This window comes from Oncorhynchus tshawytscha, linkage group LG16, assembly GCF_018296145.1.
Source record: "Oncorhynchus tshawytscha isolate Ot180627B linkage group LG16, Otsh_v2.0, whole genome shotgun sequence".
Lineage (NCBI taxonomy): Eukaryota > Metazoa > Chordata > Actinopteri > Salmoniformes > Salmonidae > Oncorhynchus > Oncorhynchus tshawytscha.
The window spans coordinates 53,864,407-54,108,199 of NC_056444.1; the positions used below are offsets into that span (position 1 = coordinate 53,864,407).

Genomic DNA, 243,793 nt, shown 5'->3' on the forward strand with positions numbered 1-243,793 from the left:
TCCCACATGCTTCAAGAGGGCCACCATTGTTCCTGTTCCCAAGAAAGCTAAGGTAACTGAGCTAAACGACTACCGCCCCGTAGCACTCACATCCGTCATCATGAAGTGCTTTGAGAGACTAGTCAAGGACCATATCACCTCCACCCTACCTGACACCCTTGACCCACTCCAATTTGCTTACCGCCCAAATAGGTCCACAGACGATGCAATCTCAACCACACTGCACACTGCCCTAACCCATCTGGACAAGAGGAATACCTATGTGAGAATGCTGTTCATCGACTACAGCTCGGCATTCAACACCATAGTACCCTCCAAGCTCGTCATCAAGCTCGAGACCCTGGGTCTCGACCCCGCCCTGTGCAACTGGGTACTGGACTTCCTGACGGGCCGCCCCCAGGTGGTGAGGGTAGGCAACAACATCTCCTCCCCGCTGATCCTCAACACTGGGGCCCCACAAGGGTGCGTTCTGAGCCCTCTCCTGTACTCCCTGTTCACCCACGACTGCGTGGCCATGCACGCCTCCAACTCAATCATCAAGTTTGCGGACGACACAACAGTGGTAGGCTTGATTACCAATAACGACGAGACGACCTACAGGGAGGAGGTGAGGGCCCTCGGAGTGTGGTGTCAGGAAAATAACCTCACACTCAACATCAACAAAACTAAGGAGATGATTGTGGACTTCAGGAAACAGCAGAGGGAACACCCCCCATCCACATCGATGGAACAGTAGTGGAGAGGGTAGCAAGTTTTAAGTTCCTCGGCATACACATCACAGACAAACTGAATTGGTCCACTCACACAGACAGCATCGTGAGGAAGGCGCAGCAGCGCCTCTTCAACCTCAGGAGGCTGAAGAAATTCGGCTTGTCACCAAAAGCACTCACAAACTTCTACAGATGCACAATCGAGAGCATCCTGGCGGGCTGTATCACCGCCTGGTATGGCAACTGCACCGCCCTCAACCGTAAGGCTCTCCAGAGGGTAGTGAGGTCTGCACAACGCATCACCGGGGGCAAACTACCTGCCCTCCAGGACACCTACACCACCCGATGCTACAGGAAGGCCATAAAGATCATCAAGGACATCAACCACCCGAGCCACTGCCTGTTCACCCCGCTGTCATCCAGAAGGCGAGGTCAGTACAGGTGCATCAAAGCTGGGACCGAGAGACTGAAAAACAGCTTCTATCTCAAGGCCATCAGACTGTTAAACAGCCACCACTAACATTGAGTGGCTACTGCCAACACACTGTCAATGACACTGACTCTACTCCAGCCACTTTAATCATGGGAATTGATGGGAAATGATGTAAATATATCACTAGCCACTTTAAACAATGCTACCTTATATAATGTTACTTACCCTACATTATTCATCTCATATGCATACGTAGATACTGTACTCTATATCATCGACTGCATCCTTATGTAATACATGTATCACTAGCCACTTTAACTACGCCACTTGGTTTACATACTCATCTCATATGTATATACTGTACTCGATATCATCTACTGTATCTTGCCTATGCTGCTCTGTACCATCACTCATTCATATATCCTTATGTACATATTCTTTATCCCCTTACACTGTGTATAAGACAGTAGTTTTTTTGGAATTGTTAGTTAGATTACTTGTTCGTTATTACTGCATTGTCGGAACTAGAAGCACAAGCATTTCGCTACACTCGCATTAACATCTGCTAACCATGTGGATGTGACAAATACAATTTGATTTGATTTGATTTGATTTGATTGAACCTGTAGCATATCTCGTTCAGTCACCTCAGGACTTTAAAATGGCTCCACAAACCGCGGACCCAGCTTCCGGCAGGGCAGGCGGAGGGGCAGGTTTCGGGTTGAGAGCCAGACCCGGTCCCCCGGTGCTAACACCGGGGCCTTGCTGCGGTGGCGGTCAGCGCTCGCTTTTTGCTGCCTCACGGCCCATTGTAGGTGCACATGGGCGGCGTCCCAGGTCTCCTCCGAGCGCTTAAACCATTCATCCACCGCAGGAGCTTCAATCTGGCTCTGATGCCAAGGTGCCAGAACCGGCTGATACCCCAGTACGTACTGGAAAGGAGAGAGGTTAGTGGAGGAGTGGCGGAGTGAGTTTTGAGCCATCTCTGCCCAGGGGATGAACGCCGCCCACTCCCCGGCCTGTCCTGGCAATATGACCACAGAAACCTACCCACATCCTGGTTCACTCTCTCCACCTGCCCGTTACTCTCGGGGTGAAAACCTGAGGTGAGGCTGACCGAGACCCCCAGACGTTCCATGAACGCTCTCCACACCCTGGACAGGAACTGGGGACCCTGATCAGAAACTATGTCCTCAGGCACCCCGTAGGAAGACGTGTGTGAACAGGGCCTCCGCAGTCTGTAGGGCTGTAGGGAGACCGGGCAAGGGGAGGAGAAGGCAGGACTTAGAAAACTGATCCACAACGACCAGGATCGTGGTGTTGCCCTGTGAGGGAGGAAGATCCGTCAGGAAGTCCACCGATAGGTGCGACCACGGCCGTTGTGGAACAGGTAGGGGTTGTAATTTTCCTCTGGGCAGGTGCCTGGGAGCCATGCACTGGGCGCACACCGAGCAGGAGGAAACATAAACCCTCACGTCCTTGGCCAAGGTGGGCCACCAGTACTTCCCACTAAGGCAACGCACCGTCCGACCGATGCCAGGATGACCAGAGGAGGGTGACGTATGGGCCCAATAGATCAAACGGTCGCGGACAGCAGACGGAACGTACAGGCGCCCAGCCGGACACTGGGGGGGAGTGGGCTCTGTGCATAACGCCCGCTCGATATCCGCGTCCAGCTCCCACACCACCGGCGCCACCAGGCAAGAGGCCGGAAGTATGGGAGTGTGATCCATTGACCGCTCCTCTGTGTCATACATCCGGGACAGTGCGTCTGCCTTAGCGTTCTGGGAACCTGGTCTGTAGGATAGAGTGAAAACAAAACTGTTAAAGAACATAGCCCACCTTGCCTGGCGAGTCTCCTCGTCGCCCGGATGACCTCCAGATTGAGGTGGTCAGTCCAGATGAGAAAAGGGTGTTTAGCACCCTCAAGCCAATGTCTCCACGCCTTCAGAGCCTTGACAACAGCCAGCAGCTTCCGGTCCCCCACATCATAGTTTCGGATCCGGATGAGCCAGCACAGGTGCCGAGGTAAACAGAGCCTTCAGGTGACCAAAAGCCCTTTCCGCCTCAGCCAACCACTGCAGCCGCACCGGTCCCCCCTTCAGCAGTGAGGTAATGGGAGCTGCTACCTGACCAAAACCCTGGATAAACCTCCGGTAGTAGTTGGCAAACCCTAGAAACTGCTGCACTTCCTTTACCGTGGTGGGAGTCGGCCAATTACGCAAGGCTGAAATGCGGTCACTCTCCATCACCACACCTGACGTGGAAATGCGGTACCCTAGGAAAGAGACGGACTGTTGGAAGAACAGACATTTCTCAGCCTTGAGGTACAGTTCATGCTCCAACAGTCAACCAAGCACCCTGCGCACCAGGGACACATGCTCGGCCCGTGTAGTGGAGTATATCAGAATGTCGTTGATATACACCACTACACCCTGCCCATGCAGGTCCCGTAAAATCTCGTCAACAAAGGCCTGGAAGACTGATGGAGCATTCATCAACCCGTTCGGCATGACGAGGTACTCATAGTGCCCTGAGGTGGTACTAAATTCCATCTTCCACTCGTTCCCCTCCCGGATACGCACCAGGTTGTAAGCACTCCTGAGATCCAATTTTGTGAAGAAGAGCGCCCCGTGCATTGACTCGATCGCACTGGCGATGAGAGGCAGCGGATAGCTGTACCTCACAGTGATCTGATTGATACCTCGATAGTCAATACACGGACGCAGACCCCCATCCTTCTTCACAAAAAAGAAACTTGAGGAGGCAGGTGCAGTGGAGGGCCGAATGTATCCCTGCCCCAAGGATTCGGAGACATATGTTTCCATAGCCACCGTCTCCTCCTGTGACAGAGGATACACGTGACTCCTGGGAAGTGCTGTGTCTACCAGGAGATTTATCACACAATCCCCCCGTCTATGAGGTGGTAATTTAGTCGCCCTCTTCTTACAGAAGGCAAGAGCCAAATCGGCATATTCTGAGGGGATGCACACGTGGAGACCTGGTCTGGACTTTCCACCAGTCGCACCGATGGAAACCCCAAACACGTCCTTGAGCACTCTCGTGACCACCCCTTGAGAGCCCTCTGTTGCCACGAAATAGTGGGGTCATGACAGGTCAACCAGGGTAAGCCCAGCACCACGGGAAACACAGGAGAATCAATAAGGAAGAGACTGATTCTCTCCTTATGACCCTCCTGCGTAACCATGTCTAGTGGAGCGGGGGCCTCCCTAATCAGCCCGGACCCTAAGGGTCAACTATCTAGGGCGTGCACAGGGAAGGGCATATCCACAGGAACAAGGGGGATCCCTAAACTATGCGCCTGAATCTACTAGCGCCTTATGCTGGGAATGCGGGGAAAACTCAGGAAATGAAATAAACACATACATGTGAGCAACAGTGGGCTCTGGGTAAGCCTGGTGCCGACTCACCTGGGGTGACACGATAGTCCCTGAGGAGTCGAGGCAGCATTGGTTGAGTGAAGCCAGGTGTGTAAGACAAAGACAGAACAAATGGAAAATGAAAAGTGGATCGGCGGTGGCTAGAAAGCCGCTGACGTCGACCACCGAACGCCGTCCGACGTAGGAGAGGAGCAGACTTCGACGGAAGTCGTGACAAATTCATCCCGAACCATCTCAGTTGGGTTGAGGTCATCAGATGCAGCACTCCATCACTCTCCTTGGTCAAATAGCCTTTACACAGCCTGGAGGTGTGTTGGGTTATTGTCCTGTTGAAAAACAAATGATTGTCCCAAGTCCAAACCAGATGGGATGGTGTATTGCTGTGGTAGCCATGCTGGTTAAGTGTGACTTGAATTAGAGCACAGACAGTGACACCAGCAAAGCACCCCCTGACCCTCACACCTCCTCCTCCATGCTTTATGGTGGGAAATACACATGTGGAGATCACTCGTTCACCTACTCTGTCTCACAAGACACGGTGGTTGTAACCAAAAATCTCAAATTTGGACTCCAGACCAAAGGACAAATTTCCACTGGTCTAATGTCCATTGCTCGTGTTTCTTGGCCCATGCAAGTCTCTTCTTATTATTGGTGTCCTTTAGTAGTGGTTTCTTTGCAGAAGTTTGACCATGAAGGCCTGATTCACACAGTCTTCTCTGAACAGTTGATGTTGAGATGTGTCTGTTACTTGAACTCTGTGAAGCATTTATTTGGGCTGCAATTTCTGAGGCTGGTAACTCTAATGAACTTATCCTCTGCAGCAGAGGTAACTCTGGGTCTTCCTTTCCTGTGATCTGTGTGATCTTCACGTCATAAAGTAATGATGGACTGTTGTTTCTCTTTACTTATTTGAGCTGTTCTTGCCATAATATGGACTTGGTATTTTACCAAATAGGGCTATCTTCTTTATTCTACCCCTACCTTGTCACAACACAACTGATTGGCTGAAACGCATTAAGAAGGAAAGAAATTCCACAAATGAACTTTTAAGAAGGCACACCTGTTGAAATGCATTCCAGGTGACTACCTCATGATGCTGGTTGAGAGAATGCTAAGAGTGTGCAAAGATGTCATCAAGGCAAATGGTGGCTAATTGAAGAATCTCAAATATAAAATATATTTTGATTTGTTTTAACACTTTTTTGGTTCCCAAATGATTCCATATGTGTTATTTCATATTTTTGATGTCTTCACTATTATTTTACAATGTAGAAAATAGTTAAAAAAATTAAGAAAAACCATTGAATGAGTAGGTGTTCTAAAACTTTTCACCAGTGGTGTACATGCAGGTAGAGTTATTAATGTGACTATGCATAGATAATAACAGAGAGTAGTAACAGTGTAAATGAGGGGTGGGGACAATGCAAATAGTCTGGGTAGCCATTTGATTACATTTTCAGGAGTCTTATGGCTTGGGGTAGAAGCTGTTTTGAAGCCTCTTGGGCCTAGACTTGGCACTCTGGTACTGCTTGCTATGTGGTAGCAGAGAGAACAGTCTTTGACTAGAGTGGCTGGAGTCTGACAATTTTAGGGCCTTCCTCTGACACAACCTGGTATAGAGGTCCTGGGTGGCAGGAAGCTTGGCCCCATTGATGTACCGGGCCCTACGCACTACCCTCTGTAATACCTTGTGGTCGGAAACTGAGCAGTTACCATACCAGGCAGTGATGCAACCAGTCAGGATGCTCTCAATGGTGCAGCTGTAGAACCTTTTGAGGATCTGAGGACCCATGCCAAATCTTTTCAGTCTTCTGAGGAGTAATAGGTTTTGTCGTGCCCTCTTCACGACTGTCTTGGTGTGCTTGGACCATGTTAGTTTGTTGGTGATGTGGACACCAAGGAACTTGAAGCTCTCAATCTGCTCCATTACAGCCCCGTCGATGAGAATAGGGGCATGCTCGGTCCTCCTTTTCCTGTAGTCCATGATCATCTCCTTTGTCTTTATCACGTTGAGGGAGAGGTTGTTGTCCTGGCACCATACGGCCAGGTCTCTGACCTCCTCCCTCCAGGCTGCCTCGTTGTTGTCGGTGATCAGGCATACCAATGTTGTGTCATCGGCAAACTTAATGATGGTGTTGAAGTCATGCAGTCATGAGTGAATAGGGAGTACAAGAGAGGACTGAGCATCAGCGTGGCAGATGTGTTGTTACCAACCCTTACCACCTGGAGGCAGCCCGACAGGAAGAACAGAATCAGGTTGCAGAGGGAGGTCTCCCAGGGTCCTTGGCTTAGTGTTGAGCTTTGAGGGCACTATGGTGTTGAATGCTGAGCTGTAGTCAATGAATAGCATTCTCACATAGGTGTTCCTTTTGTCCAGGTGGGAAAGGGCAGTGTGGAGTGCAATAGAGATTGCATCATCTGTGGATCTGTTGGGGCGGTATGCAAATTTGAGTGGGTCTAGGGTTTCTGGGATAATGGTGTTGATATGAGCCATGACCAGCCTTTCAAAGCACTTCATGGCTACAGACGTGAGTGCTACTGGTCGGTAGTCATTTAGGCGGGTTACCTTGGTGTTCTTGGGCACAGGGACTATGGTGGTCTGTTTGAAACATGTTGGTATTACAGACTCAGACAGGGAGAGGTTGAAAATGTTGGTGAAGACACTTGCCAGTTGGTCCTCGCATGCTTGGAGTACACATCCTGGTAATCCGTCTGGCCCAATGACCTGTTTTAAGATCTTGCTCACATCGGCTATGGATAGCGTGATCACACAGTCGTCCAGAACAGCTGGTGCTCTCATGCATGCTTCAGTGTAGCTTGCCTCGAGGTGAGCATAAAAGGCATTTAGCCCATCTGGTAGGCTGGCGTCGCTGAGCAGCTCACGTCTTGGTTTTTCTTTGTAGTCCCTAGTAGTTTGCAAGCCCTGCCACATCCGATGAGCTTCGGATCCGTTGTAGTATGATTCGATCTTAGTCTTAGTCTTGTATTGACGCTTTGCCTGTTTGATGGTTTGTCAGGGGGCATAGCTGTATTTCTTATAAGCGGTAGCTCTAACCTTAAGCTCAGTCCGGATGTTGCCTGTAATCCTTTGCTCCTGGTTGGGGTATGTTCATACGGTCACTGTGGGGATGACGTCATCAATGCACTTATTGATGAAGCCAGTGACTGATATCGTGTACTCCTCAATGCCATTGGAAGAATCTCGTAACATATTCCAGTCTGTGCTAGAAAAACAGTCCTGTAGCTTAGTATCTGCTTCATCTGACCACTTTTTTATTGACTGAGTCACTGGTGCTTCCAGATGTAATTTTTGCTTGTAAGCAGGAATCAGGAGGATAGAGTTATGGTCAGATTTGCCAAATGGAGGGTGAGGGAGAACGCGTCTATGTGTGTGAAGTAAAGGTGGTCTAGAGTTTTTTTTCCCTCTGGTTGTACAATTAACATTTTGTAAATGTAACATTTCCAACATTTGGAAATTTGGTAAAACGGATTTAAGTTTCCCTGCATTAAAATCACCGGCCACTAGGAGTGCTGCCTCTGGATGAGCATTTGCCTGTTTGCTTATGGCAGTATACAACTCATTGAGTGCGGTCTTAGTGCCAGCATCGGTCTGTGGTGGTCTGTAGACAGCTCCAAAAAAATACAGATGAAAACTCTCTAGGTAGATAGTGTGGTCTACAGCTTATCATGAGATACTCTACCTCAGTCGAGCAAAACCTCAAGACTTCCTTAGATAGTGTGCACCAGCTGTTATTTACAAATATACATAGACAGACACCCCTTGTCTTACCAGAGGCTGCTGTTCTATCCTGCCGATAGTGTAAAACCCAAAAGCTGTATGTATGCTGTTCATGTCGCCGTTCAGCCACAACTTGTTGAAACATAAGATATTATAGTTTTTAATTTCCTGTTGGTAGTTTAATCTTGCTCGTAGGTCATCGATTTTATTTTCATATGATTGCATGTTTGCGAATAGAACGGATGCAGTGGGGGTTTACTCACTCGCCTTCGTATTTTCAGAAGGCAGCCCGACCTCCGCCCCCTTTTTCTCCATCTTCTCTTCACGCAAATGTCTGGGATTTGGGCCTGTTCCCAGGAAAGCAGTATATCCTTCACGTCGGACTTGTTAAAGCAAAAAGTTTCACCAGTTTGTGGTGAGAAATCGCTGTTCTGATGTCCAGAAGTTATTTTCGGTCATAATAGATGGTAGCACCAACATTATGTATAAAATAAGTTAAAAAATAAGTTACAAACAACTAAAAAAATCTATTAACAAAATAACACAGTTGGTTAGGAGCACGTAAAACGTCAGCCATCCTCCCCTGCGCCATGACACAGATACATCAATATAGTCTGCGGTACTTTATGACATGTTATGAATAACACTGTGTACAGACAGCAATTCTGAGCGGTTGCCAAGAGGATTCAGTCTACTCTTGAAATAGTTTAGATATTGAACACAAGATGGAGACAAAGCATTAAATAACATTATGGGTGGTCTCTTACTCTGAATAAATATCTATCGCTCTCTCTCTGTGTGTGTGTGTGTGTGTGTGTGTGTGTGTGTGTGTGTGTGAGAGAGAGTGAGAGCGAGAGAGAGAGAAGGGGGAGACAGTGAGGGAGAGAGATCATTATCTGATGACCCATTTAGAAGGTTAAACTTAGACATTCTTTTTCTGATGTAGAATTGTATATACACTTATGGTATACCCATTTACAGCCAGTTAAGTTATCTTGCTTTTATAACTAGATACATGTAAGCCTGTAGCAGTTTAAATAATTCAGTTAGCCTTTAACTGAGATGTTTCAGCAATAATTCAGTAATGTAAACAGAGGAAATATATACAGTACCAGTCAAAAGTTTGGATACACCTACTCATTCAAGGGTTTTTCTTTATTTTGACTATTTTCTACATTGTAGAATAATAGTGAAGACATAAAAACTATGAAATAACACATATGGAATCATGTAGTAACCAAAAAAGTGTTAAACAAATCTAAATATATTTTATATTAAAGAATCTTCACAGTAGCCACCTGGAATGCATTTCAATTAACAGGTGTGCCTTGTTCAAAATTATTTTTTGGGAATTTGTTTCCTTCTTATTAATGCGTTTGAGCCAATCAGTTGTATTGTGACAAGGTATGGGTGGTATACAGAAGATAGCCCTATTTGGTAAAAGACCAAGTCCATATTATGGCAAGAACAGCTCAAATAAGCAAAGAGAAATGACAGTCCATCATTACTTTCAGACATGAAGGTCAGTCAATACGGAACATTTCAAGAACTTTGAAAGTTTCTTCAAGTGCAGTCGCAAAAACTGACTCTCATGAGGACCGCCACAGGAAAGGAAGACCCAGATTTACCTGCTGCAGAGGACAAGTTCATTAGAGTTAAATGCACCTCAGATTGCAGCCCAAATAAATGCTTCACAGGGTTCAAGTAACAGACACATCTCAACATCAACTGTTCAGAGGAGACGGTGTGAATCAGGTCAAATTGCTGCAAAGAAACCACTACTAAAGGACACCAATAAGAAGAATAGACTTGCTTGGGCCAAGAAACATGAGCAAGACTGGTGGAAATCTGTCCTTTGGTCTGATGAGTGCAAATTTGAGATTTTTGGTTCCACCCGCCTTGTCTTTGTGAGACGCAAAATAGGTTAACGGATGATCTCCGCATGTGTGGTTCCCACCATGAAGCATGGAGGAGGAGGTGTGATGGTGCTTTGCTGGTGACACTGTCAGTAATTTATTTGGAATTCAAGGCACACTTAACCAGAATGGCTACCACAGCATTCTGCAGCGATACGCCATCCCATCTGGTGTGTGCATCATGAGACTATCGTTTGTTATTCAACAGGACAATGACCCAACACAAGGAAAAGCAGCCAACAAGTGCTCAGCATGTGGGAACTCCTCCAAGACTTTTGGAAAAGCATTCCAGGTGAAGCTGGTTGAGAGAATGCCAAGAGTGTGCAAAGCTGTCATCAAGGCAAAGGGTGGCTACTTTGAAGAATCTAAAATATATTTTTATTTGTTTAGCACTTTTTTGGTTACTACATGATTCCATATTTGTTATTTCATCATTTTGATGCCTTTACTATTATTCTACAATGTAGAAAATAGGAAAAATAAAGAATAACCCTTAAATGAGTAGGTGTGTCCACACTTTTGACTGGTACTGCATGTTACAAAAAGTTATTTTTAATAATTGTTTTCAATGTAGAAAATAGTAAAATTAAAAAACCCTTCAAATCATATCAAATACATTTTTATTGGTCACGTACACATGGTTAGCAGATGTTAATGAAAGTGTAGCGAAATGCTTGTGCTTCCAGTTCGGACCGTGCAGTAATATCTAACAAGTAATCTAACAATTTCACAACAACTATCTCATACACACAAGTGTAAAGGAATGAATAAGAACATGTACATAAACATATATATGGATGATGGCCGAACGGCATAGGAAAGATGCAGTAGATGGTATAGATTACAGTATATACATATGAGATGAGTAGGTATGTCCAAACCTTTGACAGATACTGTGTGTGTGTGTATATATTTATACATATATAGCTTCCCTTTTTGTTTCTGGCTGAGGAATGCTGGAATGTAACTATAACCCTAAGGTGGAGAATTCATGGATATTGTTAAGTTTGCCTTTAGAGTACAGTATTTAAGCAGTTTGAGTTTGCCTTTATTTAACCAGGTAAGTTGTAGAGAACATATCTTTTACAACCTAATGACCTGACCAACAAGGATCAATGAATCATGCCGCAAAGCAGCATACAGAGAAACCGAGATTCTGAAAGAGGAGGCCTGCTGATACATTGGTTGCTGGTCGCATTTGAAATGTAAGAGCCGGCCGGAGACATTAATTGAAGTGTATCAATTAATTACACGTTTAGTCTACATTAGGCTTAGGCTATTTTTATGTGCAATTGTGTATTTAGAATCAGAAACATGACATTATGGTCTCTCTGGCACTACAGGTCATATGACCACTGGGCACCTCATTTGGACTGCACTGGCTGCTGTAAAAGAATCAGTGAGAGATTCTGAGAAGTAGAAGATAACTTACATACAGCTAGACTTACATTCTATATATTCTGATGACAGTATAATCCTTTTCGATTGCGCTTGTCATTTTCACTCTCACTACTCAGCTTCACTCATGTTGTATGAGGTTCTGGTTCACACACCAGACTAATTAGTCCCTATCCCAATATCCTTTTGCTATATGAAGCTTTACAAAGCGGTCACCTGCTACGGTTTTGTTAAAAAGCTGAGAGCAAAATGGAAAGAGAGAGAGATACAGAGATAGAGGTTGATTGAGAAGGTAGCCCACCTTTTCAAGAAAGGTCACAATGAGAGGAAGACATCCATTCTCTACAGTACATGCCAAGGGGCCACAGCCCCTAATGAGGCTTCCCAAATAAATTAAAGGTGTCCTTAATTAAAGGTGTTCACTACTTAAAGATAATTAATTATTGGTATCAAATCAATGATTCTATCGCTCAGTGCCTCTTGGTTAAGGCGGTGCAGACAGGCGTTAATCCCAAATGGCAGGCTATTTACTTCGTGCACTACTTTTAACGAGGCCCAACAGAGGAGTGCACTATGTATAGGTAACAGGGTGCCATTTGGGACACACAGGGAGACAGTGGCATTTAGATCTGATTAATGAAGTGAACTTCCCTACAGCCTCCGCTGTGTCACCGAAAATCTATCCCATTTCAAAGTGACCTCGGGGTTCGAGGGAACAGTTTATGCACTCAGCATCCAAATGCACGAAACATTAGCCTCCATAGCGGGTAGCTATGATTGTTGTCTTGCTGCAGAAGCAAATTATTTGTACTTGTTTTCATTAATCAGTTTTTTTGTGTGTGTGTAAAGTACGTTGGATTTTTTTTTTTTTTAATCTGTCATGCCTGATGGAAACAGCTAACGTCATTCAAGTTTCCAAATGTCAACAAAACACGCTAGACAAGATGGGATCGTCTAAAATGAATTATGCGAGAAATGGCAGTGGAAATTACTTGATGCCTAAATATTTATTAAATAACCATCCTATCAAAGTCAATTTGGAGTCGAGGTGATATGTTGTGTGGTCCTCCCACTACGACTCGGGAAAGAATGCAGTTTATTAGGTTACAGATTAAATAAATGAAACTTCACAGGGTGGTGAAAGTGCAAGGTGATGAGCTTGATGCTCATATTCTGGTGACATATGCTTGGCTGACGTTTTACCAATAATCACTCTGTAATTATGTAGGCTAACCTACCTGCAGACTGGGCACATTCATTATATAACACCATTGAGACAAAACCATCAGCGTAGTTGAGCATGTGATGGAGACCCATTTAAGTCTTATTTTCTATTCGGTACTTAGGAATTTAACCGCAAAAGTTATTTGGAATACGTCAAATGAACGGTCTTATCTGCAGTAAGTCAATTTGATGGAAAATGTGCGTATTGTTTTATACCGATTTTATAATATTTGCATGTAAAGCTGCTCGCCAATTGGAATGGAAACCTAGCTACGGACATAATACGAGGCAAGCTATAATGACACTTATACCAACTCAAATGACTTCTCGGTCTATGAAGGGATGATGATTAAAGTTGATACATATAAAGGCTATTTGTCGGTCTTCTAAGAAGACTTTAGTTAAACAGTACTCAACATGCATTCAACAGGGCCCTGTAGAACAATTAGACCATTTCCACGTCTCATATCGGTATAATATGCACTGGGCATGAATGGTTGAGTACCATCTAGAAAAAATTACTCCCCCGTCTTGCACATATTTAATTAATTTGAATCGATAAATATTTGGTTATAGAGGGATAACAAAACACACGTTGTACGAACACAAACTTTAAGGTCACTCACAATTTCACTAAGAACCGGTGTCAGAGATAAGAAAACGCTGGTTCTTATGTGGCCCAGTGCAATTTCAGGAAGGATGAACGACACAGGAAAGTTTAACAATACTTTATTTGTAAAATGTAGGAAGTAGCTCTTAAAAATGGTGGTACAAAAATGCGCAATGTCTCTTCAAATATATATAGTTTTAAATCAAAAATAGCATTTCCTCCCAAAAAAATGAACTACTGCGTAAAATCCCCAAATAAATATTCAATTTCCAACAGTCAATACTCATCCACATGTTGCCTCTGTCGACTGTTCCTCCACTTTTGGTGAGGCCCTTTCTCCTTTGAATCTCTTTCTCAACTCACATTCGTACTTTGGAAGAAGGCAGTGTAACGTTGGGTTTTCACCAACAAAGAATTCAGCAGGAGAAGTTCCACCCCATTAGTTTTCAATGAGGGCACGCAGAGAAACGTGTTGGGGATTGTGGCGAGAAACCTTCTAGCGGAGCAGTAGAAAAAGTTGAGCTCTGCTCTATTTTATGCGAAGCGTTGTCAAGAAGAGGCCTCGCCTCTGGTCTAAACCCACTGTAAGTATCCGAGTCAGATAGGTAGCACAGCTATTCGTTACCAGGCGACACCAACACTATCAACACACGAGCTATCACCCACTCTTCGTTACACTCGTCTATTGCCCAGATCTTTGCCTACCTGGCCAGCCAATAGCAAGGCTCACTCTTGAGGAGGCCCTACTGTGCTGCTTTACTCAGCCTTGCAGCCATGTACTTAACTTAGCTGGTCCATCGTTTGTCTTATTTGCTCATTCATGTTGGTCGTGGAGTAGTGCATGAGAGATTTTAACATACCACTGTTTTTTTTTTTGGGGGGGCTATATGCCCACTAGTAAATCAATACATTCTAATTGGTTGTGTGGTCTGAAATGTGTTCCTGTGTATGGTCTCCTGTTTGTTTGTTTGTGTGTGATCGTGTGTGTGTGTTGGCGAGCATGTGTCACAGTGTGTTAGCATCCAAGGGAGAAAACGTGTTACTTCCGCTTGTCATCCTCCCTCGTCCGCTGTCAGGCGTGAGGAGACAGTGATGCAATGCGTCCCGCTCCCTGTCCCAGAAGCCCTGTCACCTGAAGGAAGTGGCATTAACCACCCTGGACAGCCAGCCACCACTGGTAGTTCTACTACTCACATTAGACTCGAATCTTGTTCTCCCTTCCTCTCTCTCTCACCCTCCCTTGCTTTTTCACTATTGTTCCTCCCCCATCTCTCTCCCTCCCCCATCTATCTTTCTCTCCCCATCTATCCCGTTGCTCTCCCTTCTGTCCCACTCCACCCTCCTTCCCCTCTCCATCCCCCTCTCTGGTCCTGTCCAATGGCCCAAAACACACAAGTTTTGAATGGCATAGAGAGAGAGCCAACTGTCATCATTTATCATAGTTAACATTAGATTTGCTAATGATGAATAATCTTTATCCAACATAATAAATATGATATGCAACAATAGTGCGTCAGCACATTAAACACATGTAGCACATCTTGCTCCAAATCAAAGGTTACAACACCACATATCCATCAAGATGTGTGCCTCAAGAAAAAGAAAAAAAACAGATCCCTGCAATAACTTGTGAACAGCAGGCAGCACCCAGTCAAGATAATCCACTGATATGCCATTCACTCCCATGAATGACAAATAGTAGTTTTATTATCTCACATTTACATTCCAGATGTGCCTTGCTTTATTACACACTTTCTCTTCTTCTCCTGCTATCAAAGTGTTGCATCATTAAGCGGGATAATGCCATTTTTACAAAGCTGACAGACTCTTTTGTTTTTGTTTTACAATTCATTTTATGAGCACCAGGGCTGCTGTTGTGGAATCGTGATGAAACCATATGGAGACTGGGCGGCGTAAATGACTTCTTAGGAGTGCAGCGAGATGTGAAGGACGGACTGACAGGAGACGGGAGCGCGGCGAGCACACTAATGAGCTACATGCTTCACACCGAGACACGGGGGGGAGAGAGAACGAGAGGGAGAGAGAGGGGGGGAGGGAGGAGGGAAAGGGGTAGTGAGAGGAGGACAAAAAAAAAGATTGAGAGTAGAGAGGGGGATGAGGGAAGGAATGAGGACGAGAGTGAGTGGTGGAGAGAAGGGGTGAGAAAGAAAGGGGGAGAGAAGAAGAGAGAGATGGGATGGAACAGTAAAGTTTGTTAGTTGTGTGGGCCTGCCATTTCGCAACATAAGCATCCAACAAAATACCTTTGAGACTTTAAGTGCATTATGTTTTGTCTCTGTAAAGTGTTAATGCTATTTGTATAGTTGGGAACGGGTTGTTAAAAGAGAAGTTATACTATATAGCCATCTCATGCTAAATATAGGTGAGTGATGAGTAGTCACAGAATCTGGCCGAAAGACTAGTGTAATGAAGAGTGGGTGGTAATGGGTGTGTTGATTGTGTTTGCTCTTAGTGGAATAGTGAGTGACCATGGCGTGTGTGTTTGTTATCCATCTGTCACCAAATCTTTATCTTTAAAAAATTAATTAGATATGTGCCATACAGGCGGAGTAATTTTTTGATCAATAATACAATTTCTGTTTGAAGCCATCTCCTCTGAGCTGATGAATGTAGCCATTTAAATCTCTCTCTCTCTTCCTGTTTTACTGGCGATAAGAGTTCATTACTACAAGGACTCTCTTATTCACTCATTAATGTAGAAGTCCTCCATTTCAAGCCAGAGAGCTTGGCTAAGTCGCAAATTGCTTGTCCCCGTAATACTTTATTAGGATCTGTAAGTGGGCACTCTCTCTTTTAAACTCACTTTCAGTATAACTCAGTCAATCAATCACATACTCTGTCTCTCGCTCGCTTGTGCCCACGCACGGACACGCATACACACACGTGCACGCACACACAGAGACACATGCACGCACAGACACATGCACGCACCTCTTAATCGGTGACTGCTGTAGACCAGGAAAACCACATGGTGCTATCCTTTCCCTATTTCCTCTGCACATTGTGATATCATCAGAGAGAGAGAAAGCAAGAGAGAGGAAGAGAGGGAAATGCCAAGGGCGTCAGCTAGATGTTGACAGAGTATGGGGGGATTCTAATGTAGTTGGGATTAAACGGCATATTTCTGTCAACAACTTGAGGCAGGCTGCTGTAAGTGATGAAACACAAAGCTAAGACAATGGAACAGATTAAGATCAGGGGCCTTTATGTGCACCACCTTGCAATGATCATGACTCACTGGACATTGAGTCAAGAGTGATGGACAGATGGATGATGACGAACTGAAAAGGTAGAACTTTTGGAAAAACTTTTTTTGGTTTCAGCTAGAACCTTTTCACCCAACGCAGAACCCTTTCAGAACCCTTTGATGAAACAATCAACACGCGTGATAGTCGGCAGAAAAGTTTGTCCGCATGGGTGAGAGCGGGTGTTCAATTGAAGCGGAAGCTATACCGTTTTATGAGTTGTCACCGCCATGTCAAAATTCCAAATCTGCTATCTCTTCTAGCTCTATGGCAATGATCTGACCCTGTCGGTGTCTAGATTCAACTGGGGAGAGGGTGAGCTGACAAAAGAGAGTGCCAGGTACTGCACACGCTTTGATCCCATAGTGTGGGAGGATGGTTGGATCTCCTCGGACACAAAATGGACTCCCTGCGGTCTCAATTACCCGGCAACCCATTGAAATTATGGCTGCCTCTCCTCTCCACCGTGCTACAGCAACACCAGGACTGCTCAGGCTCACTCATTGTCTCCGCCTCTATACCACAGAGATCAAACACACTCAGTATTTCATGATAGTGGATCTCCTGAAGGAATTGGTGATGACTAATACTGCTGCTCATCATCGTCTCACTGCTCAGCCCAGATAACTTCGACTGACCCGAGGTGCAGCAGAAGCAACAACTGATCACAATTATCCAGAACCTGGAAGGAAGATACCATCAAAGTAATGTTTTGATGTTTTTTTGACAGAACATACACGACCAACAACCAAAACATATCAGGGTTTTTAATAGCTTTGGACAACACTGGGGTTTAGATAACTCAACCGACTTGTGTAACAGGGTAGATTCTGTCCATTCCTCACTGGGCTCGAACCAGAAATCTCCTGTTCCTAACAATAACTCAGCACTCTAATCAACGTTACATGTCATACAGCAAAAGACTTGGCCTTCGCGGGGCAAGGGAAACGACTACTTCTTAGTCTCAGAGCTGGTGATGTCTCCTATTGGACGCTACCACTGCACACACAGCTAACTTACAAGCCATGACACGTTATCTGCTACACTTGAATTTCTCATGATCTCTTTATGCTGCTTAGTGGTTATTTTCTACTCCAACTCCATGTGATATAAAATAATTGCAGATATGGACTTTCAAAGGAGTACTTACACTGAGAACACTTGAAGGTCAAGTGAGAGTTTGGGGAAGCCATTTTAAAAAGACCACCGTCTAGTCCTTATTGAAAATAATTTATACAACTTTGGTCTGTGAGGCTTTTCAGAGATAAAATTGTCATGCTAATTCATTTTGATTGCTACATTGGAGTGGCTAAACAAAATGAATCACTGGGCCAGATGCGACCACTGAGGCGTAAAGGGGATATTTCATAGTGAATTAGCCTGATCGACTTGTGGCATGGATCTTTGTGCATTTCTGATCAAATATTCACACATGAGAAATTGCGAACCATATTTTTTTTGTAGCATTAATTTGGATGTTGAATAATTGCCCCATGAGAACTCCGAGAAGGCTGTAATGTTGAATTAACTTTCTCAGTGAAAAGAATATGAAATGATGCTGTAACAAGTATGGACACTCTACAAGTCGGAAGTTTACATACACTTAGGTTGGAGTCATTAAAACTCGTTTTACAACCACTCCACAAATTTCTTGTTAACAAACTATAGTTTTGGCAAGTCAGTTAGGACATCTACTTTGTGCATGACACAAGTAATTTTTCCAACAATTGTTTACAGACAGATTATTTCACTTATAATTCACTGTATCACAATTCCAGTGGGTCAGAAGTGTACATACACTAAGTTGACTATGCCTTTAAACAGCTTGGAAAATTCCAGAAAACTATGTCATGGCTTTAGAAGCTTCTGATAGGCTAATTGACATCATTTGAGTCAATTGGAGGTGTACCCGTGGAAGTATTTCAAGGCCTACCTTCAAACTCAGTGCCTCTTTGCTTGACATCATGGGAAAATCAAAATAAATCAGCCAAGACCTCAGAAAAATAATTGTAGACCTCCAAAAGTCGGGTTCATCCTTGGGAGCAATTTCCAAACGCCTGAAGGTACCATGTTTATCTGTACAAACAATAGTACGCAAGTATAAACACCACGGGACCGCACAGCTGTCATACCGCTCAGGAAGAAGACGTGTTCTGTCTCCTAGAGAAGAACGTACTTTGGTGCAAAAAGTGCAAATCAATCCCAGAACAACAGCAAAGGACCTTGTGAAGATGCTGGAGGAAACAGGTACAAAACTATCTATATTCACAGTAAAACGAGTCCCATATCAACATCATCAAGGAAGAAGCCACTGCTCAAAAACCGCCATAAAAAAGCCAGACTATGGTTTGCAACTGCACATGGGGACAAAGATCATACCATATGGAGAAATGTCCTCTGGTCTGATGAAACAAAAATGGAACTGTTTGGCCATAATGACCATCGTTATGTTTGGAGGAGAAAGGGGGAGGCTTGCAAGCCGAAAAACACCATCCCAACCGTGAAGCGTGGGGGTGGCAGCATCATGTTGTGGGGGTGCTTTGCTGCAGGAGGGACTGGTGCACTTCACAAAATAGATGGCATCATGATGTGGATATATTGAAGCAACATCTCAAGACATCAGTCAGGAAGTTAAAGCTTGGTCGCAAATGGGTCTTCCAAATGGACAATGACCCCAAGCATACTTCCAAAATTGTGGCAAAATGGCTTAAGGACAACAAAGTCAAGGTATTGGAGTGGCCATCACAAAGCCCTGACCTCAATCCTATAGAAAATGTGTGGGCAGAACTGAAAAAGCGTGTGCGAGCGAGGAGGACTACACACCTGACTCAGTTACACCAGCTCTGTCAGGAGGAATGGGCCAAAATTCACACAACTTATTGTGGGAAGCTTGTGGAAGGCTACCTGAAACGTTTGACACAAGTTAAACAATTTAAAGGCAATGCTACCAAATACTAATTGAGTGTATGTAAACTTCTGACCCATTGGGAATGTGATGAAAGAAAGAAAAGCTGAACTAAATCATTCTCTCTGCTATTATTCTGACATTACACATTCTTAAAATAAAGTGCTGATCCTAACTGACCTAAGACAGGGACTTTTTACTTGGATTAAATGTCAGGAATTGTGAAAAACTGAGTTGAAATGTATTTGGCTAAGGTGTATGTAAACTTCTGACTTCAACTGTGTATCTCTCTCTGACCCTTAGGCCTTCCTCAGGGAGGAAATATTCCAAGGAAAAATACACTGCTCAAAAAAATAAAGGGAACACTTAAACAACACAATGTAACTCCAAGTCAATCACACTTCTGTGAAATCAAACTGTCCACTTAGGAAGCAACACTGATTGACAATACATTTCACATGCTGTTGTGCAAATGGAATGGACAACAGGTGGAAATTATAGGCAATTAGCAAGACACCCCCAATAAAGGAGTGGTTCTGCAGGTGGGGACCACAGACCACTTCTCAGTTCCTATGCTTCCTGGCTGATGTTTTGGTCACTTTTGAATGCTGGCGGTGCTTTCACCTTAGTGGTAGCATGAGGCGGAGTCTACAACCCACACAAGTGGCTCGGGTAGTGCAGCTCATCCAGGATGGCACATCAATGCGAGCTGTGGCAAGAAGGTTTGCTGTGTCTGTCAGCATAGTGTCCAGAGCATGGAGGCGCTACCAGGAGACAGGCCAGTACATCAGGAGACGTGGAGGAGGCCGTATGAGGGCAACAACCCAGCAGCAGGACCGCTACCTCCGCCTTTGTGCAAGGAGGAGCACTGCCAGAGCCCTGCAAAATGACCTCCAGCAGGCCACAAATGTGCATGTGTCTGCTCAAACGGTCAGAAACAGACTCCATGAGGGTGGTATGAGGGCCCGATGTCCACAGGTGGGGGTTGTGCTTACATCCCAACACCGCGCAGGACGTTTGGCATTTGCCAGAGAACACCAAGATTGGCAAATTCGCCACTGGCGCCCTGTGCTCTTCACAGATGAAAGCAGGTTCACACTGAGCACGTGACAGAGTCTGGAGACGCCGTGGAGAACGTTCTGCTGCCTGCAACATCCTCCAGCATGACCGGTTTGGCGGTGGGTCAGTCATGGTGTGGGGTGGCATTTCTTTGGGGGGCCGCACAGCCCTCCATGTGCTCGCCAGAGGTAGCCTGACTGCCATTAGGTACCGAGATGAGATCCTCAGACCCCTTGTGAGACCATATGCTGGTGCGGTTGGCCCTGGGTTCCTCCTAATGCAAAACAATGCTAGACCTCATATGGCTGGAGTGTGTCAGCAGGTCCTGCAAGAGGAAGGCATTGATGCTCTATGGACTGGCCCGCCGTTCCCCAGACCTGAATCCAATTGAGCACATCTGGGACATCATGTCTCGCTCCATCCACCAACGCCACGTTGCACCACAGACTGTCCAGGAGTTGGCGGATGCTTTAGTCCAGGTCTGGGAGGAGATCCCTCAGGAGACCATCCGCCACCTCATCATGAGCATGCCCAGGCGTTGTAGGGAGGTCATACAGGCACGTGGAGGCCACACACACTACTGAGCCTCATGTTGACTTGTTTTAAGGACATTACATCAAAGTTGGATCAGCCTGTAGTGTGGTTTTCCACTTTAATTTTGAGTGTGACTCCAAATCCAGACCTCCATGGGTTGATAAATTTGATTTCCATTAATAATTTTTGTGTGATTTTGTTGTCAGCACATTCAACTATGTAAAGAAAAAAGTATTTAATAAGAATATTTCATTCATTCAGATCTAGGATGTCTTATTTTAGTGTTCCCTTTATTTTTTGAGCAGTGTATAATCCTGAACTAAAAAGTTTAGCTCTGATTCCTTCAACTAGTCATTTTGCACCTGCTCTTTTTCTTTCTTGATGATGTATTGATCTGAATAGTTTTCTCTCTATAAGGTGAAAAAATATATATTATTACGAGTTGGAGACATAACATCCAAATTCATTCAATAGCACAGCCTTTGTTGCATTATAAAAAATAAATCAAAGTTGAGAAGAAAAATCATGTTTTTGTCTTGCCAATATAATCATTCTACCACAAGTAGGGGAAAACCCCATTCCAAACCATATTGTCCTGGCCATCTAACACACAACCACCATTAGAACCACTTAGAGACCAACGACTGTGTCATACATCTCCAGACCAATTAGCAGACAGCTCTGTCAAAGTCCTCAATGGTGCATAGGGAGCAGTGTTCTGTTGGATGAGACAAGAACAGCTTTCCAGTGAGCCATCTGGACAGAGCCCACCCTGGGGACCGAGGGCAACGCATTTTGGATATCTCCTTCTATTTCTTTGTCTCTCTCATCCGTCCGTCGGTCCCCCCACCGCTCTCTCGCTCTCGCTCTCTCTCTCTTTCTCTGTCCCTCTCTTGCTCTCTTTCTCTGTCCCTCTCTCTGGTAGGCTGCATCACATAACACTTACCATGCGAGACAGAAAAAGCCTAACTGGGAAGCATCTCCCACTCACTGGCAACAAGTCGTTGACAGTATCTGTTTGATGTTACATCCCCCATGTCTATCTCTCTCTATCACTCTCCATCTTTCTGTCACTCTCTATCCCTCCTGGTCAGTTGTGGGGCTGTTGGGACCCTTGGGGTATTGATATGAGCAGTGGGAGACTTGTGATTCGCAGACAGGCTCCCGCCTCAGTATTCAGTGAGCCTCAACCCCCCCTCTCCCCTCCACACACTTTAGGCACTCCTGACACCCTCAATCTGTCACAGTTGAAAACCAAGGGACCTGCGCATCAAAATGGGACGGCTTGGACAATGCACGGAGCTGAGAGTTGAGCTAATCGAGATTGGCATGACAAATCTCCTGGAATGCCGACTTTGTTTACTTTTCAGACATTTTACAGTGGAGAATATCTATTTTGTTTGGTTTTGAAGCACTGAAAGAAAGTTTGTCCCACAGGGAAGCATGTGATGTGTTCAATCACCCATATGATGTTAGTGAACAGAAAGAGATAAAGGGAGATGGAAAGGAGAGACAGTGTTTTGGCTCTCCTGGTATTTGTGTTGCATACTACTTACAGCTATCACATAAGCTTACACCAGAAATGAGCTCATATGGACAAGTGAACATCACAGACTATGTTTAGCCAAAAAGAACAAGAGATCAACCTCAATGACATTCATATTCTTTGCAATTTACTCTCTGAACCTAAGTGTCAACACAGTTAGAGGGTACTTCCTGTCACCTGGTTTTAAGCAGCAGCCTATCACGATAGTTCAGTCGATCTGTGAGAGCGAGATTGACAGATTTCAGATGGATAGACACACAGGGGAACAACCATCATTAATTGACCCAAGAGTTAAATGGTGCCACTCAACCTTTAAAATCCAATACAAAAGTCAATAGTCACACAGTGATTTAGACATCATCACTTCCATACTCCATAACCAGGCCAAATGTCACTGCGGTCCTATGGGCCACAGGGCCAGTATAGGAATGTCCAGCCCAGCCTCACATCCAATTCGCGCATATATGTACAAAATGTATTTCAGCAGATTTCGTGCGTTTTTCTGCATTTTTGTGTGGTTCAATTCGTTCGAAAATACACAAATTTATGTGCTACTTAATTTGTGTGAAAAGACACGAATTTAACCAGTAGACACACAAGCCTTTGCAACAACCATATACGCAACTATACCTTACCCTAACCTTAACCATTCTACTAACTATACCTAACCTTAACTCCAACTGGAACTTTGGCCGGCCGCGCCCGGACCCCTCCGGCCTACACCATATGTGTGGAGTGCACCCCCTCCCTTCCCCCCTCCGGTTTCCACGTGTCAGAGATGGAAGTGGATCAACCGACTCAAAACTAGAAACCAAACTCCTAGGTTGCACTATGCTTTCCACATCAGTTGACAAGCCGACCTAGACATCATGACCACACCACTCGATATGGACACAGAGGACCAAACCTGCATAAGGTGCGCAACTCAAGAGATTTTGCCTGATCTTACATCGAGTTTAAGAACAAAAATTAAATACATGGAAACCAACCGAGGACGAAACCTGCATAAGGTGCGCAACTCAAGGGATTTTGCCTGATCTTACATCAAGTTTAAGAACAAAGATTAAATATAAACTTTCGCGTGTGTAGTCTACTGGTTAAATTTGTGTATTTTCGCACAAATTAAGAAGCACATAAATTTGTGTCTTTTCTCACGAATTAAGCCAGAAAAACGCACAAAAACGCACAAAATTTGCTGAAATGCATTTTGCACATATATGCACGAATTGATTGTGAGACTGTGTTGGAATGTCTAGTCCTTGACCCAAAAAAAACAATTGCAATACAGATTTTCCATTGAGCATGCTTTTTAGCACCCCTTCGAAGAGGTGGCATTGGAGAGTACTACAGAATGTGTGCATTAAACGTAACGTCTTCTAGGTCATTGTTGTTGTTTCGCTTATAATACATTTAATTTCTTATATTTTGTCTTTATTTTTAACATGTGTCCTTTTCTTTAGCATAGGTCTATTAGCCGGGTCTCTTTGAAAATCAGGCCGCTTTCAGATAGGAACTTTGTGGTATTACACAAAAGACTCTTATGTACCTCGCAAGCGTGCAACTTTCACTGGGGATGAGGGGGGTCATTGTCACTTGTGCTCCCTCTCTGGCCTTTAGGTCACCAGGCTGCACGTTATGGCGCACACCTGTCACCATCGTTACACGCAACAGCGCATTATGACACTCACCTTGACTCCATCACCCTCTTGATTACCTGCCCTTTATATGTCACTCCCTTCGGTTTATCCCCAGTAATCACTGTTTCTGTTTCATGTCTCTGCATTGTTCGTGTTTCTCGTTTTGTATTATGTTTTCATTTATTTATTCAATTATTCAATCTCCCTGAACTTGCTTCCCGACTCCCAGTGCACACATTACAGAATGACGCCTCACCAAAGGGAAGCATCATGGAGTGTTTTTTGTTGTTTTTGTTTTTGTTTTGGAGGTGTTGTCAGGTCCGGGTGTCAAAACCGAGCTACCTGGGAGGCCTCAGCCGGTTTGTCCGATTCCCATGCCTCGGTGTTCGATGGGTTCCCCTGCCTTAGCTGGCTTGATGGGTTTCCACACCTCAGCGGGATCGATAGGCTCCCATGCCTCAGCTGGCTCAACAGGCTGCCATGCCTCAGTGGGTTTGATAGGCTCCCATGCCTCAGTGGGTTTGATAGGCTCCCTTGCCTCAGATGGTTTGATAGGCTCCCATGCCTCAGCTGGCTCGATAGGCTCCCATGCCTCAGCAGGGTGAACAGGTTCCTGTGCCTTGACCGAGGCATCTGGGAAGGTCTCAGCCGGCTCATCAGGCTCTCACGCCTCAGCCGGTCCGTCATGTTTCTGCGCCTCAGCGGAGGCGACCGGTCTGCTCCGGATCCCCGGGATCTTCCCCGTGGTTGGCGTCCTACAGCCGGACCCGAACGCGCTGTGGAGGGGGTACTGTCACGTATGCTCTCTCTCCGGCGCTCTAGGTCACCATGCTCCCACGCCTCAGCTGGATCGACAGGTTTCCCGCTTCTCAGTAGAGGTGACCGCTGCGCTCCTGATCCCCGGGATCGTCATTTTGGCCGATGTCCTGCGGCCGGACTCATGTGTGCTCCCTCTCCGTCCTCTAGGTCACCAGGCTGCTTGTTGAACAGAGGCAGCTGCTGTCAGCGTGTTGCGCTATTTCTTTGAGTTATAAAAGCAAGCAGAAACTGGCTACTCTTCAGTTGACTGATTTAGCTGGCAAGGTAACTGCTGTTTAACTTAAGAAAAAAAACTAAACTACTGTACTGTTTATTCCCAGTGCTGAGCAATAGCAACTGACGTTCAAGGGCGTTCGAGGGCACCAGGCTGCCCATCATCACCTGTCACCGTCATTACGCGCATTAGCGCATCATTGGACTCACCTGGACTCCTTCACTTTGTTGATTGCCCACTCTATATCTGTCTGTTCCTCAGTTTGATCCCTGTGTCAGCATTATTGTCGTTATGTTTCCCCTATTCAGATGCTGTCCTTGTTTGTTTCATGTAGGTTATTTATTAAATGTTCACTCCCTGTACTTGTTTCTTGTTTCCCAGCATCTGTCCTTATAGTTAGAGAGAGAGCTGGCCAAAAGATGGCTAATGTTAGCTTTTATTTTTGCCTCAATCACACTAGACCTGAATCAAATGATGAATACAGCGCCAAAAGGATTGAAGAACAACAATCTGATGTTTTTTAGTGCAATGTGAGCTTTTATTAGTCAGTATAGCAATGTAGCATTATTGATCTGTCAATTTCCCTAGCTAATTTCCTACTTTTCACACAAACACAGTAATAAACAGCTAAACAGGCTTCACTGTCATTGTAGAAAAGGCCCATGGAGTTGGTGGAAGAATCCTTTAATTCATGGCCACTTGCTCAGCTGGGCCAGGGAGGCTTTAATTAGGTCAGGTGGAAATGTCAGACAGATCTCAACTCCATAAAAGGAGGAAATCGCCATCGTCCTATCTCGCTGCTTTCTCTTCCTTAACTCCGTATATTCCAGAAGTTCTGTGTTTCCATGAATCCACCACAGACTCAAAGAAAAGATCCAGGAGCTAAGCCTAAAGCAACAAAGAAGGCTTCATCCTCAACCACCAGCAGCACCAGAAGAACTAGGCAAGCACCTGGTTATCTTAAGGATTATGTGGTCAAGATTCTCACATCAAAGTGCAAGCCCACCAGATCTCAAAGTGGTGATGGATCAACTGTACGTTTCAGCCATCAACCATCCCCTCTGAGCCAAGGACCGGAAACTGCTTTGGGACGGGAAATAAGTTGACAGGAAGAACCCATGGAGGAGCTTCCTGAGGCAGGCTCCGCTCACCCCTTAACAAATGGGTAATCTTCGAGGCACTCTAGACAGAGTGAGAGTTCGACCAGTGGATACCCCTTTGGAAGTGGCTATGGCAGCCACCATTCACTAGCCCTCAGCGATTCCCAGACCGCTGTCCTACGAGAGAGGATGAAACTACTAGCATTGGAGGAAATTGAGCATCAGATTGAGGAAGAACGTCAAGGTGACGAACAATGTCACTTATTGGATGTGCAGACCCGTAGAGCTCTACAGGAACGGGAATTCATTGCCAAGGACCTGGCAGAGCAGCGACGGCACCGTCAAGCAAGAAAGGAATTGGAGGAGGCACAGATGGTCTCATCCTTCCTGGAGAGGAACGAACAGGGAGTTGACCTGACCACCCCTCCACATGGACCTGACCTGTCTGCCTTTCTTTCCCAATCTGCCCCTCTGGTACAGCATGGCACACAGTCCCCGGAGGCTCTGAGGTCAACAGCAAACATGGAGCACGGGTGATAGGCCGCTCCGCCAACACTCTCTATGCCAGTGACACAAGTTAGCATTCCTCCTTCATCAAGACAAAGCATCACTCCTTTGCCTTTCGGCCAATTACCAACCACGGCAAATCATTCTTCTCGTCCAGGGCCTGGGCCAGACCAGTCATCAAACATCAGGTGGGAGGGCTCTCACCCAATTCCGGTTGCCACCAATGGAGGGTCTGGGACAGTAGGGGACAGCCCCAATGAGGCCACAGTGCGCTCATCAGCAGTCCCGGGTTTATCCTTTGCACAACCAGAAGAGGGAGACAACATTATGAAACTGCTAGTAGCCTCAGCCTATGGTATTCCCAGACCCAAACTGCCATACTTTGAGAGCGAGAAGGAGAGTGAATTTGTTCTTTTGGAGATGGCATTGGAGAGCCTACTGGGTATTCACAGTCATCTGTCAGAACGCTACAAGTACCAAGTACCAAGTACTGATGGATCACTTGCAGTTTCCCAGTGAATACAAGCTGGCTCAATCCTTTATGCACTCCGCAACACCATACACTGCAACTCTCCAGGCCCTGAAAGCGAGATATGGTGAGCCACGCCAGCTAGTCCAGAATGAACTAAACAACACCCTGAACACGTCTCCAATTCAAATGGGAGATCATGCTGCCTTCCAAGAGTTCTCCCTGCCTGTCCAATCCATCACCTCGATGCTCCAATCAGTTGAAGGAGAAGACGGGAACGAGCTGAAATGTGGCTCCCACGTGGACAGGCTTCTTAGCAAGCTTCCAGCGTACTTCAGAGACAGTTTCATTGAACATTGTTTGAACAAGAGCATCCTGAAAGAGGGCTCGAGAAGCACCTATGCTCTCAGAGACCTAGCCGCATGGTTGCAGGTGAAGGTGAGGGCGAAGAGCATCGTTCACCAGGCCACAATCTCAGCCATAGCTTCCGGGGGAAGGAAGGAGTTTGAATGCCAGGAGGGACAGAAAAAGACAAGAGCCCACTCTAGGACTGAGATGGAGCTGCATAACGGATACCCTGGGGTACAAGCACCGCTCAGCCCTGAGAACCGAAACCCCCACTCTGCGCTCCATCTATCGGACCATGGCCAGTCAATACGATCCAATTGGGTATATCCTGCCATACACAACCCGGGACAAAGTCTTAGTCCAGGGCCTGTGGCAGACCAAGAGGGACTGGGATGAACTGATCCAACCGGCTGACCTAGTGAAACGATGGATCTGTTGGGAAACAGAGTTATCGGAGCTCTCTGAAGTCCAAATGCCAAGATATTATGTACCACCCTGTGCTGATCAACTGGTATCATACCTGGAACTGCATGTGTTCTGTGACGCTTCGGAGCGAGCTTATAGGGCGGTTTCCTATCTAAGAGTGGAGGATAAGGCAGGCCACACCCATGTCTCCTTTGTCATGGCCAGGTCCAGGGTCGCACCCAAGAAGCAGTTGTCAATGCCTAGGCTGGAACTCAGTGCTGCCCTTTCCGGAGCCCAGTTGGCCTCTACCTTGCGAGCCGAGCTCACCTTGTCAATTCAAAGGGTCATCTACTGGAGTGATTCGACCACTGTATTGACCTGGCTCAAGTTGGAGTCCTGCAGGTATAAGGTGTTCGTCGGAACTCGCATTGCGGAAATCCAAGACCTAACAGAAGTCCAGGACTGGAGGTATGTTGACAGCGTAAACAATCCTACTGATGACATTACTCGTGGGAAAACCCTTAAGGAACTGGCTCAACCCCACCGCTGAGGCTTGGGACCACCATTCTTGTCCCAACCAGAGAACGAGTGGCCGACAGCCCCCGGGCGTGCGGCCCCTCCGCAACCAACTGATGCTCATGAGTTAAGGAAGTCTGCCCAATGCTACAGCATCTCAACGGAACCAACAACAGCTCTCCCTGACCTAGCACAATCCCAAACACTGCCGAATCTGATCGCTGTCACAAACCAGACCTCAGATGTGGTGGCTTCCATACCCACATCCCTCGCGGCAGAGACACTACTCCTCCAGCATGCACAAGCAGTTAGCTTCCCAGAGGAGATAAACGCTCTGAAAGCTGGCAGGGAAGTGGCTAAGGACAGCCGTCTTCTCTCTCTTGCCCCAGAATATGACCAAATCCTCAGTGATCAGAGTCGGAGGGAGGCCGCGCCAAGCAGAAGTCTTGGATCCTGATGCTATCCACCCAATTATCCTTGCCTCCAGACACCCTATTACCAGCTTCCTCATCAAGAGTTATGATGAGAGGCTTCTCCCCCCAGGGCCAGAGAGAGTCTATGGGGAGATGAGGTGGAAGTACTGGATACTTGGAGGACGAGGAGCCATTCGTAAGCACCAATACACCGGCGTGGAATGTCAGAGATGGCAGGCCGGAGCCACTGTGCCCAAAATATGCAGATTTACCCCCTGCTCGTTTGCGCCTCCTCAAACCACCCTTCTGGTCAACAGGAGTAGATTGCTTTGGCCCCTTGACGATCAAACTAGGTCGTCGAGTGGAAAAGCTCTGGGGCATTCTATTCAAGTGTTTGACAACTAGATGTGTCCACCTGGACCTACTGGAGAGTTTGGATACTGAAGCCTTCCTCATGGCCATGCAGCGGTTTATCTCCCAATGGGGGAAACCCTACGAGATCCTGGCTGACAGGGGCACAAACTTCAAGGCAGGAGAAGCCAGGTTGGAGGAAGCCTTCCAAGCCATGGAACCCTGCCTCCAGGATCAGCTGATGGGCCAAAATCTCATTCAAATTTAACCCTCCAGGAGCTCCTCATTTTGGAGGAACATGGGAGCGAGAAATCAAATCTGTAAAGACGGCCTTACGAGTCGTCCTGGGGGACCAAACTGTCATTTAAACTGTCTTGCGGACTGTCCTGATAGAGGTGGAAGGGATACTGAACTCCAAACCCTTGGGATATCTCTCTGCAGACATCGCTGACCCCGATCCGGTTACACCGAATATGCTCTTGATGGGACGCAGAGATGCGTCACTTCCTAAAGTCATGTATGCTGATACCAACCTCATTGGCAGACGTCTGTGGCGACACAGCCAGATCTTGGCTGACCATTTCTGGGCCCGATTCATTCGGGATTACTTAATAGCCTACAGCACAGAGGGAAATGGTGGAGAGAAATGGTCAGCCTGGAAACTGGCCAAGTCGTAATGATGGTGGACCCTCAGCTGCCTCGAGCCTCCTGGCCGGTGGGCCCTATCACTAAGACCATGCCTGGAACCGATGGTCGTGTTAGATCAGTGGAGATCCAGGTAAAGAACCGAAGATATATCCGGCCAGTCGCCCGACTAATTCCTCTCCCTGAGGTGACAGAGGACGAGGAGCAATGAGCCTTTTTGAGGAGTGTGGAATTCAACACATTTCTGGGGTGGCTGTAGAAAGGCCCATGGAGTTGGTGGGAGAATCCTTTAATTCATGGCCACTTGCTCAGCTGGGCCAGGGAAGCTTTAATTAGGTCAGGTGGAAATGTCAGACAGATCTCAACTCCATAAAAGGAGGAAATCGCCATCGTCCTATCTCGCTGCTTTCTCTTCCTTAACTCCGTCTAATCCAGAAGTTTTGTGTTTCCATGAATCCACCACAGACTACTCAGTAAATATACTACTTTATGGTTAAAGGAATTCCTGACTCAGTCTCATCCATTCCTCTGTCACCTGACCTGTGACCACCTGTTCACCTTCACTGTCAGTCATCCTACCTGTCCAGCTACCCACACAGATTCCACTAATCTTTCAGTCATGGTGCACAGTCGGTACACAACACTATGCTCATCATGCCTTAGCAGGATCAGATGGTGACAGGTGTCCCAGCATGGTCAGAGGGAAGACCAGTCTACGGAGCTCAGGTGAATTTTGCGATATATTAGCAATATCAGTGAATGACACAAAGTTCCATCTTGAGTTGATGGGTAGACCTACAGTAGTTTAAGGACAGCAGCTTAAGTTTAAAGCTACAGTCTGGGATCTGGGAATAATGGTCATTTCAGTGGTTGAACCATTGATTCTATTCTTGGATAATATAATGTATATCTGTACACCAATGTATTTCTTTGTCATGCCTCATCTTCAAAGGATCAGATGATGACAGGGGTGTCAGAAGGGTCAGGCAGCCAGGGAAGACCAGTCTGTGACGGAGCGGAGGTGAATGTATGCAGATACAACACTTTATTCTCTCTGTGCAGCAAACAATGGACAAGCCAGATGCTTCAAGTATTGAAAACATTTTAAGGCAGTCTGACAGACTTCTAAAGTTGATTTCCAAACTGTATCAATGGTTGAGAGGTTTTTGCCGATGACACAATACATGTCAAACAAAAATGTGAGGAAGACCTGGTAGAAGCTATTGATGGTGATTATGATGAATGGATACAGATGTGTTTGAATGCCCAGTCATGTTCATATAATCTCAGACATAAATTACTACAGTTTAAGATCATCCAGAGAACGTAGTATACGCCAGTGAAACTGAATTACATGCACTCAGAAATGTAATTCCCCTGCTGGAGGTGTAAAACACAAAAGGGGACATATTTGCATTTGTTATGGTCTTGTGAAGGCTGGCTGAATTCTGGCAAAGAGTATGTTCTTTTATCCCAGCATGTCTACAGATTCTCTCTTCTCCCTGTTTTTGTTTGCTTGGAAATGTTGATACTGGAGATTGTTATCAGAAGAAACTATGTAACCAAGCATTTATAGTGGCTTACAAATGCATTGCCATTAATTGGAAGGTTAGTTATCCTCCCACAATGTCACAATAGATGGCAGAAATGTCAAGTTATGTATCACTAGATTTGATTTATTACACGATTAAAGGTTTACTGTGCAACTTTCATAAGTTCTGGATGCCTTTTATGGAATACAGTATGACAAAAGGAGTCTGTATTGAAAACATTCCCACATCAGGGGAGATAACTATTTAGGTAGTCCCTAGCTTCTGGTCTGCTCAGTCCTGGCTCTGGTGGTCTGCCGTCCTGTGGGTTGTCACTCTGGCATTGGCCTAACATACCCAAAACCAATAATACATGTTTCACTAAGATCCTAAAGCTGAGTGGGGTGTGTTGGGTTGGGGTGCTGCAGGGCCGTGGACCCCTAGGGGCAGGACTGGGTGACCCAGCTAGATTGTGTACAAGTAAAAAGAGCTCTGCAGTACTATTAGGCCTATGATATGAATTATACTGACCAAAAATATAAATGCAACATGCAACAATTTCAAAGATTCTACTGAGTTACAGTTCATAAAAGGAAATAAGTCAATGGAAATCAATTTATTAGGCCCTAATCTATGGATTTCATGTGAATAGGCAGGGGCGCAGCCATGGGTCTGGGAGGGCATAGGCCCACCCATTTGGAAGCCAGGCCCACCCACTGGGGACCCAGGCCCAGCCAATCAGAATACGTTTTTCCCCACAAAAGGGCTTTATTAAAGACAGAAATACTCCTCAGCACCCCACCCTATACTATTTAATCAGCTTCTTGATATGCCACACCTGTCAGGTGGATGGATTATCTTGACAAAGGATAAAATGCTCACTAACGGTACACAACATTTGAGAGAAATAAGAATTTTGTGCGTGTGGAACATTTCTGGGATCTTTTATTTCAGCTCATGAAACATGGGACCAACACTTTACATGTTGCATTTATATTTTTTTTCGGTGTTTATGGAGGATTTGCTGTTTCTGTGTGTTAATGTATATTTGAGGTATATGTGATTTTTTTGTTCTTTTTTAAAAACTTTTGTTTCCAAACCTTTCCCTTGGGAAGGTGGGAAGGAAATTGTGTTTGGAGAGAGTTGAGTTATGTACTAGACTGGTGGGGGTCGGTGTGATGTCTGGCTGAAGTTTTGTATAGAGGATGTCTTAAGACAATGAAAAGTGTTCATATTTTCTTTAAAGAGTTGTTAATTTGTTAGGCTATTGGTTCGAGGTGCAACACAATATTGATTATTAATTATTTTTGGTTCTAGTTTAGTCTTATCAGTCACTTAAACATGTTGAATAAGTATCTCTTACCTAGCTTGATGACTGTGGGCATTTTTTGCTTATTTTATAACATATTGGATTGTGCGGGAAATGAACTTTGGATTGCCAAAAAAAGTCCATTACAGGGACAATCCGGGATTCTGAGAAATAAACAACAAAGCCACTTGTTTTGGTCCAAAACGGGATGTACCAATCCAGGACTGCCCCTTTCAGGCCCCCAAACGCAATGAGAATCAGCCAATGGGTTGAATGAGCACATCATGGCACACTGTCAACATCCAAATATTACAGCTTGAATCCCCACTGGGGTGGGGATCCTTATGGCATGAGACCAATTAGGAGACACTTTATGAGGAACTGTGATTGCAGTGGCATGCATACCAACAGAACTGGGATGGCTGAAGCATGCATTCCAACAGAACTGGGATGGCAGAAGCATGCATACCAACAGAACTGGGATGGCAGAAGCATGCATTCCAACAGAACTGGGATGGCAGAAGCATGCATACCAACAGAACTGGGATGGCAGAAGCATGCATACCAACAGAACTGGGATGGCAGAAGCATGCATACCAACAGAACTGGGATGGCAGAAGCATGCATACCAACAGAACTGGGATGGCAGAAGCATGCATACCAACAGAACTGGGATGGCAGAAGCATGCATTCCAACAGAACTGGGATGGCAGAAGCATGCATACCAACAGAACTGGGATGGCAGAAGCATGCATACCAACAGAACTGGGATGGCATGGTGAGTAACTTACAAACAGAAACAGCTCATATGGTTTTAAACTGATGGTGTGGGATTTTAGACTAGTGCTTTTGGTTGAGAACATTTTTGAATACCATTCTTCTATCATTAAATTGTGTGTGGTCATGTTTTTGAATCCACACCTAAATACTTTGTGTGTGTCATGCTCAAAAGGACAGCGATGTGGCAGTACACAGGCTAAATTCAGCCCAGCCTCTCCTTGACTCACTAAGTGAGGGGAGTGGAGGATGTTGTGCTCTGCATAAACGCTTGCAGCTAAACAGACTTTATAGAAACCCATAAAAAAATACCATTAAAATTCACAACCCAGGGAGCGTCGCCTGACCCCTTGAGAATGATAAATTAGCTGTGTTGCTTGTGCAAAACGACCATTTTACATCGCTATCTTCTTTCTATTCTTCCCAGTCTCACTGCACACTGAAAAGGCCCATATACACACTATACTCCAGCATTTTGGATTTGAGGCAACGGCACAGAATGTCACCTTTAATTTGAGGGTATTTTTTTATATAACTGTTTCACTGTTTAGAAATTAAAGTACTTTATGTGTCTAGCCCCCCCCATTTGATTTTTATTTCCATAAGTATTTGGACAAATTCACTTATAGTGTATTAAAGTAGACAAAAGTAATATATTTGGTCACATGTTCCTAGCACACAATGACCACATCAAGCTTCTGACTCTACAAACTTGTTGGATGCATTTGCATTTGTTTTGTGTTTTCGACGATGTTTTGCCCAACAGGAATTGAATGGTGAACAATGTATTGTGCCATTTTGGAGTCACTTTTATTGTAGATAAGAGTAGAAGATGTTTCTGAACATTATGGATAATCATGAATGAACCGTGAGAATGTTAGAGGAATAAATCAAGGTTAACCTCCCCTCTTAATGCTAACGGTGAGAAGTTTGACATCAGACCATTTCTTACCTGAATATGTTACTTCACTTTGATTTGTCTTGCCTTCCAGGTTACCCACTTGGTCATTTTGTAAACATATATTATGTTCTGGAACCATGACATGCACCCACCTCATTGTTATGTAATTATTAGAGATATACAAATGTGTTTTTTGCACCCATCAAGCGTCATGTCCGCGATGGTCATGTGAGGTGAAATGTGTATATTTGGGGAAGTGAGCACTCAGTTTGTTTGTTTGACCTGACGAAGATCCGTTTCAGATGGAAACGGTGTCAATAAAGCGGTGAATTGGGTGCTTTAACAGTGTCCGGGTCTTCTTGCTGTATAATGGTCAGAAGTTGGCATCTCTTTGGGGGGTATAATCTTTGTTTAGATATGTATGAAAATACCCTAAAATAAAAGGTTACATCGTGTACTGGGCGCCTTACGAGGAAACAATTGATCTCAAATCCCAAATGCTAAAGTATGGAGCCAAATGTTCAAATTGTAGCTTCACTGTCCAAATACACGGAGTGTACAAAACATGACAGACTGACCAGGTGAATCCAGGTGACAGCTATGATCCCTTATTGATGTCACCCATTAAATCCTCTTCAATCAGTGTAGATGAAGGGAAGGAGACAGGTTTAAAGAAGGATTTTTAAGCCTTGAGACAAGTGAGACATGGATTGTGTACGTGTGCCATTCAGAGGGTGAATGGACAAGACAAAAGATTTGAATGCCTTTGAACAGGGTACGGTAGTAGGTGCCAGGCACATCGGTTTGAGTATGTCAAGAACTGCAGCGCCGCTGGGTTTTTCACGCTCAACAGTTTCCCGCGTGTAACACGAATGGGTCAACACCCAAAGGACATCCAGCCAACTTGCAACAACCGTGGGAAGCATTGGAGTCACTTTCGACACCATGAAGTCCATGCACAGGCCAATTGAGGCCATTCTGAAGGGAAAGGGGGGTGCAACTCAATATTATGGAGGTGTTCCTAATGTTTTGTACACTCAGTGTAAATACAGAGCGGATGTATCTATAATCAGGCTGGTTGTATGTTTTGAAGCGAGGTTTTCAACTGAAAGGCTCGCTGCTTTCTTCTCATTTCTTCCCAAGTAGAACAGGTTGGTGGTGGACCACATATAAAGTAGCAAACAATTGTAATAAATGCAACGGGTGGACAATAGATGAAAATACTACAAACTTTTAGAATTCTTATAATCCATCAGATATTGACTGAATCATTGCACATAAAACATTTCACTGGCATGGATAAATAATTAAACTCAGAGATTTTGGTGGGAATTCAGGTATTACATTTACTTAAAATGCGCTCATACATTTTCTTATTGTATCAGGTATTTTTTTATGTTTTGTGTTAAAATAAAGAAAAATATATGTGCCTCATTTGCATAAATACAGCAGGTGTATTTGCATAGGCTATATGAATATATTTACATAAAGGAGGGGAACAGGGCTGCAACCACAAAGACTTCCTCTGGCTACCCTACCTGTACTCACCTGCTCTGTCTACCCTACCTGAACTCACCTGATCCGTCTACCCTACCTGAACTCACCTGCTCCGTCTACCCTACCTGAACTCACCTGCTCCGTCTACCCTACCTGAACTCACCTGCTCCGTCTACCCTACCTGCACTCACCTGCTCCGTCTACCCTACCTGCACTCACCTGCTCCGTTTACCCTACCTGCACTCACCTGCTCAGTCTACCCTACCTGAACTCACCTGCTCCGTCTAGACCTACCTGAACTCACCTGCTCTGTCTAGACCTACCTGAACTCACCTGCTCTGTCTAGACCTACCTGAACTCACCTGCTCGGTCTAGACCTACCTGAACTTACCTGCTCTGTCTACCCTACCTGAACTCACCTGCGCTGTCTAGACTTCCTCAATAATTACTGTTATTGTCATGTTCTGTTGCATAATTCAACAAGTGTGTCAATAGCAGGATACCGTTGGATTAAAAAATCAACACGCTTGGCTCTAGATTACACCTATCCAAACATACTTCACATTGTTTGCGAGATCAAACATGATCACTATAATCCGAGTGTTCCTTTTAGAAAATTGCTTTCATTTCAGTGCTTCTAACTTGTAAACATTTCAACTGTAGCAAATTCTAACTTTTTTCAATTCCACCAAAAAATGAACAACCGCAAAAAGAAAGTTATTTCTTCTCTTTCTTGCGATGTAAGTGTAGAGACGGTTAATTAAATGCCCGACGAAGCTTTAATGTTCAACGGAAAGACAATTCCATTTAGCCCATTTCAGCTATTACCAGAGTGTGTTTGACAGGTCATTACAAATGTTTCCGCGGTCATAATGTTCACGGGAAAAAAACAACAGGCACACATGAAGAGTCGCGGGAATGAAATCAAAGCAATCAATCCAGCGAGATTGAAGTGACGTGGATGTTGCATCCCTCATAGGAAAAGGAGACACCTCAGAGAAAGTGAAACGAAATACTTTGTTCTCTAACTTTGATTGCTACCATATCTTCTTTTCAAGACTACATAGAATAGGGATCATTAACGAGATTCAGCAGAGGGCCGACTTGTTATTGAGCGATGGTCAGGGGGCGGGAACATAATTACAAATAATTTGTAGACTGCAAATTGACCGCAAGAAGTCTAAACAGATAGTATTTGACGAAAACATATTAAATTCAAACCTTGCTTATATTTGTATATGATCCCATACATCTCTCTGTAACGCTCATTAAACTTTTGGTGCCAAATAAAATCACCCGCAGGCCAAATTCAGCCCGTGGGCAAGCCAGTTGGGGAACCCGGTGATAGAACTTTCATTGTGTCATGCATCTGATGTGGATTTAGAGATTCATCCATGGAATCAGATCAAATCAAGGGGACATTTTATTTGTGTTGGTTAAAAAAAAAACTAAGACAAAATAGTGAAAGAAAAGGACATGGGTACAGCTGGGAGTAATTAAAGTTAAGTGTAATTAGATGAGAATTGTGGTGCTCTCTTCACACATCAATCAAGCACACACAAATGGACACAGTGAACATGTGCACACACACCCACACCTGCACTCATAGACATGCACACCCACATACACACAAGCACACACACACTCATGCACGCACACCACACACACACTTAAAGGCAATTACATTAGCCCCAGGGATGGAAGGCTCTTTTCATCCCTCTGTCTCTCAAAGGAGCATACAGTATATTAACATACAGTAAGTATATTAACATACAGTAAGTATATTAACATACAGTAAGTATATCTTTCTGGTGAAAAATAACAACTCCATTTCAGTGATATACAATGTCCTTTATGGTCTCATTCTCTCTGTGACACTCACTCTCTCTCGTAATCCCGTAACATAAATGAAGTTAGAAATACCCATGGGACATTATACAGTGACTGTATACATTACACCCAACATAAACAGCAGCACTTTGCAAGTAGCATACCTCCATACATCTATTTCCTATAAAAAAGGCCATTTAAAACCTAACTTTGAAATAATCAATCGGTACTACACATGGACTATCATTACTGCTTTTAACTTATGTGACATAGATCTGTCAATATTAATACACTTTTGTATTAAAAACATGTGATTCCTCTGTATGAGGCTTTAAAGCTGAAATCCGCATAAGGTGAAACAGCGCCATCTCGACCCGGGGCTTTTGCTATCGCTTTTTTTGTTTTTTTGTTGGTGAAACGGAGGAGATGAGCATCTAGCATTGTGGTAAAAGAAAATTGCAGTAAATACTCTGCTGTTCTATCGGGCGTGCAGTGATGTGCAGTGATGTCCAAGGGAAAGAACAGTGCTCATTGTTTTGAAGTAAGTGTCTCTTTAATATCGCAAACCGACATGGCAGCTCCAGCAAGTACGGATTCCAGCTTTAAATCAACGAGCATCCCCTAAAACATGATCATACCAGTTTGCAAGATAGTGAGCTTCAGGAACAGTTCTGTCCAGAAGTACAGTAATGGATGTGTCAAACTTAAGAACAAGATTGTGTCAACTATTTCCCATTTCACAGTGTATATCAGGAGGCACAGACACCCAGACGCACGCACACACACACACACACACACACACACACACACACACACACACACACACACACACACAAACAAATAATTAGAACACAGGATAAAGAGCCAGGCAGGTGTAGTCTGTCAGTAAGTGTCTCATAAAGATCTCCTTTTAGCAGAGTGATGTCACGTGGGCGGTTTCTCCACAGACACTATTAGGGAATCCTTACTTGCAACGGTCCCATCAGTCATAGGCACCAGATTAACAAAGCATTGTCAATGTCAAGTTAGATAGTCACTAACAATCCATCCAAAAGTTTCTCCCCCAGAACTGTAAATGTATATCATATATTTGATCCTTCTTTCACTGTAGAGATTGACGACAAGAGAATGATACTCGCATGGGATTTCCTCCTTTTCTCTATATATTTTCATCCCAAAACCTCTTGGAACCTCATCCCTCAGATACCCAAGACAGGTGGTGGTGTTTCTTAGAGGATGGAGAAATATGGCTAAAGACGGGCACCCATTGGCATCATATCCTGGTTTCACTAACCTCCTGTGTCCACCAAACCTATCATGGCTCTTCAACAGGACAAAACCAACGCCTTAACCAAACAGACTATTTACGTGAGTGAAAAGACCCTGAATGGTTCTCGTTTCAGTACTCATAAAATAACTGTAGACTAGTTTAAACCAAGTTACCAAAAATGCCTTCACATTGTGTTCCATAGGGGTAGGTGGCGAAATGGTTTCCTTACACATGTTTAGACTCCCAGTTCTATCCTGCTTGCCGTGCTGAAACAACACAGGTTATATACAGTATACAGTAGGATTTGTCATTCAGTTTGTGATATGGTTCCAATAACGATGCTGTGGCGAGTTGCTTTCATGGGCAGGTACGGACTTTTGGACCAATGAGGGAGCAGAGGAGTGTCACTGTCACATAGTAGGGCTCCTCTGAGAGATGGTGGTGGTGTGGGGGAGGGAGGGGTGGGGTAGTAGTGGTTTGAGCACAATATTGGCGAATGGACACAAACTGTGCTTGCCTGGTCATTGGCCTCTGTTCCCCTTCTGCCATGACTGGCAATAAACCTGGGATGGGGGTAAGGGGGTTAGAGAGAGAGAGAGAGAGAAAGGGGGGTAAAAATGGAGTTGAGTAAACAAGGCACTCACGGTTGTTTCAGGATTACTTTGAATCTTGAACGCACTATGGACTTCAGAATAAGAATAATGAAAGCAACTTCACAAGTAAGATGAACATACAAACACTCATATTAATACAAGTGGTGTATAATGAAGGCTAGCACAGTTTATGTAGAACAACTTTGAACAGGTCTCTCTATTAAAATAGACATCACCTCAACGAGAATAACCTGTATAAATATTGGTTAAATCAAATATCTGGTTTTAGTCATCCATATCTATTTTTGTATGCTAAAATAATTACATTGAGTTCAAACCATATACAGTTGAAGTCGGAAGTTTACATACACTTATGTTGGAGTCATTAAAACTCGTTTTTCAACCACTCCACAAATTTCTTTTTAACAAACTATAGTTTTGGCAAGTCGGTCAGGACATCTACTTTGTGCATGACAAGTAATTTTTCCAACAATTGTTTAAGGACAGATTATTTCACTTACAATTCACTGTATCACAATTCCAGTGGGTCAGAAGTTTACATAGAGTAAGTTGCCTTTAACAGCTTGGAAAATTCCAGAAAATTATGTCATGGCTTTAGAATCCATGAAGCCAAAATTGTAGACCTCCACAAGTCTGGTTCATCCTTTGGAGCAATTTCCAAATGCATGAAGGTACCACGTTCATCTGTACAAACAATAGTACGCAAGTATAAACACCATGGCACCATTTCTTTTGGAGAAATGTCCTCTGGTCTGATGAAATAAAAATAGAACTGTTTGGCCATAATGACCATTGTTATGTTTGGAGGAAAAAGGGGGAGGCTTGCAAGCCAAAGAACACCATCCCAACCATGAAGCACGGGGTGACAGCATTATGTTGGGGGGCGTGCACTTCACAAAATAGATGGCATCATGAGGCAGGAAAATTATGTGGATATATTGAAGCAACATCTCAAGACATCAGTCAGGAAGTTAAAGCTTGGTCGCAAGTGGGTCTGCCAAATGGACAATTACCCCAAGCATACTTCCAAAGTTGTGGCAAAATGGCTTAAGGACCACAAAGTCAAGGCAGAACTGAAAAAGCTTGTGCGAGCAAGGTCTACAAACCTGACACCTTTACACCAGCTCTGTCAGGAGGAATGGGCCAATTGTGGGAAGCTTGTACAAGGCTACCCAAAACATTTGACCCAAGTTAATACATTTAAAGGCAATGCTATCAAATACTAATTGAGTGTATGTAAACTTCTGACCCACTGGGAATGTGATTAAAGAAATACAAGATGAAATAAATCATTCTCTCTACTATTATTCTGACATTTCACATTCTTAAAATAAAGTGGTGATCCTAACTGACCTAAGACAGGGCATTTTTACTAGGATTAAATGTCAGGAATTGTGAAAAACTGAGTTTAAATATATTTGGCTAAGGTGTAAATAAACTTCCGACTTCAATTGTAAATATGCCATAAATGTAAATGTATAATTCCATGTAATAAATTATCTGTCGTGTCTGCACACTCGTATGTCTGTCTGTCTGTTTGGTTTGTATTTCTGGTATATCTGTATGGTCTGTCTGTCTGTCGTGTCTGTCTGAGTGCCAATTCACCGTAGCAATGGTAAACTTTTACACCCTAGATTGTCCATATGAATCTTTAATATGAGTCTGCAAAGAATTTCATGAATTTAAAGCCACCCGGAAAATTAATATTTATGATGCCCCCAATCCTCATTCTCTCCCTGTCTCTGGTAATTGTCTGTGATTCATTTTGTTTTCTTTGTGGAAGAAGGTAAATCCATCTTAGAATATAGACTGTGACTCATAGGCGTGGAGATTCGGCAATATCACCCACTTTTACGACCATTGTCCTTTTCTAGGCTTGGTATTCACACAACCCTGCACTATGGACAAACAACATTGTTATTGTTACACATAAGAGGTATTTTCATGGAATAAATTAACAAAATAAGCAATCGGATAAATTGCAGTAGCCAATGTTTACCGTGAAACAAAACAAAGGTTCAGATACATTATGTTTCCCCAGTTCAGGTTTTCTGCGGTAGGGTGCTTGTTTCGGGGTGCTTGTTTGACTTAATACGGCTCTTTAGTTTTCTTTCCTTCTCAGTCCAAAAATAACTAAATCTCTCAACTCCACCTTGTATTTCCCTAGTCCTCTTAAACAACGCAGCCATTTGAAGTAACATCATCCTTTGAAGTAGCCTCTTTGGGCTTTGTTAATTTGTAACCCTCTGCATTAGTTGACTTTGTACCACTATAGCTCCCTTTGATCTTTCTTTTGGTCTTTTTTTGTTTGTTGCAAGCATCAAAGCCATTTTCTCACAGGAAAATGCAGCCACCAATTGTGTATTTTCTATGTAAAAGAGAAAAATGTAAACCATGAGTAGGTGGGAGTTGTCCTTTACTATAAGCACCATGGGAGTTTGACCTTTTGAACTCCGGTGATTAGTTCGTATAGGGAGACGGTAAGTCTCAGATGTGCAATTCTGCTTGCCCCACAGACTAGACAGCTGGAAGTGCATAAAATAAACAACATACACTTTGAGAGGATGGATGGAGCCAGACTCACCTACCCACTTAGTTCTTAACTCCTTACGATGGCTCCTTAGGCAAGGGCTAGAAAGAAGATAAAAAGAAAAGAAGAGGTTGAAACGCAAAGAAACATCAGGACAGACAGCTCTCCTTTATCAAGGTATAAACTATCATGCTTTTCTTTCCAGTAAAATGGCCAGGAGAATACAACATGTCCACTTTGAAGCAAAGATGGCAAGACTAAATTATATCTGAGGCTAGATGACAGAAACTTAAGGACAAATGTTGTACTTTTTCTGACCTTTAAACTATACACTACCAGGAAGTACTAGCAGGTAAGGTAGGTCCATATGGGTCTCTGAGCCATGGGTTCCTGAGGAACTTCCTTCCAGTGTCATAATAGAACAATTACAATATACTGTATGCCCAGTGAAAATCTATACTATAAGTCTATATAAATCTGTAGCAAAACAAAAATATTCATATTTATTCTACAAAACGATATGCTTACTGCAGGTTGTTTAATAGTAAAAGATAACTTTTTCTTTCCATTTTACTCTAGTATTTTTTGTGTGTCTTGTTCATTCCCCAGAGCTAGAAAGCACTTGCTGTTGTTTCCTTCCCATTTTCGAAGAAACTCATGACGGCATCTAAACTGGTAGAGGGGGCCGGGGGGGTGAGATACTTCTGAGGAGCTAATGGCTAAGCTGAGCATAATCAGGAAGCTAATGGGCTGTGCAGCCAGTCGAGGCCGTGGTGCAGTGGGCAGTGGTAACTGCCCCCTCCCGCAAGGTTCGAGCAAGGTCACCCCCCCATGTCTCTGTGGGGCACCCTGCGGGGGGTTTGCTACACCAGTTGCCATGGCATTCCCCGGAGCCTCTCTGCTCTGCTGTTCTGAGCTCCTGCAGCAACAACGGGTACAGCTGGTATTCCACTTCCCACCCATCTGTCGGCTGGTTGGTCGGCCATGTCTCTCTGTCTGTCAATGTTCTCTGTCGTGTCTGCCCACCTGCATGTCTGTCTTGTCGGTCTGTTCTGTCCGTCCGTCCATCTGGCGTGTCGGTCGTCTGTTGTGTCTGTCCTGGTGCCCTACCTATGTTATCAGAGAAACACTCCACCGAGTGGTACTGATCCATCGCACCTCTCTGGCAATGTCATCTAAATGCTAAATACTTCTACTGCATCTTTGAATCAAAACAAAAAAAGGGGCGAGAGGGGAAAAAAGCTTATAGTATCTATATTGAGCACAAGGTTTCTTGATTTTATTTATTTTTCTTCAGTTGAAGGCTGAATGCCTAGAACATTCTTTACTGGTGGTGTGTGAGAAGAATTCCAAGACCTTGCTATCTATTATAAAAGTACAAGAATCGAGGAGAAAGCAAAGTATTGATATACCTGACTTTGGCACTTTTCCATAATTTGCTGTGAAAGAAGCAACCCCCCCCACCACCACCACCACCCAAAAGGCGAATCATGATTGCCCTGGTACTTCAACAATAGAGTGGCATTCTCTTGCTACCGCTCTTAGAAATCGATTGTGGGGATACTAACTCAGGCTAAAGTGCTGAAGTGGCAGTGGTGCTAGCTTGACACTATTAACTGCTCACCCTAATTAAAAGGCTAGTTGGGCCCAGAAGAGGAGAAGGTGTGGGAGAGACAGTGGACAGCACTACCGCTAGCCAAACAAACAGCTTAGCAATGGCTACTGTTCACAGGACAAGAAACCCATGGACATCACAGACAAAGTCCTCTCCTTAGGCTACAAAGAGATACAAAGAAAGATTGGGAGAGGGACAGACAAAGATAGAGATACAACAAATGTACTAATGAGTTTTTTTCACTAATTAGCTATGATTTTGTTTTACTTAACCCTGTCCCTGAGCTCCAGGGGCTGTATGTGTCAAGCGTCCAAGAAAGGGCTGATCCATGCAATCTTATTCATTATGATCTAAAAAAGAAAACGGATCCTAGATCTGTACTCATACACGGATACACTTTGTGAATATAGGCCATTAGCTGTTCCATGGCTCAGCTGCTGTTGAAAAAGTATACTGATGCTAGCACTCTCTGAGGAGTTGGATCACAGAAATACATTTTATTTTAAAAATCAGAACCTTAAAAAAACGGCTTCACTGTGCTGCTAACAGCTGTGATTCTTCAACTGTCCCCTACCAGGCTCGACCCAACGATCCTCTGATCGCTAACACACGTGACCACCCACTTGACAACTTACAAAATAGTCTGATTCAGCACCATTTGTGACATTTCTAGCTCTGGGGTGATTTTACCTGGTTCGATCTCACTCAGGTACATCTACAAATACTGCTACATAAAATCCAGGATTACTATCCATTTACTCAAGTTAGAATGCTGTTCATCAACTACAGCTCAGCCTTCAACACCATAGTGCCCTCCAAGCTCATCGTTAAACTCTGGCCCTGGGTCTGATCCACTCCCTGTGCAACTGGGTCCTGGACTTCCTGACAGGCCGACCCCAAGTGGTGAAGGTAGTCAACAACACCTCCGCCACGCTGAACCTCAACACGGGGTCCCTACAGGGGTGCGTCCTCAGCGCCCTCCTGTATTCCTCGTTCACCCATGACTGCGCACATCTCCAACTCGACACAATACTGGAAGGCCTGATTACCTACAACGACGAGACAGCCGACAGCGCCTCAACCAAATAAAGGAGCTGATTGAGGACTACAGGAGACAGCAGAGAAAGCACAACCCCATCCACATCAACGGGGCTGTAGTGGAGAGGGTCAAAAGTTTGTGATTAAACAGCTTCACCACTAGCTGTCTCCACCCAGTACCCTGACTTGAACCTCAAAACCTGTTACTTGACGGCTACCACCCAGTACTCTACCCTGCACCTTAGAGACTGCTGCCCAATGTACATTGAGTCATTCAGCACTGGTCACTTTAATAATGTTTACATACTGTTTTACCAACTTTATATGTACACTGAACAAAAATATAAATACAACATCTTAAGTGTTGGTCTCATATTTCATGAGGTGAAATAAAATATCCCAGACATTTTTCATATGCACGAAAAGCTTATTTCTCTCAAATGTTGTGCTCAAATTAGTTTACATCCCTGTTAGTGAGCATTTCTCCTTTGCCAAGATAATCCATACACCTGACAGGTGTGGCTGTCATATCAAGAAGATGATTAAACAGCATGATCATTACACAGGCGCACCTTGTGCTGGGGACAATGAAAAGCCACTCTAAAATGGGCAGTTTTGTCACACAAGGTTTGAGGGAGCCTGTAATTGGCATCCTGACTGCAGGAATGTCCACTAGAGCTGTTGCCAGAGAATCAAATGTTAATTTCTCTACCATAAACTGGCCTCCAAAGTCATTTTAGAGTATTTGGCAGTACGTCCAACCGGCCTCACAACCGCAGACCACGTGTATGGCGTCGTGTGGGCGAGCAGTTTGCTGATGTCAACGTTGTGAACAGAGTGCCCCATGGTGGAGGTGGGGTTATGGTATGGGCAGGCATAAGCTACGAACAATAAACAATTGCATTTTATCGATGGCAATTTGAATGCACAGAGATCCTCACACTCATTGTCATACCATTCCTCCGCAGCCATCACCTCCTGTTTCAGCATAACGCACAGCCCCATGTCGCAAGGAACTGTACATAATTCCTGCAATCTGAAAATGTCCCACTGGCATGCATATTCACCAGACATGTCATCCATTGAGCATGTTTGGGATGCTCTGGATCGATGTGTACAAAAGCGTGTTTCAGTTCCCACCATTATCCAGCAACTTTGCACAGCCATTGAAGAGGAGTGGGACAACATTCCACAATCAACAGCCTGATGCGAAGGATATGTGTCACGCTGCATGAGGCAAATGGTGGTCACACCCGATATTGACTGGTTTTCTGCTCGACACCCCTACCTTAAAAAAAGTCTGACCAACATATGCATGCATGTATTTCCAGTCATGTGAAATCCATAGATTTGGGCCTAATTCATTTATTTCAATTGACTGATTTCCTTATATGAACTGTAACTCGGTAAAATCGTAGAAATTGTTGCGTTCATATTTTTGTTCACTATACAGTATTCTAGTCATGGCTCATCCTATATAATTAGTGCTATACACACCTTTTCTATTCACATACTGTCCATACACATCGTTCACTTATATGCAGTGCATTCGGAAAGTATTCAGACCCACATTTTATTACATTACAGCCCTACTCTAAAATTGCTAAAATTGTCCCCCTCCAATCAATCTACACACAATATACACAATAAAGCAAAAACAGGTTTTTAGAAATGTTTGCAAATGTATTACAAATAAAAAACCTTAATGACATTTACATAAGTATTCAGACCCTTTACTCAGTGCTTTGTTGAAGCACTTTTGGCAGCGATTACAGCCTTGAGTCTTCTTGGTTATGAAGCTACTGTGAAGTGGTAAGGTTGGACCCAGCTGTAGAGAAGAGACCAGACAAGGAATCAGTAGTTAAGGATAAACATAATAATTTACTGAGAAACGGTAGTCGCAGGATCCCAGTGCACTTGAAAAAAACAAACACTATGTCTCGAAAACTCACTCAGGAAACAACAGCACACGGTAAACAATTCAAGCTTCTACAAAAGGAAAACACTCCTCTTTTAACAGGTAAATCATAATGAGTAAATTGGACACACCGAAGTGTCGTTAATGTCTCTAGGACGGTCTCTGCTGCCCTCTGGTGACAGGTGGAACCATGACAGCTACGAGCTTGGCACACCTGTATTTGGGGAGTTTCTCCCATTCTTCTCTGCAGATCTTCTCAAGCTTTGTCAGGTTGGATGGGGAGCGTCACTGCACAGCTACACTGCTCAAAAAAATAAAGGGAACACTTAAACAACACAATGTAACTCCAAGTCAATCACACTTCTGTGAAATCAAACTGTCCACTTAGGAAGCAACACTGATTGACAATAAATTTCACATGCTGTTGTGCATATGGAATAGACAACAGGTGAAAATTATAGGCAATTAGCAAGACACCCCCAATAAAGGAGTGGTTCTGCAGGTGGTGACCACACACCACTTCTCAGTTCCTATGCTTCCTGGCTGATGTTTTGGTCACTTTTGAATGCTGGCGGTGCTTTCACCTTAGTGGTAGCATGAGACGGAGTCTACAACCCACACAAGTGGCTCGGGTAGTGCAGCTCATCCAGGATGGAACATCAATGCGAGCTGTGGCAAGAAGGTTTGCTGTGTCTGTCAGCGTAGTGTCCAGAGCATGGAGGCGCTACCAGGAGACAGGCCAGTACATCAGGAGATGTGAAGGAGGCCGTAGGATGGCAACAACCCAGCAGCAGGACCGCTACCTCCGCCTTTGTGCAAGGAGGAGCAGGAGGAGCACTGCCAGAGCCCTGCAAAATGACCTCCAGCAGGCCATAAATGTGCATGTGTCTGCTCAAACGGTCAGAAACAGACTCCATGAGGGTGGTATGAGGGCCCGACGTCCACAGGTGGGGGTTGTGCTTACAGCCTAACACCGTGCAGGACGTTTGGCATTTGCCAGAGAACACCAAGATTGGCCAATTCGCCACTGGCGCCCTGTGCTCTTCACAGATGAAAGCAGGTTCACATTGAGCACATGTGACAGAGTCTGGAGACACCGTGAAGAACGTTCTGCTGCCTGCAACATCCTCAAGCAGGACCGGTTTGGCGATGGGTCAGTCATGGTGTGGGTTGGTATGTCTTTGGGGGGGCCGCACAGCCCTCCATGTGCTCGCAGAGGTAGTCAGAGGTAGCCTGACTGCCATTAGGTACCGAGGTGAGATCCTCAGACCCCTTGTGAGACCATATGCTGGTGTGGTTGGCCCTGGGTTCCTCCTAATGCAAGACAATGCTAGACCTCATGTGGCTGGAGTGTGTCAGCAGTTCCTGCAAGAGGAAAGCATTGATGCTATGGACTGGCCCGCCCGTTCCGCAGACCTGAATCCAATTGAGCACATCTGGGACATCATGTCTCGCTCCATCTTCCAACGCCACGTTGCACCACAGACTGTCCAGGAGTTGGCGGATGCTTTAGTCCAGGTCTGGGAGGAGATCCCTCAGGAGACCATCCGCCACCTCATCAGGAGCATGCCCAGGTGTTGTAGGGAGGTCATACAGGCATGTGGAGGCCACACACACTACTGAGCCTCATTTTGACTTGTTTTAAGGACATTACATCAAAGTTCGATCAGCCTGTAGTGTGGTTTTCCACTTTAATTTTGAGTGTGACTCCAAATCCAGACCTCCATGGGTTGATAAATTAGATTTTCATTGATAATTTTTGTGTGATTTTGTTGTCAGCACATTCAACTATGTAAAGAAAAAAGTATTTAAAAATAATATTTCATTCAGATCTAGGATGTGTTATTTTAGTGTTCCCTTCATTTTTTGGAGCAGTGCATTTTCAGGTCTCTCCAGAGATATTCAATTGGGCTCAAGTCCATGCTCTGGCTGGGCCACTCAAGGACATTCAGAGACTTGTCCCGAAGCCACTCCTGTGTTGTCCTAGCTGTGTAAGTAGGGTGGTTGTCCTGTTGGAGGGTGAATCCTCACCCCAGTCTGAGGTCCTGAGTGCTCTGGCGCAGGTTTTCATCATGGACCTCTGTACCATGCTCCGTTCATCTTTCCTGACTAGTCTCCCAGTCCCTGCTGCTGAAAACATCCCCACAGCTGGTGACAGGTTTCCTCCAGATATGATGCTTGACATTCAGGCCAAAGAGTTCAATCTTGGTTTCATCAGACCAGAGAATCTTGTTTCTCATGGTCTGAGAGTCTTTAGGTGCCTTTTGGAAAACTCAGAGCGGGCTATTATGTGCCTTTTACTGAGGAGTGACTTCCGCCTGGCCACTCTACCAATAAGGCCTGATTCATGGAGTGCTGCAGAGATGGGGTTCTTGGTAACCTCCCTGACCAAGGTCCTTCTCCCCCAATTGCTCAGTTTGGTTGGGCGGCCAGCTCTAGGAAGAGTCTTGGTGGTTCCAAACTTCTTCCATTTAAGAATGGAGGCCATGGTGTTCTTGGGGACCTTCAATGCTGCAGAATTTTTTTTGTACACTTCCCCAGATCTGTGCCTCAACCCAATCATGTCTCGGAGCTCTACAGACAAATCCTTCGACCTCATGGCTTGGTTTTTGCACTGTTATGTAGTGTCAACTGTGGGACCTTATAGACAGGTGTGTACCTTTCCAAATCATGTCCAATCAATGGAATTTGCTACAGGTGGACTCCAATCAAGTTGTACAGTTAAACATCTCAAGGATGATCAGTGGAAACAGGATGCACCTGAGCTCAATTGTGAGTCTTATGGCAAAAGGTCTGAATAGTTATGTAAATAAGGTATTTCTGTTCTAAAATGTTTATACATTTGCGAAAATGTTTTAAAAAACTATTGTGTGTAGATTGACGAGGAAAACAAATAATTGAATCAATTTTAGAATAAGGCTGTAACGTAACAAAATGTGGAAAAGGGGAAGGGGGTCTGAATACTTTACGAATGCACAGTATATTATTTATATTCCAGACTCAGATCCGGAAGCAAATTTCCTAAATTTCTATCATTACTACACTGTTGCCATGCGATTTTATACTGTGTATTTACAGTACATACTATGTTCTCTGCATAGCTCATTCTAATATTTATACTATTGAACATTGCATTTTATTTACACTGTTCATTTATGTAAATACTGGATTCTTGACATAGCTGACTCTAATATATCTACTGCTGAACATATCATTCTTAGTATATCTACTGCTGAACATATCATTCTTAGTATATATACTGCTGAACATATCATTCTTAGTATATCTACTGCTGAACATATCATTCTTAGTATATCTACTGCTGAACATATCATTCTTAGTATATCTACTGCTGAACATATCATTCTTAGTATATATACTGCTGAACATATCATTCTTAGTATATCTACTGCTGAACATATCATTCTTAGTATATATACTGCTGAACATATCATTCTTAGTATATCTGCTGCTGGACATATCATTCTTAGTATATCTGCTGCTGAACATATCATTCTTAGTATATCTACTGCTGAACATATCATTCTTAGTATATATAATGCTGAACATATCATTCTTAGTATATCTGCTGCTGGACATATCATTCTTAGTATATCTGCTGCTGGACATATCATTCTTAGTATATCTACTGCTGAACATATCATTCTGAGTATATATACTGCTGAACATATCATTCTTAGTATATATACTGCTGAACATATCATTCTTAGTATATCTGCTGCTGGACATATCATTCTTAGTATATATACTGCTGAACATATCATTCTTAGTATATCTACTGCTGAACATATCATTCTTAGTATATATATAATGCTGAACATATCATTCTTAGTATATCTGCTGCTGGACATATCATTCTTAGTATATCTGCTGCTGAACATATCATTCTTAGTATATCTACTGCTGAACATATCATTCTTAGTATATATATAATGCTGAACATATCATTCTTAGTATATCTGCTGCTGGACATATCATTCTTAGTATATCTGCTGCTGAACATATCATTCTTAGTATATATACTGCTGAACATATCATTCTTAGTATATCTACTGCTGAACATATCATTCTTAGTATATATACTGCTGAACATATCATTCTTAGTATATCTGCTGCTGGACATATCATTCTTAGTATATCTGCTGCTGGACATATCATTCTTAGTATATCTGCTGCTGGACATATCATTCTTAGTATATCTGCTGCTGGACATATCATTCTTAGTATATCTGCTGCTGGACATATCATTCTTAGTATATCTGCTGCTGGACATATCATTCTTAGTATATCTGCTGCTGGACATATCATTCTTAGTATATCTGCTGCTGGACATATCATTCTTAGTATATCTGCTGTAAATTAATCCGTTGTATATACATATAGATTGCATATAGATTACTGTTACAGTGCTATTTGGGTTGTTAATTGGATTCGTTTTGACATTTCTTAATTTCTTTCTTTTAACTTTTTGTATTATGTGTGTATTGTATTGCTAGGTATTACTACACTGTTGGAGCTAGAAACACAAGCATTTCACTGCCCTGGAGATAACGTCAGCAAATCTGTGTATGTGACCAATACACTTTGATTTGAAGTACCTCTGACAGCATGGTTGCATACTGCGTAGGGGTGTACTGCACCAGAGTTGGGGCAGCACTATATTAACACCCGTGGCGACCTGTCATTCAGGGCAGAGCCACAGCTGTTTTGGGCCCCACCTGTTTAGTTCTGAGATAATAAAGCCGCATACAAACATGATCTCTTTCTTGAGTAAGGCAGCTTCAAAATGCAGGTGTTTCAGCCAAGCTCAGTGCTTTCTGTGGTGGAGGGGCAGCCAGCAAAAGCACAGAGCTTAGACGTTGGTAATCTTTTCTAGTTGTGGTTCGGTCTTCTGCTACTCATGGGGACTTTACATCACCGCAGAATCTACAGGGAGAGCTACGCAGTCAAGCCCCCTTGGGTGCTGCCATAAATGTACAGTATAAGTGCTGGTCCAAGAAGACTCAAGGTCATTGGCCACAGATAAAATGATGTCAAATCACGGTATATCTAGCTTTGATTGGACATCACATTTTCAAAACCTTAGCTAGCAAGCTAGCTAGACAAGCAGTCGACATCATGAATCACGTCGACAATCTACTGGCAAATTTTCATCAATGATTGGTGTGGAAGGAATCAGTGGCTAACTGCATGCATTACAAAGCAATCACTATTTTGCTTCCCCCTGCCTGCTATTCAGTGGTGTGTGGTCCAAGTCTGGGTTTAAGGGTTTAAAACATCTGTCAGAAAGGGTCTCTTTTCCAAGCTTAAAATGACAAACATTCACACGCAACACCATGGGCCAGAAAAGGTTGAATACAATGGCGATGCTATCAATCTAGCATGACTTCATCCAGAGAATGCCAGACTTTGAAGACACAAGAAGGACCTTATTGTTCAAGTGAGCACAGCACAACAACGGTGAGTCCCTAAAGGGATATCCTCTATGTTTACTGTAGCTAAGAAAGTAATACTAAGTGTATATTGTGTAGTAAGCTGTTAGTAACCCATGTGTCTCACCTTAAGATTTTGGTCCCTCTCCCCCTCAGAACATAGCCTACTGTTCTGACTTGGTGGTGCACATGTAGCCTATAGCCTGTTTTTAGGGAGCTTTCATTGTCTGCTTATATGCCCCCGTTATAGAAAACTGTAAGAACATCCCATGTTCTGACTTCTGTCGCTGTCCATTTCAAAAGCCCTGAACAGATAGGCATATCGACTACCTCGCTCAAATGTCTTAATAGAAATTACAGCACGCCTCTTATACGCTCATCGTTCCCTTATGCCATAGTTTGTACATCTCAATTGTTATGTGGATGTATATATATATATATATATATATATTTTTTTTTTAATATATATATATATATATATATCGGTATATATCTCATTAGGTTCTTATTTATCATTTTAGGCAATGTTGGAATGATGCATTTAATTGGTTTTGCTTACTTTGTGTATTATAATTTAGCTCGTGCTTTTCCACATGAGGAAGGGATACTATATAATGTTGTTGGGTCTGTAACCATGAGGAGGGATACTATATAATGTTGTTGGGTCTGTAACCATGAGGAGGGATACTATATAATGTTGTTGGGTCTGTAACCATGAGGAGGGATACTATATAATGTTGTTGGGTCTGTAACCATGAGGAGGGGATACTATATAATGTTGTTGGGTCTGTAACCATGAGGAGGGATACTATATAATGTTGTTGGGTCTGTAACCATGAGGAGGGATACTATATAATGTTGTTGGGTCTGTAACCATGAGGAGGGATACTATATAATGTTGTTGGGTCTGTAACCATGAGGAGGGGATACTATATAATGTTGTTGGGTCTGTAACCATGAGGAGGGATACTATTGTCACGATCGTCGTATGGAGGGGACCAAAGCGCATCGTGGTGTGAATACATTCTTATTTATTGAAGGAAGAACACGAAGAACACGAAGAACACTTAAACAAAAACAACAAAATGATAAGACGAACGTGACTGCTATTTAAATACTGTGCTAACATGCAACATAACATAGACAATAACCCACGAAATACCCAAAGAAGATGGCTGCCTAAATATGGTTCCCAATCAGAGACAACGATAAACACCTGCCTCTAATTGAGAACCAATCTAGGCAACCATAGACATATATAAACACCTAGATGATAAACAACCCCATAAACCTACAAAACCCCTAGACAGTACAAAAACACATACATCACCCATGTCACACCCTGACCTAACCAAAACAATAAAGAAAACAAAGAATACTCAGGTCAGGGCGTGACAACTATATAATGTTGTTGGGTCCGTAACCATGAGGAAGGGATACTATATAATGTTGTTGGGTCTGTAACCATGAGGAGGGGATACTATATAATGTTGTTGGGTCTGTAACCATGAGGAGGGGATACTATTGTCACGTCTTGACCTTAGTTCCTTTTTTATGTCTCTATTTTGGTTTGGTCAGGGCGTGAGTTGGGGTGGGCATTCTATGTTTTGTTCTGTGTGTTGTATTTCTATGTGTTTGGCCTGGTATGGTTCCCAATCAGAGGCAGCTGTCAATCGTTGTCTCTGATTGAGAACCATACTTAGGTAGCCTGTTCCCACCTGTGTTTGTGGGTAGTTGTTTTCTGTTTTTGTATACTGTACCAGACAGAACTGTTTCGGTTTTGTTCATTCTCTTTTGTTGTTTTTCCATTCAGTGTTCAATTCATAATAAAAGATGAACATGTACCACGCTGCACCTTGGTCCTCACCTTCTTCAACCCACGACAGCCATTATAGAACTACCCACCACCAAAGGAGCAAGCAGCGTGTAATGGACTCCTGGACATGGGAGGAAATATTGGACGGCAAGGGACCCTGGGCACAGCCGAGAGAGTATCGCCGTCCGAAAGAGGAGCTGGAGGCAGCTAGAGCGGAGCGGCGACACTACGAGGAATTGGATCGAGGTAACGTGCACGAGAGGCGGGGGGGGGCACGGGGAGATTGGCGAAGTCAGGTAGGAGACCTGAGCCAACTACCCGTGCTTGCCGTGTCGAGAGAGTGACCGGGCAGGTACTGTGTTATGCGGTGAAGCCCGGTGCGCTACATCGCAGCTCCTCGAATCGGCCGGGCTAGAGTGGGCATCGAGCCAGGAAGGATGAAGCCGGCTCAGCGCATCTGGTCTCCAGTGCATCTCCTCGGCCCGGGTTATACGGCACCAGCCCTACGCACGGTGTCCCCGGTTCACCAGCACAGCCCAGTGGGGCCTGTTCCAACTCTCCGCACTTGCCGGGCTACAGGGGGTATCCAGCCAGGACGGGTTGTGCAGGCTCGTTGCTCGAGACCTCCAGTGCGCCTCCACGGACCAGTGCATCCGGTGCCTCGGCAAAGGAAGAGGCCGCCCTCCTGTCCGGTGCTGCCAGAGCCGCCCTCCTGTCTGGAGCTGCCAGAGCCGCCTGTCTGTCTGGAGCTGCCAGAGCCGCCCGTCTGTCCGGAGCTGCCAGAGCCGCCCTTCTGTCCGTAGCTGCCAGAGCCGCCCGTCTGTCCGGAGCTGCCAGAGCCGCCCGTCAGTCCGGAGCTGCCAGAGCCGCCTGTCAGTTCGGAGGCGCCCGTCAGTCCAGAGGCGCCAGAGCTGCCTGTCTGTCCGGAGCTGCCAGAGCCGTCCGTCAGTCCGGAGCTGCCAGAGCCGCCCGTCAGTCCGGAGGCGCCAGAGCCACCCGTCAGTCCGGAGGCGGCCGTTAGTCCAGAGGCGCAGGAGCCGCCCGTCAGTCCGGAGGCGCCAGAGCCGCCCGTCTGTCTGGAGCTGCCCGTCTGTCCGGAGCTGCCAGAGCCGCCCTTCTGTCTGGAGCTACCAGAGCCGCCCTTCTGTCTGGAGCTGCCAGAGCCGCCCTTCTGTCCGGAGCTGCCAGAGCCGCCCTTCTGTCCGGAGCTGCCAGAGCCGCCCGTCTGTCCTGAGCTGCCAGAGCCGTCCGTCAGTCCGGAGCTGCCAGAGCCGCCCGTCAGTCCGGAGGCGCCCGTCAGTCCAGAGGCGCCAGAGCTGCCTGTCTGTCCGTAGCTGCCAGAGCCGTCCGTCAGTCCGGAGCTGCCAGAGTCACCCGTCAGTCCGGAGGCGCCAGAGCCGCCCGTCAGTCCGGAGGCGGCCATCAGTCCAGAGGCGCAGGAGCCGCCCGTCAGTCCGGAGGTGCCAGAGCCGCCCGTCAGTCCGGAGCTGCCAGAGCCGCCCGTCAATCTAGAGGCGCCAGAGCCGCCCGTCAGTCCGGAGCTGCCAGAGCCGCCTGTCAGTCGGGAGGCGCCAGAGCCACCTGTCAGTCCGGAGGCGCCAGAGCCGCCCGTCAGTCGGGGCGCCAGAGCCGCCCGTCAGTCCGGAGACGTCCGTCAGACCGGAGGCGCCAGGGCCGCCCGTCAGTCCGGAGGTGCCAGAGCCGCCCGTCAGTCCGGAGCTGCCAGAGCCGCCCGTCAATCCAGAGGCGCCAGAGCCGCCCGTCAGTCCGGAGCTGCCAGAGCCGCCTGTCAGTCGGGAGGCGCCAGAGCCACCTGTCAGTCCGGAGGCGCCAGAGCCGCCCATCAGTCCGGCGGGCGCCAGAGCCGCCCGTCAGTCCGGAGACGTCCGTCGGACCGGAGGCGCCAGGGCCGCCCGTCAGTCTGGAGGCGCCCGTCAGTTCAGAGGGATACTATATAATGTTGTTGGGTCTGTAACCATGTTTGCCAGTGACAGTCTCTTCCCATTCCAATTATTATTATTTATAAACAAAAAGTACAGTAATAGAACCATGTAATTCCAGTTGATATTGTGAGGGTTATTTTGTTTGTATATTGTCTATAAAAGTGGATCCTCGTGATTGTATATTCCTTCGTTTTTAGACAACATACACCTAATAAAATACTTGAAATTGTAGGCTAACCTCATCTCTCTCTCTCTCTCCCGCTCAGTCAGTGTGTGGTGACTTAAAGAAGAGTAAAGTTAAATTCCGCAAGATGTTGAGCCCTTATCTGAACTAACATCTATCTGAATTGTCCATTTTGAAAGTGCTGAATGAATAGGCCTACCTCGTTGCAGATCGTTTGCGTGCACTTGCTTATACTTACAGCTAAGTGTTAATGACACAACAAACAAACATTATGAATTTATTGAACATAAAACAAAATAATGTTTGTGTATGGTACAAAAAGTCATAACTCATGTCGGCATTCGGCATTATTCTTATCGAGTTCCACAAATCCACAAGGAGTCAGTAGAAACCATATTTATTTCAGCATGTCAGCCATATCAGCTATGTTTTATTTTTAAATGGCAGTAAATGAGGCTGAATGATCTATTATGCTGCCAGACAAGGCTCTGCTGATTTCCAGGTGTAGCAGTGGTAAGGATTCACTCCACGGTGCTGAAAATAAATCCTTGCTGTTGGAACAGCTTTATGTAGGCCCTAACAGTTTATGGGCACCGTTTGTCACCGTTATAGTGTTGTTAGTGTTGTGTCGTGGCTTTGCTGGCATGCATACATTTTTTGGTTCAGTTTGTCCCACCAAGATGTACAGTGCATGCTAAAATCGCCACTGATTAACACTAGCGGTAGTTCAGACGAGGACACCAATCTCACCCTCACAGTTCCCCCAGCCATTGTAGACACTGCAGGCACTTTTCCATCACAGCGATGACTAAAAAACCCTATTCCTTCACCAACCCCCCCTCCCCCCGCATCAAAAGTGGACTGCACTGCACAGTGATGTGCTAGCGTCTCAGGGTGGCCTTCAGCAGGTTGGATTATTCATTTAAAGACTCATCCAGCTCTGAGCAACTAACAGCCAGTACAGCTACTATTATTCAGCCCCCAAATACACAACATGCCAGAGAGCATGCTATCAGACCAAGTCGTGGAAAACGCACGCCTGCATGTACATTTGATCTCACATCCAAAATGCTGGAATATATCAATTAAACGTTTTAGCTTCACTGTCCAAATAAATACATAGGGGAGTGTATGCATAGCGATCAGTGTTGGAAAAAAATTCTCAGTTGAGTAAAAGTAAAGATACGTTAATAGAAAATGACACAAGTAAAAGTCACCCAGTAAAATACTACTTGATTAAAAGTATTTGGTTTTAAATATACTTAAGTATCAAAAGTAAAAGTATAATTCGTTACAAATTCCTTATATTAAGCAAACCAGATGGCACAATTTTCTTGTTTTTAACTTATGGATAGCCAGGGGCACACTCCAACACTCAGACGCCATTCACAAATAAAGCATGTGTGTTTACTGAGTTCGGCAGATCAGAGACAGAGATGACCACGGATGTTCTCTTGATAGGTGTGTGAATTTGACCATTGTCCTGTCCTGCTAAGCATTCAAAATGTAACGAGTACGTATGGGTGTCAGGGAAAATGTATGGAGTAAAAAGAACGTTATTTTCTTTAGGAATGTAGTGAAGTAAAAGTTGTAAAAATATAAATAGTAAAGGGGTGTAAAGTAAAGATATACAAAAAAATGACTTAAGTAGTACTTCAAAGTATTTTCTATTTAAGTACTTCACACCACTGATAGCAATGGAGACTGAATATGTATCGTCATAACCTAGAATGATCATGCCACTGGACATACTATTGGGGGTACCAACTGTGACTAAATGATGTGTAATCAAATCAAATTTTATTTGTCACATGCGCCGAATACAACCGTCAAATGTTTTCTAACGAGCCCTTAACCATCAACGCAGTAAAAAAAAAAAAACTAGGGGTTCCATGAAATATTGACTAAATAAACTCAAGTAAAAAAATAAAAGAGTAACAATAAAATAACAATAACGAGGCTATATACAGGGGGTACCGGTACCGAGTCAATGTGCGGGGGTACAGGTTAGTCAAGTTAATTGAGGTAATATGTACATGTAGATAGGGGTAAAGTGACTATGCATCGATAATAAACAGCGAGTAGCAGCAGTGTAAAAGAGGGGGGGGGTTAATGCAAATAGTCTGTCTAGTCATTTGATAATATGTTTTTTGGTCCAAGACTTGGAGCTCCGGTACCACTTGCCATGCAGTAGCAGAGAGAACAGTCTATGACTATGGTGGCTGGTGTCTTTGCCAATTTTTAGGGCCTTTCCTCGGACACTGCCTGATATAGAGGTCCTGGATGGCAGAAAGCTTGGCCCCAGTGATGTACTTGGCCGAATGCCATACCCTCTGTAGCGCCTGGCGGTCAGAGGCCGAGCAGTTATCATACCAGGCGGTGATGCAACCAGTCAGGATGCTCTCGATGGTGCAGCTGTAAAACCTTTTGAGGATCTAAGGACCCATGCCACATCTCCTTTGTCTTGGTCACGTTGAGGGAGAGGTTGTTGTCCGGGCACCACACTGCCAGGTCTCTGATGTCCTCCCTATAGGCTGTCTCATCGTTGTGTCGTCAGCAAATTTAATGATGGTGTTGGAGTTGTGCATGGCGATGCAGTCATGGGTGAACAGGGAGTACAGGAGGGGACTAAGCACGCACGCCTGAGGGGCCCCCATGTTGAGAATCAGCGTGACAGATGTGTTGTTGCCTACCCTTACCACCTGGGGGCGGCCCTTCAGGAAGTCCAGGATCCAGTTGCAGAAGAAGGTGTTTAGTCCCAGGGTCCTTAGTTTATTGATGAGCTTTGAGGGCACTATGGTGTTGAACGCTGAGCTTTAATCAATGAATAGCATTCACACATAGGTGTTCATTTTGTCCAGGTGGGAAAGGACAGTGTGGAGTGCAATAGAGATTGTGTCATCTATTGATCTGTTGGGGCGGTATGCGAATTTGAGTAGGTCTAGGGTTTCTGGGATGATGGTGTTGATGTGAGCCAAGACCAGCCTTTCAAAGCTCTTCATTGCTACAGACGTGAGTGCTACGGGTCAGTAGTCATTTAGGCAGGTTACCTTGGTGTTCTTGGTCACAGGGACTATGGTGGTCTGTTTGAAACATGTAGGTATTTCACACTCGGACAAGGAGTTTGAAAATGTCAGTGAAGACACTTGCCAGTTGGTCCTCGCATGCTTGGAGTACACATCCTGGTAATCCGTCTGGCCCTGCAGCCTTGTGAATGTTGACCTGTTTAAAGGTTTTACACACATCGGCTATGGAGAGCGTGATCAAACAGTCGTCCGGAATAGCTGGCACTCTCATGCATGCTTCAGTGTTGCTTGCCTCAAAGCGCGCATAAGGAATTTAGCTTGTCTGGAAGGCTCGTGCCACTGGGCAGCTCGCGGCTGGGCTTCCCTTTGTAGTCTGTAATAGTTTGCAGGCCCAGCCACAACCGCTGAGCGTCGGACCTGGTGTAGTAGAAGTAAAGGTGGTCTAGAGTTTTTTTCCCCTCTGGTTGCACATGTGACATGCTGGCAGAAATGAGGTAAAAGGGATTTAAGTTTCCCTGCATTAAAGTCCCTGGCCACTTGGAGCACCGCCTCTGGATGAGCATTTTCTTGTTTGCTTATGGAGGCATACAGCTCATTGATTGCACGTTGGCCAATAAGACGGATGGTAGAGGCAGGTTACTCACTCGTCGACAAATGATTACGTCCCTTCTATCGGCATCTCTTCTTCATGCGAATGACAGGGATTTGGACCTTCAAGTCCGACTTGTTAAAGCAAAAATCTTTGTCCAGTTCGAGGTGAGCAATCCTTTCCTACTCAACACAATCCAGACCATTGCAGATAAAAATGAACAAACCCCATTTTCGAGAGCATCCATAGACATTCTACCTAGATGTTACGCCTCAACAGTACACAATATATCCCAGGTCTGCTACTTTTACAGCAGACAGTCTGCAGAGGAAAACGGAGCTGATTAAAACAAAAATGACAGTTCAAAGAGTAGGCAATGACAGAAGTTGAAATGGGAAAAGGACTGAAAGTGCTTTAAGTGACAAGGGAAAAGAGTGTGTTCGGAGAGGGTCTCTGACAGGAACAAGAGGGGTAAACATACTTCGAGGAGAAAAGAAAAGGAACAAATGTATGAATTTATAGAGTGTGGCAGCACCAGAGAAGTCACTTTATTTATTCTTACAGGAGGCTGTGCCCAGGGACACATCAGTTACTGTGGATGAAGTCATGAAATCCACAGCACTGGCTCTTAAAATGGAGCCAAAACTTAAAAGGCCATTGTAATGTCAATGAGAAGAGGGAACAATAGCGGAATCATATTGAAATGATTTCAACAGTCATTCTTTCATTCTTTGTAATCTTTCTTTCTACATTTGTTTCTTCCATCTATCCATACTTCTACTTCTATTTCTCTTTCCTGTTTCCACACACTATTCCTCTCCTCTCCGTGTGCTGATTCAAGCATATATTTACAGATAATGATTAGTTACTCCGTATACAACTGGAAAGGAAATCAATACATTTACAATCAACGTACTAGAGAATCAACAACAGCCTGTATGACATCCAAAGGGAAATCCAGGGGCTTTTGCCTTTGAGCTCGTCTGAAGTCTGTCTGCTCCAATTCTGAGCAGGGGATATCAAAGCAACTTCGGGCATTAAGAAACGAGGCATGCTGGTTTACGTAGTCAATGTCATTAAACCATGTTTTACGAAATGGTTCGACGTATTTTAGTTGGTCAGATTAATCAGATTAATCAAAGTCCAAGATTCAACAACAACACTTTTTAATGCATAGGCTCGTCAAAATATGGCTAGTTTCCTGGACCCGAAGGAAGTCTACTGGCTTTACGAAAAAACAAGCTCAATGGATAATCTTCATTGAGAGTGCTTATTAGTTCAGGTTCCGGGAAATGGGTCCTTAGTGTCGACAAGCATTTAGTGCTGGCTAACAACATGAGGCAGAGGGAACGGTTGGCAGAAGAACAAAAATGTGCTAAATGTGATGCAAGTCTCTATGACCCATTGGGTCTTCCTGTGTGTGCTGTTTCGTTTGTAGAGTGCTAGCAATTTCATCCAAAATGCATGACTGCAACTTCCTCTACCCCTTACGACAATCCCAAAACACATTTCCACCAGCATCTATTCTTATATTCTCCCTTAAATGAAATAACACTACTTACAGTAATAATAAAAGTCTAAAATAAAACATGTATAGTTAGCATTATTCTAATTAGTGTCCTCAAATATTATACAATACACACAAAGAGATTGTCCAATAATAACTTGTCCAATGGCTGCATTTAGAAAGGGTTGCAGGTGCAGGGGGGAGTGTATGTGACAGCCGACACGCCCACCTGCCACACACACACACTTTGTTTGGCTGCACGCCCAACTGTAGCCTGTGTCACTCCTGCTCTCTGCCTAGCTCTCTCGTCCCTCTCTCCCTCTTCATCCTAGTCTGTTCAGCCCTCGTTACGTGTATTTCTCATTTGCATCCATCTTGAGCATTCTTCCTCCGTATTGTGGTCTGTCAGTCAGTGGCTCTGCTCTTCATTCAAGGCATCATCATCAATACACAATAATATTACATACACAAATCGGGTCCTTCAACAGCTAATGGACAAAACATACTGTATGTATAATCTGCATTTTCAGCCAATGACAAACATCAAACTGTCAAACCCAGATGATGTAGCGATGAGAGTGAAATGTGTAGCAGCTGCTTGCACCTCCCAGACAGACAATAATACACACACTGAAACCTAGCGGCCATGATGCAGTCACTGGATGACCTTTCACCCTACGTACCTGACAATGAGAACAGCACTGGATCTCTCCATGTACACAGGCATGCAAGCATGCAAGCATGCAAGCAGGCAGGCAGGCAGGCAGGCAGGCAGGCATGCAAGCAGGCAGGCAGGCACACACACAAACTCTCTCACTTGGTGTATCATACTTACTAGACATTTACAAAGGATGTTGACAGCACAATTTAAAAAGCTTATAAATGCCCCCTCTCTCCATCCCTGTTCCAAAGCTAATGGCAGTTGTATGTTTCAATATGACTCCATACATTACTCTGTGAGGCTACATCTTACCGTGACTGTCTTGATACGGCCACTGCCTTTGGTACAGGTCCAGCCAGAGCGGTTGAAGAGGAGGCCACACACCTCCCCCTCCAAGCAGGGCGCCATCTCACACCACTGTCTGCCCCTCACGATGCGCGCTGAGGGGACAAAGAGAAGGGAAGAGAAAGAGAGAGAGAAAGAGAGAAGGGGGGGGGAGAAAGAGAGTTAGAACCTAGGTTGAATTAGCTACTGTCATCAACCTTTTAAAGTCACACTTTATTTCAAGTGCATTTGAACACAAATGGCTTGATGGGTAGTGACACTGTCAAACGTGCTATACAGATATACAGTTCACTGTATATTAGCTCACTATGCTAATCGGTAGATGCTAGTGCTTTGTCACGGACTATGTTTCAACAACCAATGACAAGCCATACCAAAATGGTCTTCAATGAGAGAGAGAAAGAGAGTGAGAGATAGATAGATGTGCCCAGTGCATTCTGAACATTTTCAGAGCCCTTGACTTTTTCCACATTTTGTTAAGCTACAGCCTTATTCTAAAATGTATTACATTTTCCTCATCAATCTACACACAATACCTCATAATGATAAGCAAAAATTTGACAAGCAAATTTACAAGCAAATTTATAACAAATAAAAAAGTTGAAGTATTCAGACCCTTTACTCAGTACTTTGTTGAAGCACCTGTGGCAGCGATTTGAGCCTTGAGTCTTCTTGGTTATGACACTACAAGCTTGGCACACCTGTATTTGGAGAGTTTGTTCCATTATTCTCTGCAGATCATCTCAAGCTCTGGCAGGTTGGATGGGGAGCGTCGCTGCACATCTATTTTCAGGTCTCTCAGAGATGTTTGATCGGGTTCAAGTCAGGGCTCTGACTGGGCCACTCAAGGACATTCAATGACTTGTCCCCAAGCCACTCCTGCGTTGTCTTAGCTGTGTGCTTAGGGTTGTTGTCCTGTTGGAAGGTGAACCTTCCCTCCAGTCTGAGGTCCTGAGCAGGTTTTCATCAAGGATCTCTCTGTACTTTGTGCAGTTCATCTTTCGCTCGATCCTGACTAGTCTCCCAGTCCCTGCCGCTGAAAAACATCCCCCCAGCATGATGCTACCACCACCATGCTTCACCGTAGGGATGATGCCAGGTTTCCTCCAGACGTGATGCTTGGCATTCAGGCCAAAGAGTTCAATCTTGATTTCATCAGACGAGAGAATCTTGTTTCTCATGGTCTGAGAGTCTTTAGGTGCCTTTTGGCAAACTCCAAGTGGGCTGTCATATGCGTTTACCGATGAGTGGCTTACGTCTGGTCATTATACCATAATGGCCTGATTGGTGGAATGCTGCAGAAATGGTTGTCCTTCTGGAAGAGTCTCCCATCTCCATAGAGGAACTCAGAGTGACCATCGGGTTCTTGGTTCCTCCCTGAACAAGGCCCTTCTCCCCCGATTGCTCAGTTTGGCCAGGCGGCCAGCTCTGGGAAGAGTTTTGGTGGTTCTAAACTTCTTCCATTTAAGAATGATGGAGGTCACTGTTTTCTTGGGGATCTTAAATGTTGCATAAATGGTTTGGTAACCTTCCCCAGATCTGTGCCTCGACATAATCCTGTCTCAGAGCTCTATGGATAATTCCTTTCAACCTCATGGCTTGGTTTTTGCTCTGACATGCAGTGTCAACTGTGGGACCTTATATAGACAGGTGTGTGCCTTTCCAAATTATGTCAAATTAATTGAATTTACCACAGGTGGACTCCAATCAAGTTGTAGAAACATCTCAAGGAGGATCAATGGGAACAGGATGCACCCGAGCTCAATTTCGAGTCTCATTAAAATTGAAATTCCAATTAGGATCTGGCTCAAAATATTCCAATAATGAATTTACGAAATGGGACAAACAACAAATCGATGTTTGTCCCAACAAAATCAAAATAACGTATGTAGAGCAGAATTGGGCCAATACTCCCTTCCCTATTCAAATAAAAAAAATAGCCATACAATTTGACATCCATCTAAGAACAAGCGACCCCAAAACATTTCATCACATAGCCCTACAATGTCAAGAGATGAAACAAGAGAAGAGGCTGATTGAAAAGACACCACAAAAAAATCTAAATAAACTTCAATCCTATTTGGCTCTAAACAGACAGCACACGGTGACCACTGTGACTGATAGAAAACTGCGGAAAACACTGACTATGTACAGACTCAGTGAGCACAGCCTGGCCAGAGACCGGTCGTCACAAGCCAACCTGGCTGCCCACTTTGTGCTCACTCTGCTCCCGGGGAGATGTGGAGACAGAGCTGCATTTCCTTTTACACTGTGACAGATACTCAAACGTAGGATAATATTTATTTCCCAAAATGATCATTCATTGCAAAGAATTTGTATCTATAAAAGCCTACTAAAATTCATTCTACTTATTATTATTCTCATGACTATTGTAGTTGCGTTTAACGTTAATAACAAAGCCACTACTACTAGGTCGTTGTTATATTTGTACTTAGACAATTAAGTCATTTAACTTGCCATGTCAATTAAGTTTATTGAATTGAGAGAGAGATTTATTTTTGCTTTTGTACTTGAACTATTTGCACATAATATGACATTTGGAATGTCTTTATTATTTGGGAACTTTTGTGAGTGTAATATTTACTGTTCTTTTTTTATTGTTTGTTTCACTTTAGTTTATTATCTACTTCACTTGCTTTGGCAATGTTAACATATGCCAATAAAGCCCTTAAATTTAATTGATTTTAATTTTGAGAGCGAGGGGGAGGGAGGGAGGGAGAGAGAGAGAGAGAGGGAGGGAGAGAGGGAGGGAGGGAGATAGAGAGAAGGCGAGAGAGAGGGGGAGAGAGAGCGAGGGAGCGAATGTGAGAGAGAGAGAAATAGCTTCTTCACAATCAGTGGCTCTTGATTAGATTCTTTGAAAGTCATCTGTCTAGACACTAGATGGTGTCACCATAATGACGGTCACTCTTTTGTGTTCTCTATATAATCTGTCCGGACGACATTGAATTAGCATTAGGCTTTGTTGACGCTGATCAACACTGATTGTTCCTCACAGTGTGTGTGTGTGTGTGTGTGTGTGTGTGTGTGTGTGTGTGTGTGTGTGTGTGTGTGTGTGTGTGTGTGTGTGTGTGTGTGTGTGTTCAAGCTCTCTCAAAGGTTATCGGTCCTCTCAGGACCTGGCATGAGCTGTCGTCCCTTTCTGGTCCCTCAGGGTTTACGGTGGTTGGGGGCGAATTGAAAGAGAGTGAGAGACAGAGGGGCTGCAGTGGCAAATGTCCACAATGAGAGTAAAGGAGTTTGTGTCCCTCCTATTGTCACATTGTGACGCTAAAGGATAACCCCTTGTTGAGGTTTTCAATAATTGCTTGTATCATGTTGTTCCTTCGAGTCGGATATCGCAGCCCTGTATAGGTCTGTCTTTCCATGGGACTATGTATGCATGTGCACAGACACGTGCACGCACGCACACACACACACAGTAAGAGGACACTGCAAAAAAAGGATCTCTGGCTGCCTGAACACCAACTGTTTTCTAATATCATATTATGAATGGGAACGGGTCAAAAAAGCTTTAAGGAGAAAAACATTTCAAATTCCCTTTCAATTCCTCCGTGATTCCTTCTACAGCTGCAAAAGTCTAGCTATCCTGCCCCTGACACTGCAATTTCCCTCTGCGAATTGGATCGTCAGCGCCATCAGCCGTAACAAAGCATAGATTGATCAGTCATTCGTAAACATAGTTGTGAGTATATCATGTAACAGCTAAACCCAATTGCTGAGGGGCTAAAGAAATAAAGCTGAGTTTGCAAAGTTGGCTGATTTGTGCGGAGAGACCAACAGAGCACTAAAGCACAGCCTGGCTAAAAGACAGACTGAAACAGTGTCCAATAAGGGAGAAAACCTTTTGAAACACAGTGAAACGGGTAGGCACTACCTGAACTCGTCTAAATAGGAAACATTCATTTTCTTTTCCAGTTGCAAAACGTTTCAGAACGCTGTGCCCTACAGAACACGGCCCCATAGGGCACTACAGAGTGGAGAGCTGTGACTGACACCTGGGTGGCCTTCCTGTCATTCTCTCTGTTTTCACGGCCCCCCCAACCCCCAGACAGGCTGGATGCTGGCCCAGGGTTATCAGCTTCTGAAGGTCCTATGGGCCAGCTCTCTCCTGCAACTGTTCCTGCCTTAAGAGCTCATGTGGCCATCTGTCCCCTAGCAGATCCTGCCAGCCAGGACCACTGAGAGAGAGAGAGAGAGAGAGAGAGAGAGAGAGAGAGAGGAGAGAGAGAGAGAGAGAGAGAGAGAGAGAGAGAGAGCGGGAGAGAGAGGGGAGGGAAGGAGGGGGCAGGAGAGAGAGACTGACTTATGGATTGTATAGGAGAGAGAGAGAGAGAGAGAGGGGGAGAGAGAGAGAGAGAGAGAGAGAGAAAGAGAGCGGGAGAGAGAGAGAGTGGGGAGGGAAGGAGGGGGCAGGAGAGAGAGACTGGTATGGATTGTATAGGAGAGAGAGAGAGAGAGAGAGAGAGAGAGAGAGAGCAGGAGAGAGGGAGAGAGAGAGCAGGAGAGAGAGAGAGACTGGTCTGGATTGTATAGGGGAAATGGAGAGAGAGAGTGTGTTGTAGAAATATATAGAAAGAGAAACTGACACAAATTCGTCTGCAGACCTGACCCCATATAACCGTCAAATATGCCAGCGTTCCATCATCTCCAAATCGTCTATATTTCCAACACCATACCAACCACATCCTGAAAAAAAACATTTTACAGGCAAAGTTCCCCAACCCCGCCTCGACACAAATCAACTTGTCTTCACTACATCTCTGTGACGACAGAAAGCGTTCCCGTTCTCCATAGTGGCAGCCAGTGCGCAACCGGTCTGTATTTAATGGACTGGCTATTAATGTCAGCGAGAGCTGCGATGGGCAGCCAGTAATAATCCATTTGCTGCCGCTGTAATCATAGTTCTCTTTTAGTTAAGCAGCGTTGCTGGAGCGTTATGTGGAGCTGTCTGAAGAGACAGTATTACAAAGACAGCATGGTACCAGACAGACACACGTTATGCCAGATACAGCCTGTTGTGTGGTTGACCGTGTGGTTGTCGTGTGGTTGACCTCTAGGTTGCATGAAGATGATCATAGAGAGATAACTGCTAGGCTTGCAAAAATTCCCCACATTTCCAGAAATACCAACTGGATGATTCCTACAATTAGGAGGGAATAAGCAGGAATTCCTAGACTCCTCCAACCAGGATTATTGGTAAATCTGGGGACGTTACCTGAATTTTTCCACCCTAGAGACAGCTTAAGTAAACTACGGTTGTTCACACTCACCGTCAACGCAGGCAGGCCTGGCTCGCGTGGTGCCAGCGATCTGGCCTCTCCTGCAGGCACAGCGGGCAGTCTGGCGGTCGATGGTCCGCCTGGGCACGCTGCTGTCTCTGTTGAGTGTCACGATCTCACACGTGCCCACCACCAACTGGCCTGCAGAGACAACAAGGTGAGAGTCTCAAATGGCACCCTAATGTGTAGTGCACTACTTTTGACCAGAGTCTGCACTATACAGGGAATAAGGGGCCATTTCAGACGTGGTCTACTTGACATTACAATCATTCAGCAGAAGCTCTCATCCAGAACTGGATTCAGATAGTATTTGCTTTCATTCCAATACTTCAGCTGCACTTGATTGAGCTTGCCTGGCGCATTAGAATCAATGGAATTAGTCCCCTGCTCGTCTGGAATTCCAGGCCGGCTCAATCAACTTTAGATCATAGGTGGTTCTTTACATATTTCCCAGAAAATAAATACTAAGATGAACAAGGTTGCTCCATGAAGGTGAAATTTTATCTCTACTTCCTGGCTTGAGGCACTATATTTCACCTCATCCCCCACAATGCAATTCCAACAGGAACAACACTGTTGGTATCTGGTCAATAACCTCACACACACAGCTGAGTCAGACAGACTCTCCTGTACAGCCTTCCCTGCTGAACGTCCGATACAACGATTAGTGAACAATGCAAATGTAGCAGAAGAGTTTGAACATCAAGCTGCCTTGTTAAAGTCAATTATGGTACCTACTAGGAAAGATCCCTGCACGGCCTTCTACAATTATAGTCCGTTTTGAACTACTGTTGTTTAGGTTTGGGAGGAACATCCACAAAGCCAAGAGAGTAAGTCATCTCTTGCAGTGTATTCTGCTTCTACCTGGTAGTACTATAGTTATTATCAGTCTGATGAAGACTGATGAGGACTCAGGTGGTTCCCTTAAGATCCTATCTCCCAATCCATTCACTCCCATGGCCACTTAAAGCAGTAGCCTTCCACTTCCATCCCTCATAACGCGCTCCACACTTATCTCTACCAGTCAACCACTGAATTTAGATAGGAGCATTACGACACAATCAGATTCAAGTGAGGATTCGCACAGGCTATGTGTAATTTAATTTCATACACTGACACACAGGCACGCATTCACAAAAATACACACACACAGGCTTACTCACACACGCACACGCACACACACACACACACACACACACACACACACACACACACACACACACACACACACACACACACACACACACACACACACACACAACAACCACCCCCACATCCAGCACATCCCCGTCCCTCCCCCACACTCTGGGGAGTTAATGGCTGTGCCATCAGATATTAGTGCTGAGCGATTAACCAACATTTCGGTTATTTTTAGGTTTTTAAACAACTAATTGACTGATGTCAGTTCAATTATTTTAGTTCCATGTAGTTTTTTTCTTTCTTTTGTGAGCTGGATGCACAGTTTTTGTAGAGATAAATCATAGCCAATATTCGACATAGCTTAGTGTAGAAAACGTGGTAATTAACTACAATGACCATAATCCATTGTGCGCGTGGCAGCAGCTCTATAGAGATGAGATGATGACTTGGAATGAAATAATAAAGTCATCAAATAAAAATAATAATATTTTATTAAAGTTAAGTAATAAAATAACCAAACCGACCTCAAAAAGCACTAATTGTTGCTGGACATACACAGGGCTCTGGTCCTCGTGTTTCAACAGCTACCAGATAAATGGGACCATGTGCAATAAGCCTAGAGGATAGGGAGGGAGAGGAGGGAGAGAGAGATGGAGACAGTACGGAGCATTACAGGCTTCTTAATGTGCCCTAAGCCACTGCAGCCCATTCCATCACGCCAAGCAGGAGTTCATTCAAATGACAGGGGGTTTCTGTCACTTGGTGATGTGAAGGCGCATGGCCTCGTCTCTATTTCAGATGATGAAATGCACATACTGTGGGGGCACAGAGTGAGGTATGGCGGCAGTGGGGGGTCGCCCACGCTCTGGTTTCCATCACACATGACACCTACATATGTAGGGTCTTAATTTGATTACACTTTTGTTGATATTTTTTTTAAAGGCTTCTACAGTTTTTAATTCCCACTTTAAAACGTCAGCCTTGATTCTCCCTAAAAAATGTATCAACCCCAACAAAAAATGATAATTTACATAATAATTTACATTTCATGTTGCTGCAGGATTATTTTCCTGCAGTAGAAAACCAGCTCAAATTAAGGTCCTACATCTGTACAGGCGCTGGCACAAATGACCTTCACTGACACACACACACACACACACACACACACACACACACACACACACACACACACACACACACACACACACACACACACACACACACACACACACACACAGAAAAAGAGATGCATGGATCCACACAAACCCACATACACACACACACACACACACACACACACTGACATACAGTGATGCATGGATAAATACACACATACACACACACACTCACACACAAACCCACACACACACACACACTGACATACAGTGATGCATGGATAAATACACACACACACACAAAAGTATGCACACACAAACCGCGAACACACAAACTTCCGGCGCCGACAGAGATGGCCGCCTCGCTTCGCGTTCCTAGGAAACTATGCAGTTTTTTGTTTTTTTACGTGTTATTTCTTACACTAGTACCCCAGGTCATTTTAGGTTTCATTACATACAGCCGAGAAGAACTACTGAATATAAGATCAGCGTCAACTCACCATCAGTACGACCAAGAATATGTTTTTCGCGATGCGGATCCTGTGTTCTGCCTTACAACCAGTGTAACCGAGTGGATCACATGCAGCGACCCCAAAAAAAAATGACTCAGAAAAAGAGGGAAACGAAGCGGTCTTCTGGTCAGACTCCGGAGACGGGCACACCGTGCACCACTCCCTAGCATTCTTCTTGCCAATGTCCAGTCTCTTGACAACAAGGTTGATGAAATCCGAGCAAGGGTAGCATTCCAGAGGGACATCAGAGACTGTAACGTTCTCTGCTTCACGGAAACATGGCTAACTGGAGAGACGCAATCCGAAGCGGTGCAGCCAGCGGGTTTCTCCACGTATCGCGCCGACAGAAACAAACATCTTTCTGGTAAGAAGAGGGGCGGGGGCGTATGCCTTATGGCCAACGTGACATGGTGTGATGAAAGAAACATACAGGAACTCAAATCCTTCTGTTCACCTGATTTAGAATTCCTCACAATCAAATGTAGACCGCATTATCTACCAAGAGAATTCTCTTCGATTATAATCAAAGCCGTATATATCCCCCCAAGCAGACACATCGATGGCTCTGAACGAACTTTATTTAACTCTCTGCAAACTGGAAACGATTTATCCGGAGGCTGCATTCATTGTAGCTGGGGATTTTAACAAGGCTAATCTGAAAACAAGACTCCCTAAATTTTATCAGCATATCGATTGCGCAACCAGGGGTGGAAAGACCCTGGATCATTGTTACTCTAACTTCCGCGACGCATATAAGGCCCTGCCCCGCCCCCCTTTCGGAAAAGCTGACCACGACTCCATTTTGTTGATCCCTGCCTACAGACAGAAACTAAAACAAGAAGCTCCCACGCTGAGGTCTGTCCAACGCTGGTCCGACCAAGCTGACTCCACACTCCAAGACTGCTTCCATCACGTGGACTGGGATATGTTTCGTATTGCGTCAGACAACAACATTGACGAATACGCTGATATGGTGTGCGAGTTCATTAGAACGTGCGTTGAAGATGTCGTTCCCATAGCAACGATTAAAACATTCCCTAACCAGAAACCGTGGATTGATGGCAGCATTCGTGTGAAACTGAAGGCACGAACCACTGCTTTTAATCAGGGCAAGGTGTCTGGTAACATGACTGAATACAAACAGTGCAGCTATTCCCTCCGCAAGGCTATCAAACAAGCTAAGCGCCAGTACAGAGACAAAGTAGAATCTCAATTCAACGGCTCAGACACAAGAGGCATGTGGCAGGGTCTACAGTCAATCACGGACTACAGGAAGAAACCCAGCCCAGTCACGGACCAGGATGTCTTGCTCCCAGGCAGACTAAATAACTTTTTTGCCCGCTTTGAGGACAATACAGTGCCACTGACACGGCCTGCAACGGAAACATGCGGTCTCTCCTTCACTGCAGCCGAAGTGAGTAAGACATTTAAACGTGTTAACCCTCGCAAGGCTGCAGGCCCAGACGGCATCCCCAGCCGCGCCCTCAGAGCATGCGCAGACCAGCTGGCCGGTGTGTTTACGGACATATTCAATCAATCCCTATACCAGTCTGCTGTTCCCACATGCTTCAAGCGGGCCACCATTGTTCCTGTTCCCAAGAAAGCTAAGGTAACTGAGCTAAACGACTACCGCCCCGTAGCACTCACATCCGTCATCATGAAGTGCTTTGAGAGACTAGTCAAGGACCATATCACCTCCACCCTACCTGACACCCTTGACCCACTCCAATTTGCTTACCGCCCAAATAGGTCCACAGACGATGCAATCTCAACCACACTGCACACTGCCCTAACCCATCTGGACAAGAGGAATACCTATGTGAGAATGCTGTTCATCGACTACAGCTCGGCATTCAACACCATAGTACCCTCCAAGCTCGTCATCAAGCTCGAGACCCTGGGTCTCGACCCCGCCCTGTGCAACTGGGTACTGGACTTCCTGACGGGCCGCCCCCAGGTGGTGAGGGTAGGCAACAACATCTCCTCCCCGCTGATCCTCAACACTGGGGCCCCACAAGGGTGCGTTCTGAGCCCTCTCCTGTACTCCCTGTTCACCCACGACTGCGTGGCCATGCACGCCTCCAACTCAATCATCAAGTTTGCGGACGACACAACAGTGGTAGGCTTGATTACCAACAACGACGAGACGGCCTACAGGGAGGAGGTGAGGGCCCTCGGAGTGTGGTGTCAGGAAAATAACCTCACACTCAACGTCAACAAAACTGAGGAGATGATTGTGGACTTCAGGAAACAGCAGAGGGAACACCCCCATCCACATCGATGGAACAGTAGTGGAGAGGGTAGCAAGTTTTAAGTTCCTCGGCATACACATCACAGACAAACTGAATTGGTCCACTCACACAGACAGCATCGTGAGGAAGGCGCAGCAGCGCCTCTTCAACCTCAGGAGGCTGAAGAAATTCGGCTTGTCACCAAAAGCACTCACAAACTTCTACAGATGCACAATCGAGAGCATCCTGGCGGGCTGTATCACCGCCTGGTATGGCAACTGCACCGCCCTCAACCGTAAGGCTCTCCAGAGGGTAGTGAGGTCTGCACAACGCATCACCGGGGGCAAACTACCTGCCCTCCAGGACACCTACACCACCCGATGCTACAGGAAGGCCATAAAGATCATCAAGGACATCAACCACCCGAGCCACTACCTGTTCACCCCGCTGTCATCCAGAAGGCGAGGTCAGTACAGGTGCATCAAAGCTGGGACCGAGAGACTGAAAAACAGCTTCTATCTCAAGGCCATCAGACTGTTAAACAGCCACCACTAACATTGAGTGGCTACTGCCAACACACTGTCAATGACACTGACTCTACTCCAGCCACTTTAATCATGGGAATTGATGGGAAATGATGTAAATATATCACTAGCCACTTTAAACAATGCTACCTTATATAATGTTACTTACCCTACATTGTTCATCTCATATGCATACGTTGATACTGTACTCTATATCATCGACTGCATCCTTATGTAATACATGTATCACTAGCCACTTTAACTATGCCACTTGGTTTACATACTTATCTCATATGTATATACTGTACTCGATATCATCTACTGTATCTTGCCTATGCTGCTCTGTACCATCACTCATTCATATATCCTTATGTACATATTCTTTATCCCCTTACACTGTGTATAAGACAGTAGTTTTTTGGGAATTGTTAGTTAGATTACTTGCTCGTTATTACTGCATTGTCGGAACTAGAAGCACAAGCATTTCGCTACACTCGCATTAACATCTGCTAACCATGTGTATGTGACAAATAAAATTTGATTTGATTTGAAGCAAATGTATAGTGAGCAGTGTTATTTTGACTCTGCACTGCTTGTGTGTTTGTGTATGATATGCTGTATATACAGTGGGGGTCCGAAATGATTGACACCCTTGATAAAGATGAGAAATTATGACTGTAGAAAATAAAACATTTAAATACTTAGCTATATTGTATGCCGCCCAAAAATGGGAAATTAAGTTATTTTATACTAATACAATTGCTCAGAGAAAGAGATTTGGTTTAAGTAATCATTGTTTTCTCTCAAAAAGGTAGAGGTCAAAATTATTGACACCCCTAAAGATTCTTATAAATAAAGTAGTCAATTTAGTATTTGTTCCCATGTTCCTAGCATGCAATAACTACATCATGCCTGTGACTCTACAAACGTACTGGATGTATTTGCAGTTAGTTTTGGTTGTGTTTCTGATTATTTTGTGCCCAATAGAATTGAATGGTTAAATCATGTATTGTGTTATTTTGGAGTCAAGTTTACTGTAAATAAGAATAGATCTGTTTCTACACACTTTTACATTAATGTGGATGCTACCATGATTGTGAATACTTTGGAATGAATCGCGATTAACGATGAGTGAGAAAGATACGGAGGGTCAAAGATCATACCCCCAAGACATGCTAACCTCTCACCATTACAATAATGTGAGGTTAGCATGTCTTGAGGGTTTGATCATTGACCCTTCTGTAACTTTCTCACTCATCATTATTCATGACTCATTCAGGATGATCCGTAATCAATTATCATCCCAACCTTTTTGAGAAAGAAAGATAACTTGTTCAACAAAATATCTTTCTTTGAGCAACTGTGTTAGTATAAAATCATTTCTCTAAAATGTTTTTGCATATAATATAGCTCAGTATTTGAATAACAATGCACATGCCCCGCCCACCTGAGGATCTGTCTCCTTCGGCTATTTATTTCCTGTGTTTGAGGGGTGCAGAATCCACTTGTCACTTTAATCTCGCTTGATTGATTGCTTTCATTTTACTCCTGCGACTCTTTCCTACTCTTGTTTGTGCCAGTTTTTCCCCCCCGTTAACCTTACGACCACGGAAACGTTTGTAATGACCTGACAAACACACCCCGGTAATGGCTGAAATGGGTTCAATGGAACACATTGTCTTTCCGCTGCATTTATAAGAATGCTAAAGCTTGGTCTGGGATTTAATTTGCTACAGTTGAAATGTTTACAAATTATATGCGCTGAAATGAAAGCAATTTTCTAAAATGAACACTCGGATTATAGTGATCATGTTTGATCTCGCAAACAATGTGAAGTATGTTTGGATAGGTGTAATCTAGAGCCAAGCATGTTGATTTTTTAAACCAACGGTATCCTGCTATTGACACACTTGTTGAATTATGCAACAGAACATGACAATAACAGTAATTATTGAGGAAGTCTAGACAGCGCAGGTGAGTTCAGGTAGGGTAGACAGAGCAGGTAAGTTCAGGTAGGCCTGGACAGAGCAGGTGAATTCAGGTAGGTCTAGACAGAGCAGGTGAGTTCAGTTAGGCCTGGACAGAGCAGGTGAGTTCAGGTAGGTCTAGACAGAGCAGCTGAGTTCAGGTAGGGTAGACAGAGCAGGTGAGTGCAGGTAGGGTAGACAGAGCAGGTGAGTGCAGGTAGGGTAGCCAGAGCAGGTGAGTTTAGGTAGGCCTAGACAGAGCAGGTGAGTTCAGGTAGGATAGACAGAGCAGGAGAGTTCAGGTAGGGTAGACAGAGCAGGTGAGTGCAGGTAGGGTAGACAGAGCAGATGAGTGCATGTAGGGTAGAGAGTGCAGGTAGGGTAGACAGAGCAGGTGAGTTCAGGTAGGGTAGACAGAGCAGGTGAGTGCAGGTAGGGTAGACAGAGCAGGTGAGTGCAGGTAGGGTAGACAGAGCAGGTAGGGTAGACAGAGCAGGTGAGTTCAGGTAGGGTAGACAGAGCTGGTGAGTGCAGGTAGGGTAGACAGAGCAGGTGAGTTCAGGTAGGGTAGACAGAGCAGGTGAGTGCAGGTAGGGTAGACAGAGCAGGTGAGTGCAGGTAGGGTAGACAGAGCAGGTAGGGTAGACAGAGCAGGTGAGTTCAGGTAGGGTAGACAGAGCAGGTGAGTTCAGGTAGGTCTAGACAGAGCAGGTGAGTTAAGGTAGGGTAGACAGAGCAGGTAGGGTAGACAGAGCAGGTAGGGTAGACAGAGCAGGTAGGGTAGATGGAGCAGGTGAGTTCAGGTAGGTCTAGACAGAGCAGGTGAGTTCAGGTAGGTCTAGACAGAGCAGGTGAGTTCAGGTAGGGTAGACGGAGCAGGTGAGTTCAGGTAGGGTAGACAGAGCAGGTGAGTGCAGGTAGGGTAGACAGAGAAGGTGAGTGCAGGTAGGGTAGACAGAGCAGGTGAGAGCAGGTAGGGTAGACAGAGCAGGTGAGTTCAGGTACGTCTATCCCTTTCCACCTCTTTATGTAAATATACAAATACACCCAGTGTATTTGTGCAAATTAGGCACACTTTCTTTATTTTAACACAAAATATAAAATAAATACCTGATACCATTAGAAAATGTATGCGTGCATTCTAAGAAAATAAACATGCAAATTTGACAATACATTTAATTACTGTATTCCCTACAGTAGATTAACACATATTTTAAAGTACACCAGCTGGTGTGTGTATGTGAGTGTGTGTGTGACCGCGTGCTTGTGACCGTGCGTGTGTGTCTGTGACTGTACTGTTCAACCTACTGTCATCCACTATGAGTTCCTGGTATAAACAAGTAGGCCAGAGGAGCGCTACAACATATTAATGCACATCTTTTAGTCATGATGACATGGCTAGCTGCAGTTCAAACTACCACTATGTAACTTCATCTGCATGTGTGACAATATCTTGGTCTCATACCTTGTACGTTGAGATCATGTGATTCAGCAATCGAAAGCACACACCCACAACCAGCTGCCCCACTGTATACATACCCCCACTTCAAAGAGGACCGTGAAGCCGAGTCACTTGATTTCCAAATGACTTGGGGATGATTTGTGAATAAAAATAAGAGTAAGCTCATAACCTACCCATAATACTCAACAGTATGTAGGGGCCAATCATTGTCTTTGGTTTTTGGTCATCAATGCTTTTAACATAAAAGTAATCCAAGCCCAGATTGTGGATTTAAATCTCTCCTGGGTCATACTTTTCTTTAGGAAGGAGGCATTTTTGTGCTTTTTTGTAATTTGGGTAAACTATACCTTTAAAATGCAGGAGGGAGGTCCTTTCATAGAATAGAGTCGATCAAAAAGACTGGGGCTGATGACAGGAAACAGACTAGGACAATAACGTTTCACCCACATTCTCCCTGACATCAACAATTTTAACCTCCCAATGCGTTCCACAGACAAAATAACTCAACGCTCAACGCAGAGGAAGACAAACAGCTGATGCTATTCAGGGACCTGTGAAATATGGGCCTTGGCGTGCAGCAACATTGATTTTGCAGTAAAAACCCTTTTCATTTTTCCATAAACATCCCCATAGTTTTATGACTTCATTACCTATCAAAACAGGAGTAGTGGTTTACTCACAATTTATGGAGCAAAACCGTCCCCCTGTAATTTGAACCACTGAACAGAACTTCTAGAGGAGACTGAAATCTTTCCTATCAATTTCACAAAGCCTTCTCCACTGAGCTCCAAATGGCCAAATACAATGGACTTAGTAGGCTAAAGCACAACATGCTGTTGTAACCCCACAGCTAAAGTCAGTGGCGGTTCTAGCTTGTATGGCTCCCTGGGCGAACCCCCCCTTCAGCCCCCACGCCAACAAACAAACAAAAAACTCATTTTTATTCAGACATTTGGAACAACACAAATAAATAATCATAACATTTAAAACTATATATATGTAAAAATATATACAAAAATAAGACCCGTAAATATCAAAAAGAAGTAACGAAGACAAATAGAAACACATTTGTGTTGATTTGGCACTAGAGCATCATTACAGTACCCATCCCCCCCCCAAAACTATCAACCAAGCATCAAGACTAAACCAATTCACCTTGGTGATGTGCAGATTGGTTTTATGTTTTTCTTAATGATTTTGCACAAACCAGAAAAAAATGCAACAATATGTCTGTGAAACTATATATCCACAGTTTCATGAATGAATTGTGGTTTATTTGGTAGCATTTCGTAGTGTGACTGATTTTACTAATTGCATTAGTACTGTACAAAGTTAGAGGTGCGCTATTTGATAGACTCCCCCACTACACCTACCTCAGGCATCCAGTGGGGAGACCTGAGGTCAACCCCCGCCCACCTCCCCATCTCGTACTTCTGAGTGAGAGACCTTCCCAGGCAGTAGCCTGCCTAGCTCACAAACTAGAATCAGGGCGTCCACTACGACAGGGTTAATTGACCCACAGTCCCACACGGTGACATGATATCATTGACGTGACGTGCCGATGAGCGATAGAAAACCGATGCGCAAATGTCACCATTCCCCCCAAAATTGTGCGGGTGCCCAGTGCCGCCCCTGGCACAATGTCGCCCTGGGCGGCTGCACATGTCACCTATACCTAAATCCGCCACTGGCTAAAGTGACAAACTTACCTTTCCATCATCAACATATTTGATGCAGATACAGTCCAAGAAACACACACCTCCACCTCTCTCTCTCTCTTCTGACCCATATACACAACAAAGGTGGTGAGGTTGACAAAGCGAAGAGGGAGGGGGAGCTGCTGGTCCACTGAACAACTGGTGGAATTGGCTCTGGTGAGGGAAATCCAGACATTTCCAAATTTAGCGTTGAATAAACTGGCGAGCATGGAGAGGAGCTTGACAGGCCATCCATCTGTGTGGGGGCCGGGGCTCAATGGCATGAGAAGGCCAGGCTACTGTACTTTGATTTCCTGTCGCTGTGACAGATGGTGCCGCTATGGAGGGGAGGCGATGCAGCCAGTCATGGCAGGATTCACGACCGCTCCTGCCCCAAGACCTCTCTTTGTTAGGCTACCAGGGGCCACCCAGGGAGGTGGAGATCAGACCTAGGAGCACTGAGTGAGTATCTGTGCATGGTCAGGTGTGATTGAGATATGTGCACCGTCCTACAATAGGGAAGCAGAGGTATACATGTATTTGACTTGAGCGATGGGAAACTTGAGAAGACTTCAAATGCTGGAGGAGCGCCCAAATCAAATCGACCCCTATACTTACCCCTATGAAGGTGTGGAGATTTGAGAGGACTGGACAGGTGTAAGCGATATGGATATCATTTCCATCTAGGCAATCAGAGGGTAAGGTGAAGCTACAACCATATCATACCATATCTATCCCTCTCAAATCTCCACAAGTCCATAGTGGGTAGGGACAAGTGGTTGGTTTGGGATCGACACAAAGAGAAGTCTAAACAATGTATCCAGATAATCAACATGTCTGCCAAAGGACATCCTGATCTTTGTGACTGTGAATCTTTCTTGGGTTGGTGGAGAATAACAACCTAGTAATTTATCCCAAAACCGAACTACTGTACACAGAGAGAAGGTCAAAGTACAGGTTTGATCAGTATCCCGAGGGCAGGCCATAGTATTCCATAGTTCAGGGGTTTATACTGCGGTGTATAAATGATCTGTGAAGAATTGATGTAGTTCACATGAAGATGTTATGTAGGCCCATGCTATACAAAGCCCTTAGACATACCGTGGGGGCTTTTTCGGTAGCTTCAATTATTTACTGAATGGGAGTGGGTTGTGAAAAATGAAACTACATTTATTGCTTCATTTCTACACCTCCATAACAAGGTTATTCATGAATAATGTTAATATCATTATTATTGTAATAGACTCAAAGACAGCAAGCATCCTTTTGTCAATCATTGGTTTGAGAGAGGAGGAGCTGAGGAAAACATAGACATTTGCCTTGTGAACCAGAGAAGAAAATGTAATAGTAATAAATGAATAACCATGTTCTAAGCTCTGGTGTCCTTCTCTGTTAGACAAGACTACAGAGTTCCAAATTGGTTTAGTTCAGGGCAGTAGCCTATGTAGCAGAGGGAACGTGTTTTTGCTTTCCATTCTGTGGATGAGTGAATGTGTAATTGCACTACTAGTGCATACATAATTCAACAGGGTAGACTTCTACTGTCATTGCATGGCAAGGAATTAATATAAAACTGTATGAAATCATAAGGCACATGATGAAGAATAATAGACTTGGGCTAATGGTAAAATAAATAGGCTTCATCACAGCCAGGGATCCTCCACAGCCAGGGATCTTCCACAGAATACATGACAGGAGCATTGCTTCCAGCATTCATCTTTTGAGTAGCCTAACAACAAATAATCCCCTAACACACTCGACAACTGGTGGCTGCCGGCAGGCCCTGGGGTGGTTTTAAGTGTTCTAAGCAATTTTTGAAAATTATAATTATTATTAAATATTTGTTTTCATTGTTGGACATAAAAGACTGTGAAAACACCAAGAAATCAGCTCCGAGTGGTTTACATTTTGAAAATCTGTTTCCAAGTACAGTATTACCACGAATAATAGAGAGACGTGTGATCTTATATTAAAATGTAAGCAAGGTTTGAAATGATTATGTTTTAGTCAAATATTATATCTGTTGGGGCTTCTTCCGGTAAATTTGCAGTTTACAAATTATTTGTAATTATGTTCAGCCCCAGACCATCTGCTCAAGAAAAAAATCGTCCCGAGGCTGAATCTAGTGGATGATCCTTGGTCTAGAATACCAACCCAAGAGAGGGTCATTTTTATGTAAAAAGCAATAAAACAAAGCAAAACAACAACATTGTGTAACAACAAGTATACACTGAGATCAAGCAGTATCAAGACAATGAATGATCCATGTGTAGATGTCCTGTCTCCTTGCATTAGAAATTCCAGTAAGTAGAGTAGCCTAACCGTGGCATTGCATCATGTAGATGCACTTACCCTCTCTCAGGAGATGGGAGTAGATGACCCACAAGAGCAACAGACAGCAGAGCGACGCTCCTCCACCTGCTGAGACCTTCTTCATTCCCTTTCCCGACTGCATCCTTTCTCCCGCGTCTCGTCGTATCCCTCGTTTTCCCCACTTTTAAGGTGGTGTTCAAATGGGTGAAGACTTATTCCTATGGTGTTTCGATAGCCCGCCGTTGACATCTATTTTCCGCGGTAAATTAGTGGAGGACAATTCAATAGAGTAGCCTATGATTGACACGATCCCTTATTAGCAAATTCCCTTCTTATATTTTTCTGTGACTGTCAATGATTTGCAGTGAGTGCAACGCCGATCGAAGCTTCATAGCAGCCCAAGTTGAATCTAAATGAGATGTCCATTTGGCAAGTTTCAAACGACATTCAGGAGTCAGGAGAGGATTCTCACGAAACATCACCATATGATATGAAGTTAATACACTTCATAATCCCCGGTGGAAGTTCCAGGTTTATTCCATATACAGTATGGTTTATCCATTCACGGATTGCAGATCGAAAGACTCACCGTTCAAGCAGCCTACTACTGCAAGACGCGGAGGCGAACGCCAAGACCTCCGCAAGCATCGTCAGCTTCTTTGCGCTTGAGCGCGAATTTCCTACGACGACGCACGAGCTCATATTCTTCAGTTTCTTTAGTTGAAAGGCCAAGAAAAATAGAAGTTCGGCTCCTGCAAAACAAAACAGGATATAGTCTAGTTATGCACGGTGGCTGTGTAATCGACTGCAATAAACATCAACATAAAATCCTAAAGGTCACAAATACACCGTGTTGGGAGTAGTGGACTACATTTATCCAAGTTCAACTAGTAGCCTAGGCCTAATTTAACTACATTTTTGCAGTAACTTGGTGTTAGTTTAAAGGCCCACAGAAGTCAAAAACTTGATTTTCTGTGTTGCATATTTCCACACTATGAGGCTGGAATAATTGCCTACTGTGAAATTGTGAAAATTATGATAATGCCCTTTTAGTGTTAAAGCTGTTTGAAAAGACCACCTGAAATTTTAGCCTGTTTTGGTGGGATTGAGTTTTGGCCTGCCTTTAGTTATTAGACCAATACGAATGAGCAGGGGTGCAACTTACACTGGGGACGGGGGGCATGTCCCCCCCACATTCTGAAATTGCATTTTTGTCCCCCCAGTTTTACAATTCGAATGTGATTCATAACAAGGCAACAGTGTGCTTTGGGACCATGCGGATGCCTCCGAGCGGTCGGTTAGGCTGTTTGGAGCGTTAATCCATCTGGATAAAAATATGTATAATAATGATGTCCCCCCCACTTCTAAAAACAAAGTTTTCCTCGGGAGAGTTCCAAACCTCTCTGCCAATAACAGCTGGTTATCTCTGCCACTCAGACCACCCCCAGACAGTCCTAGCAAAATACTTGCTTGAGAAATTGCTCTTTGCCAAGAAGCTATTTTTGTTAATTTTTTGGACCATTTTAATAGAAAACAATCACAATAAGGTACTTCATTTTTACCCATTAATTTTTTGATACTGAAATAAGAATGGGTGTATTGAATCTTTAACTAAATTCATATCTTGGTAGTGTTTTCAGTAGTTCATTTCTTTTCTGCAGGGGTAACTACTGGAACTACACACTACTTTTTTTGCAAAAATAAAATATAATATGGGTGAAGTAGGCATGCATTTCCTTTCTTTTTCCAGCATTTCCTTTCTTTTTCCGGCATTTCCTTTCTTTTTCCGGCATTTCCTTTCTTTTTCCAGCATTACCTTTCTTTTTCCGGCATTTCCTTTCTTTTTCCAGCATTACCTTTCTTTTTCAGGCATTTCCTTTCTTTTTCCGGCATTTCCTTTCTTTTTCCGGCATTTCCTTTCTTTTTCCAGCATTACCTTTCTTTTTCCGGCATTTCCTTTCTTTTTCCAGCATTACCTTTCTTTTTCCGGCATTTCCTTTCTTTTTCCAGCATTACCTTTCTTTTTCAGGCATTTCCTTTCTTTTCCGGCATTTCCTTTCTTTTTCATTACCTTTCTTTTTCCGGCATTTCCTTTCTTTTTCCAGCATTACCTTTCTTTTTCCGGCATTTCCTTTCTTTTTCCAGCATTACCTTTCTTTTTCCGGCATTTCCTTTCTTTTTCCAGCATTTCCTTTCTTTTTCCGGCATTTCCTTTCGTTCTTGCAATTTGTAGTCTATGACATTTCAGAGATAGGTTTCACATAGTTTGGATGTAGTGAATTACTTCAAAGTAACTTTAGTTCAGTAAACTATATTTTTCTCAAGGACAGCTTTAGTGTAGCTTAACTTCTTCCATTGTGAAATCATTGGTAGCTTGGTTAACTCATTTCAGAGGACTGTATCTTCCCCAACACTGCAAATAAAGGCTGCTTAAACAAAAGTGCTGTTTTGTCAGATTTCTTTTGTATTAGGCTACACTCACAAAAGTGCAATGTCCAAGGCTATATGCTATTGCATTTGTCAGTTATTCTAATTATTTGGCCAAGATTGAAGATTAGAAATAGGCTATCGGTATGTCAAGCTCTGTCAAAGTCTTGTCGCCTGAATGAGCTAGATTTTATCCTATGCATTTTCGCTATGATCCAGTAACAGCAGCTCCACAAATGTCTGTAGTCTATTGTGATTTATACATATTGCCAAGTCCACCGAATTCAACTCTCGGTCATCCACCGACTATATCGCTAAATAAATAGGCAATGTCTAACCTGTTTTGACGGGACAGCGAGAAAAGAATAGATCCCAAGAGAATCACTTCCCCTCCAAGGAGTCAATTCGTACAGGCTATGCAGCATTTAGGCTACATGTCAGCTAGGATTTCCATCGGAAAGCGTGTACACGAGTAGCCTTGAGTTAGAATGTTCCCATCCCATCTATCTGACTTGCTCTCTGTCAGCAGTAAACATTACACTCACAAAAGTTTCATATTATGTGCAAATAGTTCAAGTACAAAAGGGAAAATAAATAAACATAAATATGGGTTGTATTTACAATGGTGTTTGTTCTTCACTGGTTGCCCTTTTCTTGTGGCAACAAATCACAAATGTTGCTGCAGTGATTGCACACTGTGGTATTTCACCTAGTAGATATGGGAGTTTATCAAAATTGGGTTTGTTTTTGAATTCTTTGTGGGTCTGTGTAGTCTGAGGGACATATGTGTCTCTAATACTGTCATACATTGAGCAGGAGGTTAGGAAGTGCAGCTCAGTTTCCACCTCATTTTGTAGATAGAGTGCACATAGCTTGTCTTCTCTTGAGAGCCAGGTCTGCCTACAGCGGCCTTTTTCAATTGTAAGGCTATGCTCACTGAGTCTGTACATAGTCAACGCTTTCCTTAAGTTTGGGTCAGTCACAGTGGTCAGGTATTCTGCCACTGTTTACTCTCTGTTTAGGGCCAAATAGCATTCTAGTTTGTAAAACTTTTTTGTTAATTCTTTCTAATGTGTCAAGTAATTATCTTGTTGTTTTCTCATGATTTGGATGGGTCTTATTGTGTTGCTGTCCTGGTGCTCTGTGGGGTCTGTTTGTGTTTGTGAACAGAGCCCCAGGACCAGCTTGTTAGGGGACTCTTCTCCAGGTTCATCTCTCTGTAGGTGATGGCTTTGTTATGGAAGGATTGGGAATCGCTTCCTTTCAGGTGGTTGTAGAATTTAGCAGCTCTTTTCTGGATTTTGATAATTAGCGGGTATCGGCCTAATTCTGCTCTGCATGCATTATTTTTGTTTTATGCATGCAGAGTCTAAATTTGGTGTTTGTCCCATTTTGTGAATTCTTAGTTGGTGAGCGGACCCCAGACCACACAACCATAAAGGGCAATGGGTTCTATAACCGATTCAAGGCCCTTCTTGCCAGAAGTAACCTGTGGTGCTGATGCTTAGGCTGCGGTGTGTATAGTTTTTTGTGTGGTCTAGGGCAACGGTGTCTAGATGGAATTTGCATTTGTGGTCCTGGCAACTGAACCTTTTTTGCAACACTCCCTCTCAGCACACAGAGACGCACACTCAACACATGCACCCACAGACACACGCCAAATGTCTTCCCTAATTCCTTTGTGAGAACAGGCGATGAATCACATTCTTTGGATAAAATTGTCAAATTAAGACAATATTTTTTTATGCCAAAACTCCATTGCCCAGAGGAGCAGGGAGATAAAGAAAGAAAAAATAATATTGGCCATGTTGGGAATTTTCCTATTCAGACATAAGGTGTATGAGAGATGAGATGGGACAACAGTACAATGCATTGGGCATTGGAGAGCTTCTCGAACCTCTCCTTTGGGGACCACAGCTGTTCCATGTATTTGATCTATTCCAGAGCTAGCACACCTGATTCAACTTGTCAAATAATCATCAAGCCCTTGATGAATGAATCAGGCGTGCTAGATCAGGGATAGAATACAATTTTGAAACATCTGAGGGCCCCGAGATCTGAGAACCACTGAGGTAGAGCACATGGAAGAACACAATGTCTCTGAAGACAGTGGGCCTGAATTTGTATCCCTCCACAGTGGAGTCAGTAGATCAACAATGTGGTCATAGCAACATCTCTAGATTACTGATTATATTGTTTTGGAACATTCTGAACAGAATGTACAGAAATAGCCTTTGTGTGTGTATGTGGTGTGGTGTGTGTTACCCGGTCAGATTTAGAGCTCTGCAGATGCCACTCTATCTTCTAAATGACCACCATTAAAACTCCCTGGCTGTTGAGTACCAGACCTATAATTCAGTCCTCCGCTATACGACCAGTCAGTCAGTCTGGTCTGTATTAGCAGATGGAAAGGTGGTCTCAGTTCAGATATATTCATCCACTCTTACAGGGATGGATCTTAGGATGAACTATACTGTGACAACCGTAAGGTAAATGACACTTGGTTTGTTCAAAGAACCCGTTTTAATGGATCCTCAAAGAACATCTTGGGGTTAATTTTTGAACTAACCCCCGTCCACTGTTAACAATAACACAGTATTTTAGTTTTCATTATGATTTTAGTGTTAAAGCAGAATAAAAATCAAATATGAGGTCAACTCCCAGCATAGCCCCATGTCCAATGGGTACATCTGGCGTGTTGATGTTAATGTGTTGATGTTCTCCTTATCCAAAGCCAGGATGATTTTACACTGTATGGTGATTGAACAGGTTTCCTGTTAAATTCATCAGAGGTGTAGGGAGGGTGAAGTCTGAATCCAAGAAATAATAATTATACAGATGATTAACAAAACATGCACACAACAGTATTCCTACCTTGGTTTTTGTGGTGAATGTGAAAGAAAAAAACTTTTGGTAATGGTTTTCATACACACACCTTGTCCATAATGTAGAGGCCTATGGGATATTCATTGAAGAGGTAAGGGATCTGCACAACATACCTTTGTATGCCTCCTTGTCTGTATACCTGCAGATACAGACACAAAAGAGACCAGTTTAGTCATCTGCACCCGATACAGCTACCGTAGCCTTCAACATATTCTTATAGCCTACATATTCTTATAGCCTACATATTCTTATAGCCTACATATTCTTATATCCTACATATTCTTATATCCTACATATTCTTATAGCCTACATATTCTTATAGCCTACATATTCTTATATCCTACATATTCTTATATCCTACATATTCTTATATCCTACATATTCTTATATCCTACATATTCTTATAGCCTACATATTCTTATAGCCTACATATTCTTATAGCCTACAAATTCTTATAGCCTACATATTCTTATAGCCTACATATTCTTATAGCCTACATATTCTTATATCCTACATATTCTTACCTTTTGATTGATATCCATTGAATTGTGTCCATTTTTTGTTTTAGAAAGATTTGCACAAATATGAAAAGATAAATAGTATCATCATAAAACAATATCAAGTTAGTTCATACAAGGGACAAACCTTCCCTTAAATTGAGGAGCTCTTAACATTTTTCAGTTAAGTGCCAGCACATGCTGTCCTTTCAAATTCAAATCCAAATGTTTAATTTGGGCAGTTAGTTGGTGGGGTTCTTGCAGGAACCTAAGGAGGTTTCCTCGATGAACCCCACATCCTATGGGGTTCTTGGAAGAACCTTTTGGGGGACAGTTTCAGTCCCAAGAACCCTAAGGGTCTTTGAAGAACTTTGATAATCTTAGAAGAACCCTTGTTGAACCCCCAATTTTTAGAGTGTTACCTTGTGTACCAGACTCATGAGGCCGTTGAAAGACACTAAAATAAGACAGAGATGGATTGTTATTGATAAAATATGCCCAAACCCACATGCAGACCAATAGTCTTATGCCTGTATCACCCACTGCCATTGTGTCCTTGAGCAAGGCACTAAAATGAATAATTCAGCAAGGCACTAAACTCAATATTTCAATAGCGTGAAAGCTCTCATGCTCTAATGCTCTTGTTCATACAACAACCCTACATAGCCTAGTCTCTTCTTTGGTTACACCACCAGCACTCTGCTCAACCTCACAACAACTCCAACACCCATGAGCCACACCAATTCTTATTTGGCAATTACTATGAATACTTTCCTTCTTCTCTTTTCTTCTATGGGAAAGGCAGCAAACGGACTGACACAGAATGGCCCTCTTTCTGCTCCGCTGGAGTGAGAGCCTTGTTGACAATCTCTCTGCAAAGGGACGGGAACATCTGTCCTTCTGAGATGCAGCGGACCTTGAAAGGAAAACAAACAAAATTCGCAAGCAGCAAGAAGGCCCTTCCACAATTACAAAGCGGACACACGTGCCCCTCATAACAAAGTGGGGTTCTAAGGAGTTTAGTTCTCTTTGAACTGGGTTTTATTTCTGTGGCTCACCTCAAGAATAATTGTGGACATAATTGTCACTGGATAGCTGCTGGGTAGCTCGCAGAGTCCATAGCCTAGGAGGCATGTTGGACTAAGCAGTCTAGTGAAGAAAAATTTACTCTTAATTTGCACTTTTGAGTTTTTTCCCCCAATTAGATGTATATAGCATTACAGGGATGATGAAACCAAGACACTCCACTTAATATGATATGTTATGTTTCATATGGTATTCATTCATTTGTGGATGTCCATCACCCATTTTGTATGATATGTTACTAATATCAAAATGTACAATAAGCTACAAATTTACAAAAAAAGTATGATATGTTACAAATTCTAGCTAGGTGGCTAATGTTAGCTGGCTGGCTAACGTTATCTAGGTTAGGGTTTAGGGTTAAGTTTAGGATTTCGGCTAAAGGTTAAGGTTACAGGAAGGGTTATCTAAAAGGGTAGGGGAAGGGTTATCTAACATGTTAAGTAGTTACAAAGTGTTAAAAAGTAGTAAGTAGTTGAAAAGTTGATAATTAGCTAAAATGGTAAAGTTGTTCGTGATGAAAGTTAGGGTTAGCTAAAAAGGTTAAGGTTACAGGAAGGGTTATCTAAAAGGGTTAGGGGAAGGGTTAGCTAAAAGGATTAGGGTTAGGGGAAGGGTTATCTAAAAGGGTTAGGGGAAGGGTTAGCTAAAAGGATTAGGGTTAGGGTTGGGGTTATCTAAAAGGGTTAGGGTTAGGGGAAGGGTTAGCTAACATGCTAAGTAGTTGCTAAGTAGTTGCAAAGTAGCAAGTAGTTGAAAAGTTGCTAATTAGCTAAAAAGGTTAAGGTTACAGGAAGGGTTAGCTAAAAGGGTTAGGGGAAGGGTTAGCTAAAAAGGTTAAGGTTACAGGAAGGGTTAGCTAAAAGGATTAGGGTTTGGGGAAGGGTTAGCTAAAAGGGTTAGGGTTAGGGGAAGGGTTAGCTAACATGCTAAGTAGTTGCTAAGTAGTTGCAAAGTAGCAAGTCGTTGAAAAGTTGCTAATTAGCTAAAAAGCATGAAGTTGTCTGTGATGAGATTCAAACTCGCAACCTTTTTGCTTTAAGTAATCATCTGTGTTATGTAACCATACGTAACATATTATACTAATTTAAGTATCCCAGATTTACATTTACTGTGTTACGTTTAGTCTGAGACCAGGCTGGATGAAATGGTCCCTTAGAGAAGGATCCTTAAAGGAAGTTTTGATAGGCCTACAACAATGCATAAATATACAAAAGATCCCAGTCCTAGTTGCTATCTAGCAGTCAGAAATCCCAAGTTTGTTAGGATATGCAATCATTTATTTATATGAAAAACATTAGCTAGCACATACCTAGCGTTTCTGTCTGTAACCTTGGCTTTGGTTGTTCAACTTCAGCCCATAGTGAATAAGCAGTAACTGTTAAGTTCCTTACTTGACATATTGTGATAATGCAACTTATCAATGGGACAGAGTCAGTCGTAGAATATTCATTGCTTCTGATTTACTTCCCTCATTGGTAGTCTCAAATTGAGTGGCACAATTGTCGAATGGTTGCAATAAGAAATTGTGCTTTTTTAATGATGAAAGGTGAATGTGAAAGTCAAGGGCATAACTTTGATTTGAAATATGGGGGGGACAACAGAGGGTAAAACATGAGTGTCCGTGGGGACAGGACTATGTAGGGGGAGGGTAGGGTCAAATAGTGTTCGTGGAATTATACAGTACCTCTCAATACAGGATTGGCCAACCCTCTTACTGGAAAGCTTTTGCTCTAGCTTGCAGGCCAGGATGTTCACTGCCTGAATGGAGGACACATACATGTACATCATAATGACACGGTCCATCTCATCCTCTCCATGTCTCCTTCCCTTTATCTTCACTGATCTGAAGACACACGCTAGGTTAAAGCAATATGAAGGATGTTTACTGACTACCGGGCATTTGCTTTCACCTGTTCAGTTCTTTAATGTCAGTGCAGATGGAGGAAAGCACACAAAGAGAGGAATTGTTGAGTTCTCTCTTCAAATTGCCAATAGCAAACATGAATCCACTGTTGATCTTCTTCATCATTGTGAGACGGGAACTTGAGTAGCCTTGAAGTGTTTGTTTTTGATTAGCAGTGTTTAATGGTCTCTACACATTCAATTATCAGCCTCTTTGGCAGTCGATAGTCATTCGCTCATTAATGGCCCAGAACTGATTACCAAGGAGAGGAGGAGTGAAATGTGATTAATTTAAAACCACTAATTGATTAAATCCACTTAGAGGAAGGTGGGAATTTCAAACCTGAGCAAGTTTGCAGTTGAATGCCACCCCCTTCGTCTTTGTAATAAAGAATGGCTACTGTGTGTGTTAGCATTGGTGCCTTCTTGTGACAGGTCTCTGTTGTAAAAGGGATGTTGAATATCAAAGGGGTACCAGTATTTGATACAGGATAGGTAAGAATACCACTGAATATTTGGTTCACAGTACAGAAATACTAACCCGCATGCATGCCAGCCTAATCAATTTGCTTTAAACTCAAATCAAATCAAATTTGATTTGTCACATACACATGGTTAGCAGATGTTAATGCGAGTGTAGCGAAATGCTTGTGCTTCTAGTTCCGACAATGCAGTAATAACCAACAAGTAATCTAGCTAACAATTCCAAAACTACTACCTTATAGACACAAGTGTAAGGGGATAAAGAATATGTACATAAAGATATATGAATGAGTGATGGTACAGAGCAGCATAGGCAAGATACAGTAGGTGGTATTGAGTGCAGTATATACATATGAGATGAGTATGTAAACAAAGTGGCTAGTGAAACATGTATTACATAAAGATGCAGTAGATGATATAGAGTACAGTATATACCCTACATTATTCATGAATATGTATATGTATGTAAACATTATATTAGGTAGCATTGTTTAAAGTGGCTAGTGATATATTTTACATCATTTCCCATCAATTCCCATTATTAAAGTGGCTGGAGTTGAGTCAGTGTGTTGGCAGCAGCCACTCAATGTTAGTGGTGGCTGTTTAACAGTCTGAAGGCCTTGAGATAGAAGCTGTTTGTCAGTCTCTCGGTCCCTGCTTTGATGCACCTGTACTGACCTCGCCTTCTGGATGATAGCGGGGTGAACAGGCAGTGGCTTGGGTAGTTGTTGTCCTTGATGATCTTTATGGCCTTCCTGTGACATCGGGTGCTGTAGGTGTCTCAAGCTGGTTAAAAGGCTGGAACAATGCACAGCAGATAAGTTCAAAGGATAATTCCTCAGATGTACATTGGCTTACACTCTCCAATCAAGTGTAATTGTTCCATGTGTTCTGTATCTATGTAGTGTATGTAGACTATGTGTAAATTCCTCATCTACATTCTGTCTGTATATTCTGTCTATTGCTGGCAGCACCATTTCACCAAGTCAAAATGCTGGGTATATGTAGATGTCGGCCTACCTGGCGAATAAAGGGGATTCTGATTCTGACTCAATTCAATAGTATCTATACTTTACAAGTGGCTGTGGTTAAAAGTGCTCCAATTATACATGCCTATATGTGGAGCCAGATGCATACAGCCGCAACAGTCATTTATTTATTCTACATTTATCTGTCTCAGTCCGAAAACTGCTGAAATACTGCTCTACTAGAGCCCTATTTGGAGGCACAGCATTAGTGCAAAGTAGAGCTCTCGTGTGCAGGCTCACACAGGCATACAGACCTACCTATCCTACTGTCTTTTTTCAGACCCCTTGGCACAAACATTCCCACCAGAAGTAATTGGAGAGGTGTGTATGTGTGTGTGTGTGTGTGTGTGTGTGTGTGTGTGTGGGCATGTGTGTGCGTGCATGCTTGTGTATTTTCGATTCACGGTTGCATTCGAAGGATAAGTCAATGAGTAAGACTCACTGCCCAACCATGCGCAATCTGAGCAAAGGTAATTGGCTTGGCTGTCGCTCCACATCAGCAACATCAACTAAGCTGGCAGGAGTCTTATCGGCTGTAGTCTCCACATGCTTCAAAACAACATGCCCCTCTACCGCTGCACCATCTAGCGTCCTGACCAGCTGGATCAAGGCCTGGAAACTGCTTCATTCACAACCACAAGGTTCTCCAGCGGGTGGTGAAGACGACCCAGTAATTCACTGGAGCGGTGGTCCCACAGCCAGGCTGAAGATGTGCTGTTGCTATTACACATGATTTTAAGACCATCCAAACACCTCTCTTCATGTACTGAATAAATAGTAACAAATCACACTGAATTGCTAGATGGTAGGTTTCCATCCATACATTCTCAGATAAAAAAAGAAGCAGATTGGCTTAGGTCTTTGAGAACATTTTTCGCATTCTCAGAGGACTGGAGAAGTTGCCCGTGTATACAGTATGAGAGGTTACATTGGAGTGCAGACTGAGATCCTTTTGAAAGAACCAGGCAATGCTCGCAATGCTATTAGTGCTTCCTAAGACACCATGACAAAGTGGTGCCATGCAATCCTATTCATCTTGCAGCTCTGGCCTGGAGCCGCTCACACTTCCCTTACAGACAGGCTGTGTCCCAAATGGAACCCTATTCCCTATATGGTGCACTGCTTTTGACCAGAGCTCAATGGGCCCTGGTCAAAAGTAGGGCGATACACAGGGAATAGGGTGCTATTTAGAACACAGCCAGAGGGAAATGAGAATAGGGCAGGAAATAGTACGCTATTGAATCAGTGGAGGGATGAGACTTATCCTGGTGCAGTTCGGGCCACCGTTTTCAATGTGTAATGTTACTGTGAAAACATATTGTGACTCAAACACAGGACTCCATATTGAGTGTTCAGTAAAAGGGAGTTGTATACACTCTGCTGTTTCCTTCCTTGTGCGAACCACACCAATCTACTGCCATCTCATTTCAGAGAATGGACCCAAAATAATCTTCGTCAAAGCTGCAGGAAGGAGTTGGAGTTCAGTTGTCAAACTATCACCTGTTAAAGTGACTTCTCCATGTCTCTCCCAACACATCTTTGAAATCGCTTGTTGATAGTTGCTCTGAAACAGTAACCTCTCTTTATGCTATGAGTGTAGATAGAGGGATAGTGTTTTAGTGTGTGAGTGAGTGTGTATGTGCGTGTGAGAGAGAAAGAGAAGATGGAGAGAGAAAGGAAGCAAAACAGACAGAGGCAAACGAAGCTCACGGGATGGAGATGAAAAGGGCGAGAGCAAGGGAAAGTGAAAACTCATAAGATGTAATCAAGCGTGCGCCCATTGTGCAGAATTTACAGCTGTAATTTGGTATTCCAGGGCTCCTGTCTGGATGGAGAGGCACGGCACATTCTCATTTGCCAGAAATGTCTCTGCTTGGTGGGCTTTCTGCCTTTCTCTAACAGCTCAAGGCACGGACACAGAGTAGAACAGTTACAAACCCGGCACAGTTCAAAAGAAACCCGCGACAGAGCACAGAGACCACATACTGTGGAAATACTATAACACCTCGCGACAGAAGGCACAATGCCAACGGGATTATTGCTCTGCAGGAAGAAGAGCTGAAAAATACTGTGAACCGGGACAGAAAAAGACAACCTTATTTCCATATTTTCATAAGGAGAGCTAAATAGACCAACCAAATCAAAAATGACAAAATTAGTGACCGCCAACAATGTCAATCTAAGATTTAAATTGAGTTCTGGGCCCGTATTCAGAAAGTGTCTCAGAGTAAGAGTGCTGATCTAGGACCAGGTGTCCCCTTGTCCATTCATTGTAATCTTAAAACAAAACTGATCCTAGGTCCGCACTCCTACTCTGAGACACTATCAATACTGTCCCTGACCACTTTGAGAGCTCACCACCTCTAATAGCAGAGTAGGGTTTTGTGAATGTGTGTTGCAGGATCAGCAACAAGACACACATATTTGTTCCGGTCAACTCCTCACAAGGCAATTAAACGCACAGTAAAAAAATACATCTGTGCCTAGTGTGAGTTCACTAGCTGTTCACCCATTGTATGGTTACCTTGACGAACAGCCTGTAGTTTGATTAGAAACCTGCTTGCTCCATTGTGCTGGGTGGTACTGAGGGGGAAGTCAGGGGGATTGGGCACTCACTCGTCATTTGTTCTTAACCAGACAACAAGCAAACATGGCTCCATGATGCTTTCTGACTGAGAGACTGATGGCCATTTGCTTCAAAATCTACAGAAACAAGCCATAAGACAAGTTAATGGGTGCTCAATTTTGATCGAAAGGAATGAGCATGTGGTGCTTGTACTGTCTGTGTGTGTGTGTGTCTTAAAGCCAAAATCTCCAAACTAACATAGATGGATGGAATGAGCAACTATTAATCGTTGATTTAATGATGTGTGTAGTTAGACGTGTGTGTATCTTACAGACAGAAGATCGGCAGCCAACCGACAAGCAGCAGTAGATCGGTATTTCCTCTGTGGCTGTAAATAGCTGTGCTGCTGTATTGTGCTGTGCTGTGGTCGCCGGGGGAACGCAGGCTGTTGTTGTGGGGCCAGCAGCACCAGCACTATTGAGTAAATGTCATAATGCTCCTATGATGTCTTCATATGGAGGAGAGTCACTGCTGGGTGCCCGCTGTTTCGCTGTGTAATGAAATATGTCGGCCGTGATGTATGGTTGTGAGAGAAGCCCAGATTGAAAATTGAATCACACTAACTTAATTTGTGGTCGGGGCAATCAAATTACCTGTTTTGGCTGCAGTGCTGACGATGAATTCATCTTTGTGACCAAACTGTCACGCCAGGGTAAGGGGGCGGAGGGGACAGAGTATGTAGGGGCTATAGAACAATTTGCTGTTGGTGCTGAGTTGTAGATGTATGCTTGTGGCCACCATAAAGCACATAGTACTGTGAAATATGTTTTACATAGTGTAAAGGCCATACTACATACAGACTTCGTAACACCTACATAGACAGGCTCTACAAAAAACACAGATCAGCTTTTCAGAAACATTTATAAAACGCCAACGTCAGCTTATGTCGAGAGCCACTGACTGACATAGGGTATAAAGTGACATACGAATCTACGGTTGCTGACACAGGCCTGGGTATTTCCTACTGTGTGGTCATGGTGTAATGGCTTTCCCAGAAAGCACCTTGGATATTTTGGAACTGGGAGTCTTTCTTGAAATATATTTATTGGTGTGGTGAGTTACAAAATGGTCGAGGCAATTGGTTGGTTAGAAGCAGGGCTTTAGAACTTCTGTGACACAGTCATTCAAAGGGTACGCTGGGAACGGAGTTGACGTCTTATTTCTATCCCTTACTTAATGCGCCGTGACCCAACAGACACGGCATGCTAATAGAGCAAATACATCCGATAAAATAAGTAATTACATAGTTATTGTGTTCTATTCACTGAGGTATACAGAATCAATGAATTGTGAAATTTGGTCACGGTTCAACCAATTATTCCAATTGTGACCAAATGTCTGACAGACCATTGAAATGATAGCAATGTGTGCACACACTTCACACCCACAGTCATTTCACACTCTCCAACACACACAGACACACTCTTCACATATTTCTCTCGCTCTCTCACAAGCACACATGTACAGTACATGCCGTTGAATCGCGGTACCTGAATAGCGAGAGAATCTCAGAGCAATGCAGCCAAGCAACAAATAAAAAAAGAGCCGAGCTACACAACCAAGCTTATGTAATGGAGAAACAAACACATCAACACCCAGGATCACACTTCTTTGAACAGAAGTGCCGATGATCACAAACGACGCGGACAGAGGAACTTTCATCGTTATCGTCATTACAGATGCCCGCGTCTCTTTGTCCAACCAATGTGTCATCTGTTACATGAAGCAGATCACTGCCTTAAGCCCAATGTCAAGCTCGTCAGCAGAGGACATTTGCTCGAATGGTTAAGACGTCGTTGGGTTCCCGAGCAGGAGACCCAGGTTCACATCCCACCAGTAACATAAGAACATAATGAGACAGCCTTCCTCTACTTCATTCTGTAATAACACACAACCAAGAGCCTTCGCCGATGGCGTCACACTGTGAAGGCCACCTTACCAGACACACCTCTCTCTGGTTCTCACCACTTCTAACACACCAGACAACTACTGTCATCGCTCTGTGCAGAAAGTGCAGTGCATTTAGAATCTTAAGGGAAAACAAGCCCCTATAAATAACCTTGTTTACCCCTTTGTGTTGTGCCTGTGTCCTGCTGTGAACAACCCACTGTTTTGCTTTGGTGGAGAGTCACGTTCTATAACAGTAAGCTGAGAGACAGAGGAAAGCAATTTGAGAAAGAGACGACGGGAGAAGAGGGGGAGAAGAAAGGCAAAAAGATGGCGAGATTGGAGGTGAGTTGAATCAAAGGGACTGCTGCTCGTGTGAGAAGGGCTGATGTGCACGTCGGTGTCATCCCCCTCAGTGGCCGGTTGTCACGGTAATGATGCGGAAGTAAGATATAGTCACTTTATCACCACACTCAGGGTCTAACATGGCCTGGGCCTTTGTCTCTCCTGCTCCCTCTGTCTTCGGTTCCAAACTCGCTGTAAGTGACAAATTGATCCTTGGAGACATGCCTTTTTGTCCCTGCTTGCACTGCTGAACAATGAGAGAAAGGAAAAAAAGACGTGGAAGTACAATATCTGGGAGCCTGGATGTGGATAATGTAGTAACTGCCTGATCGCAGGGTTATAACGGTTCCACTACCCTATTGTCCTGGGCAAAAGCCGACTACTCACACTCCAATTAATTTGCACACAAAAAGATGGAATTTATTTTTACTTGTGCACCTCGTGTTATATCAAGGCCTAACCCTGCTCTCGTCCGTATACACTCGTACTAATATCGAACCAAAAACTGAGGGCACACAGCTGAGCTGTGACCCATCAAATAACCCCAAACATCACAGATATCCTACTCTTTCATCTAAATTGGCTTCCTCCACATCCCATCTCCTCTAAAACAAAAGGAGTTATTGTGAGCGCATCTGGCTGACCTTTTCCTGACATCCTCCGCAATGGAGCCTGAGGACAAAGAAACCAGGAGAGCGACAAGAGAAACAAAACTGTAGAGAACCTACCAGGAAGAGGAAGAAAGGAGGATGAGTGTTTTGCCTCCCAACACCCCTGGCTGTCAGACACGGTTATGATTATGAGACACAGACAGGGGTCAGTGCGCCAGCGTGGGTATTACAATAATATACCACTACACCAGGGCTATGATAAGAATACAACTCTGACTCAGATCTGAATGTACTGTACTGTGTATGGGTCTATGTTGTATGAATGGATAGGGCATGTTCTGTAGATGAGTAGCAAGTGCAGCATAAATCCATCCAAGCACAAGTCAGACTCATCACAGCTGAATTATTGAGTCACTGCCATTGGAGGACTCATGCTAATTCAACAGTGGCTGCCTTTGCTTGTCTCCTTGTTTCCTGGCCTCCTTTCTTTAGTGGCCATGGAGCTGTAGTAAGTGTTACAGAGAGTTGGAAAGCTCATTTAAAGCCATCAGCTTACGTATGTGAGGGAAAGATTGATAGAGATATTTATTTGGTACAAGTAGTCTTGTAGCTACTGTAACATCATCAGGCCTCGCTGTAAAGACCATCCAATCATTTGATTGCAGAGTGTTGCATTGCATAACACCGTAGTAACCACTTATAGTTAAACCAAGACTTTTGAAGAATCCAAAGCAACATAATGACTAAGGTAGCTGTAGTGCCACTCGAAAACTTGATGTCTTTGAGGTGTTTCAACATTATTCTCTCACTCGCTTTTCTCCTTCCCTTCTCTCACAGTAATTCTATCATCAAACCGTTCTCCTCCTCCCCTCCAACTCTTAATTCCATCCCTCACCCCCCTCTCTCTCACACACACACCCTAATCGTTGACTTTTGAGAAAAAATCTATTCCTGTGTTTTCACCACTGATTGATGACGTGCAGACATCATCTCACACTCTGATGCCTTTCATAGGCCCACTGTTGATCGCCATTCAGCTGATTTTTATGACAAATAATAACAGGAGACATAATGGCCCATGTGGTAAATCAAAGCTCAGAGAAAGTGGTGGTCTGGTCAACGAAGACAAGCTGGGGACGGTGAAGAGTAGCGTTACAAAGGGAGGGTATATTACTGGTAACTTTTGAAGTTCACCAGTAAACTACCAGAATATTGGTAACTTTCAAGGATTTCATGGAATTCTATCACATGACAGCTAGTGGCCTTTTTGGGTACATCAGATTATCACAGGTGCCTGTAATTATCATCAAATAAGATGATTTAAAAATGTAAAAAATGTATTACAAAGCTGTTAAACATTATCCTAAGTATAAACCATCAACTCAGTCAATATCATTGCCGTTTAATATGAGGGTTTCAGGATGACATATCCTTTATATTTATTTTTACTATGTCAATGTCTTTGTAAATGTTTTGGCACCAAACTGGTGGCAGTTGTGAAAAAAGTAAGGAGTTGGAGGAGTTGCAGAGTTAAATGAAAATAATGCCATTGTTGATTAGATGCGTTTTAACATTAATTAGGCTATTTAAGCAATAAGGCCCGAGGGGGTGTGATATATGGCCAATATACCACGGCTAAGGGCTGTTCTTACGACGCATCGCGGAGCGCTAGGACACAGCCATTAGCCGTGGTATATTGGCCATATATCACAACACCCCGAGGTGCCTTATTGCTATTATAAACTGGTTACCAACATAATTAGAACAGTAAAAATAAATGTTTTGTCATACCCGTGGTATACGGTCAGCTTTCAGCCAATCAGCATTCAGGGCTCGGACCACCCAGTTTATAATTTCTCTTGAACCATATGGTATATCCACTAGAAACACGTGGACAATATGGACACAGATATAAAAAATATATATACTATATATGAATACATTGTTAAAAGTAATTCAAGTATAATTTACCAAGGTTACCATAGATTACCATAGTTTTTGCAACCCTAGCAAAGAGTCAATGTGTTAGGCCCATCTAACGATGCAGTGCATGATATTGCTGTGTCTGGACAATTCAAACACAAAACGTACTAGCTATCATCTGTATTTAAATCAGATGGGTCAGAAAATCTTACTTTTCAGAATCACCTTTATTCGCTAAAAACCTTTGCATGTCTATGTGGACTTGTCTCTATTCTGTTTGCATATTGTCTATTGCTGGCAGCACCTTCTCACTAAGGAACATTCTGGGTATGTGTAAATGTACTTGGTAAATAAAGGTGATTCTGATGTACAGGAATTTGACTTGGTGAAATTGTGCTGCCACAATAAACAGAAAATACCGACAGATGATGAACAGGATACACAGACAACATGTAGAAAAAAAAACATTCACTCCAGATCAGAAGTACCAAAACAGATGAAAAGTCACAAAACAGCCAAAGACCAAGGTTATGGCTGGGAATATATAGAGTGTAAGTAACTAGGAAAAAGGAAATGATAAAACTCCCCACGCCTGACATCCCTCCAACTCACATTAGCAACCAGGGTAAAAAGGGCATGTCAAGATTGCCTCCTTAGGGAGCTGCTCTCCACATGGCTAAACTTCTGTCAAGTTCATCGATACTGGCTTGCTTCTATACCAGAGTGCACAAAAACAGGCTGCTACTTGCCTGATAGCCTTGCTTAGGCCACGGACAGATACTGAACTCCCCAATGCGTCAAAACCACCCCTCTGCCTTCACAGTCAACCACTTAAAAGAGAAAAGAAGAGGGGAAAGGAAACCCACAGGAAGCAACTGTAACGTGAGAGTTGTTAAGAGAACAGCAAGGGAGGAGATCGTTGGATCGTGGCCATATCGGCCAGCCCACTTTTTGATTTAAGCAGCATGGGGCAGGGGTAAATCTAAATAGCATTTCCTTGATTCCGCATATCCTCTATCCTTGCCCCCTTCTCAAAACGCATTGGAGGAGAAAATCCAAAAGGCACTCCCCTCTGACCTTCTCTTCCAATGAGCTTAGAGAAGGAAGTGAGGAGAGAGGACGCAAGGAATGAAGGAAATACAATTGAGATGCATCCTTGATGTAATGTTCCCACTCATATCATGTGACAACTCTTTAAAGCATGTGCTTGGGGAAAATGCAGTTTAACAAAGGTTACTTCATAGGGCATTACAAGGGAGAATTAGTTATGGCACAAAATAGAGGATTATATAGAAAGGTATTAATATTATACACTGAGTGTACAAAACACTAGAAACATCTTCCTAATATTGAGTTGCTCCCCTTTTGCCCTCAGAACAACATAAATTCGTCAGGGCATGGACTACTCAAATTGTCGAAAGCGTTCCACACTGATGCTGGCCCATGTTGACTCCAATGCTTCCCACAGTTGTGTCAAGTTGGCTGGATGCCCTTTGGGTGGTGGACCATTCTTGATACACAGGGGAAACTGTTGAGCGTGGAAAACCCAGCGGCGCTGCAGTTCTTGACATACTCAAACCAGTGCACCTGGCAAAGGCACTTCAAAGGCACTTAAATCCTTTGTCTTGCCCATTCACCCTCTGAATGGCAGACATACACAATCCATGTCTCAGTTGTCTCAAGACTTAACCTGTCTCCTCCCCTTCATCTACATTGAATGAAGTGGACTTAATTAACAAGTGAAATCACAGAGAGAGTAATATATATAACAGAGAGTAATATACATTTAGTCTGATGAGGGAATGTGAACCAGGTGTGCGGAAAAATAAGACAAAACAAATGGAAAATGAAAGGTGGAGCGGAGATGGCCGGTGACGTCGACTGCCGGACGAACAAGGAGAGGGACCGACTTCGGCGGAAGTCGTGACAGTGATAGGACCAAATAGTTAATCAATGTGATTTTTCCATAAATAGACAAGTTTTTACCTCACCGTGGTTGCAGAATCGTATCTATTTTTGCTAACTTTCTATTGAAATTGATTGTGTTAAGTTAATTTATATTTTTTGAGACGTGAATAACCAAGTGTGTCTACTTCACCATCCGCCCATTTCATTGGTGAACTACAAGGTAGTGTAAACACTGTTTTTTAACGATCCAATACGTAATATGGTTAGGTTTTAGTCCAGAGAAGCTAGAAAAGTGATCAAGATCTTCAAATGAGACTGTGCAGGGATCCAGATTGTAGACTTAAGAAAAAACTTGAGTCATTGGCATGCATTGACATTTTTGTTTTTGTCCCCTGGACTTTTAACCCCTTGATGTCCTTGTTGGATCAAATTTTAATAGCTAGCATTTCAATGGCCATATTAAATAAATATGGAGACAACGGTCAGCCTTGTTTTACTCCTCTTAATAGCTCAATACTTTCTGAAAAGTAACCATTATTTACTATTTTACACCGAGGATTGCTGTCCATAACTTTAACACATTGTATAAGAGATTCCCGGAAATGAAAGCAATCTAGGCATTTACATATAAATTCTAGTCATACTTTATCAAATGTAATTTCAAAATCTCCCATGAAGACCTGCCATGGTATCTTTGATGTTTCATAATGTTAAATTGTTTCAAGTAATTGTCATAACTCCAATATATCATACGTGTAAAAAAACCTGTCTGATCAGGATGAAAAATATCTGGTAAAACCTTTTTTATTCTATGTGCTATGCATTTGGCTAAGATTTTCATATCACACCATTGAAGTGTAAGAGGCCTCCAGTTTTATAAATGGACTGAATCTTTATACTTACCACCTGTTTAAGTAGTAATGAAATCAGACCTTCTTGTTGAGTACCTGAAAGTCTACCATTTCTATTGAAGTAATTAAAACATGCTAATAATGGATCTCTGAGTACATCAAAAAATATACACCTCTAGTGGTATACCATCAAGCTCTGGTGTTTTTGCAGACTAAATTTATTTTATTGCCTCAAAAATATCCTCTTCTGTAAGTTGGCCTTCACGTAAGTTTTTCTGTGAATTTGTTCATTTGACTTTATTATTATTAGGAAAGAAATCCTTACAGTTAACATCATTCAGTGGAAATGGAGGTGACTGAAACGAAAACATATGCTGAAAATATTTTCCTTCCTCTTTCAAAATATAATTTGGTGAATCATGGATAAGTCCATTGTTTGTAACGAGTTTCTGTAAATTATTTTTGGTAGCATTTATATGTTGAAGATTCCTGAAAAATGTTCTGCATTTTTCAAAATGTCCATCTAATTCGCTTTATTTTTGTAATACATTACACTCGATCGTTCTTGAATAAGTACATCCATTTCTTTTTGTTTTTCCTCTAACTTATTTTGTGGCTCTATAGTACAGTTTCCATTACCATCTACCTGCTGTTACTTCTCTATTTCCTTTATTAGTCTAATCTCTTTTGACCTAAACTGCTTTTGTTTTAACGATGAGTATTGTATTGAATGACCTCTAAAAGTACATTTAAAATTGCCCCATACAATAAGCGGATGTGCTGTACGTATGTTGTAAAACAAAAGTCAATTATGAGTTATTTTGTCTTAGTTAAGAACAAATTGTCATCCACTAGGCTTTGATTAAATTTCCAATATCCCCGTCCACGTGGAAATTCTGTAAGTTATATGAAGGCCAATTAGATGGTGGTCCAGTCGTATTCTGTCACTGATTAATGTACTTGTTTTTACTTTTGATGCCAGCAAGAATGAGACTAGTAAGTAATCAAGACGGCTAGCTTGATTAAGCCTCCTCCATGTAGATCTCACTAGGGGTTTTCAGTCTCCATATATCCACTAGTTCTAATGTATCCATGATCATTGTGATCTCCTTAAAACGTCATCAGGATCAGACCCTTTTTTTCAATTTTCGCCTAAAATGACATACCCAAATCTAACTACCTGTAACTCAGGCCCTAAAGCGATGATATGCATATTCTTGGTACAATTTGAAAGGAAACACTTTGAAGTTTGTGGAAATGTGAAAGGAATGTAGGAGAATAACACAATAAATCTGGTATGCATAGGCCATCATAGGTCTATGGAGATCTTCACAATTGCTGTAATAATCTGAGCAGAATCTCGAACAGCGTTTATAACACATTGGAAATTCAACTAATTTCTGGCTGCCTTTTTGAGTAGGTGAAAATAGGTTGTAATCTCACTTATCAACGTCTAAACCAAACATTAGCCAATTATCCACGTTTAAATGACGTCGTGTGTCCAGTGGGCAGCCTCCATGGTCGGTCTCTTCACCTTCCATCGTTTAGGAGGCATTGTCTCCCGATGACTATCATTCGTCAACAACGATCGATGAAGCCCATTTAACGTGAGCTATTGACTCACAGACCCTCAACAGACAGAGGCTGAAAAAAATACAAAGAAATTAGATGGAGGTGAAAAGGGAACAAAAGGGCGGGTATGAAAACGCTGCTTTTCAGCCTAATGAGATTTGGAGAGAGAAAGAAAGGAGGTAGGGGGAAAGAGAAAGAGAGAACACAGAGGAGGAATCGATCGATGCAAGCAGATAATCTAGGGCTCTGTCCCAATGTGTAAATTGGTGACATTGCAGGGGTGGGCACACCAGGGAAGAGATCAATTGGCTGCTTTTTTTTCTCCCTCTGTAATCCTTAACTATCTATAAGTAATTAACCTTCAGAGGAGAAAGAGGGAATAAAATTAGAAGGAAAGAGAGGAGCCGCTGTAGAGCAAACGCAATAAGTAGGCAGCGCTGATGCACTAGGTGCTGGAACTCTTTTGCTGACTAAAACTTGGGAACTGCAATTGTGGCAATTTAAATGGTTTATAATATATTTACAGTGCCTTCAGAAAGTATTCACACCCCTTGACTTAATCCATATTTTGTTGTGTTACCACCTGAATTCAAAATGGATTACATTTATTATTTTTCCCCCCATAACGACAGTGAAAACATGTTTATAGAAATGTATTATAAATGCAACACAGAAATATCTCACTTACATAATGATTCACACCCCTGAGTGAATACTTTGTAGAAGCACATTTAGCAGTGATTACAGCTGTCAGTCTTTATAAGAGCTTTCCACACCTGGATTGTGCAATAGTTGCCCATTATTCTTTTAAAATTATTCAAGCTCTGTCATATAGATTTAAAAAAAATCATTGCTAGACAACCATTTTCAGGTCTTGGAATATATTTTCAAGTAGATTTAAGTCAAAACTAACATCTACTGTCTTCTTGGTAAGCAACTCCAGTGTAGATTTGGTCTTGTGTTTTAGGTTATTGTCCTGCTGAAAGGTGAATTAATCTCCCAGTGTCTGGGAGTCTCTCAGTGTTAAACAAATGTTTACTCCTGAACTTATTTAGCCTCGCCATAACAAAGGGGTTGAATACTTATTGACTCGACATTCCAGATTTTCATTTTTAATTGACTGGTAAAAATGTCAAAAAACATAATTCCACTTTGACATTATGGGGTATGTGTATGTAGAACAGTGACAAAAAAAAATCTTGATTTAAATCAACTTTAAATTCAGGCTGTTACACAACAAAATGTGGAAAAAGTCGAGGGGTGTGAATACTGTCTGAAGGCACTGTACATTCTTAGTCTAAGTACTTCCATATCATCCGTTTCATATTTGTTTTTCTATGACCTCTCTTTGGAAGTAGTCTACGGGTGGGTAGGCATCTCTTTTGAATAAAGACAATTTCAGATTATTTTCAATAGGATGTCAAGGTGACTGCTGAAGAATGCAGAATCTACCACTTCCCTTTAACCAATTATATCAGCTATGACCTGTATACAGACCCAGATCTCTGGTGACAAACATACATAGTGCAAAATTTGGTTATGGGTTCCACGATCACTAGATTTCTACCATCAGTGAAGGACAAGTGCTCAAATGATCAACCAACTACAGTATGGGCCAAGAAGCTTCTTTTCAGGGTTACTAGTATACCTTTTAGTATTAGAATCCCTTCTCACCTCATCTCTAAAACTGTTATGAGGCCAGTTTCTGCAGAGTTGCTCCTCACATGGACAGAGCTGGAGTGCCCTGTGGGTAGTTTTGCTTCACTGCTTTCCAGAAGATTCTGCACATGCATACTATAGTTGAACATGACTTTTTCCAGATTTTGTTATGTTACAGCCTTATTATAAAATGAACTAAATTGATTTCCCCCACGTTTTTTTCAACACACAATACCTCATAATGACAAAGCAAAAACAGCTTTTTATACATTTTTGCAAATGTGTAAAAAATACAAAACTGAAATATCACATTTACATTAGTATTCAGACCCTTTACTCAGTACATTGTTGAAGCACCTTCGGTAGCGATTACAGCCTCAAGTATTCTTGGGTATGATGCTACAAGCTTGACACACCTGTATTAGGGGAGTTTCTCCCATTCTTCTCTGCAGATCCTCTCAAGCTCTGTCAGGTTGGATGGGGAGCGTTGCTGCACAGCTATTTTCAGGTCCAGAGATATTCGATCGGGTTCAAGTCCGGGCTCTGGCTCGGCAACTCAAGGACATCCTTCCTGTTTGGCCCTGTCCGGGGGTGTCCTCGGATGGGGCCACAGTGTCTCCTGACCCCTCCTGTCTCAGCCTCCAGTATTTATGCTGCAGTAGTTTATGTGTCGGGGGGCTAGGGTCAGTTTGTTATATCTGGAGTACTTCTCCTTTTCGGTGTCCTGTGTGAATCTAAGTGTGCGTTCTCTAATTCTCTCCTTCTCTCTTTCTTTCTCTCTCTCGGAGGACCTGAGCCCTAGGACCATGCCCCAGGACTACCTGACATGATGACTCCTTGCTGTCCCCAGTCCACCTGGCCATGCTGCTGCTCCAGTTTCAACTGTTCTGCCTTATTATTATTCGACCATGCTGGTCATTTATGAACATTTGAACATCTTGGCCATGTTCTGTTATAATCTCCACCCGGCACAGCCAGAAGAGGACTGGCCACCCCACATAGCCTGGTTCCTCTCTAGGTTTCTTCCTAGGTTTTGGCCTTTCTAGGGAGTTTTTCCTAGCCACCGTGCTTCTACACCTGCATTGCTTGCTGTTTGGGGTTTTAGGCTGGGTTTCTGTACAGCACTTTGAGATATCAGCTGATGTATGAAGGGCTATATAAATCAATTTGATTTGATTTGACATTCATAGATTTGTCCCGAAGTCACTCCAGCCTTGTCTTGGCTGTGTGCTTAGGGTCGTTGTCCTGTTGGAAGGTGAACCTTAGCCCTAGTCTGAGTTCCTGAGCAGTCTGGAGCAGGTTTTCATCAAGGATCTCTCTGTACTTTGCTCCGTTCATCATTCTCTCGATCTTGACGAGTCTCCCAGTCCCTGAAAAACATGCCCACAGCATGATGCTGCCACCACCATGCTTCACCGTAGGGATGGTACCAGGTTTCCTCCAGATGTGACGTTTAGCATTCAGGCCAGAGTTCAACTTTGGTTTCATCAAACCTGAGAATCGTGTTTCTCATGGTTGGAGAGTCCTTTAGGTGCCTTTTGGCAAACTCCAATGGGGACTGTCATGTGCCTTTTCCGTCTGGCCACTCTAACAATAAAGGCTTGATTGGTGGAGTGCTGCAGAGATGGTTGTCCTTCTAGAATGTTCTCCCATCTCCAGAGTAGATCTCAGGAGCTCTGTCAGGGTGATCATCGGGTTTCTTGGTCATCTCCCTGGCCCAGGCCTTCTCCCCCAATTTCTCAGTTTGGCCAGGCGGCCAGCTCTAGGAGAGCCTTGGTGGTTCCAAACGTATTCAATTTAAGAATGATGGTTGCCACTGTGTTCTTGGGGACCTTCAATGCTGCAGACATTTCTTGGTACCCTTGCCCAGATCTGTGCCTCGACACAATCCTGTCTCGGAGCTCTATGGACAATCCCTTCGACCTCATGGCTTGGTTTTGCTCTGACATGCAGTGTCAACTATGGGACCTTATATAGACAGGTGTGTGCCTTTCCAAATCATGTCCATTACCACAGCTGGACTCCAATCAAGTTCTAGAAACATCTCAAGGATGATCAATGGAAACAGGATGCACCTGAGCTCAATTTCGAGTCTCATAGCAAAGGGTCTGAATACTTATGTAAATGAGGTATTTCTGTTGTATGTAATACATTGATAAAAACCTGTTTTCACTGTCATTATGGGGTATTGTGTATAGATTGATGATAACATTTTTATTTAATTGTTTTTAAAATAACGCTGTAACATAACAAAATGTGGAAAAAGGGAAGGGGTCTGACTGTGCCATTAATATCATGCAAAACTTCTGAAGTAGAGATCAACATTCTTCAGTAATGCAAACAAAAATAATGATATTGAAAGCAAAACCTAAACACAATATTATTGGGAGCAAAAATTATAATATTAAGTGAAAAAGATTATGCAAGGAAATACATTTGAAATGCAAGAAGGGGGGCACACTTCCCTCAATATCAAATCCCAATGCTCCAGGGCAGTGACGACAATACCCTGTGTATGGTGACATTTTTGGGATGGGACTTTAAACGGATGTCCCGATTCTTGGCACTTGAAAGACCAGGGGTGTTAACCCGTGTCCTGGCTAAATTACCAACCTGGCCCCATTCCATCATGGCCATCTAATCATCTACCTCACTCATAATTGGCATAGATCACTCCTCACCTCTCCACCATATGTTTGCTGTACATTACCCAAGCGGGTTCCACACATTGGTGGTGGATGAGGTGAGTTTCCCACTTACTAAACATAGCAAAAAATCAAACGTCCCTTTTTCAGGACCCTGTCTTTCAAAGAAATCTGTAAAAATCCAAATAACCTCACAGGTCTTCATTGTAAAGGGTTTAAACACTGTTTCCTATGCTTGTTCAATGAACCATAAACAGTTAATGAACATGCACCTGTGGAACGGTCGTTAAGACACTAACAGCTTACAGACGGTAGGCAATTAAAATTTAGGACACTAAAGAGGCCTTTCTACCGACTCTGAAAAACACCAAAAGAAAGATGCCCAGTGTCCCTGCTCATCTGCATGAACGCGCCTTTGGCATGCTGCAAGGAGGCATGAGGACTGCAGATGTGACCAGGGCAATAAATTGCAATGTCCATACTGTGAGATGCCTAAGACAGTGCTACAGGGAGACAGGACGGACAGCTGATCTACCTTGCAGTGGCAGACCACGTGTAACAACACCTGCACAGGATCATCCGAACATCACACCTGCGGGACAGGTACAGGTTGGGAACAACTGTCCGAGTTACACCAGGAACGCACAATCCCTCCATCAGTGCTCAGACTGTCCGCAATAGGCTGAGAGAGGCTGGACTGAGGACTTGTAGGCCTGTTGTAGTAAGGCAGGTCCTCACCAGACATCACCGGCAACAACGTCGCCTGTGGGCACAAACCCACCATCGCTGGACCAGACAGGAAAGGCAAAAAGTGCTCTTTGCTGACGAGGCGCGGTTTTGTCTCACCAGGGGTGATGGTTGGATTCGCGTTTATCGTTGAACGAATGAGCATTATACCAAGGCCAGTACTCTGGAGCGGGATCGATTTGGAGGTGGATGGTCCGTCATGTTCTGGGGCGGTGTGTCACAGCATCATCGGACTGAGCTTGTTGTCATTGCAGGCATTTTCAACGCTGTGCTTTAAAGACTTCCTCCTCCCTCATGTGGTATCTTTCCTGCAGGCTCATCCTGACATGACCCTCCAGCATGACAATGCCACCAGCCATACTGCTCGTTCTGTGCGTGATTTCCTGTAAGACAGGAATGTCAGTGTTCTGCCATGGCCAGCGTAGAGCCCGGATCTCAATCCCATTGAGCACGTCTGGGAGCTGTTGGCTCGGATGGTGAGGGCTAGGGCCATTCCCCCCAGAAATGTACGGAATCTTGCAGATGACTTGGTGGAATAGTGGGGTAACATCTCAAAGCAAGAACTGGCCATTTAAAAAATATTTAATATATATATTTCACCTTTATTTAACCAGGTAGGCCAGTTGAGAACAAGTTATCATTTACAACTGCGACCTGGCCAAGGTAAAGCAAAGCAGTGCGACACAAACAACACAGAGTTACACATGGAATAAACAAAGGTACAGCCAATAACACAAATCTGGTGCAGTCCATGAGGAGGAGATGCACTGCAGTACTTAATGCAGCTGGTGGCCACACCAGATACTGACTGTTACTTTTGATTTTGATCCCCCCCCCTTTGTTCAGGGACACATTACTCCATTTCTGTTACTCACATGTCTGTGGAACTTGTTCAGTTTATGTCTCAGCTGTTGAATCTTACGTTCATACAAATATTAACACGTTAAGTTTGCTGAAAATAAACGCAGTTGACAGTGAGAGGACGTTTCTTTTTTTGCTAGGGTTAGGGTTAGAAAGGTGCTATATACATCCTTTCAATCAATCTATTCTGTGTAAGCAGGGTTTAGAGGTGTAGATGATGCATCCCCAGTGGTCAACCAGTTTAGGAGTGATAGTTCATCTTCATGTTATTAGTGCCATGGGATTTTTTTTGACCACTGAGAAAGATGAGAGTAGAGGGTGCCCCCTACTGATCCTCTAACACACTTCCAGCTACATCTGGTCTCCCATCCAGAGACCGACCCTGCTTAGGTTCAGAGGCAAACCAGTAGTGGGATGCAGGGTGCTATGCTGATAGAATGAATGTGCCAAAACTTACAACTGCCCCCAAAACAATTTAATGCAAAGAAGGAGGTGTTTAATCACAATCGCATTTACATTAATAATGTTTCAGTGAAAACTATAATGTTTTTCTTGCAATTATGATTTCTTTGCTCAATATTTTGGGTTTATACTTTGCTTGCAATATATATTTTTTTGTTCTCATCTTCAGAAGTTTTGCTTGATATTTATAGCAGAAAAAGGAACTCCATACACTGGTGGATGAAAACAACATTTTCTAAAAAATAAAAAAAATGTACAGAAACTCCCTGCAATGTAATATGAACATTTCATGACCTTAGGACCAAGAAAATGTATTTAAAATAGCTTCTGAAGTTTCATAATTGTATGTTCGTTAATAATGATGGTTATGATATGCAAAGGCAATGAACATTTAAGCATACAAACATGATCAGCATTATCATATTTGGACAATGGCAAAGAGCACAAGACAAGTATCAATAGATCTTTATTTATTGGCATAGAATTATGCATGCAACCATCTTAAATCAAATACTCCCATTCATATTCTATCATGGGACACCCTTCAATAATGTTTAAATTAGCAAAAGGCATACAGTATTTTACTCAAATAGTCACATTAACACACAATAATACAATGGACTAGTGGTCTATGAAGGACTATGAAGCAGATGCAACAAGTTAAATAATAAAAAATAAAAACTTGTTACAAATATGGCCACAGTAGAAAGCATTAGCATGATGACAGTGACATAATTAAACACTGGGCAGGACTTCCTCTTTACAGCCAGCGCTTTGAACAATAAGCACTAGCAAATAACCAGGGCCTCGTTTCCCAAAGCCATCGCCAGAACCTTCGTACAATGTATCTTTAGTAGCCGTGCTGTTTCCCCAAAACATTGTCACTAAAGTTACACTTGAAAATGCTTGTTATTTACTGACTACCTCAGACCACTGGTAGAACAGCTGAGTAGGTTGTTAGATGCTTCTTTGCCATTCCACGTCACTTTATACACAGAAGATCTCCGCTGTAGTCAACTTCAAAACAAAGTTGACTACAAATACAAAGTCGCCAATGTCTTTGCAATTGTTGCGAAGAATAAAACATGGCTTCAAATGAAAACTGAGATGACTGCAAAATAGAAATACATTATAGGCTACATTGAAATAAATGTTATGTTCAATCAATTTAATTATATTTAGCTAATTCTAGGCTACTGTCTATAATTTTTGCTACAATATATTTAAAAAAAAAGTAACAATATGTGCACGTTTCAAATCTTGATTTTGTGGGTTATTATAGGGTAAGCATTTAGAATAAGCCGCCTCAATATTTGCCGCCATAGGTGGTAATATCTAGCAGCTGATCTGTCATCAGTATTGTGTAATAATTTTAATGCTAAGGTTAGACCTGAATGGAGAAAGCTGATTCGAGAGCAGAGATGCTTTTCTTTCGATCCGATCAGTATCGACATGGTCTAACGACACACTTAGTGAACAATCTCTCTATATGCTTGTTTGGGAAATACTTTAAAACGTGGCTCATAAATAACGAGGCATCTGACACAATCATTGTAATGCTTAAGTTACATCGCAACTGGGAAACGAGGCCCAGGTTGTTACCTTGTACAGTACATAATTGTATCTGTTACCTTTACATGGTATTACATCCTGGGATTAAATGTTACATGGCTCATTACTTAAAACTAAGGATTTGGCGCTAATTTCATTAAATTGGAAGTAATTATCTAAGTGAATGTAAAATGCTTGAAACCAATGTCAGCATGGCATAATTTGATAAAGATCTTTGGAAATGTAATTCCTTGCCATGGACCATCTCTCACAAATTAACCACATAGTTACCAAGTAAGTTCATGGTTACTTGATGAAAACAGGCTGTGTAACTCTTCAAGTGTAGCTCTTCTACCAAAATGGACACCTGGGGGATGCAAAACAATACAAGTTCAGTGACCATTGTTAAAAAAGTTCCCAACATAAGCCACAAATGTTTGCCCAACCAAGAAACTTTTTTGTAGTTTGGGTACCTGTCTGATCCTGCTTTAGGCAACATATAGTTGTCTTGTCAAACAGCATGGCAGTGCCATAGCATTGTTGAATGCTGAAACAGTCCACCACCCAGGCTATGCTAATTAATGCGAACTAACAGTTACTGATGATGGTAACGAGCCAATGTAGCACAGGCTAGGCTAACTAATGCTAACTAATAGTACTAGGCTAACTGCTGCAAACTAAAAGCGCTAGTCTAACTGATGCTAACTAACAGTACTTTGCTAGCAGAATCTCACTAAGAGTACTAGGCTAACTGATGCCAACAAGTATTTGTCTGATGCTAACTAACAGTAGGCTAACTGATGCTAACTAACAACAAACAGATCATACTGACCATCCAATATAACACTGGCATAGGTTCTCGTGCGACGTCGCCTGCTTGATGAGGAGCTCCACTTGAGTTGGCACATCCAGAGTCTCATCGTGTGAGAAATCACGCCCTGATGGGGAAAAGCAATACATATTAGTCAATGAATGCTAATATGCTGGCATATCCTAGCATTTTTAGTTACATGTGTAGGGAATGTGTAGGGAAAGACTTACCAGTCAGCTTGTCTCGTACTCTGTTGATAATCTGGATAGCCTTTTTATTCAGGGCCTCAGGCTGGACAGTGCCATCTCCAACTGATGGGAGAGGAACACAGTGATGACTGATACACTAACATTTGAGGAAATATTTGAGCCAACAATAAGCAAAGATAGTACTTCCCAATACCAATATCCTCCACAATCCTTTGTTGAGGAAAGAAAAACCCATAGAAGCTACATGCCACTCAGCAACTATTCATAGCTGTGTTTTAACACAGGAAGCGCCGAGAGCGTCATGTTGACAAAACAACGTTCACATTGTTTTTGTCATGTCCCCCACCCCCGTCCTTGAAATAAGTATATTTAACACACGTATGTTGTTCACAAAGAGAATTTGCCCTTCATTCACCGCCAGTCAGCCGGCGCAGCTGATGGCCCATCGAAATTACACCTAAACTATATTGAAACTAATTTCACACATTAGTCAAAAGACAAGATTAAATTGACAATAGTCTGATGGGTGAAAATATGATCAATTGTCAAATGTATATGAAGAGATGGGCAGCTTGGAATTGACACAGAGGCAGGAAAACAGAGCTCCAAAAATACACCTTTTCAAATACTTATACAGTTAGTTAGATTCAGGTAAGACATTTTGATTTCTATATAGCATCAGACAGAGCAGAAAGAGCAGTTTCTAGAACACGTAGCTTTGCCAAATAGCAAAAAAATGTAAGAGGTGAGCTCTATTTCAAAATACCACTTTTTCTAAGAATGACCATTGTTTTATGCGCTAAAAAACGTGAGCATGCGGCAGCATATAGACATAAAACAACTTAAAATATGCTATCCTGTTCTTTGAAATACATTTTCTTATTTCCATAATGCTTCTTAAGACCCGCCAAAACATTTTTTTTTATAGCTTACAGTAAAATAAAGTATTGAAAATACTATTATGTTCTTCATATTCTAATGTTACCTAAGACCTTCATAAACATAACCAAATGGTAATTTGTCCAATAGCATATATGAAATGTATTTATTAGACTGTTAGAATGTTGAAGTCCAAAAGACAAGTCATTGGTTTGAAGTGGGGTCCCTCGAGGCCCACCATTTCTAGCGTTAACAAACATAGCCACCATAGAAACTACTAGGAATGTTAGCCTCATGCATTTTTACAGTATTGGCTTGAGCCAAAGACTCACGGAAGGAATGAATGGATTCAGGCACGGTAGTTCCTGGTTTCTTGTGTGTGGTCTCACCAAGGTCGATCCCCTCCAGTGCTTCTGCATTGGACAACAGACACAGCACAGAAAGATGCATTCAGTCTGGAAACATTCCAGATGTTGTTAGTGACACAAAATGGACGTCTTGTTTCACACTCACCGACTGATTGTCCAGCAGTGTAGGAATCAGTTCTGGTCCTGGATCGCTTGTTTCCCTTGGTGTTCGCTGTGGACCACAAAGAAAGAGAGGGCTCAATTGTTTGCTGGGTTGTTGATTTCAGATGGTTTAAAGGTATTTCAGTGTTTAAGATGCTTTCAAGATGTTTTGAGGCATTTCGGAGTGGTTTCCTTACTGTCCATCAGTCTCCAGTTGAGCAGTGGGTCGTAGACGAAGGCCTCCAGTACGGCCATGACACTGTCCCTGTGCTCCCTCAGCACCTCCATCACCGTGTGACATGTGATCCTGTAGTTCCCATCCAGCCCTGTCACCTGACCAACACACACAGGGGAGGGACACATTGATTGACAGAACAGAGAGGGGAGTTTTATTGTCTGTTCTGATTGGTAATTGTAGCCTGGGTGCCAGCTGGAAATCTTTGCTTCGCTCCTCAAGTCTGCAGTGCAAACCCTCAATTGAGTTGCAGGATTAAGTGCCTTCTATGACAGAGGCAAATGTGAACTATTGACAAGAGTATGTCAAATAAACCACAGAGTTATTCCTCCTACCTCCATGGCGTTCGTCAGCATTCTTGTCAGTCTGAAAGGAATCTTCTCCGGGAACTTCTCCCTGGTCATGGCAACCTGTAGTGGGAAAAACATTTATAAAACATTGACAACATTCACAGATACACTACATGATCTCATTCCAAAATCATGGGCATTAATATGGAGTTGGTCCCTCCTTTGCTGCTATAACAGCCTCCACTCTTCTGGAAAGGCTTTCCACTAGATGTTGGAACATTGCTGCAGGGACTTGCTTCCATGCAGCCACAAGATCATTCGTGATGTCGGGAACTGATGTTGAGCGATTAGGCCTGGCTTCGCAGTCGGCATTCCAATTTATCCAAAAGGTGTTCGATGGGGTTGAGGTCAGGCCAGTCAAGTTCTTCCACACTGATCTCAACAAACCATTTCTGTATAGACCTCGCTTTGTGCACAGGGTTCTTGCCATGCTGAAACAGGAAAGGGCCTTCCCAAAACTGTTGCCACAAAGTAGGAAGCACAGAATCATCTAGAATGTAATTGTATGCTGTAGCGTTAAGATTTCCCTTTACTGGAACTAAGGGGCCTGAACCATGAAAAACAGCCCCAGACCATTATTCCTACACCAAACTTTACAGTTGGCACTATGCATTCGGGCAGGTAGCGTTCTCCTGGCATCCGCCAAACCCAGATTCTTCCGTCGGACTGCCAGATGGTGAAGTGTGATTCATCACTCCAGAGAACGTGTTTCCAATGGCGACAAGCGTTACACCACTCCAACCGAGGCTTGGCATTGCACATGTTGATCTTAGGCTTGTGTGCGGCTGCTCGGCTATGGAAACTCATTTCACGAATCACCTAATGAACAGTTCTTGTGCTGACGTTGCTTACAGAGGCAGTTTGGAACTCGATAGCAACCGAGAACAGACAACTTTTTACGGGCTACGAGCTTCAGCACTCGGCAATCCCATTCTGTAAGCTTGTGTGACCTACTACTTTGCGGCTGTGCTGTCGTTGCTCCTAGATGTTTCCAATTCACAATAACAGCACTTACAGTTGACAAGGGCAGATCTAGGAGGGCAGAAATTTGATGAACTGACTTGTTGGAAAGGTGGCATCCTATGACGATGCCATATTGAAAATCACTGAGCTCTTCAAGGCCATCCTACTGCCAATGTTTGTCTATGGCGATTGCATGGCTGTGTGCTCGATTTTATACACCTGTCAGCAACGGGTGTGGCTGAAATAGCCGAATCCACTAATTTGAAGGGGTGTCCACATACTTTGTATAAATAGTGTACATTCAGTCAGGTTCTGATTTTGGAGGCCCCTGCTCACCTCAAAGCAATCCCCAAAATCAATGTGGAGGATCTTGCCACTTAGTCTGTCCAACATCAAGTTGGATGGATGCCTGCAGAGGAAATGGAGATAAACTGAGTGAGGGTAGTCTACACACTGGACCACATATTTATTTTCATGCCAATGTTTTGGCCCCATGCACGAAAATAACTATTTGATACTTTGTATGTTCTGTTCAATAAATATGCTCCAATACACCTGCAAAGCAAGATTATTTCACTTTTTAAACATCTGCTACCACTGCTGAACTTTTATTGGTGGAGAGCCTCACCTGTCTCCCAGGCCCAGGATGTAGCCCACCATTGACATCACAGCCAGGGAGCGTGTGTAATTGGTCCTCCTGTCAAACCAAACCTGAGAAGAAGACCAGGAGTAAACATAACACTACATTGCGTCCCTGCAACAGAAAGCAGAACTAAGATATTTCAGGTATTTCTGAGCCACATTCTTCAAAAAAAACATGAGGAAATTGAAATGATCACTAAATTGTTACAAATACCACCTTTAATTAGTCTTCAGCAGCCTTATATAGAGTGGTCAGTTGTTAGCTATAACACCTAATGACGTGCTACGTCAGACTGCTTACAGCCGTATGAAGGGTGGTACGTTAGTCTTATGACAACTGTCTGTAAGCCTGAAACAGGGTTTTACCTCAGAGCTGGGGCTCTTCAGCCACAGCAGCTTGGCCAGGTCGTCTCCGGCCGTGTTGTTGACGGCGTGCTCAAACACCTCCACCTTCTCCATCAGGGTCAGGTGATCATAGTCTGGAGCCATCTAACAAACATACATACCACAACATCAAGATGGCACAACCTTTGGTAGTAAAATAGAACCTCATTGTCAATTTGTTTAACAGTTTTTCAATTCACAGATAAATAATGTATTGTCTTTAAAAAACTTTTTTTTTTACTTGAGACTTGACATTTAAGAGTAGTGGACAAGTAACAACATTCATATTATATTGTGTATAAAAGTGTACATTCCCTTTAACTTCATGGCTAATCAACAGATGGTTAGTAATAGCAAGTGCACTGTTCAGTGTACACCATGTCTAAAAAGCTCCTTTCTGAACAGGGTGTGTGTGAACTGCTAATGTGATAGTTCCTGGTTCTTACCCTGAGCATAATGCGGTGCTCGATGTTGAGCAGGATCTTCTTCTTCTCCCGGTAATCTCTGATGAGGGCGTGGAGGGTGTCGCAGTGAGGCACCCAGCCAATTAGACCAGAGTTGGTGGACAGGGGAATCACTGCGTAGCGCTGAATGCTGAGAGAGGGACACAATACACAAAAATGGTAACCAGGAAATTATATTTTTTTACAGAAGCACAGCAGACACCGAAAATCAATCAATCAATCAATCAATCAATCTCACACCCTCCCGATGGCAATAATCCAGCCATTAATCTTGAAATGTGTGTGTACTGTCTACCTGAGGTTTTTGCGTAGAGAGGCTGGGTCATTGGCCAGCAGTGTGTTAACCAGGCCAAAGAGTTGCATGACCCTCTCGTCCTGCCGCAGGTCCTCATGGCCCTTCAGGAGGAACATGAACTCATGGCCATTGCTGCCTGCAGGGGGCACCACAACACAAGTCAACTCTCAGACCGTGGCTTTCATTCAACTGGCGTCTGAGAGTAGGAGTGCTGATCTAGGATCAGTTTAGCTTTTTAGATGGTAATGAATTAGACTGCATGGATAGGGGGGGCCTGATTGTAGAACAGCACTCCTGCTCTGAGATGCTTGTTGATACATATAGCCCCTGAACTCCTATGCATGCGAATTAGTGTAAAATTCTGTTTATCACTTTACAATGACAGTGGGATGAAAAATTCTGTTGCGGGATAATCCTTTGTTATCACATTGCTAAACTGCAGAGGACAATAATGGCATTATACACAGGTAGATGGCATGACACATACCACAAATTGATTATACTTCTGACTCAGTAAATTACTCCAAAAGATAGCATGTTTGCATTTCTCATTGATCTTTTGATGACCTGACTTGTGTCATCTTTAGGGCGGTCAGAGTTAATCACCTTTAGTAATTTATGTTCTTTTTATTGCGATTAATCGCATTGTCTGAAAGTGTTCAAAAATCGCTGAAAACATCCCAAATACATAATCTCTACAGCTGAAAACAATGGACTGTGAAAACAGGTTACAACTGAGGGTAAAGAAAGTGTGCTTTCTCAATTTACCCAATTTTGATAACCGTTACTTTAGACAAAATCAAGACGTCAATATTCTTGTGCAATTTTTTTGTATGAAAATCTTAAATTACAGCTAAATTTTAGCAAATTCAAATTGTGAGAATAATCACAGCAAATCCTGCGATTAACTCGATTAAATGTTATTGTTTAATAGCCCTAGACACTCATCTTTAAACAAATGGGATTTAAAAAAAATCTAATACCCTTACTACTATGATGGTCATACTTAGTTAGCTAACTCCTTGTGTAGTTAGCCAATACTCCCAAAGGACTCAGTAGGACAATGGGCCTGTAGTCCACTGTCCCCACTAATCGTATTCCCTCTTTATTCATTTCCATCAATGGTAAATGGTGGGTGTAATCATAGAGATAAGAATGAATAGAATGGGCTTGGAAGCTCAAACACTGGCAACTGACTGCCAAGCTCATGGGTAGCCTCGCAATGGCTGCCTGGTATTGTGACGAAATAAATGCCTTTGTATTTTGGAATATTCCATCAACTGATGCTGGATTGCCATGGTAATGTAGAATGTTCATTCAAATGATGCTAACTGATGTGGCTCATGATAATGGAATCCATTTTTTTGTAATGCCAATCGAGATGACTCAACAAATCCCAGCACAGATTAAGGGAACAGGAAAGGGGGATACCTAGTTAGTTGTACAACTGAATGCATTCAACTGAAATGTGTTTTCCGCATTTAATTAAAGGGTACACTTCCTGTTTTTACTTCCTTACATGGGTACACTCAAAATGGCTGCCAGTCCACCCATTGTGTCATCATCATTGATTTGAATGGAGACGCCCTTTCTTTTAATTCTTATTGGCCTTGTGGTTGGTTGTCTTACCCATGTAGGTGAGTCTGCGGGGACATTGTTTGGAGGTTATGTGGTTGTCTTACCCATGATGGTGAGTTTACGCGGCCGCTGCTTGGAGGTGATGACCTGCAGCGAGGGGGCGATGGACTGGATGCGGATGATGGGCTGGTTGGGGTCGTAGGTCCCCGGCACGGCCAGCTCCAGGTCCCTGCACATCAGCAGCTTGGGGGACACGTACTGCAGCTCCAAGGAGGTCAGCTTGGGACACAGGAAGGAATGGATGGGGGAGGGATCAATGGATAAAATAATGGATAGATGAGGGGAGCGAGAGAGAGGAGAGAGATCAGATTACTGCCAGATGAAAGGGTTCATTGTGCCGTGTTCCAACCGTCACTCTGCCTCTTTCAGTCTCTCACTCCGTCTTTCACTGTCACCACTTTAACCGTCTGTCTCTTTTGCTCGTGCACTGTCTAGACAGGTCCTCCTAGGAAAGGCGTCTCATCTCAATGGGTTCACCTGTATAAATAAAGGATACAAGACTGCCCCACTGGTGTACTCTTTTCACTTGACTCTGAAGGAGTTTTGCTATTGTTGGCCTATTACAGTGAAATACTGTAGCGATGAGAAGACATTTGGCTTAACTTGGAACAACAACTGAGACAGACGCAACACCTAGGAAGCGCTATTTATTTTCCACTAACAGCCACTTCAGGATCCTCGCTGAATGGGTTGCATTGTTTCAGGATGCTGACATGACCTAGATATATCAGTTTACAGTGTCAAGGGATAAATGAACGTGGGCCTTAACAAGAGTAGCAAAATAACATCTCATAGCTCTGAAGAAAGATGTGAATGTAGCAATATACACTACCCACACATAACTGGTTGTGAGCCAACTTGACTCCTTTCACTGGATGCTTTAGTTTTTCAACTGGCACAACCAACGAAGGGCTGAATCCGAAGAGGAGAGAGATTCTTGAATTCAGACGAAGACTGGCAGATCTCCAATTGGCCTCAGTGTAGGAGTTACGTTACGAGACAGACCAAACTGACTTGAGCAGAGTGTGAGTAGGTTGGTGTGATTCTCTCACCTGTGGTAGCTGCTTGGAGATCCGTCTGAAGACGTGATAGTACAGGTCCCACGCTTGGGTCAGGTCCTTCACGTTGCCCGAGCGCATGTACTTCCTGCACCAATCCTGGGCCTCCATGAGGTCCCTCCCGTAGGCCTGTCCATAACACAGAGAACAGCAGCCAATTCACTTCACCTGTCCAGCCATTTACCTATAATCCAGGTTAAAGAGCACTACACATCATTGTCAATTGGTCATTTGACTGCGGGACTGATCCTAACTTTCAACTCATACATTTCCTCAGTCTCCAATTGACATCTACATGGGATTTCTGCACATTTTTGAGATACACGCACATTTGTCAATCATTGTAACTTGGTAAATTAAATGTTAAAAAGAAGGAAAAATACATGAAAATAAAGACTATAAACATGACTTTAAAAAAGACAAAAGAAAACAAAAGACGGACCTGGTTGAAGGAGGTCTCTTTGAGGGTCTGCGGGCCCCTCTCCATCATGGCGTGAAGGGGCTCCAGCACAGCAAACATACCCTTCACGTTGCGCTCGCCAAAGTAGAGTCGGGAGGCCTCCTCCAGGCCCTCGTGCCACATCTCGTGCCACAGAATGGCCACCCGGATCAGCTCCTCGCTCACCTGGGGAGACAGGAAGTGACTCATGCCTTGGGAAACAAGTACATTTTCTTCAGATTTATTGAAAATGAAATATAGAAATATATAATTTACATAAGTATTCACACCCCTGAGTCAATACTCTGTAGAATCAGCTGCGAGTCTTTCTGGGTAAGCCTCTAAGAGCGTTCCACACCTGGATTGTGCAACATTTGCCCATTATTCTTTTCAAAATTCTTCAGGCCCTGTCAAATTCGTTGTTAATCATAGCTAGACAACAATTTTCAGGTCTTGCAATAGGTTTTCGAGTAGATTAAGTCAAAACTGTAACTCGGCCACTCAGGAACATTCACTGTCTTCTTGGTAAGCAACTGCAGTGTTGATTTGGCCTTGCATTATTGGTTATTTTCCCAAAAGGTGAATTAATCACCCAGTGTGGTGGAAAGCAGATTGAACCAGGTTTTCCTCTAGGATTTTGCCTGTGCTTAGTTCCATTCAGTTTATTATTTGAAACACTCCCCAGTCCTTAACAATTACAAGCATACCCATTACATGAAGCAGCCACCACTATGCTTGAAAATATGGAGAGTGGTACTCAGTAATGTACTGTATTGGATTTGCCCAAAACATAACACTTTGTATTCAGGACAAAAAGTGAATTGCTTTGCCACATTTTTTGCAGTATTACTTTAGCACCTTGTTGCAAACAGGATGCATGTTTTGGAATATTTTTTATTCCGTACAGGCTTCCATCTTTGTCAATTAGGTTAGTACTGCGGAGAAACTACAATGTTTATCCATCCTCAGTTTTCTCCTATCACAGCCGTTAAACTGTTTCAAGTCACCATTGGCATGGTGAAATCCCTGAACGGTTTCCACCCTCTCTTTTTAGGGGGTAGATCAGCTTTAATATTGCAGATAGATTGTAGCTTCCATCAATGTAGTTGTCTGCATCACTTCCAACCCCCATATACTTTTTTGCAAATATATATATATATATATACACACACACTACTGCTTAAAAATTTTGGGTCACTCAGAATTTTCCTTGTTTTTGAAAGAAATCACTTTCAAATTGTTCAGAAATAGTGTAGACATTGTCCATCCAAAGTGTAATTATTAACTTCACCATGCTCAAAGGTATATTCAATGCATGATTTTTATTTTATTACCCATTTACCAATGTTAAACAATATTATGTGACTTGTTAAGTAAATGTTTTACTCCTGAACTTATCCAAATGTTAAATTCAGGCTGTAACACAACAAAATGTAGAATAAGTCAAGGGGATACTTTCTGAAGGCTCTGTATGTCTAAATGGTAAAACAGACTGTCACCACTTGTTGCTAGCTGTACCGTGAGGTAGTGAGGTGCACCGACAGGAATCACGTACCATGATCGCCTGCTGGACCAGTGTATTGCAGTGCTCACACATGTTCTTGAGGATCTTGTTAGCAGCATTGTGGCGGGCAGTGGTGGTTGACTTGGAGGCCACGGTCAACGGATAGATCAAAGCCTAGAAGAGGGTGGGTGGGGCGGGGTCGAGTGATCGAGAGGGAGAGTTAATCAACGCAATACCAGTTCAGAGATATGCGTCCTAGGCCATAGCTCCTAGCCTGGGTGCCAGCAGTATGTCATTACCTGGGGGTGGTAGCGCCCAATGTCGGTGAGCAGCTGGTGGATGAGGCGGCCAACCAGAGCACGGGGAGTGTCGATGCGGGCAATCAGCTGGGGGATCACCTGCAGACGAGGGGGCAAGAGAGGGAGACTTCATTTTGTTAACACCCCGGAGAAATGCAATGCGGAATTACTATCCAGTAACTATTCAGTTACTATCATCCTGTAAGAGACTTTCTTGAATGACTATTTCATGGATGATTCATGGCCCAAAACCAACATGGCCCCTGGGAATAACTCAGTTTTCTAGTACCCTTGACACAATGGACAGAACAATAAAAGCAAACCAAAAACATGCATGTGAGATGCGTACCTGTAGCCAGGTGTCTATCTGAATGGTTTTGATACCCTCTACCAGTGCCTCGTTGACTTCAGGCCAGTGTCCATAGTCAAACCAGAGGGTCAGGACCCTGGAGAAAGAAAACAGCATCATGTCAAAAACAGTCTCTTGTATCCATTGCATCTTTATTGACAGGTTCAGACGAAGAAAAAAAAAAAACAACCACAGTTTCCCTGAATTTCAAACCGCATTCGAAGCAAAACAAATTGACACCAAGCAATCAAATGCGCGCAACGACACAAATTGGAATTGGAGCTCGTCTCTCTGCCACCAGAGGGCTTCCTTTCCACATATTTAAACTCTGCGTCTATCAGTGTTGTCGGTTTGGGCTTTCAGACTACTGGCCATCTCAGAGTAGGAGTGCTGATCTGGGATCAGGTGCTCCCTGTCCATCTAATCTTATTCATTATGATCTAAAAGGGATTTAGAAAAAGGGATTTATTTAACCTTTATTCAAAGAGTCTTAAAAGGACACTCTTACTGACAGTTGTGGCTGCTTGGCGTGATGTATTGTTGTTTCTACCTTCTTGCCCTTTGTGCTGTTGTCTGTGCCCAATAATGTTTGTACCATGTTTTGTACTGCTACTATGTTGTGCTGCTGCCATGTTGTGTTGCTACCATGTTGTTGTCATGTTGTGTTGCTACAATACTGTGTTTTCATGTGTTGTTGACTTGCTATGCTGTTGTCTTAGGTATCTCTTTATGTAGTGTTGTCTCTCTTGTTGTGATGTGTGTTTTGTCCTATATTTATATTTGATTTATTTTTAATCCCAGCCCCTGTCCCCGCAGGAGGCCTTTTGGTAGGCCGTCATTGTAAATAAGAATTTGTTCTTAACTGACTTGTCTAGTTAAATATAGGCCCTGGCCCCATGTGGGGACCCACCTCAGGGTGTCCTGGAGGTTGTTCCCTCTGGAGAGGGAGATTGAGCGGAAGAAGCCCTGGACAGCAGGAACCGTGTAGAGGAGTAACGTCTTGGAGAGGTCCTGAACTCGCCAAACAACAGAGGGAGAATGAGGAAAAGGAAGAATTGCAAATGATTGTACCTTGATTTCAGCAAGCAAGGCATTCAGTCATAGTCCTAACTCAAACCTTCTCCCATTGACATAAACTTGTGATTTATGCAACATTTGAAGCACAGGTCTGTCAAGTTAGTTTGAAATTTGTCCGGTAGTGAATAGCGAAAGGGCTGGTTAGCATTAGTGGACGAGTATGGTGAAGGAGAATCTAAGATGGCCGCAGCCCTCACCTCGTTGGCCTTCTTCTGGCCCGGCGAGGGCACAGGGCTGTGCTCAGTGCTGTCTACCTCGCTGTCGCTGTTGCTGGCCTCGCTATTTGCGCTGGTGCCGCTGACGTGGCGCTTCTTCTTCTTTTCGTCCCGGCCCTGGTTCTGGTGCTTGTAGTGCAGCACTGCCTCAAAGTTCATCACCGCCCATGCGTGCCAGGCCTGCGGAAAAAGGTATGCCAGGTGAAGAAATAAATACATTATTTTTATTTATTTATTATAAGACATAGAAAGTCTACATGTCGAAACATATGTTTGAACCTATGTTATCGCACTTATCACATCAACTTCCAGTCCGTTAGACAATTAGTTTCCGGTTTACTGAAGGATTACGTGAGATGTCCCGGAGGAGTCCGGCCCTCTGGGGAATGTTCTGGGTCTAAACAGATGTCAATCATGTTTTCGGTTGTTACGTAATAAGCTACTGAGAGATGCGAGGAGGGGGGGGGCTCTCAATAGAGGAAGAGCGTGGCTTTCCTGCAGTGTGGGCATGGGCCCATACAAGCCCAAAGGTGCCCTTGGTTCCTTTCAAATCAACTCATGTCTCTAATAACATACAAACCTTATGTTAAGTAAATGGGGAGTCAGCACGAGGTCCACAGCGTGAATGCTGATGGGAGTGACAGGGGTTGGAGGGGAGTGGTTAAACGTGAGAGGGTCACTGACCTTGTACCAGTTGCGGTCGTGCTCCGTGGAGTGGTTGTAGTACTGCAGCACTTTGGGGATGGTGCTCTCATTAATGCCCTGAAGACTGAGCTGCCACTCACCCAGCTTCAGAAAGCACCTAGGAAAGGAGGGAAGGAGGGATTGAGGGGGAGAGGGAGAGAGGGAGAGACAGTCTTGGTCACTATATAGATTGTCAGCAGAATACGGTGTCTCAGAGTAGGAGTGCTGATCTCGAATCAGGTCCTCTCCTATCCATGTAATCTTATTTGTTTGTGATCTGAAAGGCAAAACTGATCCTAAATCAGCACTCCTACTCGAGACCCTTTATATGGACACTCCGTAGTTGCATGAGCACAAAAAATACTCAAAACCCAGCGTGCAGTTTTCCCGCAAAGGTTGGTATTTATAAAATATTGATCTTGACAGGAAAGTGTGCTTATCTCCACGCAAATCACCAGAAGGTTGATCAACTGTATGGCAAGCAGGCTTATTGTTCCTTTGGGGGAAATAGGTGGTGTATGATGCATAGGAATAATGATAATAATGGTAGGCTAATAAAAACATTAAAACGTAGGCCTAATGATAAAATATGCATTTGCCGTTGGTATTTTCAATGGTATTATTTCCACTACACAACAGAAAGTAGGCTACCATTTATCAATCACTAATTCAATAGCCAAGCACGCTCGAAAGTAAATAGACCGGTAGCCTTGACAGTATGTGACAGTATGGGTAGGCTACAGTATTGCGGCGTGATAAGATTAGGAGCACGACATCATATCCTAGCCTATTTAATTTCAGATCCTATACCAAAAGGTAGGAGACACACAATCACGTGTTGATAAACCATGTATATTTTGCATAGAAGTGTGGGCTGTAGCATTTACTTGTAAATTGGTCGAAAGGACAACCAATCTTGCAGAATGTGTGGCCAGTGTTGTGGCACTCGCTAGGCAGCGTGCATTTTTTGTTGGGAAAAGTCACTGCAACATTCTGTCTACTCCTCGACAGAAATGTGATAACATTTGCCATTGCGCTTTCTTTTAGGAATGATCATGGCCCAAGGCAGCGTGCATTTTTTGTTGGGAAAAGTCACTGCAACATTCTGTCTACTCCTCGACAGAAATGTGATAACATTTGCCATTGCGCTTTCTTTTAGGAATGATCATGGCCCAGTTCCAACATCTCTTCCAAATCATACAGCAAATGAGGGCATTTTTATTACCATAAAAACGGAGGAAGTTTTCCAGGCGAGGTTATAGCGCTTGTTCATGACCACACAAATATAATATGGCTCTGATTTATCAATGAAAACATGGGCGACAGTATATGTTGCGTGCGACAGTTTGATAAACGCATATCATTTGTGACGCATGCAAATCCTAGGATCTCCACGCATGTCAGAATTTAGTACGGAATTTACACACGGTTGATAAATGAGCCCCCTGGTACCAGATCAGCGCTCCTTTTCTGAGACGTTTGTGAATACGGGCCCAGGGCTGCATCAGAGTCTGATAAATTGCCTTAGAGCAACACACAATCATGTCAACAGCTATAAGGCCTGGTATGTGAGATGAAGCTCTTACACCAAGTCTGTTACACTAGTTAGTTAGTGTGATGAATGCATTCAACGTGGTGTTTCCTGGCAGTCCATCTCCCCTCTCTAATGCCAGGCTCGTCCACACACTCCTCTCTACCATCTATTGCCTTGAATGGCCACTGACATGCTTACCTAGGCCTAAGGCCAAGATCTGTGGGACACTTCTGGAGAAAATGGATATTAACTGAATCCACGTTTAACTTTACTATGAGAAACGTCTGTTCTGTGGTGACAATTTTAAAAGTATGTTGGGGAAGTTATCTTATACAATATGCTCGCTGTCATCACAAGTTGTCTGGGGGAGTTGGCAATGGATGTTCAACGCAGTACTAGTGCAACCCCTTAAAATAGAAGAGAATGATGGGAAAACGTGGAAATCACGCAAAGACATTTATCATACTTAGGCGTCATTACTAAAAGCAGTGGCGCATTAGCTACTGAAAGGTTTTGGCATCACTTAAGTGATTTTCAATGTTTTATATTGGTGGTGAGTGTGAGGGAACATTGCCTCGTGGTCGGTCTTCCCAGTGGTTGTGCTTGCCATATCAATCATCATAAAAAAACCCACAGACACTCGAGGCAAACTGCCAAATAATCGAGTCGTGTTTGATTTACATGGGCCAAGCTCGTGATTGGTTTATAACACGCCCGACCAGGAACTGGCGAATCCTGCGCAGGCATCCGTCCCTCAGCTCCTAACTGTACACTGCACCCGTTTCCAGAGAGCACTTCTAATAAATGATCCATTAGCATTGCGTAACGCTGCGGAGCGCTTTTTCCATGTGAAACTACAGTACTGGTTCAGTTCACCTCTGACAAACCGCTTCAGGGAAAAACACAGTAAAACCGTCTGCATGGGAGAACCACTAGTGCCAGAAGTGCTTCTCTGTTACCACAGGAACTCAGACCGGAGATTGCAGGTCTTATCATGATCATTGTGTCCTAACATGCAAATACATATCGCTGAAATTACAATGAATTATTTCGGTGTGTGTGTGCGTGTGTGTATAGACCAGGTGTACGCCATTCCACAGTGCCAACCCATTTACAGGAAAGTGTGTCAGCACGTCTGGAATAAAACAGTGGAGACAAACATTCCACAGACAAATAGAATATGGAAGTGCAACAGCAAGTATGGAACACTCCTGGTTTCCTGTTAGCTTGTTGCCTCATAAGAAGTATGAGGTATGTATATTGTGTGTATGTGTGTTTGTGTGCATTGTGTGTGCGCCTCTAAGATGAGTGTTTTACTGTAAGAAGGCTCGTCTCCTGTGTGTGTGTGTGTGTGTGTGTGTGTGTGTGTGTGTGTGCGCGTGTCTAAGAGGAGCCTTTTTACTGTAAGTAGGCTCGTCTGCTGACCAAAGTTTCAATACATCCAACCCATAAAGCTCAAGCACTGTTTTTTTACCCTTGCTTGTGTTCATTTGGAGGCTAACGTGAAACACAGTATTTTACTGAGTAAAACCTCACACAAAACCTGGTGTGTCAGAAGTAAACTTTCCCCCAAAATAACTGGCCTCTGAGATTCCCTCGGGCACTCATTTGAAGTCCGCTCCATGAAGGAGAGCGCTTTGGGGAATGGGGATCGTGCTGGAAGTATTTTCATGGGCCCGTCAACCATACAAACAACCTCCTTAGGCTATCATGCCTTGTAGAGGCATTCTGAAAATGGGAGTCTTTCTATATTTAATCCGTTGACGGTATACACAAGCACAAAACAAAAATACATGTGACGAGCATGTATTGGGAGCATTGCAAAAAAGGGTGTTGTTGCAAATGGGAAGAGCTTCCAACAGGAATAGAAAAAGACCTCCAGTCCCTTTCTGCCCATAACTGATATCAATTCAGCTTTGTCCATCCCCAGTTCTAACCTTGGCCGTCAGGCTAAACCACAGCACAGATCCTGGACCAGCTGCTCATGTTACTCGTCCACTGCCATTGTTCAGCATTCGTACGCTGAAGGTGTAGTTGGGCAGCCATTTTGTGTCAAAACACAAAACAGCAACTATTCTTACAGAGAGAAGAGGTGAAGATGGTAGAATGTGACAGGAGACAGGGTGAAGAGGCAGAGGGCAACACCCGGCCAGTATGGGACACTCTGGGCTGGGGTGTGGGTGTAGGCCCAGCCAGGTGCTGACAGTTCTCACTTGCCAGAGACACACCTGGTTTCCAGTACCCGTCGGCACAATGCCACATTTGGTTGAAGATAAGTAGCTGGATTCTTGGATGCCCGTTGGCTGAGAGGTGAGTGATTGCGCAGAATGAAAAGAGACAAAACTTGTCCGGGTTTGCAAAACTAAATGCCAGTACAAGGAGCGAGGGAGGGAGTGGAGGAATATTACGACCAGGGTTGGGTCACGGTCATGGTGAAAGAGCACAACTCTCTGTACGTGACCCTTTTAGGTGAGAGAGAACATGAGGGCTGGGAAAAGGTGTGTGTGTAAAAAAAAATTCAAGCACACACTGCAATAAAAACATGAGGCCCCCCCCCTAATGTAGTTGTGGAAGGAGTCCTGACCTGGCCATAAGCTTGTGGAGCTCCTGCTTGTGTTGCTGGTCCTCGGCGGCGATGGCATGCTGGGCCTGCTGCTGCATCCCCTGGACAAAGTGCTGCATGTGCTGGAAGGCTTCGATCTGATGGGGGACAGAGGAACAAACGGTGGGGGGGGGGCAAGGCAAGGGACTCTCATTCAAAACAGGGATTTAACTCAACTGTCCTGTGAATGCTGTCGCCAACCTTAAGCAACCGAAAACTCAAATCTGCATTCTTATAGAACCTAATGCCTCACTGTTTCAAAACGTTTGTGTGTGTGAGCATCTACATATCGACCGGTCCCCCTGTTGCTCTAATGGTGTGGTTGGAATGATGTGACATTTTTCACTGCTGGGTTATTTATGCTCTTCATTTCAGTTGATTCACTAACACATAACAGTCCACAATATTTAATGAACATACACATTACAGCCCTGCATTTCCTTACGTTGCACAACAATGAGAAAACAACATTTTCTTCAGCTACAGAGAAAGCCTGTAACAACGGTATAGCTACTATACCTTGTGTTGGCTCTTCCACATGTACTTCATGTAGGCATAGGTAACGTGGGGGTGGGCGGTGGGCAGCGGGTGGTCCAGCTGCTTCGAGGGGTCCACCCCCAGGAGAAGGACCAGGGTCTTGTGGGCCAACGCCTGGGAGAAAAGAGATTTACATTGATCCATTTCTATCATAATACTCAACCTCACACACGCACGAACCCAAACTGTACACACGAGGCTAGGTGCAGCATAGTGTCAGCCGTAGAGCAGCGCCAAAGTGGAAGAAAGGGGCTCAACGGTGGAAACCTGAAGGTCAGTCTCCTATAGCCCACTCAGACCTCTAGTCAGGGACCCCCAGCCATTTCACATAGGTGATCTTTTCCAGAGCTAGCACGCCTAATTCAACTAATCATCAAGCTCTTGATTAGGTGAATCAGGTTTGCTAGTTAACGGCTTCAACAATATTGTGAAAGTCCTGAGGAAATGTTTGAGAACCACCGCCCTAGCTTCCAACTCCCATGGACGTACAGACCCCCAGATTTCCCCAGGCTCATTTGAACCTCTTGCTAAATAAATAGCTTAAGTGTACCACACTACTGTGGAAGGAGTAACTAACCATTGACCCCTGTGGAAGGGCCTTTTAAAACACTGCAGGCATTCTTTTAGATGTTGCTCGTTTGCCCATAATCACGTTCTTCGCTCACTGATTGATGTTCGCTCCTGTGAGTGAAAACCTCCACAATTCTCTGACATCATACCGGAACGTTCTGAAAGGATTGTGTTACAATTGGAAAGCTGGTTGGGTGCCTGCAATCCACCACAATCACTTGCAATAAAACTGGCACCAGGGAGGGAAAACGGTGACACTTTCATTAAACGGGTTTGAGGTATGGTTTCTAAACAGTGCGATTTCTGAGAGGTGTGTTTCATTTGCACAGTCGATCCAGTGAGAGCTGAGTTCACTGGAAAAATAGGGATGTCAGTATGAATCCAAATCCAGTAGAATAGATTCCCCCTCGGAATGACACAAACCCTTTAAAGAACTGTTGTACCAAATTCCTTCCATTCTGGTTGTACTAATGTCAAGTGACAATGGCATCACTTGAACTCAACTTGATACAACAGCTTATAGCTTGTATCTGAAAGGAAATGCATTAGTTAAAAACAAGCCGATTGCCAAACAAGCTGGTCACTAAACACCACAAATCGTGTATTTTTTGATGTTGTTGCCATTTATTATTTGTTATTATTAAAATAATAATAATTACCCCCTTTTTCTCCCCAATTCCGTGGTATCCAATTGTTAGTCGTTATTATCTTGTCTCATCACTCCCAACTGCCGTACGGGCTCGGGAGAGACGAAGGTCGAGAGCCATGCGTACTCCGAAACACAACCCAACCAAGCCGCACTGCTTCTTAACACAGCGCGCATCCAACCCAGAAGCCAGGCACACCAATGTGTCGGAGGAAACACCGTACGCCTAGCGACCTAGTCAGCGTGCACTGCGCCCGGCCCGCCACAGGAGTCGCTAGAGCGCGATGAGACAAGGATATTCGTATCGGCCAAACCCTCCCTAACCCGGACGATGCTCAGCCAATTGTGCGTCGCCCCATGGACCTCCCGGTCGCGGCCGGCTCCGACAGAGCCTGGGCTCGAACCCAGAGTCTCTGGTGGCACAGCTAGCACTGCGATGCAGTGCCTTAGACCACTGCGCCACCCGGGAGGACCCGTTGTTGCCATTTATGACAAAGAAATTGACACCCAGATACCGGTGAATGTTCCCTTTGTTTTATTGAGTGCAACGTTTTGTCCAGGTCTTTGTAAGGCCATTGTAAATGTTACACTTCATAAAACGTGAGCTGAACAACGGAGTGCATCAAATCATGCTTTCATACTACATGTTTTTGCAAGGATAACTGGTTGATGGTGGAGACTAAGCGGTTGAAAACAATAACCCTTACTGACATACCTATTTTGAACCATTTGGCAAATGACCCATTAGCTGTTCCTGTGCTAGTGAACTCACCAGGCGCCCACTCTTGCCACAGAGACTGGCGTACTTGAGCCAGGTCCGCATGTCCTCGTGGGGGTTGATGACCAGCGATCGAACCATTAGGATCCTCTGCCAGTCCTCCACGATCCGCTGGCAACCCTAAAGACGGAGAAACAAAGAGCAATCAAATCAATGATATCATTATTATTAATCAATCACATATATTTCAAAAAGCCATTTTTACATCAGCAGTTGTCACAAAGTGCTTTACAGGAGACACAACCACACACAGTGACCAGGTACGGTAGTCTTTCCCCCCCATTCTATTCTCTAGAGCCCGCATACTCAACTGATGGAGAAGATCAAGACCCAAAACGGGGACAATATGGACCACAGGTCCCGACAACAATTTATATTTACAGTGGGGCAAAAAACGTATTTAGTCAGCCACCAATTGTGCAAGTTCTCCCACTTAAAAAGATGAGAGAGGCCTGTAATTTTCATCACAGGTACACATCAACTATGACAGACAAAATGAGAAAAAAAATCTAGAAAATCTCACTGTAGGATTTTTAATTAATTAATTTGCAAATTATGGTGGAAAATAAGTATTTGGTCAATAACAAAAGTTTATCTCAATACTTTGTTATATACCCTTTGTTGGCAATGAGAGAGGTCAAATGTTTTCTGTAAGTCTTCACAAGGTTTTCACACACTGTTGCTGGTATTTTGGCCCATTCCTCAATGCAGATCTCCTCTAGAGCAGTGATGTTTTGGGGCTGTTGCTGGGCAACACAGGCTTTCAATTCCCTCCAAAGATTTTCTATGGGGTTGAGATCTGGAGACTGGCTAGGCCACTCCAGGACCTTGAAATGCTTCTTACGAAGCCACTCCTTCGTTGCCCGGGCGGTGTGTTTGGGATCATTGTCATGCTGAAAGACCCAGCCACGTTTCATCTTCAATGCCCTTGCTGATGGAAGGAGGTTTTCACTCAAAATCTCACGATACATGGCCCCATTCATTCTTTCCTTTACACGGATCAGTCGTCCTGGTCCCTTTGTAGAAAAACAGCCACAAAGCATGATGTTTCCACCCCCATGCTTCACAGTAGGTATGGTGTTCTTTGGATGCAACTCAGCATTCTTTGTCCTCCAAACACGACGTGTTGAGTTTTTACCAAAAAGTTATATTTTGGTTTCATCTCACCATATGACATTCTCCCAATCTTCTTCTGGATCATCCAAATGCTCTCTAGCAAACTTCAGATGGGCCTGGACATGTACTGGCTTAAGCAGGGGGACACGTCTGGCACTGCAGGATTTGAGTCCCTGGCGGCGTAGTGTGTTACTGATGGTAGGCTTTGTTACTTTGGTCCCAGCTCTCTGCAGGTCATTCACTAGGTCCCCTCGTGTGGTTCTGGGATTTTTGCTCACCGTTCTTGTGAGCATTTTGACCCCACGGTGTGAGATCTTGCGTGGAGCCCCAGATCGAGGGAGATTATCAGTGGTCTTGTATGTCTTCCATTTCCTAATTATTGCTCCCACAGTTGATTTCTTCAAACCAAGCTGCTTACCTATTGCAGATTCAGTCTTTCCAGCCTGGTGCAGGTCTACAATTTTGTTTCTGGTATCCTTTGACAGCTCTTTGGTCTTGGCCATAGTGGAGTTTGGAGTGTGACTGTTTGAGGTTGTGGACAGGTGTCTTTTATACTGATAACAAGTTCAAACAGGTGCCATTAATACAGGTAACGAGTGGAGGACAGAGGAGCCTCTTAACTTCTTCGAGATAGGGGGCGCTCTTTTAATTTTTGGATAAAAAACTCCCGTTTTAAACAAGATATTTTGTCACGAAAAGATGCTCGACTATGCATGTAATTGACAGCTTTGGAAAGAAAAAACTCTGACGTTTCCAAAACTGCAAAGATATTATGTGTGAGTGCCCCAGAACTAATGCTACAGGCGAAACCAAGATGAAATTTCATACAGGAAATGCCCCAGATTCTGAAGGCGCTGTGTTCCAATGTCTCCTTATATGGCTGTGAATGCGCCAGGAATGAGCCTGCACTTTCTGTCGTTTCCCCAAGGTGTCTGCAGCATTGTGACGTATTTGTAGGCATATCATTGGAAGATTGACCATAAGAGACTACATTTACCAGGTGTCCGCCCGGTGTCCTGCGTCGAAATTATTGCGTAATCTCCAGGTCCATGCGCGTTCCATTTCTTCAGAGGAGAAAGCAAACTGCCACAAATGATTTATCATCGATAGATATGTGAAAAACACCTTGAGGATTGATTCTAAACAACGTTTGCCATGTTTCTGTCAATATTATGGAGATAATTTGGAAAAAAGTTTGCGTTGTAATGACTTAATTTTTTATTTTTTTTACCCAAACGTGATGAACAAAACAGAGCGATTTGTCCTACACAAATAATATTTTTGGAAAAACTGAACATTTGCTATCTAACTGAGAGTCTCCTCATTGAAAACATCTGAAGTTCTTCAAAGGTAAATTATTTTATTTGAATGCTTTTCTTGTTTTTGTGAAAATGTTGCATGCTGAATGCTAGGCTTAATGCTATGCTAGGCTATCAATACTCTTACACAAATGCTTGTTTAGCTATGGTTCAAAAGCATATTTTGAAAATCTGAGATGACAGTGTTGTTAACAAAAGGCTAAGCTTGAGAGCAAATATATTTATTTCATTTCATTTGCGATTTTCATGAATAGTTAACGTTGCGTTATGGTAATGAGCTTGAGGCTATAAATAGGATCCCGGATACGGGATTGCTCATCGCAACAGGTTAAAGAAGAAGTTACAGGTCTGTGAGAGCCAGAAATCTTGCTTGTTTGTAAGTGACCAAATACTTATTTTTCACCATAATTTGCAAATAAATTCATTAAAAATCCTACAATGAGATTTTCTGGATTTTTTTTCTCATTTTGTCTGTCATAGTTGAAGTGTACCTATGATGAAAATTACAGGCCTCTCTCATCATTTTAAGTGGGAGAACTTGCACAATTGGTGGCTGACTAAATACGTTTTCTGCCCCACTGTATGTATGCTGTTCATTGACAACAGCTCAGCATTCAACACCCCACTGTATATATATATATATATAAAATATATAAAAACGTCTCAACGTCAACAGTGAAGAAGTGACTCCGGGATGCTGTACTGCTAAGCAGAATTGCAAAGAAAAAGATTAAGATGGGCAAAAGACCAGACACAGGACAGAGGAACTCTGCCTAGAAGGCCAGCATCCCGGAGTCGCCTCTTCACTGTTGACGTTGAGACTGGTGTTTTGTGGGTACTATTTAATGAAGCTGCCAGTTGAGGACTTGTGAGGCGTCTGTTTCACAAACTAGACACTCTAATGTACTTGTCCTCTTGCTCAGTTGTGCACCGGGGCCTCCTATTCTGCTTAGAGACAGTTTGCACTGTTCTGTGAAGGGAGAAGTACACAGCGTTGTACGAGATGTTCAGTTTCTTGGCAATCCCTTGCATGGAATAGCCTTCATTTCTCAGAACAAGAATAGACTCACAAGTTTCAGAAGAAAGCCTTTGTTTCTGGCCTGTTAGCATCCCACAAATGCTGATGCTCCAGACACTCAACTAGTCTAAAGAAGGACAGTTTAATTGCTTATTTAATCATCACAACTGTTTTCAGCTGTGATAACATAACTGCAAAAGGGTTTTCTAATGATCAATTAGCCTTTTAAAATGATAAACTTGGATTAGCTAACACAACGTGCCATTGGAACACAGGAGTGATGGTTGCTGATAACGGGCCTCTATTCAACTATGTAGATATTCCATAAAAGAAAATCTGCCATTTCCAGCTACAATAGTCATTTCCAACATTAACAATGTCTACATTGTATTTCTGATCAATTTGATGTTATTTTAATGGGCAAATTTTTTATTTTCTTTAAAAAAACAAAGATATTTCTAAGTGACCCCAAACTTTTGAACAGTAGTTTATATATATAACCTAAGAAAAAAAATAAACGTCCTCTCACTGTCAACTGCGTTTATTTTCAGAAAACTTACAGTGCCTTGGGAAAGTATTCGGCCCCCTTGAACTTTGCGACCTTTTGCCACATTTCAGGCTTCAAACATAAAGATATAAAACTGTATTTTTTTGTGAAGAATCAACAACAAGTGGGACACAATCATGAAGTGGAACGACATTTATTGGATATTTCAAACTTTTTTAAACAAATCAAAAACTGAAAAATTGGGCGTGCAAAATTATTCAGCCCCTTTACTTTCAGTGCAGCAAACTCTCTCCAGAAGTTCAGTGAGGATCTCTGAATGATCCAATGTTGACCTAAATGACTAATGATGATAAATACAATCCACCTGTGTGTAATCAAGTCTCCGTATAAATGCACCTGCACTGTGATAGTCTCAGAGGTCCGTTAAAAGCACAGAGAGCATCATGAAGAACAAGGAACACACGAGGCAGGTCCGAGATACTGTTGTGAAGAAGTTTAAAGCCGGATTTGGATACAAAAAGATTTCCCAAGCTTTAAACATCCCAAGGAGCACTGTGCAAGCGATAATATTGAAATGGAAGGAGTATCAGACCACTGCAAATCTACCAAGACCTGGCCGACCCTCTAAACTTTCAGCTCATACAAGGAGAAGACTGATCAGAAATGCAGCCAAGAGGCCCATGATCACTCTGGATGAACTGCAGAGATCTACAGCTGAGGTGGGAGACTCTGTCCATAGCACAACAATCAGTCGTATATTGCACAAATCTGGCCTTTATGGAAGAGTGGCAAGAAGAAAGCCATTTCTTAAAGATATCCATAAAAAGTGTCCTTTAAAGTTTGCCACAAGCCACCTGGGAGACACACCAAACATGTGGAAGAAGGTACTCTGGTCAGATGAAACCAAAATTGAACTTTTTGGCAACAATGCAAAACGTTATGTTTGGCGTAAAAGCAACACAGCTCATCACCCTGAACATATCATCCCCACTGTCAAACATGGTGGTGGCAGCATCATGGTTTGGGCCTGCTTTTCTTCAGCAGGGACAGGGAAGATGGTTAAAATTGATGGGAAGATGGATGGAGCCAAATACAGAGGACCATTCTGGAAGAAAACCTGATGGAGTCTGCAAAAGACCTGAGACTGGGACGGAGATTTGTCTTCCAACAAGACAATGATCCAAAACATAAAGCAAAATCTACAATGGAATGGTTCAAAAATAAACATATCCAGGTGTTAGAATGGCCAAGTCAAAGTCCAGACCTGAATCCAATCGAGAATCTGTGGAAAGAACTGAAAACTGCTGTTCACAAATGCTCTCCATCCAACCTCACTGAGCTCGAGCTGTTTTGCAAGGAGGAATGGGAAAAAATGTCAGTCTCTCGATGTGCAAAACTGATAGAGACATACCCCAAGCGACTTACAGCTGTAATCGCAGCAAAAGGTGGCGCTACAAAGTATTAACTTAAGGGGGCTGAATAATTTTGCACGCCCAATTTTTCAGTTTTTGATTTGTTAAAAAAGTTTGAAATATCCAATAAATGTCGTTCCACTTCATGATTGTGTCCCACTTGTTGTTGATTCTTCACAAAAAAATACAGTTTTATATCTTTATGTTTGAAGCCTGAAATGTGGCAAAAGGTCGCAAAGTTCAAGGGGGCCGAATACTTTCGCAAGGCACTGTAACATTCAACAAACTTAAGATTCAACAACTGACACACAAACTGAACAAGTTCCTCAGACACACACAGAACAAGCAGTATGGCTGGTGGCATTGTCAGGCTGGAGGATCAAGTCAGGTTGAGCCTGCAGGAAGTGTACCACATGAGGGAGGAGGATGTCTTCCTTGTAACGCACAGCGTTGAAATTGAGGGATTGTGCATTCCTGGTGTAACTCGGGCAGTTGTTGCCATCCTGTACCTGTCCCGCAGGTGTGATGTTCGGATTCTGTGCAGGTGTTGTTACACGTGGTCTGCCACTGCGAGGACGATCAGCTGTCCATCCTGTCTCCCTGTAGCGCTGTCTTAGGCATCTCACAGTACAGACATTGCAATTTATTGCCCTGGCTACATCTGTCGTCCTCATGCCTCCTCGCAGCATGCCAAAGGCACGTTCACGCAGATGAGCAGGGACCCAGGGCATCTTTCTTTTGGTGTTTTTCAGAGTTGGTAGATAGGCCTCTTTAGTGTCCTAAGTTTTCATAACTGTGACCTTACTGTCTGTAAGCTATTAGTGTCTTAACAACCATTCCACAGGTGCATGTTCATTAATTGCATGGGTAACAGTGTTAAAACCCTTTACAACGAAGATCTGTGAAGTTATTTGGCTTTTTACGAATTATCTTTGAAAGACAGGGTCCTGTTTGCTGAGTTAAAAATATATAAATATATGTTGGAAGAGCTAGACCTCTTTTTATTTTGTGTTCCCCTTTGTGGTTTTCTCCACATTTATTTTCACTCCCTAACCTAAATTGGTGTGGGTTTTCTTTTCTTTTGATTTGTATGTTATCAGGCAAGTCTAGTGGGCTTCCATGGTGGGTGTTTAAGACCCTACTCAAGTTTTCTTAGCCAGAACCAAGTCAGTAGGCACCCCCATGGATGCTTTTCACACACACACACACACACACACACACACACACACACACACACACACACACACACACACACACACACACACACACTTATATAAATACATACAAATACACATAAAAATATATATTTTCCTTTATTATTTCCCACAAACCCTACCACCTTTCCCTTAATTGGAGTCAACTAATAAACAACAACACTTAGGCTTCTACTTCCAGCTTATACACACACTAGATACATTTTACGGACACAATCTATTTTTCAATAGTTATATTTTGTTTGTTTTTAGTCCTGGCCATCCTCTAACCTCCACCTTTCCCATCTATTTCTGATGTCCATCCAGCTTGATTTCTACTTGCCATATATTTTTAACAGTGCTATTTCACAAAAGTTCTGAAACTATATACGTTTTACGGACACAGTATGTTTTACATGAGTTATCTTGTTGTTATTAGTCCCACCCTTCAGCTCCATTCAACCCCTCCCATCTATCTCTTAACACCATCCATATTGGATTTCTATTGGCCATTTTCAACTGTGCTGCGATGCTTCACAAAAGTTTGGAACATTTCTATTCTCATAGTTTCTACAGATTGTAAATGAAAGATAAACATGTTTGCTAAAAGTATTATTATATTATTAATCGATTGACTATGACTTTTCAAATCACCAAGTATTGCTAGCCGCTCTTAAATAGCACCTGTGCCAGCACTGGTGAAACTAACTACTGACCAGCGAGGCGACAGGTGCAACACATCCTGACCAACGAGGATGATTCCAATCAGGGCAAACCACATGCAAACAGAACCAAACTCATGTCAAAAATGAAATAGAGCAAAACCCCAAAACCTATAACAATCTTAAAGAACTTTTTAAGAGGCCCCAGACTTTTATGTCAGGACACATGGTTCTCGTCTCAGGTGGTTGGTTCTCAGTTCACAGAAATGCTTTCCACTTCATTCCAGGGGTGCATCCCGAATGGCACCCAATTCCCTATATAGTGCACAACTTTTGAAAGGGAATAGGGTGCCATTTAGGACACAGCCCAGGTCGTTTGACGGAGGCGTGTGCGACTCTCTTGACAGATGTGTCAGGTTATTCGCCAGTAAATCACAGGAGAAGAAGAGCCCGTCAACATTTCACCCTGAGACTCTGGTGCTGCCATTAAACTAGCCCTGTTTTGTCTGCTGGAGCCTCGCAATCCAACCCCCCCACCTCCTCTTCTTTTATGAATGGAAAGAGTGGAACCATCAAGACCTTTCACTACACAAGGACATGAGGAGGGTTTAGGGGTTTATATATTCCCCTGGAATACGTGACAGGCATTAAGGTCTTATGGAGAAGTAAATAATAGCCTTCAATCACTTTTTGACAACATCTCTTTTGATTTAAACAAAACTTCCCATACATGTTTGCCCATGGAATAAGTCACTTTTTGGACTGGAATGACAAAACATTCAGGAGATAAAGGTGCTCAAATTGAACCATTTTGTATACCCCACCACAGCAGTTTGCCAAAATAAATGAAAAGACTCTCAGACCATGAGAAACAAGATTCTCTGGTCCAATAAAACCAAAGATTGAATTCTTTGTCATGAGTGCCAAGCGTCACACCTGGAAGAAACCTGGCACCATCCCTAAGGTGAAGCATGGTGGTGGCAGCATCATGGTGTGGGGATGTTTTTCAGTAGCAAGGACTGGGAGACTAGTTAGGATCAAGGGAAAGATGAACAGAGCAAAGTACAGGGAGATCCTTGATGAAAACCTGCTCCAAAGCGCTCAGGACCTCAGACTGGGGCGAAGGTTCACCTTCCAACAGGACAACAACCCTAAGCACACAGCCAAGACAACACAGGAATGGCTTCAGGACAAGTCTCAATGTCCTCGAGTGGCCCAGCCAGAGCCCAAACTTGAACCTGATCTAACATCTCTAGAGAGACCTGAAAATGGCTGCGCAGCGACACTCCCCATCCAACCTGACAGAGCTTGAGAGAATCTGCAGAGAGGAACAGGAGAAACTCACCAAATACAGGTGTGCCAAGCTTGTAGTGTCATACCCAAGAACACTCGAAACCGTAATCGCTGCTTCAACAAAGTACTGGGTAAAGAGTCTGAATACTAATGTAAATACAATATCATTTTTTGAGCAAACATTTCTAAAAACTAGTTTTTGCTTTGTTATTATAGGGTATTGTGTGTAGATTGATGAGAAAAAAACAATTGAATCCATTTTAGCATTATGGTGTAACAACAAAATGTGGAAAAAGTCAAGGTGTCTGAAAACACTATGCACTGCACTGTATGTTGTAGCTTAGACCCTACTTAATCTGAGGCTTTTTTTCGTGCCCACCATTGGTTGCGACACATACTCTTGAATACAATGTGGGCATAATTTCAATCATAGAATTTGACCTATTGTAATTTTAACTTCTAATTACTACCACAAAGATGCATGCCGGTCCACCCACCATCCAATGTCAAATTACATGTTCATGTCTATTCTACTATCAACCTTTCGATTATTTCAATAGGTTTCCTATGGAGGTTTGACAGTATAATTAAAACTGATATTGTAACGGTTTTCGTCTGGTGAAGGAGAAGAGGACCACGGTGCAGCATGGTAAGTGTTCTTCATATTTTAATTGAACAAACTGAACACTACACAACATAATAACGAAGAGAAAACGAAACAGTTTTGCCAGGTGAACAGACACTAAACAGAAATTAACCACCCATAAACAAGAGTGGGAAAACTACCTACGGCTACCTAAGTATGGTTCTCAATCAGAGACAACGATTGACAGCTGCCTCTGATTGGGAACCATACCAGGCCAAACACATAGAAATACCCAACATAGAACAAAAACATTGAATGCCCATTCCAACTCACGCCCTGACCAACCTAAAATAGAAACATACAAAAGGTCAGGACGTGACAGATATTCCCATTCAAGTTAACATTCTCTGATGCGTGGACCTCCAAACGTCCTTGTGGTATCATTTGAAGGTGAAAATGTAAATGTTATTCCCCATTTTAGTCCATTTATCAGCCAAAGCATGACACCCAACCTGTATTCCTTTCCAATGATGAAGACATGGATGTCTCATGGTATGGTGGGGTATGCAAAATGGTTCAACTCTGAGCACCTTTATCTCTTGAATATTTTGACACTCTCTGAGTGAGCACTTCTACATTGGGCAAATACACTGAACACGTATTTCTCTCAAATGCTGTGCACAGATTTGTTTACATTCCTGTTAGTGAACTTTTCTCCTTTGCCAAGACAATCCATCCACCTGACAGGTGTGGCATATCAAGAAGCTGATTAAACAGCATGATCATTAGAGGTACACTTTGTGCTGGGGACAATAAAAGGCCTCTCTAAAACGTGCAGTGTTGTCGCACAACACAACGCCACAGATGTCTCAAGTTTTGAGGTAGCGTGCAATTGGCATGCTGACTGCAGGAAATTCCACCAGAGTTGTTGCCAGAGAATTAAATGTCAATTTTTCTACCATAAGCCGTAGTTTTAGAGAATTTGGCAGTACGTCCGACCGGGCCTCACAACCACGTGTATGGCCCTGTGTGGGCGAACGGTTTGCTGATGTCAACATTGTAAAGAGAGTGCTCCATGGTGGCGCTGAGGGTTATGGTATGGGCAAGCGTAAACTATGGACAACGAACACAATTGCATTTTTATCGATGGCAATATGAATGCACAGAGATACCGTGAAGAGATCCTGAGGCCCATTGTCGTGTCATTCGTCCACCACCATCAGCTCTTATTTCAGCATGATAATGTATGGCCCCATGTCACAAGGATCTGTAAATTATTTCTGGAAGCGAAAAATGTCCCAGTTTTTCCATGGCCTGCATACTCACCAGAGATGTCACCAATTGAGCATGTTTGGGATGCTCTAGATCGAGGTGTATGACAGCATGTTCCAGCTCCCGTCAATATCCTGCAATTTTGCTGCATGAGGCAAACGGTGGTCACACCAGGTACTGACTGGTTTTCTGATCCACACCCCTACTTAAAAAAAAGGTATCTTTGACAAACAGATGCATGTTTGTGTGAGAGTGAGTGAGAGAGAGTGAGTGTGAGTGAGAGAGTGAGATTGAAGGTGTGTGTTATGTGTGAGTGAGCACACACGTACGTGCCTATCTAGGGTGAAGCCTCCAAATGTCAGGAACACTTGAGCTCACAGAGACAGAGAGAAGAGAAGACAAGAGACAGAGAGAAGAGACAGAAAAGAGAAGAGACAGACCAGAGAAGAGAGAGACAGACCAGAGGAGAGACAGACCAGAGAGGAGACAGAAGAGACAGACCAGAGAAGACAGACCAGAGAAGAGACAGAGACAGACCAGAGAAGAGACAGAGACAGACCAGAGAAGAGACAGAGACAGACCAGAGAAGAGACAGACAGACCAGAGAAGAGACAGACAGACAGACCAGAGAAGAGACAGACCAGAGAAGACACAGACAGACCAGAGAAGAGACAGAAGAGACAGACCAGAGAAGAGACAGACCAGAGAAGAGACAGACCAGAGAAGAGACAGACCAGAGAAGAGACAGACCAGAGAAGAGACAGACCAGAGAAGAGACAGACCAGAGAAGAGACAGAAGAGACAGACCAGAGAAGAGACAGACCAGAGAAGAGACAGAAGAGACAGACCAGAGAAGAGACAGACCAGAGAAGAGACAGACCAGAGAAGAGACAGACCAGAGAAAGAGACAGAGAAGAGACAGACCAGAGAAGAGACAGACCAGAGAAGAGACAGAAGAGACAGACCAGAGAAGAGACAGACCAGGCCAGAGAAGAGACAGACCAGAGAAGAGACAGGCCAGAGAAGAACAGACCAGAAGAGACAGACCAGAGAAGAGACAGAAGAGACAGACCAGAGAAGAGACAGACCAGAGAAGAGACAGGCCAGAGAAGAGACAGACAAGAGAAGAGACAGAAGAGACAAACCAGACAAGAGACAGGCAAGAGAAGAGACAGAAGAGACAGACCAGAGAAGAGAGAGAAGAGACAGACCAGAGAAGAGACAGAAGAGACAGATCAGAGAAGAGACAGACAAGAGAAGAGACAGACCAGAGAGGGAGAAGAGAGTGAGAAGAGAAGAGACAGGAGAGCGAGACAGAGAGACATGACAAAAGATAACAGGAAAAGGAAGAGAAGAGAGAGATATGAACCGCATTCAGTGCACTGTAACTCACTACACCTACTTTTAGGTTTTCAATCTGGCGTTCAGTCTGAGCGTGTACCAACCCGACAGTGGCCTGAAGAGACCTCCAAAGATTGTTTTGATTCCCAATTAGAGTCAGTGGTAATGGATTTAACTACACACAGCACATGGTTCCAGTTCATTTTTTGTTTGGGTAATTTTCTGGATAGACTGGTGTTTGTATTGAGTTGCACAGTCTTGGCCGGCGACTTCATTTTCCTTCAGGGCGTTGGTTTTGTGGCCTCTAATTTTGTCTTTTATCTGTACAGGATATAACTCTAGTTATCAATAAAAAAATGATAATCATTGTAATCAAAATCCGCCTGTCAGGAAGCATACGCTTGGAACAGGTTTGACAAGGATTACAATTGAAATAAGGAAAGTTAAGGATGCTGCCCAAATAGTTGTAATTCCTCAAGTTCAAACTCTCGGTAAATTAACAACTCAATAAGGCAATACAATACAATAACTGTGTTACCTCAATACCAACAACAATGGATTCAACTGCACAGGAGTCTGACCGAGCGGTAGTGCATCTGACTCTGGCCCACATGGTGCCAGGACAATAATCTCCCCCTCAAAATCAGCAAGACACCATGCATCGAAAGGTGCTGATCGTGGACTACAGTAAACAGCAGGGGGAGCATACCCATCCACACCGAAGGGGCTGTAGTGGAGTTGGTGGAGAGCTTCAAGTTCCCGGTGTCCACATCACTGAGGACTTAACGTGGTCCACACACACCAGCACAGTCCTGAAGAGGGCACAGCAGCGTCATTTCTCGCTCAGGAGGCTGAAAAAATTTGGCATGGGCCCTCTGATCCTCCAGAAGTTCTATAACTGCACCATTGAGAGCATCTTGACTGGCTGCATCATCGCCTGGTATGGCAACCTGCACCACCCTCAACCGCAAGGGGTGGTGCAGATGACCCACTACATTACTGGAACCGAGCTCCCTGCCATCCAGGACCTTTATACCAGGCCCAGAAAATTGACAAAAGACTTCAGCTACCCAAGCCATGGCATGTTCTCTGTGCTACTGTCAGGCAAGTGGTACTGAGTATCAGGTCTCGGACCGAAAGTCTCCCAGCTTCTATCCCAAAGCAATTAGACAGTTGAGTAGCTAATCAATGGCCACTGGACTATCTTACCTGTATAGACTACACAATACAAACTCAGCAAAAAAAGAAATGTCCTCTCACTGTCAACTACGTTTATTTTGAGCAAACTTAACATGTGTAAATATTTGTATGAACATAACAAGATTCAACAACTGAGACATTAACTGAACAAGTTCCACAGACATGTGACGAACATAAATGGAATTATGTGTCCCTGAACGAAGGGGGGGAGTCAAATCTAAAGTAACAGTCCATGTCTGGTGTGGCCACCAGCTACATTATGTACGGCAGTGCATCTCCTCCTCATGGACTGCACCAGATTTGTATTATTGACTGTACTTTTGTTTATCCCCTGTGTAACTCTGTTATTTGGGTCGCACTGCTTTTCTTTATCTTGGCCAGGTCGCAGTTGTAAATGAGAACTTGTTCTCAACTGGCCTACATGGTTAAATAAAAGGTGAAATTAATTTGTAATTAAAAAAATATTATTTGTTTAAAATTGCAGTTCTTGCTGTGAGATGTTACCCCACTCTTCCACCAAGGCATCTGCAACTTCCCAGACATTTCTGGAGGGAATGGCCCTAGCCCTCACCCTCTGATCCAACAGGACCCAGACATGCTCAATGGGATTGAGATCAGGGATCTTCGCTGGCCATAGCAGAACACTGACATACCTGTCTTGCAGGAAATCACACACAGAACGAGCAGTATGGCTGGTGGCATTGTCATGCTGGAGGGCCATGTCAGGATGAGCCTGCAGGAAGGGTACCACATGAGGGAGGAGGATGTCTTTCCTTGTAAAGCACAGCGTTGAGATTGACAACAAGCTCAGTCCGATGATGCTGTGACACACCGCCCTAGACCATGACAAACCCTCCACCTCCAAATCGATCCCGCTCCATAGTACAGGCATCGGTGTAACGATCATTCCTTCGACGATAAACGCGAATCACCCCTGGTGAGACAAAACCGTAACTCGTCAGTGAAGAGCACTTTTTGCCAGTCCTGCCTGGTCCAGCAACGGTGGGTTTGTGTCCATAGGCGATGTTATTGCCGGTGCTGTCTGGTGAGGACCTGCCTTACAACAGGCCTACAAGCCTCTCTAAGCCTATTGCGGACAGTCTGAACACTGATGGAGGGATTGTGCGTTCCTGGTGCAACTCGGGCAGTTGTTGTTGCCATCCTGTACCTGTCCCGCAGGTGTGATGTTCTGATGTACAGATCCTGTGCAGGTGTTGTTACACGTGGTCTGCCACTGCGAGGACGATCAGCTGTCCGTCCTGTCTCTCTGTAGCGCTGTCTTAGGCGTCTCACAGTACGGACATTGCAATTTATTGCCCTGGCCACATCTGCAGTCCTCATGCCTCCTTGCAGCATGCCTAAGGCACGTTCACGCAGATGAGCAGGGAACCCTGGGCCTTTCTTTTGGTGTTTTTCAGAGTCGGTAGAAAGGGCTCTTTAGTGTCCTAAGTTTTCATAACTGTGACCTCAATTGCCTACCGTCTGTAAGCTGTTAGTGTCTTAACGACCGTTCCACAGGTGCATGTTAAATAATTGTTTATGGATAATTGAACAAGCTTGGGAAACAGTGTTTAAACCCTCTTCAAGGAAGATCTGTGAAGTTATTTGAATTTCCTGAAAAAGGGACGTTTCTTATTTTTGCTGGGTTTGTGAAAAAAGTATGTGGACACCCCTTCAAATGAGTGGATTTGGCTATTTCAGCCTCACCCATTGCTGACTGGTGCAGAAAATGTTAAACACAGCCATGCAATCTCCATAGACAAACATTGGCAGTAGAAAAGCCTTACTGAAAAGTTCAGTGACATTCAATGTGGCACCATCATAGGATGCCATCTTTCCAAGTCAGTCCGTCAAATTTCTGCCCTGCTACAGCTGCCCTGGTCAACTGTAAGTGCTGTTATTGTGATTTGGAAACGTCTAGTAGGAGCAACAACAGCTCAGCCGCGAAGTGGTAGACCACACAAGCTCACAGAATGGGACCGGCAAGGGCTGAAGCGTGTAGCGTTAAAAATCATCTGTCCTCGGGTAGCAACACTCACTACTGAGTTCCAAACTGCCTCTGGAAGCAACGTCAGTACAATAACTGTTCATTAGGTGCTTCATGAAATGGGTTTCCATGGCCGAGCAGCCGCACACAAGCCTAAGATCACCATGCGCAATGCCAGCCGAGGCTGGAGTGTTGTAAAGCTCGCCGACATTGGACTCTAGAGCAGTGGAAACACATTCTCTGGAGTGATGAAACACACTTCACCATCTGGCAGTTTGATTGACGAATCTGGGTTTGGCGAATGCCAGGAGAACGCTACCTGCCCCAATGCATAGTGCTGACTGTAAAGTTTGGTGGAGGAAAAATAATGGTCTGGGGATGTTTTTCATGGTTCAGGCTCCATAGTTCCAGTGAAGGCAAATCTTAACACTACAGCATACAAAGACATTCTAGACGATTCTGTGCTTCCAACTTCGTGACAACAGTTTGGGGAAGGCCCTTTCATGTTTCAGCATGACAATGCCCCCGTGCAAAAAGCGTTGTCCATACAGAATTGGTTTGTCGAGATCGATGTAGAAGAACTTGACTGGCCTGAACAGAGCCGTAGTCTCAACCCCATCGAACACTTTTGTGATGAATTGGAACGCAGACTGCGAGCCAGGTCTAATCGCCCGACATCAGTGCCTGACCTCACTAATGCTCTTTCGGCTGAATGGAATCAAGTCCCTGCAGCAATGTTCCAGCATCTAGTGGAAAGCCTTCCCAGAAGAGTGGAGGCTGTTATAGCAGCAAAGGAGGGAGCAATTCCATATTAATGCCCATGATTTCTGAACGAGATGTTTTATTTATCTAACTGCATCGTTGCAAAAGAGCTTTCAAGTAAGCATTTCACTGTAAAGCCTACACCATTTGTAGTGGGCTCATGCGATGCGGAAACGTTCCTCAAAGTCTAGCCTATAGGAATGTTGGGCCAGCAAGATCAAATCCCTGAGCCGACAAGGTAAAAATCTGTCTTTCTGCCCTTCAGCAAGGCAGTTAACCCCCAACAACAACTGCTCTCCGGACGTCGATGATGTGGATGTCGATTAAGGCAGCCCCTGCACCTCTCTGATTCAAAAGGGTTGGGTTAAATGCGGAAGACATATTTCGGTTGAATGCATTCAGTTGTGCGACTGACTAGGTATATCCCCTTTCATTTGACTTCATATACCAGTGTCCTAGTTTGTCCAGATGGTTGCAGGGGGCAGGTAATATCAAGAACAGGAAACGCATGTCAAACTCCTCAAGACGTATGGAACATTATTCAGACTGAAGTGGTCTCCTATGCACTGTCATCTCTCAAGTTTATGTTAAAGGTGTGTGTATCATCCATTCCAATCACCTATATCCTTTTCCACATGCTCCCTTAACCACCCTCTCTTGTGTGTGTGTGTGTGTGTGTGTGTGTGTGTGTGTGTGTGTGTGTGCGTATGAATGTATACATGCATATATTTTTTTGTCTTTGAATGTGTGTGTCCCGTGTGTGCGTGCGTCCCTGCGTGCGCCCATGTGTATATTTGTTTGTTTGTGTGTGTATATGAGTGTGTGTCAGCGCCCCCCTCAAAAGTGTGTACCTGTAGCCTTTCCCACCAGGTGTCTCGGATGATGTCCCTCCTCTCTGGGACCAGCTTGTACTGGATGACCTCTTCCAGCTCCGACAGCATCTGACACGACACCATGGCCTGCACAACAACAGCAACACTCAATCACTGTACAGCACCCCCTCCTCTGGTAGCACTTCCTTTCAAGGCACTACATAAGGACAACATTACTCATTCATAAGCTGCTCATATTTAATGGAGAACCACAGGTTGGTGTGAGGTGACACAGGAACATGAATGCTGTCATAATGGCAGTTTCAGTAAGTATTACTTATTGCATTTGAGTGTATATGTAGTACTTTTCCCACCAGGTGCTCAAAGTGTATTTACAGTAAATACATTGTTTCCAGTAAATGCATAATTGTAGGGCTACCTGACTAAACAAACGTTTACTTTAGTCTTTTATCTGTATGTGGTGGAATATTACAAATATTACCAAGATTTATTACCGGCAGTTAAAATGGACGCAAATTGACCATAAAGTTATATGGGCAAATGTTCCTGTGAAACATAATACTGATAATAATAATTTGGTCGGTGGTTATATTTGTCCTCATTAGTAGAGTGATGTTCTTACCCCATATGCTCTGCTGTAACTCTCTCCAGCCATGGCTGTCAGCTCCGCATCCAATAGATCTCTGGCCTTGTCGATACACTGGAATAACACACACGTTTGTACACACGCACACAAACACACACAAAAATGACTTTTTGGTTACCAACTGGGAAATGGAGAGCTTCATACAGAAAGCAAAGTAAAGTCACAGACAGTATTAAACTTAAAGCAAATAAAAGTGAAGGATCAATCGGTGAGGTTGATAGGTGAACATATGTCATCCACATGTCTGCTTCTCAGTCTCTCTCTTTCCCTCTCCATCACTCCCACCCTACAGTAAGAATACGGAGTGAAATGGGACCATTTCTTTCGTAAAGACAAGGGACTCGAACTCAGAACATCCCGTGAGGGTTAGGGTTAACCATCCCCAAATGGCACCCTATTCCCTTCATGGTGCACTACTTGTGAGCAGAGCCTCATATGTACAGCATATAGAAAATAGGATGCAATTTGAGCTTCAGATGTAGAATAGACTCTAGTTCCCCAAATCACTCCAACCCATACTTGTGTCAACTCTGGGCACTTCTACCCAGACAAAACCAATGGGTTTGGACTTAACCCAATTCATACAACAACCAGACTCTTAGGGGTGGGCGGTATACCGTGTTTTACTATATACATTGGCATTTATGCACGGACTGGTTTGGGTTTTTACTTTACCTTCTATAATGGTATTTGAATGTTTGTTTTGTTAAATGTGATACGCCGTGTGTAATGTCCATTTTTACTCCGCTACTTGAGTCATCCCTTTCCGCGCCGCTTTCAACACAGACCTAGTCCCACCTCGTCACTCAAGGAGCACATTTGTTGTTGCTTGACCACTAGACACTTTCGTTCAGTCTGCATGCTCAATGCAGCACATGCAAAAGTGTTGATGACAACGATGTTGTTTCCACTTTGATCATAATATAAATCCACAAGCGTTCTATAATTACAAAATTAGTTTGTGTTTCTTACAGCTGCAAACAGCTTGTTTGTATTTTCTTAAGTTAAGCTAAATGGTGTTAGCCTCTAATGCTAATCGCTAGTTAGCTGGCTAGCTAATAAAAGTACTGAGTCAGAGCAAACGTAGCTAGCTTATACAGCGTGATACCAGTATGGTGGAGGCTTAAATCAGCATGATGTTTGTGCAACAGTGACCGTCTTCTAAATCAAAGAGGAATAGGAGAAGCATGAATATGTTGGCTATATGAATAAAGATTTAATGTAGCCAAAGATTATAGGGTATCCCTGGGGAAACACTGACCACCACTTTGATTCCTACCCTGTCAAAATAACTCGTCCATGGCATTTTCATTCGTTGTCATGTCAAACACTATTCAAAGTGCCCACTATTATTTATATTCTAACTGTGGAATTATAATAAACATTCTATTTCCATGATTCCAAAAGTTCACCCAAGTGTTTTAATCAACATTTGGTTAAAAAATAAGTATATTTGCTAACATCTTGGCAGTGTGGAAATGATCTCAAATGAGTGCAGGAAATGTAGAAATTGATGGAAGTGCAGGAAATTATTTTAGGTTGAAGTTAAATTGAACAGTATAAAACAATCCGAATGGAGAAAGACCCATTGAAATAATGTGTAATATATATATGTGTTGACACCCTATGTTCACGCACTACTCATAAAGCAAATTTAGAACTTTCATTAATCAAAATCATACACCAGTGAGTCATGGAATAGTACACCAGTGAGTCATGGAATAGTACACCAGTGAGTCATGGAATAGTACACCAGTGAGTCCTGGAATAGTACACCAGTGAGTCATGGAATAGCACACCAGTGAGTCCTGGAATAGCACACCAGTGAGTCATGGAATAGTACACTAGTGAGTCCTGGAATAGCACACCAGTGAGTCATGGAATAGCACACCAGTGAGTCCTGGAATAGCACACCAGTGAGTCCTGGAATAGCACACCAGTGAGTCCTGGAACAGCACACCAGTGAGTCCTGGAATAGCACACCAGTGAGTCCTGGAATAGCACACCAGTGAGTCCTGGAATAGCACACCAGTGAGTCCTGGAATAGCACACCAGTGAGTCCTGGGTAGCACACGAGTGAGTCCTGGAATAGCACACCAGTGAGTCATGGAATAGCACACCAGTGAGTCATGGAATAGCACACCAGTGAGTCCTGGAATAGTACACCCTATTTTGCCTTGTCAACACAGACACATTGAGTTACTTTGATTACGCCAGCCACCCGGCTTGTTAACACAAAATTAAGCAATTATGGGCAGTCAAATGAACTGCTGAGGACTTGCACTCTAACAGTTATGTAATAGTCGTTGCCAAATCTCATTACTCTTCCACAAAGCATCCCTGCTACATTTTGACTTGGTATTAAGTGGACATACAAAACATTCAGTGAGAGGGGGAGAGAGAGTAAGAGAAATAGAGAGAGCTGTATCAAACGAGTGACAAAGAAAACAAAGAGATCTTTTTGGACAGCTGTATTCTGTATACAGTCATTACCCAGGGCTAGAGACAGATGAGGGTGGACAAGAGGCTTTTCCAACACAGCTGTTGCAGCATGCCTAGAAGCAATTATGATTGGGGGGTTATTGTGTGCCAAAATGCCTGACAGGCATGCACAACATAGAGGTGGATGGATGGGCCCCTGAGATCAGGCCACAAGTAGACTGGTTATTTAGCGACTTGAGTCAGCAATTAGTAATTTTACCTTAGCCAGTGGTAATCAAAGTCCTTTTTAGATATAGACAGTACCAGTCAAAAGTTTAGACACACCTACTCATTCAAGGGATTTTCTTTATTTGTACTATTTTCTACATTGTAGAATAACAGTGGAGAGTCCAAAACTATGAAATAACATATGGAATCATGTAGTAACCAAAAGTGTTAAACATAACTAAATATATTTTACATTTGAGATTCTTCAAAGTAGCCACCCTAGATGACAGCTTTGCACACTCTTGGCATTAATAAGCAAAGAGAAACTAAGGTCCATTATTACTTTAAGACATGAAGGTCAGTCAATACAGAACATTTCAAGAACTTTGAAAGTTTCGTCAAGTGCAGTCGCAAAAATCATCAAGCTCTATGATGAAACTGGCTCTCATGAGGACCGCCACAGGAAAGGAAGAACCAGAGTTACCTCTGCTGCAGAAGATACGTTCATTAGAGTTACCAGCCTCAGAAATTGTAGCCCAAATAAATGCAGTAACAGACACATGTCAACATCAACTGTTCTGAGGAGACTGCGTGAATCAGTCCTTCATGGTCGAATGGCTGCAAAGAAACCACTCAAGGAGGCGCCAGGGTAGCCTAGTGGTTAGAGTGTTGGACTAGTAACCGAAAGGTTGCAAGTTCAAATCACTGAGCTGACAAGGTACGAATCTGTCGTTCTGCCCCTGAACAGGCAGTTAACCCACTGTTCCTAGGCCGTCATTGAAAATAAAAATTTGTTCTTAACTGACTTGCCTAGTTAAATAAAGGTAAAATAAATAAAAAGTAAATAAGGACACCAATAAGAAGAAGAGACTTGCTTGGGCCAAGAAACACGAGCAATGGACATTAGACTGGTGGAAATCTGCCCTTTGGTCTGATGTGTCCAAATTTGAGATTTTTTTTGTGAGACGCAGAGAAGGTGAACGGATGATCTCCACGTGTGGTTCCCAATGTGCTTTGCTGGTGACACTGTCAGTGATTTATTTAGAATTCAAGGCACACTTAACCAGCATGGCTACCACAGCATTCGGCAGTAATATGCCATCCCATTGGTTTGCGCTTAGTGGGACTATAATTTGTTTTTCAACAGGACAATGACCCTCCAGGCTGTAAGGGCTACTTGGCCAAGGAGAGTGACGGTGCATCCGATAACCTGGCCTCAACAATCACCCGACAACCCAACTGAGATGGTTTGATATGAGTTGGACCGCAGAGTGAAGGGAAAGCAGCCAACAAGAGCTCAGCATATGTGGGAACTCCTTCAAAACTGTTGGAAAAGCATTCCAGGTGAAGCTGGTTGAGAGAATACCAAGAGTGTGCAAAGCTGTCATCAAGGCATAGGGTGGCTACTTCGAAGAATCTCAAATATAAAATATACTTTGATTTGTCTAACACTTTTTACTACATGATTCAATATGTGTTATTTCATAGTTTTGATGTCTTTACTATTATTACTACTAAAGAAAAACCCTGGAATGTGTCCAAACTTTTGACCTGTACAGTATACAGTCGTGGCCAAAAGTTTTGAGAATGACACAAATATTAATTTCCACAAAGTCTGCTGCCTCAGTTTGTATGATGGCAATTTGCATATACTTAAGAATTTTATGAAGAGTGATCAGATGAATTGCAATTAATTGCAAAGTCCCTCTTTATCATGCAAATGAACTGAATCCCCCCAAAACATTTCCACTGCATTTCAGCCCTGCCACAAAAGGACCAGCTGACATCATGTCAGTGATTCTCTCGTTAACACAGGTGTGAGTGTTGACGAGGACAAGGCTGGAGATCACTCTGTCATGCTGTTTGAGTTTGAATAACAGCCTGAAGCTTCAAAAGGAGGGTGGTGCTTGGAATTATTGTTCTTCCTCTGTCAACCATGGTTACCTGCCAGGAAACACGTGCCGTCATCATTGCTTTGCACAAAAAGGGCTTCACAGGCAAGGATATTGCTGCCAGTAAGATTGCACCTAAATCAACCATTTATTGGATCATCAAGAACTTCAAGGAGAGCGGTTCAATTGTTGTGAAGAAGGATTCAGGGCGCCACCAGTACAGAGCTTGCTCAGGAATCATAGCAGGCAGGTGTGAGTGCATCTGCACGCACAGTGAAGCGAAGACTTTTGGAGGATGGCCTGGTGTCAAGAAGGGCAGCAAATAAGCCACTTCTCTCCAGGAAAAACAGGGACAGACTGATATTCTGCAAAAGGTACAGGGATTGGACTGCTGAGGACTGGGGTAAAGTCATTTTCTCTGACGAATCCCCTTTCCGATTGTTTGGGGCATCCAAAAAAAAGCTTGTCCGGAGAAGACAAGGTGAGCGCTATCATCAGTCCTGTCTCATGCCAACAGTAAAGCATCCTGAGACCATTCATGTGTGGGGTTGCTTCTCAGCCAAGGGAGTGGGCTCACTCACAATTTTGCCTAAGAACACAGCCATGAATAAAGAATGGTACCAACACATCTTCCAAGAGCAACTTCTCCCAACCATCCAGGAACAGTTTGGTGACGAACAATGCCTTTTCCAGCATGACGGAGCACCTTGCCATAAGGAAAAAGTGATAACTAAGTGGCCCGGGGAACAAAACATAGATATTTTGGGTCCATGGCCAGGAAACTCCTCAGACCTTAATCCCATTGAGAACTTGTGGTCAATCCTCAAGAGGCGGGTGGACAAACAAAACCCCACAAATTCTGACATACTCCAAGCATTGATTATGCAAGAATGGGCTGCCATCAGTCAGGATGTGGCCCAGAAGTTAACTGACCGCATGCCAGGGCGGATTGCAGAGGTCTTGAAAAAGAAGGGTCAACAGTGCAAATATTGACTCTTTGCATCAACTTCACGTAATTGTCAAGAAAAGCCTTAGACACGTATGAAATGCTTGTAATTATACTTCAGTATTCCATATTACCATCTGACAAAAATATCTAAAGACACTGAAGCAAGCAAACTTTGTGAAAATTAATATTTCTGTCATTCTCAAAACTTTTGGCCACGACTGTATATAAAAAATGAAGAACAAAAATGATTGCATGGGATAATATACAAATGTGTTTGTGAAAGATAATTTGAGAAAAAAAGTTTTACATTTGTTTATTAGTTTCTTTTCATTTTGAGAAGAGATCAACATTTAATGAATTGGTTATTTGTTGATCTAAAAATCTATATTGACCAATTTGAAGGTTTGGTCATTAGATTTGTGGTGGGGTTGCAAGAAATGATTGCCAAAAAAATGGGGTCCCCAGAAATTCTAGCGGGAAAAGATTGGGTCCCCGTTGAAAAAGTTTGAATACCGCTGCCTTAGACGTACTGTAATTTTAATGGTAGTGTGGCTATAGCATTGTATTCTGTATTCTGTAAAAACAGGTAGGGCCCGTGCCATGACAAATCAACAGGACCTGTTTTATCGATCATATGAAAGCCAGAAGACGAGGACAAGGAAAACCATTGTTTTAAGAGGAGTGCACCAGGCGGTTTCCAAATCATGTGACTTTCGGCGATATGGTCTGTGGTACACTCTACATTACCAAAAGTATGTGGACACCTGCTTGACGAACATCTCATTCCAAAATCCTGGGCATTAATATGGAGTTGGTTCCCCCTTGGCTGCTATAAAAGCCTCCACTCTTCTTGGAGGGCTTTCTAATAGATGTTGGAACATTGCTGCGGGGACTTGCTTCCATTCAGCCACAAGAGAATTAGTGAGGTTGGGCGATTAGGCCTGGCTTTGCAGTCGGCGTTCCAATTCATGCAAAAGGTGTTCGATGTGGTTGAGGTCAGGGCTCTGTGCAGGCCAGTCAAGTTCTTCCACACTGATCTCGACAAATCATTTCTGTATGGACCTCGCTTTGTGCACGGGGGCTTTGTCATGCCGAAACAGGAAAGGGTCTTCCTCAAACTGTTGCCACAATGTTGGAAGCACAGAAATGTCTAGAATGTCATTGATTGTAAACCACTCTGAAAGGACACCAATAATAAGAAGAGACTTGTTTGGGCCAAGAAACACGAGCAATGGACATTACACCGGTGGAAATTTGTCCTTTGGTCTGATGAGTCCAAATTTGAGATTTTTGGTTCCAACCGCAGAGTCTTTGTGAGACGCAGAGTAGGTGAACGGATGATCTCCACCTGACGTTGCTTCCAGAGGCAGTTAGGAACTCGGTAGTGAGTGTTGCAACCGAGGACAGGCAATTTTTACTCGCTATGCGCTTCAGCACTCGGCAGATCCGTTCTGTGAGCTTGTGTGGCCTACCACTTCGCGGCTGAGCCGCTATTGCTTCTAGACGGTTCCACTTCACAGTAACAGCCCTTACAGTTGAGCCTGCAGCTCTAACAACCTATGACGGTGCCATGTTGAAAGTCACTAAGCTCTTCAATAAGGCCATTTTGGTGCCAATGTTTATCTCTGGAGATTGCATGGCTGTGTGCTCAATTTTATTCACTTGTCTGCAGCGGGTGTGGCTGAAATAGCCGAATCCACTAATATGAAGGGTGTCCACATACTTTTGTATATATCATGGCTATATTGGCGTTGTAAATGGTCGTTGTTAGGGAAAGCAATATTGTTGTGTCTAACGGGAACACTGTAGGAACAGACAAATAATTTCCACTGATTTACAACATTGACGTATGACTTCTCAGGCAGATGCATGCTCTCAACCTCCCAGTACACATCACTACTACCCCAAAGAAAGTCGCAAAGTACAACCGTCTGTAATCGAAAGACTTAAGAGCAAGGATTACCAAGCATATCCGGAAGACAACTGAGCTCATGTTGACATTTAGGCTTTAACCCTTTCCCCATCTGGTTTTCATTCAGCCTCATTCAATGAGAACAGGCTCATCGTCAGATAATCACCCTTTTCCCTTTTCAGTGGCAGGAAACCTATTGGTCACACCTGGAGTTAATCAGAATTAGATGGGAGACAAAGGCTCGGGGGGCACGCAGGGGTGAGTGTCTCTGGGTAAAAGAGTGACTGGCAGGATGGGTCTACAGAGATAGGAGGAACACAGGTGTGCACCGATGTCAGCGGTCGATCCAGACCATCCACTGTCATCTAGCCTGGATGGATCGACCCCCAGAGACCATGAGCTCATTGCAGACTCCATCGCTCATGCCACAAGGAAGCTCATCTTATGGGACAGACTTTGTTGATACCTTACTTCTTTATTTTGCTGCACGGTTTAAGTTACGATGATTTATGATTGGGAGTTACCTAATGATTCCACACCAAGGAAGTGCCACATGTTAAAATAAAAAGCTGTTGGATGTTTTATTCCTTCAATTTAAGGAAGAATTGAACAAATGGAATTCTTGCTGGAGCATTTGTGTGGTCATTGTTAAATGTATAGTGAACAAAAATGTAAACGCAACATGTAAAGTGTTGGTCCCATGTTTCATGCAATTAAATAAAAGATGCCGGAAATGTTCCATATTCACGAAAAACGTATTTCTCTCAAATTTGTTTACATCCCTGTTCATTTCTCCTTTGCCAAGATAATTAAACAGGTGCACCTTGTGCTGGGGACAATAAAAAGCCACTCTAAAATGTGAAGTTTTGAAACACAACCAGATGCCACCGATGTCTCAAGTTTTGAGGGATGTGCAATTGGCATGCTGACTGCTGGAATGTCCACCAGAGCTGTTGCCAGAGAATTGAATGTTAATTTCTCTACCATAAGCTGCATCCAACGTCGTTTTAGAGTATTTGGCAGTACGTCCAACCGGCCTCACAACCGCAGACCACCTGTATGGCGTCGTGTGGGCAGCCCCAAGTCGCAAGGATCTGTACACAATTCCTGGAAGCTGAAAATGTCCCAGTTCTTCCATGGCCTGCATACTCACCAGACATGCTCACCATTGAGCATGTCTGTTTTTTTTTTTTTTACAGTATCTGTGACCAACAGATGCATATCTGTATTCCCAGCCATGTGAAATCCATAGATAAGGACCTAATGAATTTACTTTAATTGACTGACTTCCTTATATGAACTGTTACTCAGTAAAATCTTTGAAATTAATGCATTTATATTTTTGTTCAGTATATTTTGTACATTAATGGAAAAGGCTGTACATTTTTTTTAACCTTTTCACACCTTGCTATGAAATCTGCAAAATTGCCGGGCCAGCATCATTTAGAAAAATGTAAAACCTACATGAAAAACTATTGACCTGTTGGGTAATCCTGGGTTCGCATATGCCAAGTATGTGTTTCACTTACTATTACCCCCACCTAAAGCAATGTTGCCTCTATTGACTTCAATTTAAAAATATTGGCGTTTGATCACTTTCATGTTACTTTGCCAAGCATTTTAATAAATTTATTTTACACCCTGTCTAGGGGAAACAATGGATGCTGATGTCTCTCACCTGCTGAGCCAATGAGAAGAGGTCCTGATGCAGAGCGAGCACGGCCCTGTAGAAGGCTCCATCGTGTGTGTCCCTGGGGATCATACATGTATACTCCTCCATGCTGTCCCAGTGGCCTGCACACACACACACACACACACACACACACACACACACACACACACACACACACACACACACACACACACACACACACACACACACGTGGATTTCGACTCGTCGTTACCACATATGTGATGTACAAATTGACTCACAATGACAATGAATGAGCATCATGCTCTCTCCCTCTGTGTTAAGACATTTGACTGCAACCACAGCGCACACACACACACACACACACACACACACAGTGTGGTTGTACCCCCACCACATGAAAGCCCAATGTGGTGTAATATAAAAATGTCTGTTTCCTCAAAACATTAATAAAAGTCTGAACCCAGTGCTAAGGGTTCAATTATAGCGACTTATTTATAAGTCCTAATATCAGCCAGATATGTAATGAATCAAGAAAAACCATACATCATAATTATTATTATTTAAGGCTGTAATATGTAACTTTTTGGGCGACCCCGACCAAATTCACAGACATTTGAGTTTTAGATATGTAATTCTAATTGAAAGTAAGTCTAAGAAGCGGCAGATCTGTTCTATGTGCACTATTTCTATGCTTCCCATACGGAAGTTAAATGTTTTGAGTCTTTTACTTTTGGGTTTGGTATACCACAGCTGATAACATCATTCAAACCGCTGAAAACATTATTTTTTTGTTATGGAAAAGACATTTCACAGCGGTTTAGATGGTACAATGATTCTCTACACTAAACTTGCTTGTTTTGTCACAAATTGAAATTAGGCGAACTATTAGAATTTTAGCAACCAGGAAATGAATACTTATGTTTCCTCAGAGTGCAGTCAGTGTTTGGGCATTTATGGGGTGCATGGGGGCCAGTGGCTGAGTACTGTGTTGGGATACAGATCAGGTTCTAATGTAATGAAGCCATATGCTTCCTGGGCTCCATAAACAGTATGCGTGGTCTTGATCAGAAAATAGACTGGTGTAAGCTGAGGTATTTTTCTCCACCATAGAACATTATGATATGGTTACTTATGTGTGGATGCATTTCCATCTGGATGGTCGAGCTGTCGCTGTTATCATTACGGCTTGGCTTCAGTTCCAGCCAGTCAAATAAAATGGAAGACCGCTTCCTGTATAGCGCTCCCAGAAGAGCTCTGTGGCAGAGGTTTGGCAAACAACATTGCATTCTGAAATGTGTTCACTGTTCTTATGTACCAATTGCTTTTTGAATGTACAGGCATCTGCATATTAAATGATGTCAATTTGTTGCTGGTCATTTGCACAATAACGGCTCTTTAGTATTTCAATACTCTAACTGGTCTCACCATTTACTGCATCTTATATCTGCTGTGTGGTTGTCACTGTTTTTAATGTTGTTTTTATTGTTGTAACCCTGACTTCACTACACAATTGGGACAATACAACTATTGATTGATTTGCTAGCTGTATTGAATTTCATCAATTACATTATTGTGACTTCAGTATATCAAATACAGGAAAATACAATCTGTACATGGTACCTTCATACACCGTTATCTATAAAATGGGTCTGCTTTGGTCAAACCATTTTATAATAGGTTTGTAATAGTTATTGGATTGAATTATTAATGTAGTCATAAAGCAATATGATTGCTAGAGTAATTTGAAGCATTTTGTAACAAGGCTGATGCAGGGTTGAGTGAGAGCTCTTACCTAGACCCCAGGCTGCAGCGGCTGCCATCCGTGCCATCTTGGCCTGCGTATCCTCAGTGACCAGAGTCCACTCCTCACAGCACTGCTGGTGCAACTGGCCCCTGTGCAATGAAAATCATTTAAAAAAAGAGTGAATTCTTTGCTACATATTTTTGTTTGTGGACCCACTATATTTTTGGCGACTGAACCCTGATACGCACACACGCAAACACGCTTTAGGCAAAGTTAAGTGACAAAACATTTTAGAGGCCATCCTCTTGGCGACAGACACAAAATGTTGCTAATTTCCTGCAATTGTACACATTTTGTCATGGTGCTGAGAGAAAATGTGACATTTTAAAGCAAATTTCCTGCAATTCCAGGAAAAGTTAGGCCATGTATTATATAATGTATAACATGATGTATAACATAATCAATGCCATAACACTTTTGGAATTTTAGATTCTAGATATGGTGGTTGTTCGTTCTCAAAGACGATCTTATTAAAAAATATATAGCTCCATTATCTTTTCTGTATACTTTATATCTGGTTTTAGTGGATTCATTTTACACCGATTTTGGGTTATTTTATTTTTACATATTTTTGGTAGTGGCGGCAACGATTTAGCAGCAGCGGCCCGTCGCTACTAAATTAATATAGGGGAAACACTGAAAGACAAGACTCGGCTAAGTGTCAAAGGAAATGTAATCTTTACACTAGAATGTTTCCATTTTCCACCACCAAACCCCATTTGATTTGTTAATTGACCAGTAAAGCCCGCGGGACTGGCACGGGATGAAAAGAGAAGGGGACAGAGCTGAATAATGGATGCTCAGCTTCACTGAGAACTTGGCTGAGTCTACCTTTTTTTATTCCCTGGTAAACATGATCCAGCCAGCCTGTGACCACGGTCCTGATCATATCAGATATCACTGTCAACAAACTAATACTAAATGTTCTCTTCGATTGGAACTCAACCGGGACAAAACGTACAACCAGTACTGCGTGTGACCGCGTGTCTTCACCCTGTTCCATATGGGTGGAACCCTCAGCGCAGGCGCACGTTTGCAGGGGGAAGAACATTGGATGAGTGTGGCAACAGATTAGATGGGGTGAGTCAGACAGGTTTGTGTCTGGTAGATATGAAGTGTTTCCCAGCATAATGCATAATAATAGAGTGGTTAGAACACCACAAAGCCCCAGTGTGCTACAGCCCTGCGTGTCTCACGTAGCATAACGCGCCGTTGTCAAGGGCATAACGGAAAGTGCTACGGCTATCGGATGACTCAGCAGCCAGTCACTCAACTCAATGGAGGTAAATTCCACCTGAAATTAATCTAAACATAAATAGAGGGAAATTGAAGACAGACATTATTACTTGGTACTTTGTTTTGGTATAGAGCGGAGTGTGAGCACAAATGCCTGATCATTCATTTAGTCTGTGGTAACCTTGCCAAACAGTAAAGGAACATGGAAATAGAATAAAACTAGCAAAAAGCATGAATTGATGCCCACCCAAACAAGCTCCAGAGGTGCTGACTAACGGTATAGTAAACTTATGAAAAATAAAGAACGTTGCACACTCTACTCCCAATGATGGATAATACACCAACAGTGCCTTCTTCAGGGTTTACCTTAAATTTTTTTTGAATAAACACTAAACACTGTATTGAGACAGACAGTCAGGCTATGCTTTGCATTGAATAGGCAATTGTGATCATCTTAAAAGTAGGTTGGAGCCCTTTTGGGTAACTTATTTACTTTGAATGAGCTGATGACGCGGACGCTACTCTACAGGACTGTTTTGCTAGTGCAGACTGGAATATGTTCCAGGATTCATCCAATGGCATTGAGGAGTATACCACCTCAGTCATCGGCTTCATCAATAAGTGCATCGACGACGTCGTCCCCACAGTGACCGTACGTACATATCCCAACCAGAAGCCATGGAGCTAAAAGCTGCCGGTTTCAGGGAGAGGGACACTAATCCAGACGCTTATAAGAAATCCAGCTATGCCCTCAGAAGATCAATCAAACAAGCAAAGCATCAATACAGGATTAAAATTGAATTCTACTACACCGGCTCTGACGCTCGTCGGATGTGGCAGGGCTTGAAAACTATTACGGACTACAAAGGGAAACCCACATGCGAGCTGCCCAGTGACGCAAGCCAACCAGACGAGCTGAATGCCTTTAATGCTCACAGATCCTCAAAAAGTTCTACAGCCGCACCATCGAGAGCATCCTGACCGGTTGCATCACCGCCTGGTATAGCAACTGCTCGGCATCTGACCTTAAGGTGATACAGAGGGAGGCACATACGGCCCAGTACATCACTGGGGCCAAGCTTCCTGCCATCCAGGACCTATATAATAGGCGGTGTCAGAGGAAAACCCATGAAATCATCAGAGACTTCAGTCACCCAAGTCATAGACTGTTTTCTCTGCTACCGCACGGCAAGCAGTACCGGAATGCCAAGTCTAGGACCAAAGGGCTCTTTAACAGCTTCTACCCCCAAGCCATAATAAGACTGCTGTACAATTAATCAAATGGCCACCGGACTATTTACATTAACCCCCCTCCATTTGTTTTGTACTCTGCTGCTACTCGCTGTTTATTATCTATGCATAGTCACTTCGCCCATACCTACACGTACAAATTACCTCAACTAACCTGTACCCCTGCACACTGACTCGGTACCGGTACCCCTTGTATATGTTATTGTACTGTGTTACTTTTAATTATTTTTTACTTTAGTTTATTTGACAAATATTTTCTTGACTCTTCTTGAACTGCACTGTTGGTTAAGGGCTTGTAAGTAAGCATTTCACGGTAAGGTCTACACTCGTTGTATTCGGTGGATGTGACAAATAAAGTTGGATTAGACGAGTTAAATACAACCGTATGGACTGACTCATCGCTCATGGGATTGTAGAACAAAGGGCTGCACTGTCACTTATGTGTACTCACTTTAGATACGCTTCTTTTCCTTAGCTGGAAACAATGTATTCCCCCCAGACTGCTATCCTGAAGTAATGTGAAGTAATGACAGTCAACTGTTATGTAATTCTGTCCGTTTTCCCATTTCTCTCACTTGAATCATGTTCTTGTACAAAGAGAATATCATCAGGGGTATACAATGATGGCACAGCACAGACGGTTACACAAGCTAATCGTTGTCTGGTTAGCTTCACAAACTCCGGGACGGTCCACATTCTTTCAAACTGTTCTAACATTGTGTGATTTCCTTCCCAGCGGCTTTGCCCCATGAAGGCATTTATTCAGAAATGAAGTTGAATCACCTGTGGAGAGGGAGGGAAGGAAGGAAGGATGGAGGAGGGGAGAGCGAGTCAGAGAGCACAAGAAACAAAGAGAGGGAGAGAGAGAGAGCATGAGACAGACAGAAAGAAAGAGAGAACGTTCTTGAGTTCAATCTTGGAGCTGGCTGCCTGGAGCTGTGGATGAGTGTTTCAGTGTACCGAACCAACAGGCCCAGTCACGAACTGGCTTGGACTGACTGTCCTCGCACATTTTCCTGTAATACTACCAAGCTCTCGTTAGAGGAAACTATTGACTTTTTCCCCCGTCGCTTCACGCCCAGTCATCAAAGAAGCCCAATGTCAGATTCCATTAGTACATACTGCAGGAGCGGTCGTGAGCAAGTACAAAGAGTCGGGGACGGGTCTGCTCCCGGCCAATCTTCTCTGTCACAGACCCTGTCCTTCTCCATTACACTCACAAGGAGTACACATCTCAAACGGCTATTTATTACTTCATTGAAGGCAACTTTTTGAAAAAGGTGAGCAAGACGGTGAACAAGACGGTGAGCAACACTCGCTCCAAAAAGGTTGTCTTCACAATCGTAACACGATATGACAGCTGTAATGTCACCTGAGATTACATTTTATCATGACAGAGCATTAAAGTTCCAGAGTAGACCAGACTTTCCCCCTATAGTATTTAACACAACACCTAACAGTGGATAGAAAGACACTAAGGCCTGCACAAAAGGAGTTGCCTCCAAAAAACTCCCCTTTGATTGACAGTGAGGAGAGACAGAACACAGACTCCAAAGTGTTGTGACTCACCATTCGCCCAGGGCCTCCAAGCAGCGCATGCGCCCCAGGATCAGCTCAGGGTCATCCTTGTTGATGTCGATCTTCTTGTCGTACGCCACCAGTGCATCCTCCCACTCGTGGAGCTTCTCGTACCAGGTGGCCTGGATTTCCTGTTCAGGAACAAGAAGGCCCGAACACTGTTAAAGCTCCCAATTCACCGCTTTATTGACAACGTTTCCATCGTATGACCACAAAGATGTACGTATGACCACACACTTCTCTATAGACTGGATTTCCTGTTAAACAACACAACCAGGTGGTGCGAATGACTTTTGATAATTATCTATCCGCTATACTAACTATACTATAAGATGATTCTTGCTTGCAGTGTATGGCCATCTGAATGCATACATGAGGATGTGATGATTGTTTTTGTTCCGTTTGCGGTAAGATACAAAAACTGCATCTGATTTCGATCTGCTCAGGGCTAAAGCAAGACCTACACTGGACAGTCAGGTCCAAAATTATTGGCACCCTTGATAAAGACGAGGCAAAAAAAACCCAAATCAATTATACAAATATTGAGATATATGGTATGCAACAAAAAAAGGGGGAATTTATATTATTTTATACTAATACAATTGCTCAGAGAAAGTGATTGTTCAATTTTTTACTCCATGTGTAACTCTGTGTCGTTGTATCTGTCGAACTGCTTTGCTTTATCTTGGCCAGGTCGCAATTGTAAATGAGAACTTGTTCTCAACTTGCCTACCTGGTTAAATAAAGGTAAAATAAATAAAAAAATAAAATAAATTAGTAGCAAGTTTTTAAATACCTCACATTGCGAGGATAACGTGACTGAGCATAACGTGACTGAGCCTTTTTGTATATGTTTTATGAGATTGGAGAACACATTGGGAGGAACTCCCAATTCCTCCATACAGGAATATAGGAATTCCCATTCCTCCATACAGACTCATTCCAGATCCTTGATATCCTTAATCTGCTCTTATGGACTACCCCTTTAATTCAAACCATAAGTTTCAATGGGGATGAAGTCCAGAGACAGATGGCCAATGTTGATTGTATTGAAAAAAGGGGTGCCAATCATTTTGACCCTTATCTTTCTGAGATTTAAAAAAAAAACTTCTTTAACTAAATCAATTTTTTAGTATAAAATACAATATTTTGTATTTTTTTAATAGTTTTTGTATAACTTTTTGCTCATCTTTATTAATGGACATGACTATATATACTATACTTGTCCTATACTTTCCAAAGTATACTACTGTATGGATTTTTTCAGAATTACTTTTATTTCTACTAAACGCTACTGCCCAAATTATGAGATAAAAAATACATAGAATTCAAGTGGTCATCAAGCCACCCTCTTTATGACACTGAACGCACGAGTGGAGATTCCCACCATAGGCATGTCTCGACCTCTGGCGACCTGGTGATAAGCCTGACTGGGATGCCAAACAAAGAAGGTGCCACCGGGCGCAATCTTCTGCTTCGCTCACCCCATAAACGCTACTCACTGTTTACCTTATAAACAAGGTTTCCTGGAAGCGCTCTCCAAGGTGCTTTTACTTCTGAAAATGTTTTATGGAGAACATAATTACAGCTCAAAAAAGACAGACGGTAGGGCACTTTAGGCAGGCAACCAAGTGTGAAATAGTTGGAGGCCTAAGAACCGGACTTGGGGCTAAAAGTAGCCTCTTAATAAAAAGCAACGGCACACTGTAAAATTATATATTGGCCTAACTGTGTCGACAATCACACAACCCTACACATCAAAACACACAAAGAAATGGTTAACACTAGAAAAGCCTGGCCTCGAAGGACCCCTCTTCGAGCCAATGACGATGTCTTTTGGACATTTTAACATTCTTTTAACAAATACATTTCATATATGCTCTTGCTAAAATAATAATTTGGCTGTATTTATTTATTTATTAAGTAACATTAGAATACGAAAGAAAATGTATTTCAAAGAACACAATAGCATTTTCATTAGTTTGTGTAATTTTAGGCTATAAGTACAAATTATAAACCACCAAAACAACACAGTTAAAGTGTTAAAATCCATTAAATAAACAATCACAAAGTTAATGAATTAATAATTTGTTAAGGGCAGGTCTTAAGGACCATTATGAGACTAAATAAATGCATTTCAAAAGAACAGAATGGCATATAATGAGTTTAAATATATGACTGTGCTTTGAGTGTTGCGAGTGCATGTGGAAAGTGCATGGAATCACGGGAAGTTATATATTGAAATAGAGCTGAAGGGTTCATCTTTAAGAGTTGTTTGGCAAGGATAGGTGATTTTGAAACTGCAGAACCTGCTATTTCTGTTACTATATAGACATCAAATCGTCTTACCTGCTTGTGACTTTTTGGCACTGTTTTCCTGCCCCTGTCAATTCTAAGCTGTGCCATTCATCAGATTCTTCATATACAATTTAACAAGTGATATTGTCACCCATCAGAATATTGTCAATCTAATCTTGTCTTTAGGCCAACTATTATTATGTGTGTGAAATTAGTATCGATATAGTTTTAGATGTAGTTTTCATGGGCCATCATCAGCTGCGCAGGCTGACTGCCAGTGAATGACTGGCAGTGAATGAGGGGTAGGGAAAATAACTGCTTATAAAACTGCTTAAAACGGCTTATAACACATTCTGTTTGTGATATTAAGATTCTAACAACGACAGTGTGTTATATAGACTTATTCAGGAAAGGTTGAGGAAGGGGGAGGGAAATTACTTTAAAAATAACAGAGTAATTGAAAATGTATATTTGTTTTGTGTCCGTCCACATGTCCCTCTCCACATTTCTAGTGTTAATTGAGCACAAAAATCTAGATTTTGCAATGGCCGTATCAGTCTTCGGACTTGAACCCCTGTGGTTTGAATTGAAGAAGGTAGTCAATAAGCACAGACAAAGGATAGAGGATTTGGAAAGATTTAGCATAAAATGTAGATCCGTATGTATTATTTATTAAAAACAGTATGTATTTTCTGCTCATTTTTATCAAGGGTGCCAATAATTGTGGACCTGACTGTATGTAATATACTTTCCAAAGTATACCAATGTATGCATTTTTTCAGAAATACTTTTATGATGAGATAAAAAAATACATAGAAAACAAGTGGTCATCAAGCCACCCTCTTTACGACACTGAACGCATGAGTGGAGATTCCCACCATAGGCATCTGAGATGTCAAATGACCTCTTTCTGTTGACTTACTGTATATGTCTGTGACCTTGGGAGGAAGTGATGCGCAGAACTGTCTCGACCTCTGGCGACCTGGTGATAAGCCTGACTGGGATTCCAAACAAAGAAGGTGCCACCGGGCGCAGTATGATGCCTCACACGCTACTCACTGTTTACCTCATGAACAAGGTTTCCTGGAAACGCTCTCCGAGGTGCTTTTATTGTAAACTTTTACTTCAGAAAATGTTTTATGGAGAACATAACTACAGCTCGAAAAAGACAGGCGGTAGGGCACTTTCGTCAGGCAACCACCTGTGAAACAGTCGGCCATAGAACCGGACTCTGGGCTAAAAGTAGGCCCGAAATAAAATGCAACGGCAGGTACTGTAACAGGATCTGTCGGCCTGGTTGTGTAGAACTTGTAGACAAAGTTCAGTGCCACAAACGTATTTTGTTCTGTTTTAGTTTTAAACGGGGGAGAGCTTAACAAATGTGTCTTAATTCACTGGTCGCGCTCACACACATATCAATGGGCTGATCAAATGAGGGGGATATGTAAAATGGCAGAATTATACAGCGTGGTGCAATTACGCTACACAGGGGGAAACAATCAAGAAGTCTAACAAAGAAGCCCTTTCTCTGTGTGTGTGTGTGTGTGTGTGTGTGTGTGTGTTACTTTTCCATGAGTTTTAATCAAATTTCCATGACCAACAATTGGCGGCGTCTCTACATACGTATAACAAAAAGTAAGTAACGTGGTATTGACACTGGGAGGCTGCTCTCTGAACACATGTACAATCCCCTGTCATAGTGCAAGGCACTTAACCCCCCCACAAAGTAGCTATACCCGTTAGGCAACTGTATAAAACACATGGTCAACCCTCAGTTGGGTGTGCAGGCTTTTGATCAAGCCCTGCTCAAACACATCACAGCCAGTTTATCAAGGTCCGGTTGAGCAGCTAACTTCTAAAATGTGTTTTGTTAAAGAGGGACTGGAATATAAGCCTGCACACCCATTAGCTCCCCTGGAGGATGGTTGTCAACCTTTGATGTATAACAGTGCAACATTATAACCAAATATGTTTTGATGCATTTTGAAATAATTAGTTCATTCAATATATCAAAGATCAAATGGCTATGGAAGGCTAAAAAACATTTTATTCAGCTGGAGCAAGCCCACAAATTTTCTTCAGGAAATGTGTATTTTCTAGTTTAGTCATAATTATCTTAGCTACCTTAGAAGTGTTTACTTTGAAGGTTGACTAGTATCTATTGAGATGCAATGTCCCATACATTGGAAGTATCTACAAAACGTTTTGAAGCCACATTATCCAAAAGAAAGGCTACTATCTAATATGTTTTCCTAAAATTACTGTTCGCGATTCAAAAATTATTTTGATTCACATAATCAGAATCACCGCGATTGAACCAAATCTCAAGTAATACAATGCTGAGGTGAATCGTTCATTTAGTCAAAAATAATTGTTTAAATGAATCAACTTTTGTATGACATTCGCGAATGTATGGCCTCATTCACAAGTGTTGGTGGAAAGTTTTTGGGGATGACATGATGAAAACAAATACATGCTAATAATAGATAAACACCTAACTAGAAGGTACAATATGTGTTTAAATTGGCTACCTAGTTATTAGTCTGTTCTCTATCATATTTTATAGGCTTAGCTACTGCTGCAATGTCTCTCCTTGATCCACAGCCCACTTGTCTTGCACACATGCAGGTGATGTGTGCAAACCGAGACGAGCTAAAGTGTCATTCTGATGTTTTGATTTTTATTTGATTGAGAAAATATTTAAAAGCTGTGCCTAAATAAATGTAATTAACATACATTAAATTCAATTTCCATTACTTTTCTGATTTTATCCTTTTCCAAAGCTTTTCCAGGCCTGGAAAACCCCATTTTAAAATGCCATGACTTTTCCAGGATTTTCATGACCGTACGAACCCCGGTGTGTGGAAAAAGCAGGGCGAGGGCTCCCAAGGCATGTACTCTATTTAGAAAATGTTATTTCATATCTGGAGCTGGTCCCTTTGGAGAACATGAAACGGTTTGAGGAATAACAGCAGGGAGTACTACGCATCACAGTTAACATAACAGAGGAGCCTCTGAAAATCACCTGCAATGAAGATAAATTAACCTTGGACAAGACAAAAAAAAATACAAAATAAAAAAGTTACATAAAATAATAGTGTTTGGTTTATAAAAACCACTTGAGAATATTAATAGAAATACAGACGCCACGAATGTGAAAAAGTGACACGTTGCCGGCTTTCCACTTGGCATGTGAAGCGATCCCACAGGGACATGACCAAATAGTGTGTTTAAAGTCATAAAAGTGTCTTAAAACTTCACTGTTAAGTCAATATTACAGTTAGGGACTTTGGTATGGTGCATAAATACATTTTACAATTTGGAACAAAACCTCCACCAATCCATCTTAGCAGACTCAGGAGAAATTGTAGAAATAATAGTATCAGGTATGTGATTTTTTTAAAGATATATATTTTTAAACTATTAACTGGAGGAGAAAAAGCCCAATATGTCTACTCCTGCATACAAAGCTATTGACCATGGAAGTAGATGTCCTCTTCACGTGTTGGAAAGTGAGCACAGGATGTTGTAGAGCACCTGTTTGAAAGCTGCTCATCCTCTTGTTAAGGATGCAGTTTGAGGGAGGAGGTGAGGAAAGGAGACACTAGTGTCAATTTAAAGTGCATGTACTGTAGAGATAGATGACTGTAGACAAGAGTCACTTACCAGTTCGCCAAAGTGCTTCATGGCGTACTCCAGGACCCCGGATGCTGCCTCTGGTTGCTGCAGTTTGTTATTGATGCTGGAACAAGACACAGAAGCAGAGACAGCTTTACGTCAATATTCATACCCAATCTGGCAACCGACTCAGGCACTCTCCCATGTCACGTACAGCATGCTCTGGGTGAGAAAGCGTCTGAGGTCTCACACACAGTACAGTGGGGTCCGATATTTATGGACACCCTTGATAAAGACGAGCAAAAACGACTATGAAATAAATCCTTCCAATACTGAGCTATATTGTACGCAAAAGGTGAAATGATATTATTTTATACTAACAAAATTGCTCAGAGAAAGAGATTTTGTTTAACAACTTGTTGAAAAAATGATTTCACTACTCCAGCACCCTGCGTGGACAACGACACAGAGCAGGGTGCACAATCAAAAACACATCTTTTGACCAATGGGTAAAATAATACGTTAATTGTGTATATATTACTCTTTCTTCTCAAATCCGCAGGACATAAAACAATATAGAGGTAAGATGGATATAAATTTTGAGACATGACACACAGTATTTTCATATTTCAGTAAGCGCTTTACATATTAATTTGAAATTCCTGTTCTTTTTTTGAAGATTTCTCATAAAAACAAGCGTCTCTCTGTAAAATGTAAACTGAGCACTGAGCGTATACAAAACTTTCTATTAATCATTTTACATTTAATTCAGCTCGTGTCATGCTCATTTAGTATTTTGTGACCTGCGGAATCAACTTTGAAGATAACGTCCACAAAATGTAAAATCCCCAAAAGTTGTTACGAACAACCTATGTCAACTGAACTAGGTGCTCATTGTCAGATGTATTAGGTTCCAAAATCCAACTGTTTGGATATTAGAGAAAGACCTCACTGATTCAGAACAGAATTCATTATATTTGTCTTGGTAAAATGTACCGTAAAACTACAAATTGGCATAAAACTACAAATTGATGTCTCAAATGGCCACCTGTCCCTTTTAATAGCCGGGCAACGGCACACATTTCAGCAAATAAACGCCTCCTTCAAATAAACATTAGGTCTAAATTCATTGTTAACGAGGTTACCATGAATTGCTTATGAGGTTTAATATTTGAATTGTTACATTAAATAATGCAGTAACGACAAAACAATTATGGCAATAATCTGTTTTTATCACCAGTAAGAAACTGATAGCCATTGACTGCTAATAGCTGAGAACTGCTAGCTAACAGGCAAGCACGAAAACAGTAAACAACTTCACGAGGATAGAGCCCTAGAAATCAGCAGATTGCCAGCTAGTGGCGAAAAGAAAGAACTGCTAATAAATGCACAGTCAAAGAGGACAATAACTATTCTGGAACATATAGTTTTTTTGAGCTTACTAAGACAAAAGAAATGTGACACGTAAATTATAACACATTACTGCAGGAAATTTAAAAATGTATTAAAATGCTGGAAGTGAATGCTGGAATTAAACAATGAACAAAAAACAATGCAGCTGTTGGCATTAAGGAAAATAGATGCCTGGTTCAAAAAAAAGACTGTCTCTAACAAGAGCCTGTTGTGTTCAGTGATTTAAGCAAATAAAATCCCAGGCTATTAATTAAAGTTTTACTGCATTTTATAACATAAGGAAGTGAAATTCCACCAACAAAGCGCATTTTCACCCACTCTGGGCAGAGAGGGTGGAGACCTTACAGTGAGACTTTTTCAAAAAAGTTTTATAAGATTGGAGAACACAGAATGAGTGAACTTTTTTGATTGGTTCTCATATACGTTATTTGCATGTGCAACACTCTCCATGCTTCCTCGTCAATTTCCTCCGCTCCCACTAGATAAGTAAACAAGCCAAGCTAAAGATAGGCTAGCTGGCCTAGCTAGCTAAAACTGTTGGGAGAAAAACTCTGATGGAGCTTTCTGAAAAGTTTACAGAGAAACGACACTGCCACATAGTAACAAGGAACTTAGGAATTTCATTAAAATAGGAGTAACTTGAAGAATCGAGCCTTCGTGCGAAGGGAGGATGTATTGGTGGTCTTGCAAACGGGCTTGATGATACTTCACATACCTAACAATTTCATTGGCTCTCTTGTAGAGTGTATCCATTGTTTTCAGTGCCATGATGTCCTTGAAGAACAGATTCAATGCATGAGCAGCACAGCCAATGGGTGTGATGTGAGGGTAGGACTCCTCCACTTTAGACCAAGCAGCATTCATGTTCGCAGCATTGTCTGTCACCAGTGCAAATACGTTCTGTGGTCCAAGGTCATTGATGACTGCCTTCAGCTCATCAGCAATGGAGAGACCAGTGTCTCTTGTCCCTTGTGTCTGTGTTATTGTAGAATACTGGTTCAGGGGTGGAGATGTAGTTAATTATTCCTTGCCCACGAACATTCGACCACCCATCAGAGATGATTGCAACACAGTCTGCTTTCTCTATGATTTGCTTGACATTCACTTGAACTCTGTTGAACTCTGCATCCAGCAAATTAGTAGATAAAGCATGTCTGGTTGGAGGGGTGTATGCTGGGCGAAGAGCATTCAGAAATATCTTCTAATACCCATTGCCTCTGAGCATCAGAGGTGAACCAGCTGCATACACAGCTCGAGCAAAACAGTCATCAGCATTTCCCTGACTACGTTCCTCCATTGAGTCCAAAAACACTTCTGATTCCAGGTGGACCATGAGCTGTTGCTAGAGATGTCTGATTCATCATTTTCACCTTGAATAAAGGTAGAGGGACTTTTGTCAGAGGTTGCTTGCTGTGAGCGCTGTGGGAACTTTATGCACTTGGCCAGATGACTTTGCATCTTTGTTGCATTCTTCGAATATCATTTGGCACAGTATTTGCAAATGTACACAGCTTTTCCTTCTACATTAGCTACAGTGAAATTTCTCCACACATCAGATAGTGCCAGTGGCATTTTCCTGTGAAGATTAGAACAAAAATGAGTAAAAAAAATACAATTCCATGTACAGATAACTAGTACAGTTAGATTAAACAACTCCTTTGTAAGATAAATGTTTTAAAATTAAACATGTATGGAAACGGGTGAATTAACACTCAAGCAAGCTAAAACCCACATGGGTAGCAAAAACAAACTAGCAGAAATTGTTAACTTAGAAATGATTCAAACACACTTTGCTGTAGGTTATTTACTAGTTAACAAAAAATCATATATGTCATAAAATATATTCAACCACCCAGTACTGTAATCAAAACTTACCAGAAAGCATGTAGTCCTTGGCTCATACAGTGTAGTAGTGTGGGCTCAATAGCATCTCAGTGTGCAAGTTCTTGAGAATCAGCTTTACATGTGACGTAAGAGTGCACTGCACATGTGATGGGAGAATGCACTGTGCATGCAGATGGTTGAAATTAGATTGAATTGGGGATAGTTTAACCAAAATATGCCACAAGAGCTAGAATTGCCTTGTGTGTATCCAACAAAAAAAGGTTCCTGTTATACGATAACTTTTTTGATGAATTTAAGCAAATTCCCCAAATTCCAGGGCTTAACATACCATGGAACATTTCTGGAAAATTCTGGAAATTTACCAGAAAGTTTCCGACCCTTTGCAACCCTAGTTGCAGGTAATGCATAATACAGAATGGTTCTAATAGAATATAATTTGTTGTCAGAAAATTAGTCTACCTATGTGTTTGTTTGATCAAATGGGTGCAACCCATTCCTAAATCGTCACACGTGCTGTGTTCGAACCTACTGCAAACCCTGCATTGGCAACAGTGATAAATCCAAAAGTACAACTGAATTTACGCTGAGAAAGCGGGGGTTCTGTCGACACATAGTGGAGACTTGATATAAAGTCACCATTAATTCGGAGTTGACAAATTCCGGACCCCATCCCCACAAATCATAAAACTAATGGTCAGCGCTAATTTGCGATTGTGAGCAAGCCAATGGCCAACTGGACTATCCACTCATTGGCATGTGCATGTTAAACATCGTCTTTTCAACCAACAAAGGTGCCCTGTTTGGGAGATAATGTCATCCACTTTTCTGTCATGACTATAATCCCCCGGGCATCTAATGTTTAAGAACCCACACATCTGGAAGCACTCATCTGAAACGCAAGTCTGTAGTATTTCCTCATCTACGAAAAGCCACGCTTGGCCTGTTCCAATACATCTGTTAAAATGTAGCGTTTTAAGGAAGTTGGAAGGCGAGGACAGCAGGCGAGAGAGTTGATGACATCGGAGCCTATATGTCAGGAATCCCAGAGTGCCCTGGGGTCAGGGCCAGACCAATTTGTTGACTGGACCCAGCGAGAGGACATCTGCATGAAAACACAGCAGTTGCTAACCAAATGTACTACAAAACTGGGCATATCAAACACTAAATATGTGGTATGTAATAAGGAAAACAGAGTCCACATTTTCTACAGTCACAGGTAAGTTCTGGCAGTACATAGGATTTATTTATCCGCAAATGTTAATACACAGTATCAAACGCACCACTTGTGTCATCTCAAGAATCTTAAAACAACTCTTGGAAAATCAAGAAATCAAAATGTAATACACGTGAATAAGAAGGGTTTCATACTTGTGGTTTAATTTCCTGCCTTCAAGAAGGACATTATGCAAGAGGAGGATATGTCAGCAATATGTGATTGCCGGCTACTCACACATCAAAGAGGCTTATATCACTTCGCGGTCTACGGTGTGGTGATGTGATAGATGAATGGAGTGCCACAGGGATCAATGTCGGGACTGTTATAATTAATATTCTGGGGGAACCAGTGTATCCCAATCACAAATTTGGCATTTTAAGACTCTTCCGGAGCGTGAACAGAGGACATCTTTCCTAGACAGATAAAGCACATCACTGTCCCAATGTGGCACTAGTATGACAGGGTATTGGGTTGACAGTCAGTGTAAATAATATAGCAACCTACAGTAATGTTGGGCTAGAGAGAAGCAAGGCTGTATATTACCTCAACCCCTACACGTCTCATTATTTGATAAAATATCACCTTCCTAATTACGGTATAGAGCAGGTGTGAAGGTTGACCCAGCAGTAGGTTTTTAACAGGCTGACGAACTTGACGGATGTGTTGCCAAAGTGAGGGTTTTTATTTGGTATGAGAATAATTTATATATCCGGCAACAGTACAAGTATTTACAAAAACAAATAATCAAGACAATTAACAAAAAGTAGGCCTAATAAACTTAAAAGAAAACCCAGGCTTCAATCATGTCTGTACTCATCAGAATGCAGACTTTACCCTGTCCTGTCTCTGACCTGCAGACAAAGAAATTACAGGGTTTAAATACCAATACCCAGGATGTTTCTGACCAATGAGAACAAGCCAATTCACATCATGATCACTTCACATTTAAAGCAAACATTACAATACACACCTGTTCATATTATAAACATAAATGTATTTCCATAGCACACACAATAAAGGTGCACCATGCTTTAAACATAAATGAAAGTTAGGGATCAGAACATACACAGTGTGTATTCAGACCCCTTGACTTTTTCCACGTTTTGTTATGTAACAGCCTTATTCTAAAACTGATTCAATTGTTGTTTTGTCCCTCATATCTACGCACAATACCCCATGTTACTGTAGGTTCTGAAAACAACAGAGTAAAAACGGACAACCAGAAAAAGCTCAAACTAAGTGTATTCACCCAACACTGAAAAGACAAGGTATTACACATCTAGACTGCCAATATATCTCTGTTGCTAGGCAGGAACTTAATTGGTTCCTCTCACTGGTATCATCACAGCCTTGCCTGATACTAACACCTTCGTGGGCATGGAAGTGTATGTGTGAGATAGGACTGTAGTAGGAGAGTCGTTGTGGTGGGCCTCTCTGGCCCCCCTCCCAGAGGTTTCTTCTCACTTCATCTGTTGACTTGACCTCGAGACGCATTCCTCCATCCTCCCTAGTTCCACAGCTGGCCTGCCTTATCAGAGACTAACTATTGCCCTTCGGCTCCCTCCTTAGAAACATGGAGCAGAATACAAACTTTCTGCACTTAGTAACTTATACCAAGTCCCGCTCTAACCTTCATTGACCCCAGCATATACATTCCTTCTACATAAAAAGTAATCAAGTTCTAGTCTGGTAAAAATGAACAAGTATATTTCAAGCTAGAATCCAACACCCGTAATGACAAAGCAAAAACACGTTTAGAAATATTAGCAAATGTATATAATGTACTTTTTGTACATAGTCCCCTCATTTTAGGGGACCAAAAGTGCAGGGACAAATTCACTTACAGTGCATTCGTAAAGTATTGACTTTTTCCAAATTTTGCTACGTTACAGCCTTATTCTAAAATTGATTAAATTGTTTTCCCCCCCGCATCAATCTACACACAATACTCCATAATGACAAAGCAAAACAGGCTTAGACATTTTTGCAAATGTATTGAAAATAAAAACTTAAATATCACATTTACATAAGAATTCAGACCCTTTACATAGCCTTGAGTCTTCTTGGGTATGACGCTACAAGCTTGGCACACCTGTATTTGGGGAATTTCTCCCATTCTTCTCTGCAAATCCTCTCAAGCTTTGTCAGGTTGGATGGGGAGAGTCACTGCACAGCTATTTTCAGGACTCTCTAGAGATGTTCGATCGGGTTAAAGTCCAGGCTCTGGCTGGCCCACTCAAGGACATTCAGAGACTCCTGGGTTGTCTTGGCTGTGTGCTTAGGGTTGTTATACTGTTGGAAGGTGAACCTTCGCCCCAGTCTGAAGTCCTGAGATCTCTGGAGCAGGTTTTCATCAAGGATCTCGCTGTACTTTGCTCTGTTCATGTTCCCCTCGATCCTGACTAGTCTCCCAGTCCCTGCCGCTGAAAAACATCCCTGCAGCATGGTGCTGCCACCATGCTTCAACGTAGGGATGGTGCCAGGTTTCCTCCAGACGTGGCGCTTGGTATTCAGGCCAGAGAGTTCAATCTTGGTTTCATCAGACCAGATAATCAATCTTGTTTCTCAAGGTCTGAGAGTCCTTTAGTTACCTTTACGTAAACTCCAAGTGGACTGCCATGTGCCTTTTACTGAGGAGTGGTTTCTGTCTGGCCACTCTACCATAAAAGCCTGATTGGTGGAGTGCTGTAGAGATGGTTGCTCTTCTGGAAGGTTCTCCCATCTCCACAGAGGAACTCTGGAGCTCTGTCAGAGTGACCATCGGGTTCTTGGTCACCACCCTGACCAAGGTTCTTTCCCCCAATTGCTCAGTTTGGCGTGGCAGCCAGCTCTAGCAGAGTCTTGTGTTTCCAAACTTATTCCATTTAAGAATGATGGAGGCCATCGTGTTCTTGGGGACCGTCAATTCTGCACAAACTTGTTGATACCCTTCGCCAGATCTGTGCCTCGACACAATCCTGTCTCAAAGCTCTACGGACAAATCCTTCAACCTCATGGCTTGGTTTTTGCTCTGACATGCACTGTCAACTGTGGGACCTTATATAGACAGGTGTGTGCCTTTCCAAATCATGTCCAATCAACTGAATTTACCACAGGTGGATTCCAATCACATTGTAGAAACATCTCACGGATGATCAATGGAAACAAGATGCACTTTAACTCAATTTACAGTCTCATAGCAAAGGGTCTGAATACTAATGTAAATATTTTTCTAAAAACCTGTTTTCACTTTGTCATTATGTCATTGTCTGATTCCCTTAGAGGTTTTTCCACTCTGAATTTGAGGTTCTTCCCTGGCTGCCACTGTTGACATAGTTTTGGTTTGTAAGAGACCAAGGGCCTTAGCCTTTTGGTAACAGCTTTGAAACAAGGCTTAGTAGAAAGCACAATGAAAATAACACTGATTCGCACTGCAGAGACAAAATTCAATCAAACCTTTTTTCTACTAAACCTACAGAGCCCACCTAATTTGACCACACGTTTCCAGCCGGACCCAAATGCAGTGTAAATACACTGATTATTTTTCTGCTGGTTCTTTCAGAGCTCATTGACTGTTCCCCTGTTCCCCTTCACAGCCCCCTTCATTACAAAAACAGTCCTGTTGTCGTTCATCCTGTCAGACAATAAAAAAATCATAACATGGGTTTAAAATTAAACCCAATCAACCACCGTTGGCGGGCTGGTGTGTCCAATGATAAAAGGCTGTATAGTCTGAAGCATGTCTTGTGTGTTATGCTTTGGCAACCATTCAATATTTCAAGTCGTGGTAAAAGTATTGAGTTTCCTGGGTTAATCAAAAACGTTGATTAAGTTCTGCCTCTCGGCTCTCGTGATGAATATAACTGAGGTAGAAGCCCTGTAATTGAACACTGGAGGGAAATCACTCTCAAAGGTGTGATTAAGAGTGACACCAACCGCTTATTACTTTACATAAACCATGATACAAAATATAGGTGAATCATCTTAAGGGTCAGTCTATACTGTGTGAGAAATAATAATGTAAATGAGACAGTTGCTTTGATTTATACATTTGCTGTACTAGGTTAATAAATGTTTTATACATAAAAGGATTGAGAGACTCAACTTTTCCAAAAGAAAGACAGGCTCTCCGGTCGATTAAAGCATCCATGGAGAGAAACAAAACACCATTCTCACGCAATCGTCCTGTGTCTTCCATAACACTGAGTGGCTTGGCTTTCGGTTGAATAAGACAGAATACGATCCTTAAAGAAAACGTAATAAATTCCCCCTTAGAGCGTAACATAAGTGTGAAGGAATGAGAGAGGGGAAAACTTGTCTCACTTCTGAACCTAATCTAATCATCTAAGTATGCTCTTGATCCTCAATGATTTTTCTGCCCTTTAGCTAGCTAGTTTGCCAAATGTTGACTCTATTCCTTGATGTTGAGCAAAGCAGCTTCAAATGTTTGGCTCTTAGGACTATAAGTGTTCAAGTTTGACATAAAAAGCTGAAGAAAGTTGCACAGCATTGTGCTTTTGGTAATGTTATATTTAAAAGTATGAATCCGATCCCATTGCATTGAGTATTGCTTGCACATTTTTCAGATTGTGTATTTCTTCAATAATCGAACGCACAGTGGACACTTTTCTTTTTTCTTTAGTCACATGTACAGGGTCACAGATGTAGTTGCAGTGTACTGGGAAATTCTTACACTCCAACAGTGCAGGTGTAGAAACCAGTAATGTTTTGAAGGAGCTCAAGGCGAGGCACCATTTTAGTAAGTGACTAATGTGAGGAGAGGGAAATTTATGGAAGTGGACATTAAAGAGACTTCAAGCAGTGGCGGCTACCCTGCTGGGGGGAGGAGCGAGCGGGCGGTGCCACACCTGATCCATCTGCCAGAGAGATAAAACAAAGCGCCCTCAATGCACTCCTCCGAAATACGAAGAAATTATATGGTGATGGAGATATGGTCTGTTGGAGAAAGTTATTTGAGTCAGATAACACTGTGTCCTTTGCTCCCCAGTCTAAATATGGGTAAAGTCTGGAAAGGACTTGTTGATGGGGATAGGGCTGGAGATGGACCCCTCTAAGGAGGCTAAAAGAGGACAGATTGAATCCCTAGATCTAATCGAGGCCACGCACTAACATAGGTTACTTGAATGTAATGGTGATAGACTCCTTGACTCTGTTAAGGCTTTCAAATGTTCCAGGAGTATGGAAAGTGGAAAAGTGACAATGGTTGTTTGACATGTCTCTGGCCTTAGTGTCTGAGGACCCCGTTCATTTGTGAGGTCGGCCAGATCCCAATCAATGACTGATTCAGACGAGTCCAACCATCGAACTCTTTGTTTATTTTTTATTGCACACTCCTATTTCCCAGGAGATTACAGATGGGAAATGGGCGGGGTCCGTCTTCTTGGCAACTCACACTCCACTGCTTCCAAAAACACTGACTCACCTGCCCTCTCAAACGTTTGGATCCTGAATCATTATACAGTTGTATAATGTACAAGAAAGCATTTCAGGGAAATGTTTCAATGTAAGAAGGCGATCACAAAGAATAATGGTAACACAGACATTGCAACGTTCTCGGGAAATATTGGTAAGAGAGGCTGAATCACACCACCCAATGAGAGCTAAGAGAAAGGGCCTAATGAAGTCTCAGGTGGCAGGTCCTGCTGTTACATGGAGCGCATTTAAGCTGCTGAGAACCAAGATTATCTGTGTCCTGAGAACACTTCCTGCAAACAAAGTTGAGGCAATACACGTACCATTTGCTCTAGACTCACAAGTGGAGTGAGATAGACGTGCTTCCAAGGAACGGCAGTCCTCTTGCCATCGCCCATTTATTTTTTGGTCTCTCCAACAACACTCATTTGTAGAAAATATCAGCTACATGATATTGAGGGATGTTGGATGGAGAGCAAAGACCAGTTTGTTTTCCTGTTCCATCTATAAAAGCCTGTGCCAACAAGCATATTTCAGGCGAGGGCAATTAGAAAGTGATTGACATAATTTGACCCAGAACCTTCTTGTTTCTTCAGCTGGATAGTCCACAGGATTATGGCTGAGCTCTGAATGAAGAATGAAAACGATATTATACTGTGGATTATTGACGGACACGTCTCATGGTGTGTAGCTGGTATGAGTGAGTTTTGTGGTCGGTTTCGGTTATTACATAATAACCACGGTTTTCGATTTCAATTTTTTTTTAAACATTAAATGCATTATTAAATAATTACTATAGAATTATTTTAAAGCTTTGTAGCCCTTTCGACTCACAGCTCATCATCCCGTATACAGGTTGAAAATTGCGGATTTTGTAATTGATAAGCACCTAAATTGGAACGCAGTGGCTGTACGATAACGTGCTATATATGATGTCAGAGCGCTGGGCTTCACAGCGCTGTATGGGTTGACTGACAGCCGTTATAAACTTCAGCACCATGCGCGACTCGAAGATTCCCTCATCCCTCCCACTAATACTGCACATTTTTTGCTTGAGTGAGGGAAATGCTGTAAATCGAGAGGAGTAGATGTGTTCTGAAAGTTGAGACGTTGAGGAAACCACACACCCGTTAATTAACAAACACGTTTAGTATCTCCACGCCTCCACGCATACAAGTCGCTGATGTGCCTTTTAAAATAAATGAATTTATTAGGCTAATCCATTTCACACTGCTCGTTCGCGCTGCTCGTTCCGTGGGTGAGCGAATGCTCCTATCACCGTCTCTCTGAAGCATCTTCGACCAGTGTTTTGGCTTACTGCCCTGCATACTGCCTGTATCCACAGCACTAACTTGCGAGTTGGCGATCTCCCGCTCGCTTTGTAAAGTGTAGCCAGGGTCCAGACAGTGAGTAAGTTCTCTGCCTTCTCTCTGTTTATCAAACTGGTGCATGTGTGATCAAGTCTGTGTTGCTTGTATGTTTTGCCATTTCACAAAATAACTTTGTCCTTCCTGTAACTCTTTATGGATCCTACCAACAAAAGGGGTGATCTGTTTTAGGATGTAACGGAATTTAAGCACAGTTTTGAATTTACGCAGTCAGAGGTGAGGGAGCTAAAGGCCGCCAATGTCAACAGCAAGACCGCATTCAAAACCATGTCTGAGGATTTCGCAATTTTCAAAACGTCACTTGACAAGCGCTCTTCCAAAGGAGACTAAGTTGAAAATCAATCGAGGTGCAATAACATTTCAAATCGATGGAATTGAGGACGTAAAGACTGAAACTTGGCATGACACAGAGGTCAAGGCCAAGAAACTCCAGGCAGATCAACTCAAACTGGACCCTAAACTATATAGGAATGGCACTTTCTTCCCAGATGGACAGCCCAGGTGTGTAGTTGTGAAACTGCTCAGGTTCAAATTCAAGGAGGAGACTCACAGGAGAGCCAACTGCATGAAGGGAACCAAAGTCTTCATCAATGAAAACTTCTCTGAAAAGTTACGCCCCAAAAGCAAGGAACTGCGCCCACGATTAACTTCTCTGGGATATGTGGGACGCTAACGTGAAATTGCAGGGCGCCAAATTCAAAACAGAAATCTCATAATTAAAATTCCTCAAACATACAAGTATTATACACCATTTTAAAGATACACTTCTCGTTAATCCAGCCACAGTGTCTGATTTCAAAAAGACTTTACAGCGAAAGCACACCTTGCCATTATGTTAGGTCAGCGCCAAGTCACAGAAAAACATACAGCCATTTTCCAAACAAGGAGAAGTGTCACAAAACTCAGAAATAGCGTTAAAATTAATCACTAACCTTTGATGATCTTCACCGGATGGCACTCCCAGGACTCCATGTTAGACAATAAATGTGTGTTTTGTTCAATAAAGTTAATCTTTATGTCCAAAAACCTCATTTGAAATTGGTGTGTTATGTTCAGAAATGCATTGTCTCAAACAAACATCCGGTGCAGAGCGCCAAATCAATTTACAGAAAGTGATATGCATGGAATTATAGATAAACTTCTCCTTAATGCAACTGCTGTGAACACAGGGGCCTCCATCATTCTTAAATGGAAGTAGTTTGGAACCCCCAAGACTCTTCCTAGAGCTGGCCGCCCGGCCAAACTGAGTGATCAGGGAGGTGACCAAGAACCTGATGGTCACTCTAGAATTCCTCTGTGGAGAAAAGAGAACCTTCCAGAAGGACAACCATCTCAGCAGCACTCCACCAATCAGGCCTTTATGGTAGAGTGGCAAGACGGAAGCCACTCCTCAGTAAAAGGCCCATGACAGCCCGCTTGGAGCTTGCCAAAAGGCAACTAAAGGACTCTCAGACCATGAGAAACAAAATTCTCTGGTCTGATGAAACCAAGATTGAACTCTTTGGCCTGAATGCCAAGCTTCACATCTGAAGGAAACTTGGCACCATCCAAATGGTGAAATATGATGGAGGCAGCGTCATGCTGTGGCAATGTTTTTCAGCAGCAGGGACTGGGAGACTAGTCAGGATCGGCGGATAGATGAATAAAGCAAAGTAAAGTGAGATCCTTGATGAAAACCTGCTGCAGAGGCCTCAGGACCTCAGACTGTGGCGAAGGTTCACCTTCCAACAAGACAACAACCCTAAACACACAGCCAAGACAACGCAGGACCTGAACCCGGTCAAACATCTCTGGAGAGACCTGAAAATAGCTGTGCACTCCCCACCCAACCTGACAAAGCTCAAGAGGATCTGCAGAGAAGAATGAGAGGAACTCCCCAAATACAGGTGTGCCAAGCTTGTAGCACCATACCCAAGAAGACTCGAGGCTGTAATCGCTGCCAAAGGTGCCTCAACAAAGTACTAAGTAAAGGGTCTTAATACCTATGTAAATGTAATATTTCATTTATTTTTTATAAACTTGCAAAAAAAATATATATATATATATATGCTTTTGCTTTGTCAATATGGGGTTGTGTGTAGGTAAGAGGGAAAAAACTATTTAATACATTTTAGAATAAGGTTGTAACGTAGCTCCCGAATGGCACTGCAGCCTAAGGCACTGCATCTCAGTGCTAGAGGCGTCACTACACACTCTGGTTCGATCCCGGGCCACTCTACCATAAAAGGCCTGATTGATGGAGTGCTGCAGAGATGGCTGTCCTTCTGGAAGGTTCTCCCATCTCCACAGAGGAACTCTGGAGCTCTGTTAGAGTGACCATTGGGTTCTTGGTCACCTCCCTGATCGTCTGATCATTGCTCAAGAGTCTGGGTGGTTCCAAACTTCTCCCATTTTAGAATTATGGAGGCCACTGTGTTCTTGGGGACCTTCAATGCTACACAAACTTGTTGGTACCCTTACCTAGATCTGTGCCTTCGACACAATCCTTTTCCGGAGCTCTATGGACAATTCCATCGACCTCATGGCTTGGTTTTTGCTCTGACATGCACCGACAACTGTGGGACCTTATATACTGTAAACAGGTGTGTGCCTTTCCAAATCATGTCCAATTTACCACAGATGGACTCCAATCAAGTTCTAGAAATATCTCAAGGAAAATCAATGGAAACAGGATGCACCTGTGCTGAATATAAAAGGGTCTGAATACTTACGTATTTTTTATTTTTTATAAATATGCAAGAAATTCTAAACACCTGCTTTTGCTTTGTCATTATTGGGTAGTGTGTAGATTGATGAGGGGAAACCAATATTTAATCAATTTTAGAATAAGGCTGTAACGTTAAAAATAAATGTGGAAAGGGGATCTGAATACTTTCAGAATGCACTGTACGTAGCCTCTTGGAGACACCAGACTCACTCAAACCCTTGTAAACTTTTAAAAATATATATATTGCACCTACTTCAAAATGTAAATTATTATTAGCTTACTGAATGTATACAGAGTATTTAGAGATTTTGTTATTGACAAATGCTGTGAAAAGTACAGTAAATGTAAAATGCACATAAAATCAACAATTGTATTCAGTCTTATGTCAGGTGAAATGTGTCATCACCTTTGGTCTGATCCTTTCCCCATAATCTCCAAAGTGTTCCCTTCACATTTCTACCGTGGTCACGCATATTTTTTTTTAAATACACTGCTCCAAAAAATTAAGGGAACACTAAAATAACACATCCTAGATCTGAATGAATGAAATATTCATATTTATCAATACAAAAATGATCAATGGAAATCAAATGTATCAACCCATGGAGGTCTGGATTTGGAGTCACACTCAAAATTAAAGTGGAAAACCACACTACAGGCTGATCGAACTTTGATGTAATGTCCTTAAAACAAGTCAAAATGAGGCTCAGTAGTGTGTGTGGCCTCCACATGCCTGTATGACCTCCCTACAACGCCTGGGCATGCTCCTAATGAGGTGGCGGATGGTCTCCTGAGGGATCTCCTCCCAGACCTGGACTAAAGCATCCGCCAACTCCTGGACAGTCTGTGGTGCAGCGTGGCGTTGGTGGATGGAGCGAGACATGATGTCCCAGATGTGCTCAATTGGATTCAGGTCTGGGGAACGGGCGGGCCAGTCCATAGCATCAATGCCTTCCTCTTGCAGGAACTGCTGACACACTCCAGCCACATGAGGTCTAGCATTGTCTTGCATTAGGAGGAACCCAGGGCCAACAGCACCAGCATATGGTCTCACAAGGGGTCTGAGGATCTCATCTCGGTACCTAATGGCAGTCAGGCTACCTCTGGCGAGCACATGGAGGGCTGTGCGGCCCCCCAAAGAAATGCCACCCCACACCATGACTGACCCACCGCCAAACCGGTCATGCTGGAGGATGTTGCAGGCAGCAGAACGTTCTCCACGGCGTCTCCAGACTCTGTCACGTCTGTCACATGTGCTCAGTGTGAACCTGCTTTCATCTGTGAAGAGCACAGGGTGCCAGTGGCGAATTTGCCAATCTTGGTGTTCTCTGGCAAATGCCAAACGTCCTGCACGGTGTTGGGCTGTAAGCACAACCCCCACCTGTGGACGTCGGGCCCTCATACCACCCTCATGGACTCTGTTTCTGACCGTTTGAGCAGACACATGCACATTTGTGGCCTGCTGGAGGTCATTTTGCAGGGCTCTGGCAGTGCTCCTCCTGCTCCTCCTTGCACAAAGGCGGAAGTAGCGGTCCTGCTGCTGGGTTGTTGCCCTCCTACGGCCTCCTCCACGTCTCCTGATGTACTGGCCTGTCTCCTCGTAGCGCCTCCATGCTCTGGACACTACGCTGACAGCATTCAAAAGTGACCAAAACATCAGCCAGGAAACATAGGAACTGAGAAGTGGTCTTTGGTCACCCCCTCAGAACCACTCCTTTATTGGGTGTGTCTTGCTAATTGCCTATAATTTCCACCTGTTGTCTATTCCATTTGCACAACAGCATGTGAAATGTATTGCCAATCAGTGTTGCTTCCTAAGTGGACAGTTTGATTTCACAGAAGTGTGATTGACTTGGAGTTACATTGTGTTTTAAGTGTTCCCTTTATTTTTTTGAGCAGTGTAGTTCTTCTGTTTGAAACGTTTTAATTTGGCCCTATCCATATAGCCCAATTCCCACGAGTGTAAGGAGTTAATAGAAATTCAAAAGCCAAAAATAGTGAACATTTAATTGCTAAAACATTGGAAGCATCCCATTGTCTCAGTCAGGTCCACATTGGGTAGACATGATATATTTTTTTTTACTATAAAATAGTGTTGGACGGTATACCAACACTTTGACACTAGAACATGAAAAACGGTTTGATAATAAAAATGTATTACTTCCCGTACTTCTATCAAATATGTCTCACGGATCAAGCCTGTCTGTTATAGCGCACCCTGCCTGCTCCAATTACTCATTGCTAGCCTGCAATGGGAGTCTGGGCTGCAATATGTTAGCTTCCCTCTCATGCTGCAAAGAAGTTGAACACACTTGAATAATGCAACCCGGCATGAAGAAATTACTATTTGCAAAACAATGTCCATACAGGCTAGAACACTTTACAATGCAAGAACAAAACAGTAGCTTCCAGCTGGCTAACTTTCCCTGCCTGTTGACAGCTAAAGCTAACATCAATTCACTACCCTAGTACTTTGTTTGTGATACTTTGCAAACCATAACACAAAATATGCTGATTTCAAAGCTGACTGCAACCAAAAACTTTATTCATTCACTTATTCTGTCTTATGTGTCTCCTAAAGATGATCTATTGCCTCTGTGATCTGACTGACGGGCCCGCCCCCCTCTTGCCTCATGTATGACATCATAACTGCTTAAAGATACATTTTTACAGAATAAGCTAATTCTATGCATATGTTGTTGATCAGTACAATAAAGTAAGTCCCAAATGGAAGGGAAACAGATTACCATCTGCCCCATGAAATCAGCCAAAACAAGCTCAATAACTCCATGCATGCACACACTCCTACTGAATATGCATTCATCTGTATTTTGGATAGGCATAGGCTACATCTTGATTTACGCAGTTTATCAATAGAGACTTACAATTCAAATAAATTATTATCATTATGTTGTTATGTAGGTATATTGTTTAACCAAAGTAAAATTGATTGTATGATTGCATAATTGATTCATTAATGTATACATGGCTGTCTCTGTCAGAGGGGATGGCTGCCGTTTTACGGGGATGGCTGCCGACTCCTAACCAATTGTTCTATTTTGTGTGTTTTTTAGCATTATTTGGAACTTATTTTGTACATGAAGTTGATGCTACACTTTACCCCTACCTACATGTACAAATTACCTCGACTAACCTGTACACCCTGCACATTGACTCTGTACTGGTACCTCCCTGCATAGCCTCATTATAGTTATTTTATTTGGTTATTTTTTTAACTATAGTTTATTTAGTAAATATTTTCTGAACTGGAAATAAGCATTTCACGGTAAAGTCTACACCTGTTGTATTTGGCGCACATTCTTTTTGATTTGATTGGATGTTGCCTGAATTGTTTTTACATGCAATGATATTTAAAAAATGTAATCAAATGTTATTTGTCACATGCTTCATAAACAACAGGTGTAGACTAACAGTGAAATGCTTACTTACAGGTCCTCTTCAACAACGCACAGTTAAAGATAAAGATACAAAATAAAATAAAATCTGAAATATTGACAAGGAATAAATACATAGTGAATTAAAAAAAACATGGCTATATATACAGTAAACAGTTTGGACACACATACTCATTCAAGGGTTTTTCTTTATGTTTACTATTCTCTAAATTGTAGAATCATAGAAAATATATCAAAACTGAAATAACATATGGAATAATGCAGGAACCAAAAAAAGTCCAACTAGATTTCATATTTTAGATTCTTCAAAGTAGCCACCCTTTGCCTTGATGATAGCTTTGCACTTACTTGGCATTCTCTCAACCATCTACACCTGGAATGCTTTTCCACAAATGCTGAGCACTAGTTGGCTGCTTTACTTTCACTCTGCTGTCCAACTCATCCCTAACCATCTCAATTGGGTTGAGATCGGGTGATTGTGTAAGCCAGGTCATCTGATGTAGCACTGCCTCACTATTCTGCTTGGTGAAATAGCCCTTACACAGCCTGGAAGAGTGTTGGGTCATTGTCCTATTGAAAAACAAATGATGGTGGGATGGCGTATCGCTGCAGAATTCTTTGGTAACCATGCTGGTTAAGTGTGCCTTGAATTCTAAATAAATCACTGAGAGTGTCACCAGCAAAGCACCTCCACACCACCTCCTCCATGCTTCACGGTGGGAAATACAAATGCGGAGATTGCAAGTCTCTTCTTATTATTGGTGTCCTTTAGTAGTGGTTTCTTTGCAGCAATTCGACCATGAAGGCCTGATTCACGCAGTCTCCTTTGAACAGTTGAAGTTGAGATGTGTCTGTTACTTGAACTCTGCGAAGCATTTATTTGGGCTGCAATTTCTGAGGCTTTTAACTCTAATGAACATTTCCTCTGCAGCAGAGGTAACTCTGGGGTTTCTTTTCCTGAGGCGGTCCTCATGAGAGCCAGTTTCATCATAGTGCTTGATGGTTTTTGCGACTGCACTTGAAGAAACTTTCAAAGTTCTTGACATTTTCCAGATTGACTGACCTTCATGTCTTAAAGTAATGATGGAGTGTTGTTTCTCTTTGCTTATTTGACTTGTTCTTGCCATAATATGGACCTGGTCTTTTACCAAATAGGGCTATCTTCTGTATACCACCACTACCATGTCACAACACAACTGATTGGCTCAAACCCATTAAGAAGGAAAGAAATTCCACAAATTAACTTTTAGCAAGGCACACCTGTTAATTGAAATGCATTCCATGACTATCTCATGTAGCTGGTTGAAAGAATACCAAGAGGGTGCTGTCATCTAGGCAAAGAGTGGCTACTTTGAAGAATCTCAAAAAAATATTATACATTTGGATTTATTTAACACTTTTTTGTTACTACATTATTCCATGTGTGTTATTTCATAGTTTTGATGTCTTCACTATTATTTCACAACATAGAAAAACCCTGGAATGAGTAAGTGTGTCCAAACTTTTGACTGGTACAGTATATTCAGGGAGTACCAGTACTGAGTTGATGTGCAGGGGTACGAGGTAATTGAGGCAGCTACAGTGCCTTCAGAAAGTATTCATACTCCGACTTATTCCAGTGTGTTAAGATGTTTTTTTCTCACCCATCTACCCACAATACCCCACAACAACAAATTAAACACATGTTTATAGAAATGTTTGCAAATTTATTGGAAATGAAATACAGAAATCACATTTACATGAGTATTCACACTCCTGAATCAATACTTTGTAGAAGCAGAAAGAAGTAGTAGAAACTTGACAGAACTTGAATAATTTTTTAAAGAATATTGGGCACAAATATTGTACAATCCAGGTGTGCAAAGCTCTCAGAGACTTACCCAGATGATTCACAGCTGTATTCGCTGGCAAAGGTGATTCTAACTTGTATGGACTCGGGGGGGGTCGAATACTTATCTAATCAAGATATATATATTAGTGTTTAATTTTCCATCTTCCACTTTGACAGAGTATTTTGCATAGAACGCTGACTAAAAAATGACAATTAAATCCATTTTAATCCCACTTTGAAAAAGTCAAGGGGTGGTAATACTTTTCCTAAAGCACTTTAAATGAGGCCTAATCCTGACTTGAGGAATGACATGACAGCATTAGAAGATTTATGTTAACATTACAATGGTGCATCTGTCAGTTATGCCAAGCATGGACAGAATCAGTGACAACTCAATTCCAATGATCAAGGTTTCCGTTGACCATTAAAGGTCATCTTCGAAGAGAGCAACATCATTCTGCAGCTAGTTAGCATTGGGCATAGCAGTCACTTAAGTCACCTCTATTTCCTAGCAGATGGTGCTGGGACGTGGGTGGTTAAAAGGGATTGCATTCAACCCTGACAACATTGTCTCACTAGAGTCTACCATTGTTTCTGAGGACTCCACTACACAGATCACCAAGGAAGGGAGTGTTATCACTGAGCAGATGCTCATTTTCAACAGCAAGTCCCACAAATCAAACAAGCCACAGCCTTGGTCAAAACACTTACAATATCAGACTGATAACAATCTTACAGTATTCTCAAGATACACTTTCATGTGAACATTGGCAATCAAAGTTGATTAGGTCCATAAGAAGCCATTTGTTTGATCGATTCGGTAAATTTAACAGAGCATAAAAGCAATGTTTGCTTGTCTCATGAGGTACGTCTATTCACGCAGGCTACAAATGAACAGAAAAGCAACTACACACTTCGAACACCAGTGCCACAATCCGGGCCAATATAACGTTCTCTTGCACATTTTTGCTTCAGTTAATTTGGTGTGTTAAAGGGCAACAGACGTCAGCCGGAGACGCCATTCCATCTCCGTTTACGCTGTACTGTTTGGGACACCTCCACATAATGTCTCTCCTGGGACCCTCACCTCGGCGGTCAGACGAGTCCAGCCATCGAACACCAATGTTTTTAACATTTTTATTGAGCACTCCTATTTCTCAGAAGATCACAGATGGGAAATGGGCGGGGTCCTTCTTCTTGACAGCTCACACTCCACTACGTCCAAAAACCACTTGGGTGCTTTGCACAAAGAGCCCTTTGAAAACATCAGATCCTTCAGAGATTACCTTATATTTACAGCAATGCGATGAGGTATAAACTAGCAGAATGGAGTAGCTGCAGGGCTAGTGTCTAGTCAGACAACTTGTTGTACATGACAAGGTTAAGACAGAGTATAAGCTCTAGCAGTCAAACATTCCCTCTGGAATTTGAAAAAGTCAGTCAAACAACATGGTCCCAATGTTAGCAGTAACTGACAGATACTCATTAGTAGTAATGATCAAACACTGACTCACCTGTCCTCTCAAATGTTTGCGAGGACAGGTGATGTACAAGAAAGCATTTCAGGGAAATTGCCCAAAGTAAGAAGGCTAGGCCAAATATCTGACTGACAGCATCACAGCATTCTCATAAGATCAACTTTGTTTGCCACGGTTCACATCGAAGTGTATTAGGTCTATAAGAAGCTATTTGTTTCATCGATTCGGTACATTTACCAGGGCATTAAAGCAACGATTGTTTGGTTCATTAAGTACATCTATTCATGCAGGCTACAAATGAATCAAAAACCAACTACACATTTAGAATACCAGTACCACAAGAATGGCCAATATAACGTTCTCCCGCACGTTTTAGCCAGCGTTAATTTAGCGTGTTAAAGGGCCACTGAGACGTCAGCTGGAGAAGCAATTCCATCTCTGTTTACTCTGTGCTGTTAACACATTGGGACACCTCCACATAATGGCTTTCCTGGGACCCTCACCTCAGGGTCAAGAAGCCATGGGAAGAAAGGATCCATTTCCTGCCATTAGAGTCAGACACTATGACCTCATTGGAATGTTGCCGTTGCTATTTGGACACAGACAAAGGAACCATGGACAATGTTGGAGGACTTGGTTTCCATACATATTGACGGCATTCAGTCAAAATGATACACTGGACATCTGCCTCTGTTCAAATGATTCCACTCCTTGCAATATTCAGGTACATTTTTTGCCTTTGTTCTCATTAAAACAACATATGTAATAATTAAGTTTTCCCTTAACCTTAAAACAATGGAACAAGTGTATTGTTGTCTTAATGCATGTTGCCAATTGGTTACAGGTTTTCCTTAGACTTTGAAAAAGGTACAGTACCTTCAGAAAGTATTCACACCCCTTGACTTATTCCATATTTTGTTGTGTTACAGCCTTAATTCAAAATATATTAAATTGATAATTTTTTCTCATCCATCATTTAGGTTAGTATTGTGGAGTAACTCCAATGTCGGTGATCCATCCTCTCCTATCACAGCCAATAAAGTGTTTTAAAGTCATGGTGAAATCCCGAAGGGGTTTCCTTCCTCTCTGGCAGTTAGGAAGGCTGCCTGAATCTTTGTAGTGACTCGGTGTATTGATACACCATCCAAAATGTAATTAATAACTTCACCATGTTCAAAGGGATATTAAATGTCTGCTTTTTATTTTTTACCCATCTACCAATAGGTGCCCGTTTTTGCCAGGTATTGGAAAACCTTCCTGGTCATTGGGGTTGAATCTGTGTTTGAAACGCACTGCTTGACTGAGGGATCTTACAGATAATTGTATGTGTGGGGTGTAGAAATGAGGTAGTCATTCAAAAATCTAGTTTCTTCACACAGTGAGTCCATGCAATTTATAATGTGACAAAATTTGAATCCTGAATTTATTTAGGCTTGCCATAACAAAGGGGTTGAATACTTATTGACGAAAGACAAAAACATAATTCCACTTTGACATTATGGGGTACTGTATGTAGGCCAGTGACAAAACATCTGAATTTAATCTATTTTAAATTCATGCTGTAAAACAACATGTGGAAAGAGTCAAGGGGTGTGAATACTTTCTGAAGGCACTGTAAACCAAAAGCTCATTCAGAAATTCCATCCTTCTATTCCAAAATACAAAATGGATTGGAGAAAAGATGACTTAAGAAGAGATGCATGCCAACAGGGCCTTTTAGCAAATACCCACAAAATATTTTGCAAATAGAATTGAATAAAAACAAGGAGATCCGCTCAAACCCACAAATATGGAACCAGATTTAATTGTGATCTACCAGAAGTCAAAAGTCGGGAAGACTTCTGTTTTCCCGGCACATTGTCACGCACCATCTCTTTGAAGAAGAGCAGTAGACGGCTGCTTCGTTGGGATAAGAATACTGTGAACTCGCTGTATCCTCTGTTCCATTGCGGCTAACGTTTTAGTAGGGTAGTGACTGGGCGGTGAATATCTGGCCCCTGTCCACCGAGCTCTAATCTACACCACCTGGTAGCCATGGCTGCCTGAGCCACCAGACCTGCTGGGCTTGAGCTCATCCGCTCAGACGCTTGGTGGATGCCAAGGTGCATACAGAGGTACTCATTACAGTGGAATATAGAACTATTTATTGCATTGCAATGACTGCCTGGCTATCTAGATTTTTGTGGGTTAGGTCACGTGTTATTTGAATAAAATAAAACAAAATGCTAAGCTGAATATTGAAAAGCATCCTCACATGGAGGCCTTGTGTACATTCCGTTTAATTGTAATTTAAAGCACAATTAAAGAATATCAGTAGCCCTATGAAATAAGAAAGAACACATTTGAGAAGCACAAGTATAGTACATGTACTATATCAATATCCAATACACTTTCAAATAGATCAATACATTAAAAGTGCATTTGGAAAGTATTCAGACCCCTTGACTTTTTCCACATTTTGTTACATTACAGCCTGTTTTTCCCCTGCATCAATCTACACACAATAACCCATAAAGATAAAGCAAAAACATGCTCTTAGAAATGTCTAGCACATTTACATGAGTATTCATAGCCTTATTCAGTATTTTGTTGAAGCATCTTCGGTAGCGATTACAGCTTCGAGTCTTCTTGGGTATGACACGACAAGCTTGGCACACCTGTATTTGGGGAGTTCTCCCATTCTGCTTTGCAGATCCTCTCAAGCTCTGTCAGGTTGGATGGGGAGCGTCGCTGCACAGCTATTTTCAGGTATCTCCAGAGATGTTTGATCAGGTTCAAGTCCGGGCTCTGGATGGGGCACTCAAGGACATTCAGAGACTTGTCCCAAAGCCACTCCTGTGTTGTCTTGGCTGTCTGCTTAGGGTTGTTGTCCTGTTGGAAGGTAGCCTTAGCCCCAGTCTGAGGTCCTGAGCGCTCTGAAGCAGGTTTTCATAAAGGATCGCTCTACCTTGCTTCGTTCATCTTTTCCGCGATCCTGACTAGTCTCCCAGTCCCTGCCACTGAAAAACATTCTCACAGCATGATGCTGCCACTACCATGCTTCTCCGTAGGGATGGTGACAGGTTTCCTCCAGATGTGACTCTTGGCATTCAGGCCAAAGAGTTCAATCTAGGTTTCATCAGACCAGAGAATCTTGTTTCTCATGTTCAGAGTTCTTTAGGTGCCTTTTGGCAAAACAAGAAGGCTGTCATGTGCTTCCATCTGACCACTCTACCATAAAGGCCTGGTTAGTGGAGTGCTGCATAGATGGCTGTCCTTCTGGAAGGTTCTCCCATCTCGACCATTGGGTTCTTGGTCACCTCCCTGACCAAGACCCTTCTCCCCCGATTGCCCAGTTTGGCTGGGTGGCCAGCTCTAGGAAGAGTCTCGGTGGATCCAAACTTCTTCCATGTAAGAATGATGGAGGCCACTGTGTTCTTGGGGACCTTCAATGCTGCAGACATTTTTTTGGTACACTTGCTCAGATCTGTGCCTCGACACAATCCTGTCTCGGAGCTCTACAGACAATGCTTTGGTTTTTGCTCTGACATGCACTGTCAACTGTGGGACCTTATATAGACAGTTGTGTGCCTTTCCAAATCATGTCCAATCAATTGAATTTACCACAGGTGGACTCCAATCAAGTTGTAGAAACAGCAACAACAACAAGGATGACCAATGTAAACAAGATGCACCCTATCTCATAGCAAAGGGTCTGAATACTTTATAAATAAGGTATGTTTTTATTTTTTATTAGTTTATAAAAAACTGTTTTCGCTTTGTCATTATGGGGTTTTGGGTGTAGATTGATGAGGATTTTTATTTATTTAATCCATTTTAGAATAAGGCTGTAACGTAACAAGATGTGTAAAAAGTCAAGGGGTCTGAATAGTTTCCAAATGCACTGTACACTTCCAGTATATGCATTCACCAACTGTCAATAGACTATTTTCTATGCAGGCTTGTTTCCGTTGGTGTGTAAGAAAATGTTGTGTGTTGGCATATTGCATTGATGCGTTTTTGACTAGACTTCTAGCTACTAGTACTAACGTTAAACAAGGTTTTCGTACACGTGAAAATCCCATGTTTTACACACATTCGTGTGCTTTCACACATCAATAAAGACGTGGGTCTATTATGCTTATATCCTAAAACATCGTAAAAAGAAAAAACTAAGTCTAAGACGCCTGTGGTCTTGTCAAATAGTTCATTTACTCTTACCACTATCACGAATTGCTGGCATGATTAAACTAAAACAGTAGGCCCAGAGACAGCAAGGTACGACGGCCGCAAGTTCAAATCTACCTTGGGGCAAGGTTTTTATTTGAGGAGTAAAATGGTCCACTGTTGGTCCTTTAGTCAAGTAATGCATATGTGATAAAGTAGGTGATTATAAAAATGCATATAAGACATTGTATATGTAAGTCTAGCCTACACATCTATGTAATATAGCCTATAGCAACTACTATCGTTTTTGTAGGCTACCTGTGATTTCGTTACCTGATAACTGTTTTTCTTTCGCTGTGTCAATTGACTGGATATATTAACTGCAGTATTAAGCCTAACATTGAACTAATGAATTATGGACTAATATGCATGCATTTCTAACTTCGGCAGGTTTGAGAGATGTAGTCTGTCTTCATTGTTTTGTTACACAATTACACACCTGGCCTCTCCACTGCCTTGGCTATTACTCTTAAATATTGTAGAGTCCCAGGAAAAGTCAGACCTCAGTTGTTTGTTGGACACTAAGACACATTTTCTTTACTAATAGCCTATTGGAGGAGAGATGCATGGCTGCTTTTGCTTGCTGAATGTAAAATAGGCTACAGCATTAACTGTCAGGGAGTTGAAAATGAGAGATCATCTCCGTGTCAGAAGACCATATTTTCCTATGGTATCTTAGCACCTGACAAAATATACCATATTAGTGGTCTCCTAATGCACCTTTCTGGACATTCGAAACTGTCGAGAAGGCCAGCATCCCGGAGTCGCCTCTTCACTGTTGAGACGTGTTTTGCGGGTGTTATTTAATGAAGCTGCCATTTGAGGACTTGTGAGGTGTCTTTCTCAAACTAGACACTAATGTACTTGTCCTCTTGCTCAGGTGTGCACTGGGGCCTCCCACTCCTCTTTCTATTCTGGTTAGAGAGTGTTTGCGCTCTTCTGTGAAGGGAGAAGTACACAGCGTGGTACAAGATCTTCAGTTTCTTGGCAATTTCTCGCATGGAATAGCCTTCATTTCTCAGAACAAGAATAGACTGACGAGTTTCAGAAGAAAGTTCTTTGTTTCTGACCATTTTGAGCCTGTAATCGAACCCACAAATGCTGATGCTCCAGATACGCAACTAGTCTAAAAAAGGACAGTTTTATTGCTTCTTTATTCAGAACAACAGTTTTCAGCTGTGCTAACATAATTGCTAAAGGGTTTTCTAATGATCAATCAGCCTTTTCAAATTATAAACTTGGATTAGCTAACACAACGTGCCATTGGAACACAGGAGTGATGGTTGCTGATAATGGGCCTCTGTACGCCTATGTAGATATTCCATAAAAAAATCAGCCCGTTTCCAGCTACAATAGTAGTTTACAACAATAACAATGTCTACACTGTATTTCTGATCAATTTGATGTTATTTTAAAGGGGGGGGGGTGTGTTTTTCTTTCAAACACAAGTACATTTCTATGTGACCCCAAGCTTTTGAACGGCAGTGTATATGCAAATGTTTATGATCAGTACAATAAAATAAGTCCAAAATGGAAGGGAAACAGATTGATTGTCATCTGTAGCGCCATGAAATCAGCCAAAACAAGCTCAATAACTCCATGCATGCACACATTCCTACTGAATATGCATACACCTGTATTGTGGATAAGCCTAGGCTACATCTTGATTTACCCAATTTATCAATAGAGATTTAGAATTAAAATAAATTATTACCATTATGTTGTTCGATTGGTAATAAAAACAGTCAAACTGATTGTAAGATTGTATAATTGATTCATTACTGCATACATGGCTGTCTCTGAAAAAAATGTTACGTCAAAAGAGTCTCATGTAACGAAATTGTAATTACCTCAAAAGATGCCCAACGATTGAACAGAGCAGTAGCTGAGTTTCTGTCTGGATCGAGTGGCATTCTGTGACTTTAGCTAATATGCCTGCTTCTTCTGCCATGGTATCGCTTTGATATAGTTTTGGTATTGTTTGGTTATCGAGTATTGTGATGGTATCGAGTATTGTGATACTAAACCTGGAATCAGTTTTAGTAAAATTCTGGTATAGTGACATTACTTGTATATGGGGATCGCAATGCACAGCCTTGAGGAACTCACAGATCTGCCATTTCACAACTGGCAACTTTTTTTCCTCTTCTTTTTTTTAGCACTTTCACAGGTAAATATGTATAGCCCTAATATTTAGCTAATGAATTGCCTCATTTCTAGCTATATTTTTTGTTCTTATTTTTGTTGTTTGCTGTTGAATATCTACATTTAAATACACGTTTTTAGATTATTTTTCATTGTATGTACATTGAAGTATTATTTGCCGTTGTCACTATGACAATGCAAGCACTGAATGGTCTTTGTTACCATCTTATTATCAGACCTACAGCGTGACCTACAGTGTTGATCAGTTGATTGACAGGTGCACTGTAGAACTATAAATGATTAACTTTCCTCTAGCGTGGATGCTCTTCAAAGTGGTTTCGAGTCCAGACTCGCGGTAAACGTCTTTAAAATAACTAACACAATACTGACACCTGTAGGATAAAGAGAGTGCTTTACTTTGTGAAGGATGCGCGTATGGACAAGTGTTTGTGCACGTCCATCTACATCCGTCAACATTTCTAATTGGCTGATGCAGAACTTTGTAATTGGTTGATGCAGAATATGTTTCAGGAAATAATCCCCGTCTGTCTGGTGAGGTTAGCATAGGGCTAACGTGTGCCAGATTATCTGATGGGACCAGGTAGAATGTAGCATTCCATCACATGCAAGTAAATCAACGCTTATGCACATTTTGAGCAGGAGCAACTGTTCAAATTTAAACTGATTCTAAGTAGACCGTTTGCAATTAAAATAAATAGCAATCCCTCCGAGACCGATGTTATCCCAGTATCCAGAAATCTTTCACCTTTCATCAATATACAGTGAGCTCCAAAAGCATTAGGACAAGTGGCACATTATGTATTGTTTTGGCTCTATACTCCTGCACTTTGGATTTTAAATTATACAATGACCAAAAGTATTGGGACAACTTTGTGCATCCAACTTTATCACTCTTCATTTACAATTCATTCAGGATTATCTGTAATCATTTTAGCATCCACATGAATGAAACATTTTCTTATTTACAATAAGTGACTCAAAAATGACACAATACACTATTTACCATGACTTTCTAAGGGCACAAAATGTTCAGAAACACAACCAAAACAAACAGCAAATGCACTCAACAATATGTGTAGAGTCACAAGCTTGATGTAGTCATTGCGTGCTGTGAATATGGGACCAAATACTTAACTTTTGACTACTTAATACATATATACAGTGCATTCAGAGAGTATTCAGACCCGTTGACTTTTTCCATTTTGTTACGTAAACACCTTGTTCTAAAATTGATTAAATTAAAACATTTTCCTCATCAATCTACACACAATACCCCATAATGACAAAGTGAAAACAGGTATACCTTATGTACGCAAGTATTCAGAACCTTTGGTATGAGACTCAAAATTGTGCTCAGGTGCATCTTGTTTCCAATGATTATCCTTGAGATGTTTCTACAAAAAAAGAAAAAAAAGGATACACCTGTCTATATAAGGTCACACAGTTGACAGCGTATGTCAGAGCACAAACCAAGCCATGAGATCTAAGAATTTGTCCGTAGAGCTCCGAGACAGGATTGTGTCGAGGCACAGATCTGGGGAAGGATACCAAAACATTTCTGCAGTATTGAAGGTCCCCAAGAACACAGTGGCCTCCATCATTCTTAAATGGAAGCAGCTTGGAACCACTAAGACTCTGCCTAGAGCTGGCCGTTAGGCCTAACTGAGTAAATCGGGGGTGAAGGACCAAGAACCCGATAGTCACTCTGACAGAGCTCCATAGCTCCTCTGTGGGGATGAGAGAACCTTCCAGGAGGACCATCATCACTGCAGCACTCCACCAATCAGGCCTTTATGGTAGTGACCAAACGGAAGCCACTCCTCAGTAAAAGGCACATGACAGCTCGCTTGGAGTTTGCCAAAAGGCACCTAAAGGAATCTCAGACCATGAGAAACAAGATTCTCTGGTCTGAATGCCAAGCGTCACGTCTGGGGGAAACCTGGCCCAATCCCTACGATGAAGCATGGTGGTGGCAGCATCATGCTGTGGGGTTTTCAGTGGCAGGGACTGAGAGAAGTCAGGATCAAGGGAAAGATGAACGGAGCAAAGTACAGCGAGATCCTTTTTTAATTGTTTTATTTTTATTTTTACCCCTTTTTCTTCCCAATTTCGTGGTATCCAATTGTTTTAGTAGCTACTATCTTGTCTCATCGCTACAACTCCCGTACGGGCTCGGGAGAGACAAAGGTTGAAAGTCATGCGTCCTCCGATACACAACCAACCAAGCCGCACTGCTTCTTAACACAGCGCGCATCCAACTCGGAAGCCAGCCGCACCAGCCATGCTGGTGCGCGATGAGACAAGGACATCCCTACCGGCCAAGCCCGCCCGGATGACGCAAGGCCAATTGTGCGTCGCCCCACGTACTTCCCGGTCGCGGCCGGTTACGACAGAGCCTGGGCGCGAACCCAGAGTCTCTGATGGCACAGCTGGCGCTGCAGTACAGCGCCCTTAACCACTGCGCCACCCGCAAATCAAATCAAATCAAATTTTATTTGTCACATACACATGGTTAGCAGATGTTAATGCGAGTGTAGCGAAATGCTTGTGCTTCTAGTTCCGACAATGCAGTAATAACGAGCAAGTAATCTAACTAACAATTCCACAAAAAAAACTACTGTCTTATACACAGTGTAAGGGGATAAAGAATATGTACATAAGGATATATGAATGAGTGATGGTACAGAGCAGCATAGGCAAGTAGATGATATCGAGTACAGTATATACATATGAGATAAGTATGTAAACCAAGTGGCATAGTTAAAGTGGCTAGTGATACATGTATTACATAAGGATGCAGTCGATGATATAGAGTACAGTATCAACGTATGCATATGAGATGAACAATGTAGGGTAAGTAACATTATATAAGGTAGCATTGTTTAAAGTGGCTAGTGATATATTTACATCATTTCCCATCAATTCCCATGATTAAAGTGGCTGGAGTAGAGTCAGTGTCATTGACAGTGTGTTGGCAGTAGCCACTCAATGTTAGTGGTGGCTGTTTAACAGTCTGATGGCCTTGAGATAGAAGCTGTTTTTCAGTCTCTCGGTCCCAGCTTTGATGCACCTGTACTGACCTCGCCTTCTGGATGACAGCGGGGTGAACAGGCAGTGGCTCGGGTGGTTGATGTCCTTGATGATCTTTATGGCCTTCCTGTAGCATCGGGTGGTGTAGGTGTCCTGGAGGGCAGGTAGTTTGCCCCGGTGATGCGTTGTGCAGACCTCACTACCCTCTGGAGAGCCTTACGGTTGAGGGCGGTGCAGTTGCCATACCAGGCGGTGATACAGCCCGCCAGGATGCTCTCGATTGTGCATCTGTAGAAGTTTGTGAGTGCTTTTGGTGACAAGCCGAATTTCTTCAGCCTCCTGAGGTTGAAGAGGCGCTGCTGCTGCGCCTTCCTCACGATGCTGTCTGTGTGAGTGGACCAATTCAGTTTGTCTGTGATGTGTATGCCGAGGAACTTAAAACTTGCTACCCTCTCCACTACTGTTCCATCGATGTGGATGGGGGTGTTCCCTCTGCTGTTTCCTGAAGTCCACAATCATCTCCTTAGTTTTGTTGACGTTGAGTGTGAGGTTATTTTCCTGACACCACACTCCGAGGGCCCTCACCTCCTCCCTGTAGGCCGTCTCGTCGTTGTTGGTAATCAAGCCTACCACTGTTGTGTCGTCCGCAAACTTGATGATTGAGTTGGAGGCGTGCATGGCCACGCAGTCGTGGGTGAACAGGGAGTACAGGAGAGGGCTCAGAACGCACCCTTGTGGGGCCCCAGTGTTGAGGATCAGCGGGGAGGAGATGTTGTTGCCTACCCTCACCACCTGGGGCGGCCCGTCAGGAAGTCCAGTACCCAGTTGCACAGGGCGGGGTCGAGACCCAGGGTCTCGAGCTTGATGACGAGCTTGGAGGGTACTATGGTGTTGAATGCCGAGCTGTAGTCGATGAACAGCATTCTCACATAGGTATTCCTCTTGTCCAGATGGGTTAGGGCAGTGTGCAGTGTGGTTGAGATTGCATCATCTGTGGACCTATTTGGGCGGTAAGCAAATTGGAGTGGGTCAAGGGTGTCAGGTAGGGTGGAGGTGATATGGTCCTTGACTAGTCTCTCAAAGCACTTCATGATGACGGATGTGAGTGCTACGGGCGGTAGTCGTTTAGCTCAGTTACCTTAGCTTTCTTGGGAACAGGAACAATGGTGGCCCTCTTGAAGCATGTGGGAACAGCAGACTGGTATAGGGATTGATTGAATATGTCCGTAAACACACCGGCCAGCTGGTCTGCGCATGCTCTGAGGGCGCGGCTGGGGATGCCGTCTGGGCCTGCAGCCTTGCGAGGGTTAACACGTTTAAATGTCTTACTCACTTCGGCTGCAGTGAAGGAGAGACCGCATGTTTCCGTTGCAGGCCGTGTCAGTGGCACTGTATTGTCCTCAAAGCGGGCAAAAAGTTATTTAGTCTGCCTGGGAGCAAGACATCCTGGTCCGTGACTGGGCTGGGTTTCTTCCTGTAGTCCGTGATTGACTGTAGACCCTGCCACATACCTCTTGTGTCTGAGCCGTTGAATTGAGATTCTACTTTGTCTCTATACTGACGCCTAGCTTGTTTGATTGCCTTGCAGAGGGAATAGCTGCACTGTTTGTATTCAGTCATGTCACCAGACACCTTGCCCTGATTAAAAGCAGTGGTTCGCGCCTTCAGTTCCACACGAATGCTGCCATCAATCCACGGTTTCTGGTTAGGGAATGTTTTAATTGTTGCTATGGGAACGACATCTTCAACGCACGTTCTAATGAACTCGCACACCGTATCAGCGTATTCGTCAATGTTGTTGTCTGACGCAATACGAAACATCTCCCAGTCCACGTGATGGAAGCAGTCTTGGAGTGTGGAGTCAGCTTGGTCGGACCAGCGTTGGACAGACCTCAGCGTGGGAGCTTCTTGTTTTAGTTTCTGTCTGTAGGCAGGGATCAACAAAATGGAGTCGTGGTCAGCTTTTCCGAAAGGGGGCGGGGCAGGGCCTTATATGCGTCGCGGAAGTTAGAGTAACAATGATCCAGGGTCTTTCCACCCCTGGTTGCGCAATCGATATGCTGATAAAATTTAGGGAGTCTTGTTTTCAGATTAGCCTTGTTAAAATCCCCAGCTACAATGAATGCAGCCTCCGGATAAATCGTTTCCAGTTTGCAGAGAGTTAAATAAAGTTCGTTCAGAGCCATCGATGTGTCTGCTGGGGGGGATATATACGGCTGTGATTATAATCGAAGAGAATTCTCTTGGTAGATAATGCGGTCTACATTTGATTGTGAGGAATTCTGAATCAGGTGAACAGAAAGATTTGAGTTCCTGTATGTTTCTTTCATCACACCATGTCACGTTGGCCATAAGGCATACGCCCCCGCCCGTCTTCTTACCAGAAAGATGTTTGTTTCTGTCGGCGCGATGCGTGGAGAAACCCGCTGGCTGCACCGCTTCGGATTGCGTCTCTCCAGTTAGCCATGTTTCCGTGAAGCAGAGAACGTTAGTCTCTGATGTCCCTCTGGAATGCTACCCTTGCTCGGATTTCATCAACCTTGTTGTCAAGAGACTGGACATTGGCAAGAAGAATGCTAGGGAGTGGTGCACGATGTGCCCGTCTCCGGAGTCTGACCAGAAGACCGCTTCGTTTCCCTCTTTTTCTGAGTCGTTTTTTTTTTTTGGTCGCTGCATGTGAACCATTCCGTGGCACTGGTTGTAAGGCAGAACACAGGATCCGCATCGCGAAAAACATATTCTTGGTCGTACTGATGGTGAGTTGACGCTGATCTTATATTCAGTAGTTCTTCTCGGCTGTATGTAAAGAAACCTAAGATGACCTGGGGTACTAGTGTAAGAAATAACACGTAAAAAAACAAAAAACTGCATAGTTTCCTAGGAACGCGAAGCGAGGCGGCCATCTCTGTCGGCGCCGGAAGTACAGGCCCTAGTACAGCGAGATCCTTGATGAAAACCTGCTCAGAGAGTTCAGGACCTCAGATAGGGCCGAAGGTTCACCTTCCAACAGGGCAACGACCCTAAGCACACAGCCAAGACAACGCAGGACTGGCTTCGGGACAAGTCTCTGAATGTCCTTGAGTGGCCCAGCCAGAGCCTGGACTTGAACCCGAACAAACATCTCTGGAGACACCTGTAAATATCTGTGCAGCGACACTCCCCATCCAACCTGACAGAGCTTGTGAGGATCTGCAAAGGAGAAATGGGAGAAACTCCCCAAATACAGGTGTGCCAAGCATGTAGCGTCATACCCAAGAAGACTCAAAGCTGTAATTGCTGTCATAGGGGCTTCAACAAAGTACTGAGGAAATGGTCTGAATTCTTATGCAAATGTCATATCAGTTTTTTACTCTCAATACATTTGCATAAATGTCTAAAAGCCTGTTTTTGCTTTGTCATTATGGAGTATTGTGTGTAGATTGATGCGGGGGGGAAAAACGATTTAATCAATTTTAGAATATAGCTGTAATGTAACAAAATGAGTAAAAAGTCAAGGGGTCTGAACACTTTCCGAATGCACTGTAAGTGAATTTGCCCTAATAGTTTTGGTCCCTAAAATGAAGGGATTACATACACAAAGTCCTGTGATCTCTAAACGGTTCACCCGATATGGATAAAAAGACCCTCAAATTAAAGCTGAAAATCTGCACTTTAACTTCATAGTCATATGTATTATTTCAAATCCAAAATGCTGGAATACAGAGCCAAAATTACAAAACACTTGTTACTGCCCCAATAGTTTCAGAGCTTACTGTAGTTATGGACCACAAATCTGTTTGGCATTAACTCAGTACAGACCACAGAGAATTACAGAAAAATTCACATCACTAATCATTTGATGGAAATCACAGCAGAGACCAAAGGTAACAGAAAGGTAATTTAATATCTACATACATTTTCAACCCTGGAATGTCTTCAAAAGTATCCACACCACTTTGTTTTGTGTTACAGCCTGAATGGATTCAAATTGACACACATACACACACACGCACACACACACACATGGTCCGGGAACATTAGGCGAGGGCTCAGTCAAAGTGGAATTATGTTTTTAGAAATGTTCACAATTTAATAAAGAATTAAAAGCTGAATTGTCTTGAGTCAATAAGTACTCAACCCCTTTGTTATGGCAAGCCTAAATAAGTTAAGGAGTAAATGTGCTTAGCAAGTCACATAATAAGTTGCAAGGACTCACTCTGTGTGCAATAATAGTGGTTAACATGATTTTTTGAAAGACTACCTCATCTCTGTACCCCATACATACGGATGATGATTGTAAGGTACCTCAGTCAAACAGTGAATTTCAAACACAGAATCAACCATAAAGACCAGGGAGGTTTTCCAATGCCTCGCAAAGAAGGGCACCTATTGGTAGACAAAAAAAAGCAGACGTTGAATATCCCCTTGAGCATGATGAAGTTATTAATTACACTTTGATGGTGTATCAATACACCCAGCCACTTCAAAGATACAGGTGTCATTCTTAACTCAGTTGCCGGAGAGGAAGGAAACACGCTCAGGGATTTCACCATGAGGCCAATGTTGACTTAAAAAAAGTTAGAGTTTAATGGCTGTGATAGGAGAAAACTGAGGATGGATGAACAACATTGTGGTTACTCCACAATACTAACCTAATTGAAAGAGTGAAAAGAAGGAAGCCTGTACTGAATACAAATGTTCCAAGACATGCATCCCGTTTGCAATAAGGCACTAAAGTATTGTGGCAAAGCAACTAACCTTTCGTCCTGAATACAAAGAGTTATGTTTGGGGTAAATCCAATACAACAACATGACTAAGTACCACTCCCTGGATTTTCAAGCATAGTGGTGGCTGCATCATGTTATGGGTATGCTTGTAAATCGCTATGAACTGGGGAGTTTCAGGATAAAAAAATAAACAGAATGGAGCTAAGCACAAGCAAAATAGTAGAGGAAAACCTGGTTCAGTCTACTTTAGACCAGACACTGGGAGATGAATTCACATTTAAGCTGGACAATAACCTAAAACACAAGAAAATCTATCCTGAAATTGCTTACCAAGGCGGCAATGAATGTTCCTCAGTGGCCGAGTTAGCGTTATCTTAAATCTGCTTGAAAGTCTATGGCAAGACCTGAGAATAGTTGTCTAGCAATGATCAACAACCACTTTGACAGGGCTTGAAGAATTTTGAAAATAATAAAATGGGCAAATGTTGCACAATCCAGGTGTGGAAACCTCTTAGAGACTTACCCAGAAGGGGTCACAGCTGTAATCCCTGCCAAAGGTGCTTCTACAAATGATTGATTCAGGGCTGTGAATTACTAGCGTGAGATATTTCTGTATTTCATTTTCTATAACTTTGCAAACATTTCTAAAAACATGTTTTCACTTTGTCATTATGGGGCATTGTGTGTAGATGGGTGAGATTATTTCTCAAATCAATTTTGAATTCAGGCTGTAACACAAAGTAGAATAAGTCAATACTTTCGGAAGGCAATGTATCTTCGTTTGAAATGGAATGTTTTACTTAATACGCATCATAATAGCAGTACAGGATAGCTCTAAATACATCAATGTAGGTCTGTGTGCATAAAAGTAAAAGGATAAAACAAGGTTTGCATTTGTACATTGATTCAAGCAACTTGTTCTACGATAAAAAAAATGTTTTTAAAAAGGTCATCTGTGCAGAGGTACTTGACATCAGGTGGAAGACTTTACTTTAATAAATGTTATATAATTTTAGCTCAGAGAGGAGCCCTGGAATTTGTTGGCTCCCGTTACGTCCCTCTCCCTAATTGAACCCATGAGTGCTTTGACTGAGACGGACAGCTTGGCCCTCTGGTCACCGGACAGTTTGATTTCAAACGCTTTACAGGGGTTTTTCGAAAGAAGATGTCTGGCGGTGAGCAACTTCTGATGAGAAACACTTGGCACGATTCATTCCATCAGCTCAAGCGCAGTGTTTTCCACTAGCGTCGGTTATACAGCCGGTTCCACACATTTTCAGCCAGGTACTTTTTTCACTTAAATTAACTGGGCTACTTCTTTACAATTTGCAGAAAAAAGTCCACCAAGCCCTCTCCCGCTTGAATGAATGATATGAATAAACCATACTACTTTTAAATTCAGAAAAAAGTCTGCAAAACTCTCCCCCGCTAGAATGAACCATATGCATCTTCTACCGATCTATTGACAAAGTGAGTGTTGACAGGGAAACACTGAGGGTTTGACAGTTGTCTGTCCCGGTTCCTCTCTCTGTGTGTGTGTGTGTGTGTGTGTGTGTGTGTGTGTGTGTGTGTACGCTGTGGTTGCAGTCAAATGTCTTTACACGGAGGGAGAGAGCATGATGCTCCTTCATCGTCTATTGTAACGACTAGTCGAAATCCACATAGTTTATTGTATCTAGCACATTCATTTAATTTATTTTGCATGTTTCATATGAAGCCACAAAGTGATGGCGCATAGGCTAACTGTGCTTTGATTGATGAACAGCAAGCTTAACTAGTTTATAAAAGGTGTCGAACTGACTGAATAAAGTCAATCTCCTTCATCTCTGACATTCAATAATGTCCATGGTATCACATCGGGATAAGTAAACTAAAGATCTCATTTGTATTTTTGATATATAGTCCATCAGGACTTGCCAGACACTGATGTTAAAATGAGTGACTTGTCAGTAGCCTACCGAAACACATCGGTTAGAGAGCCCTTCATTTGGCTCCCATATTTGTATTCTATTAGGCTTTTTGCCGATTATCTGCAGATAAATGAGAAAAAAAATGATGGATATGGTAAATCGTCCTCACTGCAGGAACAATAGGTAGGCTTGTGGAAAGATAGCCTCACTCTTGTCCAAAATGTGCTAAAATAAATAAATAAAACAGATTGAATTGTTATGAGGCTAAAGATAAGGCATTTTCAAAGATGTTGATAAACAGTGCCTTCGGGAAGGATTCAGAACCTATGACTTTGTCCACATTGTGTTAAGTTACAGCCGTATTCTAAAAATGGATTTAAAAAAGAATCCTCACCAATCTACGCACAATACCCCATAATGACAAAGCGGAAAAAACAGGTTTTTAGAAATGTTTGCTTATTTATTAAAAATACAAAACAGAAATATGTAAATAACGTATGTATTCAGACCATTTGCTATGAGACTCGAAATTGAGCTCAGGTGCATCCTGTTTCCCTTGATCATCATTGAGATGTTCACACAACTTGTGTTGTCCACCTGTGGTAAATATAATTGATTGGACATGATTTGGAAAGGCACACACCTGTCTATAAGGTCCCACAATTGAGAATGCATGTCAGATCAATAACCAAGCCATGAGATCAAAGGAATTGTCCATGGAGCTCCGAGACAGGATTGTGTCGAAGGCAAAGATCTAGGGAAGTGTACCAAAACATTTTTGCATCATTGAAGTTCCAAGAACACAGTGGCCTCCATTATTCTTAAGTGGAAGAAGTTTGGAACCATGAAGACTCTTCCTAGAGCTGGCCTCCCAGCCAAACTGAGCAATCAGGGGAGAAGGGCCTTGGTCAGGGAGGTGGCCAAGAACCTGATGGTCACTCTGACAGAGCTCCAGAGTTCCTCTGTGGAAATGGGAGAACCTTCCTGAAGCACAACCATCTCTACAGCACTCCACCAAATCAGGCCTTTATGGTAGAGAGACCAGACGGAAGCCACTCCTTAGTAAAAGGCACATAACAGCCCGCTTGGCACCAAAAGACTCCAGGGCCATGAGAAAACAAGATTCTCTGGTCTGATGAAACCAAGAAATAACTATTTGGCCTGAATGCCAAGCGTCAGGTCTGGAGGAAACTTGGCACCATCTCTACGGTAAAAGCATGGAGGTGGCAGCATCATGCTGTGGGGATGTTTTTCAGTGGCAGGGACTGGGAGTGTAGTCAGGATTGAGTCAAAGATGAACGGAGCAAAGTACAGAGAGATCCTTGATGAAAACCTGCTCCAGAGTGCTCAGGACCTCAGACTGGGGCAAAAGTTCACCTTCCAACAAGACAACGAACCTAAGCACAGAGCCAAGACAACACAGGAGTCACTTCAGGACAAGTCTTAATGTCCTTGAGTGGCCCAGCCAGAGCCCGGACTTGAACCCAAACAAACATCTCTGGAGAGACCAGAAAATTGCTGTGCAGCAACGCTTCCTATCCAGTCTGACAAAGCTTGAGAGGATCTGCAGAGAAGAATGGGAGAAACCACCAAATACAGGTGTGCCAAGCTTGTAGCATCAAACCCAAGAAGAAGACTCAAGGCTGTAAGCGCTGCCAAAGGTGCTTCAACAAAGTACTGCGTAAAGGGTCTGAATACCAATGCAAATGTGATATTTCAGCTCCTTATTGTTTAATAAATTATCAAAAATTTCTAAGAGCCTGTTTTTGCTTTGTCATTATGAGGTAGTGTGTGTAGATTGAGGGGGGGAAAAGCTATTAAATTAATTTCACAATAAGCCTGTAACCTAACAACATGTGGAACAAGTCAAGGAGCTCTGAAGGCACTGTAGGTCTACTGATTTAATCAGTCTGACAATGGAGTAGACAACTGCTGCTTTCTGTGTAGCAAAGCCCACGATTAACACCAGCTTCATTCTTCAATCATACCTGTATTGCAGATACCTGACAAAAATGGCTCTAAAAAAGGTTGTTTGGAGCCTACGGAAGTCCGCAGACCAGATTATTTAGGAATAAATCTGTTGGTCAATAGATACACAAGTTGATTTTAAATAAATGACATACTGCAACTCACAAAGAGAGTTGCAATTGTTGAAATTCTTTCACTAATTTAACTGAGTGGCCATCACACAATTTGTTTGATTTTAAATGTAACCTTTAATTTATTTATGATAATTTGGGCAATTCACTTCATTTTTCTGTTTAAATAAAATATATAATTTAAAGAACAACCATATCTTGCAGTAAAATACTTTACTCTTAAGAGAAGACAGGTTAAATGTTTTTTTTTTTAAATGGTGTAATGTCCTGATCATATTGGCCTAGGTCTAGACGATATCCCCATAAACTAGCAATACACTGAATTCAAACATGTTCAGTCACTCAAATTGTAAACACAATACCACAACTTTCCAATCTGGGAGGTAAACTCAATAAAGTATGTTATCATTTTGCTGCATTTTAAAGATGGAATCAAGACATTAGAATGTGACAGAGTCCACCAAAATAGAGCTTGTTACGCAAAACAAATGCATAACCTGAGCCGGGGGATCCTGGCTGGCTACTCCATGTGCTTGTGGAAAACACCACATGCTTATCAAAAGTAGAGAACCATCGTGTTGGGAGCAGCAGGGCGAGCTCTTAATGTGTTTTTTAAATTGCATAGAAAACTATAAGGTCTATCCATGGGAGCCACACAAATAGGGGGCATTCGCAGAGGTTTATTGGTCTTAACACCTCTAATGTCAATGGGTGCTCTGCATTCTTCACATGCCGCATGGTGCGAAGCAAGAGAATATTTTGAGAAAACAGTGAATCTGGGGGGAAAAGCAACGTGGTGCTAACAGTATGAACTAGCATCCAGCTGGAAGTTCCAGCACTAGTGCTATTTGACAGATTCCAGGCCCAATGAATAGCAAAGGCCTCAGGGACATATTGCTTGAGAGTGAAATATGATTCACAACACAGTTTTTAGGCATCGAGAATATCTAGGAAAGCGTTTTATCCACTTATTTCCTAAAGACTGACTCACGCTTATGACTAAACCAAACACTACACAAAATATCTAGGAAAGTGTATTATCCACATATTTCCTAAAGACTGACTCACTCTTATGACTAAACCAAACGCTACACAAAAAATATACTCAATGGGCATGACATGAGGAAAATATTGTGATTTGTATTCCTCTAAGTCTTTATTCACAGCAGAAATTCTTGTGAATTTCTTGTGAAAGAGGTGGCAAGGTATAGCATGTGGCCAACATTTTGATGCCATATGTGACCGGTTACAGTATATATATAATATACAGACACACACAGACACACACACACACACACACACACACACACACACACACCCGGTCAAATGTTTTAGAACACCTACCTAGAAAACCTTAAATGGTTTTCCTTTATTTTTTACATTGTAGAATAATAGTGAAGACATCAAAACAAAACACACATGGAATCATGTAGTAACCAAAAGTGTTAAACAAATCCAAATATATTCTTCAAAGTAAACACCCTTTGACTTGATGACAGATTTGCACACTCTTAGCATTCTCTCCAAAAATACATCCTGTTTGCAAAAAGGCACTAAAGTAAATAACGCAAAAAAATGGGGCAAAGCAATTCACTTTGTGTCCTGAATACTAGGTGTTATGTGTTGTATTGGATTTGCGAAAACATTACTGAGTACCATATGCTCCATATTTTGAAGCATAGTGTTAGCTGCATCGTGTTATGGGTATGCTTGTAATCACTAAGAACTGAAGTTTTTTTTGAAAGCACAGGAAAATCCTAGAAGAAAACCTGGTTCAGTCTACTTTCCACCAGACACTAGTAGATGAATTCACCCTTCAGCAGGACAATAACCTAAAACACAAGGCCAAATCTATACTGGAGTTGCTTACCAAGAAGACAGTGAAAGTTCCCGAGTGGCCAAGTTCCAGTTTTGACTTAAATCTACGGCAAGACTTGAAAATGGTTGTCTAGCAATGATCAATAACCAACTTGACAGAACTTAAGAATTTTGAAAATAATAATAAAATGGGCAAATGTCACACAATACAGGTGTGGAAAGTTCTTAGACTTACCCAGTAACACTCACAGCTGTAATCAATGCCAAATATTCTAACATGTATTGACTCAGGGGTGTCAATACTTATGTAAATGAGATATTTCTGCATTTCATTTCCACAACATTTAAAAAAATATATGTTTTCATTGTAATTATGAGGTATATATATAGAAGGATGATAAAAAAATAATATATTTAATCCATTTTTAATACAGGCTGTAACAACAAAATGTGGAATAAGTCAAGGGATATGAATACTTTCTGAAGGCGCTGTAGATAGTTCTGAAGACATGTTAATTGAGGAAACTATTTGGTTCTCACTTTCGGGGCCTTCGATCACAAGGACATCAAACTGAGGAGCACAGCGCGCACACACACTTTACATCACAAACACAAACAAAACTATAAAAGTCCTTTCTGGTGGAGGTTTGACATTCATTCAGCTCTTTTGTGGCTAGCTTGTCCCTCGATGTACAGTAACTAGTTGATTTATTGTCACTCATGTTTACTTATTGTCACTCATATTGTTAATCCACTGTGCAAGAAAGGGACAGAAACACACACAGTGGCATCAATGACATACGCGTACTTAACCCTCAATTAAGAGTACTTAGCACCTTAAATTCCTTTGGCATGTAAAGAGGCAGCGTTTATTGCTGAAACGTTCCCGAGGGTGACACACAACTACCATTAAAAAGGACTACCTTCAGGTGTGAAGGCAAGCCAAAGATACGTTGCACACATACCATTACTTTGAGCAGTAAAATCACAAAGCTTGATACAAGTATCAAAAGTAATTAGCAAGGTGTGCCTCTGTATAAAGACGAGTCATAGGGAAGGAAAGGCTATTGGATACAAAGCCGCTCCCTTCTTTGCTCTTTCAGACAGGGCGAAAAATAAACTTTCAACACCTGACAAAGAAACGAGACACAGTGCAGAACCAACAAGAGTGAGCGAGAGAGAGATGGAGAGGTGGAGGGGGGGAGAAACAGGGGTGGGGAAGGCCCTCCGCCCAGAGGGTTGGAGGGGGGTCAGTGACTGTGAGCACAACCACAAAAGGGGAGGGCACATATGTCAAAAATATTTAAGATGCACCAGCCACAGCAGTGCTTTACTGAGGAGCAAAGAGCCTGAGCAAACAGTTGGCTAAAGGGAGCTTTACTTCAACCAGTCAGGACTTTGATTCCTAACTCACTCCAACCAATCCTGTTCACTTAGCCTCTTCAGGACCTCCAGCACCGCTAAAGAATCAGACTGGACCAGGACAGCTTGTATTCCAGCAGAGCAAGAACATAGGTGCAAGTATCTCATTTTTGAAACATAGAAAATGGTTAAGATGTCTTTGCGCACGGTGGCTCTGACTGTCACCCTGCTGCTGGTGCTGACAGAAGCGTGGGCGCAGAACCCAAGGAAGAGGCTGGCGCCACCCAAGCCTCCAAAGGCACAGTGCTGCGATGAGGTGCGCTCCCTGAAGGTACAGGTGGCCAACCTTACCAGCATCCTGGAGGAGCTGAACCGCAAGCAGGAGGCAGACTTGATGAACGTAGTTCGGCAGATGATGGAGCTGGACAAGCAGAACCGGCAGCAGGAGGCCCGCGTCACAGAGGCCGAGAGCAAGTATTCCGAGATCAACAACCGGGTGGAGATCATGCAGCTACAAGCCGTCGAGTCTGCCATTCAGACCTCGTCAGGTAAGAACTTACCATGTGGATGTGTCCCAGGTTCTTGGGTCAGGGAATTAAGCCCCTTTAATTTGTTCATTGCACCACAGCAACAAAGAAGAAAAGAGAAATTAAACACGGCTTTAGTGTACATTTAAAATGTAGTGTTTTCATTACTTCTCAACTTCAGTGGAGAAAAAAAAGAGGCTAAATTGAGGCATCAAAAACGGTTTGAAATTGAATAATTAGTAGGAATAAAACTCAAAAAGGTTTTCTGGTGAAAATAATAGCCTTTGAGTAGGTGAATGCAGTAGTACAGTAGTGACTGTGACAAATGGCCAGAGTGGAAATCTGTCCAGCTCCACATGGCAGACCCAGTTAAGTTTAGACCCAGACGATACTTCTCTCTCTCCCTCTCTATCGCGCTTGCCTGCTCAGCATCTTCTGCCAGATTCTCTCCACAGGTGTGAAAATCATATCACTGGCTGCCATACATTACACACTGCCATATATATATATATTCATAGCACACACCTAATGTCAGACACACAGGAAATTTGGTTGTCTTAAATGTATTTTTTCCTCCTCTTTATGATAGTCAGTCAGTCTGCAGTCAGAAAACGATCCACTTAAAAATACCCCTTAAAGAGAGACACGACTATTAGTTTCAAAACCATTAAACAACCAAACAAAATGTGTTCTATTAGATTGGTATGTAGGGTGGTGTTGTTTGTCAAAAATACAAACATTTTAAATTTACAGGACACTAGAAACATATTTTTGGACAAACTATAATTAGCTGTGGGCGCTCCGAATCTTGGGCACCAAACAGCTGCCATCAATTGGTGATAATGGAGATTATAGTGCGCAAGCCTGTCTGGGTGTCTCATGGCAACCAAAAGCCATAATTTGAACTCGTAGTCTCCTGTCTGCACGAAGTCTGTCAATAAAGACCACCTCCATCAAAGCCAAATTGTTTCCATCAGTCATCTGAACTTAACCAAACCATTCATCACTGTGGGGAGATTTAACCAGGCATGTCGAAGTGTACTCTTTTCATACCCTATTAGTCAGTCTTAGCAGTGTTGCTTTTATGATTCAGGCACGGTAAACAGAGAAAAGCTTTATAAAAAAGACAAATTACAGAGACACTGTGCAGACGGGGAAGCAGAGCAGGAAGAAAAGCAAAGATCGGAGTGATTCCACTCCAGCCTCGAAAACACTTCAGCCCCCTTTTGATGCATTGGATCCATTTCTCCCCAGTGATCTCAGAGCACCACTAACCGCATCACCATACCATCACATGAACAATTGAGAGAACTACGCAAAGAAACTGAACCATGCCGTGGATAATATCCTTTTATCTCAAAAGTCTGACTTCTCTGCCAGACATCCATTCCCATGATTCAGTCAATTAGGATTTTTTAAATCCACCATGAAACGGCATCTGCTTTAGCCATCTCTAATGACAAAACCTTTATTTTCTAGATGCTGTCTACGACTGCGCATCCCTGTACACCAAGAACTACAAGATCTCGGGGGAGTACAAACTGCCTGCAGATGACTTCCTGAATACCCCTGAGATCAACGTAAGTGATGAAACCCTGTAACTGCAAACAAGTTTTAGGTTCACACATCCCTGCTACATTGTAGTCTCTGTAGACTACACTGTAGACTTTTCACAGACTTGTTGGGGTAAGTTGTTTACATTTACATTTTAGTCATTTAGCAGACGCTCTTATGAAGAGCAACTTACTGTTGTGAGTACATACATTTTTGTACTGGTCCCCCGTGGGAATCGAACCCACAACCCTGGCGTTGTAAATACCATTCTCTACCAACTGATCCGCATGTTTAACCTGTGCTGTTGGTTTCAGGTATTCTGTGACATGGAAAGCAATGGCGGTGGGTGGACGATCATCCAGAGACGCAAGGTGGGCCTGACCTCCTTCAACCGCGACTGGAAACAGTACAAGAACGGCTTTGGCACCATCCGCGGAGACTTCTGGCTGGGCAATGACAACGTCTTCCGTATGACAAGGCAACCCAGCACACTGAGGATAGAGATGGAGGTACAAAGGACGGCTGAGGGTGGGAAACCCAAAACAGGCTAGCCGCTTAGACCAGGCCCCAGATATTGAGAGCAGTAAAATAGATAACTTGGTAAAGCATTCCATGGTTCTGACACACATCACTCCTGGGAAACTGATGTTAGCAAGTGGGAGGTTGCTAACATCCGTTAGGAGCCAGGAGACTGAAGACAGACCACCCAAAACACAGTAAAAAGAAAACTCATGGGCATGTGGTAAACCTCTTGCTTCGCCAAAAGTGATAACAGTACTATTTTAACTACAAAGTTCAATATTGTCAGTTGCGTAGTTTTACCACAAGCTGTGCAGCAAATATGTTAATCAGATACTATTTGTGTTTTCTGTTCTCCAATGAAGGACTGGGAAGGCCAGACCCGCTTTGCAGAGTACAGCTACTTCACAGTGAAAAACGAGTTGAACAGCTACAAACTCTTCCTCGCCAACTATAGTGGAAACGCCGGGGACTCTCTGCGCTACCACAACAACACCAACTTCAGCACCAAGGGCAAGGACAACGACAAATGTGTGGACGACTGTGCTTCACTACGCAAAGGTACAAAATACTTAACTCGGGTTTAAATCACAATTTAGATGAATAGATTAAGATTGATTCCATGTAAGAATTCATTGGAATCGATTCCTTGAACACCTTTCAATTTCTTTCCAATTACTATTTTACTATTTTCCCCTACAGGTGGTTACTGGTACAACTGTTGCACTGACTCCAACCTGAATGGCGTGTTCTATCGCTATGGCGACCACATCAAGAACTCAGATGGAATCACTTGGTACGGCTGGCACGGGCCCAACTACTCCCTGAAGAGGGTGGAGATGAAGATCCGGCCACAGAATTTTCAACCATAAACGCTTCGAACTTCAAACCCTGGATGATGTGCATGCTTGCCGAGAGATTTAACAAAGCCTCTGAGAAACCAAAGTCTTTCCCCTTGACCTTTGTTATTGCCTGGAATATTTCTATGGGTTGAATGCGTAATGCATTTAACATGTTTGATTGTAAATTGTAGTTAGTTTTGTATTTATCGTTGAAATACTTTATTTTCTTAAAAGCTTTACAGAAGCCTCTTTACCACTGTTCTGTAAGGGTAACTGAATGTTGCTTCCCTCCATCTGTCTCAAAGCAATAGGGTATATTTATCAGTCCTAACTCAAGCTGTCTACTAGCCTGTGGTTAAGTTGATTACATGTATTTGGCAGGTATGACAATGCAAAAAAGAAAAATATAAAGATCCATCAAGTGTTTTGCAATGGGCCTTTGTGAGCTGCTGGAATGGGAACGACCACCCAATGTACTTTCATCAGAAGTACCCGAAAGATTTTTATTGTGAAAGAAAATAACATGTAGATTTTTGGGGAATTGTGTCCTTTGTAAAACGTGTACAGCTCTATATTGTTGTTTTGTGGGATAGAAAATAAATGTGTATTTTTAAAAAAACAAAGTGTGTTGCTGATGGTAGTCAATGTGGTTTATTCATCTAGCCGCCTGTCTTAGTTCAATATCAAATTATCACAAGTCCCCAATGGTTAGCTGGTTCGGTGAAAGAGCAACAGTAGGTTTGAGAAGCAGACAGTTGATCACCCTCCTGTCTCTGACCAACAATGACCAAGCCTTTGCCTTCAGCCACCACTGATCTCTGACTCTCAGGTCACACTGACATACATGCCACAGTTCACATAGCCATACATGCCACAGGTCACATAGCCAAACTCCAGGAAACAACACCACACACACACAGTTTTCCACGACTGCCCGCCTAGTCAATACCAGATAAAGAAATTAATAAAAAGGGCTTTTCAACTACATACTGAAATGGTAAGAGTATATAGTGGAATGCCTTCAGCAAGATGCGCTGCCTGTGTAGTCTCTTCAAATTGGAGCGACGGTCAGGATGGAGGACATTCCAAATAGTGTGGGTGCTTCCATTCCTCACCTTCCCAAGAAAGACTGGCGGACGAGCGACATTCTTAAAAGTAAGTCATTGGGAGCTTAGGGACGGTGACAAATTCTGAGGATAATTTAAGATAGACGACAAATGACAGAGCCATGCTCATGTATGCAGAGGTTGTGGGTCCACCAGTCCAAAAAAGTTTCCACTGGCAGCTGCGGAGTGGGGCTTGGGCTCCCAAGGAGAACTGGGAGGTTCCCGTCGAATTCCTCATTAATCAAGGAACCCTATGGCCAGGTGTAACCTTTTGGTTGTGTATGTGGAATGCCCCTGTGCTAATGGCTGAGACTTCATTTCTTCGATCTGTCCACTGTAGGGCCTGACGGGGGACTTTTACAGTTCATTTACAGGGAAGCCCTACTTTCTCAAAAGGGTACTGCCAAAGCCTCTGCTATTTATATCAAGATATCGTACTGAGGGAGACGTTGGCTATTGGTCCTTTTGCTGGCGCTGTAAAAGAGGCAGTATCTTAAAAGTCAAATTAAGGAAATGACTAAATCAATATGCCGTCAAGGAGATATACAATAATTTTTTATAGAGTCTTTCAGATGCTGCTGAGAAGAAACTAAGTATTCATAAAACTATCAAACATTCCAGTAGATGGCCGGAAGCCATCAATTTTAGTAAGAGCTCTTACCTTCTACACAACATTTCAGAGTGCATTTCATATTGATGGATGTCAAGCATTGCACTTCACTTATGATTACTAGCATTAAATGGTAGTTAGCAATGGCAGTTAGCAAAGGTAGTTAGCAATGTAATGTATATGGCAGGGAGAGCTTATTTCAAAAGGCAAATAATACATTTTTAAAAAAACATCTCAATTTTGCATCTGTTTCAGTTTTAAAATGTTTAGTGTGGCACTATTAAACCCCAAAGTTATTTTAAAAATGTTTTATAGAAACCTGGTCGGAGGACTGTACAAAATTTAAATAACGCATATGAGTTAGGACGAGCAGCACTGGATGGGTACCCATCTCACAGTCGGACAGGATAGCTTCTGCTTAAGAGGTTGCAGCCCCTTACATCTGAGCATACCAAACTTTATTTGAAATTTCATTTCCACGGGAAACATTATGGCCGCGTATTTGTTATAAACAGATGGGCCAGATGCAATGACACTCGGTTCCAGCCACTGCAATAAGCGATCGTGCTACCAGTCTCACGATAAAACTGTAAATGAAATCAGCCCTTTCTTTAAGAGGCCTTTATATTAGCAACAGCACCAGAGGGACTCCGTCCAGACTCCAATCATTTAATTCAAACAAGAAAACATTTAAATTCAACACAAAATGTTATAAAATGACAGGGAATTTGAATGACACGTCATGTGAGAACCCATTGACATCGACTGATTTCTATCAAAATTATATTGCTTTGATCCTCTAATTGTATGAATTTCTTGAGCGGAGTGCCCAGCTACCAGACAGCAAAAGCGACAAGGAAAAAGAACATAGGTCTTTTAGAAAAGGCCAAGAAAACATCCTTCCTTCCTTATCTTAATACCTAAGCCGACGTGATTAAATAGCCTAAGTGAAAGGATGGTTTCCATTCAGATTGGTAATTACTTCAAGCAATGAAGGAAGAAATGAAAGAAGGATTTTAAGTATTTGAACGGGGCCCTAGGCTCACCTACCGCAGTGGTCTAATGGATTAACCCCAGGTCGCAGCTCCTAAATCATTTTTGCTGCCTCAAAGTCCCTCATGCCTTATTCATACTGTATACCCCTGCATCTGGACGGCTGTGGAGCATCATCAAAGTCGCTTTCAATTCCTAGGACGGCGTGGATAATGGAAAACTGTGCATTTCCGCTTCTGTAAATGCTTTCCACAGATTTGAAATGCCTAAATGCTAAATAAATGAAGACCCATATGGTCTGACTAGACTATGTTTTGAGATGACTTTTTGGCGTACAAATGCCAAAATGAAGGTTCATTACTAAGCCCACCAGCAACAGAGTCCCTGATACCTTACACACAGCTTTCTCTCTTTATTAAGGAAAACATTTAATTGCAATCCACTGCAAAGGCCAAATGTATATTTGGGGATCAGGAAAGAAATGGAAGACAATCTTCCAAATGTCCTGAATGAAGAATATCATGCAATGGCCCAAGAAATCTCTTACTTCAATATACACCAACCAAAACCATGGAATAGAACAGGCTGCTTGGTGCACAGGAGTCTCATGGGCAAAATACTAGGTTATTTTATGGGAAATCCTGGAGAGGTGAGAACCAGATGGGGAGATTGAAAACACTGAGCTGCTGGCTCCCATCATTCATCAAGGCTGGGAGAAATTGAAAACAGGCCCCTGAGAGAACGCTATTCCAGACCACTCGATGGATGAAAGGAGGCAAACGTCCAATTAAATGGCTGGAAAACAGTTCTCTTCATACAATACCAGCGTAAAAAACAAGGGTGAGAGGTGGGATGGAAAAGATGACAGGAGATATGAAAGAGCTATCGGATGGGGGATGTAGCAACCATTATCTGACTGGTGTAATAAGTTAGACTCATTGACTAAAGGACGTTTAACAACCCCTTTATCAGAGGTCGGCCTGGTCTTTAATGAGGCTTTGTGGTTCACAAATACACTAAACAAAACCCAAATAATAGGTAATGGAAGAACTAGCAAAGTGTAAGCTAAGAATAGTTGTATTGAGGTGGACACCTGTTCCACTGTGTCCCAACTCAAAACAGACTCAGATTTGGGTAAAGTGAAGTCTGCCAATGCTACAGTGACCAGGCCTAAAGCAAAGAAGCGAGAGAAAAAAGCGCTTAAGCATTAGCTACGGTCGGTTGTTCCATTCATGGCACACTAATCAAAACATCCCACTGCATCAATCGTAGCAGCCTTCTTTCCAAAATAGCTGCCCATCCAGAAATGATCCACTCGCCTTTTCCATGCGGGAGGAATTCCAAACGCATATTTTTCAAGGGTCATCCACAAAATGGACAAAATGTACCAGACCGACATTGTACTTACATAACCGGCGCGCTCTCTCTCGGTTTACACTTTGTCATCAAGGCAAGTAACTTTGAACTACTGGACATCTGGCATCTGTGTTCTCCAGCCATGTGCAATCACACGCATTCCACCAAAACTGACATGGGGGAGCCAAAGAAAATGGCTAAAAGCACTGGGTCTTCCATTCAAGCTATTTTTTGGTTAGGCTTCACCAAGTAGAAATGACCCAACACAAGCAAGAGTTATATAACCCAAGGGGAACCATACAGTATCCGTACTGCCTCAGTAGCTACCTGTAGAATGTCTGAACGATTGATGCTGGCCATAGCCAAGTCTGGGAAGCACAGGAAATGTAGTGTGCAACCACCAAATACTCCCCCGTTCTAAATGGGTTGTGTAGATGAATGTGTTCTCTTAGTGAGGTTCCTACCTGATAAGGGACTCTAGGATGAGAGGAGAGGCGCCCTTCTGGAACTCCAGCTCTTTGTAGTGGAGGGCCTTGGCGTAGGCACGACATTTGGCAGCCCTCTCACCCAGTAGAACAATGCCATTGTCGTCTCTCAGAGGCAGAGGACCCTGAAAAGACACAGGACATTCATTAGACGGGTGGATTGATGGAAGGATGGATGCCGTGGCACTGTGCTGAACCAGCGTTATCCAACAATGGGGTGGGTACACCTTTATTCCAGCCCACACATGATTCAGCTAATAAATACCCAGACAGAGGATAGTGATGAGTGGATTATTTGAATCCGGTCTGTGACTGCAGAGCTGGAACGAAAGCCTGCACACCAAGTAGTTCTCTCCAGGACTGGAGCTGAAGACCTCTGCTCAGAGTATGAACCCACCTTATCGCTGTGCTCCATGAACTCAGCCAGGTTTAGCAGGGTCTGGGTGACCTCGGCGATGTCCTGGGAGGTGAGGGCCAGTTCGATGCTGCGGATCAGCTCATCCTGCTGATCCTCACTCAGCTCAGACCAGCATGACAGGAAGGCTGCGTTGAACAGGTCCCTGACAACGGATGGGAAAGTTAGCAACAGCTTAACAGCAGTAACTTAGCATGCTGATATGCTCAACCTCTACATATATTTTTTGTATATAATCCATTTAAGTCTTCAGGGCAAGATATAGGCCTCCTGTTTGTCTTGTTGTGTGTTTGAAGGACCATAAGTTCATTAGTCCATCATAATAATTATATTGGTTAGGCATCAGAAGAAAAAAATTGCCCATGGATGCCACACCAAGGTGTGCCCAAGTTATCACGGCAAAACAAAACATGATCTGGTTTAAGAGTGGAAAAGAGGGGTCTTTTGGTTCAAACTAAACTGCAACTTGACACTTAATAGGACCTCTGTGGCTTACTGTGGACCTCTGTGGACCTCTGTGGCTTACTGAGGACCTCTGTGGCTTACTGAGGACCTCTGTGGCTTACTGAGGACCTCTGTGGCTTACTGAGGACCTCTGTGGCTTACTGAGGACCTCTGTGGCTTACTGAGGACCTCTGTGGCTTACTGAGGACCTCTGTGGCTTACTGAGGACCTCTGTGGCTTACTGAGGACCTCTGTGGCTTACTGAGGACCTCTGTGGCTTACTGAGGACCTCTGTGGGGGGAAAAACAGGGTGACTGCCTGGTGCTCTGAAGTGTGGTGGAACGTGGGATGGAGGGATGGAGAGATGGAGAGAAGGAAAGGGGACAGCTATACCTGGCGAGGGGAATGTAGGTTTGGGCCAGAGACCAGCACGAGCGCAGGGCAGGGGACGATGACTCCTTCAGCAGGACCACGCTCAGCCGTCTCAGCCACTCCAGCCAGTCGTCCTTGGACACCTTCCGAGCGGCGCCCCAGGCCTGTGGCCACCAGAAAAATTTAATGAAATCACATCACGTTAATGCACTTCATATGGCAACAGTTGGGGAGAGAAGAAGTTTCCATTAGCAGATCAGACTTGTCAGTGTATGACACTATGTTTAAGAGTGATTAGACGCGCCGAGGCAAAGGTGCTTCAAATCGTTGGGCATTGGCATCTTGTAGAAAGGGAAAATTGCTGATTATATCAGTAAGACATTACTTATTGCCTGGTGAAGTGTGGTCGATGAAAACAGAGCACTCTGTCAAAGGAAAAAAACATTTTAAATATCCACCATGAGAACCTTTGTATGAAAAATCACAATCAATGGACCATGAAGTGATTTAATAATGAGTATCTAAAATCAAAACAACTTCCCGTTTGAGGACAAAAACTAAATGTATTACTTGAAATAAGACAAGGCACAGTGCAGGAAATAAAACACCATTTTATTTCTCCTGACCTTCTGCAGGGCTGTGGTGCTGACGTGGAGCTTCTTCATTGGCCCCGCCTCCGCCGGGCCACTACCGACATCGCCCTGGTTACTGCGCAGCTGGCGATGCTGGAAGATTAAAGGATCCTCTTCCTCCTCCGCCAAAGTGTACCCCTGAGATAAACACAGTTACCATGACACACAAACAGTGAGCTCACACACAAATCAGGGCCTTCGAAACGTGTTGTCCACACAAGTTGCATTTCCTTCCTGAAGAGAAGCACACTGTTGACAAGCAACGTCCCTCGATGATTCTTCTTCTGTTACACCGTCTGCTCGGAATAAAAATTGAAACGTGCCTTCGTGTGTTCCTCACAAAGACTGCCTCCTCGTTATTCTCAACACATTTCATGGCACATGCTGACAATGTGAAAGGGTTGGAGTCAGGACTACTACCACACGATAGCATCATTGTTTTCTCGTATTCTCAGATTTAAAATGGATTAAATTGTTTTTGTCCCTTATCAATCTACACACAATACACCCATAATGAAAAAGCAAAAACAGTTTATTTTGTATTTTTTTATATATTTGCTCATTTAGATTTTGTTTTAATTCTACTGAAATATCACATTTACATAAGTATTCAGACCCTGTACTCAGTACTTTGTTGAAGCAATTGCAGTCTTCTTGGGTATGACGCTACAATTATTCTCTGCAGATCCTCTCAAGCTCTGTCAGGTTGGATGGGGAGTGTCACTGCACAGCTATTTTCAGGTCTCTCCAGAGATGTTCGATCGGGTTCAAGTCTGGGCTCTTGCTGGGCCACTCAAGGACATTCAGAGACTTGTCCCGAAGTCCAGATCTGACGCTTGGCATTCAGGCCAAAGAGTTCAATCTTGGTTTCATCAGACCAGAGAATCTTGTTTCTCTTCGTCAAAGTCCTTTAGTTGCCTTTTGGCAAACTCCAAGCGGGCTGTCATGTGCCTTTTACTGAGGAGTGGCTTCTGTCTGGCCACTCTACCATAAAGGCCTGATTGGTGGAGTGCTGCAGAGATGGTTGTCCTTCAGGAAGGTTCTCTGGAGCTCTGTCAGAGTGACGATCAGGTTCTTGGACACCTCCCTGAACAAGGCCCTTCTCCCCCGATTGCTCAGTTTGGCTCGGGAGGCCAGCTCTAGGAAGACTCTTGGTGGTTCCAAACTTCTTCCATTTAATAATGATAGAGGTCGCTGTGTTCTTGGGGACCTTCAATGCTGCAGAAATGTGTTGGTACCCTTCCCCAGATCTGTGCCTCGACACAATCCGGTCACGGAGCCCTACGGACAATTCCTTCCATCTCATGGCTTGGTTTTTGCTCTGACATCACTGTCAACTATGGGAACTTATATAGACAGGTGTGTGCCTTTCCAAATCATGTCCAAGCAATTGAATTTTCCACCGGTGGACTCCAATCAAGTTCTAGAAACATCTCAAGGAAGGTCAATGGAAACAGGATGCACCTGAGCTCAATTTCGGGTCTCATAGCAAAGGGTCTGAATACTTATGTAAATAAGGTATTTCTCATTTTTATATATATATAAAAACTGACCTTGACGATCCGACAGATGAGCACGTCATAGCGCTGGTGATTGATCCTGTGCTTCAACATCACTTTGTTCACCATGGGGATAAAGATCTGGTACTGAAGCCGGGAAAAGTAGAAAGAAATAGAGAGAGTAAATAAAAGAGTGTCGGGTATGTGGTGGTTTGTGCATTTAATCTGTTCACATCCATCCCCCCTCTGGCCATAACACTAATGACAGACTGGCGACGCCATCTGTATATGACCTCCGTTGCCCATGGTTTGATGGTTTGATCAAAAGCTGTTGCTTTTCAAGTCAGGGCCAGACTTCCCTGCATGTGGTCTGGTTAGGTTTCTAAGGTTTGGTTGGGGCTATGGGGGGTGACCTCATCGACTCTCGTAGATGACATCACCGACCCGCAGGAAGTAGTAAAAACTACAGGTACAGGAGAGAACCTTGAAGAGAAACTTATGGTCCTGGTGTGTGTGTCAGTGTGTGTGTGTGTGTGCCAGTGTGTGTGTGTGTGTGCGTGCGTCAGCTCCTGTTAGCGGTTCTACGAGGGCCCTGTGGGTACGGTAACTAATAATGAGGTACCTTCTTGCCCAGCTGGAAAACGAGCGACGACAACGTGTCCATGGCTGTGCTGCGTAGCTCGGGGGTGTTGTCCAGCGCGCGTACTATGGGGTGAATGATGCGCGACGCATAGTCCGTGAAGTCCAGGGACTCCGTCAGCCGGTCTAGCGTCTCCAAGGCAACCCTGAGGGGTGAAGGAAACACTGATAAACAACGCCTAGAAAAAAAGCTCAGTTACCAAAGCTCACTGGGAGTGCGTTTGGCGAGAAAGGGACATCTCACTCCAAATGCTAGGAAACAGAAATGGAGGCACTTGTCAAGCCCTCTCCGCCCCAAGCCCCAAAGTATTTATGAACACTTTTCCTCCATGACGCCCAGACAATAAATGTAAGACCCTGGCACTTAGTATTTCGGAAAGTGGGCCCAGTTTCTTCAGTACAGTCGCATTAATATAATATTACCAATTGGGAGGAGATGGGGACGGACATTTAACATGGGAGTGAACATACTCATGTGACTCAGTGACCTGTGAGTCAATTCATAAACTGTCAAAATGTACTTCACAGTGCATGTGCTCTATAACCAACTGGACGTGAAATGTTGAACTCACTTGCGGGCCTGTAGAGGTACGTCTGGGGCATCAAACAGCTTGACGATGGGAGGCAGCAACAGGTGGAGGTAGTCGTCCAGGTTAGCACCGAACAGCTGAATGGCATTGAGGAGCTGAAGATACAATATAGACAACAGAGTTAAAACGGGCAGTATAAGGAATACATCAAGGATAAGGTACAGCCCTGATGGTACACCTAATGGGAGAGACTCCACCAACTGGAGGAGCAGATAGTATGCATCCTTATACTGGTTGGATGGTCAAAAAGTAAAACAAGACGAGAGGTTCAGAGGAACTTTCGCCTCCAGCAAAGTAAATTGTTATGTTTTCATTTTACATATGCAATGTGTATGGTATTGTTCATGAAAAGTGAGTTGCAATGCCAACATCCATGTCTTTCAAAAGGGGTTCTTAGTCATTGTGAGCAAAGGCTACAGAACCGTGTCCTTTGATACTCCTGGCCCTCCTACTTGCTTCATTATAGCACACTGGTTCCAACACGACCCTCAAGCCATGGATTTCAGCACAGTGAAGTGGCTGGATGTTTTCTGTGCAACTAACACATTTTCCTGTACATGATTACTGAATGCAAGGGGGCAGCGGGAATGTCTGTGTCTGTGTGTGTGTGTGTGTACACGTGTCAGGTGTGGATGACGTATAGGCTATGCCATTGACTGTGAGACCCCCCCTTCTTCATTGCCTTGGCGAGACTACAGGAAGTAGGGAGCTCAACTGAACAGCTCCGGCTAATGATGGAGTTCTGTTTTCTTTTCTCTACTTGGACTGGAAGGTAACCCGATTCTTCCTGGCTCTACTGTGACCCTCTGGTAATACATATGGAGGCTAGACCAGGGCTGCCTTACAAATGGCACCCTATTCCCTATATAGTGCACTACTTTTGACCTGAGCCCCGCTATTGGCTCTGGTCAAAAGTAGTGCACTATATAGGGAATTTGAGACATAACCTAGAACTCGGGTTCAAAAGACCATAACCAGACGTACTGTAAGAGGTTGCAGCTAGCTGTGTGCCTCTGGTTATCTAATATCCCATCGCTGCCTTAGAGAAACAAGACACATGCTACACCAGAGAGAGAGGTTGAATAACTGTAGTGGGTTAGTAAGAGTGCAATGTTGCCCTGTGGTTTATTTTCACCCCCAAGATTTAATGTTTGAGGAAAACCCATATCAGTGTCATAGCTAAAATTGGTGAAATAAGAGAGAGTACCAGCTATGCTTCGTTGGCTGGGTGCTTGTAGTGAGTATGCTTTGGCTAGAGGCTAGACTAAAAGGGTCATGGGGTGAGTTTTGATTGCAACCACAAACAAATGGGACATGGAACAGGAAGTAAATTGGACTTTGAAGGGGGCCATGTCGTGGCAGTAGTGCAGTAGATTATGATTTTAAAGAACCGATAAATGATTTAATTTATGTAATGGTTCCTCGGGTCCTTATATATTTGACTAACCATGACTTACGGTGTACAATTACAATGTGTGTTGATGTGGTATTCACTGGATACAGGAAAATACTTGGAACAAATACTGTACTAACAAGAGCATCAGCACATTTCCTCTATGTGGTGTTGAGAATATAAACACACTAAATAGTCCAAAATAACAAAAGTGACTCCCGCACTCAAATTTACCTCTGCATGTCTATCTCACTCCAGATACTTATGTCCCTGCTCGCTAGGACAATGGCATAAATAACTGGACCGATATAGAAGAGCAGAGGTAAAATAAGTCATTTTGACCAGTTCTGCCTGCTGACACTCTCTTGGACAAGGTCAAACTCTGACCAAAATGTGTACAAACAAACCCCCAGAAGTGTGTGGAAGTCAGTCCTTATAAAAATAAAAAAAGATGACATTATCCTCACGACTTTACCTTGATGGTGACACTGCGGCCCATGCTCATGTCGTGCATGAAGACGCGCAGCATGTGTGGGATGAGCTGCGGCAGGTAGAGCTTGAACTCGCCGCCCAAGGCCACCACGATCTGCTCAATCAGCAGGATGATGGTGTTCTGCATGGGATTGTTAGGTGTCCAGTACTCCTATGGAATGAGAATAATACACATGTAGTTACTTGCAACGACTGTGATATGTGGTGGTTATACCTCCCTTAGTTGAATGCACTGATTGTAACTTGCTCTGGATAAGAGTATCTGCTAAATGACTAACATGTCAAAACGTAAACCATTATTCTGACTTGAGATCTGTGTGCACAACTTCCGCGTAAATCCTTCATTGATGCCAATGGGAGACGGTTCTCAAGTTAGGATCCCGCCCTTAAGCCATGGAGGGACATTATCTCCGTATTGAGAAATGTGTTTTTCCTAAATAATGAGTTGACCTGAATTCACGCAAGTCCAGGTCCTTATGTTTTGTGCTTTTTAGGGTTTAAGAGCTTCGGAGGGTACAGCCAAGGTGCTAGCGACCAAGCACTACCTCATGCGGTCCCATTGCCATACATTAGGAGAGATGAGGGTCTGGGACTGGGGTAATTGGGTCAAATGGTGTTTCCATCACGAAACGCCAGATTTAGAAGGAGATTCCTCCTCTATGCAATGCGACGTCCTCACGTGCCAGTGGTGGGATGCCAATTTCCTGTCAATCAACTCGGCAACCTTTCTCAATATGACTCCGCCACCACTATGAAAAACAGGGTTTAAGATCTGTCACAGCCACTGGTGATTGGGAGATAATGGGGGTGTAAAGGAATGTAGTCACGCAATACATTGAAGGGCCAATAGCCTTCAGCTATGAAAGCTCTTAAGAGGTATTTTGTGAGTGGCCAGTGTTCCAACCCCCGCTTTCCTGCTCTGACTGGAACTAGCCTACGTTAGGGCTGCTATTCCTACAACAGATTATGTGATTTCACCTCCCGAAGTCCCGAATGGCTATTCCAGCCCCTCATCTGGACGCATGAGGTAGACAGTTACTACAATGAATAGAGCCCTTTGTTTTACTCACCATTTATTAACTCCAGCTAAAATGTGCAATGGCTCAGCTTCCCGGAAAAGTTACTGACTGCTGATTTAGAATGTTATTTTGATTACAGTAAATAATGGACATTTGATATGCTGTTCCTTGCTAAATGAGTATGTAGTGCTAGACCAGCGGTGGCCAAACTTTTTGACGCGAGGGCCACATCTGGATTTTCTAAATTCAACAGAGAAAAAGGACCAGTTATTTGAAAATATAAAAAAAGGTCCATTATAATTTCTACCTACTTTCGATTTCGTTTTAGACGTTCAAGAGTGGCCTAGTGTTTTTTTTAACCAATAATAAATCACCCCCCCACACACACACAAAAACAAACTACTCAAACCTCCTGCGGCCAAGATTGAATGGGCTCATAGAAGGTTTTAACAGTTGCTTTCACAGTAGGACTTCACACAGGTATTTTCTTCTTTGCACTAGTGAAGGTCTCAGTTAATTGGGAAGGAATGACACTGTAGAGTGGAGCAGTTGAATAAAATATTTCAATCCTGAACGTAGAATAGATACAACCAAATACTCATTTCTGAAAACAACTTTTCTACAAACAAAATAACTTCTCCATAACAAACGGCTTTTAATGGAGCAACTTTCATTCTGGATGGACAAACAGGCTTCGTGCCACCAAGAGAGTCACGCTCAAGTCACATTTCCCCTTGCACATTAGAGCCAAAGAGGAAAGTCGAGAGAGAAATGTACACAATTAAGAGTTCGCTGCTGTTTTCTGAGCGAGTGGAAAAAGAGAGAATGAAAGGGGGCCTTGTTTTTGAAGAGGCAACTCACTCTGATGAGTGTGAAGATGTCATCCATGTAGGGGCGGATGTGGATTTTTACAAAGCACACGACCATCCCCATCTGCTGGAAGAGAAACTGAAAGAGAGGGAGAGAAAATAGCAGGTGTAAGCAAAACACATTGATTGCTCACCAGTCAGGCTTAGCTTGGGAAACTATCTATCTGATTGTGGGTCAATCCTTTAGCTACGTGCATCTCGACTCCCGATTTCAAACCCCCCATTTATGGAGCGGAAAGCGTACGGTTGTAATAAAAATGGGTTGGCGCAAAACAACTTCGTAAAAAAGCAGGTAAAAACACTGAAGTGGAAAGGTTCTACCTTCACAAGTATGGCACAGCCTTAACTTTACAGCTACCCTGACTTTTACCCAGCTACCTCTAAAAATCCATTATTTCACAAAACGACTAGCGGTAGTACTTAATTTCAGCTAAAACAAAGAAATACACAACAATTAAACAGCCACAAGTGCCAATCAACAAGGAGAAATCATGAAACACGACATAGTTCCCAGCTAGCAGTAGCTAGCAAGTTACCTCTCGAATGCTAGCGTCGCACACGCGGATGACGTTGAGGAAGGTGGGCATGACCTGCGGCAGGAACTGGACACACTTCAGGCCCAGGGACTTGAAGATGAAGGTGACCGCCTGCACCACCATGGTGTGGTGGTTAGAGAGGGAGGGGTCACGCAGGATGCGCATCAACGTCACGATGGCCACCGCCGGGTAGAACTCGTCCAGGGGGAGGTTGCCCATGTTCACCAGCATCTCACTGGTACTGTAGTCGGCTGAGAGGGATAGAGAAAAAAATTCTAGCACACATGCCTATTTTTTTTACTTTTGAATTATTTTCAGGCCACTGAGAGAAACAAACCATCCTTTTGTGAAGGTACAGTGCCTCTATTTGTTTGTAGCCACTAAAATAAAAAATTCATTAGAAAAATACAGGCCACCTTTTCTTGTTTCTTGACATGTTATGTTTATATTGATGTTACACAGGGAAGTGTTGTGATTCGACAATGTACTGCAGTTCACTGAACAATGCACAGTAAATGTAACAAACTCAAAACGGTGGCATGTCTTTCATGCCTATAAGACAAAGCATATTGAAACATAACGAAAGACCAACTGCTGTCAATTTCTCCTTTAGAGTAGTCTTTATTTCAGTCATTCATATTCACACAGTGATAATACTCATCGCTCCTTCTACTTTATAACAAGGAAACTATGATACAAGTATTCCATCTTACTGCAGGGAGAAGGCATTTATAGATTAAACAAATTAAAATCCTAGTTCTGTTATGTACATTATATACAAACAAAATGAATCTTTACATACATTTGATAACAATGGATACATTTGTTTAAAACATTGCGGTAATATTACGCATTGATAATCAACAGGAAGAATTTTAACGGTAGAAGAGTAACACAGCTGCTTCAGTTAACTTCTTTGATGCACTCCATTCTGTGTTGGTCCCATAACCATTCCAGTCAAAGGCTGGGAAGTCGCCACACTGACGAGGGGCTCCCTCAGGGAAATGTCCACCACCACCAATACAGTAATGTTCAGTGTCGCCGCCAGTTGTTGGTTTGACCCCAGAGCAGATAGCCATGGCCGCCAGTTCATTATTTATTGGCCTGAAAGTGATGAAGCCCGGTTCAAACTGGTTTCTTGTGTTGGGTCCGTAAAGTTGTCTTGTGGTTTCTTTGTCCCCAAAGTCGTACACAATTGGAATGACAGGTCCTGTGTTCCCACTTGCCTCAGCATTATATCTCACTGGGTAGAGCTTAAAGAGTTGATGCAGATTTCCCCCTTGAATGGAGAGAAAGCTTCTCTCTGTGTGGTAACGGATGATGGCGCCTAGGTTCCAGTGTTCCATAGGGGAGTTGTTGGGAACGTGCCACACCGAAATGTCTTCTGCCACAATGTCATAATACCCAGGATTCTTGAAGTCGTCTGAGGTGGCACCCTCTGCGGTTCCAAAAGTGGCCCTGTTGGCCCAGTTCCCATCTCCGTCTGGCCAGTTGGGGTTGCTGCCTTGCTGGCTGGACCAACGGTCACCCATTGTGCACTTCCCATACACGTTGTTCTCGTGCACGCTCGCCACAAGTGTCCAGCCACCGCCAGCGGTGGTCATGTCGCAGAAGGTCTGGTAGACTGTCCCGCTGGCTGTGGTCAGGTAGTACAGCCCATCTTCATGTTGATTATATCGGTCCCTTATTTCCTTACAGCTTCTGCCAATGTAACTTGACCTGTTCCTCAGTCTTAAATCGGTTGCGGCAACAACTGTAGCTGCTGCATACACGTTTCCTTGTAGTGCTTCTGGAAATTGAGGCAGTTCCACCAACAGTAGATGGATCATTATCAGGAGAACACAATACTTCATGTCTTCTGTGGTGAGTTCTCAGTGAAGTATCTATTCAGTCTGTGTCCAAGACAAGGTATGTTGTCAACCCATGGCAATGCTTATATTTATACCCTTAGGGCCAATGTCTCTTTTGTCAACTGTGACCCACTCAACATCCAAATAAAGTTAATCTTTTATTAAGTTGTCAATAGGGTTGCTAAACTCCGGAAACTTTCCCAAAATCTGCAGGTTTAAAAGAAAACCCGATTGGAAGTTCCCGAAATGTTGCAACCCCAGTTAACAACAAACATGACATGGCGATAAGCACGCAATAATGGACAGTCACTACCATCATGGGGCTCTAATTATAATTGCTGTATTCTGTGTTGTTGGACAATTGAATGTTCTCAATATTTTGCGATGAAATTTAAATGTAAAAAGTTCTAAAATCATTTCAAGGTCCTATTTCATAATGCATTTAATGTTAAAGGAAATACTTTGGGATTCTGGCAATGAACCCTTTATCTACTTCCCCAGAGTCCGATTAACTCCTTTTTATGTCTCTGCATCCAGTATAAAAAGGAAGTTAGAGGTAGTTTTGCAAGCCAATGCCAACTAGCGTTAGGCAATGGCTGAAAGTCTACAGTATCTACTACCATGCTAGCAGTTACCATAGACTTCCAGGCATTGCGCTAACGCTAGTTAGCAACTTCCTTCAAACTGCACGAAGAGACATTAAAAACAGTATCCATGAGTTCTTCTGACTCCAGGGAAGTAGATAACAGGTTCATTGCCAAAATACTGAAGTATCCTCCCAAGCCAAGGATTCTTGCATCACGGTCTCAAGACCCTAGGTGACCAAGGCCAACCCTGTCTGCTGCCGTGAGCAGGGTTTGGTTTTATGGTCGAGTCAGGGAGACCGATATATCTGATATTCAACGTTTCATTGGCCTAGCATAGGAGTCGAGTTTCAGCCCTTAATGCAAGTACCACACTTCTTAATACCTTCTCCCTCCCTTTACGCTCTAGTCTAGAGCAAGACACAATAGGTGAGCACCTGGGCAGAACGCCTGTGTTCCTTTGGACAGGCCAGCTTCTCTATTGCCTCACGCGCAGTACATCGGGCCTTTAGTAGGCCTAAGATAACATGAAGAGAACAATGGAGACTTGGTGCCAATTACATCAGCAACTTTCCCCCCCGAACAAAACAGATCTAGGTTTGTTACTGTGCGTCAGAGGGTACAGAGTAATGTCGGGACAGGAGCATTGTATCGGATCTCACCCTGAGCATGCTACTACATTATACCTTTATCATTCTTGATCCCCCGGTGTCCAACTCCCTTAGCCTGACTTGTATTCATTGGGTTGTGGTTGTGCTCAAGAGAGGTCTGGAGCACCTAGCCAACCACTGGAGCCACAAAGGGACAGCTAAGGTGCCACATGCGGCTCCGGAACCACAAGTTACAGACCCCTGACATAGCCCATTACTTTCCAGCACTTAAGCAGGAAATACAGGACCCCCAGTACACAGCAGCAGCAAGCTGCCAAAGACTATAGCCGCATGCCAGAACTTAGAAGTTGCTGATGCTTGACAGATCTTACAACGCCTGGATAGGTATTTTAAGGATCAGCTAACCACATCAAATGTTACAGCAATTTGTCAGCCGATGGCGTGGCACGCAACCGTTGGTTATTGTGTTGCCTCGCCTTAGCTGTGGAACACGCCCTATAGCTGCTCCAGACACTGACCTTGGCTTTAACCATATCCTACATTGGAGAGAGATAACTTCAATTCCAGACTGAGCCCCTTAAGCAGGCCAAACTGCTAAATCTACCACCTTCCGCAGAGCACAGTCACAGCGCATCTGTGTGTTAGGGACACATAGCTCCTTATTGACATTATTTTTTATCTTCTTACAATGCTTCTGGTAAATTCATTCACATATGACAAAGTTGTTTAAAAGTTGCTGAATGTTGGATTTGAATGTGATTTCTTCTGTCATTTTTGCAAGCTGTTTTTCTCTGAACTGACTTAAAAAGATTGCGCCACAGGAGACTGCACATTGTATTATCAGATGTGGAGCCTTGTGTGAGCTCAATGACGTAATGTGACATTGACATGGAACTATCTTCGGGGACTCTGTCAAAGCATGAATATGCCTCGGGGGCCCAGTCTAAAACACGGAATCGAATCCCTACCTGCATTCATGCAAAATATTTGTGATTTATGGCATGGATATAACGTAGAAACGTACAGAAGTTCACTCGTAATCTCCAGTGGACAGTGTAGCCTACTCCTGTGACCCAAATTACGTCAAGGCGTTGGTCTCGCCAGCGCGTGGACCATTAGGTCATATAAAAATATGCCAAATTCCTCTAAAATCATTACAAAGTCGTATACATCAGGATTTATGGTAAAGTCTGTTGTTGTAGGCTGACGCCTGGTGGACTCCAAGCCTTAGGGCCTAATATGTGGGTCAATGTTGATGAGCAAGGCTCCAGACTGTGTGTGTGTGTGTGTGTGTGTGTGTGTGTGTGTGAGATGTTGAAGATGGCAGTGGGTGCTCACCAGAGTCCTGGCTGGACTTGGACTCGGAGAGGCTGACGGCGGAAGCGTCTCGTGACTGGTCAATCATGCCAATGTTCACCTTGTGCTTGTAGGGGTCCAGGGCTCCCAGCAAGCCCAGCACACGGATAGCCTGGCAGACAAAGCAACAGAATTAAATGGAACATATCGTGAATGTCAATAGACAGAACATGCGACAAGAACAGTGAAACGTGAGGTGGGGGAGAAAAGTTGACACAGCACTTACAACAGGGCTTGAGGATTTGGAAAAGCCAACCTCATAAAGCGTAACTCCATATAATTCTTAACAAGAAGTGCAATTCTGAGTTGTGATTCGAGGTGTCACCAGTTTAATCATTGCAACAATAAAACTGAGGGGAAAAGCCCAAATGGATAATGAATGGTACCTCTCTTCTGATCCCCTGGTTCTGCTCTGTCTTGAGAAAGTTGAGCAGCACCTCCAGAAGAGAGGGGTACTTGCGGTAGGGCTCCACCACGTATCCAGTGCTAGCAACCTGCTGGCCCAAAGTCCACAGCGCCACCTGGTGGAAAATAAGGTGTTACTTACAACAAAGTCATCTAATCACAAAAAAATTGGATCCCAAATAGTCCCGTAACATGTATAAAAACATGGATCGTATGGAAAATAGAAAAATTTCCTTTTAAAAAATCAGGAAAATGTAATATTAACATGACCAGATATGCTTGGGGGAAAGGCTTGCAATTGAAGATATCGTGAGAATAAAAAAGAAACTATGTGTCACAATTGTTGAACAAGCCTGTCACCTCCCAAAGTTGTACCTAGAAAATCGTGCATATGTACCTGTCTCTTGGCCAATGAGGAGGAGTCCTGGAGCATGTCCATGATGATGGGGAAGAGCTCGTCCATCCACTTCCTCATCTCCAGCCCGCTCACCTAGGGGGCCGTGTGACAACAACCAATTAGAACTCGCCTCTCTGGTGCAAAGAGGCCTACTGTTAGATCTCCTAGCCATCTTTGTATGTCTAATCTTTAGTAACCCTGCATTTCACTTCACCTAACAGATTCACAAATTACTGTATTCAGTCTCGTATTTCAGTTTTGATCCACTCAGCCTGTAATATTAAAAATTCACAAAAACATTGCATATTCCGTTCGTAATACATTTTATACACAGTACTCTTGGATGTTTACAACTGTTGTAGCCTGGTCATGGGTTGTGTTCAGTAGGGAGAAAACATTTTGAAACGGGGAAGCACCGTCTGAACCAATGATGTATATAAACCCTGGATTGCTGTCGCTATGTATTGGCCATTGAGAGGCTTTGAAGCTACCGGTCAGCCATATTGGTACTCCCCAGTAGGAGCAGTCCTCCATAGGAATGAATAGAACTCTACAGTATTTCAATTAAATGTTTCAAAGGACAAAATTACATGTATTTAATATTTTTGTTGTTGTAGTGAGAACAGTAAGATTAGTATGTACTCTCTAAAAGAAAATATGTGCATGTTTAGCTCACATAATATACACCTAACAAAAATATAAACGCAACATGAAAAGTTTTGGTCCCATGTTTCATCAGCCGGAATAAAAGATCCCAGAACCTTATTTCGCTCAAATTTTGAGTACAAATGGGTTTACATCCCTGTGAGCATTTCTCCTTTGCCAAGATCATCCATCCACCTGACAGGTGTGACATATCAAGAAGCTGACTAAACAGCATGTTCATTACATAGGTGCACCTTATGCCGGGGGACAATAAAAGGCCAACTCTAAAAAGGTGCAGTTTTGTCACACAACACAATGCCACAGATGTCTCAAGTTGAGGGAGCGTGTAATTGGCATGTTGACTGTAGGAATGTCCACCAGAGATGTTGCCAGAGAATGTAATGTTAATTTCTCTACCATAAGCCGGCGCCATTATCATTTTGGAGAATTTGGCAGTACGTTAAACTGGCCTCACAGCCGCAGACCACGGCTGTGTGTGGGTGAGTGGTTTGCCGATTTAACGTTGTGAACAGAGTGCCCCATGATGGTGGGGGGGTTGTTATGGGCAGGTATAAGCTATGGACAATGAACACAATTGCATTTTATCATCAATGGCAATTTGAATGCACAAAAATACCGTGATGAGATGTTGAGGCCCATTTTCTTTAAGGTATCTGTGACCAACAGATGCATATCTGTATTCCTAGTCATGTGAAATCCATAGAGTATAGCCTAATGAATTTATTTCAACTGAATGATTTCCTTATATGAACTGTAACTCAATAAAATCAATTGAAATTGTTGCATGTTGCATTTATATTTTTGTTCAGTATAATTTAAAAGCATGCATTAAGGTGACTGTAATATAATAAACATGTGAAAAAACAATGTAGACATTAATAAACACATTTATATAGCTTCCAAAATATTGTTTTACAATGGAGGAGTACCAAGATGGCTGCGCAGTGGCTTCAATAGTGCCCCCTTGTCAGTAACCCAGGGTTTACATACATAATTGATCTGAATTTGTCCAATAAGACACACTTTCTTTTCTGTTTCAATACATTTTGCAATGGTGTGACCCTACTGAACACGACCCTGACATATTGAGTTTACACAATCCTGTTCAGTCTTTTTCCTCAGACTGTCTCTTTGGGGGAACCTGATGGTCTCTACCTGTCCTGGCACTGCCTCAGCACAAACTGTCATCAACCCTACTCTGGCATCTCCTGCACTCCCTCTGCGCTGCAGGGCCAGCCTGCCCCTAACAACTCTCACTTCCTCAACCTTCTGGGGAGTCCAGCAGTTCACCTGAGCAGAGAGAGTGAGCAGGCACAGTGAACACTACTGAAATGAATGGGAAATACATGGTTGATTCCCACGGGAGAAAGTTAAGTTGGCCACCATCGGCAGACACGGGTACATAGTGCAGACACAAAGGCATACAGGGCACATAGAATAGAACAGAGTAGAATACACTAAATATTGAAAATCTATACACTGAACGTCACAAGCATTCACTGTCAGGGTTAAAAAGGACTCCTTACCTGAGCCAACTCTCCAATAGTGGCCAGGACACTGATGACCACTCCAGGGTTGGGGTCTGGGTCTTTAAGCTTCAGGATCAGGGCCTAAAACAGAGAAAATGAGCTTAGAGCCAACAGTCAATTGAATAATTTGAATTATTTCAACATTTTTAATACTAATAAATGGTTAATTTAAAAGTATGTTCATTTGAATGAGGAAAACGTTCTTTAGATGTTACAGGGTGGCTAACGGTAGTACCTATTGGATGGAATCTAAATATACTGCATCTTACTTTCAGTGAGCAAAACACTCAAAATATGTTACATAGTTGTCACAAATATGTTGTAACATGTTACAAAGATGTTACTGGGTAGTTAACATATGGGGCAGCACCAATGATGGTAGGTACCTTTAGGATGGGCTCCATGTATGGGCGTATGAGGCGGGGGGCATTGGAAACCAGGTGACCCAGCATGCGGGCACTCTGCTCCTTGTTCCTGCCCACGCCACTGTGCTCCAGCTCAGTCAGAATCTAGAACCAGCAGAAACACACACCATAGTTTAGCAGCCATTCTGATGAAAGTGATAGATGGGATTAACTTGAATTAATAAAACATCCCATTTAAAAACAAGAAGTCATTTAAAAAAGGTAGGAAAAAAACCCCACCATAGTTCAGCATACCTCAACATAGTCAGACATTTGTAATTCAAGCTACATTGTGAAACATTAACTTGGCTACCATTTGTTGCTGTGTTATTGAAAGGGAAGGTCCACCACTTACACTAACTCAGAAATCATTAGCATCTTGGTTAAAATTTGAAGGGATAGTTCAGTATTTTGGCAATGTGTCCCTTTTCTACTTCCCCAGAGTCAGGTGAACTTGTGGATGCCATGTTTATGTCTGTGTCCAGTATGAAGGAAGTTAGAGGTAGTTTCATGAGCCAATCATAACTAGCATTAGCACAATGACTGGAAGTCCATGGGTATCTACTAACATTGTAGCAGATACCCATAGACTTCCAGTCATTGCCAAGCATCCCCCTTCAATAACAACCTCTGTGGGTTTTTCTGAAGTGCCTTTTGTTTTCTTTCAATACATCTGGCACAGAAATAGACAAAATAACCTACAGGTAAAATAAGTAATTTCTGTTTACCGTTTCTGTAAATTACATTCTGTTCTCATTCAACTTATCTGGTAAATGGGTAAAATTACTCAAATAAGACAAGTCTACTGCTCGTGTTACCTGGATGAGCATCTTGCGCAGGAAGGGCATGACGAAGGCGGGGTTCATGCTGCTGAGGCGTCCGATGGTGCAGATGGCCAGTTCCCTGATCTCAAACACCTCATCGTTCAGCGCCACGAACAGAGCTTGCAGGTTCTCCGCCTGCGCCAGGTGGGCGTCGAAGCGCTCGTCCAGAGAGGCCAGCACACAGTAGCGGATATCTGGGTCTGAGACGGAGGAGGTCAGTAGGTAGGTAGGGAGCGAGAGAGAGGGTGAGACTCATGCTGTTTTCCTTTCTCTGTATCATATCTCCTTTCAAGCTGTCTAAATAAAGTGACAAAATACTAAACGGGATGGGGAAAAAAATAGCAAACCCAGGAGTGCCTAGGCATTCTGGCTATTTGACCTTATCATCATCACCACCACGGCTCTTACAACCAACCTGGATCTGTGATGCCAACTACCAGCAGTTTGCTGAGCACGTCGGCCACCACCTGCACGGCCGTCTGGCTGACCACATGGCCATGGCCGCTGATCAGGTGGATGGAGGGCGTCAGTAGGCGGGAGCAGGTGCGTGCCGCCTCCATGCGGATCTCCTTGTGCTCGCTGTTGAGGAAATGGTCGGCGCAGTGGCGCACAAACTGGGTCAGCGAGTGGCCTGTGGACAGCAAGGAGAGGTGAGAAAGTCAGGGTCTAATTCATGAGGCACCAAATGGAAGAAAGCAGATTGGGAAACGGAGGGAGGTCACTAATGCACAGCAGCTGTCACTGATGACGTTGTTTGCGAACGTGGCATTGTAGCTAGCTGCAGCCTCCTCACCTACACATTTTAATTGCAGAAGGGGAAACGATGGCTTGATAGCTAATTCAGCTGCATATGCTGTTCCAACTAGCCATGTAAGCTAACTTTGCTAGCTAGCCTAGCGAGCTAACTTACAGCGACAAGTTGACCACAGGCAGTACTTGTACTCAGGAGGGAGACGTTCAGTGTCGCTGCTCACTTGGCCCAATGACATCAAAAGGGAAAATGTTATGTTTAAAACCTCCGGTTAAACTCACTAATTATTGGACAATTCGATCCTGAACATAGGTTCCCTTGTGGAGCCACTTCAAGCCAGTGCTAGATTAACATTGAGAGAGAATAGCTTCAATCCAATCATTTTAACATTCAACATGCATTTTTCTCAGTTGTTGCCGTAAAGCGTCTCACCTTCAAACTCAAAGCTGCCCAGTGTCCTGAGTGCCAGGGTGATGCTGCCCACGTCGCTGGCCTCGGGGATGTTGGTGAGGCTGGGCGATGCCAGCTGTTGCGCTAGGCCCTTGGGCATGCCCGGGTGGCGTAAGGGCTTGTGCATGAGCACCAGGGAGAGCATCTTCAGAAGGCCGTCCTGGATGTCTTTCTTTAGCTGGGGGATCTGCCGACTCAGGTCGTACAGCACCGCCGTCAGGGCCGGGCTACAGGAGAAGACAATGGTGGATTGTTATGGAGTCATTTCGTCAAACCAGGAAGTGCACGCGCATAGGCAGACACACATCCAAGGCATACACAAAAAGGGGCCTCAATACCAAACATCCACATCTGCCTGGCATCTGTCGGGCAGCGACACTTATTTGGGATACGGAGGCCAGTCCTGCCTACACAAAGCATGGGGAACAATGGATAGGAATGAGAGGTGTTGTCATGAACCCTACCTGAGTCCCACGGCCAGCATGGGCTCCAGCAGCTCCTTGATGTCTTGCTGGATGCTAGGGCCCATGGCTCTGGACAACATACTGATACAGGTGAACACTGTGGCATCCACCTGCATGGTCTTCTGTCTCCTACACACACACACACACGTTAGAAAAATTAAGTTCAAGACATATAATATATTGATCTGTATTATCTTTACAGGGTGAATTTCAAACTTTAACCCTTTTTAAAGTATGACTCAACTAAACTATAACACTGATTTCAGGGGGACATTTCAGCGCTTTGAGTATGAACATCACTTCAGAAACAAAGTCACTTGTATAAAGTAAATGTAATTTACTTGTGAGCGAAGTCCTTGGGGGGCAGCGCAGCCTTGATGATCTCCAGAATCTTGGTGAGGTACGGCTGGATCTCAGCGCGTACCGCCACCACCAGCAGCCCCAGGGCTTGGAAGGCCGCCGTGCGCTCCTTCTCCTTCTTCAGACAGCCAAGCAGGTAGCCCATGGTGTCAGCCAGGTACTGGTCTGGGAGGGGGCAAACTTCAACTGGTCAAAGTCGAGAAAAGTTAGAATTGAGAGAAATTACAGATATCCACACACAGCACTTGAGATCGTCAAAATAATTATCAAATGGTATAAAACCAGTGAATGGTATAATATCTATTTTTTAAAGTACAAACACAATTTTCTTTCAAAGTATTAAAGTCTATTTTTAACTTGAGTGGCCACCTATATGTTTTCTAAATTAGGAAACATGACTTAATAACAGAATTCATCCTTGCAACTCAACATTTTTCATACTGGTAAATTGATTCATTTCAACTTTGTTAGCCTGACTAATCTAGCTTGAAAATCAAGTGCTTGAAAAAAGATTGGATCCATATCTAGTAGGGATATTGCATGTGAGACTCCTTTCTGACCTGTAAAAGTGTGTGGCTGGAAAGCGGCGAGGCGCGGCAGAAGGTTGAGAATGGTCATCTGGATCAGAGGGTTCTTACTGGTCCTGTACTTCAGCACCCAGCGGCACACCTGGAGAAGAGACACACACAGCAGCTGTCGTTACATCCGACACAACTCAAAACTTAGGCTGCGGTCACACAGGCAGCCCAATTCTGATTTTTTTGCCACCTTTTGACCTATCAGATCAGATATTTTGCCCATAATTGGGCTTCCTGTGTAAACGCAGCATCGGGTATATGAAAGTACGCGCTACACCAGTGTTTATTTTTTGTATCAACATCTGGCAAGCTATGGTTCTCCACCACTTACAGAACATTGAAACAAACACTTGAACACTGACTAAATAAATGTCAGAGTCCGACAACTATCTGAGGGAACAGTCAGCAACATCCAAGCGGCTAGTTCCCCTTACAGACCTCAGGTTGAGAACCACTATGCTTCACACCTTTATTTCAGGACTCAACCCTCAAAGTGGGTTTTCAACCCTCCACTTGCAAGTACAACAAACTAATGGCACCTGGTCAAAGCACTCCTCCATGAGCTCGCGGCAGTAGCGGCTCTCCACCAGGGAGCTCTTGGCGGGCACCGGCGTGGCCCCGAAGCTGAGGAAGCCCTGGGGTGTGCTGTAGCCCAGGAGACCCAGCAGGGCATTGGACTGCTGTGGCTGCACCGACTGAAAGCTGGTGAAGGGGGTGATGTGACGCGGCTTGGTGCCGAAGCCCATCAGCTCCTTGCAGTACTTGTCGTGGACCAGCTGCTGCTGGGTGATCTCCTCCATCTCCTCCCGCATGCGCTGCCAGGGAAGAAGACGTTGAGATTCAGTCTGAAAGCAATACATAGGACCTATGCTTCCCCTAGGTAGTGTTTGTTCAGAGTTTGCCAATCTGAATAAACTGGATAGGTATTAGCAACATGGCAGAAGCTCTATTGAGCCCGATGGAGTGAAGCCATCACCATATTACTTACACCCATCCACTTCTGTGACCAAAGGGTTAGGGTCTATGAGTTGCACATTCTTTTGGCCATGGGAAGCACTGGACAAAGTTGTGGTCCTCTGTGACCTGTAGTGGTGGTGCTTTATGGTTCAGGGAGGGGCTGACCTCTCCTTCCATGCTGCTGATGCGGACCAGCTCGTTGAGGATGAGGAGGGCGCCATGGACCCTATCGTCACGGTTCATACCCTTCTCTTTGGATAAGGTCTCATCGAAGCCTTTCTCAGCCTCGTCAAAGGTTTGCTGTGGTGAAGGACACACATAAAACAAATAGTGAGTGCTTTCATTGCAACTGGTTGAAATATGTTAAAATTATGGCTCATGATCAATCAAATGTTGATTGTGAGTGACGTACTTTGTACCACCATGGTTTTAGAAAATGTTAAACAAATTAGATATTGATTGTGAGGGACCTACTTTGTACCACTGTGGTTTCTGCATCTCCTTGGTCTCTCGTTGGGTAGTGAGGATGAGGCAGGCCCTGAGAGCGGCCACGGCCCCTTCACGGATGGCCTGCTTCTGGTCCCACACCGCATAGAAGATGTTGTCGAAAAAGGGCTGGACTTGCTGGAAGAAAAAGGTGGGTGCGCTGACGGCCAACTCCCTTAGGACAAGAACCTGTAAAGTAAGAATATAAAAGGGGACATTTTCTAACTCATAGTCCTCATCTTGTGCTGGTTTACAATTAAAAGCTTTTTAACCGAAAGCAACAACAAAAAACTGTACTAACAGTGTTATTACTACCCCTTTCACCATCAGAGATGGTATTATTAGGGATAGTGAAAAGTGTAGTTTAGCTAGAAACCACTAAGTCAGCTCCTATTCATTTTACCTTTATTTAACCAGGCAAGTCAGTTAAGAACAAATTCTTATTTTCAATGACGGCCTGGGAACAGTGGGTTAACTGCCTGTTCAGGGGCAGAACGACAGATTTTGTACCTTGTCAGCTCGGGGATTTGAACTTGCAACCTTTCGGTTACTAGTCCAATGCTCTAACCACTAGGCTACCCTGCCGCTCCTAAAGCAGAGCAGGGCTGTGGGCTTGTCCCGATAAGTGCTTTAGCCCACATTGGCAGAAAATGCAACCACCTGCAGTTTTATCCTATAGTGGTTGACAAAACAAACAGCAGGCTAGCTGTGTGTGTCACACTAACCGCAGCATGGCGCCTGCCCTCGTTCCTGTCGGCGCCCAGCCACTCCAGTGCCCTCTTCACCTCAAACTCCACATACTCTGCGGTGAAGGTGTCCCCTGCCATGGACAGGTGGCCCATGGCCTTGGAGGCCATCTCCATGACCACCGAGTCACTGGAGGGCAGCAGGTTGCGGAGGTAGTTGGCGAAGCGGCTGATTCGGGTGGCATTGCCTCCTTCTACTCCAATCAGACTCACTGGAGCAAATAAACGAGTCAGTGACATGGATTGTGTCAGCTTCACTTGTGTGTAGACAGGAGTAGTAATGTAAACACCCAACAAATTGAACAAAACTTTGAGTGTCTTAGACCTTGCAATTAATTTGTGACAAGTTGTGTCATCATTGAGGCAAATCATCTGACTTACCTATAGCAAGAATCCCTCCTTTTTTCTCATTCACATCAGAGCTGGAAACCAGCTCAAAAATGTGATGATTCAATTCATCGTAGAAAGTAGTGGCTTCATCTTGGCTCAACTTAGGACAGAATGCAGGTACAGATCACAATCAGATTAAACCCCACTCACTGCATGTAACTCATAACTGGTCATAGCTCATGACAATGTTGTACGAAACATAAAACATTCCAGAGTGTGTAGTCAAATAAGGATAGTTGGTAAAAGTGTTGCATTATAATGCAAGTGTTGCAGCTACAGTACAGACTGGAGCTAGCTAGTCGTACCTCTCTGAGCTCTGTCGTCACATAGTGCTGGAGATCTTTCGCAGATTTTGCCCTTGTGTCTTCATTTCGACTCTTCAGGCCACTGACAAATTGTTGCAGCACCGTGGCTGTGCCAGACATGATAACCATTGGGGAGCCAGACCTGTAGATAGCAGAATAATTTAGCAAGCTAGCTAGCTAGATACACAAACAGATGTCGTCTATATAACCCACCATGCAGCTTGCAATTGTCAGTTTACGGTCTAACTTGCCGATTAAAATCAATTCCACGATGTACAATCGCCGCTCAACCTCATCGTAAATCGCATAGTTTAGTTTAGTTGGCTACTGTCTAGATAACTAGGCCAGAGCTAGACATCTACCGCGCTAACTAAAGCATGTCAAGTTGGTTCCATTTGCCAGGTTTCATATGGGTAGCTAGCTACACAGCTACTACTAAAGTTAACTAGCTAATGTTACCTACCGTTAGCTCAAAATGCAAACGCTATTTGGCTAGGTAATTTATTGAAAATATTTGCAACATACCAAACTGCTAAGTATTTGAATTAAATTGACAATTCAATAGCTTTGCAAGCTGGACAAACGTCGTTAGCTAGCAAGTTAGATACTGTACAGTTGCTAGCTAGCTGCTAAAAAAGGCATGCTAAGCTAACGCGCCGGGTTGAAGTGGAAGGACAGCACGAATGAGAGCACAACAAACCTTACACATAGCTATCTTACTTACGCTTTTATTTTGGTGTTTTGGCTATGTATAGCACAAGCAAAACAAATAATTGCTTACCTAGCTAGCTTGCTGGCTAACTGCTGGCTAGTTTTCCGTCAACAGAGGGTCTGTTTTGGATAGACAAGTGTAGAATTTTTCGCCACCATCAACTTGCGAGGCCTTTGCGCAGAAATGTGTTTGGGTGCGTTCCAGCCCGAGGCAAATCGATTGACTACTGTAAGATAAATTGTAGGTCTACCCACATAAATATATGTATGTATTAGGGCAGAGCCCCACCTGTTTAGCAAAAAATAAATATATGTAGTGTGGAGATCAGGGGGTTAGACGTTAACACAGATCAGACAAGTGTGATACCTCTGTTTCAAGGTTGTTTATTTAAAACAAAGGAAAAGAAACAGGTTTCCTCCAGGAGACCTCTTCTGGGAATGCGGTCTCCTCTGGGGTGGACCACCGAGCCCCTCAGTTCTAGAAGATCATGAGGACGTCTATCTGGTAGCAACCTCTCCTTACCTCCAACCCTCCCGTGTGCTGCCCTCCTGTCAGCTTTATGGGCCCATACGGCCAGTGAGCAATCAGCCCCTTGATTACTCACCAGCCAAAATCAGCCCCAATTAGTCATGGCTGGATGACCCATCGAGACCTGTCACGTCCAGCAGAGGGAGCCACCGCCGCGTGATGTAGACTCAATCTGTCACAAGGCCTCGAGGAGTCCCCCCTGGCATTCCCTGTGAACCAGGCTTGCCTGAGCACGTCCAGCATGCCTGGAGGCGCATCAGGTGCTCTTCCCAACCTTGGCTGTGGATGATGATGTCATCCAAATAGACTGTTGCTTACTGTTGGTGGGGTCAGAGGACTCGGTCCATCAGGCGCTGGAACTTGGGCGCGGCTCCATGGAGACCGAACAGGAGGACCCGGTATTGGTGGTATAAGCTGTCGAGAATGCCGTCTTCTCCCAAGAGGAGGCTACCAAGGGTACCTGCCAATATCCTTTGGTCAGGTCCAGGGTGCTGATGTACCGGGCCTTTCCCAACCGGTCGATGAGCTCGTCCACCCTCGGCATAGGGTAGGCGTCGAACAAACTGATGACGTTCACCCCCCGGAATTATTGCAGAAACGCAGACTACCTTCCGGTTTGGGCAACAACATGATGGGGCTGCACCGTGCACTGTGGGACTCCTCGATGACTCCCATCCTCAGCATAGCCTCCACCTCCTGCTTCACAGCCTCATCGAAAACTCGCCGGTGTTTCAGATCGATGAGCTCCCAGAGTGCTTATTTCTGGGCCGGTCCGAGGCCCTCATTGCTCGGGACAACCACTGGTCCCATCAAAGTCTCAGGTTTGACCACAACATGGCCAAGGCTGTCCTCACATGCCCCCTCTTCAATAGGTTCACATGGTAAATCTTTTGGGGTTTCCGTCTCCTCGGCTGCCGTCCTCGGGTCTCAGCCTCTCTGTCACCTCGTATGGCCCATGCCATGTTGCCAGAAACTTACTTTTTGCGGTTGTAATTAAAACCAGCACCTTGTCACCCACATGGAACTCTCGGTGCTAGGTACCACAATTGTAGACCTTGGCTGGGCCTTCTCCGTATGTTCCCTTACCACTGGCCATATGGCTGTCATCCACTCCCTCATCGTCTCTACGTGTTCCACCACGCTGTT

The 243,793-nt window shown here is 43.2% G+C and overlaps 4 protein-coding genes across 6 annotated transcripts; 1 reads left to right on the plus strand and 3 right to left on the minus strand.

Moving 5' to 3' along the window:
• Window positions 1-37,613: 37,613 nt before the first annotated feature.
• LOC112233029 (chemokine-like protein TAFA-5) lies at window positions 37,614-81,559 on the minus strand. Of its 2 annotated transcripts, none has more exons than XM_024400380.2 (5): window positions 80,821-81,559; window positions 67,812-67,961; window positions 62,485-62,612; window positions 42,481-42,523; window positions 37,614-39,841 (listed from the first exon to the last, which is right to left on the minus strand). In XM_024400380.2, the coding sequence occupies exons 1-4, from the start codon at window positions 80,921-80,923 to the stop codon at window positions 42,500-42,502; spliced, it is 405 nt and encodes a 134-aa protein (XP_024256148.1). In that variant the 5' UTR covers window positions 80,924-81,559; the 3' UTR covers window positions 37,614-39,841; window positions 42,481-42,499. The 2 variants fall into 2 exon arrangements, with proteins under 2 accessions (XP_024256148.1, XP_024256147.1); XM_024400379.2 differs by having other exon boundaries at window positions 42,477-42,523; window positions 80,821-81,558.
• Window positions 81,560-109,640: 28,081 nt separating this feature from the next.
• Window positions 109,641-242,329, minus strand: mtor (mechanistic target of rapamycin kinase). 2 transcript variants are annotated; one of them, XM_042299362.1, is made up of 58 exons: window positions 242,189-242,329; window positions 241,408-241,549; window positions 241,094-241,202; window positions 240,692-240,924; window positions 239,955-240,155; window positions 239,646-239,780; window positions 239,063-239,338; window positions 238,506-238,614; window positions 237,927-238,110; window positions 237,586-237,714; window positions 237,104-237,348; window positions 236,336-236,551; window positions 235,915-236,120; window positions 235,079-235,201; window positions 234,690-234,773; window positions 232,498-232,590; window positions 232,082-232,216; window positions 231,678-231,807; window positions 227,295-227,545; window positions 226,751-226,837; window positions 224,854-225,021; window positions 222,968-223,080; window positions 222,379-222,541; window positions 221,811-221,903; window positions 220,252-220,395; window positions 219,647-219,789; window positions 218,792-218,954; window positions 218,374-218,519; window positions 168,447-168,522; window positions 162,474-162,613; window positions 158,406-158,506; window positions 156,638-156,753; window positions 147,534-147,611; window positions 146,930-147,037; window positions 130,404-130,529; window positions 128,398-128,529; window positions 127,861-127,976; window positions 123,743-123,860; window positions 123,041-123,238; window positions 122,677-122,777; window positions 121,767-121,863; window positions 121,418-121,516; window positions 121,170-121,292; window positions 119,618-119,800; window positions 119,170-119,304; window positions 118,162-118,336; window positions 116,480-116,615; window positions 116,167-116,314; window positions 115,703-115,825; window positions 115,323-115,405; window positions 115,031-115,103; window positions 113,717-113,791; window positions 113,344-113,479; window positions 113,151-113,216; window positions 112,970-113,050; window positions 111,780-111,860; window positions 111,571-111,676; window positions 109,641-111,105 (listed from the first exon to the last, which is right to left on the minus strand). In XM_042299362.1, the coding sequence occupies exons 2-58, from the start codon at window positions 241,534-241,536 to the stop codon at window positions 111,090-111,092; spliced, it is 7,554 nt and encodes a 2,517-aa protein (XP_042155296.1). In that variant the 5' UTR covers window positions 241,537-241,549; window positions 242,189-242,329; the 3' UTR covers window positions 109,641-111,089. The 2 variants fall into 2 exon arrangements, with proteins under 2 accessions (XP_042155296.1, XP_042155295.1); XM_042299361.1 differs by having other exon boundaries at window positions 237,927-238,131.
• LOC112233025 (angiopoietin-related protein 7) lies at window positions 210,350-214,463 on the plus strand. Its single transcript, XM_024400376.2, has 5 exons — window positions 210,350-210,950; window positions 212,409-212,509; window positions 212,798-212,992; window positions 213,368-213,563; window positions 213,705-214,463. Exons 1-5 carry the CDS (start codon window positions 210,587-210,589, stop codon window positions 213,872-213,874), a joined length of 1,026 nt encoding a protein of 341 aa, XP_024256144.1. The 5' UTR covers window positions 210,350-210,586; the 3' UTR covers window positions 213,875-214,463.
• LOC112215921 (intelectin) lies at window positions 227,892-229,210 on the minus strand. The gene has a single exon (XM_024375423.2). It carries the CDS (start codon window positions 229,145-229,147, stop codon window positions 228,170-228,172), a length of 978 nt encoding a protein of 325 aa, XP_024231191.1. The 5' UTR covers window positions 229,148-229,210; the 3' UTR covers window positions 227,892-228,169.
• Window positions 242,330-243,793: the final 1,464 nt, after the last annotated feature.

Coding starts and splice junctions, on each gene's coding strand:
- LOC112233029 (XM_024400380.2), bottom strand. CDS start 80,923: ATGCAGTCGGGAAAGGGAATGAAGAAGGTCTCAGCAGGTGGAGGAGCG. Junction 67,962..80,820: donor CTCCCATCTCCTGAGAGAGG/GTAAGTGCATCT, acceptor TTGTCTCTGCAG/GCCAGTTGGTGGTGGGCACG. Junction 62,613..67,811: donor CAGGCCTGCCTGCGTTGACG/GTGAGTGTGAAC, acceptor TTGTCCCCTCAG/CGCGCATCGTGAGGGGCAGA.
- LOC112233025 (XM_024400376.2), top strand. CDS start 210,587: ATGGTTAAGATGTCTTTGCGCACGGTGGCTCTGACTGTCACCCTGCTG. Junction 212,510..212,797: donor TGAATACCCCTGAGATCAAC/GTAAGTGATGAA, acceptor TGTTGGTTTCAG/GTATTCTGTGACATGGAAAG. Junction 212,993..213,367: donor CACTGAGGATAGAGATGGAG/GTACAAAGGACG, acceptor TCTCCAATGAAG/GACTGGGAAGGCCAGACCCG.
- LOC112215921 (XM_024375423.2), bottom strand. CDS start 229,147: ATGAAGTATTGTGTTCTCCTGATAATGATCCATCTACTGTTGGTGGAA.
- mtor (XM_042299361.1), bottom strand. CDS start 241,536: ATGGTTATCATGTCTGGCACAGCCACGGTGCTGCAACAATTTGTCAGT. Junction 235,202..235,914: donor TGCGCAAGATGCTCATCCAG/GTAACACGAGCA, acceptor TGCTGGTTCTAG/ATTCTGACTGAGCTGGAGCA. Junction 127,977..128,397: donor TGTGGAAGAGCCAACACAAG/GTATAGTAGCTA, acceptor GTCCCCCATCAG/ATCGAAGCCTTCCAGCACAT.